This window comes from Corvus cornix, chromosome 24, assembly GCF_000738735.6.
Source record: "Corvus cornix cornix isolate S_Up_H32 chromosome 24, ASM73873v5, whole genome shotgun sequence".
NCBI classification, from domain to species: Eukaryota; Metazoa; Chordata; class Aves; order Passeriformes; family Corvidae; genus Corvus; species Corvus cornix.
Window position 1 is genome coordinate 429,269 of NC_046353.1, and position 254,855 is coordinate 684,123.

The following is a 254,855-nucleotide window of genomic DNA, read 5'->3' on the forward strand; positions in this document are numbered from 1 at the left end:
GATGACTGAGGCAATGGAGGGATGCAGTGGGTGCCAGCCCGGCTCTGACCTGAGGCCTGCTGAGGCCACCATGCTGTCCCCAAGGGGGGCATGTCCCCACTGCTGCAGAGAGAGATGGGGAGTGTGCGAGAGGAGTGGCTGGGGCACGGGCCAGCGCCAAGGTACCAATACGAGGGATGCAGCTCCCAGCACAACTCAGTGAAGATGCAAGAAAACTGCCCAGATGGCTGTTTTGTTGGAAACAAGCCTCGTTTGGGGTTTTTGTAATGATTAGGAACTAGTTTAAGCTAAAAGAGCTGGAATAAGAACAGATGAAAGGCACAATCTGCCGAGCTTTATGGCATCCCCGAGCTGGGTGCCGAGCACGCCCACAGTGACTTACAGCACAGCTGACAAACAGCAACTTGTTAAGCTGCGGTGGCTGGATGATACATCTGAGACTTAAAAGCACAAACAGAGATTCATACCAGCCCGCCTGAACCCAGCACAATTCCCCATATAGGCAAGGCCTCCTCTTCCATCCTCCCTGCCTGTATATAATGCTGACAGAGCGGCTCCCTCTCCACCAAAAATCTCTCTGGCATCAAACCCAGTGATTTTTATCCTGATTTTTTAAAGCATATGCCTGATTCGGCACCTGCAGCCTCCTCTCTATGCAGCAGAGTTGCCACCTCCCCAAATAGGTGTAATTTCTTTTTAGTTCAATTATTTCTGCCCCATATTGTTTGCAACAGCTGAAGCCAATGATGCTGTTCACATACAACATACTCTGTGTCTTTGCTTTGTGAAATACTAACACTACAATGGTCTGAAGTCACAGAATCATAACCCATTAATAGCTTTCTTCATTTTGGCAGCAGAAGATGGCAGAATAATTCTTTTTTTAAACAAATGTGTGGATTCCAATGAAGCTGGGTCTCTGGCAACTTTTGCATTAAATCTGCATTTACCTGGGCAGATACACTTGGCTTTATTGCTTTGTTTCTGGTTTATTTGCAAAAATATTTTTTCTTCTGCATTTTTGCAAAGCACTGCCATGGCCAGGTTGAGGACTAAGAGCAAGGAGACACATCTCAAACTCCAGGTCTAACTTCCCATTCCCAGAGTGTTTGAGAGGAGCTAGAATGGGGTAGTTCCCAGGAGGAGTCCTGCTCCCCACATCCCCATTACACTATTTTTTGGGACTTCTTTTCTGAGGCTCCATAGAGTCACGCTTGCACCTTCTTTTCTTAGTAAGGAGGAGGCCTTTTTTTAAGGCTTTCTGGCAAATTTGCATATCCCTCCTCCTCTCCTTCCATGCTTAAGCTCCCGAAATACAATAAATATTTCACTTTCAAATCTAGATTCATTAAAGGATGCCCAGCAGGGAGAAATAATAAGATATCACTTTACAGCCCAAATAAAGCACAGAAAGACACAGCCTATAATGTATATTTCAGGCTTTAGGTTGAGATAACTCAGACATTGCTCCTGGTTAAGAAACACGGATGGTGCTGTGTCAGCACCTTGGCTGAAAAAGCAGCTTCTTGTAACATTTTATGCCTTTTGGGAATGCCTCCCCGTGATCCTCTGGGGCTGCAAGAAGCAGCCCAGAGCAGCAGTCCCTGCACTGGGGAAGAGCTGGGATGCCCCCCTGCCTCATCCCTCCATCCTGCACCATGCCAAGGAAACCAGACCTTCGAATTAGACCCAAAGGGTCTTCTTGGGCGCAAGCGGCAGAGACCCCGCCTTCCCCAAGACTTGCCATGGGCATCATCATGCCTCAGCTTCAGTCACCAAGCCCCAGTGGAGCAGGACACGCTGCAGATCCCGAGAGAGCAGCGCGGTGCTCTCAGCCAGTGCCTCCCCTCCTGGCACAGCTACAGGACCCACCACTGCTGCTTCCCCACACCATCCACCCACCCAGCGCTGCAACGCTCACGTCAGTCCCGCAGTTTTGCAAGAGAGCAAAAAACCAGCGTGGGGTGGGAAGGGACAGGGGAGATCCACAGGGATGCGCTGCAAGGGGAACACTGGTAGCGGGATTTTCTTGCCGTGATTGTTACTCTCCCACGTATACTCCTGGCTAATCCAGTAATCTCTTATTTATGTGCAGCCTAATTAAGGCTGTGAGTAGCTTGATCTTTGTTTACTTAAGTGCATAGCAGAAGATTGCCAAGACGAAATGAAATCAGCTGCAGGCAGGCAGGGCTGTGCGCTCGGGATGGCGCGGAGCGGCACCGCCTCTCCGGATGGGATCACAGAGGCTGTTGCATCACACGCCCTGTTGCTAATTCAAGCTTATCTAATAAAGATTCAGATAAACCAGACCAAACCAAACCAGCGAAGGCTGAAAGAAGCTAATGGGATGTGATTAGTGCTTGTCTGCCTCCGCTGCTGCTGCTATCGGCAGGACCTCACATCCGCAGCCTTGCTTAGGAGTGGGGCTGTGCAGGGAACACCATGCGCAGGGGGCGGGGAGAGACTAACGTGGTTTTAAATCTCATCTCTATAAAATAAACCCGTTAGTGGGCCGATACCCTGCTGGAATCACGGCACAGACACCCGCGATCTGCTGTTTGAGATCAGCCTCTGCTCTCCCTCCCACCACTCCCCATCCGTGCTGGCTCCAGGGGAGCTTTGCTGGGCTTGCACCAGGGTTCCAGGAGGGTTGGATCCGGCTTCTCCTCCCTCACCCCACGGGCTAATCTGTTCCGGCCAGCACATGAAACCTGAATTCCATGAATTACTGCAGGGGACTCGATGGGACGAGATGCACGTGAGTAGCTGTGCACCAACAGGAAAAAGGGGGTTGCAAGTTGCCTCTCGTGATTTACACCGACACCAGGGAAATAGATGAAGTAACCACTCATGTGGGTTCCCATTTACTCAGCTACTCTGTCTTAAAGGGGAACATGGATAATGTCACCTTTTCAGAGCGCCACAGATGAAATATGCTCACAGCATTGCATACATTATGATTTTTATGCTTACCACACTGGGAGCTTCTTCTCCTCCCATCAACTCACAGAGCAGATCCCACAAGCTGAGCCAGCTAACGAGACTATTACATTCGCAATGTGCACTGCCACCCTACATCTTCCAAACCCTCTCCAAATGGATCTGTTTGGACCCATTTTAAATATAAATATTGCTGGGTTCTGTGCTAAATGTGTACGCAATGCGTTTTACGAAACCTTTAACAAATTCTGTGCAGAAGAATATGTTTTCCCATATGGGCTGCTTAAAGAAAGGCAGATGTGAGGCAATCCAAATCCCTCATATGCTTCTCCTCCTTCTCCCTTTCCTTTTGGCAAACTAAGTCAGGCAAAGACAAATATTGTATCAAAGAGTTATGGAAATAAACATGAATGTAGCTCAAGGGCACAAGTAAGTTTCTGGAATATTTTCTCTGTGCAATTAATAGGTAGCATTGCGGGGGGAGCACGAGTACCCAAAATATGCCCGAGGAAGCTAATTTTATTGTGCAGACGGTACTCTGGGATCCGCAGAGTGAGCTGCGTTAAGCAACATTAGTCAGGATACTCTTAATAGGCTGCGGAGAAAGATGAGGAAACGTGTCAGAAGTTGAGGGAGAGCAGGTAACACCGAGCTGCAGGGAGGTTGAGCTGGGACACAGGGACAGGGCCTGCTGCAAGCCAGAGGGCAAGATGTGGGAGCCACATTAGGGACTCAGGTGTGAGGGGCTGGTCAGCCCTCTGGAGCAGGCTTCAGAAGCCTCTGGAGGTGGCACTGCCTGTCCTGGAACCCGCTCCTGGGAAGGATGCTCTGGGACAACTGCCAGCCTTGCCGTGCATTCTGCAGACGCAGGAACTCTGTGGCTGGTGAAGCGTGCACTGTGTGGGAGCTGCTCATCCTGTGCCCAGGGCCATGTAAAAACAGATGGCAGAGAATGCACCCACAGATAAATCAGTGGTGTTCTGCACTCTGTCCGTGGTCATGCCCTGGCACCCTGTTCCCATGGGATGGGCACACGGGGTCCCACAGCTGAACCCACTGCTGAAGAAAAACAGGAGGCCAAACACCAGCATCAAGCTGTATCTCACTACAAACCCCATTTCTTACAAGAAGAAAAAGAAATAAATATCTAGTTCTTCTGCCAGGTTCCTCAGTTCATTAAATAACCTGCAAACATTAAACCAGATGTTGTGTTTTATCGCTTGACTCAGATCATTATGACTTTATTTCTGATGGGCCTGGAATAAATGAAATGCAGTTATAAAGGTTATTTAACTATTAAAACAACTATTAATTAAAGTTTGCCAAGTCCTGGGGGCCCTGAGGACAAGAGGCAGCTAGGTAAATGTCAGTTATTATTTAATAAGTCCTTGTTGTTGAAATACGTGGCACGTGAGCTGCATCCCCAGCAGGAGCTGGGAGCTTGCAGATCCCTGCTATAAATATTTTGCCCAGTGTTTGCACGGCAGAGGAAAGGTGGGAGGTGATTTAGTGCCAGGGTCGATACTGCCAGGGACTGAGGGCTCAGTGAGCAGAGGAAAAGGAGCTGCAGGGCAGATGCTCAGCAGAACTCAGCTCCCCGAGGGGCTCAGGTGAGTGGGAGACAGGGAGAGGCTCGCAGGGGCCTCATTCCCTGTCCCGGGGTGAGCGGTGACATGGATGGCACAGACGATTTGCACATCGCTGCTCACTCCTGCCCTCTCCAGCCTGGGAACGCTGTGGGTCGGGGCTCTCTTGTGTTTTCTGCCTACGAAGCAATGGCCCTGGGCTGGGGCCCTGGGAGGAAGAAAGGTGGCAATAAATTGTACAACAGCAACAGCTCTGAGCTCATCCAGGATTTCCTGAAACTGCTCTAATGACACTAATTAACAGAAATAATGCTGAATAAGCTTCCAACGCATCAGAGCTTGAGGACTAAAGGACTCCACTGAGCTGGAACCTAGGGGAAAGAAATATGGAGCTGCTTTTGCACATTATCCTGTAATTAGGGCTTGCTGCAGCTCTGCCCCTGCTCCCTCCGTGACGAAGCACAGCCTGTGTCCCACTGGTGGCATGTACCAAGAGGAACAGCCACCTCACAAGTCCCTGCTTTGTACATGTGAACAAAAATAAAACAATAATTTGATTCTTTTAAGTATGAAGGAGGAGAAGAAGGGAGAGAGAAATGAATATGGAACAGACAGCCTGAGCATTAAATGGGGATGAAATGCTGCCAATGTTCTTTTAAAGACAAACCAAGAAAATGAAGGGGCTGCACTCAGCTGCCAGCGCAACAGCGATCGCTCATCAAGTCAAAGTTTCACTCTAATCACTTCAGTTGTTAAGGGGAAAAAAGTAGAGCAGTGCTGGGCTTGGAGAATTACCACTCCTTGCCATCCCCTGTCCCAGGATGCCATCAGCAGGGCTGAGCCCTTGGCTTGTGAGGAGCCTGTTTGGGGGCTAGACCACCCCAGATTTCTCGTGTGATCTCGGCTAAGTACTTTGGAATCCTCAATAATTTATTGCAAGGAGTTTCATCTTATTCAGGAAAGCATTGCTATAATTTTTATTTCTCCTGTATCTTCTCTGAGGTGTCTCAGAACTAAACACTAATGCTCAGGTGATCATGAAAACCTCCTATTTCCAGGGCTGGATTTTCCCTGCTGTACACTTTGGAGGGAACTGTATTTCTTGGCTTTCAGGCTGTGTGTGCAGGGTTTCCTCTGGCACAACTCTGTATCAGCTTTCTGAGCTGACAGGGTTAATCAGGGCACAGACATTCCTGCCAACAGCTCAGGTAATTGCCGTCTCTGTTCATCATTTTGTACTGGGCAAAGCAAACACCATCGCCAAGCCAGGCACTCGCTCACCAGCTACTGGTGGATGTCCTTAAAATTTCTCCAACTTCTTTAAACTTGCCTACTTGACACAGCTGTGTGTCATCGCAAATTCTGTTCCTCCACAGCTTATTGCTTCTCTAGATCATTAATGACTGCGTGGCACAGTCCTGGAGTGAGAGCAAATCCCAGAGGCTTGCTCCGCTTCATCGTCTCCAGCCACAATTTATCTGCTATTCTCTTTGATGCCACGGCCAGTGAAGCAGTGATGAGAGCTGTGTCCCCAAAGAGCCCTTCCTCCAGAAACAATGTGAAGAGCCATGGTCCCACACAGCCCTGCAGCGAGGCGGATGAGCAGTGGCTCTTGGAGAGCTCGGCAGCGAGGTAGGGTTTGGAGTGCAAGAAATGGCATAAGCTGGAGCCCTGCTTGCCAGGGCAGCAGGAGCAGGACTCCCCGGGAAGCCACAGGCTGGAACCTAGTGGGGAAGGAGCCCTCTTGTCCCTTCAGCAAAGGAACTTTCAAGGTTTTCCTCATAAATCCTTTCTTAGAAATTCCCTATAAATGCAACTTTGCCAATTTAGTCTTTAGCCCAAGGGAGAATCTTTTTGGTGAAAACAGAATTGACAGGCGAGCAGGAGAAGGAAATAAAAGTCCTTTCACATCTCTGTTTCTGTCTTTGGCCAAAACAGCAGCCAGCACCATGGCACAGTGACTTATTTTATTTAAACCTTATTTTCTGTCAGGAGTAACCTCCCGAGTCTCTTGCTGTAGCTCAGATTACTGACCTGCCGTGCGTGTGGCAATGTGACAGCGCTGGAGGATTTGCTGCCTCGGTGTGAAACACTGAATGTCCCCTCTCCCAGGGAGCTGCCCCTCCGTTGCTGAGACAGGCGATACGAGGTCGGTGTCAGGACTGTGTGTGCTGCAGGTACCTTCGCCAGAGATTCAATCTGGGGCTGAAAGTCACTGGAGGAAGAAGTAATTAATGCAAATCCCCAGGGCTGGATCAATGCAGATATGGAGGCTTTATAGCCTCCCTGGAAGGTAAAAGCTCTTACTGGGTTCTTATTTCAAGAGTTCATGTGGCACAAAAGATCTCAAAATGCTATAAATACCTCCCGAGGTGCTGCAGAGACCCACGATGCCATCAGCGCCACGCGGAACTGTCCACAACAGGAATTTGGACACACATGGCCTCTGCACGGGGCCTGGGATGGCGTTCAGTGCATTTATCTTGGTCTAGATAAACAGTAACAACCCAATTGTGTTTGTTCAGGGCCTCCTGCTCTGTCACTGTCTGTTAGAGCCTGGCTTCAGGTGCTGGGCAGCCAGGACCACTGAGATGGTTGGGGTAATGGCAAGCTTTCAAGTACAAGATGGTTTTTGTTTCCCAAGAGTCTGTCTGCTTTTTCCCATAATTTCATCCAATGGACAATTTTAGCTTTTCCCAGATGTTCCTAAATTTGCCCATACTTCCTTTCCAAGCCCATCACAGTTACAGCAACACAGCTGCTGCTGCCCCAGAAAGAACATGGACAGTTTGGACTTGGCCATCCTGTGGGTCAGGATTCCTCCTTGCACTCCAGCCTTCCTTCTGCAGGGATGCAGGAGGACATTAAGCCAGGAGCCAGGATGTGCACACCAGCTGCTGGGCAATGGGGTTGTCAGAAGAAGCAGCTCCCCATGGCTCACCTCAAGGATCCCCTTGTGGGATGGGGTGGGAGGTTGTGGTGCTCTCTGTGGGATCAGCACTTCACCATCTGCTCCAGAGCAGGCTGTGCACCCTGAAACCCTGCCAGCTGCCCCCTCTGTCAGAGTCAAGTGCAGTTAATGCAGGCAATCCAATCCAGCTGGGGCTGGTCAAGTTCTCCCCAGAGGTGCACAACGGCGTTACCGATGTTTTCACAGGATTTAAACTTCCAGTGCAATAGCCAGGAATAAAGTGAGCTTCGTCCGTGCATTACTGCTACCTTTTTTGCATACAATTGAATAAATTACCCTTTGTTATGAAACATTAATCCTCTTTGCTAAATGGAGTAATTCCCACCTCGGATGCGGCGGAAGGTCGGAGTGCCCTCAGAGCAGACCTGGGGGCATCCTCTCGTGCAGTGTAATGACAGATGGGGCAGGGGAGCTCCTGTGCCCAGGGGAGAGCCAGCCCATCACTGGAGGGTGAGGTGTTCCCTGGGGCATCCTCAGCTAGAGCAACTTATATGAATTTTGTATATATATATATATATATATATATATATTATGATGAATTTATGTTCCAGTCCAGCAAGAAGGGTGCCCATGTCTCCCTTTCTGTGGCACTGGCAGATTGCCCTCACACACACACACCAGGTTCCAATGCTGGCACCAGGAGGGATCCATTAGGAGGAAACTCCACAAATCTCAGTGTGATGCTACAGCTCCTGACAAAATGAAGGCAAGTATCTGGTTCAGATCTGCACTTAAAACAATCCAGAGGGCTATTAGTATTCACCCTGTGTGATCCAGATGGAGTAATAGCAGCTGTATGAATAAAATTAAAATTGGAAAGCTGAGGCTGCCTCATGCTTAGGAAGAGGCTGAAGATTGGAGCTGGCAATGGCAATGCTTCAGCAAGAGTTGGGCCCTCTCTCCAGCTTGTGTGACCAGCCCTTTGCTGTGGGAATGTCCCTCTGCTCACCACTGCAAGGTGGGCAGCGCTTGGCTGTGCTCTGAGCCTGCCATGCCAGCGTGGTCAGAGGGCTCCAGGACATGGGGGCAAGGAGCACATTCAGAGGAGGACACTTTCCTTGGCCTGCACCTCTTGGCAAAGCTCGGGAACTTTCCTGAACCTCCCCTCAGAGCAGCAGCCTGCAGGGAGCCTGGATCTGCCAGGCAGAGGGAGGGATGCAGAGGGGAGCAGGGCTGCAGTGAACCCATCAGCCTGGGGGGAGCACACGGGGAAGCAGGAATCCTCTTCGAGCAGCAAGCAGGTGAAATCCATACTGCTTTTAACCAGGCTGCAAATTTCAGGCTGTAGTTCATTAATTCAAAGAGATAGAATTGATGTCCCTCCCCTTCCCATCGATGCAGTCAAAGGGTCTCTCCATGTCTCCCAGTGCTGCCATCGTATTCCGATAGCCCCGACTGCCTCTGCAGAACTGGATCGTTGCTTCCTCCAGGGACTCTTCGGAGATGCCCGTAACAAAACCACTCACACCCCACTGGCAGCAGGCGCCGCTCCCTCTGCCTGCCTGTCTGCCCAGGAAACGGACTGGGGAGGAAGCTGCTGTGTGAGGATCCTCCACTTGGATTGCAAAGAGACGGTGGCTGTCTGATTCAAACCACCGATTTTTGCCAAGAGTCCCTAAGCACTATTATTCATGGCTGCTTATGAAACCCCTCATTAGCTGAAGAAGCTAATTGTTGTTGTTGAAAAAACGAGCAGTGAATCTCCAGGTCTGGCGTTCTGCCACTCCAGGAGCCTGGGCTTGTTTGCTGTGGGGCTCAGCCTCCTTTGCTGTTGCAGACAGGAAAATATTCCCCAACAAACCCCACCTTTTCCCCCCATACTACCAACTGTCTTTCCTTTTTCCCTGCCCAAATTTGATGCGCAGAAACATTCAGGGGTTCTAGGGGATGCCAGCCAGTACTTTTTGACTCATTTCAGAAAAATTCTGGACAGCAGCAAAGTGACCTCTACAGTGCCCATAGTGGGGAAAACGTTACCCTTCATGAGAGCATCTATGCGAGGACTCGGGACAGAGCTCCTCCACCTCCCTCTGCCCACCTGCAGGAAGAGGCATCGCTCTGGAGTCAGGAGCAGCATCAATGTGACCACCACAAACCACGCCTCCCATCCAGCTGCTGGGAGCAACGAGGCTCCAGTCAGGAGGAAATTGTTTTGCAGGTATTGTTTTGCTAACAATAGAGGTTTCTGCTTCTGAGAATGCTGTTTTGCTTAATACCTGCTTTCTGCAGAGTGGCAATGTGATGGAGTAATAGCCCTGGCACGGGTATGAGGGGTCTGGCTGGTGACAAGAGAACAGACAGCTGTATCCATCAGGAAAGAAAGAAAACAAGTGTAAAGGAAATAAGTGCTCCACGTAGGAATTCCCCGACAACATAAGGTTTTAATCTTCAGGATTAAATGGTGTTGTGATCCCTTACTGCACAATAAATGTATTTGCAGGGGGAAATGTGCCAATTTTCTTCTCTGCAAAGAGAAAAGAGAGCTGGACCTGAGCAGTGTTCCGCTTATAGGGAATAAAATGCAGGTTTGTTTTGAAAAGTTATCTGATAGAGGCAAAATGAGACCTAAATCCCATGGTGTGGCACAGAGCCCAACTGGCTGGAGCACCTGTCCCAGTTACCTGTTCTACACTTGCTTTCTGGGGACACTGGAGATCACTCAGTGGCTGCACAAACACCAAAAAATTAACTGCTGATAAGAAAGTGGCAAACCGAGTCCTAGATGATAGAGGGGCTGATCCTGCCCATGGGACAGAGGGGCAGAGCCTGCACTGCAACCCCCAGCCACTGCTGCCAGCCCCGCCATATCAACAGCCCTTGGCCCTCTGAACTGAACCCTAAAACCACCCAGTGACCCCAGACATGTAATTATTCCTTTATATTTTCCCGGGATTGTTTCCTTTGCACAGAGAGGGCCGTCACACACCGGGCACTGAGTGTTTATGCCTATGAATTATTCACGTTCTGTGGAGCCAGACATCATTATCCCCATGTGAGATAAAGGAGCGGGTGCACATCTACATGGATGAAGATATAACACTGGCTTTAAAAAGAATTACAGTTCTTGGTATTCTCCTCCCAAACAAAACCCCCAAGATGCAATGCTCTGTTTTTTCTTCCTTTGAAAGAAAAGCAGTAAATGCCAAGCCCTGCCAAGCTCCTAATGAGAGGCTGCTCTGCCCCACATCCCTGCCCAACAGCCACTAACCCCTGGCCCACCCTGGTTGCAACCCTAAGTATCCCTAGTGTGACCCACTGCACAGAAATGCAGGCCTGCAGAAGTTGGAGAGGAGCTGCTGAGGCTTCCCAGCTGCTTCTGGCTCTTTCTCTGAGCTCTACATTGATGTGCCACCTCTGTCCACATTCAGGAGCAGCCCACAAGCAGCAGCTCCTGTGTGGGTGTACAGCAGCCCCCACAACCCGACCACGAGCCATGGGCATCTGTGGCACCACGAGGAACCCCAGGGCTGACAGAGCTCCGAGCATCCCTGCAGCCCGCTGCGAGCCTACACAAACCAGCCCCAACACCTGATGTGGCGCCAGTGGCAGTGGGGGTGCAGCAAAGCAGAGCGACAGCCCTGCTGCCCAGAGCCCCCCAAAGCAGAGCTGCACGGCGGGGGGACCACAGCACCCACTGTCACCCCCACTACGGCCGCCCTCTCCAGGATCTCCACAAGCCCGGCTGTGTGTCAGGGGAGCAAAGCTTCTCTGCAAAAGGAAAAAAACCAAAACCCCTCTGAAGTGTGTGATAAACACGAGTGTAAAGGAAAGTGCTTGTTTTAAAAACTGGTAAGAAATCCTTCAGCTGCTGTCCTTCTCCACTCTCCGCAGGGGTGACGGAGGGGGCCAGTGCTCCTATTGATCTGACCCACAACACCCCGAGCGCAGCTCGTTACCGAAACAGAAAAGCAATGTTCAGCAACACAACATCTTGTTAACTCGGGAAGTTGGGGGAGCCCTCCCGCCTCCCAGCAATCATTCCAGCATCGCCTGCCTAAACAGAGCCGAATGGCACCGCTCTTAATGGGGTTATTAATAACTGTCACGTTCCACGAAGGTGAAATAATGTTCCTGCTTTCATCCATAGATTAGACTAAACCTGTGGGGAATTTTCCGAGCCCCCCATCCCCGCTTTGTGCCCCGACGCTGGTGCAGAGGAGCAGCACCGCTGACACCGTGGTCATCGGGACGGCCGAGGGCAGCTCCCCAACACCAAACCCTTGGCAAAAACATCTCCATTTTTGCTCTAAAACAAATGCACTCAGTGCTTTCTCGTAGTTACACTTTTAGACCTAAGTATAACTAAAAGCCAGAGAGAGGAGAGAGTGTTAAGAGACTGTTCAACTGCAGGCAAGAAAAATCTCAGTCCCCACGTATTAATTTAAAGTTTGAGGTTTTTACGGGGATGCTGCTGAGGCAGACACAGCTATGAGTAAATATGTCAAAATAATCTATCAAGTAGAAAGCTGGTCCCTGAGCTGTTCAATGCAAGAGGTAAATTACACAAAGATTATCATTAGATTTCCAAAACACCTTCCAAAAAAAAGGGAAAGAAAGGGAAAGGACGAGATTTGAGTATCTCTCTTAAGGCTTAGACTGTTCCCAGCCCTTTCTTGCTTTCAGAAGCAGTCATTAAATTTTGAGGCTCCCAAGCACACGAGAGCCCTGCTCTGCTGGAGCTCCTGACCAGACCAGGGGCTGCTCCCCTTCCCCTCCCTGAGTACCCTCAAGCTGGGCCAGCCCTGGCTCTGGTGGGAAGGATGCTTCCAAGCCCCAGCGTCACATGGAGCTGGAAAGACTGGATAAAATCTGCCCACCCCGCCAGAGGGCTCTGAGTCTCTTGCTGGCAGAAGGGCTAAATTAATCCATTTAATAAAGAAAAACCCTGCCTTCAGAATAAAACAAGATCCAAGATCTCTCTGAGCAGTGTTTCCCTTGAGGCTTACCAGCACTGCGTTTTCCATCACAAAAATAATGTCCTGTAAAAGACTGATTAGTCAGCTGATAATTGAGTTCTTAAATGTCAAAAACAATATGGTATGAATATTCAGCAGATCATGCCATGAAACTTACCTGTTCCATCAACAATGACTAACAGTTTCTATCCCCATTGTTCTTTTCCAGATATTATGTTAATTTGACTTTTCTGAGGTGATGAACAAGGCTCCCTTAAAACACAATCTTGCAGGTTAATGTGTAACGGGCTGCTTAAAAGAAAACAGTTTGGAAGTCGTGCTTGACTTCCATCCTTGTGCATTAGCTCCAGCTTGCAGTTCAGGGAGAGGGCCAATTGAATCAAAACTGCTCAAAGCAGACAGAGTTAATCTTTTGTCTTCTGAGAAGAAGAAAACCTGGTATGTAGATTGAAAAAAAAGAAGTCATATTTTTGTGCTGCTTGAGGTTAAATGCAGCCCAGGGGTCAAGGTCACAACACTTTTCAGACCTCATTTAATTTAAGAGGGGAAAACACGGGCTGTGTTTCCTTCAGGGCTGTATCTCTGGTTTTTAAAGGGTGGTACCAGTTATAACTCCATTCCCCACCACCCTGGGGCGCAGCCACCCTGCCAGGTTTCTACTCAGTGAACAGTACACCCGTCCAAGCCATGAGCAGCCAATTTCTCCAGGAGAATCCCGTGGGAAACGGTATCAGAGGCTTTACCACGCTCTCGGCCGTCACTGATGGAAGCCAGCATCCAGAACAGCAAATGGCAGCAAGTTTAAGGACTGAAGGATTGCATCTCTGCATCTTTCTAAGCGTGTGTTTAATTAACGCCTCATCCAAACTGTGAGCTCGGGAGCCTGGCTCTCAGTTACCCAAACCCAGATTTATGGGCTCAGTGTGGAGTGGTTAGCAAAGATATTTAAAACCAATCAGGCCCTTGGAGAGGCAGATCCAAGCAGTCCAGGCTGTGCTTATTATGCTGGAGAATATGAAAATAAAGCCATCAAGCTCACCAGACAAGTGGGTTATTTGTACTATATTTTTTAGTGATTAGTCTCTTTAATAATGCCTTTTGCCTGCAGTGGGAGAAACTCTCCATCGCGCTCTCGCACACCGTGCTGCTGATGGATGACACTCCCATGTGACCAACCAAACTCAATTTTAATGTTTCCTGGTGCCACTGAGAAGAATGAAAAGGCAATTATAATTTCCTCCAGCCTCAGTTGTTGCCAAGTGCTAAGGGGCGTGGGCTCCTTGGCTGAGGAACTTTGTGCTCGACTTCGCTGAAGATTTTAAAACACATGAGGCATCTTCAAAGATGTCAACCTTTTAGGTGAAAAAGCAAAATGGAACTTTTGGGTTTTTTCCCCCTCAGTCTCCCTGTCCCTTATATCAGTCACTGGCTGAACCTCCCATGCATCATGCACTCAGAACCTTTAGGAGAGAAGAATGTCCCACAGCTGAAGCATCTGGTTTGGGTGCTCTCCATCCCTCCCAAATTCCAGATGGACCACGGCTTTGGTTTGCGAGGCATCTGCCAGAGCTTAAGAGGACAGATCTGTCCACTGACTTTTCCACGGTACAGACTGACTGCAGGAGCCATTACTGCAAATGATATATCAAGGACCTTTTCAGAAGCTTGCTCTGGTGGGACCCAGAACCAGAGAGGACACAAGGGAGGAATCTGCTTTTTAAATGTTACTATTTTGTAAAAAATCCATCTGTAGAAATGGCACAAAAAGGACCCTGTTAAAACAGCATCAGTATTCCACCTGATAGAAGCCAGAGATTTGGGGGAATTTCTTTCAGTCTTTGAAGGTTTCCATCTCATACAAAACTCTGCGTATTGTTATGGACAATACCCTGTCACTCACATAGTTCCAGCATGTCTGGTGGGGGGCTAGAAAAAGAAGGATTTTTTTCCTCCATGGCAGGGTGAGAGAAGGTGACCTCTCCCGCATGCACCGAGTTAATCACCGTCATGCCTCTCCTTTGCTGCCCAGGCTGGTATCCCTAATTACACTAACCTATTTTTCATGAGTACAATGGGAGAGAGTTTCGAAGGATCAGCGCTCCTATGGGGAGAAATTAACCTCCTTCCCTGAGCCGGGATATAATGGTTGTTTATTCCTCCCGGTGGCACCATAACTCTCAGCAGAACAGCCGACAGAACGAGAGTAATACACGGGGCAAGCACAGGGCAGGGATCCAGCCCGCACACAACAGGTACCCAGCCAATTCCTCACCAGCCAGGCAGCGTCACCTGTTAGGAAAAAGTTCCAGCCCTCTTCCCTGAAACATGTTGCAATTACCAAAGCAATTGGAATTTTAATCAGCAATGCCACGGAAGTGTTTCTGACTCAGTCGCCTGTGTAAAAATCATGCAAATAACCCCAAAATGAAACCCTTGGGAGGATTGCGAATGGCCATCCCCGTTTAGAAGGGGAGACGAAGGGATTTCTCGGCAGCATCACTCCTCCCGCGGTGTGAGCTGGCCCTGGGGCCCCCAGAGCCATCAGAGCCCGGCAGGTGGGTGCAAGGGAAGCTGCCGGGGACAGCCCCGGCACAGAGAGGGAGGAGAAGGGGCCCGCAGTGCCGCGAGCCCCTCGCTGCATCCCCGCAGCCAGCACTGGCACCTCAGCGCAGTGTGAGCCAAGCCCCCCGCAGCATCCCGGCTCGCCGATGTTTCTGCCTGCTGGGGTTTCAGCTGGTGTATTCCTTTGGTCTGAGCGTGCCCATTGTAGCCCCTGCCCCCGTCCTTTTCCCCGCTCCCCAGCGACCAGCCGGGGGTCAGGTTCTTGTTTTTGCCTTCCCAGGGTCTGCACGCCGCCCTGCTCCTACTGCAGAAAGCAGAAAACTAGTTTAACATCTCATTTATTTCATAGAGGAGAAAGTAATTCCCTGCTGAATGATTGTCCTGAACCAACAATTCAGAAAGCAGGAATTTACAGTGCCTGCCGGAGCCGGGAGTGCATTACTGTAGTGCTGCTCCATGATGGAGCTGAAATATGTTTTTTCCCTCCTGTTAGCCTGAAGAGAAAAGCCATTAAATATGATTAAGGTTAAGAGATTGCTAAAATTACAAACAGCCGCCATTCAATTATTTTGGTCTATAAAATGCAACACAGATTGGAGTTATTTCTCCGAAATGTGTTTTTAGAAAATAACATAACACAACTAATGTGGTTTGATGTAGCAAATCAGGTTTCAGATACTCCTCGTAATGCAAAACTAAAAGGTTCATAATTTAACTCAAAGTTCGTAACTTGAAGTCATCAGGTGGCTGCTCTGTTAAAAAAGTGGGGGGCCAAAAAAAAAAATCAATCCTGCCCCAATGAATACGCCGTGGAGTTGTCTAAAGCCAGAGAGTCAATCAGTTTTAGCACCCATTAAAGCAAAGACAGAAAAATGCAACAACTTGGCATAACAGTCACACATTTTTTATGGAGAATAAATCTCCCCAACAGTTTCTGCAATTTCTAACACGGCCTGAGGTGGGTGTGAGGGACGTGCAGGGACTGGGAGACTCTGCTGGAGTGTGAGAGGATCATGGGGAGGGCTCCTGGGGTGTCACAGAGGTTGTGGGCAATGAGGAGCACCCGTTCCTCTCCACGCCACTGGTTCATGCAGTGCCAGGCTCACTGTGCCCCAAAGAAACTGCACACAATATATTTTCTGTCAGCAAGATGCAAGGAGCTGAAATAATTGGAAAGTTGGAAAAAAATGTGGATGGGGATATAGCAATGGCTAGAGACTGGTATTATTATGGTTAATAAAAGATGAGGAATTGCATTATTCTGCTGAAAGCAACACAAACCTCATGGAGTCCCTGGAGGCTGGCTCCAGAGTTGTTTCCATCAGCGAACTCGGAGCGAGCTTGGCATGGAGCCACGTGTCTGTGGTCGTGGACGGGGAGGGCAGGGCGGGAGGTGTTTCATGTGAGGGGCACTCGCGCCGTGTTGGTGGCATCGCCAGCCCCATCCCGCAGCCAAGGGAACCATCCAGCTGACCCAGCAGCACTGAGGCCTGGCAAATTCATGTCTTATGAGGATTTCTCACCCCCTAGATGCTGCTTACTTGCCTGCCAGTGTCTGCAGGATTCGCATATTCCCACTGTGGTTATCCCAATGGCCCAAAGTGACACCCAGGAAAAACATTTACTTCCACTTTTCAGAGTTTATACACAAGATCCTTCTGTAGTGGGTTGAAAAGGGTTAATGTGTGAGAAATAGATCATTTGATGAGTAACTGCATGATTAGGACCCAACGGATCGATAATTTCTTACAAATGTATAAATAATTCATTCTGCTAATGTGCTTGTAATAACCTCGCACGTACCCACTTGTGTCTCACAACAGCTACTCACCCCTTTGTCAGCCCCACATAAAGCAGTACAGGGCAGAGAAAACACAGCAGACACTCCTGATGTAGCCAGGATTCAGCTGAGCAGGCTTTTCCAGCAGAAACCTTGTGAAAAACACTGGACCTCAACACCTCGCCCTTGTGAAGATGTTGGCAAAGGGCAGCTGATGGACTCCTCAGCTGGTCAACAGCTTCTTGCCACAAATCCAAACCTTCTCCACCTTTCTGGCAAGCACTGGGGTGGTCAGAACACTCTTTCCTCACCTTTTCCACCTCTAGTCCCTCAAAAGAAGCCTTGTGGAAACACAGATGGAGAATTTCCAGTATGCTAGCCCAGCATTCCCCTTCCTGCCTGCATCGCTTGGGTGCCTGACTGTCCTTAGACCATTCTGAGGACACCCTGCACCTCCCCTCCCTTGGCTCACTCGCCAAGCAGCCACTCGGCACATGGACCAGCAGAGAACTCTCTGACAGGTAATTAGCTGCAGAAAAAAGCGAATGAAAAACAGAGCCTGAATTAATAACAACGCGCACACACGAATTTGTCTGGAGATGCACAATGAATTACTTTAATTTACCAAAAGCGCCTGGTTTATCTGCGGATGGGAACAGATACGTCTTCATTTCTGCTCATCTTTAGGAATTGCAGCAGCAGCTGGGGAGCAAGGCAAGGCTCCAGCCATTCCCATTCCCTTGCTGTGCCAGAAAGTGCAGACCCTGACACTGTCTGGCTGTACCCACAGTCACACTGAAGGTGACAGTCAGAAAGGACAGGGGCAGATGGATCCTGATAATTATTGCTATTTTGAAGAGAAAAAGGAAAAGTAAGTGCCACTACTTCAAACTAACCCTATGAACTTCAAGGGGAACACTGTGTGATGAAAAAGGGCAAAAAGAGATTAAAATAAAAGCATCAACCAGCCCCGGCACAGGAGCACTGGAGGCAAAGCCATGGGCTGGGCTGTTCCTGGGGCACGTGGCTCCTCCTCTCTTGGGAGGCAGGAGCAAGGTGGGAGCGAAGGTGAGCTTTGCGTTTTCCTTCAAGGCTCATTGCGTTGGAGTTTCAGCCTTAAAGCTGAATTTCAATTACATGACCAGTAATATTCACTTAATGAAAAGTACCATCCTCGCCCGGTGGGCTGCAGCAGGAAGGAAGGAGAGGAAAAAGAAGGATTAAGCATCACTCCTGTGGACAGGCACCTCGCCTGCCTGTGTCCCAGTGCCTCCCTCACTCCCAAGATGATGATGCAGTGCAGGGGACACTTGTCCCAGGCAGATCTTCCGGAATCTCAGTGGGGTGATATAATTTGAGGAGCTGGGCATTCAGAGTGTGTCGGCAAAATCCACCACCAGCATTGCTCTGCTGGTGGGAGGGATGGAGGGATGGATGGATGCCTCCCATCGCCGGCTGGGTACCGCTCCACTGGCAGGAGGGATGGAAATGGAGCAGCACATGGCCCATCAGGGATTGCAGAGGGGGCTGCCAGATACCCATCCCAAGCAGGGCAGGCAGCAGCACAGCATTGTTCCCAGCTCTCCTCCTTCTGCATACCCGGGGCCCACCTGGCTTACAGGGAAAAGACATTACTTTAGGATTAGGCTTCCATCTGATTCTCATCAAAGGCTCTGGTCACCACCTATTTGCTTAACACCAGACCTTTCAGGCACCATCAAAGTTAACAGGGCTTGACAGATTTGGGATTAAACACAAAAGCCAGACAAATCCATACTTTCACAGGAGGTCCCAGTGGATGCACCAGGACAGGCAGGATTAGGGGAAGAAAAAAGGGAAAAGGAAAGAGGAGAGAGAGACTCACATAGGATCTGCCTGGTGCTGCTCATGCCAGGAGCATTGCCCCTGTGCCAGCATCCTGCTCTCATCCCCAGCCAGGATGCTGTCTGCTTGTCTTGTCCACTTTTCCCAGCTTATTCCCTGGTGAAATGTACACCTGGAAAACCAAAGCCATTAGCAGCTCTGCTGAGAGCTGATGAACCTGCAGCAGCAGCTCAGGCATTCCAGGGTACAAGGTCTTGTTTATAAACCACTCTTCTCCCTTAGCCAAACAGAAGCTCAAAAGCAGCAGGTCTGATTGAATTACGTGTTTAATATTTAACAAGGGGTCAGGTTAGATAATCAAATAGTCCTTTTTGGCTGAAAATTAGTCCTGAGGTCAGTACAGAAGCTGCATAGCTTCTCCTCTGTGGCAAGGGGGGCTACTTCTTCCCATTGCAGTAGTGATCACGGAAGACTTGGGCAGGGAGCTCAGGAGAATCCCAGGAAAGACCAAGATGTTTTTAAAATACCATTAGAAAAGAAACATAAAATACACTTTATCACCTAATGAGACTTCCTTGATATTATGGAAACAAAATTCTGGAATTAACAGGTCTGCTTCTGTCACAGCTTGTTGTGCCCACCCTAGACCCCTGAGCTGGCAGATGAGCAGCCACCACTGGTTCTTGTGGGAATGGGAGCCCTCCTGACACTCCAATTCCAGCAGGGACAGCTCTGCAGAGGCACAGCCCTGGCCTCGCCAGACCACAGCCCTCCCTGGCATCATTTATCTGCAGCTGTAAACAAGCATGTCCATTCTGTGAGCAAATTGGAGTGATGGCCAGTCACCGATAGCAATTCCCAGTAATTAAATGAGAATTAATTGATTTACCAAGCAATGCACTTGCTTTATATATGGTGTTTTTATTAGCAAACCCTAGTTACTTAAGTAATTTCCAAGGCATATTTATTGGCGCTGCATAAATCTGAGTAAACAAGTAATTTTTAATTGTGAGAATAATTAAAAATGGCCACATATGTTTATTGAAGAGCACACCCTGCCAGAGCTGTGTTTGAGGAGGCTTTTTCACCCCAGTCTGGCACCCTGGGTTGTGCCACCTCCTGGTGTAGCCATCCCAGGTACCAGTTGCCCTGGGAAATCATCACCTTCTCCATCACAAAATATCATTTGTCAGATTTGTCTCCCACCAGGAGACGCCCCAGTTGGTGCAAGGACTGCTCCCATGGTGTATCCCAGCCCAGCAGGAACACTGCTGGCAGAGGAACATTCTCCTCCATCCCCCCAGTGTCCCCCACACTCCTCCTCACCTCCCCACCTTGCACAGAAAGATCCCAAAGGCTTTTTTTGGGGGGGGGTCTCATGATTAAAAAATCGTCTCTGCAACACTTTATGCATGCATCTGTTATGCTAAAATAACCCTCCTTCCTAACCATGCCCACCTGCTGTCTTTTTCAATTTTAAGTATTTCTAAGTAGCAATCAAATCAGTATAATTTGTTCTTTATCTCAGAAAAACCATTGTGAAAGAAAAATGTGACCATTATGTTACATCAGGGAAAAATACCAGCCCTTTCTTTCCAGCCTTCTCTCTGTTCTATCAGATCTCAGTCGTCATTATGCCCGTCAGATTTAATATTGCTCGAATGCTCCGAGCTTTCTTTAATCACCGCAACCTTTCTGCCGTCCCCGAGCTCCCCCCTCCCCAAGGTTAAGGCTTTTTTCCTTTCTTTTTTAATTCAGATACATAAATACGCATATTATGAATGCGTTAAGGGTTTCCAGGAGACGGCTTGCGGGGTTGTTTCGGGAGCTGGCTGCTGGCAGAGCGTTACCATCAGCTGCTATTGTGCGGGACGGAGGGGCCGGGGCTGGGAAAGGCGGGATGCGCCAGACAGGGCCACCACCCACCGGCTGCTCCGGAGGGATCAGAACAACAACCCGAGCAAATATTGATGCTATAATCAATGCTGAGATTAGGATTGACTGTCGGAACACACCCAGGTCGCTGTAAAAACATTCAGTGCTGCAGATTTCAATAAAGCCTACGGATCAGAGGGCAACGGTAAATGATTATTTATAGACTCGCGGCAGAGGCAGGGCAGAGAGGGAGCCCATTACAGTTCGGATCAATCCCTTCACGTGCCAAGGGCTGGCTGCGATGCATTGGGGCAGGCTTTGGGAAGATCTCTCTTTGATTCAAAGGATGGGGCAGCAGAACCTTTCATCCATTTTCAATCACCTGATTCCTTGCAGGCTTAGGCCCCTTTCAGTTCACTAATTACTCAAACATCTTCCCAGATCCCCCAAATGGTCTCTGGCCACCCTGACCCCCCAAAACACCTCTCTTGAGCCCAAGACTGTCATCGCTGTGCTGGAACTGAGCCCTGATCATCCCTTTTGTCCTTTGGATGAGACTTTAGAGGAGCCTCTCCATGCATTGCAGCAGCTGGGGAGCCTGCAAACACAACAGTGGCCTCTGGCAACACCTCAGCCTGTGTTATCTCCACGGACTCCTCCCGAGACACAGCCACAGGGACCGTGTTGCCGCCAGCACGGATGTGATGCTCACTGCATCCTGGCACAAGAGGCCACTGAGGAACTGGGCCTCAGAGAAGCTTGCCCTGCAGCCTGCAGACCTCAGATCAGCTTTGGCAAGAATAGTTGCTAAAAATAAATCCTCTCCTTTCCTTCCCTTTTGACTTCCCAAAAGCCAGGCTAAAAATAAGAGCTATTTGCAGGAAAATCCCCCACCGCTGAGCCTCCTTTTCCCCGTTTCTTTCCCAGGACACAACACTGTTGCTGCTAAGGGACCTGCGAGCACATCTCCAAGAGATGAGAAAAGTGGCACACAAGGTTCAGAGCATTAAACAGGCACCCAGGGCTGGGGTCAAGCATTTCTGGTGATGAGTGAGCTCCCCTTGCCAGCTCTTTAGTCCACTGAGAGATCAGCACTGACCTGCTGACCACATGCTCCAGACAGAGGGGCTGCAGGACCAGCCCTCCTGGCCAGCACCCCCCAGCCTCCACCTCCTTCCTGCTTTCCCACCCCAGCACACCCTGCACACATGCTCTCCAGCCAGCTCAGCTACACTTCACAGAGTCTAGTTTCCATAAATAAAAATTAAGCAAACACTTAACAAGCGTCATGCATATTAATACTCTCCAGGTGAAGGTTAGCATGAGCTGTGATTGTGGCAAATCCGCATTTGATTAGATTGACTTGAAAACAGGGGAGATAAACAACCCACAAAACCCTAAAAATCACTATAATTTATTCTTTTGACCTCTACGAGTTTCTCAGTTTTATACAGCTTCAGACTCCTTCCCTACTCAGGGCACTTCAAAGGAGCAGGTGGTGGCACACGAAAAGCAACTCCCCTCCCCTGGCCTCTCGAATGGCTCCCCACCTGTACACACAGCCTCTGTACAGCGACTCAGAGTGTTTGACTCAGCCAGCCTGTAAAAACCTCCTTGTGGAAATGAGAGACCTGTTACAGGTCCCTCTGCCGAGCCTGGAGTGGGACATCGAGGCTGTTGGGTGAGCAGGAGGTGTTGGGGATGGCACACCTGGCGCTCGAGTCGCCTTCTCTCACAAACTGCGGTGGGTTAGTTCTGAGCTGTGCTGCTGCTGGGAAGCCAGTGGGATGAGGCTGCCTTGGGAAGCAGTGCTTCCCCCCTGCCAGCCCCCAGATACAAACTCTCTAACAGATCTATACCTCTGCAGTAACCTTCCTACAGCCCAGGCAGCTCCGCCTGGGCCCAAGCACACATCTGGGGGAGTGCAGATGTTTTACGAGACCCCTCACGGGATGAATGAAGAAGCTCCCTGTTCCTGAGTTTTTCCCAGCACAGCAATCACTGCTTTCCCCACCCTCTAACCCAAGCCGTAAAGAACATTCCAGCTGCAGACAGAGCAACAACAGCTGCTTAACAAACCCCAGTAAAGACAATGTGGCAGGATCCAAACTGCGGCTGGAAGTTCTCCATGGGATCCCTGCTCCACTGCTGAGCAAAAGGCGCAGTTGCTGTGGAAGATGGGCCATTATTATTCATTCCTGTCCCGTTTGTGGTGACAGTGTTAATCACAGCAGTCTCTGGGAGAAGGATGCTAATGAAGATGTGATGCGGGCAGCACCGTCCGCAGCCATTTCTCAATTCATTAGCATCCTGTCACTCCGAGGGGCGACCGCAGAGACCTGTGTTCCCACCTTTCACCAAAACATGACAGGATAATAAAGCAACATTATTTTTACTGGGGAAAAGCCAAGTACATTCCTTAAGCTCAGTGTTTGTTACGGTGAGTCCCTTAAACTGGGAACAAAAAAAAGGGAGCAAAACCCCAGAACCCAACTGAGCAACAACCAACTGCCTTGCACCCCTGGCAGGGCACCCACAGGCAGGTCCAGCAGCCCCATTCCTCAGTACAAGGTGCTGCTACACCCACGGCAAGGAGCAGGGAATTGCATGGAGTGAGCCTGAAAATCTGTGTGGGTGTCCCAAGGCAGGACAGACCCTGGCAGCTGAGGGCAGGGACAGGCAGCTCCTGCAGTGCTGATGCTCTCACACCTGCACAAACTCTTTATTTGGTGGCAGGGATATGGAGAAGGGAACAGGCAGCAATGCAGAACAGGTGAAGTTCAAATCTCTGGATCTGAGGTCCAGACTGTGCTCCACCAACCAGACAATTATCCATGTCCCCTACTATTTGTGCTCCACATCACGCCAGGTGAATGGTACCCCTTTGGTAGGCCAGATTTATTCCAGCAGCTCCACATAACAAACAAGCCCATTTCACTACTGAAATCAGAGTGTGAAATCGCACCACATCCTCAGAAAGATGCAGTGTGCCATAACCAGCTTTAGGTTAGAAAACACAGTCCTTCGAGCCATCTGATGGGTGCCTGAGGTAACGTGGTAATAGATAAGGCAGATTTCTATCGTAGCTGTGAGCATCCCGCTCTGCTCTGGGCAGGCTTTCATGCTGTTTCCATCACTGTGACATCCAAACTCAACGTCTCTGCTCTGACCGTGTGTCATCTGTTACCAGCAAACATTCAGATGAGCTGTGAAGCTCATGCAAATACTCACTAAATCTGGGAGACGCAGTTTTTGCTGATATCTGTTCTCTTGACAGTGGCTCCATCATCCGATTGGGAATAACAGCAGCACAGTGTGAGCCAAGGGTAGCAGACAGCTGGCACGAAGCCTTGTAAAATATACCTTGTGCTCACCCCCAAAGCCACCTGTCTGGCTGATTTGGGATAGAGCCATAAACCAATCCAGAGGATGCATTTGCGGACACTGGGAAGAAGTCAGCCACTTTTCAGTCTGGGGCTTGTTTTCACCCTCGGCAGACAGGGAGGGGAATGAGCCACGTCTCCCTCACTGCACCAGAGACAAGGCACTCACCCTCCTCTGACAGGATCTCTTGGAGACACCGAGGGGCTGCTGCAGTTTGGGGCATGACCCAATCCCACTCGGCATGACGGGATCCTGTGGAGGGCAGACCAAGCCTGCTGGAGTAGTAACATGGGCTGGTGGGGACCTGTAGCTAGAGCATTCCAGCTAGGAAATTTAAATTACACTTTGGAAGGTGGAACGATGTGCCTGTGTTTGAATGGCAGCATCTGCTTTTAGTGAGATGCTCATGAGCAGCAAGTTTGGCAGATGCCGGTACAACAGAGCAGCCAGGAGGTCCCTGGCTGTGTCAGCTTCCTGAATCCAAAAGAAATCCCATTGCCTCCCTTCCTGTAACAGCTGAGCAGCAATCAATGCCAAGGGCCCCAGCTCTGAGGCAGGGTGAGACGAACACGTGTTGGCAGTGCCTGGACAGCACCAGAGACCTCGCACTTCTCTGATTGAATTTCACTCCTCTCCCCTGGATACCTCCTGGCTTCCCTGCCAGCCTCAGCTGCAGCACAGCATCGTCTGAGCTGTGAACACGCAGCCAGCACATCCAGCCACTGCTGCCCGAGCCCTCCCCAGGGCTCTCAGCTCTCCACAGCCGTCACTGCTTCTGATGGCAAAGTGGTTTTGTGGATGACTGGGGAAAAGTGACCAGGGCGAGGGATCGCCACCGGGAGAGGAGACAGAGATGTACAGAAGGCAAGCAGGCAACAGGAACACGTCCAGAGCCAGCCCATTTGAGGGCATGGCCATGCCAAGATTCACTTGGGGGTCCCATCCATGCATGGAGCCACCCAACAAGGACTGGAGGAAGCAACCTTCTGAAGCAGCTGACAAGGAAAACGCATTTGCCGCCCTCCCAGATGAAAGAAAATGTTCAGTGCACACTCTGACAGTACGAACCTCTCCTGATCTGATGCTCATTCCTCTTGAAAACACTCAAAAAAAGAATAAGCTTGCTCCCCATCCTCCTCTTGCAGGCTCGCACAAAGGCACCAGCTCTTCTCCATATGTCTTTTTTTTAAAAAAAGAAAGACCACGCACTTCCATTTAATTAAAAGTATCTACGTAGGAATGAGATTAATTAATTCTCCTTCTACCCAAGAGCCCTCTCATTGTGTTCGCTTAAATGAGGTTTTAAATGTTGTCTCTGTGCTGTATCTGGGCCAGTTGTCTCCAGACAACACTTGGAATGTTCTTCCAGCTTGTGCTATACCACCCTGCATCTCTTACAAGGAAATGAAGAGCACAGGGCCAGCCACTCCTTGCTTTGGAAGATGTTCCGAGTAGAGCTCAGGACACAGGTGGGCATCTCCAAGGATCTGCTCATCCTCCCAGTAGCCTGTATAGTCTGGGACACAGGCAGCCTCCACACAACACTCGAAATGCCGGGAGAGAGCTGCCAAAGCTGCACAGCCCAGCTGGAGCACAGTGGAGGGGAAGCAGCAGCTGGGACAGGACCTTGTGCCCCATACCACTGGTGCTGATGATGAGTGAGAAGCACGGAGGAAGCACCTCCACCCCCTCCCAGCACCACCAGCCCTGGCTCCAGCTCCTCTGATGCAAATCAGTAAATCAACAGCCTGGGAGATGCCACTTCCCAACCTGACACTTTCCGTAGCCACCCGCCCATTTCTCTGCACAAATACACCGAAGGATGACAGCTGACAGGAGAACTTGGCTTGAACCACCCCAAATAAAAGGAAGAGAGCAAAGCAAAGGAACAAACTCCTCAGCTTTGGAGGGGTGACCTCAAGCAATGCTGCAAGAATGGCCTTGTCTATTCTGCCTGAGGAGCAACACACGTACTCTTTGCACCCAAATTCCACCTGTTGCAGGGAAAACATCTTTCTGCTACTTGGAGCTGCCCATGATCATGGCAGGGAGCCCTGCTCTTCCCTTCCCAAATGGCTCCCCCACGTAGACCCCTGGCAAAGCACCACGTTTGCATCCCACTTTCCTGGGGCAATTTACGTTTCACCCAAATCCCCTATGATGAATCGTTATCTGAGTGCCCATGGCAAGCCTGCGGTGACTTTGCTCACTCAGATTAGCTCCTTGCGGTGCTCAGCCAGTTCATACGGATTTCTGATAAATGTTTTGACAGATTTTCCTTACTTGGGGGGAAAAACCCAAAAACCCAGGAGGGGTGGAGGGGAAGAAGAAAGAGACCCTTTGTCTGCCCATACTCCAGATAGCACTGGAGATGTGAAATACTCATTGCCTTTCAACCAGGCAGGATCAACAAGCTGGCAACCACCTCTCTACCCCCAGATAACAGATCATCTCGTTTTCCCCGGCCCTGCTCTGCCAGCAGCTCCTGGGTCTTGCTTCTTTCCTGCACCATCCCATGCTGCCTGCCCTGGAGGAGCCAGGACTCCACGGAAGGATGCTGCTCCACCTGCTCCTTCCTCTGCACCCTGAGGAGGACTGGAGGCTGCAGGTGGATCTTTAAGCCGATTTGGGATGCCCAGGCAGCACTTATCTCCTCCCAATTTATGTCTCTGCAGCAGACACTGTAAATTCAGTGGATTGCCTTAACCTTTGGTGTTGTCTCTCCCCTGTAACTCTAATCTTTTATTCATCTCAAATATGAGCAAAGATTTTCTAGATAGTAAAGTGACAATGAGACTGCTGGGTATGTCACCCTTTGGTCAGACATGGGGACTGTGGATGCTCTTGGTGCCACCTGCAGCTCCCCACCTGTGCAGGACCCCGATGCCGGATTTGGACTGGCATCAGTAAGGATGCAGGCGCCTCAGTTCCAGCTCCTGTGATATTCAAGTCTCCCCCTGGGAGATCCAGGGCTTGCAGAGAGGAGCACATAGCCTGCAGTCTGCCTGGGGATGGAAATTTCCACCATCCCTTTCATGCACCCGTTTACTCTCCGCTGGATTTTTCTGCTTGCCATTAGCCTTCAGAGCTCTGATTTGTCGGCCTGTCATTTGGACAAATGTTGACGGGCAGAAACAAGCAGGGTTTTCTTTTCCCCCCTCCCCTTTTCTCTCTTTTTCCACCTTCCACGCTCTCCACTGCCAGTGAGAACATCAAGGGAAAAGGATGAACAACTGACCCATAAAATAAATACAGGGCTTACAGTTTCTGATAGAGATTAAATATTGTAGGAGTCATGACTAGATAAAAGCCAGTGGAAGGAAAAGCCTCAGACCTCAATAGAGCATTAAATAAAAAGAAAGCAGCACATATACACACACCCAGACACAAGAAGATGTGCTGCAAGATTTATGGGGAGTTTGATAATCTGAACTGGTTTTGCTCCAAGCAGACTCACCTCAGGAATGCAGCTCAAACATGGCCCTGAGGAGGCTGAGGAGATGAGTAGAGGCAGAACATGGCTCTGCTTCACCCTATCCATGGGCTGGCAGCCTCTGTCCCCAGCCCCAGAGAGGCCCCCAGCAGCACTCCCAGTGCCGGACACAGTGACCAGTCCACATGGACCAAACAGGCTGGGGCAGACTGTGGGAGCACAGAAGTGGTGGTAGGTGATGGCAGCTCCTCCAGAGCTCGAGGGCTTCGATGGGCACATTTGGCACAATCTGCTTCTGACCCTGCCAGTCTCTGCAGGGGAAGCTGCTGGTCCAAGGGTTTCCATTGAACACACAAAGGGTCCAACAGCCTCAGCAAACCCTGCTCCCTGCTCCTCATTTCCCTTTGCCTCACTGAAAACTGTCTAAGCTCTCCCGTGACCCAGCTCCTGAACCTGGAGCTGGCCAAGCCACCGCAGATTTAATTTCCCCTCCCTCAACTTGCAAACCTGTGAAGTTTTGGGTTTGCTCCAAAGCATCCCATTAACTGTGGCATGAGCACTGTGGCCAGGGCACAGCTCGAGGCAGGGCTGCTGCCCCTGTGCCCTGCAGTGGGTCCCTTCCCCAGGACCAGGAGCACCCTGAGGCTCCAGCTGAGCAGCCAAGCAATCAGGCAAACACCAGGCAGTTAAAGGGAGAATTGGAGCCGCTCTCGGCAGCAAATTAGACATTTAAAAACTGAGGAGAGCGAGTGGTGAAGATTAAATGTGTTATAGATTTGCTGGAGGAGAGGCGAGTGAAGCAAAGGTGGATCATTGACACCCCTCAGGCAACTGGGTGAAGATTTGTTTACGTACTGGTGTGTAATCAAGTAGGAATGAATGCGAGACACGGGGCCTTAATTTTTCATTTGCAATCAAGGCCACGCACACACCTTTTCTTAGTCACAGAAAAACACTGCCACGCTCCCTGTCCCTGCTCAGCAGCATTACCTGGAGAAGGGACAATTACCAGGGATAATCGGGCTGATTGCGGACAGGAGCAGTGGGGGAAGGAAGGCTCTGGGGCTGCAGGGAAGGGCTGCCAGGCCAGTGGATGTGGGAAGAAGCCTGGTTCCCGGCAGATCCCAGTCACCACTGGAGGATGCACTGGGCACCGTGTTCCCCTGGCTTGGAGCACATTATGTGGAAGAAACACGAATGCCCAGAGCACAGCGTGGACAAGGGGCATGTCTGAGGAAGGACAATGTCTGAGCAAGCTGTACCCCAGCACAGGGCACGGGGCAGCACCTCCTTGTCCTGGGAATGGACACAGGGACCAGGTACAGAGGATGGAAAGCTGACCATGGGCACGGAAAACAGCAAAGAGGAGCTGGAACAGAGAAGGGAACAAAGGTGCAGGGGAAGAAAAGAACATGGAGAGTCACAGGCTGAAGATTACCTTCTCCATCTCATTGAGATTCCCATGCAGGTCCCATTTTGAGGAGATGCTGCCAACCTGTCGCAGCTGTGGTGCTTGGAGGCAGTGAGGTGCTGTCCCGAGGGAGGCTGAGAGCCAAGAACAGAGGAGAGAGGAGGGCGTCTGATCAAATATTCCCTTTACTCCTGGCAGCCTTCACATCTCCCGCTCGCTCGTTCCGTGCGTGCCTGCTCCGAGAGTGCTCCGGCAGGCGAGGGGATGCCAGCACCACTCACCCCACTTGTTGCAGCCAGGAGGGAGCCGCAGGAGTCCCGGGAGGAATGGTGCTGCTGTGACAGATGCTTAACCTGGGGCACTGAAGCCCAGGGCTCAAAATCCCAGGTATGACATGGTACCGAGCATCCCCTGCTGCACAGGTACCACTGCAGTGAGGGATTCCCACTTTTGGGCAGTTTGTTGAGGACAAAGAGGGGATCCCACTCGCCCCAAAGGATGCTGAGAGCCAGCACCTGAGGACTTGGGTTAGCACTGGTACTGTTGGGACACAAAGCAGGAAAACAGGATTTCCAGGATTTCTCTGGGGACAGGGCATAGAACAGCTTAGAGCAACTCTGCCAGCCACCACAGGGAATGAAGTCTGGAGGCAGACGTGGGTTGGCTCACAGCAGAATCTTAAGACAGAGACGAAACTTCCCAGGGCTGCTGAAACCCTTCAATCTTCCAAAGGGGCTCAGTTTCCCCAGCCTCTGGGGTGCAGGGTGCCCCCCCAACCACACTCAGATTGCCCAGTGCCTGAACCCTGCTCACTTTGGATTGCAGAGCCGAGGGACTGCTGAATGGCATCTCTCTGTACCCTTCCTATCTACGTTCTGCATCCCCGTTCCATCTGTACACATTTTTCCCATGCTGCCCACATCACTCCAGGTCTGTGACTTACAGGGCTGCTGCTGTCCTGCAGAACAGGATAAGGAACTGGAGCGGGAGAACACGGTTGTGGGCAGATAGGCAGAGGCACACGGGTTAGAGCTGATATTAATGTAGCTCGGCCTGGGCTGGCAGGGAAAAGAGATGGAGAGCTCTGCCACCAGCGCCGGCACCGCGGAGCGAGGCACCGACGAGTCCTGAGCAAAGTGGGACCTGTCAGCCCACCCACCTCCGGAGACTGGGCGAGGGGACAGGATGAGCCTGGAGGGGTGAGCGAGGAACTGACCCGACATGGGACAGGGAGACATCCTGTGAGGCACCCCTCTGGCAGCAGCAAGGCTGCAGGAGCTGATGATGTCCCCAGTCACTGGGGCTCTCTCTCCAGGAGAGCCTGTGCTGGGATGGATCCCTGAGTTCTCATCCTTCTCCTCGCAGGCTCCAGTGGCACAGCTGGCCCTGAGCAGAGTTTGCTTGTTTAACTCAAGCTCTTTATTGCACTAAAGTTTGCTTATTCAAGTAAAGTTTACTTTTTCACATAATGTTTGTTAATTCATCTAAAGTTTATTTTTCCTCCTTAAACCTGTTTGTTTACGCAAAGTCTGTTTATTTTACTCAAACTGACCAAGGAGCTCCTCAGTTTGCAGCCCAGCTGCAGGGTTAGGGTTAGGGTTAGTGCAGAGCTCTGCAGAATCCCCTTTCCTGCCTTTCCCCACAGGACCCTGCTAAGCCCCTGCCCTGCTCACCATGTACACAGGTTTCCAGGAGAGACCTCGTGCTGCAGGGATCACATCTCCACACTGACTCTGGCCGGTTAAAACAGGACAGGGCCAGTTTAAACTCTTAATGGTCAGTAGACTGAAATTCTTTTCCTGGTTACACTAATTCAGATGTAAATTTTTAAGCCAGGCGTTGGGGTTTAGATGGAATTTGGGTTTTCCCTTCACTGAAATTACACATCCAGATGAAGCTGCCGGGACACAGCACTGGGGTGTCACATGTGCCCCCACCCGATCGATGCCACCTGGAGCAGGTGTTATCCCAGGTGGCACAGCACCAGACGCTGCCTAGAAAATGGGATTGGATCTTCAGAAAAAGCTATTAGCCCCTTGTCAGGACCCTCTGATGAGAACTGACTGGCTGGCGTGGATCGATGCTGCCAGCTCACGCCTCGTCCCTGCTCCCGTGTATTTCAATCACCCAGCCCAGGATCCAGGTACACCTTACCTGATGTGAGTTTAAGTGTCATTTATTGCTAATTACTTTACGTGGCATAAGCTCTTTGACAACTTCAGCCTGGCAGAAAAGGCTGTAATTACACAAGTCAGACTCAGATGCCCAGTTAAAATAATTCCTCCCTGTATTTGGTTAAAAAGGGAAGAAAACTAAGAACTGTATTACTGACCTAATAAAATAATTCTGCAATTAGGACCAAATGACTTCTGCAACTCATGAAAACGTGAAGTTCAGGGCAAAAAATAATGATAATTTTCTTCATTTTCATAAAATCCTGGCAGTGTCCTCAGCTCTATGTAATGGAACAGGCTCAGCAGCTGGGGGGTCATGCCTGGGGAGTGTGTTTCTGCAGCTGGACACTTAGGATATGGGAGTCACTCAGTCTTGTTGCTCAATTGTTACCCTTTCCAGCTTTCCCTACCCCAGTTCTTTGTATCTCAGTATCTGAAAAGTTAATGCACAGGGATTCATCAGGTACCTGATCCTGCATGCTACAGGTACAGTTTCCTGCCACCCACTTGTAAGGCCTGTGTAGGGCCAGAAAAGCGAAGGACAAGTATTTAGATCCACTGGGAAGAAAAGCACCAGTAAATAACCTTAAAACCCTGAAAGATGTGGACCCCTGAGAGGATAAATTACAGACACCTCAAGTGTGAGACACAATTAGTGCTGGCTTGAGGAGAAAACCATCGTGAGCCGGCATCGGGGACCTGTGAGCTGCAAATCTCTTCTGCATTGAAATAATTGCAATAGCCATGGAAACCATCATGAGCTCTGCTCATTTCAGGTAAGAAAAGAGCAAGCCGCTTTTTTGGCTCTGCCCTACGGTTTTTTCCTCAGTGTCATGATTTCTCTCAGAAAAACATTATTTGTGACGTAACCATACGAGATGCACCGAGTGCTCAAGAGCTGCACAGTGGCCTTGGAGCAGCGGCAGCCACCGCCTCCGGCACACACCCCGGTCCGCGCGGCTCCTCCAGCGCCGGGCACACTGCTTCTGCATGGTTGTTCCCGGTGTGATCTCCTCGAAAAGCAATTGTCTTTCTCCTCATCCTTTGTGCAAAACATAAAAGATTAATGATTGTAATTTCAGCGCCGCAGCTGCCTCGCAGCCTGATTTGGGGGCTGTGGTGGGGGGAAAGGCGGGAGGAGAAGCGTGTGCTGCTGCCATCGACAGCTGCCCGAGGCCGAGTGGAGCCAAACGGATCCTCCCCAGCAGCGCTGGTTGTTGGAGTTGGGTGTCTTGAGGCAAACAGACTTTGTGTGTCACAACCTGGAAATGCCAAGTGTTTTAAGGGGAGATGCCAAGAAATCTGGCAGCACCAAGATGGAACGGGAGACAAGAACGGGGTGAAGGAGGTCACATATTTTAACACTCGCCTTTCAAGGGAGGATTTAAATATTTGTCTGCTATTAAGACCTTGTGTACTGACCTACTCCAGCTTGGGAAGGTTGGAGCATCAGTGACAGATCAATTTTCTCCAAGGCATTACTCCTCAAAGAAAATAATTTAGCAATTATAAACAAGAAACTTATGAAATCTGCTCCGTATTTTATGCAGCTTCAATACATCAGGTTTAACTCTTTTTGTTCCAGGCAGTGCTGGGTGTTACCTGCTTGGCCCCAGCTCCTCCTGCCCATGTCACCAGTGGAGCTCCAATGGTGGGCTCTGTAACAGCCAGGATAAAGAGTGCAAAACAAGATCTAGTTTTGTAACATTAATTTTTTTTTATTAAGAAGACAGATATTTCATAGTACTTCTTTTCCTTTGTAAAAATGGGATACATGAACCAATACAAAATGTGAATGGGAACAGATGGATATGTATTTTCTTACACTGTAACATCTTCCATGGACACCTTAAAACAGAACTGGCCTAAGGGGAAAAAATAAAAAGGCCGGGTAAATAAAGAACAAGGTTGTTTATCATCAGTTCCGCGTCCTTCATTTGTGATCCTCCTTTAAACAAGGTTGTTCTTTCTTCACGCTTCAAAGTCCTAATGATCTAAAGCTGTACAAAGTAATACTCAACAATACATTTCAACAGTGCACTGTATACTGAAGAAAAAATACATAAACCGATATACAACTAAAATTAATAATTTCCTGTTTTTTCTCCTGTTTTTTATGTGGGTTTTTTATTTTTCCAATGCGTGGGGCCGAAATTTTGCAATCTACCTGAGACGGAAAACACCAATCAAACACATGAACCTGAGACATGTCAACATTGTAAGTCAAAGTTACATCGGTAACACTGCACTACGGTACACTTCCAAACAAGTATGGGCTGCTCAAGGCCAGGATGCCCGTCCCGTGCCGCCGCCGCCGGGCCACGGAGCCCCCGGCTCCAACCTGGCTGCTTCTCATCGCGATGGGGATTGGCAATGGTGCTGAGGGCTCAGAAAAGAGCTGCGCTCGACAAAATCTGCTCAGAAAAAAGGGTGCTTCGTGAGGTTCTGCTTGTGAAGAGGGAAAAGACGGAATACTGCTGGGGAATGGGCCTGCTTGCTGCACCAGGCCACCCTGTTCCCAAAGGAATCCCACATTGTAATGGTTCTGCCAAAAACAACAACTGAGAAACAAACACACGGAAATGCCCCCCCGCAAAACCCCTAAAAAATCCTCAAACCTGACACTAAGATTAATGCTTTCCTTAAATAAATCAGATACATTTGCCACGTAAACACAATAAAAAATTATCGCTCGAAATCCATGATTACTCACCAAAAAAAAGTCAGCATATATAACTTTATACTGTCTTCCCGCTGCGGTTTGCTACCTGTCGCTTACAATTCCGATTGAGCCAGAGTCTCCTGTGCACCTATGGCTTTAGTGGTCATTAGCACGCTCGTTTCAACACGAATTCCCGCGTTTTACTCAGCAGGTAGAAAAAAAAGGCAGTTTTGTTCATCCAGCCGCTCTCCAGGTCTGGCCCCACGCGTCAGAGGGGCTTTACCTGCTGCTCCCATGGCTGCCAAGCAGGGAGAGGATGAGGAGAAGCCCCCGCGCCCAGGAGAGCTCCGCCTGCCCAGCAAGGACCCTGCTCCTGCATCCCCACGGCCGAGCAGCGCCTCTGCCGAGCTTCAGCCCATTTCCCAGCCGCCACCATCGAAAGCACCTGAAACAGCCACAAAGGGGGGCTCGGGGGGTGTTATCCAAGCCCTGACGGCAAATGGGGAACGGGACATGGGCACACTGAACTGCAAACTACGCATCTAAAATGTGCTGGTTCTCCTCCGATGAGCTTGAGTTCTGAACGGAAACCGGTGAAGAGAAAAAAGGGGAAACACCTTCAGAGAAACGCACCTACTCCACGGGGTCCCAGCTGGCAACTCCAGAAACAGGAAAGGGGAAACGAAGAGCCACAGAAACCCGAAGGGAATTAACGCACATAAGCCCCTCTTCTTCCCAGCCTCCCCCCGACCCGAACAAACAGAAATTAAACAAGGCACAGAATCTTCTGCAAATGACTTCACTAAACTAAATCCAAGCTGGACTTGGCCAAAAAAAGAAAACCCAAACGAACTGAGGTGTCGAACAGCAGAGTGTACTTTACGAGGAATATTTTTACACAGCAAATCCCGGACCTTCCCGGCCTCACCGCTCTCCACACATTTGCTTTTTTTTCCTTAAAAAAAAAAGACACAAGCTGGTTGCAACTTCCAAGATCACTGTCTTTGTAGCGTTTAAATAGGGCCAGTAGTAACCGTCCACAGTTGGACACCTCATGGGAACCAAGGCTGCTCTAGATGAAGTACTCTTTCTTTTCCTCGGAGTTGTTTTGTCCCCCCTCTGCGTTGATGATGGCTGTGTCTGCGTCGGCCGCATCATCTGCTCCTTTGGCTTCGTGAGTGAAGTATGTACCTGCAAGGAAAGTGGAGGCTGTGTGACTCTTTGGGGGTCTTGGTGCGGGTGCCAAGGGAGCGACCGACAAAGGAAACAAAACACCACTGGGAGAGAAACTGGGGGGGTCTGTCGCATCAGACATGCCAACACCGTGACTGAGGGGACACACGTGCCTGGCCTTTCATCCTCCAGCTTTGGTCTCTGTCTTACCTTTATGTCTGGCAAAATATCGCCCTAAAATGATGAGCAGGCAAAGCATCGCAAAGACGACGACGGCCACGACGCCACCAACCACGGCATGGTCCACGCTCCGTATGGCCCCTTCCTCACCTGCACGGGAATCTGTTGAGATCAGAAGAGGAATAAGCATTGGGGACTTACTCCGATGCTCTTGGCAGGGTCTGGCTGCAGCTGCTCTCAGGATGGAAAGAGCTGCCCTCAGGCTCTCCAGAGGAGCAGGGGTGAAGCGCAGAGCTAACTAGACAGATGAGTTCGGGCAGAGGAGCTTTGTCCGGAGCCGAACTGATCTGGCGGCTCGACTCGCGAGGTGTTTTCCGCTAAAAGCAGCAGCACTATGACTATGCACGTGGGAGACAGCTGGGAGAGGGGAGGAAGGGCACATGGAGTCATTGGTGGGGACCTATTTTGGGAAATTTCCCTACAGTGCTGCCCAGATCTCAGCCTTTCTGGTGGATGGGGCACGAAGAAGAGCAAGAACAATATGGGAATACTAATTGATAGCTCTGAGAAACGTCATTAACGAATGCCCTGTGGAAAACATTTCAACTTCCCAAGACACTCCTTACCCAAAACCCAACCCGCCCAGCACGGAAAATGTATTTACAACCATCCTCTGCCCCGACTGAACTGGGTTCCACCATGAAGCCCCACCTTTGCTGTTCATTGCAACCCACAAGGACACAACACTCCTGACCCAAACGCTAACACCTACTCCGAGGCCGACAGTGAGCAGTAACTGTACAGTGCCTCTGACTGCTTTACTGCGTTTATTTAACTCCTCACCACACAATTAGTTTCCTTTCAGCAGCGCCTCTCCCTTGGGACGCCGTCACCTGGGAGAGGGATGACTGATGTGGTGGAGGAACAGCTCCGGAATGAACCCCGGATGAGCTATGGCCATGTAAAATGAATGTATAGCAGTGTAAACAATTTTAATTTAAGAACGCAGCTACATCAACCCTCGCTGCAATCCTAATGGCAACTGAGATTTATAACGCAGTAAAAAACAATTATTCTCCTGCTGATTAATACATTAACATTTTGGAATAGAAGCTAAACCATTGTCTCTTTTTTTTAGTGAGTCAAGCACGACACCTCCATTAAAATGATTTACTGGCCATACCTTACAATTTAAGCACAGCAGCAACAGAAACGGTAAAAATCTTTTAACTTTACATGATTTGTGAAGTCATATGTGAAGGATTTACCATTTAAATCTTTCACTACAAGAAGCACATGGCCCATAAATCTGCCCTGCCTGTGCCTGCCCGGACACCTCGGAGAAATGCGTTTTGCCAGGACGACTGAGAGAGCAAATGCAAGTCAATTTTTAAGAAAGATTTATCTCCGTCTCCCTCCAAAGAACAGAGCAAATCTCTGAAGCCTCCACCTCTAATAATATTTGAAGTTTATCGATCAAGCGTACAGATCCGTGACAGCTAAAGGTAATGGGGCTCTTTTGAGCCGAGACCTGATACAAAGCTTTCGAGCAGCAGCTGGGATTTACGCTTTCTATCGATATTTCCAATTCTGCTCCAAGATTAAGGACTGAGGGACCCCAGTAGATAACTCGGGACCAAGAGCACCATAAAGCTCCTTTTAATTAAAACAATTTAAGAAAAAAAGCCCCTTTGAGTAACCTCTGAGAGCAGGAGCCTCAGCGTGGGCAGGGAGATGCTGGGATGAGCTGGGGTGTGGTGAGGGACACTGCAGAGACCCTTCCAGCAGCTTGGCTGATAAGAAAAAAACTGCAGCCAAAAAAGGATTATTCCCCTGCAAACCAAAAGCCTTCACTGTCACATCCCCGAACCCCAAGCCATGGCACTGTGGTAAGAGTGTGCCAAGCAATCCAAAAGCACAGCAAAAGGGGACCTTCTGTCTCATCTCCAGTGGGAACGGACCATGCTGTGATCCCTTCCCAGCATCTGCTGCTGTGGCAACTGCCTGAACATCCCTGCATGCTGATGGGAAAGGTGCCCACAGACATGGCACGCTGTGGGGTGCTGAGCTGACCCCGTGCCCAGGCACAGGATCTGCTGCTTGCCCAGGGTGGCAGCTGGGGAAAACCAGCACCCCGGGAGCTCCTAATCCAACACAGCCTTCCCGCTGCCACTCCAGCTCAGCTGATCTGGCCTCTGTGAACCTGCTCTCTGCAAAGCAACTGAACTGGCTCATCTGCTGGAGCAGCTGCTTTAGGTACGCTTCACTCCATTTTTTTCTTATTTTTTTTAGAAACTTTGTGCCCAGTTCCGCTCGGCTGCATTCGGAGCAGCCAGCAGCAGCCCAGCCTGGGCGGATGAGTGCCTCGTTGACATCTGGAACAGCTGAGGGGCATAAACGCACTGAGTTACGGCTCTGTAATGTGCTTCCAGCAAGATTTTGCATCAAGAGGCATTTCTTCTTCATCATCATCAATTAAGGTTCTGGAAAGACAAAGGCGTGTGTTCGTGCTGGCGGCAGCAGCCTCCACACCGTCCCACCAGCCCACGGCCGCGGAGACAGGGCTGTGCCAGAGCCTTGTGCCTGACACATCCCTCATGTCTTCCCTTTAATCGGCATCATGCCAAGAGCAGGGAGAGAGGGTTCCCCTGAGAAGGGACTTTGGCTTAAAGCCTTGCCAGGTTTGTTCAGCAGAGTTTGTTAAGCATGAGTTCCTCAACTGGGACGTGCAGGGCCATTTTTCTCAATTGTTTCTCTTCAGGAAGACCCCTGCGAGGTGACAGCCCCAAGTTCACACTGTTACATGTGGCTAAATACATCTTCAAGCTTACACACAGCCTAAAACATTCTCCTGCAGGATCTCCTCTCCTTGCCTCCAGCACCTCATCAAACCCCATATGCTCCAGCAGCATGACCCAGCACCAAGAGCTCTGCCTGCTGGCACAGCAAAGCCCGACTCCACTGCCAGCGATTCCGACACTGCTCCCAGCAAACCTGTCTGTGTGCCACCAGCCCCTCCACATCCTGTCCCTCGCTATTTCTTTGGTAATTAACAAAGTGTCAGGTCTATAGAACAAAGACTAATTCCCCAAAGCCAAGGAGAGACTTGACCTTAACAACCGAAATCTGCTTTAAATGCTGTCTCCAATTCACCCAAGCTATTCCCGCCTCCTATCTCTGATTAAACCAGAAATCACAACTTTATTGCTGAAGAGGGAACAGTCAAGATGGCAGGAACTGACAAAATGCCACATTATTTGCTAATCCTAATATGTTATTCTTCCTCAAGATTTGCTTTTCTCAGCACCAATTCAATTACAGATGCTACAAATCCTTCTGACATTTAATTCCCTCTTGTCAGGGCGCAGTAAATGTATACATGCAGAGCTTTCCCGTTAGGATGTTAATATATATTGGAGCAAGCTGGATCCTGGCCTCTCCAGCGAATCATCAGGAATTTTCCTATTAGGGGTTTTGTTTTGGGTTTGCTTGCGAGTTTTTGTGGGTGGGGCAGAAGGAGGGAGGGAAGGGCAGGGAAGGAAGACATCACAGCATGTTGTCACCAACATGCCCCCTCAGGGCTACTCTGCAGCTACGGTGCACCTTGGCTGAACCGTTTTTGTGTCGATGCTTTGCTTGGCACCAAAGCACCTTAAAGGAAAACTGCATCAGCAATGGTACAATCCACTTGCCAGAACTGAACTCATGCAGGAAAAAAATCCATTTTTCTTTCCAAGTGCTGTGCTGTTCCCCAAGGGATTGGCACGGCTGCACCCCACCACAGGGGATGCCAGGGTTTCATGGGATGCCGCACTGGGTCCATCTGCCCACGGTGCAGATCACTGCAGAGCAGCAGGAACGCTCCAGAGCCTCTTCTAGGGTGGCCAGGAAGAGACTTAGGCTGCTTTAAACTTATTTTTGCTGATTATTTTAACCAATTGCTCACGTAATCAACAAAATAGTGATTACACTGCTGGAATGGGAACCCTGAAGTTTTCCTTTAAACAGAAAGTGCGGATCAGCAAACAGCACACAGACAGGAGAGAAAGGAGTTTGGGACTGGTTGCTACTCATCACAGAACTAAGGAACTAATTCCAAAGGTCAGGAGCAGTACGGAGCAGACGCTGAGCTAGGGATTGTCCATCTAAGTACTGATAACCATCATCTGTGATTCACACCTGCAGGTTCTCAGCTATGGGGGTTTTGGGGGAGACTCTCTTTAAAGGTACATATATTAATGATCTCCAGGTTTCCAACATTTCTGCCAATATAAGTGCTAAAACCAACTTTCTGTGGGCTCTCAAGAAAAATGTTGGTGATGGTAAGAGCAGCACCCTGACAGTGTGGGTCAGCGCTTACACCGAGGTTTAGCAGAGGGAAGACTTTTCTGCTCCCAGCTTCTCAATGAAAAGGTTCCACTCAGTTCCATTTTAATGAGGCTTTAAATATAGATGTATCTATGAATATTCCACTCTTTTTGTCGTCGGCAGCAGCATCTCAAGACTAAAAGCAAGACTGAGTTGGACTGGGCTGCCTGAATTTTAAATCTCCTTTCTACCCACTCTTAACAGCTTCAGACCTATTTGGGTCAAACCACTTCATGTTTACCTTCAGTGCTCCCCATGCTCTCAGCAGCGGGTCCCGCGAGGCTCGAAGCGGCGGCTTTGGGCTCACCTTGGTGACGGGAGCCCTCTGCACACACGAGCATCCTCGAGTGCCCGGAGGCAGCAGCTCCTTCCAGTGACCTCCTGCAGCCAGGACCAGCCAGCCCCCACCTCTCCACCACCGCTGGCACCGCTCCTGACATTACTGCTGCTGCCAACAGCTCCTTCCCTGTGCTCCAGCACCCTCTCCAGCTGATTACAGCTCTCCCTCGGCTCAGTGCCAGAGGTGCAGAGCAAAGGCAGCACTGGGAGATGCAGCCTGTCCTGATGGGATGATGTGGGAAAGCCCAGGTTTTATGGAACCCTGCTGTGTGGTGCTCCCGTCTCCCGTCCTTCCTCCTCACCTCCCTCCGGCTTCACACTCTGCATAGCCCAACAGTGTAACATTCTGGGGTATCTCTGGACAGCCCTGACCCTCCTCTATGAGCATTTCTGCTGTAAAAGCAGAGAACAGAGGGAGATTTTTATGAAAATGTAGTTTAGACATTAATTTTGGCATATTGGATTTACTGCTGCACTTGCACAAAAATTTGCCTTTTATTTCTGGGTGAAAATGGTTGTCAAGCTCCTGACATTGGACAGTGTGGGCTAAACTTGTGTGTAATCATGAGCAAGCTTACACACACCGACCCCACTGACAGCTCCTGAGCTTCCCAGATGTGCAGGTAACATCTGCGTCACAGCAGGAAAAAGGAAACCTATGCCAATGGCTTTGAAGAATTCCTAAACAAGTGATCTCTTCTAAATCTGGTTATAGTTCAGTTTATTAAATGATTATCACATCAGCACACCTGAAGATCCCACAGGTCATGATTTGGGCACTAATGGCCTTAAGTCACTTGAGCACTCCTGAAAACCTTGTGAGCCAATTATTCATTTTCCCTGGAGGTAAGAAACATCAGGATTGCACTGACACCTCCCAACTGAATCTGGGGTCAATTCTTTTGCGGAATGAAGTTTTTGAAATGATGGAGCAACACTAGAGGTTGGACTTGGCAGGGGGTGCTGGTGGAAGAACAGGCTGCCATTATTCCATGAACACTATAAACCACTTAGCCACAACGTGGGAGGACAGAAATCACTGCCTATGACAGGATGAGCAATAATGTTATTCATTCCCACCGCGTGGCGTGGAGCAGGCTGCCCCTCCTCAAATTTATTGAGGGGCTGTTAAACAGCAGTGTTAACCTGCCTGTCGTATCGTAATTGAATTTGGTCTAATTTAAACCAGAGAAATTTGAGGAGTTCATCCTTCTTCAATCAATAAGCTCCCCTTCAGCGACCCATTTCAAGATCGCTTCATAAAAAATAACGCGCTTTCTTTGAATAAATGTGCTCACCCCGGCAGAGCTCAGAGCTGAGCAGCTGCTCCCACTGACTCCTCTCTGGAGAAGGGAGCCCTGCTCGCAGCCGATGGCCATTGATCCACCAGCACCCCCTCCACAAAGGTGCTGATCAAACTGCGGTCAGGGAACCTGGCCCGATGCGGAGGCTGCGCGGAGCCATCGTGACCATTCCCTGTTTTACAGGAGGTGCTGACGCTCTGGAGCAGAGCCAGGAGAGCTCAGGGAGTGCTGGGGCAGGTCCCCAGAGCGCGGTGCTCGGAGCCCGTGGCAGTGTCTGTTCGCGTGCACCTGCGTGCACAGGTGCGCACAACACACACGCGCTCAGGGCTTGCCCTCGCGATTCCCGGTGCTGCAGGAATCCTGCCTGTCGGTCTGCGCCGGGCTGGAATGAGGAACAGAGAGCTGCGAGGCCAGCCCTCTCCGCACCCTAAGGGCTCAGGATGTGAGGAACAAGAGGAGGATTGCGAGAGGCACGGACACACAGAACTCGGCCGGGAAGAGCGAGGATGGCTCTGGACTCAGGCTACCTGGGCGGAAGGCAAGGGAGGCATTACTTAATTGCACGGTCGGCAGAGCCTCGGTTGAAGCTGTGGGCGGGACAGGTGTACCTGGAAGGAACAGCACACTGAGCAAACACGGCAGCAGCCCCCACGCCCGCCACGCTATGGTCCCCGTGGGGGTGGGCACATGCCCTGCATCCCTCAGGGTGGTGCCCAGGGCTCCCAGCACCCACTCCTGCCGGAGCGGAGGGCGGTGTTCCCGACAGAGAGCTCAACTCCAGCACTCACCTGGGACCACCCATCTGAGAGCCCCAGTGTGCTGACTCCGGGCCAAAAATGCGACCTGGTTTCAGTTTCCTGACATTCTAAACAGAGGCTATGGGGCAGAGGCCGCTCTGTTTGTAGCAGAGAAGGGCCTGGGGCTTTCTCTCTAGTGCCTCCTCCATACCTGACCCAGTAAGATCCTGACCACTCCTGACCAGGAATGATCACCCTTTGGGCAGGCAGGAGTAATCTGAAGAGCAACAAGCAAAAGTTTGAAACTCTTAGGAAAAAAATCAGTAGCCAAACCAGATGCTCCAAAATGGGTGTCTGGCAGCACACGATAGGTGCTCGCTGTGGGCAGCGGCTCTGCCTGCACTGTGCTCTGTAAAGGCGGGGGAAATTTTGGCTTCCATTCCAGATTCAGAAAAAAGAGTACACTGAGCTATGTGCCCCGGGAAATGTGTGAGCCCCTCTGGGCAGCACAGGCTGGGGAGCAGACACCCATTCTGGGCAATTCCTTTAAGGGATTTTTTCCTATTCTTCTCTTCATTCACCAAGAAGTGTATTTTTCCTTAAAAAATAGAATTTCAAAAAGTAGAACTTATCAGAGCAAAACAATTTTCCCCATCCACTCAGGGATGTTCACCAGAGCCCTGGTGCATCTTACCTATGGGATCTGTCCCAGGCCTGCAATAGTAATTGTTAGCATCACTCAGAACACATCCGGAATGAATCCATCATTTCTGACCTCTTGGCCAAAGCACACCTGTAGTGGCTTATGGGATGCGATGTTCCCGATTTGATCGGGTGAGACGGAACTGTTTGACAGAATAAGATGACGACTCAGGGGTTTTTTGGGGTATTTTTTTGCTCCATGCTGAACCCCTGACAGAACAGCACTGGGTTCCAACCCCCCTGGGCTGGGCTCTTCCCAGGGGGCCAAATGGCTGCTCTGGCCCTGTGGCCAGGATCGCGCACCCTGCGTTGGAGTGGCCGCATGCAGCAACAGAGCCCGGCAGGTACCAGGGGTCTGCAGGGATGCTCTGCAAGTGGGAGCAAAAAAAAAAAAAAAGGGTGGATTTCGATAGGAAAACATGAAGAACAGAGATTTAGGTTTGTACCACTGGTACAGACCCTGTTCTGAATGCACCCAACTGCACCCACTGAAGATGTTGTTATGCTTTAATCTCAATTGCTGCTAATTGGCAAGGACCAGCCAAGAGGATGCATTTATACCCCTTTCAGTCCAGTGTGGATAAAAACAGGCTCGAACCATTTACTTGGTTTGGCCTCACTGATGAAACAATCACCTCCTTTTTGCCCCCAAACTGACGTTGGTATGATGAGGAATCCCCAAGCAGCCAAGGGTTAGTGCTGGCTGCCTGTTTTAAGGGGGGTTTCACACAACACGGCAGAGTCAAGTGCTTTACAAACAAAGATTCAACTCAACCGGTCTCCAAATCAGCGTTCAAAAAATTCCAGCCAGGAGGGAACCACAGTGGTTGGCCTCGGTGCCCTGCACCTCCTGCCCCATGTCTGAGGACGCCACACAGAAATGGGTGCCAAAACAACAACCAAAAAAAAAAAAAAAAAAAAGAAAAAAAGGAGGAAAACCCCAACAGAAAGGAGCGCACTTCCAAGCTGCGAGAGCGTGGGGGGAATGGCTGTGCCATAGCGACTGCACAATGCAACATGGCCAAGATGCAGAAATCAGAGTGGAACCAGTGTCTAGCGAAGGGAGAGCAGCGGGTTACCTACGGACTAGCCCTTACCTGAGAGATCCCCATAGTCCAGCTCCTCGGCCGAATTGGGCAACTGAGTAAAGCCTTACAAGTAAAAACAAACTCATTTTTCTCTGTGTTTCTCAAGCGACAAAAAACAACACACTTAAGAACTGAGGATGAATTTCTTGGGGGGAGGGGGGGAAGAGAATGCATCAATCACTTGCCACCGTCTGGCGGTGTGGGCAGAGCCATCGTGTGACACAAGTGCAATCGTGGCCTTTATTACAGACAGAAACGTTCCTCGCTCTACACTGTTGGCACACGAAACATGGCATTGAGACCACTCATAACAGCATGCAGAGCCCCCCAAACTCTGCCACTCAGCTGTCACGGGGACAATTTCCCAATTTAGTCCAGGCTGATTTTGGTCCTGCATACATAGAGCAATGGAAAACTTGCTTCCAGTTTTGCACCCAATCCAATTATTTCGGTCATGGTGACAAGTCTGGACATTTATCGATGAGAGAATACGAATATTGCACAGTGCATGTCATGGCCTGTTTGCAGCTGCGGGCTGTGTTGTCCACCAAACCATTGGACAAACCAGCTTTTTTTCATTTGCCCAAATGTGATGGATTTATGGGAAAAGCATCTGTCCCCAAAGCTATAAAGCAATCAGGGAGGCACATGGTCGTGGCCACCACAGGCAGCCAGCGCTGCCTGTGAGGGCATTAGTGCTGCTTGGTTTGGGAATTTGAGGAAATGCTGGGGTCTGCAGGCAGAGCATCCCCATGGGTGGCCATCCCGGCACCAGTGACAGGGCAAACCAGTGCCGGGAGGCCACCCAGACTTACTGAAATGTGGGGTGGGGCAATGTTACCCTGTGGGCTGGGACTTCCACGACTCACTCTTGCTGCTGGCCACTAAAAGCAAATGCATAAAGCAAAGAAAAAAAATTCCCATGAAGAGATCCCGCATCCCTGGGCACTGGGGAACCTGGGATCGTCAGCTCACAGACTGCTACCGGTGCTGACTGTCTGTTAAATAGCCAAGCTGTGAGTGCAGTATGGTCAATGTGCAGACTGGCCCCACTGCAGAGCAGCAATATGTATATTTATAAGTACACACTGCTCTTTAAAGATCAAACTCATTTTCAGTGACTGGTTTTTAAATACATCAAATCACTAGGAAGCTATGTTGGAATTACCTCCCGAAGTGGGAAGTAATTTAGATTAATAGCAGGAAATTTGCTTGTGTGCCACTCTTGGGTTTCAGGGAGCCCTTTTCAGGTTTTCAGGAGCCTTTTTCCTATAAATGATCTATAAATACAACAGTTGACTCACAGAAGCACTGGACATACAGAGCTGTACTTGGCAGAGGAGCCCTTCAACTTTTCTTTCTCCAAAATTGCTTCTGTAGAGTTCCCTTTAAAGGAACTACATTTTATCACTGATGAAAAAGGGCAATGTTACATTTTTTATGAAGCAAAAAAAATCCTTTTCAGAATAAAATTTGCAACAATTCCACAATTCCGCTTCTCCCTGCACTTGGGACACTACTTCTTGATTCTTCTCATTAAACTTCCATATTGGCTACTAAAGCCCCTTCTTCTCACTACTGAGGGGATGAACTCAAAGTCTGCCACTACTCCTGTTAGAGAAATGAAAGGGAACTTTTCGCTCTGCTCCATTTCCCTGGAAATGATAAACCCTCGGCAGGCACAGCCGGCACGGCGAGCGCGTCCTGCAGCTCAGCCAGGTGCCCACATGAGGACCAGGCACCCCGGCTATATTTAGGTTTCTATGGGCTCCTACACTACATCCAGTTTTAAGGAAAAGCCAATTTCTCTCCCATCTCAGGCTCTAAATAAGCAATTAGGGATTCCGTTTCATGGCGTGCGTGGCGGCGCTGCACAGAGCCGCAGCGTGCGCAGACAGCGCTGTGATGTTTTATTCAACCGCCCCAAGGATGGGAGCTCTAAAATGCATTGAGGAACAGATTCACTATTAGCTGCACTTTTAAGTAGGGCATTTCCAAGAGGGAAGGAGGCAGTCGGACTGGCAGAGATGCTTGATGATGGCAATGCAGAAAGCTCTGAGGCTTTTTCTGTGGCACCTGGTGAGGTGTACGGCACTCTGGGGTGAGCAGGCTTTCACTTCAGCCAAGCAAAACTCATTTTCAGGGACTGAGCACTATCAGAAAAAGGAACAAGAGCGTAGCACAATAGTGTTACCTGTTCTTGGACCAAACCTGCTAAGGCCACAATTAAAAACCCACATGGGCTTTCAGGGAAGAATTTCCAGCCTGTAAAATGATTTACCTGCTGCATAATGGGCCAAGTATTTTCTTATCACTCTTCATTTGTGATTGGGGTGTTTTCCTTATTTTAACCTTCACTCCAGGCTTCCTGCTTTGCCAGCTTCAGAGGAGGCTTTTTCACCCTACCTTTCCATGACAATGAGCAGAAATGCTGCCTGTGCTGAGGCAGCATTGCCTGGTTCTTGCCTCGCCAGGGGAGTGGGGAGCAGCCCTGAGCCCCCATGCTGGGTGGACGGATGGACGGACAGGGCCGCAAGCACAATGCCCTGCGTGGGCAACGCCCGCATCCTGGGGAATCACTCTGAGCTCTTGAAGCTCTCTGCTTAGAACCAGGTAAGGGCAGAATTTGGAAAAAACTGGACACAAGGTCAGTGTGTCCAAGGTCATGGCTGCTTAGAGATGTCCTGCTTGCGTAGGGGGCAAACGTGAGCCGGGCATCTCACCTGAGGGGCTCCACAAAGGCCAGCACCACATGAGGGCCGAGCTCTCTGGCCACCGAGCAGCAACAGGGGCCAGGTCATTAAAAACTGGCACATTGATTTTGGTGGGGACAGGGGCAGGGGAAGAAAATTGAAAAGGCCTGGCAGAAAAAGTGCTTTCTCCCCAGACTGAGTGGCGCAGACACTCCAGGTTGTTACTCTCCCGGCTCCACCAAGTTCTGCCCGTATTCCAGCTCAAACAGTGGGACCTGCGATGTCAGCCCCACAGGCACCCTGACCCCATGGGGGCACACCGAGAGGGAGGAGGGCTGAAGCTGGGAAACCCCGGCTTCGTGGGGTGCAGCGGAAGCACAAGCCTTCCTGCCGGCCATGACCATGCTGTTATTGGAGCTCTGGCAATGAACAGTGCAGAGAAAGGAGAAAGTGCATCAGAAAATTCACAGTTAAGCTCTCATTTTTCAACAAAAGAGTTAACAACATTCGTGCGTTAGGTCACTCATGCATCGCTGCCGTCAACTCCATTCCGTGAGGAAACGGGAATGGCAGGGCCTTGGCTGCTGCTGGGACATGCACACACATACAGGACTCCTTCCCCCCAGTCCTCTAGGATACACTCCAAAACTTTAAATGGCTCAAAACCCTCTTTCCCCGATTGAAGCATTGTGCTGGCTATACACTGGCCTTACGTTCAATTTTCTTTGCTAGCAAGCTCTTTTTTGGGTTGGTTTTTGGTTTTGGCTTTTTTTTTTTGGTTGGTTGGTTGATTTTCTTTTTTCTTCCCCCAATTCATTTTAAATCGTTTTTGGAGAAAATCCATTTGGCTGTATTCATGCCCATGCATTTCTAGTCATTCACAGACATGCTCACTCCCATCGGACATCGGAAAGAACAAATGGCCAACATACAGAAACACCTGGTATACTCCATACACACTCCAGCAACACAAGCTTGGAAAGAAATCCAGAGTCTTCACGGGAAAAGCACCCCACAAGGGCAAGCACGGGGGAATTTGGGACAAACTGGCTGGTTTTAAGGCAGGAAAGTTTGTGGCAGCTCGTTTGACTGGGATAGGTTGTCATTTCAGCTGGCTACCTCCCTGGCAGCGATCTTCCCCACAAAGAGGGTAAGCCCTCGAGTTAAAAACAGGCTTTTTATGGCTTTCCCAGAACAAAGAAAGAGGAGGAAAGACATCAGGAATTGCTTAAAAAAAGGGGATAAGGGCTCACCATCGAGCATCTGCCCAGCTTGTCCTCATTGCAGAGACTAAGACATGCCTACATTGAGCCTTTCCTGATGCAGAGACACCTAGAAAGGATGCTGGGAGTTGTGCTATCAAGGCTACCTGATCTTTAGGGATCAACATCCAGCCACGAACACGTAGCTACAAAATCAGCAACGTTGGCTCTTGACATTTAACACACACAGGGAGATCGTCACACAGACAAAACACAAGTGTGCCCAAAGATTTCCTATCTTTATGCCAAGTGGGAAAATGCATCCAAGTAGGTAAGCAATTTGGGATAAGAAGTGCAAGCCCCTTCACTTGATATGGGACATTGCTACTGAATGATTGCCCCACTCAGTCCTGCCTCTGACCTCGTCCAAGCAACACCTCAAGGGGAACAGGCGGGAGAACAGGGTGCTGTGTGCTAGGGATTTCTGTCAGTAAAACAATCAGTCAGTTTATCAGAGTTAAAAGAAACTAGAACAGCGAAGTCCAACATGGATTAGCTGTAATTAAAAATTGTCAGAGGTTTCGGTTCTTCAGCTGAAAAGTAAGCTTGTGCCAAAAAATAGGATGCTCAACTTCCAGCCTGCAGCGCGTACGTAGGCTCGCCGGGGAACGGAGGAAGCTCAGGAAGCTGTCAAGCTGTTAGCTAGACTGCCTCGAGCAGACGAGAAGGGTTACTTTGCTAGACTGCTATGCTGAGACGAAAGTGTTGCTATTTGTTTTCCCAATCTCCTTCTGCAGTGTAATAACGCAAACTTCCCTGCCGACCTTGGAGGCGAGCGCTCCTCTGTGGAGCATCCCAGAATCCCCGGTGCTGCCCTATGCCAGCAGACCTGCTGGATGCCCTGTCTTAAAAACTAACTCAAAATGCAAGAAAAATGCTCAAAAAAAATTTTTTTTAAACTTAATTCTTTTTCATGTGTGAAGTGACTCTCAAGTCAATGGATGGAGAATCACTTGGCATCGCTTGGACCTGGATGCCACTTCCATGGGGCTTGGGCTTGCCTGGCACCAGGATGATCAGCTGGGGAGCTCTCAGCAGAAATGACAAGAGCAGACAGACTTTCCGACCTTAGAACCCATGTTGCATTTATGAGATGAGTCCACCTGAAACACAGTTCTCCCTTGAAGACTCCAGTTCCCTTTTTGGCTTCCCCTTCCCAGGCTTGTCTTGCCACTCAGCAGCGCTGAGAAATAAGATAAACAGGAATGTGATACCAACCGTGAACTGCCGGTTCTGTCGTCGCCGTTGTGTCTACACACGGGAACAGAGGATTGGAGGAAGGGAAGAAACAGGAGGAACAGCATGCAAAAAAAGGGAAAATGGAAAAAATGGAACAGATAATATATGAGCAAGCTTTCAAAGAACATTGCGTGACAAGCAATAATAAAATGAAAGGCAAAAAGCATTTGAAGTGAGTTGCACTGTTTAGAAGACATGCCTCCAGTTCAAAAGCTATGAGCCTGAGGAAAACAGTAAATTTTTCTCTTTTTCCAGGACCTTGCCAGAACAATTACTGGTGATTGCAAAGTCAGGGGAACAGGAGACAGGAGAGAACACCGACACCAATGGTTTGGTTGGTGGGGACAAAACAGAAGCTCCAGAGCAGGATGAGGAGCTGAGGCTCAGCACATCGCTGTTACACACTCAAACACTGCCCTCACCAGAGCACCCATGGCCAGGGAACAGTCTGCTCCTGCCTCTCCTCCAGCTTCCCAGCCACCACCTGCATGAGGAATCATTTTTTTCAGCATAAAATATGTTCTAGAACTGGTAACTGTGGACAAACATTACCAGTCCCTCTGCTGCAGCAGGTACCTGGTTGAACAGCTATGGGTAATTAAAATATCCTGGATGGATTTTTGCTGGTTAGTGTGAAGCTGAGTCTACTCCATATGGCCTACATCCCACTGGAAATTTCTTGGGGGGTGCTGCCTTGCCAACGGAGAGATGCTTTGTCTCTTCCACGTGTTTTCAACAGGCAGTTTAAAAGACTGACCCAAATCTGAAGGCTTTTTCTGACAGTTATTTCCCCACACCAATAGGTTTAAACCAAATGTAACCACATTACCCGAATTTCCTGGCTTATTTAGTTGTTGCAGCCCATTTGCTTTCCATCTGGAGGTAGGTATTCCGTGGCAGGGGTCAGTGGCTGGAGCGGGCTGGCTCCTCAGAACGTGGCACTGAAATAAAGCCCCGGAGCCAACAGCCCAGCCCAGGTTTGTCCCAGCCCTGCGTGGTTCGAGGCAGGCAGTGTTTGAGCGAGTAACACCGTGCGAGTGAGCGCACAGAAGCGCTGCACTGCGTGTCCCTGCACAGCAGCCGGAGCTTGGGTTTTGCAGCAACGACAGACAATTCACAGCGGCATTTCCCCTCGGTGACATGCTGGCAGAGAACCCGGGCGCGGGTCCCCTGCGCGGGCAGAGGCAGCAGTGGAAAAAGGAGGACCTGTTTCTTGGCAATTTAGCTGAGGACAGCCCAGGGCCGAATTCCTGAAGCAGCAGCAAAGACAAGAATCATACAAGGAATACACAATACTTACAGATACCAGGTCTACATGCTTTAATTATGGAAGCAAAACAAATAAACCCTGCACAGTTTAACAAACTGCACCAAGATTTGCATAACAGATTACCAAGCTGTCATTAGCCTGTTTCCACTGCCAACATAGGCTGTTCTCATCTTGGCAACCAAATCTAAGGCACCCTCAAGGAGGCCAGCCCTTGTTCTCCTGCGGGAGCTCTGGGGGCTGTAAGGGAAACCTTCCAAAGCCACGAGGAGACCAAGAGCGGGGGCTTTGCTTTGGTTTTGGGCAGCAATTCCCATTCGTTTTAACCAAGCAAATGGTGGAAGGGGAAATGGCGGTGGAAGTGGGGGGAAAGTCATTGTTTAGAAGGGGTTGTAAAACTGAGCATTAATTCCTGAGATAGCATCTTGACATCTATAAATAGTCTCAATTTACTGTCTTCCTGAAATAAAAAAAGTTATGTCAGCTTTTACACTAAATAGAGAATCTGCTGGAAGCAAACTTGTATTGATGTGCTGGAAGAAATTATTAGTCAAGAAAACAGTGCAAACTGGACAGTGCATCTCGCTTCCCCGTCCGGGGACAGAGACCAACAGGTTACACAAAATAAAGTTCTCAAGCGGTTGTAAGTGCGAACAAATATCCACGTCAAACAACATGTTGGCTGCAGCTGGAATGACAAAGTTATGATTAGCAAATGGTTTGGATGGTTGCAATAGGAAACACAGACTGGTTAAAGTTTAGAGTGAGCTTTCAGGGAGCCTTGTTCAATCCCAGTCTTCTTTGGGAAGAAGGACTGTACACACCAGTATTCCGGAGAGAACAACCCCGTGTTAAAGAGATGAGCGCCCCGACACTGGTGTGTTTCTACATCATCGTGTGGCAGAGGAGAGAAAAGTGGTCCCTGGTGCTTTGGTACCAAACCAGTGCATTCCTGTAAATCCGTGTGTGTCCTGGCCCTGCCGCCGTCACTCCTCACCTGGGAAGGAACATCCTGGCCCTGCAGTGCTGCTGCTCACACAACCCGTAACTTCAAGCTGCACTGGATAACTTCAAAGGTGCTTTCCTGAATCCTGGGTATGTGCCACCAGCTTCTGCTTTGCTTTCAAGACCAGCCACACTTCCATGTCAGAGTAGGCACACAGCACCCCAGGGATCAGCCTTCTGCCCCATGTCCTACAACAAAAACCATCTCTTCTCCTTAAATGCTGACCAACAAGAAGTCTTTGATACACTCCTGACTTAACTAATGTTGAACAAAGAAAGCCAAGGAAAGGCTTTGCCATCACAAAAAAGCACTGTTCTGGTCCCGAGCCATCGACATGCAGAACAGCTACACGACCACCCCGGGCTGACAGCTATCATTTAAAAAGGAAAGCTGGTGATGAAGAATGAGCTGGTTTACCAGGTGTAGCAAAGCCAAGAGGACGTAGTAATCACATAACCAAACAGACTCAACTCAATGTGGGATTTTCTACCTTAATATCAAAGCTTCTCTTCCCAATGCCAGTAAGGAAGAGAACTAAATGTGCTGTTTGGGCAAAGCAGAACAATGCCATGGCCTTCCAAAATCTCCATGTACAAAAGCTCCTCAGAGGCCTGGTTTATAGTTACAGAAGGTACCCAAGGGAGTAACCACTGGCCTCTACAAAGCTGCAAATTTCACTTTATTGGGATTTCTGTGTAGCACTGGCCATAAGAAATAAATAGCTGCCAGCTAAGACAACTCAGATGACACCCAAGCTCTAGGCACTCACCACCTCATTAGGCAGCCACATAAGGGCACATACACATACACACACACACATATTTATAAAATTACTGCGTGGAGGCAGCTGGGCAACATCTCTCAGTGTTATGAGCTCCATCGCTGAGCCTCCTCGTTTTCTCAAATGGATTCTCTCCAACTCCAAACTGTTTGCGGAGTGTGACCAGGCCCTTTAAACTTGGCCATAATTAGTCCACAGCCTCAAACAGAACAAGCACGATGGAGGAATATTAAAACCCCAGCAGCAAAATTAAATTCCCCCGGTTGAATGCTGGAGCCGCAGTGCTGCAGCCTCGCAGAGGTACTCGGTGCTGGGGCTGAGGAGCACACACAGAATTACAGCAGCACATCCGCAAAATAACGGCAGAACACGCTGCCGCCTTTTAAATTTAAAGAGGCTTTAGCAAGTATAGATATCCATTCAATATATTGCTTTTTAAATTGCTTTCTGAACTGAAACCAAAAGCCAATCTGATCCCTGACGCGTGGAGCTCTTATTCTTCCTGATTTTCCAGACTACTTCACATGTACTGACCAGGGCGAGTGTGAATTCCTGCACATTGCTGCCTTCGCAGCAGCCTGAGGGAACAGCATGGGGCACTGCAAACAGATTCATTCCTGCTTTGGCTCCGGTCCTTGGGGCTGATGAAAAGCCCTACAAAACCCTTCCCGGCGTTCCCCTGGATCAAACTTCTGTGGGACACCAGCACAGATGTCGCATCCCCCAGCAGTGCGAGAGCTGAGGGGTGATGGGGCTCAAACACCAGAGCGCAGTGGCACGTCCATCCTTTCCCTCACCACAGTCACCCTCTCCCTCACCACGTGCTCCTCCAAGGACGGATGGAGATGTCCTTTGCATTCCAAAGCCCCCCAGCCTACTCCATACAGCACTCCAGGTTGGCTCTGAGTGCCCCTGTCCAGGCGTGCTGCAATGGGCTCTGGAGACAGCTTGATTAGCGGACCAGATGTTTCACAAAAATCATCACAATCTGTACGCATGTTGTGTGTGACCAGAACAAAAACAGTCTGAAATTAACACAGTGGCTCCAGCCATGCTTTTGCATGTTTCCCCATACAGATTTGGGAGGATTTTGGTTTGATTTCAAGCCCAACCTTGCATGCGCCCCATGCTTCTGCTCAGCAAGATGATGGTTTGTGCGCTGCTTATGCTGTGTCACCAAGGGCAAGGCCAGATATGATGGATCCTGTCTGCTACTGGCTGGACGTGGGACTGAAAGACTGAATTTTATTTCATTTTATTTCCTGTCCCAGGCCTGTCAGCTCTACCTTTAGCCCCTTTAATGTGGACACATCCTGGATGAAAATGTCAGAAAGGCACAGAATCATCTTTAAATTAACTTGACATTTTACCAGGGACAAGCAGAACTTTCAACAGAAAGCAAAAGTTAAATAATAAATAATTTGGGGGAACAAATCCCTGGGCTGCGTCCCTGCACAGCGGCATCAAGCATCAGAACGTGCCACAACTCGACAGCAGACTGGGAACGCTGAGAGCAAACCGGCAGCCCTGGCTGCTCCTGCTGACGTGCCCATCTCCCGTTGGCAGCACGGGCACCTCCACATCCCCGGAAAAGCCAGAGACTGTAAGAGAATCCAGACTGCTGAGCTGAAGCTGACCACCCTGAGCTGACCAGGCAGCAAATGTGTTTCCCTTTTACGATTAAATTCCATGTCACCACCTGCAGCAGCCCCAGGCAGAAGTGGCCATACCTGAGCCGACGCCACGATCCTGCCTGTGCTTTAGTCATCCCCACGCTGCATCTTTGCCTCCCACGAACCCACTGCAAGGAAATCTGAGAAAAGGATGACTGGCACTGCATTATTCCTGCCCACCAGCCACTGGGATTACTGTCAGAATAAACCCCCTGCAACTGCAGCTTTTCACACCACCAGCTGTAATCAGGAAAGGACAAACTCCTACTGAGAATAAAACCATCATTTTTCTTGTATTGAGGAAATTTTTTGGCATGTGAAATGCTCTGAAAACCTGCAACACTATTTTTGCTCATGGAGTTCACATTTCCATGCGCTATTATTTTTAAGGCACCTGGGATGACACAGAAGCATGCTTCTCAGGAGACAGTGCCTGGCCCCGTGGGTGACAGGAGATTTCCACTACCAGGTGTGCCCCTGCTCAAGAGCTGATATTCCAACTCAGCATCAATTCTCAGCTCCTGCTTTGGAGCTTGCTGGCTCCAACACACCTCCAAGCCAAGCAGAGCTTGCTCCTGTGCTTGTACAAATCCTGAGCCTCAGGAAGGAACTCAGAGCTGTTTCCACAGGATGGGCTCGGTGCTTCCCAGATGCATTCACCAAGGGGGCTGGAGCACCTCTGGGAATTCTCAAGTGAAAACCACTACCTGCAGTGTTAGAGCCCCCTGAAATATACACACACACCCACATACACACCTCCCTGCTCCTCCAAGGGATCAGTGGGATTTAAAATATGCTCTAAATGGGCATTCCAGGGAGGACATCAGGAGCCCCCAGCCTGCTGCTAATACTGCCACAAAGGGTGGAGAGCAGCACCTTTGCAGAGTCAGCAGCACCCACTGCAGGGCTGGCAACACCGGCAACCTGCACGTGTCACCCCCAGTTCTTCACCAAAACTGCTGCCAAGACACCTGTGCAATTCCACCTGTGGAGAAAGTGTGGGAAATGCAAATGTGCAGCTAGGAATGATGCCGTGGATCCTGGAGGTGGGTGTGTCAATGGACCGGGCGGCAGCGAGGAGGCTGGGAAAGGCAGGCAAAGGCTCCGCGCCGTGCTCCAAGATGAGAGCTGGGCTGTGATTAAGGACCTTTATCTCCCAGGAAACAACAGCTGTCCAAGCCCAGCATTTCAAGGAGCGACTCCAGGGTAATTCAAATGATGCCGTTTGCTCTGCTGTATCGTATTGTACATCTTAATGAAGAAAGCCACAAGGACAATTTAACTGATAAAGAAGGGCTTGGCAGTGATAACGGCTGAAACACCAAAGGATGGCTGGAATACCAATGCTGTTGGAGGCTACGTGGAAAAGATCAAGCTGTCACGCAGGAAATCTCTTCAAGCACCTACACTAAAGTGACAGAGGGAAAGCTCTAAAGGTTGTGGTGTCTGGAAACTTCACTGCTCAGCTTGTCCTTTGCTGGAGAAAGCATCAGGTCAGCTTTCCAAGAGCTCCCCCAGAAACTCCCTGAACCAATAAATCAAAAGGACAACTCCAAGGGCAGAATTTTCTAGGGTCACCTGCTAGAAACTGCTTCAGTGCAGCCTCTCTCCCCATGTTTTATTCAATTAAGGCAAGACAATTGTTTTTCAGAACTACTCCATGGTTCCAGGGGACATGAACTAGGTCAGGGTTATACTAGAAGTAGGGGGAGAAAAGCAAAATAAAGCAGATTTCAAGTCCACCTCATCCTAAGGATTGGATTCCACTGGGCTGGCTCTAGATGCCTGGATTGCCAGCAGCTCAGGGAACGCCCCCTTGGCTCCCACTGCTCCTCTGTCAGACAGGAAGAATGCTGGAGCATTCAGCTGAGGATGGGAATTAAGTTATCAGGTGTCTCTCGAGGCTTTGAAAAGTGTTCCAACACTATTCTGCTATGTAATTCTAGAGATTATGTTAATTTGACCTAATTTTTTCCAGCCACAAAGTCTCTTAACTATCAAAGGGCAAAAGTTGGTGTGGCTCCATGCTCCTGAGCACTGACTGGAGAGGACACACATGCACATCTGCACAACAGAGGGGGAAGCCTTGACTTGACTGTTCTGGGTGGGAAAAGCACACCGAACTCATGGGCAGAGGACGGGAAGACGCATGTCAAGAAGACTCAGTGCCAGGGAAGAAAATAATAATTTCTCTTATCAGCATTAACGAATCTTCTTCCGACAGATTGTGAGCAGGAACTGCTGGAATCAGGGAGCAATATCACATTTTCATTACTTTTCCAGCCTCCTCAGCAGTTCAAAGCCAACACAGAAAAGCATCAAGGAGGCGATGGAGACCCACTGGGTTCTGCCACCAAGGTCTGAGATCCTCCACCACTGCAAACAAAGGTGAGAGAATGATGCTGGACAGCCCCGTGCTCCTTACCCCAAGGGACCTCTGCCAGGCTGATGACACGGCCATTTGTGACTGCAAGAACCACCCCCCTCCCCCTTCTTATTTTTAATATAAAAAAGCTGAAAAACTATGTGGAGGAGAGCCCAGAAGCTACTGAGCATCCACAGACAAGCCGCAGCACTCACAGCAGGACAACAAACAACCAAACTGCTATTCCTTGGGAAGAACCAACCACTACTGAGCACCCTGACACAGCAGGTGAGGACAAGCGAGGACAGCGCAAGCTTTGGAAGGCAGTCCTGGGGCAACCCCTAAAATGACAGGCTGGTAACAACCCAGTTCCCAGGAAAAGGACTGTCATTAATGTTCGCAGGCACCACTATTAAGTTAAGGGGTTATCCAAGCATCAAGATACATTGCTCCTTTTAGCCTTCCAAAAGTCACTGAAAGCACGAGCAATTACCGTCAAACAAAGAAACCTGCGAGCGCATCCACGTACAGCCTGTGGGACACACGGGCCGAGCTTCTCTGCAAACAGCTCTTAGGGAGGCTTTGAGAAAGCTTCAAACCTCCTCTGAAACGAAAGCAGGTTAAGTCTAGAAATCAAAAACACGGGAGAAGGGAGACTGTTCACAGCAGAGCATCCCGAGCATCCCAAGCTAGGTGCCTGGAGCTGGGTTTACCGGTAAGCACCTGGAGGGAGGAAGCAGAGCACGGCGAGGGCTGGCAGCGTGGTGGTGGCCGCCAGCGCGTTAAGGCACGTTGGGAGAGAGGCTTCACCTGCGTGTCCGTGCCAGCGGGGCCTGGCTTGGGTGCAAAAAACCTCGAAAGGAAAAGAAGCCACGAAACGCCCTGGACAGGATGGTGAAAGTCAGCTGAGCAGCATCATAAAAGCAAATAAAACGTGAAGGCATTTACACAAGGGGTGGTTTACAGCAACAGTAAATGTTGTGCCATTAGGTATTCAATGGTCCATCCTCACCTGCCGTTTGTCACCTCTGCCTCAAAAAAAAACCCCACAAAAAGCAGCAAGCAAAAGCAAAAGCAGCGGTTGGAATAGGAAAGGTCAGAGAAATGACAATGCGGATGGTTACAAATAAATCAGAAGGGTTTTCCTGATGAGTCAGGTCTGTGAGGAGGTATGAGGATGTGTCAGAGAGAGGTGTCATGATCTTGCTGGTTGTTTTTATTCATCTCTTCTCAAAAGACAAGGAAAATCTCACAAGCTGAAAGGCAGCTCCTCAAGAAGGGGCCTATGGATGGCATTCACTCAATAAAAACAACTGGTGGAATTCCCTTTCCTGGGAGAGTGAGGGAGAAGCTTATCACAGAGAAAGACCAACACCTCAGCGTGAGAAAAAGCATCTTGAGTCTCACCAGGCGAATTGAATTGCCGAAGACCAAACTTTCTGCCATAAATTGCTCAGAAATTGATACTGACGGGATGGAGGCTGAAACGACTGCCCGTGCTAAGAGAGCTCTAGGGCTGTTTGCATCCCGTGTTTGAAGTACCCAATACTGGCCACCAGTAACTGAATTAATCACTTTTCCTGCCACGACAATTCCCACGTTTCAGGAACACCCCTCACCCACGGCAAGGACCGTCTGACACGTCAAGATGCCAGACCAGGGCTCGTGCTGTGGGTGGGCGTATTCGAGGGAAAAAAAATACTGCAAGTGATTGGTTTGTTGTTTTTCCCCAGGCTTCATGCTCTGCTTATATACATAAAAGACAATAAACATTCAGGACATTTCCAATGGTTATGAAGGTACCATACCTGTGATGGTGGTAGGGATGGTGGTGGTAGTGGTGGTGGTTGTTGTGGGAGGAGGGATAGTTGTGGGGGGATCTGGATAAAATATAAAAAGGAAAATAATAAAAAAGCAAATTAAGAAAAAAACAAGCAGAACACAACAGCGGTCAATCGTGATCAGAGGAAAACAAGGACGCTAAGAAGCAGCGCGGGGGTTGGGGGCCTTTCCTTGGCTAAATCCCAGGGGGAGAGCCCAGCAGCTGCAGGGACAGCGGGGCCAGATCCTCTGCCCACGCTCACTCCGGCTGGAGAACCTGGCCCCAACCTCTCCCCCCTTTCTGCCTTCTACAATGCTAAAAAAAAATAAACAAAACCCAGCATAAATTAGTCAATGAGAGAGAGAAATGGAATGGGAGAGGCATAAGAAAAATAAACTGCACACTTTCCACAACAAAAAGACCAGTTTGCACATACAAGGAGAGACACAGTGGTGCTTTTGGTGGTTGTCTACGGATACATTTGCAAACCCAGGTGGGAGGGCTGTGTGAGGGGCCCTGCTGTGCTTCACAGCCTGAGCATTAACAGCACATGAACAGATCTCACTGTCTTCCCAGGGCCGTGAACCTCACTGCTCTTCCTCTATAAACACATGGCAGCAGGATGTTAAAAACTACTTCAAAGATGGTAACGAACACAGAGAAACGACAACATCATTGCTGAATATCAATTTCCAGGTATGAGGAATTCCACCAAGATCTTTTAATTTAAAAAAAGAAAAATCAGTATTTTTCTGACAATTTCAGTTGCGCACTCTTGTTTTTGCTACTAGGGCATCGTTAATGAGATGTTTCTCTCTGTGACCACTTCTCAGATGGACTGGACCTGTTGAGATTCAAACCCTGCTGCTCGTCACGGGATTGATGTTACACACAGGGACACATCCTTATCAAAACTATCGGGCAGGAGAAGGTAGATATGAGAAGATGTAAAAGAAAAAATATGTATCAATGCCCAGATGATCAAACTGAATGCGTTAAGTAGTTGGAAAGACTTTGAACTACGGATTCATTCGGCAATAATAGAGCATGAAACCTTTCATGGGCTTTTGATTTTAGGTTTCCTCCGTAGCACGTCAGCTGTTCCTCACTAACACATCTGCTACTCTTTTATCTCTGAGCGAGCTCCCTTGGATCCCCTAATTAAGATATCTGAACTTTAATTATATACTGCACCTTTATTATATTCCATCCAACTTCCCAAGAGTTAAGGAATGTCACCTCATAGTTCGCTATGCTGTGAGCAGTCACTGTCTTTCCCCTACATCCCAAGGATCCCAGCCCCTGTGCTTCTCTCTTACTCCTGACCCATACATCTCCCTGAGAGCAGTGGGGACCCTCACAGCTGAGGCACAGCAGCACTGAGGGAAGGACCTCCAGACTCACACCGACCAGCCTGGGACTGGCTGTGTTGTGGGCTCTTCCTCCATAAAAACAAAAACAAAAAAAAAGCTGGTGTGCTAATGGAGCTGGAAGTTTCTAGCAATGTATCTGGTATCTGCCCAGGCCCATGGGGAGGGAAAGCATAAAATGAATTTTAGAAATGAACATGTTTTCAGTGTGTGCCAATGTGATTATACATCCCCATCCCACGTGGGCAGCTGGGAAGGTGCTGGGCACAGCTCAGCTGCTGGAAACCGCGTCAAACCCCCGACCTGCAGAGATGTCCCTTTGGAATGGGACTGCCTGAACGCTGCCTCTCCTGGAGCTGTGCCAGACCCTGCTCTGTGTCTGTAGCCCCCCAGTTCCCACCCTAACATGGCTTGGGAGCTCTGCACTGTGAGCAGCGCAGCCACAGCCACAGCCAGCCTGGCGAGGACAGCGAGGCACGTCCTGCCACCAAGGCTCCCGCCATGCCCACAGAGACGTGGCTGCACGGACACAGACCCTGGTGCTGCTGTGGAATTGGCTGCTTTTGGTGGTGAAAGAGGTGTTAAGTGCCCCACCACTGAGCAGGATGAGACCTCCATGCTGAACCTCCCCCCAACGGCAGCTCCAGCTGGGCTCTGTACCAGGAGGCTTCAGCTGATGGCCACAGCCCAACCACTCCCTCCCCACTCTGGACTTCTTCTTAAATCAAGGGTTAAAAGGATCTGTCCAGAGTGCCAGAGCCTAGCAGGATGCTGCCAAACATGCAGAAACTGGAGATGATGGGGTGTGTAAAACCCTTCTCTGCCCACGAGCAGCCCTTCTCTACATGGGCAACACATTGGCCAGATGCCTAAGCTGGAACCCACAGGTCTCCATCCTCCTTCCAAGTAATGCTGTCTTGGGTCTCCTCCTGTGGATTTAATCCCAAGAAGGAGCAACCCCAAGGAAGTCCCGTGCTGTCTATTCTCGCCCACATCCAAAATGCAGAGTAATTATGTGAGATTTCCCACGAGCTCTAAACCTCAGGTCAGTAATGCTGGGGAGGTTCCCCCAGCTCTGCCTTGGCCCAAGATGGGTACATACAACTACACAAGGAGGGAAACCACCTGCCCCACAGCTGCTTTATGGCAGCAGCTTTCATGGTTTCCATCTCGTGGGGAACCGCCTGTGTCCTATTCCAACTGCTTTGCTCTCTGCAAAATTGGTTGTTTCTTTAAACACTGATGTAAACAAGTGGGTTTTTAATATTGTGAGCATGCAAATTACCAATCATAAATGCATATCTGACTTCATTTTGTAAACTGGAGTCTTGTGGAGTGAGAGGCACTAGAAAAACTACCCATATGATGGTGTACATGAGTTTTGTATAAGCTCAAAGCTGTCGCTATCTTGAGTCTTTGGGCAAGTTTCTAAGACTGGGCTTAAAATCACTCCTGCAGAGGTGGCATTTGGAGAGGTATGGGAGGTTCTCCACTTTTTGACTGTATCAGAGCAACTACCAGAGAGCTCAGACTGCAGAGCTTCAGGCGGCTGTTGCATGGAACAAACTTCAAACCAAGTTTCTGTCCCACCTGAGTGGAACCGTAGCATCATTCAGGTCGGAAAAGACCAAGACCCACCATGAATTCAGCCCAGCCACACACAACCGCTCTTAACAGAAACTTTAAATACTCAGCCCAAGGAACAGCTCATCTTTAAACTGGGGCATCGCTCTGCAAGTGCCTCCTGAATCTCCACTCCATGCAACACCTCATGGCAGGAGCGTGAGGTTTACAGCAATGCCAAAGTAAAGCAGAGGAAATGAAGAATTAAAGCAGGTACTTAATAGCACTTTAAAAGATGCTGAGGCATGTTTTAGTGTCTGCCCAGCCGCTCAGACAGGCTTAAAGCATCTCATTCCTCCAGTTTATTTACTGGTTTGTAATTGTCTGGGGATGCTGGCTGATTAACTTGCTAGTGGAAGGCTCGAAACTCCTCAGACCATTGTTCAGGCCACTGGAGGAGGTGTTACCAGAAGGACAAGAAATCATTGGAGAAGTCCTAGGAGAACTGCACAGTTCTCCCCATGCCCCTGCTCTGGCTTTCCCTTAGGCTTCAGCTGGCAGCACGGGGTGGGAGCTCCCCAGAGCCGGGACAGGCTCTGTGCCTGGTGCACACACCGAGAGCCCCAGCAGCACCCCAGTGGTTTCCCAGCCCCTACCCCAGCCCAGCACAGCGTCGGGGTGTCAGGAGCTGCCTGCAAACCTGGCATTGAGCAAATGTTAAGTTCTGTCACAGCTTTCCGAGCAGGGCATGTTGCAATTACGTGTAAACGAGTCTAGAAGAACGGTGGTTTTCTCACGTACCGTATACAAACAGCATGTAATCCGCATGTGATTTCCCCACCGCGTTGGAAGCCTCACAGCGGTATGTACCATTATCTGTTTTGTTTAGGTTACTAATGAGAAGGTTTGAACCAGACACTACAACGTGTTGAGGCATCTCATCATCTACTCTTAACCACCTCATGTCCGTAGGCCTACAGAGGAGGGAGAAAAAGAAACAGTCACATTACTATTTTCCTATGGTCAAGATGGCATCTTCAAAAGTTCATCCACAGACAGAAAGCCCAAACCAAGAAAAACTGTAAAGAAACAACACATACTTTTTTGTACTACTCAAGCCCAGATGCTTTCGGGCTTCCTCAATTTAAATTTATTTTAACCCAACAGGAAACTGTATCCAGAGCTTAAATTTTCTGAAAACACTAATGCAAGCAGGAAGAAAGTTCATTAGTGGTTAATCATTCGCTTACTCAGCAAACCTGAAAGCTCTGAGGCTACAGACTCAGTGTTCATCCACAGGGTGCTCTGAGGGCAGAGCTGGACAGCAGAACAAGTAAGGTTTCGTCAAGTTTGAACCCTTCCACAAGCTGCCAGGGACCTGGTGACCTCAGCGAGCGCTGTGCTGTGCACTGAGGGAGTTCCAGCCCTTCTCCTGTCCCCCAGCCCGCCTGGCAGCCCCTTCCTGCACCCCACCACTGATGGAACCCACATGGGCAGTGGGTCTGCAACATTCAGGGAATGAGCCTGGTTTGTTAGAGGTGGTAAAGATCAGGAGCGCTGAGGGGCTTGGGGGTCTTTTGAGTTTGTGGAGGTTTTTAACATCTATTACTATTACGTCTTTAAGCGGCCGTAAGGGGACAGATCAGCTCCTTCTCAGCAAGAAAACTCCAGCATCCTTCAGGCCACTCAACAGTGAGCTCTTAAAGAGGAGTTTCCTGCAGCACAGCTTCTCTCAGCCTGCCTGGCTCCAAGGCTGGCAAGCGAGACTGCATGATGCTGGAGGTATCCCACAGCTCAGGCTTTTCCCTGGGTCCAAACAGTAGATGACTGCCATGATGCAGAAGCTTCAACATTCCAGCCATGCTACTGGATGGATCCAGCACCAAGCAAACTCAGCTGGGCATTGGCTGACTCTGGTTTTGGACATGGGCTCAGTGTTCTGTCCCTCGCTGCCACGGCATCGGCACACGAACCATGGTGTGGGCAGCAGCAGCAGCTCCTGAGAGAGCCCAAGTGCAGTTTAACTTCAGTGTGGGTGGGAAAGGTTTGAATGCTCCTGGCTACAGTTTTTAAAGGGCTCTTTGTGCTGTGGAGTCCCCAGGTTTCCCAGCTGGTACACGGTGCAGCAGCCGCTGCTCAGAGAAGTGTGTCCCTGGATCCCCAGAAGTGACCATTTCAGCATCTTCCCACTTCCGTCATAGTCTTAGGGGGTTGCGTCTAATCTAACAAAATATCTGTATTAATACCAAATAGAAATTTCTCCTCTCTGGTCTTTTTTCCCTCTGAGCTTCCTTCCCCCAATATTTATGTTGCCAAATTTTGCAGAGAAATTACTTTGCTTAACTGGAGAAACCTCCCCCTTCCTCTAAAACCTCTGTAAAAGATTTCATGAAACCTCTTTATCTTAAAAAGATGGAGCTAAACCCAGCTCATTACTTTACTGTATATTTTCTTAGCTTTGGGAGACCCAGGTGAAGTGACCCAGAGAAGCCAATTCCCAGCACATCAGCAGCATCAGCAAGCTGCCAGGGAGATGTGTCTGTCCTATTTAACATGGGAATGTCTTACTCATAGCCTGCAAGGAAAAAAATGTAGAAAGCCTGTTCATTAGATCCCCAGCTGATAGCAAATGGGAGGCACTGCAGGTACCCAGGGGAACAGGAATGCAAAGGGGCTTGGCAGGCTCTGAGCAGGGAATAGCTACTAAACAGAATTCAGCAGGGACGTGCCAGCCTCTGATGTACAGGGAAGGGATTGGCCTCGTGCCGAACAGAAGAAACTGGGAAGTGGGAATCAAGCAAATACTATAGGAATCAAGAAAATACTGTGGAAGGGGATGTAGGCTACCAGGGAGGATGAGGGCAGCCTGAGCTGCCTCGGTGCTGGGTGCCCGCCCTGCCCACGCTGCTGAGCTGGATGGGGTCCAGCTCCTCACGCCCCAGCTCTGGGCATGCTGCCAAGGAGGCACTGACAGATCTCAGGGATGTTTGCAGAAATCTTATGGACATGATGAAAATAAAGAAGGATAGTAAATACTTGACAGCCATAAATCCAAGTGGAAGAGAAAGTATTTAAAAGAAAAAATAAAGCCGACAAAACTTAAATTAGAACAGCAATGAAAGTGTGAGAGAAAATCTACCCTCCCTTGCCAGGATTCTCCTGATGCATAAATTTCTTCAACTGCCTAAGAAAGCCTCAAGGGCTTGGCAAGAAGAGGAGAGAGAATAAAACTGGTATTCTATAAAAACTACACGGGGCACCAAGGGGGAGGAAAACCATCACACAGTGAGTACGAGCAGAAGGCTGGACTGCCTTACCTGGGGATCCATCCCACTTCCCCAAGGGCTCAGTGCGGGGTCCTGGGCTGGCGTCCACGCACCGGCACCTCCTTGGGCCACAACTGCAGCCCCTGACCTTGCTTTCGCAGATTAATCAAACCAAGATTAATTGCAGATTAATGCCACCCAAGCCATTCCCTGGGGGAAGAGGTGTCCAGTTGGGAGCCTTTCCCTTCTGCACCCGAAGGCTGCTGCACGGTGGCCGGGAAGAGCTCTCCTAGGAGCTCTTCCAGTGGAAATCCCTGGGCCATTAGGCGCACAGGAATAAATGCAAATCAAACCAGATGTCTTCAGTGGACAACAGATGTTTGGGTGCAGGAAGCATCTCTCTCCTTCACTCTGGGACATGGTCTTCGCAGCAGAGAATGGCAACAGGAACAGTGGCCATGCAATGTCCCGTCACCACCGGCCACCCTGGGCCGTCCCTGGGAAGGGTCCAACTTACTGTGGCTTTCCAAAGGCTGTGCACGTCAGCTCCAGCGGCTCCCCTTCTCTCGTCAGGCCTTGCAAGGGGTAATTCTGAGAAACCCGCACTTGAGGCTTATCTGCAGGACACAAAACATGGCTCCGTGAGCCCCGGGCCGCGCTCCCGCCGCTCCCCCTCGCCCGCTCGGTGCCGGCAGCAGGAGGTGGAGCCGGCGGCACCGCGAATCCCGCCGCGGCACCGCGCTGCCCAGGAAGGGCCTTTTGCTGCACAGTTCATCTCTGAGCTCGCTCAAGCTAAAAGGAACTCATTTGCCTTCATGCTGAGGGGAAGCTGGAGAGACCCGTGGTGCCCAGAATTGAAGGGTTTTGTGGTGTATCAGCGATTCCTGCACCACAACACTCGGAGTCCATGAGTGTTAACACGCTGAGCTGGACAAGAGACGCTTGTTAGAGACACCAACAGAGCCACAGCCACCGCTGCCTCTGTGTAAACAACAGGAGGTTGTATTTCGTCCAGACAAAGCTCCTCTAAATCCTACAATAAACAGAGAATTAAAGCATGGATAGTTAGGGAGCCAACTAAAAAACACTTTAGTAAGACCCTGCAGGAAAAAAAGAGCCAAACCACAAACCTAGAGTCCACAATTAAAAAATTCATTACCTCCCATGACTGAAACAGAGATTAAAAACGCAATGTGAGCTGTAGCTAAAACATTATCAGCGCAGGAAATCAATTCAAGGCTACAAGTGCCATTAAGCCATAGATATTTTTCAGGAATTTACTCAACTGTAAGGAACAAAGGAAAGAAAAAAATCAGTATGCATAAAGGTTGAAACCATTTAAATGTTTCTATTTCCTTTGAGAGTAACTGCTACCCAAAATACTGGCTGGCTGCATTTTATTAACTGTGTTTAACTCATTAACATGCCTCCTATGGAATAATAGAGATTACGAAAAAAACTTGCATGTCAGGATTGAACCAATTTAAACTCTCATAATTTTCAGTAATGGAATAAGCTACACAAGTAAATCCTCTCCCAAGATGACTCTACCACAACATTTCATCAACTAATCCCTGTTACAGATGCTTCCTGCAGCTCTGGAACCGGGGTGTCCTTGTGGGCTGCGGGCGGTGGCAGCTGTGGGACAGCAGTGCTTTGGGGTGTCACTGGCCGAGGGGACAAATCCCAATCCCGCAGGAAATGGGGCGGCTTCAGTGTGCTTGGAAACGCACTCCAGCCCTGGAATGGCAGTAGCACTGCACAAGGAGCACGGGAGGACGAGTTCACCCCAGTGTTATGCAGCAAATAAATCACCCGCCACATCCTCAGCACTGCGCTCAGCACTGCCGTCCACAGCTCCCACCCCCACAGCCATCTGCTCCCCATTCTGATGGGCTTTGCAGCAGCACCACCAGCCCGTGCCAGGAACATCGATGGTTTATATCTGTGCAGTCGAAGGAGAAGGAAACCTTCCCAGCCCAGTTTACTCAGCACATGTGGACTGAAACTACTCCTTTTCCATTAGGTGAGTTTAGTACTCCTAAAGAGCTGTTTACTAATGACAATTACTTATGGAAATCAGGAGGAATACACCCAGGCTCACTGTAGGAGAACAAAGTGCCAACTCCATGAGCTCCCACCAAGCTCGGTGAGCCCTCCTATTGCCACTTTCCAGCCCCATGGGCTTCATTAAACTGACGATGGCAGTGAACTGGACCCATCCCATTTGGATCCAGGTGCTGTCGAGGCGTCACCTGCAAGAGGAACCTGGGTTTATCAGCACATGTGCCTGCACTGCTGAAGCCACGAGTTTCCCAATGGAGCTACCACAGGAAAGGACTTGTCAGCATGCTGGGAATTACAGAGGGCACTTAGGCAAATGTACCTGAGCCTGAAGGATTCAGGGGCATGGCTGGACACTCCAGAGAACCAGCTGGCATTAGGCTCATGGCACACAGAAAAAATTTCACTCAAGCATCTGGAGGGGCAGTAATGTCTTTTCCCTTTGTTTAAGGACGTGCCTTTAGACAATCTTAAATTCTACTTCCAGTGCTCACACCCTGCCTCACACCAAGCCAGTGTATTTCCTGCAGATTATGGACTCTGAGTGTAGGTTTGTGAAATGCCGAGCGCTGTGGGACCCCGAGCCCAGCTCCTGTGACATTTAGCAGCGCACATGGACAGAGCACCGATGGTTCCAAGGTCTGCTCCAGCCCTTTGCCACCGCCCTGTTACAAGGCACACATTCCAGCAGTGATGTCTGCGGCTCTGGAACGTGGGGTGATGACCACCTCGGATGGTAACAGGATTACGACGCAAGAAGTGGCAGTTTTCACCACCTAGTGCATTCCAGTGCCCTGAAATCCTCAGCTTGGAACTTCATAACATCACACCACTGGATTGTTACATAAACACTTGCATCTGTGCACCCAAGGCCCTGTGTGCTCCATGGCAGCCAATTAGACCCAACAACCCACAGCTATTTCCTACTACGCCGCTTTCTAGCAGCTTAAAAAAAACAGCCTCGTAATTTAATAAGGCACCTTTATTAAGCTAAATTCATTCAAAAGCTCAGAGTGATATACAAGGTTAAATACCAGTCATCTAAAGGTTACACTGTAGCAGCAGCCAATTTGAAAAACTTATTACAAAGCCATTCTGCGTTTGATGAGATTTCGCTCACAACAGGTGCGTGCCTGTGTGCTGGGGTCTGCTGGGGGCTGCAGCCCCCAGAGGGACCATGCACCCCAAAACGCTCACCTCCCCTCAGGATGCCACTGGCCACTGAAGCCTGCACCCCTTGACTTTCACAGCTCTCAAGCTCCGTGCTTGGGAACTTACCAAACCACTCCAGTTATTCTGCATTTGTCCCAATTCTTCCTTTTTTAGCTGCTTGCCCCATTTTTGTGCCATCAGCAAAGATTATTAACAGTGACTTTTTAAGAACTTCAAATGCTTCAACTGAACAGCATCAGGCCAAGCACCCAGGCCCCTGCGTTCCCTCTAAAAATACCAGCACTGCTGATTACTCCCTAATGACTACCCTTTGAGATCTGCCAGTTAGTGATTTCTTAATCCATTTAAACATGCACTTCATCGATAATGCTTAGATGTCATTAATCAGCTGAGATAAAACATTACACTGAGTTCGGGGCCTTACAAAAGCCTAAGCCTATTATTTCCACCCGTTTCCTTTCATCAGGCCAGCCCACAATCTCCAAGGCAGGCGAGCTCACTGCCCCACAGCCTGGCACCAGGCAGATTTGGCAAGCCTGGCTCCTCGTGCACCCAGGGTACCGTGATGCTCCAGGGGTCTTGGCTGCGGGACCCTCGCTGACCACCCCCAGAAACAACCCAGCCCACCCTTCCCGGAGAACACGCTCCGTGCTGAGGCTGAAAACAGCCAAAAAGCTTCTTCCCAAGTGCTGTGCTGGGAAACCAGCACGTGGCATCTTTGGCAGCGCCAGACCCCAGCCAAGAGAGGAGCCGGCAAAACGGACTCTGCCAGTGATTCAGCCGAGCAGGCTCTGGCCTCTGCCAGGTGAGAAGGTGCCAGGTCCAAGTCTAAAATCCATTTTCTGATCCCTGCATGAATTGCTGACGTGCCTCTTGGCAAACTTGACACCAGATGGCATCCCTGGGAGCAGGATCCGCAGGCCAAGCCGTGCTCCTGCCCACTGTAGGTAAATCCAGCCTCAGCATTTCCGAGATAATGCTTCACACACCTCCCTTCAGGTGGGCATTGCTTCATCCAGCTCCTCATCCCTGCTCTGGCCTGGGCCCCAGTGAGCTCCTCAAAAAACTGACTTGTGGCAGTCTCTGATCTTGCCTGGGGAAGAGCAGGAAAAATGTGTTCTTCAATATTAAAAGAAGTCAGCGAAGTTAACACTGATCCTCAGGTGTAAACAACAGCCACCTTTATTCCAAAATCCAGCGAGACTGCTCATCAGGAATGCGCTCTGCATCAGAGCCAGCCCAGCCTGGCAATCCCCTGCCTGCTCCTCACCTCTGACAAGGACGAGAGGCCGCACTGCTGATTTTCAGCCAAAATACAGAAATCTATTCAATAAATAGATCCCGTGTCTAAAATAAGGAATGAGCAGGACTGGCAGATCACAGCTTGTCTGGAAGAGCCTGTCAACCCCAAACACAACTCTGCAAAATTCACCCCTAACTAAAGCAATTTAATCATTTTGCTTGTTGCGGGAAAAGGAATGCCAGAACCCGACAGGCATTTTGGGGATAAACACTTCTCTTTTAATATTTAAGCACACTCTGCTGCTTAATGCCTGCAAACAGCAGAGCCCCGGCCGCCCCACACGCTCCGTGCTCCCAACAACATTCCTCCGAGAAAACCTTATTAATGAGCTCACAAACGAGCACCCAACTGGGAAATGTCACAAACAAGAGTGGCTAATGCCCCAGAAAATCAAATAACTGAACACTCGGCTGATTGTGGTACTTTTCATATTCGCTAAAAGAAAAAAAATAGCTTTAAATCAAAGTTTCTGAAGGGGTCAACACCTCGCTGAACAAAACAACTCATTTATTCGCTTTTAGCAATCTCCAGATGATAAATTACATTGATGTTAATCACTTCACTGCAAACTATGCAATTAATATTTGTACTGGATGGAAATGTAAGGATTACTGGAGATGCGGCAGCAAACGTATGAGGCCGATTTTGAACATAATTGGGCACAAAAAGTTCTCCTATCACAACAGCAGAGGCTGCAACAAGACTCCATTGGGGCAGACTTGAAAGGTACACGTGTAGATATAACAAAAATGAATGCACAGTTAATTATAATTTCAGAAAAGGACAAAAAGCCAGCCCAGAGGAGAGGCCAAATCCAGGCTTTGACACTCACTTCCAGTATCACGTAATAAGAGCAGCAAACGCACCACAAGGGCTCAACTAGCATGTCTCCCAGAATATCTGGTTCCATTCAGTTCCTTAATGATATTTTAATGCATTTTGTTGCTTCATTTCCTTTCTAAAATTACACCCAACGCACCGGTCTCCCATCGCTCACTGACGGATCCGAGCCACGGGAAGAGAGCGACTGCAGCAGAACTGGGGACATTTCCACTCCAGTGCCACCGCACAGGGCTGGGGATGTTCCTCAGGCATGGAAGGGCTGTGGCCACTGCGAGTGCACGGCACTCTTGGTCCCATCCTGCTTTGCTTTTGAGGAGTGTCAGGGGAGGGTTTCACGCACATTACTCTGCTTGTTTGCAGAGATTCAGAGATTTCTTTTCAGTAACACACCCTGCAGCCACGTGAAAGCACTCACCTCAAACTTCACCACCAGCCATGCTGTGCCAGGGTAGATATGCAACAAAAGGCTTAGTCCACGAGTAGGACAAGTTAACACCCAGCACTGTTGATTTCTGCTTCTTCTTGGAAAACAAATGCCACAACTTTTGAGTTGCATCTCAGAAAAAATATCTCCCTACTCTGAAATTTAGTCAGACAAAAAATACCTCATTATCCGAGCAGGCTCCATCCATCATCCTCCTGTCCTTCCCCAACACATTTCATGCTCCAGTTGGATACATTAAGTGCAGAGAAATACAACATCTGCTGAGAAAAACATTTTCTTGTGCCCTGCTGATGTTCTGAAGGGGCGGATCTGCTGTGCCCGTGGGGGGGAGCGGGCAGGATTTGTGGGGAGAGAACGTCAGAGCAGAGAGTGGAACATGCAGCCCAAATAACCGACCTGCTGCAAGGAAAGCAGCAACATCCACACGGATGAGCAAGGAATTCCAGGTGCCGCTGCAGCGGAGACCCGGTAGCTGGGTACCTGCAAGGTTAACGCCATGGACAGTGGCAGGAAGGGACAGGAGCTGGAGAAGCGTCCTCTGCTGAACCTGCACATTCCACATCTAAAATCAACTGAGAAGGTGTCAGTGCAGGAGCCCCAGCTCCCCCCACGGCCGAGCTCCATGGGGGCACTGACGGAGATGCCCGTGTGCATGAACAAGAGCCTCCACCTCCTGCCCACGCTCTCCCAGTGGCCAACAAATCATCACCGTGAGACAGGAGAAGCTCAAGGGTAAGAGTTTGCTCTGAAACTGCCTTTTCTTTAAACTAAAGCCCTGCAGCAGGTACAAAATGCAGGTGTCTGGCCATGCTCCAGCCCACTGAGTCCTGGAGCCACGAGGTCACATCACAGGCAAGTTCTTGGGCCGGGGCTCCTCTCTGGCCATCTGCTGCTGCCCACCCAAGGAACAGACCGGGCTAACGGGGTCAAGTCCCCACACTGGAACATAATTACTTCCAGCAAGCTCAGAGTTTAATTCAGAACATAAAACCAAATCAGTCTGAACTCCCTTCTCCTGTTCATCTCCATTCCCTCCCAAGGAAGCTCCGTGCTTCATTCCCACAAACAGCTCTGGAACAGCCCAAGGAGATGCTAAAATCAGTGATAAGGGCAGAAACGTGTGCACAGGATGCAGCAGGGCCTCCAGTGCAGGAGCTGAACAAGAACTGTGCTTTAGGGGTGCTTTGCCCTCACTGCATGGGCAACCCCTCAGGCTGCAAACTAAAGCGGCCAAGGAAGGATTTATTTGAGGAAGAAGAGAGAAAATGTTAGCTTTTTCCCCCCTGAACAGTGGCCCTCTCCTATTCCACCAAATCACCAGGATTCCAGAGAGATTTCTGAAAGGAAGCCTCAAGGTTGTCCAACGCCCTTTCAACCCAGTGAGTTCCAATCCCCTCACACAACAGGGTAGATGGGATTTTTTGCTCTTCCCCGTTAAGTATTTGATCAAGCCTCACAAAGGTGCTAATGTATTATTAAAGCTAATGGAGCTCTACAAGAAATGTTAATGGACATTAAGTTTGCATAAATGAATTACACATTAGCACAGTCGCAAGAAATCTCGTATCTGTCAATTTAGGCAGTATCTGATCATTCCTGTTTTCCTCATTACAGGAACATTACTTCCCGCTAGTTTCGGAGATACGAGAATTGTAACCAAGATGTTCATAATGAAACTACATAATGAAGCAGATGAAATAAATTAATACAAAACTTCCTCTCCTCCTTTCAATGTGATGTAGTTGAAGGGATCCTACGGAAACAAGGACTTTGAATTGTCTCAGGGCCTGGTTTTCCAAGCACACGGCCTCGCTGTAGGCACCATCCCACTTTGCTTTTGGGAGCGGTTTCAGAACAGAGGGATGCATGTACACAGCTCCAAAATTTCCACCAGGTGCATGTGGGACCACAGATATTTCCAGGTACCTGCTTGCTGCTGTCATGTACAGTGGAGCAGCTCCTAAGGGAAGTGAGATGCATTATTAACAATGAACATGTCAGGAGCAGTACAGGAAATAGGCTGGCTTCAATCAGTGCTGCTACTACAGATTCCACATAATTCCATACTCTGATGTACAAAATCAGTCGATGCTGCATGTTCACAGTGCACAGCACTGGGTTTCTCTTGCACAATACCCAGTTTTTGCCAGTAAACTCGCCACGGTGGCCAGTTGCTTTGAAGGGGGAGTAGAGAAGCACTTTTCAAAGAGATAAGTAGGTTGCTAGAAGAAAAATACTCAGATTTAATCTGTTCTGACAATTAAAAAGCCCAGCCAGAAACCTTTGATGCAAATTCTATGTACAGAGAGTTATTTCATCAGAGAACAAAGCAAAGTATTTATGGTATCACAGAGGGCTGGGAAAGTCGTGGCTTCACCCATGAAGTGTTACCTTACATTGTGATTACGATTTCTACATAACAGGATATAATCCTCATCGACGCTGGAATTTTAACATGTAGCGAAGGGTTCCTGAATGCTCAAGCACACAATTTTATATAGTAAGAGAATTAAAGGTTCTGCTACTCACACATGACTTCCAGGTAACGCTGTGTCTGCAAGTCTTTGACCGCAGGGTGATCCACCAGGCAGATGACAGGGACCCCGTCGTCCTCCCGCCCCACCTTCAGCAGGAGCTGGCTGGTCACGGTGTACATGTCGGACCACCGCTCCACCTCCGACTTGCCTGGGGCAGGGAACAGAGAGAGCAGAGTGATGACAGGATGAGCCCCCCCTGCAGCCAGGCCACCTCCCTCTTGTCCATGTTCCCTTTGGACACCCATCCCGTCCTCCTCTCCCTCAGGTTCCGGCCAAGTGAAGTCCACGCGATGTTACCGCAATGATTAACAATCCCCTTAACAACGTCCCCAAACCCCCAAATTCTTAAACCAATGAGGTACAAATCCCCTCCCACTCCTGAATCAACAATTAGCTACAAAAGTGATTTAAGAGATTAAATTAACTAAAAGTAGTATTGATAGGGAGCTCTGTTTGAGGGAGGGGAGCCCGGCTCTGGACCGGCTGCCTGAGGGATGCCGTGATGGAAACGAGCAGGAAGACAAGACAAAACGAGACAAGACAAGACAGGAGAAAAAGGATTTTTCCAGGAACCCAGCAAGCTCCCGCTGACAGTGCAGCTCTGCTCTGATCTGTGCCTTTTTATTTAAGAATTCACAGGCAAAATGCTAAGAGTAACTTCTGCAGCAGAGCTCTTCCAGACACCAAATATTGCTGTATAATATATGAGAGTGAAACAGGTGACACGCGCAGACACCCCTTGATATTTGGAGGAAAAGCTTTCCCATGGGCAAAGCCACACTTCCTGTAATTCACAAACTCACAGCCAAGTGTTTCAGTCTCTACTCTGTTAAAAAAAAAAAATCTGAAGACTGAGCAGGGTGAGGTGGTATTACATGAAGCTCAGCACTCTTCCCAGAGAACACAAAGCTGGGATTCGACTGCTAACACAAGAAAACTCAATCAAGAAGCTGGACAGGTCAGGCAGAAAGGGACAAACACTTTGTCCTGCTGCCCACTGGGATAGGGAAGGGAACCAGAGCAGCATCGTTAACTCCCTGCACACCACGGCGCTGGGACTCAGCGGGGCACCACTTCGCCAGGCAGCAGGTTTGCATCCCACTTGCATCAGCATCCTCCCAGCATGTGGCCTGCTCAAATGCTCTGAAGTGTTGGGCTTAAGGAGAGGATTTTATCCTGTTCTTGCAGGGGGGTGGGTTTGAAGTAATGAGTCTGGACTTCTGCAGAGAGTCCGTCAGTGTCTCAGACTGGGTAAAGCACAAAGGTGTTGTCAACCAAGCTCACATCCACATGCAGACTTAAACTAACAGCGTGTCACATGCAATCAGAGTCAGTGACTTGAATGTGCAAGTACCAGGAGCAACCAGACTTCAGGGAGTCAGAGAAACCCATCCTAGATGAATATTCAACTGAACACAGGGAAAACGCTCCACAAACAAGGGAGCTAGACGTGAAGGTGAATTGCAAATCTTTACAGCCCAAAGCGCAGACAATCCCTCTTGTACCTAAAACAGGGCAGAAAGCTACACAAGCCACACAGAAATGAATTCAGTGCACAGCTCTGGGCTCCTCAAGGTCACCTGCAGTTACAGCAGGACTCCAGAACCCGGCACTCGAGGCTGGCAGGTAGGCAGAGGACCAAATGGAGTTCAGCCCCCTGCGTTAGGGAATTATCTGTCTGCCCACACAGTGCTTTGTTTCTTAGCTGGCGCTCAAAGGAGCTCATTCTACTTTTTTTCTTTTTTTTCCCCTTAAACTGGCAGCAGAGAACAAACACCCAGCCATTACATAAATCACTGCAACTCCCTGAACAAAGCAAGGGACTGAGAGGACACATCTACCGGTTAGCTCCTTGTTGCCTTTGAACCATCTGATGGTGGTGGCTGGTCTGCTGGCCATGGCGGTGCAGTTCAGCTCGATCTCCTCTCCCTCCACGGCAGTTTCTTTCTCGATGTCAATTACCAGATTGCGTGGTGGGACTGGAATGGGAAACACAACACAACACATACCAGATGAAAAAAACACCTTTTGATCATTAACACAAGACAAAACCTTGAGGAAAACCTGTAAAATCTGCCGAAGGAAACAAGGGACCAGCATTTATTTGATCTTTCAATCAATCAAACCCTTTGATAGGTGGTTTTGCAGTAATTGGAGTGAGCACTTTCACTCTCCACCTAATAATCACCGCAGTCTCACAAATTATTACTTATCAGGGTTGTAACTTTCTGTTCCCTCTCCCAAGCAGGCACCGTTCCAGGGAGAGCCGCAGCCTCCTGCGCTACTCGGGTGTGTGGTGCTATTTAAAAATCCAGCTTGACTCCGTGCACACTTCCTGACTTCTCTGACAAGGAGAGGAAACACAAAAGCTGACACTTGGCACTGCATTACTTACCAAGCCTCTAACCTCCACGGCAATTTTTCTCTCCTGCTGTTCAGCTCCAAGGCTCAGCCATGAGCATGGAAGCAGGCCAGCAAGCATCAACCTCATTTAAGGCGCTCTTAAAGCCACTGAGCACAAGCCTGGAGTGGAACACCATCCCTTGGGAACAGCCCTGCCTCCCATCACACCCCCACAAGCCACCCCAAAACCATCCCAAAGACAGGAGGGAGCCAGCTCTGCAGCCACATCCTTTGGGGTGGAGATCTGCTGCTCTGCCCAGGCACACATCTTCCCTAGATCGGGAGTCTCCCAGAACACAAAGCTGGAAGATTACATCCCATGAAAAATCATCCAGTAATACTGAGAAACAGGCTGTAACTTCAGGGGTAACAACCACTGCGGCACAGCCCAGAAATGGGACAAATGAGCTTAAAAATTAAGACATGGGAACAAGGGAATCTCTTCCCAATCAAAGCACCAGCAGCAAGGCAAAACTCAGGAAAAAGTGAACAGCGAGAGTTCTTATGGCAGAGTCACGGCTTCAGAAAATCCCAGAACTTCCAAAGGAAACTCATCTTTGCTCTGATCAATGTGATTAAGCAACTGCATAGTTCAGATGTGACTCACAGGTCTTCGAGCTAATGAAGAACAAATATGTATAAATACCATCCAGATGATCAAATGGACTAATTAGTCACTTGTGGCTTCTCTCTAAAAAGAACAGAACGGGCTACATATTTGAGACTTTCTCATGTTCCAATTAAGCATGAATAAATCTACATATTGTGTCACAGAAGACATGAAAGTGCTGAAGCAAATGTGCAGCTCCCTCTGAATGCCGGCTGCAAAGGGGGACACCTCGACACCCGCCTCTGCTCTCCTGAGCTGGCAGCATTAGAAGCAGACCAGCAACATCAGTCTTAGACACAACTTCAGAACTATCAAGGGCTGGGTGATGGCCACGAGATTTTTGGTGGGGAACAATTTCCTGGGAGGACCAGCCAACACCAACACAGAGAACCCCTCCTCCGCCCTGGCTCATTTGTTCCCCTAATTAGGGTAATAGGAAAGACAGGCAAGACAAGCTATCCCTGGTGTCACAGTGTCCAATCTCTCTGCAAGTACTAAGACCCCTCCTTCATCTTCTAATAATAAACCTCCCTCACCCTTGCCTGCTTCCTGAGCTGAGGTTTGACCCGAGTACGTGATGAAGGTGACACAAAACCTTTATGGATGTGGGGGAAAGGCAGCACACACACTGGCCATGCCACAAAGGCTTCTCAGAAACAACTGAAGTACAAGGCAAGAAAACAGACTTTTCCCTCAGTTCTGAAGCACAATTCATGCTTAAAAAAACCGAACAAAAACCTGCATTATGTCTCCCACTTGAAAGACATGCGGTGCTGGCTTACAGGTGAATGAAATGAGTATTCTGATTTCAAACACCTTCTCAGCATTGCCAGCAGTGAAATTAAATCCAACAAACTGTTTTTGCCTGTGCACGATTAGAGACAGGAGCTGGAAGAGCTTCGCATGCCTGTGAGCGCTGGAAAGTGCACAGAAACTTTGAAGGTGTTGATAACTGTAATAGCTGGAGTAAAACTGCTTATAAACATTACTTAACAACGTATAAAAACCTAAGACCCAAATCTCATTAGGCAAAAGAAGGAAGATTTAAACTAATCAGCAAGTGAGATCTTACATTAAGTCACCCTCCCTGATTCAGGTTCTCCCATTAATAGAGCCTTAAAAGCTGCTGCTAATTGGCAGGAACCGCTCGAATAGAGGAGCTGCTGTCACTGCCAGCGCGTCGGTCCCGTGGCCACACGTGCCCGGCCATCAGCACTCAGCATTCAAATCCTTGCTTCAAATCTCTCTCCAGGTGGCTGGAGCTCTCCCAGGGCCACACAGAACCCCATCCCACTGACCCCGTGTGTCCAGGGACGCCACAGCTCCCTGCGAGCACCGAGCCGTCCTTACCGAGCACCGTGATCGTGGTGTAGATTTCCTGGGGGGGGTCGGTGTAGAGCTGGCAGAAGTACCTCCCTTCATCAGAGATGGACACGTTCGTCAGGGACACTCGGAGCTCGCTGTTGGAGAAGTTCACCAGCTGGAACCTGCTGTCCTTCAGCGCTGTGGGGCAAGCACAGCCTGGGTGACTGCACAGAGAGAGGCAACGTCCCCTTCCCGCCACACCACAATCCCAGAGACCCCTACAGACAGCAGCACATCAAGGCGAGCACCCCTGGGCTCCTGATTAGCTTCCATCCTGCTTCCTACCTTGAAGCTGGACCTATAAAATCTTTTAGTTCTCAGATCATTTGACATAATCAACATGAGAAAACCACTGGACACAGCATCAAGTCTTTGGACGTGGTTTTATTACCAGGTGGCTTAGGGATGCGTAGGTAAAATGCTTATGGTGTCTACACAGCCCCATCACTGACTGTAGGCACTCAGGGACAGCCTGAATGAGGAAGGAATTGGGAAAAGTAGAATTTAAAGTTGGTTTCCCATCCTGTTGTTTCCTGGGCACAGAATATGGCTGTGTCCCCACAGGGGCACTAACACAGACCATTTAAAGCATCTCACTGCAGCCACCATGGCACTGTCACCACAGGACAAACTTATCCACTGGACATGCAAGTGATGAGAGATTTTAGTTTGGGTAAAAAGCAGCACAGATTGTCCTGAAATTTTCAGTCTTTGGCCTGAAGAGATTACCTCTGACGACACTGCGCTGTCTCGGTGTCGCCCAGTTCAATTTGTTTGTGTCAGCTAAATATTTGGCACTCAATTGCAATTCACCCTGAATTACAACAATCAATTCCTATTGCAAAGTAAGATGTTCTGACTTTTAGAGGGGACCATGAAGTTTTCCATTAAGGAGAAGATTATGATTGTCTATCTCACCTTCCTCCACAGAACCAACTGAACTGTAAGTGCCCAGCATTGCACAAACAGGAGAGATCTCAGCAAATACCGTATCCTGAGAGCAAGTGAGGCACAGGAGGAGCCATGGCCAAATGAGGAACCATAAACTTACGCCTGAAATCTCTGAAATAGATGGTCTGCCTGTTGGGGTTCAGGAGCTGGATCACCGAGTCATCGCTGTTCTTGACGCGACAGCTGATGGTGGCCACATCCCCCTCCACCACTGTCACGTCCTCCGTCACCAAGTTCTGACCATCACCTGCAGGACAAAGCAAAGGCAGGACTCAAGGTCAGAAATGACACCAGTGGGTTTCATTTGGGAATGAAAACCTCCACTGCCACCACGGGAGAAACACTGGCCAGTGAGCCATTGACTCTGGGTCCCTCAACCAGCTGGTAGAGGAGCAGTGAGAAAGGAGGTCTGTGACGGAAATAGAGGAAGGACTACTGCCCCACACAGAAACACCACAAATTCCCTTCCTCACCCAACAGACAAATCTTGTTAAATTACCTGGAAAGAACAACTCGCTATAAGAAGCACTTATCCCTTGACTGGAGCAGACAGACTTCAGGGAATCAGTCGTTACTCACTCTGTGTAATCAGTAGGTGCTATTAATGTCCAGCAGCAGGAAAAAAAAAAGATCCCATGCAATTATGCTGTGGGAGCCTTGTAATCATTTACAGGTCATCACCCCGAAAACTCTCCTCCTAATGAATTGAAGCATCACATCACCCGCACGCTGAGATATTCGCCTCGAACACCAAAGGACGCAGGGGAGGGGAGTGGGAATAGCCTTGCATTTCAATTTTTCCATAACCATTGGGAATCAAAGTGGGAGAAATTTTGAGACTTTGATTGGCAATGTTCCAAATGCAGCCAGGACACCTGGGCACTTGGCCCCAGGCTGGGTGGTCAGAGAATCCTCTGCTGCTCCACAGCTGCCTTAGCCACGAGAAACCCAAAAATGCAGGATTAGGGTAAAGTTTGCACACAGGAAATCTGGGGATGGTATTTAAACCCCAGTTTTTCTCTCACCCTGCATTTTCATAATTTTTTTTTCTTTCCAACTTGCCTTTATTATTTGACATCCCTTGGAAACTAATGTTTGAAAAAAAGGTGCATCATTTGGAAAGAGAAAGATTGGTAAACCATCAGACTCCTCTCCACGCCTGATGGGCAGCGAGCTGAAGTCTGGGCACATTTTTCTGCCCTCTCAGTGTAAATTTTAGACAGATTCTCCAGATTGATGAACTTTGAGGAGCAACAAGATTTATTATCAAACAGTAACACCCGTATTGGACCACAAAGCCCAAACCCCATTCAAGAGAGGCAAAGAGCCTGTCCCAGACATCTGCCTGGCTCCTGCTCTACATTCTGTGGATCAGGATGAAGCTGGTCCTGCTCAAAGCCTCTGATCAGAAGATGAGCATTCAGCCACCTCACCACGCTATCAGCACCCTTAATGTGGTGTTCTTGAACCTTGGGGACACACGTTGATGGTAGCTTTGGCAGCAATGGGTAATGGCTGAACTCAATAATCTTAGAGGGCTTTTCCAGCCTAAATGATTCTGTTCTCAAATCCCAAACCACGGTGCAGACCCCAAAGGCCATCACAGCACAGCCCTACCCTGCCTGTGCCACATCCTGCCGTGGAGGTGCCCTGCACAGCCACAGCCAGGCCCTGGCATCAATGAAATCAAACATCTCAAAAGTGGTTCAAGCAAAAATATTAAACATTACTAACTGCTTCTGGGGAATAATTTTATCAAATCCATTCAAAACAAGGTTCTTGCACAAGGATCAGCTTGATATGTTCTCATAAACGCAATATTCCCTACAAATCATTAACAAAGCTATTAAGATTCGATTTCCATCTAAGCAATTATTGCCAGCATATTTTTTTACATTTACTTTAAAAGACTCAATCCTATTTTCAATTCATTAAACTGTTCCTTGGGTTTACTGAATTTTACATCAGCTTAGAAGACTATTTGAATTAATAAGAATTACAGTAGAAGTAATTTAGAAATAAATTATTTGAAGTTCAAGCCACTGAAGCTTTTCACGCTGGGATGCTGCTGCATTAAACCTGCCGATGGATGGCCGCAGAGTCCAGCACCTCAGCCTGGGCTGGCACCAGATCCCTCTGAACAAGGCTTTTATCCGGGTTAATGATGGGCAGGGAGCACATAAGGACACGCTGAGCCCCTCCACGGCTTGGAGCAGCCACAGCCTCCTGGGCTTTGCCTCTTTGTTCTGAATCAAAGGGTGTCTGATCGGCCGCCGTCTGCTCTGCTGACCTAAACGTGCTTCACCACAGGCACCGGCGTGCACCCCTCCAGGTTTTGGGGCATCTATTCCTACCTGCTCCTGCTTACCAAGGCAGGAAAGCTGTTTCCATGAGCAGCATCGATTACAAACTCTAAATTAAATAAAAATGCAACACAAAGCAAGAACTCTTTAGACCCATCCTCATTGTCAACAGCTCGGGAAGCTTCTCAGTAAATATTTACTGTCAGTGTACATGTATTTTGAGGAGCATTAAAGTACATGCACAGCATGACAATATTTTGGAACAGAGAAGGACAGGCTGGGGAGGGGAGATGAAATTTATGGACCCAAGAGGGAATCTCAGGAGTTGAAAGAAGCAAAGGAAAATTACTGTCGAGAACCAACGTTAAATCCTTGGCAATGCCTTGGAGGGGCCCAGCACAAGCAGATCCAACAGAAAGCCCCCAACAGAATGACAGGGGACAGATTTTCATCTATTACACGTGAAGGGACTATGACAGCACAGTGCCCATGTATCAGACCAAAGCTTCCTGTTGGGACTCCCACACAAGGGACAAATCCTCATCCCAGTGTGTGACTGGCTGGACAGACTGCAGGACAGATAGACTGCAGGGCTGGACTTGGAGTCTTGAAAATCTTGACCTGGAGGACAAGGCATTGCTCCAGAGGGAGTGGGACAGGAACAGAAAGGAAACCACTTTCTCGGGGGGGGTCTCCAGGGTGAGCTCCTGTCTACAGGCAACACGTGCACTGGTGTTAAAGAGCAAGGGAAACACCAAAATGGGCGCCTGCAGTGCCAGGAGGAGGGAAAACACAATGTATGCTTCCTTCATTACCCAAAGCAATTCTCCAGCCTCATTTACTGAATCTCTCTTTGCAAGGTGAAAAACGACACCGTGCTTTACACTTACTGGAAGGGAGAGTGAGGGGGGACACAATGCTTGAGGGACGCTTCGGCTGCAACCTGTACAATTAATTTTTGCACTTGTCTTCCTGTCTTAGACCACTGCAGTCTCTCCTCTTAAGGCTGCAGACAGACACAGATGAGTAAATTGTGTTTCAAACAAGTTCCCCTCAGCTGGACACAGCCCAGGGACCTTGGCTCATATGCAGCGGTCACATTCAAAATCAATTCTTTCTCCACTTGTAGGACACCCGGCTAGAGGGAAGCGTCAGGGAGAGAAGAGGGAAAGATTAAAAATACGTGCTGGGGAGCATGGTTTTTCAATTTCTACGGAATTTCTAACCACAGGTGCCCCAGCGTGAGCTGCAGTACTGCTGGCTCAGTCTGAGGGATCCTGACACAAACGCTTTCCAAGGAAGAGGGGTTTTCATTACACCTGAACTATGTAAAGCCCGTAAACCTAAACAAAATTCCTCTTAATAGATTGAGTCAGAAGAAACAACTCACACAGATACACAAACTGTCCACGTGCTCAAGGAAAAAAGCGACACAAGGCTCCATCCCCAGAATTAACACAATCTGAATGTCAACATTCATCTATCAGTTTCAAGTACCTAAAAGGAACGTGGTGGTTAAATCCAGAGCTGAGACAAGTGGGTTTATAAACACTGAGCGTGGATCCACCTCCCCAGAAGCTCTTTTGTGCTCCTTCTCCTCCCTGAGCTGAGCAGCTCCTCTGCTCTCATCCATCACTGAGGGCTTCATCTCTTCCCTTTAACACAAACATCACAATTGGTTTTTCAGGAAGAGAACGGGAACCGAAGAGACTCTTGGTCATGGATCAGATACAGGAAAAAGAAGGGAACCCAAGGGCCATTTAACTGCTCTGCAGATTTGCTTCTAGGAGGGAGAGGAGAACTGCCAAGGCAGTGCTGGAAGAAGCTGCTGGAGCTCTGTACATCTGGGCTCCAAGTCTTGAGAGACTGCTTTAAAAAGCTGCAGTTGTCACACTTGAACTCTGGAAAAGAACGGACAATCCACACTGATTGTGCTGGCAAGGAAAGGCAGTCCCTGCTGATGGAGTTCATCTCATGGTATCTTTTCATGGGCGAGAGAATGGCAACAGCTGGAGCCCAGGCTGCCCACAAAGCACACGGACACACGCATGGCCCTCGCTGCAGGAGGGCAGAGCTGCAGCGGGAGGGTGCTGTGCCAGGAAGGAACAGGTTGGGTCAGAAGGCAACGCTCGTGCAGCCCCACCAAAGCCAGCCTGGATTCCTCCATGGGTGTCCGAAGCACACCAAGACAGCGGTGCTCTCACCCGCTCACATAAAGGCTACTGTGAGAGGCTGGGGTGCAGGGAGGGCAGAAGAGGCAGCTGCTGCTCCTTCCACTCATGCACAGTCCCTAAGGGAAGCCTCCAAGGCCACGGAGCCTGGGGCCAGACGCGGCACCTCCGAGCAATTCTTCTGTCAGTGTGGCCCTCAGCCCCAGAGGAAAATGTTGTTTTCCATCAAGATTCACAACTAACCTTTTGAAACAGCAACTTTCTCTTCTAATAAGATGTAATTATCAGCTTTGTGACCCTGAGTCAAGCCTCTCTGAGATTTTCCTGCATTCAAGTAGCTCTTATTCCCTCTTCAGCATCTTCTCCATGGCCAGCAACAGACTCAGCAACTCCAATTCCCAGGCAAAGAGCTCTTCAAAAAAAGTGATGGTGGCAAACAAATAGAATTCTAGAACAATCTCCCTCTTGAGTTAGTTCTGTGCAGGTCTGTCAGCTGCAATACAGCACTAGGGAGTCTGGCCCATGAAAATCCCTCGCTGAGCACCAGGAGGAACAGGGACTTTCCAGCAAGGTGCAGCAGAGCCAAATGGGGCAGAGCTTGCTCAGTGATGACGGGAATGGGGTATGGCTGCTCCATGTCTCCCTCTGAGGCAGAGACTACAGCAAATTGATACGGTAACGCTCACCTGGTACTTGGATTTTTACCTTCAGATTTAAGGCATGTTACCCTTTCTTTATGCTGCAGCCAGGTCTAAGAGAACTGCTCTGAGGAAGGGCACTGCCAACAGACAACTTTGCTGTGCCACATTTGGGATCCCCTGGTGATGCTCAAAGCCCCAGTACCCATTTAGGAGGGAAAAAAAGGACGGGTGGGAGGAAATAGCATTCACAGAAACTGTTCCCAAGACGTTGATTTCCTTGAGTCTCCCTGACGCTGTCTGCAGGGACAGAGCAGCTCCTGCCGCCAGGATCTCATCCCTTGCCACAGGCTGTGCTCAGCCCCAGCAGCCACAGGGACCTACTTCCCCTCCTTCTCAGCACAGATTTTCGCGAGCGAGCACTTTTGGCACCTCTTGGCAGCGCCGCGCCCGGCTCCTCTCCCCGCTCGCACCCGCCGCAGTCACACTTCCCCTGAATTACTCTCCACACTCAGGGGGAACGTGCAAGATGGTGCTAAAAATTACTTATTGTGAGGAGCAAGTTTATGCTATGAAACAGCCACTTCAGAGAAATATACAGCAAATTCAAGCGAGTTGTGCACAGATATTAAATTTGTGAAGAAAAAAAATGCCATTGCCACCTTTATGGCTTTTCTGGCTTAAAAAGTAAGAATAAAAGATGACAATAGCTCCAAAATTACACTGGAGGCAGCACTGACTTTTAACATAGTGAATATCTGTGCGATGCAATGGCATCAGGGAATTCTTTCCACTGCTTGAAACCAAAATGGTACAGGGACAAAAATCCTGTGTTATGCCCAAATTAAAATATTTCTTTGGATCTTAGGAACAAAATTATTTTTTCTGCCATGAAAACCTCTGCACCTGTGGCCAAGGGTGTTTCAGACTGAAGCAGTTCCTTCGCCCTCCCCTCACACTCCTGTTGCTGCCAATCGCCCCATCTGCGCAGATTTATGATCTGTCACCTGTGCTGGGATTAGATGTCACCCTTGTCTTTCTATTACCCAGATATTGATAGATCAAACTCCCTGGCCATACGTCGCCTGTCCCTTCAAAGGTTACTGCTGGCGGACACTGAGGATCAATATCCATCTGCTCTGTCACTGACCAGAGGGGACTGGGCAAACGCAGCGCCGGGAGCCCGGTGAGGAAGAATTCGGAATGGCAGCAGAGGTCTGTTGGTCTGCATATCTCAGGTTTTTATTCCACCTTTCTAATATGTTTCTAAGAAACAGAAGCAGCTGGTCTCTTGCTTTGGTTCCAGCAGCTGATGGTCCATTGCCTTGACAGTAAAAGGTCACTTACTAAACACTGTCCTTCCCCCATAAGGTCAGAGATTTATCCAAGCGTCCCCCAAGGACACCGGTGTGAGCAGCTCCTCGGCTGCACCAGGGAGACAGAAAATCTTGTGTGAAGGATCCGAGAAGGGAAGGCTGCTGAGGACTCTGAGGGGGCTGTTGGGGGACACTGAGGGACAGAAGCAAGGATGACCAAAAGGACAGGAAAGGGCAAAGCTGTGAGTGGCCCCTCAGCAGAAATACAGTCAGCTACCCTTCCCTCATGTTCCCCTGACACTCAGCTGCCACTGCCAGCCAACACCCGCCAAGGACACCACCTAAAATCCACCACTGCCATGCCCCAGCACTGCTTGGAAGCAGGATCAGCAAGGGAGAAGGTTTGACAACACGAGAGGCTCTCAGCAGGCTGCTGCCTCCACTCCGTGTGTTTAAATAACACTCAGTTAGCATCAACACACGTTTATTATTAATGGAGCCCTAATACAGAATTCCTTATCTGCATTTATCTTCCAGCTACATCGCTACCAAGGACACCCACAGCCCAAACCCAAGGAAGGAGACCTTGATTAAACCCGAGTTTCAAACGCAGGTGGAATTTCCTTTCCCTGCCTTGACTTGCTCCATGGGGAGCTAAACCCTGATGAGGATCAGGTCGCTGCAGCTAAGAGGAGGAAGCACAGATGAAATATTCCATTTTCACAACCAAAGACCATGTTCTGCGCATTTCCCTGACCAGAACAACACCTGCTGCCTCACACTCCTTTCAGTCTCTGCCACAGGGGTAAAGCTGCAGCAGCCCCTGCCAAAACCTGAGCACAGGAGGAGAGAATTTACATGTTTGCAGGTTTGTCACCATCATTGTCACCTCTGTTTTTGCCCTGTGGTGGCCGGCAGCTACCACCTGCCTTGCACCGAGCACAGCACTGCTCACACCCCGAGCTGGCACATGGATCTGTGGAGGGAGCTCCCCATCTGCTCTCTGTCCGCCTTCCCCTCAGCACAGACCCCTGTTCCCGGGGGTGTCAGTCGGGGACCGCGGGGACGCAATGGGGGGACCGTGCCATGGCATTGTGCAGCAGCAGAGTCCTTCCACAGACCCCACCATTCCAACCCCTCAGCTCCAGATACTCTCCGAGCCCCCTGGGATGATGCCATTGCTATTAAGGTCTGCTTTGGTACACCCTCAATTCCTGGATCCGACAGCACGTGCCCCAGGTGCACCCCAGAACACCGATTCCCATTAGCCAGAGCGATGGGGTTTCCAATAACAAGGAATCCTGTTTCAAGTCAGATGACGGGTTTCATTTTACTCTAATGAGCAGATATGTCTTATATCCATACCTGTAACCCATTTCTTGCAGACTTTTTCACATCCTTTTTATTTTTTACTGTCAGTAGCATCTGTCACAACGTGCGGCTTAATAATCTCTTTTAAACCCAAGAAATCTCTATTTCCATAAAGCACCCATGATGAATTCTGATCAACATCAGCCTGGTCTCTTCCCTGTAGAAAGGACCTTCTTTCAACTGCCTGCATATTTAAGTCTGAAATCTTTAGTTCACCACTGAAATAAGCAAGGAATAAATAACAAAATTAATAAGAAACGTGCGAACCTGTAGAAAATGTCCTCAAAGCAAAGGACCAACAAAGAATACACTGGAATACTGTGTTTTCTTGGGGTATCCTGGCCTATTCCCACCCTTTGGCTCAGCATGCAGCCAGCCTTAAATACAGCACTGTTATACCCAGGAGCGACTCTGTGAGCCTTCCCCAAAACACCTGCCCAGCTGTTCTCCCAAAACTGTGATGTGAAAGTAGAAGGCAAAACATTTACCAGCTGGAACGACCACGAGCTTGTACATGGGAGTGACCCGTTCACTACTGCCCACCAAACACTGAATGCTCAAGGATGAGCCCTCCTCCACAGATTAAGCTGAGTTTCTTTTGCCCTTTGAAGTAAATTCCCAGTTTGCCACCAGGGGAAGAAAGCTGATCTCGCTTCCCATGAAGTCCCAGCCTTTGGAGTGGCTTTGTTCACAGGTGTTATCTGTCCACTCTTCATCTCCCTGGGCAGGAGCGCAGATGAGAATGTCACAGTCCTGGATTTTGGAGCCCTGTTGTGCCCACAGTCATCTCCCTGTCCACCCATCACCTGTAGGGACACCATGCCATAAAGAAGGGCACTGTCTTTAGGGGCCTTTTCCTTCACTTTCTTTTAAGTATGTCCCCACCCCCCTTTAAATTTCTTTGGAGACCACAGACAAGATCTTTTCTCAAAGAACAATAGACCCCCATCAGCGACACACTCCCCCCAAAAACGGGTGGAAGAATCTCAGCAGCAACATTATGATCAAAGTGAGGACTCCTTCCAATTTCTGCTTCCCAGGAAGGATAAAAAGGTATACGAGAAGCCTTTAGTCTAGATCAGACATAATGATGAATGTTCACCTAAAGGGCAACATATTTGTAAGTTTTAAGTCTCTTGCAACACCAACTGTCCTGATTCATCCCCATGATAAAGGCAGCTCTGAGAGCTATTTTACCATATTTATTATTTTACAGAGGAGGAAGAAAAAACGTGGCATCAGCCCTCAATCTGCCACCCCTCGGATTTATAAATGTTAGTATAGGACCAGTGCTAATATCTTTAAACATTAATCTCCTCATTGCAGATCCTGCACGTCCCCCTTCAGCCTCCGCCCAGTGGCTCATCCAGGCTCGGGGAAATAAAATGCATTTTGGTATTTTTTTCCCTTCATCTATGGGATTTGTTTTGACTAAACCCATGAAAAGAAGAGAAAGGGCAGATGCTCCTGAACACATTCCTGCCTGCTGTCAGTGCTTTTGCCAGCTGAGTGGAAGGCACAAAGCTCTGCTCTAGTGTTTATTTTTAAAGATGCAGCTTGCCTGATCCACGCTCATTCCTCACGCCTTGTTTTCAATAGAGACTCTGTTCTCTTTGCTGGCTGCCAGGACAAAGGCAGAGCTGGGAGGAAGGGAAGAGAAACCGTGTTCTGCACACGAAAATAAACCCTTGGGTTTATAAACTGCATTAGCCCAATGCTCTCACTGCCTCTGCAGGTGCAGCAACAGGACCGTAAAGCAAGTGACCAAAAAAATACAGTAATGATGAGAGAGAAAACAAGTCTCGGTATGGTCCTCATCCCACCTTCCTCAAATCTGCACCCAAACCCCCTCAGATGCCCGCCCCATCCCACAGCAGGCACACCGAGCACAGCACTCCTCTCTCAGCAAGCTCTTTGTAAATTTTATCACTTATTTCTTAAAGTTGCAATTGCCTTTTAAAATTAGATTGTATTTAGTTCTTAATTAAATCGTCATCGTTCTACAAAACCCCACAGGCTTTGAGGTTTAGATTGTCATTTTAAACAAAAGTAAAATGGTAAATGCCTTTTCCATCCAACACCATTAGGTATAATTAAGCAATGGGTAAAGCATACATCGTGCTATAAATGTCATTTAGTTTTACAGTGAAACTCATCAACATTTATCAAAACACTGCCTCGAGAAAGAACGAGACAGCTCCAGAGAGTGACTTCCATTCGCTGCTGCCTTTGAAGCGTCTGCTCTGAGGGAGAGCTGCAGCAAGAAGAGGCTTCCCATTATATATTTTTATCTTTTGGCTGAAATGTTCATTTTCTGCCACATTCCCATACGTAGCAGGATGGGTGGTGCGTAGCCAACGCGCACCAACATTTGGGAAGAATGTCCTGGAGAGCCCCAAAGGCAGGGGTGGGATGAGCAATCTCAGGTAGAACGGAGCACAAGGTAACGCCAAAGCCTGCGGCCAAGGGAATTTATGGTGGGGGCAGGACAGTGCCACTGCTCCTCCCTGGGGGCAGCGTCCCTGTCACAGCACCGCGGGGCACCAGGCTGCCCAGCAGACTCACACCTGTCCCCACAGCCCTGTACCACAGGGTTCTGCAGGTGGGAAGGCTGAGATAAATGGCATTTCATTCCTGCTTTCAGGTGAGGTGCCTCTGAGCCACCACCAAAGGGACGTGAACTGTAAAGAAAGACAAACACCAGCAACGCACACCACCAGGCACCGCCGCGCCGCTTCTGTTTTAAAATCTCAACATTTCTTGTGTTCTCCCGAGAAGCATTAAAACAGTCAAACTGAGCCCATTTAGAAGCAATTTTCAATTTACTGCTCCTCAGTACCCACACGGCAAACACCAGCAGGCACCGGCTCCACCCATAGGGATCCAGGCACCCAGTTGCCTGAGCCGAGCCTGACGCTGCAGCTTCAGGCACCAGGCAGAAAACAGATTTGAAATTGATGTTTCATCATTACCCATCATTAAAAAATTATGCTGTTGTACAATCTCAGAAGTAGCAAGGAGTGAACGTTGAATGCCTCTGCAAGTGTTATTAATTCTCCCTCCCCGCCGTGGTGCAGAGGGGTGTTTTTGGGCGGTGAGGTTCTCTCCTCCTCCCTCTCTTCCTCATCCTCCTCCTCCTCTCCCTGCCACCCCGAGCCCCCGGCATGACGGCTCTGCCGCAGCCACTCTCTGCTCCGACATCTCCTTGCACCGTGTTGGCAAGGCAACAGGAGCGCAGGGCTTTGGGGAGCCCACGGCTGCGCCCGCAGAGGGGAGCAGGGAAGTGCTGCAGCCCCAGCAGTGCCCCAAACACTGCCTCGCTCCACACTTGGACCCTTCCAGAACGATCCGAGGCCGTTCCCGGCACGGGGCTGTCCAGTGCTGCTGGGACCCAGACACGTGTTACACCCAGGGCTTGCCCAGAACTCGAGCAATTCCCACCCTGGCCCTTTGGCTTATGAGCCTGCCCTCACTGCCTGTCTGCAGATGCCATTCCAATGGGACACGTGCTGGGAACAGCAATGGCTACAAGGCAAAGGTGATACCAGACACCAGAGCCACGCAGTGCTTACCATCTTATGGAAAACCCCTCCAAAATCAGTGAAAATACCCAAGAAACTCATTCTTCCCCCATTTTTTTTTTTTGCCCTTCTTGTTCTCAAGCAAGTATCTGCCATCTCTTATGCTCACTCTCACCTGTGGGAAGCCCTCGCTGGCAGCCTGCACTGGGGTATCCTTAAGATCAGGGCAGGCAGCGGGGACAGCAGGAGGACACACTTTCTGCTGCTCCTCTCCCACGTCTCCAGGCTCAGAGACAAATGAATTTTGGTCAGTACACACTTGTACTCCCCCTCAACAACCCTCCTCCTGTCCACAGGCACTGTCAGGACTGCCAGCAGGGAAACAAACTCCTGAGCTCCAGCCCACTGCAGTGCCCTGAAGGAGAAGAGAGTATGGATTTACAGGTGAGCTGGAGTGAGCAGTACAGCCAGGGATTTTGGAAATGGACACTACATCCAGCACCAATCCTCCAGGTCACCTTGTCTAAAAACTGCAAATACAGTGAGGCCACTCCACCAAAAATCCGTCTTCTTAACTGCTTGAAACTAAATTTAAAATGCATGTATGCAGCGTTCCTCTCTGCTCGCTATTCTGAGCTTCTCCTTTGGCCTTATGATAAAAGAATGCAGGAAATTATAGCCAACCTTCCCCCAGCCCGGAAAAGGGAATTAATTACTGCAAGCACAAAGTCAGCGCTCTTCCAATAAACCAATGCAATCCATCCAGGCACTGAAAAGCAAGGAAAACATCCTGGGGGCTCGATACCTTGCTAGCCATTCACAGCATGCGCCGCCGTGGATATTGCAGAACAGCTGTGCCCGGGACTATCACAAAGCCAACATTATCTCTGCCATTATTAGAATTAAATAAAGCCTCTCCTTCTCGATGTGCCCAGGATTACAAACCACCTCAAACCCCTGCAGGCTCTCGCCACGCCTGGCCCCACGGCGGCTTTACTGCTTTTAGCCAGGATTAGACAGACTGCAATGACCAGTGACAAAGTTCCTCAACGTGCCAAGCTGCCACCACCACCTCAGTGCCACCCACAGCGCCCCAGAGCAGCTCTTTGGAACATTCTGAGGAGCCCAGTGTGGGCACATGACAGGGATTTGGGGCTGGGCAGGTCACTGCTCACATCCCAACATTGGCTTTTTCAACCCTGCTCTCCCCTCACCGCTGCTCTTCCCCGTCCTCCCGGGCACAAACCTGGGCAACACGGGGAGCCCCCAGAAAAATGTGGTACTCCACTTTTTGCTGCAATTTTGGACAAACCTGCTCTCATGCCCACGAGGGAGCAGCTGGGCAGCACAGGGCTGGTGACTCCCCAGGCCAAGGGGCTCGGTCACCCAGCACGAAGCTGGCACTGAGCACTGCCGCAGGTGGAACCAGGCGGAGCAGCCGATCACACACACACAGCCTCCCCTCCTTCTGTTTGTACACACAGTAAGTGTATTTCAAATAAAAAGACACTCCAACCATCAAAGCCAGGCAGGCTCCAACCCTCCTGCTGCCATGTCACAGGAGACATGAGACCTTTTACAGATGTTGCCAACAGCAGCAGAAAATCTACCAGACATTTGCTTAGCATTTCTTGAAAGAACAGTTTCAATTAGACACATTCTTCACAGTTCTCTTCTCAAACCCCAACAGTTTGAAGAGATCTGCTTGTTTTTGCCAAGTTTTCATGAACTGTAAGCCTGGCCCCCTCGCACTCAGCATATCAAGGGTAGGATATTTAAAACAAGGCTCATTTTCAATGGAAATGCTCCACAATAAATAACTCAGCAGTGCCGTTGTGAAAATTTCAGATTTCAGCAGTTGACTTTTAATCAGGAGCTGCATTTGCACCTGAGAGCAAGATAAATCCTCCCCTTAATCACTCGCATTTAAAACCACTTTATAAAACCTGCTCTAACTCAGGGCACGCTCTGTCCAGAACACCCCTCCTTAAGCCCCAGCAACCCTAGCCTTCCAGTAAACGCTGCTCTCACCAAACTGGATGACACACCACATTTTGGAGCTACAAATGAAGGACAATTCCTCACGGGTATTTTTCTAGCAAGGCACTGAAATGACAGTCTGGCTCAGGCTGGCTTTTAAAAGTGGTTTATAAACGTTAGAAGGGTTTTTGCTGAGGAACCACTTGGGCAGATCCTGTAGTGAAGGTGCTTTTTTGTTGGAGATTATTTTTTTTGCTAAACCTGCCAGGGCTGTGCGTTTCAGAAGGGTTTGCAGGCAGGCAGCTACTCTGGAGCACGGCTGTCATCAATCACTGGAGTCAGGCACTCACTGGGTTCCACCTCCGAAGTTACACCAACAACTCGCCCAGGCTTGAGCCCCAGCATCCTCCCTGGGAGCAACACTCCTCCCTCAGCTCACCTCCTCAAGGCTGCGCCTTGGAGTCATTACCCTGGGATAACCATCCTGTGAATGGAATGTATTAAGCTCAGCTGATGAGATAAAACACTCAAGTTTTGTGGAAAAATGCTTTGACACAGACACCATATGCTCAACACCCACAAGGAGGCAGGTGACTTCAACCAGCAAAATTTCCTTTTCTTACTGCCTGTACTTAATTTGGGAGCAGCTCGTCCTGCTCTCATACCCTGAACATGGGCATCTAAGCAGCGTGCATGGGAATGGATCGTGGAGCACAACAGGTTCTTCTCCAGCTGGGGCTGAATCCTCATCGTGGATACCCCGCGGCAGCCACGCAGGGTGATGAACGGCTTTGGAGTTTGGGCTGCTTATGAGAACAAAACAAGCCATCTTGAATCTGAAGGTTTTATGGGTATGCTGTTTCATGTAATTTCCCCAAAAAACGAATTACATTCTGCTCATTAGCAAACGCCGCTGCACAAAGCAGAGGGCTCTGCAAGCGGATTACACGCGGCAGTGCGGGGACAGCGGATAACGACTCCAGTCAAATTCTATTTTAATGCGCCCAAAGAAACAATAGCGCAATCAAACAGGGGGAGGGAATCAGAAAAGAAGGAAATTCATCTGCCGTACTCTTCCTTTCCAGCCGAAATGCAATACAAGGAATTAAACTTGTCACTCTCAACTGCAAACCGCACGACAGAGTGGAACCACGTGCGGTTGCCTCTGGCACCAGCGAGCCCAGGAATCTGTCCTGGCACTGCTGACCGGAACCTGTGGGAGTGCTGGCTTGCAGGATGGGAAGCACTGATCCCCTGAACCTTGCACCAACTATTTTCCGTGGGAAACTGCAAGTTTGCAATCATTTACCCAAAACTGGCAGAGCCTTGTGGAGACACAAGGACACACAATGTTATTATGGGCACTGTACTGGTGCCGTGCCTCAGACTGAGTCACAATCCACACTGTACCTGTTGTCTTACTCAAAATCCCAGGGACAAGTGTTTCGCTCTGGCTCAGAGGGTTTTTGGTTTGTCTTCTAAACAAACATCAACAAAATGTTCTCTGATAGGCAAGTTACCCACACAGACACGAACAGCCCATCTCTGAGCAGCCTCGGCAATAACTCACTGCAGAAGCCAAAGCAGTTCTTATTCAAACTTCACTTCTTATTTGGAACCTACCAAGCTCCAGAGGAAACACTGAAAATAGGGAAGCTTTGAAACACTCCAATACAAATCCCAGGTTTGTAAATAAATGGGAGCTTGGCCATGAGGACGTGAGGACAGCTACCTGTCTACGTGGCACGGTGTCTGTCGCCAGCACCAGCCTGCACCCACTATCCCACTGCTGCTTCCCAAAGACCTGCTGGGGCAGGCACTTTTGGGAACAAGAAGCTCAGTCACAGCAACTCCTCCATCTCCTGCCACCCCACAGCTACCGAGGATGGTGCTGGCGGCCAAAGAAGCAAAACCTTCCAAAGCAGCGGGCGAGCGCTTTGCTCCGCTGAGACTCGCTCAGCTGAAAACACCACTTGCAGCACTTTCCTGGTCCAAAGAAGGCTCAATCGCGCCTCGTTCTCATCACCAGAAATCATTAATGGTGAAACCCCAAAGAGCTGCAGCTTCTCAGCCCACTTCCCTTGCTGCCACCCCGCTCCCCGAGCCAGAGCCTGGTCACACTGCCAGAGCCGGAGGGAACAGGGAACGTTCCCAATGGTGATCCCAATTAACGAGCCCACAGCTATTCACGTTCAAAGGCTTCGCAGCTTCCATTGAACATTTCCCTTTTGTCTTCCTGTCCCTTCCCAAAGCGAGGGCTCATTACTGCTGCAGCCCCGGCTGTAATTGCTTGGGAATGCGGCTCTCGGCACAATACCCCAGAGAAGCTGCTTTATGAGGCTCCTCATGCTACTGAAGAATGCCATGAAAACCCCAATCCCAGATGTCTGGCTCCGAACCAGGGAACTTGGCCGGCCTGACGAGATTTCCATCGTGCTGCTGCGGCATCGTGCTTATGTAAGGGCGGCACTCACAAAGGGACACTGTAAAACAGAGACGCTGTCACCGCTGCCTTGGGCCAGCTCCCCTCACAGGGAACAAGCTTTGACTCTCGGCAGCACCTCTTACCTTTTGTGCCCTACACAGGACCTAGAAAGAAGTTCAGCACCTGCACTTAAGTTTTACCTGAGTGAAAGCATGAAGGCACCTTCTGCCCACAGGGAATGAGCAGTCAGCACATCTTAGAACAGGGCAGGGTCAATAAACACTCCGCTGCCTGCCAGGGTAGTGGCCAGATGTGCCAAACTCAGGGCAATTTGGCAGTGTGGATGGTCAGAGTCATGGGGCAGCCTGCCAGCTGTTTCTCACAGGAGACCAACACACGTTACAGCAAGGAAAAACACCTAATGGGCAAGCTCTTCAGCATCACAGAGGCAAAGTGACAGCACTCTTCTTAGAACAGAGAAACAGGTCAGAAACAGCCTCAGAACTTCAGCAAGAGAATTACTTGTGCACCACCACTCCCCCAGTAATGGGCAACCAAATGACACAGTGGAATTATCCATGTTAACTGCTCTCACGTGGCTTAGAGCACTTAGAGCAGGGTTTGGACCAAATCCACGTTCCAGTTTCTGCCTGCACTGGAAGGGATGACCAAGAGCAATGGGAGGCAGTATGACCAGAAAAGCACCGATTTCTCTGCAGCAAACTGTCACCCTGTAAGAATCCTGCTCCTGCCAGGACAGCCCTGCATCGACCGTGTCATCCACCCAGCAGAACACAGGAGAGTGCTGCCACAGGAACGGCACTACCCAGGGTGTCTGCAGCCGCAGCGCTTCAGTGCCAGCAGCACTCCAGGAACAGAAAATAAACAGAGTGAAGCCTCTCAGGGAGACTGCCAAGCTCAGAAAGCCAGCCCTCCGTGCAGCACCAGGAGCTTCCTCTGCGTCCCCAGGATGCTTTGGCACACCTGGAGACACAGAACTGCTGTCCACCACTAAGAAAAGGATTTTTCTGAGTTCAGCACGTCTTCTGCTGCCATTGCTTTTGTCACCAAACACAACCCACGTAAGATGAATCACAGGTACCGTGTGCCACCTGTGATGTACACGGGGCTCTCCAAACCAACACTTTCCAGTCCCAAAATGCACCTCCTCAGCAGCAGAGGAGAGAAAGCTGCTCTCCTGGCTCAGGGGGCCAAGCCAACTTTGCCCAACCACCCCCACTGTCCCACCAAGCAGGAGCACTGCAACCTTGCCAAGGACAGGGGAAAAGGAGAAAGTAGAACTGACTGGAAAAAGGACGTAGGGAAAGTCCTTAGCCAGAGGCTCCAGACCACAGGAAATGCAGGTCTTTACTCATTGAAGACAAAGCTGAATTTTCCTTGTTTGTCAGCTCGGGTCCTGCTGCCACATCCCTCCTTCCCCCAGGGGGTTACAGAGAGAAGGTTTTCTGCGAGTGACACCCATGGCGTTTGACAGATTGTCCTTCTGCGAGAGGGAAATGGAGGATCGGCTTGCTAAAAGCATCAGCCTGCTTATCAATCTATGAGCAGCATCTTTAAAGGTCACAAGTGGGAAAAAAAATAAAAAATCAGCTACTCATTCTAATTCCTCGCAAACAGGAGCTCGTTTTTCACAAATCCACCCTGCCGTGCTCGGTAACGTGACCTTTCACTTACAAAGAGAACAGCCAATTTCTGACTCTCGTGCGTTACCCTCCCTTCTTTTCCATAAATTAAACGCAGCCTTTGTACCTCCTAACAGGCTTTTCCAGCAGTCTGCTAAAGCTGCCACAGCTGCTCTGGTTTTGGTCCTGCTGAGGGTCTGGAGCCCACTCAATGGGCAAATAGGGAAAAACAAAACTTCACTGAAAAATGGTGTCTGCCACCACAGGAGTGCTGGAAGCCAGTCCAATCCCCAACTTTGCCAGCACTTTACCAGTGTGATACTGGCCTCTCCAATGGGAATTTTTAATGGTACCTGGTATATATGAAGACAATACAAAGCAAGGAAACTTGACAATAAGAACATGACCTGTTCTCTCCAAACCTTTGCATTTCTCCACATCTGCCAAAAAAACAAATCCAAACTGGAGTCAGGTTGGAAGACACGAGGAAGTGGAGCTGAGTACAACCTGGAGGACTTGTAGAGCCCTCAGGGCAGATCACAGCATGCCTTCTTTCAATCCTTGTTTGTTTTTAACTATTCCAGACTGCCAAACCCAAACCAGAAGCACCCCAGAAAGCCCCTTTAGGGCTGGGGGTGCTGACCTGTGCTCCCACCCAAGGAGGCAAAGGAACAGAGTTCCCACCTCCTACAACACGGTATGCACCCACAAAGAGGTGCAACAGGACTTGCTTGAAAAGCCACATATGTAACACAATCATTAAATTTTGGCAGCAACAGATGATAGCAATGGGAGAAGAGGTTGATCTTCAACTCCTGTACTTACTTGTAAGAACCTTCAGTGCTTGTACGCTCTTTGCCCACTCGCCTGCACAGCTTCAGCTCTTACAGGAGCAGAGCCCACGACATTCACCACGGCTGCTCTGCAATTATCTCTGATTTCAATTTTATCAGCATTCTGATGCTGAAGATATCAGAAATGTCAGCACGGGATTCTACCCACACCCACTGCTGCCCAACTTCATTTTGGTCAGAAATGCTCCCATATCTCCCAGCCAGCCTGACAGTTCCTCCTGCCTGACAGATCAGCTTGAAAAGGGGCTCATGCTGTCCTAGAAACCATCCTTCAGCCTGGAGATGACCAAGGCTCCCAAGGCATGCTCTCAGGCATGAGATAACCATCACCATCTCCTGGAAAACTTTATCCTGTCAGTGCATGCCAGGCTGGACAGCAGCAGAGCACCTGAAGTTGCAGCTGTTCACCTCGCACACGTGTAAGGCAGAGTGAAGAGATGACCATCCTGGTCCACCCAGGTCATGCTAACAAGCAGCTTCTGTAAAAATACCCCGTATTCCTCCTACCACCAAAAATGGGAAGGTAGTAGCAGCCCTCCCTCGGCTCTGCTCGCGGAGGAGGGCGGTGAGTGGGTTCTGCTGAGCCATCAGGACCAACACCATTGGAGTGTTGATGAGCGACGCGGTTACAGCCCAAGGCAGCACGTAAGGAGCTGTGGGAGGGGAACAACTACATTTGCATTGAGTTGTGGGAGCTCTTGAAGGGGATCTGGCAGGTGACTGCAATTCTCTCCACCCCCAGTCCTCTGGAGGTGAGTCAAAGATGAGTCAAGGGCTGCGGGCAGAGGTGAGCACGTAACGACCACGCTCGGCTGAGGCCGACCAGCAACATCAGCATCTTCCCCAAGTCACTGAGCGACCTCGTCTCCAGAGCTAATGCCGTTCCATATGTCCATGAATTATTGATCCCAGTCGCTCTATCAATTGCAGGAGGCAGAGGAGATCACAGGCAATGCACCCTGTGCGAAAGCAGCGCTGGAAAACTCAGTACAAAAGAAAAAGCCTCATTTTACAGATTTCAGTTTAGTTGTGTGTTGCCAGCAACTCCCTTCATCCATATCGTTATCACTGGTATTTTATATTGGCTCTGTGCTTTTAATCCTAACTTTGTCTGGAAAATATTTCTGAGAGCAGCCTTTGTTTGCCACCCACCACTGCAAGGCTGCTGCCAGCTCCCGTAGCGGCACCGCCGACAGCATGTGCCAGATGAAGAGAATGGCACGTACCTGTCAGTCTTTGTCAGAGCAGCTATTTCTGGCTTAGGTTTACATGCACAGTCTCCTGCAAGCTGCTTGAAATCTCCATTTTATAGAGGGATCTGATGCTACCTGAATGCTGGCAGGTATCGGCACGCTGACAGCGAGCGGCCAGCACCGTGGGGTCCAGGCTCAGGTTGGAAAGGGCTGACTACAATGCTCAGCTCACAGCTCATTTCTTCATAGATTTAATTAACTCAAAAGCCTTTTGCCTCCACACTTGCAAAAAAAGCATTTTACATCTTAAACTAGGGATAACAAGGGCAGTAGGGCTAAATCTCCAATCAATGTAGAGACACTGCAACGCTTACGAAGAACTGATGAGAAACCAAATAAAAATGCTCTTTTGTGTTCATCAGCCCTGTTACGCTCCAACGTTTCATCCTCTGTTGTGCTTCAGAGCTCCAGCACAGTGGTCTGTCCTGGGGAAGCCTTTTGGACCAGATCTTTTGATGTGCCCTCCTGAAACGTGGCCTTGAATGACTAAATACTGTACGGAGAAACACAACCACACCCCAGTGCCTGCTCAGGGAAGGTCCAAGGATGAACACCTTCCCCAGACAGTGCTCAGCTGCTGCTGAGGCTCAGCCTACTCTGGCTATCAAAAATAAAAATGGGAAAACACTAAAGATTTGGGAACCAGCCTTTGTGACGAAGGTGATGTCGAGGACCACGATATGCTCACCACCACCTTCCCAGAATGACTCTCTTCTGAAAATAGAAACAGACTCCTGTCTGCAATTGGAAACACTTTAAAACAGGCAGAGGGAAAACTTGTTTTTGTGTTTAAGCATGTGCAAAATGTGCAGAAGGATTCAAATCTTGCTGAGACGCCTGTGTCACCAAACCAGGAAAAACCTCTCTCAGGACAAAGCTCCCCACTTTATACAGACTCATCACAACTTGTGCCCACCTGAGCGGGTTCCACGGATCACACGTGGCCCTGCAGGGCCCGATGTCAGCTCCTGTTTGGAGGAGGACTCCTGCACACGGATGCCTCATGCTTTTCAAAGCCCGTTCCCAGCTGTGCCACTTCCTGGAGCAGGACCTGGGGACACGGAGCACAGCAGCCCTGGAACAGCTCAGCTGAGCACCAGTGCCCGGGACACTGCCTTGGAGGTACCAACAGCCACTGCCACATCCCACAGAGCAAACACAGTGTCACGAACAAAAGAGATGTTTAAAAGTCCATCCCCTCATGTGCACAAGGAGACAGGTCATGCAGCTCATGGGCAACACAGCTGCTGCCAGTAAACTTGGGGTTGCTGCAATTCTCATTTGGGCAAGTGCCCTCACAAAGTTCCCACCCCAGGAAAAGTAACGGATCCTGGTTTTCCCAGTACAGTGATAATGCTCTGTTCCATTTGCACAAGAGCTACTTCCCTTCAGTAATGGCTACAAACTCTGATCCTTACCACAATCCGCTGGCTCGCCCGCACCAGCATCATTTCAGGATGAAAGCTGCAAAGGTGAAAGAGTTTCCCAACTGAAATGGTGAGAGTGGCCTCGAAAATAGCATCGCACTAAATCCCGCAGCCAGTGAAAAGCCTCAAAAGGCATTTGCTGCACGTGGACTCTTTGAATCCAGTAACTTCCCTTTTCATCCCCTTGAGTCCACCGAGCAGTGAGAGAAAAGTCTTCCAAACGCAGTAAAATAAAGTTCAGAGGGAGGTGCTGAATGATTTTTAGTGCTCAAGTCAGACATTCTGATACTGGAACATCCTTTAAGTAATTGTAAGAATTTTTTCTCCCACCTTCCCTCAAAGGCCTGAGGCCACTGCTGGGGGTCATGGCTGATCCCTTAGAGCACACACACAACTGCTCATCACATATGTCTTTTTTTAATTATGTGACACCAGGAATGGCTGAAACCATTTAAAGTGTGTGAAGAACCCATCAGTACAGAAGGTGCTGTTGAAAGCCAGGAACTCCCTGGTTTCCATCTGGAGCAGAGCTGTAAGACAGGCTGCTAAAGAACTAATCCACCTTTCTGCAGCAGTTGGGTATCTGGGACAGTGGGAGACTGGCAGCTGCAGGCTCTGCCACACCCCCACATGCCCAACTCCTGGAGCCGTTAATCCCAGGAACGCCAGCAGCTCACGCTGGGTTATTTTATGCTTCACTCTATCCCAGCTGGGACTGCTCTTGCAGCCCTCAAGACCACAAAATGTTTACGGGCTGGAAAAGGATTCATCTGCTGGTCCGAAACTGGAGGACAGCAACAATAAGGAATAGAAGATGAAGCCAAGTTGCCATGGCTGAGGTGGGAGCGGGTGCCGAGAGCGCCAGAAATGCGCGTGGGGAATGCAGAGGCTGTTGTGGCTCCCTGTTCCCTCCCGCAGGCAGGGAAGAGCCCACCAGGCAGCGGGACAGGGGACACACAACAAATAATCAGCTTTGAGCATCCCTTCCCCTATGGAAGCCAAACTCGGGATTCCAGGGTAAGAAAACAGGGATCAGGGCATCCCTGGGGTGGGGGAACCATCCTCAGCACGGCACCCCCCTGCTGGGAACATCCCCCTGCACTGAGCGGCGTCAGGGAGCCTTTTATCAGGGATACGCTGGATAAAAGCTCTGCTTCTGTACGAGAGTGACCGAATCTACAGGGATATTCCGTGCAAATTGTCTGGTTAGAATAATAAATAGTGGCTTCGCCTTATAATGTCGGCCGCGCACAACACGCTCATTTGTGATCCGAGGCTCCGATTTAAGGGAGGAAGAAAGGATCCTCGCCTGCCTGGAGATAAACTTAAGTAAATAATGTTTGCCATCAACTCCAAATGAAGAATGACAGTTAAATTTTATAATCATCTTCACAGCTCCAGGACTTACTTTATATTTTCTCAGGCTCATGACCCAGGGGTTGTCATAGCAACTAGGAAATCCTACCTTATCAGCCTCTTACATTTACATTCCTTACGGCTGCTTCCCTTTATGAATTAAATCCATCACGGTCTTCTATTCTCCAAATAAGAAGTTCTTAGGATTATCTCGCAGAAACAAGGATCAAATGCTTTGATTGAAACACTATGCAAAAGCTAATTCACTGGTGGTTTTCTTTAAGGGAAGATTGACTGTGCTACAAATAAATGGCTCCCATCCAAGCGTGCAGTTGGCAGCCGCTTGCAAAAAAAGTTTAGAGAGCAAACACGGTTTCTGCAGCGTGTTCATGTCGCTGGAGAATGTTTCTACATCTGGACAGTAAGAAGGGCACCTGCTCGGCCGGGCGCTCTCTTCGTTTACAGAATGTAACAAAGATTCAGTGCTCCAGAGGAAGAAATCTAAACACACCAAACACAGGTGGCCATCCAGCACGGGACAGAACCCGGGCATTGCTGAGCGCCCGGATACTCCACGCACACACCAAGGAACATGAAGGTGGCTGGCTTGCAGACACCGAGCCCATCAGCCTGGGTGTCTCTCCAAAGACAAGATGTCGCCAACAAACAGCATAAAGTCCCATTATACATAGGTATATATATATATTTGGGTGGTGGGTGAGACCATTTAATTGCTTAAATTTGATTTTTCCACACTGAATGGGCCCAGGTTCAGAGCCCAGCTCAGTATTCAGAGAGAGCAGCAGCAACATCGCTTCTCTCTGTCCTAAACAACACAGAAATAAAATAAACTTTAATTCCCAGAATGTTTTCTGCAGGAGTCTCTTGATTAACAGAACTCCTATAAACTGTAATGAATTTCAGAAAGGCAACTCTGCAGTTACAGACCTACAGGCATCAAGAGTTTAATTTACTTAATGTACTTTTTATTCATTACTGGTCCTCCACGAGAAGCTGATCACCAACTTGCAGAGTGCATTGCTTAATTATCCATGCTGCACTTCTTCAGATGAGAACTATTGGAGCTGCCTGTCAATACAGCAGGCAGGGATCGATTGATGCAGCCAGAGCCATGCCGCTGGAATGCCAAAGACTGGCAGCAGCCCCGCGGAGTGTGCACGGAGCAAAACAATCAGAAACTCATCTCACAGACTGAAAACCCTTTCTGTTCCCAGCGATGGTATCTGCTGCGTTCACAGATGGTGAGCAGACCCCAGCACTCTTCTTCATGCACTGTACGTCTCACTCAGTGCAAACAGCTCCTCAACACCTTGTCCGGGCAGCCTGCAGCCAGCAGTACCCATGTTTTTGCTTTATCTCTGTCCTCCACACAGAGAGGACAATGGAAATGTGTGTTCCAGTCTCTGCCAGCTCCCTCAGTGCCCCAGGAAACAGGTCCTTAAGTCAGAATTGGTCCCTCAAGAAATCTGCTCAGCTACAGAGGCCCAGCAAGGCTGAGATTCAGAACAGCACACAGTGTCAGCACAACGTATCACCTCAACGCCAGCAACTCAATAAACACAAATTACGGTTCCTTAGGCATCAGCAAACACAGACAAAATCTGCATTTCCAAGGAGTAAAGGCTCTGGGAAGCTCCAGGGCTGGCCTAGGGTACCATTCTGCAGAGACATCTCCCCATCCAGACTGAAATCCTGCCCACCGACATCTTCACCAACTGCAGGGTTTCACATCTCATCTCTCCCTTCCCAGCAGCAGCGATGCTGATTTCAGGGAGAGCTGTGACAGCCTGAAGGGTGGTTGAGGATCTGTGCCCTTGGAGCCATGCTCCAAGGACGATGTCCAACGAGCTGCACTTGGTCTGAGACGTTGTAGTGGTTTGGCATGACAGACGTGGCAGTGCCAGCCTGGGACAGGAGAGACTCTGCTCAGCTGAGGGCAGAGCGAGGGCAGGGCTGGATCTGCTGGTGGCAGCCTCCATCGGCCCGCCTTCCCCAGAATATTCACAATCAGCGGATCAATAATTCATTATATAATGTGATAAAAGGTAATCCACTGTTTGAAGTCACAGCTTAAACAAACTCCACTCAGCTACAGCCCCGGTGAGGTCTCACTGAGCTCAAGATACCCAGAGAAAGGCAGGAAGAGGCAGTGGGAAGGGACAGATATATCCCTGCTCCAGAACTTCCCCTTCTCTGCTGAACAGAAACTATTCACAGCTCCAAGTTAAGCCATAAGCCCTTTGCAAAGGGATGCTAATTCAATATGAAGTAACGTAAGTCAATATTCTTGTTTCCCCTTTCATCCCTTCAGCCAATATAAACTAATACAAATGATAATGACATGGCACCCATGACCCCTTCAATACGCTGCTCGTGTTGGCAGCTGAGTGTTGATTCTCCCCTTAAGCAGACAACTCAATTTGAGTGAAAATTAACTCAGGGCAAAGGAATACCTAAATTGTGTCAGTGCAGAGCTGCTAACACACCCCAAACAGCAGCACCACGTGTAATGCCCCTTTTTGAGACTATACACTGGATTTTCAATGCCAACCAGATGCTTTGCTTGAGCAGCCAAGGCTGGAACTCAAACACATAAAGCAGGGACACAAAGCTGATTCTGAGGGGATTGGATCAGCCTTGCTGTCATTTCTGGACCATTTGCCAAAGGTGTCAGAACTGGGAATACGAAAGGTGCTGAAGCAACCAGACCCTGAAGTACCAGATTGTGAGGCAAATGCAGCCTGTGCTTCCTTGGGCTCCTCATCTGCCTCAATTCCTCAGGAAAACCTTAAAAAGATAAATATCTATACCAAAAAAGGTCTCTACCACCTCACAGGCACAGTAAGCGCCAATGGAGAGATGCATGTGAAAGGGAAAATCAAGCCTCCCACCTTTGCCGGCATCCTCCGAGCATCACAAATGCTTTAGCAAAGCTGGTGGCCACAATAGGGGCTTGTTCTTCGCATAAAAGGCCACAACAGTGCACAAGAAACCCCGCTGATAGTTAAAAGGCACAGATCCAAGGTCAGCCAGGCTTGGAGCCAAGGCTCCAGCAATAAACCGCCAGATCTGTTCTGAAGTGGACAAAGTAAAAGACCTTTTAATTGTAGAGCTCTAGAAGTCTTCCATATTAATTTAACGTTCACCTTGAAAGGTGATCTCTCTGCAGACCCTCCACAGAGCAGGAGGACGGGGGAGACCACTGGCAGCAAGGGGGAATGCTTCTCCCCAGTGTTTAACCACGTGATAATCAAGATTATAAGAGAAAGACCACCAAATTGACGTCCCAAAGCCAGCCATCATGAAGGCAGCATGCCCAAAGCTCCTGCAAGCCTGTTCATGCCTTTACACCCTGCCCCATCCGCTCCCTACATGAACATCAATCCCGCACCTGAGGATCTGTAGGTTCTACAAGAATAGTTACCGTGGGAGAGGCTTTGTTCGTAAACTGAGTGAGAAAGTTCATTACATGATAAAAATTCCAACCGTGCTACCGGGATGTAAATTGCCTTCGTACCCGGAGCTGACATCTTAAACAGTTTAATTTAGGTACCGCTCTCAGCAGCGTTGGGTGTCTGCAACAGAAACAGATGCCTTGAATCATTTCAAAGTATGCTCCTGTCAGAAATGTCCTTTCTGACACCAAAATCAATTTCCTTCTCCTTTACTAACTACTTTTCCAAAAATAGAAGGGGAAAAGTTGCCTCATTTTATCTATTGTGAGTGGCACAAGACGTGCTTTAGGCTCCAAGGAGGAAGATGGCAGCGCACGGCACGTGCGGCTGCGGTAATTAGTGCTATTTTGATAGAGCAACTGGCAACGAGAATGAACCTGATCCATCTTCATTATGGAGATCTATAAAACCTTTGACAAGCCTCGTGTAAAGGCAGACAGGCTGCTTCCTCGCACCCACACCGGCGTTCCCGCACAGGCGGCGGGATCCACGGCGGCTCCAGGAACGGCGGCGGTGGGAATGCAGCCCTCCGAGTTCTCCCTCTTCCTGCACACTTCATGGAGCTCAGTTTGAGCAAACGGAATGCACGGGGCCGGAATTATTTTCCGCTGATGGTCAGATGAACACCTCAGCAGTCCCCAAGACCTCGCTGTGCATATTTGAGCAGCTGTTGTAAATCACGGCTCTTCAGCGGGCTGCAAATCCAATTAAAACAAGAGGCACTGCTACCCAGCGATGTGCTGGGCACAAAAACATCCTTCCACCTCTAACAAGCTGCACCAATGAAAGCCTTTCCTTGCTCTGCAGAAGGCTGGCTGCTGCCACGGCAGCCCCGTCCTGCCCCGTGGCTGTGGAGCAAAGGGACAGGGCCAAGTGCCACCACTCCTCCTCCACAGCTGCAGCCCAATGCAAACCATCCCCAAGTGTGGTGATGGTGCTACACGGTACTGCCAGCAGCCTTCTTGCTCTTCAGCACATCTGAAACCTGCCCCATTCCCATCTTCCCACAAATTCCCTCACCTCTGCTCCCACTGGTGTAAGTCATTGGCCCTGACCTCCTGGGGAAAGCCCTTCAGCAGCTGGAATTGAAATTCGCTGGGAATTTGGCTTGCTCAGTGCCAACCTGGCATCCAGACATCAGCAGGGTGACTTGGTGAAAGACACCCTCCTCTTAGGGGCAATGAGAGACCCAACCCCACCCCATCTCCCATGCTGGAAAATCTGCTCATGAGACCCACAAAGAGGCAAGAGCCATAAACCCTGAGGGTTTGGGTCACACAGAAAACAAGGGGCACTCCTGAAAGTGACTTCCCTGAGAATGCCAGCACTGACATTGTCACACAGGCTACAGGTGGACTTGGCAGTGCTGGGGAAATGGCTGGAGTCAATGATCCTACAGGTCTTTTCCAACCTGAACGATTCCATATGGGTTCTGTGATACTGGCTTCAGGAAGCCCTCACAGATCCTCAGCCCACGGACAATGTGACCATTGCCAGCTGCCTCCTCCAGCAATTTAAAATGCTCTGTTAGTTTAACTCCTGCCCTGAACACACCGAAGTATTTCCAAGACTGCTTCCCTGCAAACACACTGCGCCAGGGTCTACAGCCAGCATTCCCTCTGCACTCAGACAGACAAGCAGGGCAACATTTCCTAACAGTAATTTTTTTAAAGCTATACAAAGGAAAAATCTGTGAGGATTTGCGTTCTAAAAGGAAACATGACGTGGAAAAACAAGCTCAAAACAAGTAAAGTGACAAAAACGCAGCCCGAAGTTCGTATTCCTGACAAATGGCTTCAGAGGTTCGGAATTGCACGATGGATCAGCTGGGAAGGGCATCTGCATATCCCATTAACGCGGCCGGGAGAAGGGGCCTTCGGCAGCCACAGCGCTCGCCATCATATTTTAAGTTTATTTTTCCTTGTCTGACCAGTTCCCGCAGGGCAGGGGGGTAATGACGGCACTTCATCACCAGCAGTGGCGGGTCTTTCCATCCATGCTGCGAGCGACAGCTGCGTCCCCGCGTCCCCAGCCGTCCCGGTGCTGCGTGGGCGGCGGGCGCGGGGCCCCGGCATGGAGTGCCCTGCAGCCATTACTCACCGAGCACTTTCATTAACAAACTGCCCTTAATTACAGCGGTAATTGCAAAATTATTTCACAGCAGCAATTACTCTTCTCAGCCCAATCCAGGCTATTTAAGCAGGGCATTGTCTCCGAAAATGGCACCGAGCCAGCTCATCTACAGCCCAGGGTTCTCATTGTGTCGTGCAGTCCCGAAATGGAGCACCCCAGGATGGCAGCTCCGGGTGGGGGGAGAGCTGCCCGTGCCTGTGGGGGTCCGACCTCAGGGTGGGACCCTGTGTGTGTGGGGGACAGAGCGTCCCAGCACAGGTGACCACCCTGTGATGATGGGGAACAAGGAACTGGCTCATGAAACCAGAGGAAAGAAAGGTCAAGAAGGGACAAGGCCTTTTGAAACCAAAACTTGGAGCTTTCCTGCACAATTGTTGGTTTTCAAAGTTCACCATTTAAAGGATGATCCCAGATCATCCTGTAACAGCACAAGATCAAGACAAATGGGAGGTTTTCTCCAAAAAAGACTACAGCTTTGTTAAAAACTTCTCATAGATCATCCTTATAACAACTTTACAGCCAGGAAGTGAATCTATTTCATTTTGATCATTTCAAATACTCCATTAATGAGAAAAATTGAGGCATATTAGTCAGTGATCTGAAATACTGAGGAAGCTCAAGTTCAGGGCAAGGCTGTGAGTGATTCCCGTGTCTGACGAGTCGGGAGAGAGAAAAGGGGATGATGACGATGCACCACTGGGAGAAACTGCAACTCGAGTGTTTGAAACTGCCAGAGGGCAGGGCTAGATGGGATATTGGGAAGAAATTCTTCCCTGTGAGGGTGGTGAGGCCCTGGCACAGGGTGCCCAGGGCAGCTACGGTTGCCCCTGGATCCCTGGAAGTGTCCAAGGCCAGGTTGGACGGGGCCTGGAGCACCCTGGGATAGTGGGTGGCATCCCTGCCTGTGGTACAGGGTTGGATTGAGATGATCTCTTGAGTCTCTCCCAACCTAGCCCATTCTGTGATTCATTGCCTGAACCCTGTTGTAAAAGCCTCAGATTGGTCAGATTTGCTCAATTAATTCCACACTCTTCCTTGCTTCTGCTGCTTTCTAACATCTGAAGTAACTATGGCAGCTGCCAGCGTGCAGAGAAACACCCAGCATAGACAAATTCACGCAAAGTTTTCATGTAATAGAGGGGGGGAAAAAAATCAAACAGCAAAGCAACCTGCAATGACCTCAGCACCTCTCGGCTTCCCGAGTCCTACACACCAGCCGTGCTACAATGCATCTTTAATGCCTGACCTGGTTATGTATATGCAAATATTGGAACAGCACCATCTCCAATGCTCTGGGTATACCTGATCTGCAGACACAGGGGCTGGCTGCTGCTTTGGGTTTCCAGCCCATTGCATTTCTCAGTCCCTCCTCGCTGTGCTGCCGCCAACGCCATCTCATCAGGCTGGAGATTCCTACGGTGAGATGTTTCTGCAGATTGAATGCTGGGGTCTGGGGGTTTTTTGAATCTGTGTAATTTTGGAAATTCTAGGGTAATTTCGGAAATTCTAGGGTAATTTGTTTGTCAATTTATTAGAAGAACACAGCACAGACCCGCCTCTGCTCAGGGCAGTTGGTACAACAAGAACATTTCCCTGCAGAATCTCATACTTGGAAACTGCTGATGGATGCAGAGGGGGAGCTCTCACACCCAGTCAGCTGAGCCACACGAGGTGGGCAGCTTGGCCAATGCCACCCCAGCACCCCGGGCAAACAGGATGGGAAGTATCAGCGCCCACATAGTGAAATGCTGCAGCAAGCAGAGGGGCGGGTGCCCACTGGGCAGTGCGGACACACAGCCACCAATACGTGCTCTTTAAGAGCTCAAGTATTTCAAATCACAGTACATTTATGACCACAGTGTTACTGCACTTCCTTCTCAGTCAAAGCAGAGACATTCAATAATCACCCAGAAAAGCACCATCTGTTATGCCTTATAGCTTAATTAAACTAAAATACAGAACTCCTTAATTCTCCCGCCTCATAAAGATAAAGGTCATCCCACAGCTTTACTGTCAGGTATCCTGTACAGAAAATGCAGAGGTTGGAACTTCTCTCACCCAGGCATCACTCAGATGTGGCACCATCCACCCAACACACACAAACATAATTCCAGCAGCGTAACAATGGACTGATGTGTGGCTGGAGGACTGACAGCCAGGGTGGAGGGACAGTTCACCCCTTCAGCACAAGGGTGCTGCCAGGACTGGACCAGGCCAGCCTGGGCAAGCCCTCCCTGCCATCCAGACCCCTCCTCATCCTGGCCCTGAGCACCTGGAGTACACTGCTCCAAAGAGCTGGAACACCAGCACCAAGGACTGTGCTTATCAACAAGATCCTGTTAGAGGCGTTTGCCCAGGCTGCCCTGTTGTCCCATGGAAGTGCCCACAACAGCAACACTGATACTTGAAAGTGCCCAGCACCTCTGTGTGCCCCATCCTACAAGCCCTCTGCACTGGGATGTCCCAGACAGAGGTCTCTTGTACTGGAAAAGCATCCCAATACTCAAATGAGAACCAAACACTGAGCACCTGAACCGGAGTGACGGCTCCAAGGCGGCGGTGAGATGGGAGGAAGTGTCAGAGCCACTCGTCATTTTGGGAGTGAAACAGGAACTGAAAGGCTCCCTTTTGAGAGGCCATGGAGGAGTCACCCAAGCTCTGTTTTTCTTCTCTTCTGCATTCACATACAGAGAAACGGTGACAAAACCGAAAAAAAGAAACAAAACCGAATACGGAATGTGACTGAATGGGTAGGGCATAACCCAGCCCCAGCCCCCCTGCAGGCACTGCCAGTGCCCCCCCACCAGTCGGCTCCATATGAATGGGAAATTCCAGCCCCTTCCCTCCCCTGAGGCCCCTGCCTGGCCTGCCAACATGGATATCAATCCTAGTCCTGTTTTCCTGGGCCGCTTGGTGGCCAATGACTCCACACTCAAAGGTCCACTCTCCCCAAAGCTGTGATTCTCCAAACCTTCCTGCACCATTAGTGCTCTCCTCGGAAAGATCTGCTTTGGTCTTTCAGCACGAACCCCAGCAGAAGCCTCGCTAACGCAACCAAAATTCAATTATTGGCTTGTCAGCTTTCACACGTCTCCTTGTTGAGGTTGGGTACGAGGACTGGGGAAATAAAACCTGTCTGAGAGGTACAAAGCCCTCAGGCTGCCAGAGCACCTCCATGAGCAGGACTGTAAGCTGCATGGAGAGGGGATGAGATGCTCCTCTGAAAGACGAGGGCTAACAGAGAGTATTGTGTGATTATGGGGGGTTTTCTTGCTTTCTGCTTCCTGTAGGTGGAGGCAAACTCCTTGCTGAAAAGAAGACAGACAGGAAAACAGCCGAGAGGTACCTGCAGCAGCTGCCAGAGAAGAGCCCGCACATCTCTCCTGCAGTGCGATGGCTCCTGCACAGGAGCACCCGCACCACGCCCCCCGCCCCCAAAACCAGCTCCCAGCTCAGGGACTTGTGCAGCCCCACCCGTGGTGCAAGAGCCCCAGCTGCCCCGAACTGTCCCCGTGGGGTGGCTGCCCCACAGCGCTCTCTGCAGAACACCTTGAATGCTGGTTTTGGCAGCCCAGGGATCACCCTGGCAGCCGGCCAGGTGCCATCAACTCGCCCATTTTTTGCCTCCCAGAGATTTTCAAGCTGCCCAGTCTGTTTAGGGGTGTCGTGCCCTAGCTCCCTGGCCACTGGCATAGACAGGTTTTCAGCAGCAGCAGAGACATCCCATCCACCAGCCCCATCCTCCAGCTGCGCCAGATCCTGAGCACTCAGGATAAGGGAGGGATGCCCAACAAAGGAGGCTCAGCCACAGGGATATTGCCAAATCCCCGGGACAGAGGGCTCCTTCCCCTCAGAGCCATTCAGCTGGCTGTGAGCACCACCACAGCCTCTAATGAGCTGCCTAACCTTGCCCCTCTTCTCCACCCAGGCTTTAAAATTTAAAGCTCCAGCCAGCTCAACATGAATAGATGAGCAAGAACATCACACTGCTCACAGTGTAGGTGCAGTGCTTTATATCTTCATTAATATTTCAGTCTCTCCCATCTCCTCCTCCTGCAACTGGCCTCATTTTATTTATATCTGCAGGATACCACTCTTGCTTCTTCCAAGTTCTTATTTGCTTGGAGAAAGGCTCCCTGCCAAGGGACTGCACCTTCCTGGCACTGCCTCCATGTTCTGGCATGGGGAGAACTCCAGCCCCGAGGCCAGCTGACCAACGTGGTGCCTCTGCCACCATATGGATCGCCACATTACTGCCAAACAAACGACATTTGGGGTGGCAAATGGGGTCAGGCCAAACCCGAGGGCAGATCCCAGGTTCCTGAGGTCGTGCTCCACACATCGAGGCCCATCAGATGGATGGCACAATGGAGGTCTCTGAGCCCTTGGTCAGTTGATACCTTCCTGACTTGATTACGAAGAAATTAAATTATACAAATATTTCATTAAATATCTTTTTAAGCCTATTAATATTAATATCAATTCCGCCTCTTATGTGCCTGGCATTTAAAAATCCATTTTAAAATCTCAAACTAATTTAAGATTTACATCTAGAATACAAATCAGCGAGCAAGACTCCCCACTCTCTGTTTTGCCTGGCACCCATATCTGCCCAGTTACTCTTAGATGTCACTTGGTGACACTCACAGAAGATGAATATTCAAAGCGTGCTCTCGCCTGCAAATGTTTTACAGCTTTCCGGCCACTGAATTTGTTTAAAGCTGCAATTATACCGAGCAGCCAGTCCCTAGAAGACCAAAGTATTCTGTTTGTCTGCACGTCACCACATCACTCGCACACTGATACGGTTTCAAATTAATAATCAGAATTCTGTGCTGAGGGAAATAAGTGGTGTTACAGGCACGGGTGAGTTTGCTTTTCTGTCAGATGGAACCTTGAAGGGAGGCAGTCAGAGATGCCACCACCTGGTTCCCGAGCGATAGCCTTGCCTTTTCTCCTTTCCTACTGAACTGCCTCAGATTTACAGGCGCTCCGTTTATTTATTCCAAGAGCCACTTTTTCTGCAACCATCTTGCACTACACACAGCTTCTTTTTAACCATCCAGAAGCCCAGGGAAAATGAAAAAATTATCTTTTCTGAGCAGCCATCCAACAAATGAAAGGCGAACAGAAAATTAGCATCGTTTAAACACTGGTACATCAAGGAGGACAATTGGGAGAGACTTCTCATGCTGGCCGAGCTCTCCAGTGCCTGAGCCCCTGCCCAGGTTCTCTTGGAGGTCAATATTCCCCAGCTGGCACAAAAAACCCCCGCTGTTGGTGGCCAAGGCACTTCCCCTGACACTTCTCTGTTTCACAGGTGCTCCAGGCACCAGGGAGGAGCATTCCCAGAGGAGCACAGACACTGAGCAGTGCAGAAACCCAGCAGGGTTATCTGAGTTCATGTCCTTTGGTGGCAGCCCATCCACAGCAATTTCTGTTCAGCTCACATGGTGACAAATGATGATGGAAGAACCCTACAGGCCATCTTTTCTGAAGACCACACCTGTACAGACCAGGAGGGGACTGCAGGGCAGTCACTCATCCTTAGGGAGAGCACACCGTTATCGCACAGGGTAGGAGCCTGCCCCAGGTATGACCAAGAGATGCTCAGCATCGATCCACAGGGCTCAGTGTTAGTCCACGGCTGATGCTGCAGCCCCACTCACTGGAAAGACAACGGGGAACCCCATGGGCACCCCATCTCCCCTGGTCTGGGGGCACTGGCACCACAGCGTGACCGAGCTGCTCCTCAGACCACAGTCCCATATTTCAGACTTGGCTGCTTGGGAAGCCGCAGGCAGCTCTAGTGCTCAGACTTCCTCCCTTTTACCTCCGATGACTCACGAGCTTGTATGAAAATATTTTCTTTATAGCTGGCAAAATTTGAAGCCAAATTTTCCTTCCCTCTTACTAATGCAAGTGTAAGTGCTGCAGATGCAGTCAGGGAGCCGCTCCTCTCCCATCCAGCTCGCAAACCTAAAGGATCACACGACACATTTTGAAGGGCAACACCCAATTAACATCATGCTAAATAAAACTTCCTTTCATGCAGAAAAAACGGCACATCAGCAAACCCATGGACCTCACACCAGTACTGCCTGGCTCGCAATCAAGGCAGAACACAAGCAGGAACACTGTGGGAGAAGCTGGATCTGAACCTGAGCTCTGTGCTGACCACATCCACTGGAACTTTGGCAAAGAGGGAGAGGAGCCAGGCAGGAGAGCACGGAGTCAGCCCAGGACTGAGGGAAGGAGCTTATTCCCATCAGCACTGCTGGCAATCCTTAAGACATGGCTCTGCAGCTTCGTGCCAAGTCACTCTGGTTTCTGGATGTCCTCTCTGCAGCTCCAGTCCGTACCAGCTAGCCAAGAGACAGCGAAGGAAGGCCCTTCTCTGCATGATCTGTACCTTAAACCAAACATCATTATCCTTTTGAACCAGTGACACGCAGCTAAAAGAGATATTGCTGGAGAGAAGACTCAAATAGCACTTTGCTATTTGCTTGATACAACACGGCCTCCCCAGGCCTCCCCGCTTGGCGATGTCTCAGCCCTGTCCCAGAAGCACTCCGAGCGTTACCAACGCCCTCACCTACGGCACCCAAAACACACGGGATGCCCCATCCCCGGTGAGAGGCAGCATCCCTGATGGAGCATCCCTGTCAGACTGGCCACTGCACTCCCTGCCCCAAGCTCATGTCCTCCCTTCAGGGTCACCCTGCGAGATCCACACACCTGCTGCACCCCACAGCTCCATTCTCATGGCAGGAAAGGCAAATCAAACACCAATGATCTTTATCTCATGCATTATTTCTCCTCCCATCTAAATGACACAGCAACAAAAAGCTGCCGACGAAGTTCACCGAGTTTCACTTTATGGCACTAACAAGATCAGAAAACAATTCTCTGTCTTCTTGTCACATTAAGTGTTTCAATATCCAACTCAGTGTTTCCAGTCTAAAAATTTATGAATTCAGCGAGCAGCCTGTGCAATATCTTCCCATTCTATCCATCTACTAAGGAAAGAAATTACACTGGCCATTTGTCATGACCGTCATTCCAAAGATAAGTAACGACTGAAATAACTTTAACTTACCTTAAGAACTGCAGCTACCATAAAAAACAGCTGCATGTGCAGGTTCTGTCATGCTGTAGTACGAGATTACTTTAATTTGATTACTCAGAACAAAGGTAGTAGAGGACCTAAAAACCAGGGCCAATTTATCATACTGCAGAGCCACTGTTATGTTTGGCTCATGAATGTTATCAGTGTGTAGCTAAAAAACACATCAACTGTGTAAGAGAATTTACAGAACTTGTAATTTTCCTCTAAGCAGCACTGAAGAAATGAGATTTGGGTTGGGGAAACTTGAGTTTCATTCCCAGTTGGCAACGGCACACACCTCCCTTTGGTTTCAAAAGTAAAGGGCACAGGTAGTTGTTTTTCATAAGTAAAAAGTGGAAGGGAATATGCAAAGTGCTGTTATTCAGAAGAAAATTGCTGGGAGCATTTTTGCTCACCCAAAGAACCTGCTGGCAGCTGGCACATCCCAGCCCATGGCAGAAGGGCCACATTTCCCTGTGGGCAGCTCAGCTCGGCTGTGCCCACGCTCTGCACTGTGTGAAACTCATGGCATTTGCACAGGTGTGTTTGGGTCCAAGACACACACAGGCAAGTTCAAGTGGCTACAGGAGGAGATAACGGGACAGCCAGTCCCATTCTTCAGCTGCATGTTTAAGCCTAATAACAGAAATGCTCACCTGCCATCGAAGCAGCATTTCAATGCTCAAGAAGGCTTAACTTCACAAGCGATGGGGGCTAGCTAATCCTGAGATGTCACCAATTTCTCCTCATTAGGTATGCACACCAACTGATGCGGGATGAAGGGCTGGAGAACAAGGAACAATCGGGCAGCAGGGACAGGAGGAGCTGAGGAGATGCCGGGGGTTTGCCAGACAGAGCCCCTGGCCAGCTGGGGAACAGTTCATTGGGGCCTCTTCGGAAAGGACCAGCCAGCTGTGACCAGTCTGTCACACGAACGAGGTGACCAGAGCCACACTCATCATCTTCAGACACTCAGTTCCCCTTCTCAGCAGGACAAGGGGGGTCTGAGTGTCCCACCTCATACATCCCACCCGTTTATCTGCCCACGTCCAGGCGCAGTGGAAGCAGCTGAGATTTGTCCATTTGGAGCAGAGCCCACACCTATCAAGGGTCAATTAATCTGCTTGTCCAAATGCAGAGAAAGGAGTTCAAATTAAATCTTGAGGCTCAACTGCCTTAAAAAATTCCTTCTCCTGAGGGCTCGGCTTCAAACAGCCATCACAACACAGCAAAATAATTAATCCCTACTCAAACAGGGACTAAATGAGACTATGGGACTAAATGAGTTGGGGAATGTCTGAGGAGGGCTCTCGGAGGAGCAGCGAGGAGCAGCACGCACACAGTCTGTCAACACTGATGCTCACCAGTACCAGCTATGAAATTTCCCCAGATCAGTGGCTCCAGCCTGCACCAAGTGATAAAGAAAATCCACCTCTCTGAAGCACAAATAAGGCAGAAGTGCCAAGACAGGAAGAGAGCAGGGCGCAGCCCGACAAAGGGAAACAGAGCCTCCAGATTCACTTCTGCAAAGGACTGAAGACATGCCATGCCAAGGGCTCACTTCATAAAAAACCCAGGCTTCTCTTCAGCATCACTTTGCAAAACTTCACATCTGAAGCAGAAACCAAGGGCAAAACTAATCAAAAGGATACGGATGCTATGCGTGGAATGGGTAGGATGGGGGGGAAGGAGGGATGGGGGCTCTGCTCCCTGCTAAATTTAGTCTGATTTTCATCTGCCTTGAAAGTGTCAGCACTCGGCAAGGAATAAAACAAGGTTAAAGAACGTGAAGTTGAAAGCGGATGTCTCCGTGTTTATCTACAAAAGCAGCACAACTTTTAAGAGCATCATCCCAAGTGAGCGCGACGCAATGCTCAGCTGCCAATTTGCATAGCAAACCAGTTCGGAGAGAGGCTCTGCCAGCATGTCCACAGCCCACGGCCTCCCAAACACCCGCAGAACCCTCCTCCTCCTCCTCAGCAAAATCCTCCTGACACCCACCGTGCAGCCCTGTTTAACCAAAGCAATTCCCCATCTGAGCAGGGTTGGGTTCGTGACCTCCCAGTACAGTGCAGAGGCACTAAACAAACACCAAGAAAACAAACTGCTCCTCAAGTTGTCTTAGGACTTTTAGGAAATTCAAGGGACTTTTAAGTCCCTGTCACTGACTCACTGCAGTGCTTCCAGCACATCAGCACTGCAGAGCCAAGGAAACTCCAACAAGACTTGGAGAAGTTTCACTCCACAGCTTCTCCCAAGTTTCGACAAGACTAGACTACATATGGCTACTATTTTCTTCACAGCGTGTCTCATACCACCGCTTGAGAGAAACCCAAAAATCCCACATAAAATCTGTGGACAGGCTCTAAGTCGTGGTTAACCACCGAGGATCATCTCAAAAAGAAATCTTGGGGGATTTGGCAAAGCAGGCGGAGAACCACCAGGAATCAAAACAGGCTCATGACTCATCTGTGGCATATAACTGGCGAGAGGCACCACGTACAAGTGAAACAATCCTGGAGCCTTAACGAGCTTGACTCAAGATAGGAATACCAGCACTTCTTTCCTGAGAAAAATGACACCAGCTACAATAAAGGTGCCCAACGTCAAGAGGCTTCCAGCGTTATTGATAAATTCTACAAGTTTGTTAATAAAGGCTGCAAATTACCAGGCTGAAACCTGTCATTTACTAATCAAATTTAAGACTCATTTTCCTCCTACAGACACAAGATGAATTATTAATTCCTTCATATCACAGGTTGAGGAGCAGCCTCCAACACTGCAGAAGATGAGATCTTGGAAGCTTCCCACCAGCAGCACTTAGGGGTAGCCACTGCAGCTGACACCTTGGTAAGCCTGGGGTCTGACACTGTGGCACTGAAGGGTCCATGACACCAATTTTCACTGGATGAAAATTTCACTTGGATTTATAGCCAGAATCCAACGCAAACATGAAGTGCCAAGAAGGAATTCCCCCACCTGTGCACTTCAACACTGCCAAGGGTTTGGGAGTCATCAGGCTTTGGTGGCTGTTTTATTCCAGCCTCTAACGAGTATCCCGACATCGTAACACCAGGATTAACTGTCCCAGGCAGATCTCCCTGAGCACTTCTGAGGAAAAGGGAACGACTATCCGAGGACTTCCTACAAAATTACACATAGAAGCACAGCTTTAACCGAGACTCTGCTGTAGCAAAGCCATCGGATCCCGACATTCAGGGAAGCCCAAATGACGGCCTCAGCACCTGTGTTGTTCTCAGTGTATTAGACGGAAAGTTCCATGCTAATGTGACATTTTACGATCATGAAGAAAGCCCAATACTAAAATTAGAACGTAAATCAGGCACAAATATTCTTCCAGACACGCAATCAACTCGGCTTTCCACTCATCCTCCTTTATACACCGGGGGGTCACAGCGAATTCCGCCGTGTATCTGTTGGCTGCACGCACGGCTCCCTTCGAGCCCCGGCGGAGGCGCCGAGGCAGCTCCAGAGCCCTGCAAACCACACCAGTTGGCTGCAGATAAAGCCAGTGATTAGAGCGCTTGGAAATATCCCTCTAAAATCAAGATTGGAAGATAAATCCTGCAGAGTCTGGGCTATTTATCCCACCACATTCCAACCGCAAGGCATGCCGGGGAAGGAACGACTTTAAATGCAGTATCAGCTCGTAAAAGCAACAGTGTTCGCCCCGGAAAGGCCATGGTGAGCCCAGGGGCTGTTTGGTGAGCAGGAGGCAGCCTCGAGGACAGGCTGCACACAGAGAAACTTTGAATTAATCCAGTCAACCTGCGCCAAGCCCTGTAAAATATTACCCATTTGTGTCCAGACCTGCACAGCCAGCAGGTGGATCTGACGGCGGTGTCCACACCAGGGGGAAAAGCCCATAAATCCAGCTGAAATTCCCTGGCTATCAACGAAAACCACCAAACCACATACAAACACAAACTTTGAATCAATATGCAATGAAATATAAGCAGGCCACCACAGGCCTTGCAAATTAAACAGCATGTTCACAGCGCATCACAACTCAGCGCATTAATAATTAGCATGTTCTTTGTTTCGAATTCAATGAATTTATATCATCCTTCAACACTGTTTAGCCAAAGCAAATAAAAAACAAGAAAATCACATTACTTTTTCCCATCCATACAGAAGGATCTGGATATTCACATTCAAATTTGCCATCGTGGATTAGCTGAAGGCAATTACTCGACTTGCTGAATTCTTTTACAATAATTTAAAAAGAGAACTCCAGTCTGTTCTAATAAGAAAAATGAAATCCCATTAGCTGCGTCTCCCATGTATATTAACATTTCTTTTGTTTAGAAAGGTTAATATCCCCCAAATAAAGGAGCACAGACTGCCTGTTAAAATAATTACATCATGACATTTCCAAAGGGTTGGCAGATAGACATGGTTTCCAGCAAAGAAACAAACAAAATAAGAGGGCTTTTCTAAAATTATCCAGGCTTAAAATATGGGAGGAATCAGTGTCTCTGGATGTTCCAACAGCTTTTGGGTGGTTGGACTTTCCTAAAGGAAACACTTTCCAATCCCTGCTCCCTTAATATATAATCAGTCTTGTCTAGTTATGTGGTTTGGGGAGGTTGGACCTTCAGCAGAACACTGAAAAACCCCAAATCCACTGGTTTTCTGTAGAACTCCACCAGACAAGAGCAGAGAGGGCCAGGCTGAGCTTCCACTCAGCAGAGAAGGGAGTCTTGGATCCCATCAACACAACAGAACATTTGAGCAGCACGAGCCAAACACTTCATAATCAGAAACCCAGCAATATTTAAAACACTGTGATCCCAGGAGTCCTCAGATCTGAGGGGTCAGTGCCTGTAAGTGCTGCTGAAGGCAGTGCCAGCCCCTCCTGGCTGATGCACAGCAGCACTGTGAGAAACGCGCCCGTGAGAAACCCCCTGCACACCCCTTCATCTGGAACTGGGAATGTTTCCTGGTGATCTTCCATGACTTGTTTAACAATTTTCAGATGAAGAGAGCAAATAAACTCTCCACCTGCTCAGTTCTCACCTGTGATTAGACACTGGCACCAATCATGGAACCCTCCCTGTCCTCCTCCTCCCTGCTCCATTCAGGGGACCCAATGGATTTGCTTTGGGCCACCTCTAAAATCACATTTGGCTGTAACACCATTTGTGGCTTCTTGCAAAAATCAGCTCTCTTCATTGCATGAAATATTTGCATATTTTAAAGCGCTTGAAAAGCAACAAATGTTACAGTTTCCAAATGATTTTGGAACAAGCACATGTAATTAGCCCTGTCTAACAAATCTGCTCCCGACTGTGGTAGTAAACAACTGAATTTAAGCCAAAACCTGTTTCAGAGACATCAAATGTCAAGGTCTGACTCCTGTTCTAACGCCCCAGCCTGAGCCTGGCAGGTAATACCTCCTTGGGGCTTATTTGCTTTGACTAAGCCGTGTTAGAGGATGAGATGCCCTTAATTCTGCGGATTCCTCGTGCAGTAAAATGCACCGTTGGGTTCCCACAGTCTCCCATGGCAATTCCACTGCAGCTTGCATGGAGCAAACATGGTATCTGGGCTACAAAAACCACTCCAAACCCACCCAAAGTGCCACCCCTCACCCCGGGCCGCCCTCCTCTTTGGGCTCCCGCACCGAGGCAGGAACAAGCCGCGAGTACAGTGCTGCGAGTTGACTTATCCTGGCAAATTTTGGAAGTTACTTAAACAAATCTGCTTACGATGACAGCAGTCAGCAACGGATTTGAAGCCAGACCTGTTTGTGAGCCCTCCAGTCAGGCTCCCACTCCCACGCGGCAGCACCTCGGGCGGCAAAGCAGGGTGACAGAAGCTGACCTGCTCCCACGCAGAGCTCGTGTGGTGACAGCAGAGCCTCCCACGCTCTGCGGGCGTCTGTGCCCAACAGGGCAGGGAGATGAAGAGCTGCAGCTCCCCAGTCAAGCCCCAGCTCCAGCAAGCAGTGGGAATGCAGCTCTGAAACTGAGACAACCTCCATGCTGAAGACATCCAAACAGCCAACACCAGAGATGTTCATCATCCACAAGAAGCCAAAACTGCTCCACAGCTTCCTTGCTCGGCAGCTGGCAAGGAGAGGGGATTCTCCTTGGCATGGCATTTGTGACACAGGCAGAAAACCAAACCCTCTATCTAATTTAACCAAGGGGTTCTTGGCAACTCCAAGCTGGGAAGAAACACTCCGCTCCCAGGGCAGGATGCTCTGGAGAAGGTCAGACCCATACCCAGGTGTCAACAGCTTCTTAACGCAGTGCCAAACCCAAGCCTTGAGACAGAAGGTGACATGCAGGGAGAGAATCAGGACACCATCACTGGCTCCCTCTCCTTTCTGCTCTGAAACAAGGAGAGAAACTTGTGTTTTTGCAGAACTCTCTTCGACGTGATTTCTGTGAGAGCATTGGACCACAGTACTGCACTGTAAAGAGGTTTAATACTGATGATGAAAATCCATCTTTTCTTATTGCCTCTTCCATGGGCTGGGAATAAAGACTGCCTTCATCCCGAAAAGGTCATGTTTGCATTTCTGGTAAACACAACACTTTGTTTTTTCCTCTCCACCCAATATGCTCAAGTGAGTCACATCTGGCTGACTTGTCAAAAGATAGTGAAACTTTGAGGAAATGGTGTTCCACAGATGTTACTGCCTAAAAATAGCCTTGCCACAACTGATAACAATTTTCCAGCTCAGTGGCCAAATATTCTGCTCCAAGGCATGTACTGCCAATCGAGATTATTGCAGATGGCAAGTTCAGCGACTAGTTTCTTGCCCTGTAAAAACTTTTCTCTCCTATCATCTCCTGTCAGCACAACCACATGAAATCATTCCAGAATTTCAACACTCCTACAGTTCCCTCACAGAGCTGAGACCTATCTATCACAAATAAAAATTCAGTGCTGCTTAATCTTCATCTTCCAAAGGAATAATTTTCAAATCAGGTACCTGTAATAAACAGTTGTTCTCTTACAAATTCATACGAAGAAAAGTGCAGATTTGGCATCTTGGGGTAGTATCTTTCCAAGCTGTGTCTTTAGCAGGGACACAGAGAAATAATCACATTAGGGTGTCAGCCAATAAATACTGGAGGAGCAAAGCACAGACAAAGCAATTTCTGCAAACTCTGCTTGGATTGCTTCTACAGTTATTGATAACGGAAGAACTGAATGCAAACGACGTCAGGCTGGCAAAAATAAGAAAAATATCTTCCGGGAAGAATTCTATAAAATGAATACTGATATCCCATTGCCATCTAAGTTAAAACTTTGCAGAGGATAAAGAAACTTCAAAAGCCGGTGCATTTACTGTTGAAAATTCTTTACATTCCATGACTAAATCACCAGCGCCACGGAGGTATTTCCATCTCCGATTCTGCTGATGTTCACAAACTGAGCCACGCTCGTGTGGTTCACGCTGTCAGCAGAACCCCCTGACTGAACACCGTGTCATTCACGAGATAAAGTGTCCGAGAGGCAATTCACCAGGTCTTAAGCAGGAAAGAGCGATGACCTCAATCCCCTTAGGAAGAATCTCTCCCTAAAATGCCTTCAAAAAGTGAGAAAAAAGGATTCTGCAGGAATCCATCATCTCTTCCTTAAGTAGCCAGCCTTAACGTCTCGCCTGCTGCACTCCTGGCCTTCAATTATTCAGCATTTAAATGGATCCCTGTCCTCTCTAACAACTGGCACACGGCTGCCCTGCCGGCGGCACCGCTCCAGTCCCGCTCTGGCTGCGGCTGCGCAGCCCAAGGGCTTCGTTTGGGCGCTCCAGGACATTGGTGCCAGCGGTGCACAACAGCCAGAACTGCAGTAAGTAACACAGCCCCCAAAAAGCCAACTTTCCTCCATGTGATTTTCTTCTCAGGAGAGGAAACATGCTCTGAATGGCACCACGGCCACCAAGATGACTGAAACCTAACCAGGAGGGACTTCATACTTAACATGATCCTTTCTGTTTGGTTTTCTGATTACTGCTTAAATTCAGAAGCCTAATGAACAGATGGAAAGAAGGTATTTGCTAAGTCTTTCACAAGCATCAATTTAACTGATGGAACCAGGAAGATATTTTTCCTCAGCGCTGCTGGAAGAAAACATAAAAGAATTTTTAAATCCCACAGCAGTTCCTTCCCTCCAGGGGAGGTGGGTATTTGATATTCTAAGTCTCCCTAAGGCAGAACTGTAGGGAAGGAAGAAGGCAGTGTTCTCAGGGGTGCTGTGCGCTGTGGGGCAGAGGGAAACACCCTGCAGCCCCATCTCTGGGCTCAGCCCATGGCGGCATCTGGATGGCAGGGCACTGACGGAAAGGGAGGGACGGGACGGGGCAGGACCTGCAGCAAAGCCCCAGTGGACACTACTGCAGTCCTGACAGGATGCTCTGCTTCCCACCCTGCAATCCTGACGGGACACTGCTTCCTACCCCACGGCCTCGGACGGACACTCAGCACTGCTGCTAAGACATGGCAAAAACTCAGAGGGTTTCTGCGAGGTTGTTCGCAAGTTAAAGAGAGTTTAAGAGGCAAGGAAGCAGCACTCATAGCTCTTGGTGGCCTGGAGAGCTCACAGTGACGCCTCGGCATCCCCGCCAGCTCCCTGCAGCAGCCGCCCAGCGCGAGCTCTCCTCGTCCGCTACGGGAGGCACAGGGACGACACAAGCAGAACACGCCAGAAATAAACATCTCGCAGAGAAAGTTTTGTAAAATCTCCTATGCCTGTCACATCCAAATGTTCTCTGCAGAGACAGATGGTCCAGGCTTCTATTAGCAATGAATAATGAAATGTGAAGTGGAAGGTGTGAGATGCTGCTTAACCTTGCTTCACCCCAGCACCCTCAGTCCTGAACTGTACAGCATTTGATATTTTTGTGTTGTAAGCCACCAAGAAACACCACAATAATCACAAGTTTGCCATGCACTGGTTGTTTCACTATCTTTAAAAACAAACCTGTTCCTATTTTAGCGTTCCTCAAGACTGGCATAGCTGAACCATCTGCCATGAAATCACGCTGGAGCCAGCCACAAATCAAAGGAGGCACCCAGTGAGCATCCCACCATCCTTCCAAGCCACACCAGCCACCTCCTCACACCTCATACAAAGTTATCCTGGATAAACAAGTGGTCCTGGACTTCACCACAGGCTGGGGGATCAGCTGCGACATGGTCCCCCATCTCTCCTGCTTGCTCCTGGGTCCCCACACCGGTGGGATCGTGCAGTGGGAGAGACACTGTGGGCTGGGAAGGAACCTGGCAAGAGCAGGCACAGCCAGGAGCTGTTTCCAGCTGGAGCAGTGCCCGGGCTGGGCACTGCAGGCTCCCTGAAAGACACAACCTGTGCAGAGAGACTGAGCTGAGTGGAAAAGAGACGGCTGTTCAAACACCTGAAAGGCAGCTGTGGAGTCAGGAAAACACATCCCTCTGCACAGACACCACAGGCCTGGCAAGCTGCAACAGGTGAGACTGCAGCACGGAATGTTTATGCAGGCCCACAGAAGTTAAACACCAAAACAGACAGCTCGAGGCAGTCTCGGCTGTTTGAAAGGGCACTGCTGGCTGTGCCAGGAGCAGATCAGGCACACTCGGGGGCCCAGCCCTGAGCTCAGTGCCCCATTCACCCAGGTTTGCCCTCTCAAGCCCATCCCCATGGAGCAGCACCAGCACATCCGCTCAATATGCCACTCGTCACGTTGGAGCAACGGAGCTTTTAGAGAGAATAATCTAAAACTATTTAAAACATTTTGTTCAAATTAATGGGCTATTTCACACAAAAGTGTGTTCCCTAGAGCTGTGTGCATTTGCAAACGTGCTTGCTTAACCGGTTTTAGCAATTTGTAGACAAAAGTTTGGCAACATGATATGCTCATCTGGGGAATACACATTATGTCTTACTTAGATAAACAGACATAATAGCTATTCCCCATCTCTTTTCAGCACCTCTGCTACCACTTGAATTGAGTAATACCCACAAAGGGTCGCTACCTGCACAGGGAGGAAGGTCAGAGTGGCCACAAGGGACCTGGTGTTTCATCTTGGAAGTGTAGAGAGGCTTCAGCAGCATTTCTGGGATCACCAGACGCGCAGACAAGGCTGTAAATAAACTAAGCTGCCTTCAAAATCCACTTATAATGATGCTGCCCACAGCATCCCCACTGCCCTTTCTCTCTCGATGACAGTAATCCACAGGGTCTGCTGTGTTTTGTCCTGGCTTTATCAAGAAGTGGTGGCTTACAGGAGCAAGGGGAATTTCTATGGGAAACCAAAGGATTGCCTTGATTCCATTAGAACACTGACACTGGTAAGAAGCCACACAGTGAGTGCCCTTCAGCCAAGAAACTTTTCCTGTTGGACAATTACAGCGAAATCAAAGGGAACACATGGATTGAAGAGTCCACCTCGGGTTGTAACTACACCATAAACATCACCATGTTTTGTTTTCTTCCCAAATGAGATGAGATATAGATCTGATGCCAATGAATGACCAACAGGAACTCTACACTGAAATCAGGAGACACTGGGACTGGGGACTATTCCTGCTTGAGCAACCTGCATCCCAAATTCTGACAAAGCTGGGACATTAGAACAAGCAGATTTTGCATTTGCATTCTCTATGCACATACACAAACACAGTCTGTGAGTGACTGCGTGTGTGTTTGTATGTACACACGGTGACTGGAGCAGTGGAGGACCCCAGCAACTATGGCAAATCCTTTCTTCAGGGCACATAAAACCCTCTTGCAGGAGCAAGTGTTTTAAATCCAATTTGCCACAACAAACAAAGGCATGAAATGCTGTGTAACCCTCACACAGGCATTTACAGTCCTTATTGTTAATTTGAAAAGGGAAACCACATTTCTCCCAGGCAGATGAAGCCGAGGTCTCGTGATCTGAAGCGTGCTCACAGCCGAGATGTTCTGCCAGAAGGACGCTTCCTAAATGCTGCAGTCAGTATTAATAGGTTTGGAAGCCTCACGGGATCAGAAGCAAAAATTAATCCAGTTTAACAAAGTCCGAGGGCACAGTGTGCTGTTATAAACTCCTGGAAGTTCATCTGAAGGTAATCAATAACTTAACAAGGCTCTTGCTACCTGTTCTGTATTAGAAACCGCAAAAATGCCAAACAAAATGTTTTGTTCCCTGCAGTACCTTCACTGACACGATGCTGCAAAAATTCCATTTCCGAGCAGCCTGACATTCACCACTGAGATGTTCAGATCCCACTGCCCCTTTTCAAAGCAATCTCCTTGCTAAGGCACCTCCCTGTGCCTCATTCCCTTCCCACAAAGTTGCTCATGATTCAAGCAGATAATTTCTTCTTTAATCAGGACCCCAGTGGAAACTAAATTAACTTCTCAGGGCCTCCAAAGAATGACGCTGCTCTGGAGAACTCGCACCTGAGGAGTTAAGGCTGTCAGATTTACCGGTATTTCATGAGAAGGTATTTACAGAAGGATCCGAATGCTCCCAGCCAGCTCTACCTGATGGATGCAGGGACAACCCCCGTGAGAAGTGAGGGCTGGGAGCAGGCAGAGACTGTGGCCTTTCACAGCTGGGAAAAGAGAACTGACAGCCTGCTGAGGACCACCAGCAGCGGCCAAGCTTCCCAGCGAGCCCAGGCCTCTGGGCCCCTTCCTGCCATCCTGCTTTTCGAAGGGTCTTTCAGAAGACCGTGGTTTAAAATTCGATAAACCAAATTCTAAGTCCGAATTTTAAATCAACTGTTAAGCCTGAACTCACTACAGCTCCTCGAGCACAATGGCCAAGGAGAAAAAAACCTGGGAAAACCCACAGGGAGTACAGCCTGTCACTATACCCCAGACACCGAGATGCTCTGTTCAAGGATTCCAGGGTGGGAGGGGAGGCAAATATCCCGTCAGTCCCTGCATACCATGGGCACACACCAGCCTTGGGACATCAGGAGGACTCACACACACTCACTGGGCAAAGAGAAGCCCCCAGGCCACAGGATCTGAGGCTCCTCCTGACACCAGGCTGCTGTTTTGACAATAGTTTTTTTTACGAGACATTTGTCATTAACAAACTTTAGACAAGGTTAATGAAAGTTCTGTCACTTTAATGTCTCGCCTGCTTTAAATTACAGATGTCATCTGCCATGACTAAAGAAAGGGCACTGAGCAATAATACCATAAACTATCATCTCCAGGGACACACAGGTAATTGCATAGCTCATTAAAAAACTGTTTTAATTATTAATTGACCGTGTCAGAGTTGTCCTTTGAAGTCTGTTTTAATTTTTTTCCTTGCAAGCATGATGATTCCAAGCTGACCTACACAACTTTCTCTACCACCTCCAGGAACTGGAGGAAGTCTTGGGACCTGGCTCACAGCACGGTGACTGTGGCTCGACAGCACAAGTGTGGCACGTGCTCAAACATCCCCAAATCACACGGGTAATAGTGTGAAATGAAAAGACTTGGGCAATGAAGTGAAAAAACACCCTAAACGTTGGCCGGCCACCAAACCTGAAAGAAGAAGAAAAATCTGAATGGTTGACAGGCCACAGACACAACAAAAACTGCAGGTTTTGGTAGCTCCTATGGCTACAAAATCACCCAACTCACATTCTCCTGAATGGCTCCAACCCTGTCCCAAGCTGGGGGGCTGCACTGCGACGTCCCTCCCACCTCAGCGACTCTGCAACTTGCACAGCAACAAGGACCAAATACAGGTTGGAAAATGATGCTGGAAATCCACACAGCTGAATTAAAAATTTTGCTCAAGAGAGCTTATCCCGATGTTGCCACCTTGGGAAATCCCCATGATCCCAGGGATCGAGGGAAGGTGTCTGGAAACACAAATACAGAGACAGCCCCGCTGGGCACTTGGCCTGCGGGTCAGTCAAAGCCATAAGGAAATTAAACGCAAGCCACCACCTCCATGAAAAAAACACCTGCACAAACCCTACCTAAAACACAGAAAGGGAGCAAGACACAGAGCCAAGTTATCCTACAAAGGCTGTGCATCCAGACAAATTCAAGGAGGGGAGAAATCCCAGGCGAACGTGGGTGTGGGTTGGGGTTTTTCAGCTTCTGTGTTGTTTTTTGTTAAACAGCCAAGTGAAAAAGCCCCAGAGAAAGCAGAATGAGCTCACAGCTCTCAGCAACCTACTGGGGCCTCTTGTCCTGCAGCCCATGAGCTGATATGAGATGTTTGTACTGCAGGGAGGACTCGAGCACAAAACCCTGTTCTGCTAACTCCTGGGATGAATCACAGCCACATTGGCTACTCACCTGTTCCCTGCATCTTAACTCAATGCTGATCTCACCCAGCATTCAATCCTGGGCAGTTACCCGGATCTTCAGACCTGTCCAAGCAAGGGCAAATCAACTGAACAAAGAACAGCAACAAGAATTCGGAAAGAAAAATCACCTATTTTCAATGAAAAGAACCACAGTGGAGAACACAAATACCTTAACTCTTCCCCACACTGTAATTCCACCCAAGAGGAGCATTAGCAGAGAATTGAGTCTTTTGAGGATGGGAGTTTCACCCCAGCAGGTTTTGGGTGTTTATTTTTCATGGAAGGAGCACAATGAGCACACACCACCACTGAAACACTGACAGCAAAATGCCACACGAGCCGTCGGTCTCAGCAATGGCCAACACTTTCCCTTCTCCAAATCACAGCAACACCAGGGACTGCAGAAGCAGGTAAAGATCAAAGTACAGGCACCATACGGTTCCTTAATTGCCAAGTGCCAGACTGGGAGGAAAAGAACAGTTTCAGCTCAAGATACGAAAACACCTTGCCCGCAAGCACCAGGTAATTGCACACCTCAAGGAAGGCTGGAGGAAAAGGGGTTTATAATGGCAGTGCTGGCGAGTCCCGCTCCTCTGAACCTCACACTGAGGCAGAAGATACAGTTAACTGTTCATATTTGTCTTGGGCACCAATTAATTGTACAAGAAAGCCCTGTAACACAGCCACCTTGATGCCCTGGCCTTTTCAAGCACACCCTTTACATGTTAAGAATCCAACTCTTTTCTTTCTGGGCATAACCAGCAAACTCACCCTTCCCATCCTGACTGCATTAAAGCAGCTCCGGAATACACCCTGTGAGCCAACACTGAGATTACCAAAGGGCTGGGGCAGGCTTCTCCCTCTCCCAATTCCGTGTACCTAAGGAAGGGAATGCCAACATCACCTCTCAGTCACCAGCCACCCAAAGGCACCAGCACAGGAGTGTTTCCCAACAACAACACAGTCAAACCAAACTCCTGTGCTGGAAGGAGCCTCAGCTTGGGATGCCATCCATGTACATAAACTATCACACACGTATCAACAGCTGCACAGAGGCACCTAAAGCAACTCACAGGTACGTCTCCACGCAGTACAAATGTGATGTGAACAGGAGGGTTTAATGAAAGCGATGTTTTTATCGCAGAACTCCATAAATCCGCATCCCACTGCCCTACGAGCTCCCTTCCTACCCAGCTCTTGCTCAAGCTATTTGCCAGTGTAATTGAATCCTTCTCCCAGACTCTTTATATTTCGCTCTGGTTTGGGGACAATGCTGCTGAAATACGTTTACCATCCATCTTTCTTAACGTGTTTAATCTAAATAGAAGACTCAAATCCAAGATTGTGCAGTTGATGGATAGCTCACCTTCTTCCACCAGCATGCCTTAAATGCCTCCTGCTATACTGCTCTCAGAAACCTTCCAGAAAACCTGCATTCGCAGGGATTTCAGCCCCTCCTGCCCAGTGAGTGATCATATATTCTTATTACAGTGGAGTACCATTAAAAATTGATAAGGTTCAAGGAGCTGCCACATGTAAGACAGAGATATGTGAACACACTTAACAGACCCCCCAGTGCCATAGGAGACTTTCACCAGTTTCAGGCTGCAGAACTGAACCCATCGCTCCCTTGAGTGAGGGACCTTCAGCAGCTCCCCAGCATCGAGGTGTGCTGGGCCAGCTGAAAAGGGGACAAAAATAAACCACAGGCAAAACCCATGCCCTGTTTTAAATTTGGGAAAACTCATGTTTGTTAAACCTCTCACACTCGCCTCATACCAAAATACCACTTGCCCCATGGAGTCACAAGCAATTCCTAACGGAACTTTAAGCATGGAATCAGCAGAGGTAATAACTCTGCTATTCCTATCTATGCCCTGTTATAACTGTGAGGGTGGTGAGGCCCTGGCACAGGCTGCCCCATCCCTGGCAGTGTCCAATGCCAGCTTGGACAGGGCCTGGAGCAGACTGGGACAGGGGGAGGTGTCCCTGCCCATGGCAGGGGGTGTGGAACGAGATGAGCTCTCAGGTCCTGTCCAGCCTGAATCATTGTGGGACTCTATGCTTTATGTAGTCAGATGCACAGTTGGGATATTTAAAGGTATTACATTGGAACCAACAGAATCCATTACTGATGCCACACAGTGTGAAAAATGCACTCCAATGTAGCCAATAAAATTCTGTATTGGAAGACCATCTTGGGTATTCTGGATAAAATGCCTGTATTTTCCCGTCTCCAAGGGCCTTGGAGTACTGCATCATGGCAGCACACACAACAGGGGGAATGCAGTCCTGCAGTTCTCATTGTGCAGTGCTCTACGGTGCCGTGTGTTCCCAGATTTTACAAAAGCGCATTATTCTGTGCTGCACAGAAAACTGCCTGCTCTTCCAACCACAACGACATCATCATCTGGAGCAAACAGCTGGCGGCACTCCACATCCCATGGATTTTCTACATAATCTCTGCTTAATCCCAGCCACACCCTGTGCCCAAAATCCAGAGATTACAGCCCTGGGGAATACAAGGGGTCAGCCAGGGTCACTGCTGCCCTGCTCCCAGCACCTCCAGCATCGCTGGCCATCTGTTCAAGAGGTTGGAACACACAAAAGGTCCAAGTCTGGTTTCTGCCACAAACCTCTTACCCTCCATCTCTCAGGGCAGTCCTTCTCCATCCCTGACCCTGAGCCAGAGCTGGGGCCTGCCTGGCTGCCCCATGGACCCTTACCAGCCATTCCCCACGTGCTGCTTCCCATCTGCGAGTTCCCACACTCACACATTGCCAGTTCCAGTGCTCCACCAGGAGCAGGCAGCTGTGCCAAGGAAGCATCTCCCCGTCACCCTTAGTGCACACCTGGCAGCAGATGGCTGTTGGATGGTGCCCAACACAGCCAGGACACCTGGCAGCATCCCAGGGACTGACAGCAAATGACCTTTGCTGGTGCCTGAGACTTGCTGGATTTTTCCTGGAGAAGCTGGTTATGCTGAATAAGTGGAACAGGTGTTTTGTAAGACAAACATCCCAACCAGAGGCTGTGTTGTGCCTCTTCCCTTCCACACAAGCCAGCAAGGACCACCAGGAGAACAGGGATTACAGAAAGTCCCACAGTGATGGGATCCCTAAATCCTGGCAGAGTGAGGCAGAAGCAGGTCCTTCCCAGGGGAAGGAGAGATAAAGCAGAAGAGGTGCAATAATGAACTGAAACCATTTGTATTTCTGGGAACAAAGTTGACCCACCACTCATTCCTAAAAGCTCACCCTCACTTTCACAGCACAGGCACGAAAAATCTATGAGGTCAGTGTCTAGCATCAATTTTGCCGCTCCTCCTCAGTCAATGAAATAGTTAATTATAGTTTTTCTCCTGCTTTAATGCAGAGAGAAGAGTCGACCACTTCATTTAATAATTTAGCTGAAATGTGTCCACACGAGACCATGCTAATTTCTCATTCAGTTTTCAAATTGAATCGATGTAAAAGCTGCCGACAATACAGAGGCAGAAATGCAACCCCCCCACACTGACAGCAGAGCAAAGTTCCTCGTCCTTTATGAATGACTTTTGTCTTCAGGCCTGCAAAAGAAATCAATGTACATCCCTGCCTGGAAACCGTGAACCCACCTGCGCTGGGCGGGAGTAATTGAGCGCAATTAGACACACAATTTAGAGAATTCATCAAAAAGAACAAAAATAAAGACACTTCCCACTGAAGTCCTTAATTCCTTTCCAGGAGCACGCTGCCCTGTGTTTCACTGATCCTTTGATGCACCCACGTTCTCCATCAGCGTGGGATGACAAAGATCAGTGGCACGTCTGGAGCTGCGGCTCCAGCTGAGCACCGAGATTCCAGCTGAGCACCGAGGCTCCTCGGTGCCCTTCACAGAGCTGTGTCACCCTCTGGCTCCTGCCATGCTCCCATGGAACCCACAACAATGATTTTAGACTGAATACTCTGCTGCAAACCTCAATGCTTCCCTACACCTTTTCTTCTAGAAAGATCTTTACCTACAACTCACTGGTTCTAGAAGTCAAATTAATTTTGCCTTTCCTCACAGCTCCAGAGTTCCCTGGCTTTTCCTGGAGCCCAGGGACCAGCATGCTGGCCAAGGCACACAGCTGCAAGGAGAAGCAGGAGGATTGTCATGCCAAGAGGTGTTCAGCCCATGGCTGTGACACAGTTTTGGTGGCTGTGCCCAGCCTGTTCCGTTCCACACCATTCCATACCTCCGATGCCTCGGGTTCAGCGACTGTTTGTCACAACACCTCGCACACACCCACACACTGCAGGTCTGACCTGACTGCTAACAACATTTTCTATTCAGAGGTGGTAGCTGTTAACTTGACTAACTTTGGATTGCATCTTTCAGAGGTAGTTACTGCATCTTTTTAAAGCACCCTCACTTATTTGGACGCAAGCAGGAAAAGAGACAAGTTAAAGCTAAGAATCGTTGCTTTCCAGGTCACACTTCCCTTGTTTTACCCCTCCATCTGAAAAAGCTCAAGACTAAAAATGGGCAGAGCACTAAAAGGAACAACCCTCAAAATCTTCTGTGCCTGCTGCCCCGTGTCCTCGGGATCTCCCAGGAGGTGGAAATCTGAGTTACCCTTATGGCTTCATGTCCTCACCTTCCCCACCAACACACCCGGCTCAAACAGCTCCAGGTAAGAGGGAACTGAGTAAAGAAGTAAAGACAAAGGGCACTTGTGATGCCAGCACTCCTCTTCCCATAAATCTCCTTCCTTTTATATTAAAGGAACCCATTGACAGCAAATGCATTTTTCAATATTTCAGCCAAATATAGAATCGCAGTGAACTCGGTCATAAATTCCCCAGGAGGCAGAGGGCTGGCTGGGGAGGGGAGGGAAGCTGCTCTTACACAACAGGACCGGGATGCCCTACTTTCACAGGATCCTGCGCTGCCAACTCGCTCCTTCCCCCTGCCTGCGCCGCACCTGCCGCGGCCTCTCCGAGCACCACATGCCCCCGCAACCAGAAAACTTTTCCAGCAGCAGGAACCAACATCCCAACAGTCTGCAGGGAAGTGTGAGGGCACTATTCCTGTACAGAGCTGTCCCTAAGGTGCTGCAGGCTGCAGCCAAAAACAAACTCAGGCAGCACATGCTGCGAATGAACCCAGGAGGAGCAAAGAGCCCGAGCAGAGCTGCTGCTGCTCCCTTTTGAAGTCACACACTTCTCAAGGCAGAGCAGAGACAAGATGCTCTGAGAACAATACAGTTCCTTAGAGCCTCTTTTTAAGTCTATCTCCAGAGGGAAAACTCGTGTTTGTTAAACCCCAACACGTGTGAGAAGCCACGACAAAGCAAATAAAGCCGAGGAGGTTTAAGTTGCAGGCAGGACTTTACGGTTTATGGGTCGCAGAGATCTGTACTTACTCATCTCCTCTCGTATTACCAACTGCAAGAGGAAAATGATCCTTAAGCTCTTAAGAAGCCAGAGGACAGGGAAATTGCTTAAGAGAGAAAGGGAGTGCTGAAGCACACGCTCTACACACCAGTCCAGCCCTCCTTTTATTCCCTGCAGGAAACCTAAGGGATAAACAGCAAGGGGATGCTGTTCCTCTCTCTGTCCCAGCACACCATGAGAAATCCCCTCCTGAGGGTTTTCCAAGGCAGGCAAGTCCGCCCTGCCCTTGTTGAGCTGGCCGGCTCCAAGTCAGGGTCTTGTCCCCAGTTTCCCACCTGCCCCGTGAGCCCTGGTGAGGGAGGAGGCCACGGGCCAAGGCAGCCTTTCCCCAGTGTGTGCCAGAGCTGTGCAGGACACACACACCCCACACACATCCCTCAGCGCATTGCTACGGCCACTGGCGCTCATTGAAGCTCGAGCTGCACAAAGATCTTATTAGTGCTCTAAAGGGCTGTAGCAAAAATACATGAAATATGCAGAGAATGGCACTTCTGGATGCGGCTCTGCTGCCTGGAGCACCTGCACAGGGAGATAACATTGGAGCAGCACCAGCTCCCTGTACCAGCCTCTCTGTTTTTATCATCTTGGTTTGATGTTCAGGACGTGGCCAAGCTCGAGGCGGTGTCACACCAGCACCTGCTCCGAGCTCCACTGCTGCTGGACCTGGCAACAAGGAGTCCTGAGGCAGCTCCCACCTTACAGCCAACAGCCTCTCACTTGCTGCGAGGCATGGGAAGGAGCACCAGCCCTTCCAGGGGAAATCCTCTGCTTTGGAGAGTGTATTGCATCAGTCTGGGGTCAGCACAAAAGAGCAAAAAGCACCATAAGTTGCGACACCCACTGATCGATATCCCAGGTGTGCAGAATTTTCTGTTCCAGCTCACTGCCATGACACGTTACGTAGCCAGTATCTCTGTGACAGATAATCAAATCTCTTGTCTACCTTTCCTTTATTAATCCTTGCTTAATCCTCTTTCACATTTTAGCTGCAGCTCTCATTAGGGAAAGTCTGATTTCTGAAAGGCATCAAAAAGAATCACCTTGACATCTGTCACTCCAGACCCCCGCAAACACACCTTCCAGAGAGCAGCAGTGCTGCAGCCAACCCGGGGCTCTGCTGTTCCCTTGTCCCCATCTGACACAGGGCTGAAATCCCAAAAAAGACAAATACCTGACACATAAAGAGGGCGAGCAGCCCCCAGCTCCCAGCCCTGCTATTTCAACCACAGGCTGCTGCACCATGCATGCCTGACGGTACTGGGAACGGATGGGGAAACAGCAAAGTTTATTAAATGGCTCTGGAGCAGAGTTCCTGCACACCAGGGTCAGGGTGGGATGGGTGCTGATCAGGTAAATGTGCCCCAGCGCTGGCTCCTTCCCTCTGGTTTATTTTGTTCCATCTCCCAGGGCCCGGGGCTGTTTTTCCCCTGCTGCTGATCATTCCTAACGTCGTCTTCCAGCCCACATTCTCCTCCTTTGCCATCCCGTTGTGAGGTCACGATACATTTGTGACAAAGTTTCCATGGCAACAGACTGATGACATAAACATAAGCTGAGGATTTCTCCGCAAAGCGGGAGGAGCAGGAGATGGGCTGCGAGGCAGCGGGCTGCTCCTCAAACAGCTCTCTCCAGTGAGAGCTGTGGGAATACAGAACATTACTGGCAAAGTAAATTGCTTTTTGTGAAAGCGTTCTCTTTTTTTGAAGTTTGCCCCCATATGAAAGTCTCTAAGTCAGAACCTGCCCATTATTTTAATGTGCTGCTCGGTATTTAATAATCTTCTGCCTCAGACACCAGTCTGTTGCCATGGGAATGACAGCCGCACAAATATGGGATTAGGGCTATCAGGCAGGAGAAGAGAAATTATGAATAAGCAGTTATGTTCAATAATTAGCAACTCCATGAAAAAACCCCAAAATCATGAATTTAGATGGATGCATTTATCTCCGTGTTTGAACACAACCGTGCAGGTGTTGCTGCTCCAGAACGGGATTCCCACATCACACACGGCTTTTGGGCTAAGCAGGTCCTACTTGGGAATGCAATTTATCCTGCTCCCCTTCCTCTTTTTCCCTTTTCCCCCTCTACAGACCTCTCCACAGGTCTGGATTCTCCCGAGACAGGCAGGTGCCCAACACCATCCCCGTTCCTCTGGAATGCTGAGGCTGGGAGATGCAGCCTGGCTGTCAGCACCGGGTTCCCAAACTCAGGAGGGCATTACTGGAGCAAGGAGCATCTCCTGCACGTCCAGACCACTCTGTCCAGGCCATGAGCTGCAGCTCACTGCAGAAAATTAAAGCTTTTAAGTCTTTCTTTCTAAAAAAATGGGAAAAGCTTTCTACTTTAATTGGAATTAGTTACAGCGCCACCGAATAACCGACCTCGAATGGCACCTGCAGCAAAATCCCGTGTTATTTAATCAGATTCACAGGCAAAAAGACACTGGGAGCCCACTATGAGAAGCTTCTGTTTTCCTGCAGTGTGCCCACACCTCAGGAAAAGGAGGATCTTCCCCTCTGCACTCAGCTGGCTGGGGGTGGTGGCACGTCCGGTAAAACGCAGCACACTCAAACAAGGAGCTAAAGCCAGGGAAGGGTGTCCCACAGGACACTCTCCAAGGTTAAATGCCTTCCTTTAGCCAAAGGAGTAGGACACTTGGAAGTGGAGTTCCAAACAAACTCCCTGCCACAGACCCTGCACAGCCAGGAGCCGGGCTGCTACAGGGAGGCTTGGGGATGCTGCTCCCTCCTGCTCATTCTCGGTGGGACACAACAGGCAGGGACTGAAAACCAAAGGGAGCTGGTTCCCCTCCTCTGGCTTTGCTGGGGAGGACCAGGTTTGTGTCTGTGCCATAAAAATTCGTGCTCTTGGAGCCAGGAAATGATCTCCTGCTCACCAGCCTGCATTTCCTATTCACCTGAGATACCTCCCTTTTTGCATATCTGTTGCTATTAAAATTCCTCTTCCAGCATGTAATTCCCTCTACTAGCTTTTCTTGCTTATTAGAGAAGACAAAAAGTATTCTGAGAATCTGATCAGAGAGATCTCATTTTCTCCAGGCACTCCTCTGAATTTAATTCTAGATTAAGCATTATTTAAAAAAACAACAAACCACCCCTGCTGCCTCCTACCTCCTTACGCTCCCTTTGAAGATGAGGCTGGAGAACACTCCCAAGCCCAGGAATCCAGCTGTATTTAAAAATTACTCCTTGAAGAGTTACACTCCAAAATATACTACGGAAAATCAGAAACAGAAGTCACAAGACGGGAAGGGCTGTTCAAGTTTTCCCTACAGTGTTGTGAGAGGAAAAGTTCTGAGTCCTCCTTTCCTCACCCAAACAGGAGAATCCCAGAAAATCTCCAAAAGCTGTTGAAACATTTTTTTATAGTTTTTTTTACATACCACCACCCATCATTTCTAGACTTACTAATGAAGCATCTCCTGGCTGACAACTGCCTGATGCGCTGTCCAAGCCCGGTACCTGTCCTGTGCCAAACACCAGCGTTCAAATCCCACCTCTGAACGTGTTCACTTACCTAAAAAAAGCCAGGAAAACAACATTAGCACAAATGTAGCAACTTGGATATAAAACCCTGGACCAAGACAAGTTTCAGTCCAGGGAGGTGTTGACAGCTGCTCCTCTAGTTCCACAAATTCAGAAAAAAACACCCAACCAGATAAAGCCATGGCCAAGTAAAGCCCCTGAAGAGGAGGAGAGGTTAATAAATACTGAAACAACCTTTGAGGCCTTTTTATTTATACCTACATACATATGAGCACAGGGATTTGACGAATAATACTTCTCAAATCACTCCTACAATGTTAACACTCCGGAGTATTAACTTGCCCGTGCCTGAAGGAAATGGGTCAATTTTAATTCTTCAAACAATTCTTGGCGGCACAATAACTCATTCTTCAGGCTGCAGATAGTGAGTTGTGCTCTGCTGTGCTGGGTCCCAGCACAATGCAGGGAAGGGGGGCTGCACCCCCCAAAAAGGGGCCACCAGAGGAGCCTCGCTGCCTTATCAGAAAAAAACAACAAAAAAATCCACTCAAAACCAAAAATAAAGGAATTAGAGTTGTGGGAGTACTTGACTAAAATTAAAAAAAAATTAAAAAAAAATAAAAAAGAAGCAAAGACATTTGAACACCTGCCTTTGCCAGCACATCTTTTCACTGCTCATGGTCACCTCCGGAAGCGCGGCCTGCGGCTGCTGACACTGAAACCTCCTCCCACCACGGGGGCTCCACAAACAGTAACAGAGCCTTGGAGACGCTCCCAGGGCGGCACTCGGGTATCCCCAGCATTGGGAACAGCTCAGAGCCACCTCCATTAGAGAGGCACGTTTGACTGCTTGCCAAAAGGACAATTCTGGCAGGTACCCATAGGTCAGTCTTTCTCCTTCTGAGCTTTTGTTTTTGGGGTTTTTTTGTATTTCCTCTGCAGCACGAACTGCAGACACAGTGAAGTGTCACAGAGAGGGAGACCAGCCGCTGCTCCAATAAGCCACGTGCACACAGAGATTAATGGGAATTACATCACATACGGGCAGCTGCCTGGGAAAAAAGTTTCCTTAAATATGATACTTCTAAGGTTCCACGTGTTTAGGTGGGCAAAAGGAGGAATGCAAGTGGGACAACTGAAAATTATCCAACTCTTTATACTGGGCAGCAGCAGGATGCTGCAAGGGCACTCGCACGGCCTCATGCTCTCTTCCTCCCATTTATTTTGGATAGTGGATACGTTACAGCAGCCCCACGGGCAGGACCCCCGCCCAGACCCCAACCCGCAGCAAACCCCAAACTGAGCCAGCACAGTGCCCAGGCTGCTGCTGCCCATCCCTCACACCACAATTACACACAGTAATTACGTATTTAATTGTTGCGCATTAATATCACCTCAGCCTACAATTACAGCTTATTCATGTAAACCTAATCAAGGAAAACCAGCATATTTGCATAAAAGTTGTAATGAAAAGTATAATGATTTCACTAACAAGACGTGGATAAGAACGCGTATCTGTGACAAACACTTTGTGTCAAGGAGAATAGAAAACGATTTTCTTTCCTGAAGATTATTTCAGGCCCATTTAACACAATCTGTACCACTCCGGTGATGTGCAGTATCTTACACACATCAAGTCATATCTCGATAATGTTCCTGACTTCAAATAAAATTTCATTACTATATTTAGTTCTAGGACGGTTGGAAACGGTTGCATTGTTAAACTTAATAAAAATTGGAATTGGTGGAGTATTAGGCAATCCTCGGTGCCAGTTTTCCTCCTTGTGGTTTGAGCGTGGCAGCATCTCTATCCCAGCCCCCCCGTGCCGCCGTTTACATGCCAGCTTCATTTTCACCCATAAAACAAACAATTAAGAATAAGTACAACTGCTTTGGAGCTCCCGAGGCCAGAGATAAAAATAAATTGGCTTTTATAAATTCACTTTTTGCAATGGTAAAACAAAAACCAGCCCTAATTATCAATAATTTGTTACCTCTAATTTCAGCAGCCAGGCTGATGGGCACACACATCTGGATCCTTCCACGCCCTGAGGCACAGGAAGGCACCTCCTGGGAATCAAACTGCAGCAGAGGGGCCAAGCTTTTGGGGTATTGACCATCCTTTGCTCAGAGATCCTTGTTAGAGCAAGGTGAATCCCCAGATTCACCTTGCTCTAACAGCTCGGTGTGAAGTTTAAAGCCTTGGACTTAACATCCTTAATTTCAATTTTCTATGGAAACTTTACAGAGATCAGTTAGACCCATTCAGCATCAGGAAAGCATCTTCAATTTCCCACTTCTTAAATGTTATTTCCTCTCCAATTACAACTTCTCACATCTTGTCTCATCTCCTCTGGTCATTATCAAGGTGGCTCCTTAGAAAACTACATTATCAAGGTAAGCAGAGAATTTCCAGAGCGCAGATAAGAGACAAGGGAATGAGTTTGCTTTTTTGTATGCAATTTTGAAATCTATATTGTAAAGGTAGCAGCTGTACATAACATCTGGAAGCCTGCACTGCCTCAGAGTGCTTCTAGAACAAGGAGGAATCGTGCCAGTTTCTCCAGTACAATCTCTGCGAGTTCAACGGGCTTTATTTGTCTCCTTGACAACGCGCAGCATGACTCAGTCATCGGCTCCCTGGTAATTAAGAATTTCATTTTGAGCAAGAGGTCAAGACAAGGGAGGCAGCATGGCTGCTGCCAGACGGGTGAGCCTGCAGCTGCCACGGGCCGGCCCGGCGGCGCTCCCCGGCCACAGCAGCTCGCCAGCCCCGCCGCGCTCGGCGGCAGCGCCGCATCCCAGACAGGCTGTGGCAGTGCATCTCGCAGCGAGCTGCAGTTTAACGATATCTATCGCTCCACCTGCCACTCTGTTTAAACACTGTGGCTCAGCCAGTGCCTGAGCACCGCCTGGAACAATTAGCACGAGCAGCTCCGTGGAACAGCACAGCTCGGGAGCGCGCTCGTGTATTGGGAAGCTGTAAGCAATAGCACAGAGAGAAACCAGCCTCCCAAAGTCTGCATCTTTGGCCAACCCTCTGCCCCTTTCCTCATTAATCCCCTGGGAACAAAAGCATAGGAAACAGCACAAAGCATTCCTGCTTTTGCCTATCAAAGGGATTAAACCAGGAACTGGAGTGACAGGACAAGGAGTAACGGGTTCAAACTGAAAAAAGAGGAATTTGGGTTAGATATAAGGCAGGAGGTCTTTACCGTGAGGGTGGTGAGGCCCTGGCACAAAGAAGCTGTGGCTGCCCCATCCTTGAAAGTGTCCATGGCCAGGATGGACAGGGCTTGCAGCAACCTGGGATAGTGGAAAGTGTCCCTGCCCATGGCAGGGGGTGGAACTGGATGATCTCTAAGCTCCCTGCCAACACAAACCATTCTCTGATTCTGTGATTTTATATGAAACTGGCCATGGCCGTTGTCAAAAACCAACACGGCACAGCAAGATGCCAACAGCGAGAAGAGCCCAATGCCAGTGATGATGCTCCTGGAACAGAGGCAACCTGAAGGAATGCTGGTTATGGCAAGGCCAGCATTGCCTGCCCCTTTTGTCACGCCAACATGCAGGTCCTGTGTCCTGGTCTAGGACAGATCCTGCCCTCATCTGAGGCACAACTAGCTGTGGTGACCCAGAGCTCCCCCCATGTCCTGCTCCAGCAGCCACCACACTTCGCCCTGCTGCGGATTAAGCACTTTGCACCATCTGTGCTCCCCTCCTGTGTTTGTATTTTGCCCGTTACCTATTATGAAACCGTGCGTATAATCTCACCATCAGTTCATCAAGGGAGAATTTAAACATGACACACCAGTAATTGAACTGCAGGAGGACCTGGCTAATTCGCGGCGGTGATTAAGAGCCACTGCAGACTAGCGAATTTTACAAGCGAGTGAACATGCAATAAAAATCTCGCTCATTTGTTTTGACAAGTGTCACTTCACATTAAAGGTACACTCCACCATGAACTCCAGTCTGGGAGCACAGCTCTATTCCCAACATGGCCCCTCATTAAGTCCTAGACTCAGCAAAATGATCTGCCATGTGCTCAGCTGTAACTGGGAGAGCCGGGAAAGCTCAAGGGGATGAGACCGCCGTCATCGAGGGGAGCCTGCCGAGCACCACGTGCAAACAAGACACCTTCTTTTCCATCTTCCATTTCATTTTTCTGCTCCTTGTCCTTTTGCTGTCTGAGGTCAAAACCAGAGTCAAGACAAACAAAAAATCCTTCAGTGCATGTCATTACTTCCCAGAGAATGAGCCCAAGACTGAAACACAACTTCCATGGATTTATGAAACACTCCAGGAGCGTTCTGTTCTGTTCTTAGCTCCAAGTCACACTGAAAGGGCTAATGCTGGTGAAAGACACAGGCACGGCACATGGACGTTCCAGCCCCTGCCTCAAGACAACAGCAGACTCAGGCTCTGAGGAGTCACCAAAGTCAACTTCAATGCTCAGGAAACACAACCTCTGCAACCCACAGGAGGTTCACAAGGTCACGCCAAGGAACACCTGCTCACGGTCAGGGATTTGGTTTTTTAGTTTATCTACACACCTGCCTAAAAGTCTTCAGAGCTCTCTCCCCCCAAGTGGAAGTTCCCATTATTGGGATTCTGGGGACCATTTCCTAATGTGCACGTAGGAAGTGCCAATGGAGGTCGTTCAAGCATCTGTGACTCAGCTGCAGCCTGGACGGTGCCGCATGTCAGGATGATCCTACTCAGTCAAAACAAGTGGGGAACCAAGAGCCAAGAAACTTGCCAGTCACGATGATGGCAGATGGGGCACAGACAGAACACTGGAGTTGACATGGAAACATCTACAACTAGGCCCACAGCCCTCTATTTTTCATTATTTTTATTCTAGGAAACTTTCCAGTTTCAGGAAACCAGGCTGCCCCAAATTGTACCTGACAGCGCACACCCCGAGGGTACTTCCACACGGGGCTGTTCACAGGCTCGCTGGGAAGAGCCACAAAGCAGCAGTTGAGCCCTCACATAGAAAATCTCTCCTCAAACAGCGAGAGGAGCTTCAAAAAGCCAACTCAGTTTCCACTGAAAAGAAACTCATTCTATACTCCTGCCTGAACAAATTGTACAGCTTTCCATCAGGCACTTTCATACCCGTGTACTCAACAACTTCAGAGATCATTTAAAAAGAAATATGTTACAGGAGCCCTGCCAACCACAAAAAGGTCTTGTGACTCAAAAAGATCAAATCTGAGAGGAAAAAAAATACTTAAACATTTTTACACAAACCATTTGAAGTCAAAAGTTCAAAAATTAGTATTTTTACACGCCTGCTCACAGGCAGATGCCCTGAGGTTATTTTCTCAGCCTCTCTATCTCCAGCTATCTCCTTGTAACACTCCGCCTTCCGTGCCGTCTGCATCCAGGCAATTAACTTCAAAATTCTGCTACAGGCACAGGGTGCTTTGAAAATAAACAGGAAGATCTTTCAGAAACAGCCATGACTGAGCTAGGTGGGAAGGAGACGAGTTCCCGAACAGGCTCTGAGGTGAGCATCCTCACTGCACAACCACGGCACCCGGACAAGTCTGGCACGTGCCCCAGAACAGCCCGCCTGGGGCTCTGCATTCTTGGGCAACGCCTCGCCCAGCTGGTTTTGCACAGGTCCAGAACAACGTGGTTATGTCAGACGTAGGGAACGATGCCTGGCCTCGTGCATGGTTTATGGAAGCCCTCAGGATGAGCTGCAGAAAAGGCCAAGGAAACCCGTGTGTCACCATCAGTGTGGAGAGAGGGACGTGCCATCAACTGGGTACCACCACCCAGCTGGGACAGCCGAGCTGCCCCAGGGCAGGCCACGCTTACAGAGACACCCCAAAGCACACATCCAGGGGATCATTCCAAGGAGTTTCAGGTGAAGTCGGGAAGTTTTTCCCGAAGTGAGTTTTCCCAAAGGCAGCAGTGTGGCAGGAGGAATGATGGACACGCTGCACGCTCACCGCGCTGGCATCGGCTGTTCTGGCCATATAAAGGCCACCGATCAGCTTTCACAGTATATTCCTGCAGGACCTCTCGTCCACCATAAAGCTCACGGCACAAGGTTTAATGCTGCTATAATTTTTATTATCCAGGTTCACCAGTGGCTGTACAGCCCAGTCTGAAATGGGATTAAACCTAATGGTTACAAAGCAGCGCTGCTGGTGGGGTTCCAGTGTCTGTATTCTGAGGTGCTGGCTTTGCAAAGCCGAGCTTCCAGGAATTCCCTGTACCACAGCTTTGCTTTGCTGCCTTCTGCTCACTTGAACTTGTTCTAATTCACCCCAGCAGCCAACAAACCCCTCCACAGCTATTTTCCGATGCATTAAGCTCTGGGACACCACAAGTCCCTTTGGCTTTCTCCTCCCCAGGACATCCTCATTATGAGGAAAGGGCCAAGGAGTATAACGCCACGTAGTACTCAGCACAGCAGGGAAGGTGAGTGGTAAAAGGGTGCTACAAGGAGGGATGAGGCTGAAAATCCTGGACATTCCTCACAAGACGAGGCTGCCCAACAACAAGTTTAAATTCTTTGGTCACACTTCAGAGCTAAAGTTGATACCCTTTCTATCCCAAATCCCAGACTGTCCTATTTTACATCTTATGTTTATACAGCACGTGGCAACACTAAGTCTTGCAAAATATCCCAAATTGCTTTCGAAGGCGTGAAATGAAAATAGAGGCAGCAACCAGCAGGCTTAAGCCTGAGATCTGCCAGAGAAAAATAAAAAAAAAGGATTAACCTTCTTTGCTGGTAATTTAAGAATATCAGTAATTGAAAAAAACAAAATCTCATTTTCAGCCTTTAAACCAGGAAGAATAAAAATGTGCTGCTTTTACAGTATTTTTGTCGCTCGGTCCAGCAAACCCAGCCTTTTAGGCAGATTCTGTGGCGGGGATCAACAGCTGATTCTTAATGAACCTTTCAGAGACCTTTAGCTCCCTTCAGCAGGAGTTCGTGGGAAGCATGGAAGGCATCCACCCATCCACCCACCCATCCGTCCGTCCGTCCGTCCGTCCGTCCCTCCGGCGGCTGTGCCGTGCGTGTGGCTCCGGTGCAGCGGATCCTGCCAGGCAGAGAGGCCAGCGGGGCCGGTGCTGGCCCTTCCGCAGTGGCTGCAGCCCAGTCTGGAAAGTTTTGTCTCGCTCCAGGCTCCCCATGAATTGCAAATCTTCAGGTTGCCACAGAAACTCTCAGGGTGCCACACAGCCATCAGGAAGCATCACGGTCATCTTTTCCATCTTGTTTGCTTTGCATCAGAGCACTTTAAACTCCCTGTGGCATTGGTGCTCCGCAGAACGATTCCCTCCACGCAGTTATTCCTGTGCAGTGTCCAAGCCGCAGTGATTAATCATTCCTGCTTCCTCGGCTGACATATCGAGGTGGGGAAACGACATCCTAAATGAGCAGAGCTGATTACCTGGGAAAGCAATTCTTCAAGATAGCACAGCTAACTAATAGCTCCATCTGCTACAAAAACACATTCCTGAGCCCCAGAGTGGTGGCAGGGTACAGCCAACAATTTTGTTGCAGCTGCCAGATTTGAAATTGTTTGTCACAAGTTGCCACAAAAACGTGGGCAGCTCTTCGTCCTTCCTCTCCCTGTCGCCTCGAAGAGCAGGGAATCTCAATCAGAAGGTCTATGGGGACTTGTGACAGGGACGCTGAAGGTGAGATCTGGACTGAAAAAACAACCTGATATTATATATTAAATGCTTTGCCAGAAGCATCCTTTTTTTATCTCCCTGATTCCAACCAGGCTCAGCGAATGTCCATTCCCCATGGGTGCACAAGAGGGGCTTCAGCCACAGCGTGAAGGGTGGGACTTTATCGAGGTTCTCCAGTCCCTACCATTACAGGTTAACCCAAATTTTAACAGGAAAACAACCCAAACCCCAGGTGATGTCTGTGCCCACAGCAGCCCAGCCACTGCTAGCAAACAGCAGATCTTTGTCCCACTGATGCTCCTTGAAGCACAAATTTGCCCCAGGAATGCTCCCCATGTAAATTTTAGTTATATTTTTAAAGTATGTGGATACTTCACTTTGCATCATTGTTGCAAGCGAGGCACTTTCAGAGAGATGACCACTCTGAGCGTCACTTTCAGCATCACTTTCAGCGTCACTCTCAATGAACAACCGGCTGTTCAGGATTTGCTCAAACCTTTTTGAAGACTTTTCCCTAGGATCATAATACTGGGGTTCTTCCTCTTCCTGTCCTCATCCCCTCCTGAAATCACAGCTTTAGGTAAATTCAAATGACTTCTGAAGCTGAAGCTTTAAGAACGAGTTATTGGGAAAACTCCATTGCCTGTAATCTACATTCATCATCTTCCCTGTTCAAAGCTCTTGGGAAAAGCTTTGCCACAAACGAAGCTGCAGTTGGAGGTTTGCTGATCCAGGCAGGCACAGACCAAACTTCCCCAGGAGATGCAGCTGCCCCTGCTGGGACAGCTGTTGGGTTTTGATGGCTTCTGATATTTTAACTCTGAACTGCCTTGTCCTCCTTGGCTCCTCCAGCACATCCTCGGCTCCTCACCACATCCATTTCCCTGATAGCCCTGCCATGCTCCCATCATGTGTCAGCAAAAGCCAGGAGCTCTAAATTAGGACCATTTGAGTGATTTGCTGGCTGTGGTTTATTTATCACATTTGTGAAATAAGTAAATTACCATGGTATCCAGTGGAATGATAGAAGCTCAATCACTTAAAAAATTAGCCCATCAAACAGAGAACCACATGACCCTGATCTCAGATTTGCAACCTGATTTAATAACCTGGTTGTGCTGGTTGCTCACATTCAAATCAGAACTGAAGGGTTATATACTTCTGTAATTAATACAAGAAAACGGTGCAGGCAAAAACATTCTCCTAAAAATTACTTAGCTTTTACCTAAACATATCTGTTGTGTTTCCCTCTACCTTGGAAGGAGGGAGAAAAATGCCTCAGGAGCAGAGATTTCATAATTTCATTCAAAAGTCACCACTCATGTGTTGTGCTGTTGACAGCTAATTAAGTTCTCCCAAGGTAAAATAAATGTAATGTTTTAAAGCTGCTTCCCTGCTTCAAAAAAAATCTTGACTGATATTTCACTCACTTATTATTAATCAAGGAAATACAATGAAATGGGGAATTTGAATTCGCTTCAGCCAGAATCCCAGCACCTTCTCCATTCTGTAAGTAGGTCACTAATCAGGTCTGGGTTTAATTTTGCTCAATTCTGTTTCTTGGCACTGACAACGATCACGCTGGACACAAGTCCTGACTCGGCAGCTTTGGTGATTAGACAATAAACTCCATCTTGCTTTGTAAGGGCAAAAGATGTGGGAAGCCGAGCAAACGAGACGAAAGCGCTGAGATACGGCACCCACACCTCCAGCGGTTCCTTAGCCCTACTTAAAGTCACTTTGAGAGAAAGCCCTGGATTTGCGCTGTTCCAAAGGATAAGGACAAACACGGGGTGTTCCACACACGACACTGAGACAGTCCCCTGGAGCTGCCTCCGGAACGCTGCAGCGCTCCCCGAAAGCCACAGCAAAGCAAAACCTGCTCCCACAGGTTCACTGCAGTAAAGAGACGCCCTCCTTCCTCTGACCAACACCACTCCACGCCTCGCACAGGGAGCAGCGCCCAGAGCAGCCCTGCTGGCACTGGCCAGGCCTGAGCAGGCTGAACTAAACTCATGATTCAAGCACATAAACGATTCCAGCCAAAAATCACTGGGCACCTGAAAGCAGCTTCAAAGCATCGTTTATCAGCCGTATCTGGTGGGTTGTTTTTAAAAACAGCGAGAAGAAAATCTATGGAGCCACATCCCGCTGTGAGAGCGCCGGGGTGTTATCCTGACGCCCTTACTGCAGCAAAGAGCCTTTTCCTCATCCCCGGAGAGCCCACGGAGACACTATTTCAGCAATAATGGCTCATCCCTCCCCAGAGCACTGACACACGCGGGAGCGGTGCCAGGAGCCCCAGCGCTGCTCCCGGAGCTCTGCTCAGGTGAGCAGCACCTCCCAACCCAGCTCCAGCGGGAGCTCGGATCGATCCGGCTCTGCGGCCATCACCAGCCACCTAAATCACTCCAAGGGCAAGCCCAGCTGAGTTATGGGATCATTTCTGCTCCCGCCTCTCCGAGAGCAGCATGACAGAAACCAATGGAACCCAAGGTAACCTATGCCTGGGGGTGAAATGGAGCATGTGCCAGGGACAGAGCGCTGGGGCTGCTGCTCTACAGGAAAACAAACCGTGTGGCACCTCAGAGTCATGCGGGTTAGGGTGACAGGAGCCACCAACGCAGCCCCCCCACGCCCTCTCTTCCCAAGCGACCTCATCTTTCAAACTTGCTGGGCCCCAGGGTAAATCCAGGCAAGGAAAAGATGCAGGCCAGCTTTGCCAGGGCGCTGCACTGCAAAACCTTCTGCAAACAAAAATAAACCTGTTTACTTTGCCAAACCAAAGGAACTTCATGTCCTCTCTGTGGCAAGTTATTCCAAGATGGTTTTCACAGGAGGCTGCCAAGGAGAATGTGAGGTTTGTGGGCTGTGCAGCGGGGGGGTTTGGGTGCCTGGTGGAAGCGATTGGGCTGGAGGTTGTTTTTGAAGTTCTCTGATTTGCTCAGATTTCCCCTGAAGTGACCTACAAAAGCAAAGGGGAAGGGAAGAACTTGTGCTTATTTTCTCTAGTTTACTGCTGTCAAAGACACCTTAAAAGCTGTTGGGAGATATTTTTCCTCTCGTTTTCTTCCTCCGTGTTGTAAATTCAGGTCAGGCCTGCATTTGAAGATTATCAAAAGGCAAACTGGAGAAACTGTCTACTCTGAAAAAGCAACAGGGGCTGCGTTTGATGTCCTGGGGGCTGCTCCAGCAGCATCGCCACTGGGAGGGTCCATTGTCCCAGCTCAGCTGAAACAACAGGAACCAGAGATCTGATCCGGCTCTTAAATGGGGACAGACCACAGGCAGGGACTGCTGCCACCTACTCCAGACTGAAACTGCTGAGAGGATCAGACACACCGAGCTCAGCAGCTTCCCATTTGCATTGAATGCGCTGGGAATGCCACAGGATACCTGGGCAGAGCAGCCCCGATGAGGTTTGGCATTCCTTGCATTCCAAAAACAAATCCCAGAGGGGAACACCAGTCTCCCACTGAAATCAAGGTGCACCAGGGCTAAACAAACAGGGAGTGAGGACAAAACCCACTCACGTCCATAAAAAAGGCACAAACTGGAACGCAGACCGCTTTGGTACAAGCGTTGTGCCTCTCCAAGCCCTGGCTGCTGGGAATCTCACAGCTTCACAGCCAGGAATCTCAGCTGTATCAGCTCAATGATGTGCAGAGGACACTCCAGGCTGCCTTTCATGTTTTCTCCTGTGTGTTAGGGACAGAGGATGAGGGAATTCTTTACTCTGAAAATACTCAATTATTTTAATAGGATTACATTGGAGATTGACAATATTTAGAACAGTCCCTGGAATTTATTAGCCTGCCAGCACTCCAGATAAGTAATTTGAATGCAAAGATCTCTTAAACTTAAGTAACTAACTGGCAAAGAGCCAGTTCCCACCCTCCCTGGTTTTAGGCACAATACTAAGTTTTGGAAATGAGCTCCTGAACTCAGCAGTAGAACATCTCAGTCAGTTTCACATCTCAAACCTTTCACAGACATCTCTTCTAACAATGTTTTTGCCTGATCAGAAACACACAAACACAAGGGCAGAGGAGATAAACCCCAGAGATTAATTCTCCCTCTTTAAACATCTCACATTAAGAGCAAACCAAGTCATAAATTCATGGACCATGGAGTCCAGAATGACACGGATGAATGCAGATTTTCTTCTGCACAAGAACACCGTGCAGCACAAAATGGCAGGACATTTAGACCTAGAACTGGCATTTTGGAGGGACGTACTCATTTCTCTGAAGTCCCAAAAGAATTCTTGGCTGTAAGGAGGTGGCATGCCCTGAGGGGCTGATCCAAATGTCCCCTGCTGCATTCCCAGGGACAGGGCTGCAGTAGGGCTGCACACCCGCACCTCTGCCTAACTGGGCTCCCAGCACAGCCCTGGGAAGGGGCTGCAGATGTGGCTGGGGTCAAAGTGGCCCTGGGAGGGGACACGGTGCTGCACCACCCCAGCACCAGCCTTGCTGCCTTCCCCGAAGCCCGCACGGGCAGCAGCAAGCGCCCACCACACACAGGACAGGTTATTTACTTGGGAGGAGGGAATTAATAAAAGAGTTGTAACTGCTATTTACATAAAGCTTGACATACTCAAAGCTCTGTGCAAACATTAATCCTTAACAGCCCTCAGAGGAAGGTCAGAGTTATCTCTCTCCGCATCAAGGAAATCTCTGACGACTGTGCTGGCAGCGGCTCCATCTGCCCCAGCTCTGCTCCAGCTCACCAGCCCAGGTGTGCTGCCACACCTGCCCAACTCCCCCCGGACCCCGCCATGTCAGGGACATCCCCATAACTAAGGAAACCATCCCATCAGCAAGGCTGAAATCCCTGTGAGAACACCCGAGTGCTTCTTGGTGCTTGGCTCTGGCAGGAAGGAGTCAGAGGAGGGGAACCCATGCCTGTGGAAGAGACATCCATGTGGATTTCCAGCAAACTCATGCTGGCTTCCCTTTGGAGCCAGCCAGCAGCCCCCATCACATCCTTGCTGAAGGGTTTGCCATCAGCTCCGGCCATCAGCATCCAGAGCAACTGCACTTGACAAAGCAGCTGGGGAGAAAAAGGAGGGCTCTAGTGGAGTTTGCCACTTTTGTCACAGCCATTTACCTTCAGTTTTTGCAGACAGGACAGGTCTGGTCTGAGGGCACACACACTCAGGAGGGGCTGCAGAGCTGGCAATTAAAGCAGCTGAAAGCCCCACACTGATGCCCAGCCCCGCTCATTCCTTCACAGCTCCCACCGTGGGATGGTCCCCACAGCCCCCCGGCCCCCTGGATATCACGTCACTCTCCCTAAAGTGGAGCCAGAAGGGCGAGCACAGGAGCCATACATGGAACTGCTGCTGCTGCCAGCTCCAGGGGCAAAGGACAGGTTACAAAAGCCAGTGGACACCAAAAAGTCAACTGAGGAGGAAACAAAAGGGCGCCTCAGGTAAAAGCATGGAAAAATCTATCAGCAGAGTTCAGGTCCCGGAGCCTGTCCGGGCACACAATCCTCTGCTGCTGTCAGTGGGAATCTGGAAAGCCTCTGAGCAGCCCTGGCTGTGAGCACGGCTCAACCGCCCCGACAGGGCACTGCTGCTGATCCACACTGGAACAAACACACCTCAGGGCTCCACACTTCCCAGTGCTCACTCGAGACCGTGTCCAAACATGCCAGGAGGCACCGGTCTTCCTTCCTTCCTTCCTTCCTTCCTTCCTTCCTTCCTTCCTTCCTTCCTTCCTTCCTTCCTTCCTTCCTTCCCTCAGTCCCAGCTGGTGCCCAGGCAGCCTTTCCCAAGCCTCCCTCCAGTGGGAAGCTGTCTGAGCAGTGCCACAGCATCCCGGCTGCCAGCTCCTCCTGAAGCCTTTGCTCAGCTTTTCCCCTTGAAATTCAACTTCCTGGCACCCCAGGGCGCGAGATACAACTCAGATAGGGGAGAGCAGGCACCCCTTCCAAAGCCTGCCACACTTCTGAAAAGGCAATTTAATGCTTGCTTTGTGTTCAAGCTGGGGGAACCAAACAGAGGAGAAGGAACGTGTACAGGCATTATCCCGCTGGCCAGCCACCAAAAAGGTAATTAAAAACCTCCCCCTGAACAGGTGGGTCAACAAAACCCAGCATTAATTCCTTGGACTGCCAAGCAAATGTGTCTGAGCACAGGAGCTGTCCCAGCAAGTCCCTGGGATCTGAAAGCACATTTCTGTGCTCTGACACCTGGTCCATGACAAAATGGCTGTGGATCCACTGGGAGCCTCCAGCAGGACAGAAGGGGCCGGATGGGGCAGGGGAAGCACAGTCCAGGTGTGCTGGGGATGCTGCACTGCAGAGCTCACACTCCTCAGCGGAGCCCCAGGAGCCCCTGCCCACTGCACCCCTTGTCATTCCAGCAGCAGGGGATCCACACAGCTTCCCTGGGTCTGGTTTGGGCAGCAGGGGATCCACACGGCTTCCCTGGGTCTGGTTTGGGCAGCAGGGGATCCACACGGCTTCCCTGGGTCTGGTTTGGGCAGCAGGGGATCCACACGGCTTCCCTGGGTCTGGTTTGGGCAGCAGGGGATCCACACGGCTTCCCTGGGTCTGGTTTGGGCAGCAGGGGATCCACACGGCTTCCCTGGGTCTGGTTTGGGCAGCAGGGGATCCACATGGCCTCCCTGGGTCTGGTGGTGCTGACCCAGGCTTGGGACACTGCTGGGGCCCCAGTCTGGCGCCAGGAGGATTCTTTTCCACAGACCACGGGCTGTACCCACAGAAAATAATGAACCAAGCTGGGTTCTAGTGCCGGAACTGCTCCCCCAGAGAACAGAAACATCCGCCCCGAGCCCAGCTTTGCGGTCCCAGCTCAAGGAGCACCTTGATTTACAGTGCAGGCAGTGCCATTACAGCACCGAGCTCGGAAGGAAAAGGTCCATTAAAAGATTGCTTTTAGTATGAAATTTCACCGGAGATACATTTTCTCTTGTCAAGGGCAACAAATTGCCCACGTAATTTCAGACCTCTGTAGTAAACATCCTAAAAATACAGACTTTTGCAGCAAATCACATTATCCTGAACGGGGTTTGCTGAATTCTTTTCCTTTCCTGGCTCAGGCTGGAGCTGGGAAGCCGCTCCAGAGCTGGTGAGCTCTGGCCTGGCCCCAGCAATTTGCACACACCTGTCAAAATCCCATTGAGCAATTTTACAGCACACACCTCTCCAGCAAGGAAGGTTTAAACATAATAGTTGTAAAACTTAGAAATACAAAAACTGCCAGGACAGATAAGCACGGGCAAAAGCTGCCAAGAACGTCACCGGATCCCCTGCAAATGGAGGACTTTCAAAACTAAATTAGAAACCATCTAATAGTTCTGATCCTATCTCAGAAATAAAGCTAATCTCTTTCAGCCACCTTTCCATGATCTTGGTTGCTCATATCAGGAAGAATTTGATGGTTTTAGATGCATTTTTTAAAACGCAAAGGTGTATTTTGCTCCCAAAACAAGACCCACGGAGGCTTGGATTTGGGTTTGGATCCTCTGCTGCCCAGTGTTAAAAGCGAGTTTATAGCCGACATTACCCTCGCAAGTGTTTTGATAAACTTCTTCTACCATTTTTTGAGAGGTCAAATTTGACAAATTTGTCACAAAATCTCTGGAAACAAAACACATCCTAATCTCCCATGTTTCCTCTAGAGGAAGTGGAGCATCTTCGTCACATCAAGAACAGCAAGGAAAGACACACATCCCACTGGCTCAGCAGCACCTGTCAGGTTCAGGTGGTTTTATGTGAATATTCACCTATCAACCTGCTAAAGAATCAGGGAAACTTGGAGGCTGCTCCCTCAACTTAGCAAGGTCATAAAGAAACACATATAAAGCACAAGGACAGATTCCCAGCAAAGCCACAGGGCCTCTCACCAAAACCTTCCATCGTCACCCAAAGTGCAGCTGAGGCCAAGCACAGACTCTGTCAGCCCTCCCAAGGAAACCCGGCTTCCCTCAAACGACCTCTGCAAATGTCACATCGTCCACGAATCACCGCGTCGCTTTTCACTGGCAATGAAGCCAACAGCTCGGAAATCCTACACGTTCACATGAAGCAGGAATTCTGTCCCCTTAACAGAGGGGCAAGGACACTCTGGACTCCTTACTTGGTTTGATATTGCAGCAACCCAGGGCTGTAATGGTCACTGCTTTCGAAGGAAATCACCAAGAGCAACTGGCAAGGCTTGATAATGCCTGAGCCTCGGGACGGAGCATTACTGCTCCCAGTGCCGCGGCAGCTCCGGCAGCATCCCTGCACTGCCGGACGGGAACGGCGCAAACCAGCCCGGCCAGCCCTAATCCGGCAAGTGAAACAAGAGCAGCAACACAACGTCACCTCTCCTCAGCATTTACGGTTCAGGGAAGAGTTTGCCTTACTTGAGGCTACAAATATTGCAGCTGAAGGCATCAAACACCTCCCATGCCAGTGGAGCTGCGAACTCGCACGGAGCCATCGACGGCTCCACGCGCCGGGCCCGGGATTCACTTAACGCTCGTTCCTGCCCTGAGTGAAGTCAGCAAGCGAAGCGTCAACCAGTCCCAGGCAGAAGCCTTATGAAAAATACCTGCATAAAAATGCACATACATTAAGGCTACAGGCCACTGGGTACCTGCCAAAAATGATGGAATACAGCAGAGTTTACTTATTTCTTCTTAATGGCTCCAACATTCCACCTGAAAAATGGGTCCTGGAGCTACATAATTGGGGATAAAAATTAAGCGACAGTTGCCATTTGTCACCAGGGAGGCTGATCACACACATCGCTCACACGATCATGCGCAGCACACCTGATCCCAAGGTCCCTGATGGCTGAGAGTTAAAGGGTGCTGCAGAACCAACGCCTAAACTGCAAGTCTAACATAACATAAAAGTATTACAGACCAGTAAAAATGTGTTTATTGAACAGTGTGATTGAGCTGTGTTTTGCTTTCCACTCCTAACATCACTTGAACATGTTTCAGTCACAGGCTCCTGCCTGACCAAGAGCCTTCTCAGAGGGCATCACAATTAGGTCTCAAATTTAATGTAATTTCATGGGTTTATTGTGTGACAGAATCAGGACTAGCTCGGGTTGAAAGGACCCTAAAGATCATCTTGTTCCAAACTCCCTGACATGGGCAGGGACACCTTCCACTAGACCAGGTTGCTCCAAGCCCTGTCTAATCTGGGTCTTGAACACTTCCAGGGATGTCTTTCCTCTCACCCCTTTTTCTTGCAGTCAGTGGGGGCAAATTACATTTTTAAATCAGAACAAGCTCCTCCAGACACCACTGTTACACCAACATCAGTAACAACCTCAAACTCTCATCTCAGGAAGCATTGCCAAGCGGGTGGCAGCAGAAAGGTGCCCTGTTTAATGGCTGTCCCCCTACCCCACACGGGTGTAGGCAGCTTCTCCTGTACCTTCCTTTCCTCCCTGACCTCACGGTAATGCCAGAAAATAAAAAGAATCTTTTATTTTTCCTGCCAAATCAATTCCCAGAGACTGTCACAAGGCCAGCCCCGTTATCCCTAGCAGTGATGGGAGCCTTTCATTCCCACTGCTTCAGCCCAGCTCTAAGTAAGACCTGCCACACAAAGGAAGACAGTTTAACACCCTTTAATATGTAAACAAGTTTTCAGGAACCTGGAGCAAACAGAGGAAGAAAAACAGGTTTTATTTACAGATTTCCTGACGCTATGAAGGCACATTTTCGTTTCATTCCCATGCAAACAGCTCTCCGCCGGGAAGTTCCGCCTTCATCTCCTCATTCACTTCTGTCGGTCCTCTCAAAGGAGGCAAGGAAGTATCTCAATCCTTACGCTTTTTTCCAATCACAAAGCAGCCCAAAATAAACACGAGAAGGCTCTGAACCAGTAAATATTCTTAAGTACTTGACACCCAGTTCCCTCCGAGAACTGCACAGATTGCACATTCACAGAATGCCGGGATTCTTCGCACATTTTCCAGGCCATGTTTCCCAGAATTTACACGTTCTTCCAAAATATTGTGCAACATATCACACCACCAGAATACGCAACTGCTTGGCTGGACACACAAAACTGGTTCGTTTTCTCTTTTTAATCTCTTTCAGGTGATCTTTCCATATATGATTTTTTCGGCCAAACCAACAACACAATAAAAGCATTCCCTAAATCCCCTGAAGAGTTTGAACCATCACCCATTTTGCACTGAGCACCAACTCTAAGGAATTTTTTCTAGGAGACTATTGGAAGCGAGTCCAGTAAGATGAAAGTCAATTGAATTCTTTCAAATTCAACTATCAGAGATCTCCAGCCTCACTGGGGAGAGAGAAAAATCATATATGTATATATACATACATATATATATATATATACACACACAGAGCTGTATCTCCCTGCGCTGGTTGCTCCTGTTCCCAAACAGCTCCATCCCTAATCCCAAGGACTCCAGGTAAGGTGGCCGGCGCCGCCAGCCACGAGGCACCGGCAGCATTAGTGCAGTTATGACCACAGAGCTATTTTGGTTTTATGCACAGACTTTACTACCACCTTATAAAAGAAGGATTTCCAGAAGGCAAATGGACCGACGTCTCAAAATAGAGTGTTTACATTAACGCTTGGCAAGCAGAGCCTGCAAACAGAGATGAATAGAGATAAGCTATAAAAAACACCGTGGACGTTTACTTGCTGGAATAGGAGCTTGTAATCCAATTTCAGCTCCTTCTGCCAAGTGTTACACACAGCATCTTTGTGTGTGACGATTTCAGCCCGCGTCCCCCACCGCCCCTCAGCGAGGATCAGCCAGCGAGGAGAACCGGCAATTCCGGCGGAACGCTCCATTAAAGAGCCGTTTGGATGGGAAGTTACGAGCTGGGTATATCCAAACTCACTGTCCTTCCATTTGTGCAAACATTAAAAGATCAGGAAAGGACAATAAATGCTGCCTGAGAGGCACGAGGGATGCCGGAATGAGGGCGGAAAAACAAACCTTTCTGCACCTTTCTGCTGTTAATGGAGAATAAACAGGCTTTGCCTGCATTTGGAGGCTCACGAGAGCCCTGCGGATGGAATTACTGCCTGGTAATTAAACGTGTCTGTTTGTTCCACACACAAGACACAGTCGCATCAAACAAGCCAATCTCAGCCAGCTCTTCCCAGATGAACCGGGGCAGGATCATTTTGGACCAGTGGGCACAACCCCACAGCCCACTGCCACGAGACCAGAGCAGGGGGAATTCAGCTCCAAGTGCTGACTCCACCCTCCAGAATTTCATACTTCTGAAAACTCTTTTAACAGCCCTGACTGCACTGGGTTTTGGTGGTTTTAATGCATGAAGTTTTGTTTTTAAAGCTTCTAATTCACCTGACATCCGGGAAGAATTCTTCTTGCGCTGGATTTTCGTTTGACACAACACAGCAAAGATCCCTAATTCAGTTAATCGCTCATCACATAAACAAAGAAACCTCTTGAGAGCCAGAGAGCAACACGCACATGTATTTGCAATGCATAAGAGGATATTTTTTTTAAATGGTAACAATAATCTATTCAGTGTGAAGAGTCTGGGAGGCCAATTAAATACTTTGGGTTCCATAATTATAATTGCAGTAATGAATAAGAAGGAGCATTACAGCTTGCACAATGCAGTTCCTCCTCAAGTCAATGATTCAGTTCTTGTCTGCTTTCAACTAACCTTTTTTGTCTCTTTGTATCAGATCTTGCAGATTACTTTGAGTAGAATAAAAATATCCCCAAATATCCCAGGTAATGTAATACATTTGGCATCCCTTGATCATGCCTACACACAGCCTACAGAAGGGATTATGCACTAAATGGATAACATTCATTTTGATTAATTTTAGACATTAGCGAAAATTCAGCGAGGCTCCAGCCACCATCTGAATGCCCCTGGCAAGCCCATGATGACAGGGGAAAGCTGAAACTTGATTGCCTGGGGGTTTTTGAGGTTTTCTCCCCCTTTGGAAGAGCTTTTCCTGATCATCCTTTGCCTGGAAAGCGGCTTTGGTGAAGGACTCTGCTCCCTCATTTTCCTCCCACAGCAGCTTTTATCTGCCATGTGTCTGCAGAGATCAGCCTCGGGAAATTGAGGACTCACTCCCAGAGAAGTTAATCCCAAACTGCTCCATTTCTACTCAGACAAGTAAGAAGTATCTTTTGGTTGGTTGGTTGGGTTGGATGGTTTGGGTATTTTGCCAAATATTCTTAGGGCTCCCCCAGTCTTGATGCCCAACGCACTTGGCTGCATTTTGAGAATCAATCACCTTACAGAAATCCCTTAACTTCTGAGCATTTCCAAATACACAAGAGCTGAGATAGGGGTTTTTTTCCCACAGAATTATCACCTTTGGTAAAACCCTCACCATGACCTCTCATGCAAAACAAAGCCTGAAGGACAAAGGGTTAACGCTGGGCTGCAGCTGCACAGGCAGCAACCGTCCCCTTTGTCTCCAGGGAATGAAAACAAGAGATCTGAGCAAATCCAGCTTTATGAATTCAAAACTTCAGACACTGCCTGCAGGAGAGCAAAGCAACATCCTTCATAGATGCACAGAGAAGGGAAAAGTTAATTTTATTGATGGAAGACCCAAAAGAAACGCAGATCCTAATCTGGGGGAGTGAAAAATCTCCTGCTCTGTACAACAAATGGGACCTGGAGCACTAGGCACTGCAGGGATTTATTACCTGAGGAGACAATAAGACCCACCTCCTCTTTGGGGTTAAAGCAAGGTGCTTTTGGACTGCCACTGCTAATCAGGAGCCATTCTGAGGATCTGATCACAGAGGAACACCCCTCACATCGCAGCATACACTGCTCGTGTAACACCATGAGAATCAGGCCTTTGGAAAACCTTTTGAACCCAGTGCCTGCCTCCAGAAACTCACCTGGGCACCCTGCCCACCTGAGCACACCGTCAGTCACCCTTGGTTTGCTTCTCTTCGGTATCTTCCAGAGAAAGTCTGATTCAAAAAGTCAACCCTCGGCTGGTTGAGGACAGCTCAGAAGCCAAAATGAGCTCCTCAAGATCACTAACTACTCACTTACTGCCTCCTAACAGGGCAACTCACAGAACCTGTCATCGGGACTGTAATGAGACTCACCAAGAGCCCCACATCTGCCTGTAATTAATACAGGCCTGTAAAAGCCAGCGCTGCGCAGTTGGGTCCGAGCGCGCACGGCCACGAGTTGACATCTCCTGTTGACTGAATTAGAGCATCTTCTAATGAGGCTCGCTTCAAAATCATTTTACATCCATTTGCTCATGTCAGCATCAATGTATTCAGCATTATCTACCAATTAGTAAACCGGAAAACATTCTTTAGATAATCTAAAATCTCGCTAAAATATTCAACGTGTCATTCATTTACTACAAACTGCCCTATAAAAACAAATTACTGGAACCAGCTGTCACAAAGCAACAAGTGTCTCAGGACAAAGTGGTTTTTAAACCAAGGGCTTTCCAGGACACATGTGATGCACTGGTATTCTGTCTTCAGCTCCAGCAGAACTGGTCCCTTCCAACACTGTCCCTGTCCCCAACGAGCAGGCGAAGCCACTACAGGCACTGATACCACCAGGAGGATGCAGATCACTCACTCTGTCTTGGAGTTCAGAAGGACATCCCCGGGATCAGGGGTGAGGGCTGGGAAAGGGTTCCCCCTTTGGAAGGATCCAGTGTTTGGGGCTTTTGCTTTCTGGCTCTTTGGACCAGTCCAGTGCCAAGGGTGCATCACCACGCAGGAGGCACGACCCAAACCGGGCACCTCCTCAGGTGTGCAGCTAGGGATGAGCTCCCCCGCCTTTCCAGGCTTCTCCGGGATTGACAGGCTCGGCGATGGGAAGGAGTTTCCCACTAGATCAGGCTGGCAGGGACCTCGAACAGCTCTCCCCGTGCAAGCCAAGCTGGGTGAATGGTGCCAGCGCTGCAGCTCAGGTAGGGCACGGGGCCAGCCCCACACCAGTGCCAGCCCAGCCAGGGGGCCTCTCCAGAAGGATTCCCAACCTAGCAAATACCCCAGCAGCAGCTTCCAGGCAGGATCATCCACCACCAGGGCAGTCCACAGCCTCAGCAGGGCGAGGATCACTCCCCACCACACAATCACGCTCCTCACTGCCAGAGCCACCCCCAAATCGTTCCCCCCAGCAGCTCCACGTGGGGCCACACGCGTTAGGAGGAGGACTCTGTATGCCTTGGCAAACACAGGGCAAAAGCATTTTGTTTGGGGTTATTTTGGTTGTTTTTACTCAAAAGAAGCAAAACCCCTCGGTTTTCCCTAAGTTTTGCAGGCCAGGAAGGGTGGTTTGGAGGGTGGCTGGTTGGTTTTTTTTAATCTCTTGAGCGTGGCAGAGCAGTAAATCTTGCATTATGCTCTGAAGAGTGTCAGCTTCGGGCTTCATTTTGGTCTCAGATTAGACTCCTGAAGCAATGAATCTTCCATCACAGAGGCCATTACCAACCCAGTTTTCCTTCATTCTGGACTGCTCTATCCCTGATTGTGTTATCAAACTCACCTCCAACACCCTCAGCTGCGAGGGGCTCAGCAGATCTACAGGCTTTCCCCTGCACCAGGGGAGGTTTACGTTGGATATTGGCAAAATTCCTTTCCTTAAAGGGTTGTCCAGCCCTGGCACAGGCTGCCTAGAGGTGGGGTCACCACCCCTGGAGGGATTTAAAAGCTGTGTGGATGTGGCACTTGGGGACATGATTTAGTGGTGGCCTTGGCAGTGCTGGGTTAATGGTTGGACTCGATGATCTTACAGGGCTTTTCCAACCTAAATGATTCTCCATTCTAAATTAGCATATGCAAATTGTGATCATTAAAAGGCATTTATAAAAATCAAGTAAAACAGTCCATGAATATTGAAAAACGTTTAAGTGTTAAGTTAAACGACAATTTTCAAAACACACGAAGGAAATCTGACCGTAACCAACCAGTCCCACGAAATACCATATCTATCATCAACTTTTTAATTACCAATTGATCAACATGTAGACAGTGTAATAGCTTACAGCTTTTAATTACTGAACTATCAAAATTCCAACCAAAAAAGGAACCTCCAGAGATGAAACTGTAATGCTTGATTATTCACTGCTACATAATGAATGATTTGTTTTTAAACAAGATGTCAAGTTCCTCATGTAATCCATCTGGATGCGTGACTCCGCAAAGCTCACACTGCCCATACTAAGTACTCGGGGCTCCTCTTCTCCCTTCTCTCCTGACCCCACGAGTGAAGAGTTTTTGGGGATTTTCCCCCCTTAAGGCAAAACAGTCCTGAATCAAGGGGCTGACAGGCAAACAAAGCGCCAAACCTCGCTGCGAATCCAGACACGAATCCAGACACGCTGCTCCAGCTCCCTCCAAAGGGACAGGTTTTGCCCGGGAGGGAACAGAGGCTCCTTCCAACTTGCCTGTACTCCCAAGGAAGCAGCTCGAAACCGAGACACACATCCACGGAGGGCGAGCACAGAAGTGCTGCCTCCCGCGTCACACGTACAGCGCTGTGACAGGCACCGGTGCCGGAGGATCTGGGATGCAGCTCCCGGGTTCTCTTCCCACAGCCTAAGCCAAGCGAGCGCTGCAAGGATTTAAGTGTTGGCATTACACAGAGAAGTACAGCGGGGTGGGGAGAGGCTTTTTATCTCTGCCCTAAATTCAGCATTGAGCTGAACATCACATCCACAAATCCCCTCCACACACAACACAACTGGCCTGTCCTCCTATGCTTTATCCTAATAACCATTCCCACCTCAGAACTCCCAATCACCCCCACAAATCTCTGCTTCTGTGGGCAAATGCACAAGATACACAGGTTTTCAGGACCCATGATCAAGATTGCAGAGCCCTCCACAATCTGCAGCCCCCGGAGAGGATTCTGCCAAATCCAGGCTTTTTGTGTTCAGAGAGACATTTCCCAGAAATACTCATTTGCACATTCAGGTTTCTGAGTAGGGATGTAAAACATTCTGGAAATCAGACTGTTAAACAAGGGTGGTTCAAGCAGAGCCTATCAGTCAAGTAAAAATAAAACTACCAGCAAATAACGCATTTGTTCCTTCAACCCAGTGGCAGCGATGCACATCCCTCAGCCTGAGCCCCTGGTGTATAACCCTACAGATGTTCCCTATGCATATCAGCCCCGAATAGTTGTTCCACAGAACAGCATCTGTTCCCACAAAAACAGTGAACAAGAGCCTTTTATTTTCCCTTCATCACAGCCTCGGAACCCCAGTTGCTGCCAACCAAACCTGACAATACTTCCCCCATAAATTCACCCACTCCAGCCACATCTGGGCTTTGATTTCCACACGGAAACCACAAGCTCCTTCCTCGCACTTCCCTTGGGAAGCTGCTTGCACGCCGAGCTTGTACAGATTTCCACATAAGAAATTCAGTAATCAGTCCAGGAGCTGTAAGCACTTATGACAACAATATCTATCAACACTTAACCATATTTACAACTAAATCATGTAAATACCAGGCAGCTCTCCTCTGCATGCTGATAATCTGGACAAATGAAGGCTGAAAAAAGCCACTCCAAGAAGAGACCAGACAAATAAAACCACGTCGGGTGGGAAACAAGCACCGATGGCACTCCAAGATCACTGACAACACCATGGAGCTGATGGCAGAGCCCCCAGGGCCACCCTGCCTGGTACAGCCACGAGCCCTCAGCCATCCACAACACCTTCTTGTGCTCGGCTTTGTACATTTTCTGTGTATACGTGCACACTTCATGTCCATCTCATAAACATTTCATCTATAGGATCTGTGTATCTCTCAGAACAGGGACAAGCTGCTTCAACACCTACCCAGAGCTCTTCCCTCTCCATCTGCCTTTGAAATCCTTGTAAGTCCTAGGAACCAATTTAAAATTAAAAGATCCCAATTTCAGAGGCTTTTCTGTCCCCCCTCCCTCACCCCCTCCAAGATGGACCATTTTATTACACCCATTAAACTGACAAAAATGACTCTTCAGCTGGTTCACTGAAATGCCGCTTCTACAGCAGCTTAGGCAAACACTTTCCCAGACCTTTATAAAGGAAAAGTGATTCCGTATGTAATTGGATTTTTTGGCACAACAAAAATACCAAGTTATTAAAACCCTCACATGGCTTTGGATTGTGTCTTTAATGGATACCGGCGTCCTCAACTGCTACAAAGACATTTCAAGTAAAGCAACAAGGAGCTGCATTTCCAAAGGTTTCCCAGAGGATTCAGGGACAGTTTTCAGCAAGGTTCGCTCTTTGGGCAGTGAAATCCAGGAGGAGGGAATGATCCCACCACTTTCCTCCAATATCCTCCTTGTCCATGCACACTCACCAACATCCACATTAATTCCAGCACAAAATCCCCTCATCCCTCAGGACACGCACTGGATCAGCCACTCCACTGGGCTCTCCCTGGGAAGAAGCAAATGACCAGGCTAAAAACAGCTTATTAATCCTCATTTATTTCCTGCAGGATCGCTTCAGCCACTCCCTACCTTTGGACAGGATTTTTACACCCCCACAGACCCCCATCACCCACAGAGAACTATTTTCATTCCCTTATCGTGCCTTGTCCAAAGAAGTCAGATTTTGAGGGGTGCAGTGCACGAGGGGAAGGAGAGGAAGAAACAGTGACTTGTGAATACAACAGGTTGTCCACAAGGTATTTATTCTCGTAGGAATTGAAGAAGAGTCGTTCTGTAGGAAACACGAAAATCCCATTTAATGGAACTCTTGCTTCCCCCTTCCAAAACGGGAATGAGATCAATAGACCCACCCAACTTCAACACAAACAGAGTATCCCAAACCAGACAGCTGGATCCGACCTTCCTGAGCTGCATTCCACACACATCATGTTGTGTTAACATGAAAATTTTGGATGCAACTTGCTAATGAGACCCTGGAGGAGCGAGTCATCCCTTAACTGTGCATCCAAAATTCTCCCAGAGTGCCACAGCACTAGGTTTGCTATAAACCCTCTGTTTACAAGGCTCCGTGGACTCCTACAGAGCAGTAAGTGATTCGCCTCCAAGTATTCCCTTTATTCCTCATCTCAGAGTGTCTCCCCCTCTCCCTGGCGATGTCTGAAGGGAACGCTGTTAATCTCCCATCTATCCCGCTTTAATCTTCACTCTTCCCAGGGAGAGACGCGACTCTGCTCCTCGTGCTGAGGAAGCAATACCTGGCAGTTATGGATTCAGGGAGTTGATTAAACCTGTACGTTCTGTTAAAGAGTCTATGGAACGATTAAGAGTATAAAACCTTTAAATCGAAGGAAAAGCTGTTTGTGTGGACAGAGCTCAGCAACCTCAGCGTGGGAGTCGCTTTCGGTGGTTCTGCCTCCTCGGGGATGAGTAACGTCTCCTTCAGAGCCACCCACAGACCAGGAGATGAGGAAAACTGGTCCTTAACTGTGACAGGGCAAGAACAGACATTGTTTGTCGTGACCCTGCAGACACAGACTCTGAATGATGCAAGTCTTCATTCCAAGCAGTCAGTAAAATCACAGTAAACAAAGGGCAGAAAAGTGTCAAAGGAGAATCACACTGGCATTTTATGCACCAAGAGAAATCTTCCCTGCATCCACCCTCCAACAGTGACTGCGGACAAGAAGCAGAAGCAGGTTACACAGGTCCCACCTCATCCCAGCACAAGTCACTGCAAGCATCTACACGGGACAGGGGTGTCACAGTGCCTGACAGCCTGCTCTGTTCCAGACAGGGATCTGCGCTGCCTCTCGCCCTCCAGGACAGGAATCCTCCCGGCAAACCCTGGGGAACCGCACGCTGCTTCTCCAGACTCTGCACAGCGCGCCAACCAACAAGGGTGGCAAAGGAATTAATCTGCCTGGAGACCCAGAGCTGCTGTCAAGCCACACCAAGACAACTCTTCCCATGGCAAGCAGGGGTTTCACTTTGTTCCTGCTGCACCCACCCCGGAAAAGCTGGCTGGCTCTGAGGAGTCCTAACAAACCCAAACAAGTCCCCCAGCAGCTCCGCTTGACAAAGCTGACGGCTGATGATGACAAGCATTCAGGGCTTTGATGGTTGTCAACCAGCGTCCCCCAACGCCAGGGAGCCCAGTCAGGCTGTCACCAGGAAACGATAACGGGAGACGGCATCGCTCGGGATCTCGGCACCGAGCATGTTACCCCATCATCCCACAGCCTTCCCCGAGGAAGGCAGCGAGAGATCTTGGCATGAAGGCTTTTAAAGAGCTGCTGACACCCAAACCAGCACAGCGTGCTTTCTGCTTAAAAAAGCCTGTGAGTGCATGGCAAGGCCTATCCTCAAACAGCTGAAAACAGCATCTAATTCCACACAGAGTGGGAAAAGCAGGAGGGGTAACCCTTAGGAGCCTCCCTGCCTCTACCGAGCTTCTAACATCATGTCTGCACTAGCCAACATGAATGAAGACGTTGAAGAGGCAATGGGAACACAGACAAACAGTTCCAACCGTGTTTTCAAGCAAAATAGCTCAGAGCGAGAATTCAAAACAAACCCAGCTACAGCAACGGCTCTCTAAATGTGGGTATTTCAGGTTCTCATTACTATGAAGCCAGTTACAATTCGCTGAAAAACCTCACAACCGAACTCCACGGAGCGATACCTCTCCACAGACAAAGGGCAGTTGCTGCCCAGAGTTATCCTGTGCTGCACCAGGGAAGTGAGGTGGGAATGGCTTTGGAGAAAGTCACTCTGCTTCTCCAAGGTCAAGGATGTATCGGCATCACGGAGCACATCCCAGAGCAGCATCACTGTGATAAATGCACGAAGTGAGGGCGCTCTCTCTGCAGAATTAGGGACAGATGTGCCTCTGCTCAGCTACAAAACCAGGGCTGTGGAGGCACAGGGAGCCTTTTTTCCTGTGTGTTAGCCCAGAGGCTACGTGGAAAGTTCCCTTTCCAGCCCAATTCTCACAGAGCCCGACTTTGCTGCAACCTCAGCTCCAAAGCTGAACACGACCAATGTTGAAAGTGCTCTGCAAAGGGAAGCTGCCAGGCAGCCTCATTTAAAAACAGGGAAGCAGCAACAAGCAGTTCCTCATGCTTGATCCGATTACTCTGATCTCTCTTTTGACGCTGCAGACTCCGACTCATATTTCTATTGCTGCACGGGGGGAGAAGCAGAGAGAGGGAATGTCACTTTGCTGCTTCATATTTCTTTCTTCCTGTCACGCTTTGGAGAAGGGATATATACACTGCAAGAGCTGGAAGGGAGTGGGGGTCTGGGATGCACCCACCTCGCAGATGAGGTGTCACACAGGCCAGTGGCACCCAGGACAGCCCCACCCACAGTACCAGATCTGCCTTGCTGGAGCTTGCCAAGCCCCAATACGGTCTCGTGCTGTCCATGAAAAATGCATCTCTACAAACAGTATTACTGCTTTAACAAAAAGGTCTGCTTCTGTACCAAATGTTGAGGTCTCTCAGGTCCAAGAGTCATCACGTTTGGGATTAGCAGAAAATGGGACACTTTCTATGGAAGGCTCAAGTCAGGAGTGTAACTGTTCAGGGCAAAGTTCACAGCTGGGATTGGCAGAGAAGGAGCATTTCAAACACAACTATTTTCCATTGCCAAATGTACACCTGGGCTTTAAAAAAATATTGGCAGTCGTCTACTGTAAAGAGACTATTCCCCCTCCAATGCTGGCTCCTGACTGGAACTGCCCCTAAGAGGGGAGGGGGGACCTGGGCTGTGTCACTTGAGCAGGACCCACAAACGTGGGCAGGACCAAGGCAAACCCACCACAGACCTGCCAGAAGGCAGCACCTGCATGTGAGGCTGTTGGCAAACCAACAACACCAAGGAGCCGCCAGCACTTCCAGGGACAAAAAAATACCTAAAAAAGCAAAACTAAAGACATTTTCCAGTTAAGCTACAGCCCACAAAAGTTTTATATCTCTGAGAAAAGAGATGTGCCTGAGTATCTCTTTGATCCTTCAGACTGGAACTTAATGGGGTATCAAATATTCTACTGATTCACCTTGAGAATTTGGTAAAGGTCAGAGTGTTTGTAATGCTCAAGCTTTTAAACCACAGAAGAACACAGTAAATTAAAACCACACCACAGGGTAAAAATAGCCAGCCCAACCCTACAGAGGGACATTGCTGGTCTAAAATAACCAGGAGTGGAGGGCAGCAAATGTCCCTGGTACAACCCAGGCAAGAGTTTTAAACGCAAGCAGCCACCAGCCACACAGTGCGGGTGAGCGCGTGGTGTGGGCTCAGCAACGGCTCCGGGAACCCCCGAAAACCAAATCTCCTTGGGGATTTGTATTCCTTGCTGTAATTTGGAATGGGTGAAAAAGACTGACACAAAACTCAGGTTTTCAGAGCCCCATCCAGCAGCCTACAGTGGTTCGTGGGGCTCCCCAACACCCAACTTAACACCCTGCAAAGATGTGAGAGCCTGATGTGCAACACAGCAGGAAAACCTAGACAATCAACAGGTAACGAGGACACCAGGAAGAAAAACTGCTTCCACGGCAAAAAAGGCTGACAGAAAGCAGGTGGGTGGTGGTCACACATGGGTAGGGCCATCAGAGGAGTGGCCTGCAGCCACAGTATCACAGCTGGGGCTCATCCTGCCCTTGCAAATTAAAAACTGGAATAACTAAATCCAGCTCGTGGCTGAACCACAAACGCCGGCTCGTCTCGGCAGGGCCAGGCACCACGCACGCCCCAGCCAACAGCTTACTGCGTTCCAATTACCGGAGTTGAGAGTGAAGCCTCGTGGTACTTCCCTTCCAACTTGCCTGCCACACATCCAAACCCACCCTTTTCCCCAGCACGCTGCCCTGAAGCGCCTGAGCCCACGCTGGGCGACCTTCAAAGCGTTTGTGGTGGAGCTCCCCAGGAACCGCAGCAGCAGCTGCTCTCTGCAGCGTGCAATTACATCCCAGGAAAGAGACTGATTTATGGAACTTAAACAAGTACATACCACTCCTAATTACAACATTCCACCTAGGGTCCCTCCTTCATGGCAGGTTTCCACAGTGTCCCTTTATTTAGCGCCGGTGGGTTTGCACCACACAACATTCCCCAGAGGAAAAAGCACAACTTATTTTTTTTAGCACGTAGCATCCAATTTCTCAGTAGACACCAGCTGCGTGTCCAGCTTTGCTTGTGCTCTCAAACCACTGTGTTAAGTATTCACTTCCTGGACCAGCTCCAGGGAAGGCTGCAGCCTCACGCTCTGCTCCTGGAGCCTGCTCGGATCTGGAGCCACAGACAGGAGCCGAAATGTTTGGATACAGGAGGGAGCCCCTGCTTTCCTGACAGAAGTACCACCAGGTGCTACCAAACCCCAGAAGAGGAACAGGTTGTCAAAACCCCTATACAAAGTCTGACAATAATCCCTACAAAAACAGCCATTAAAGAGAAACATCCAGAAAACTCTGCCTACACACAGGAAGGCGGGTTTGCTTTTTATGAGCAAACGTGTTCTGAGGAGTGCTTGGATGGTCCATTCAAACAGAAAGTGTATCCAGGCTGGAACACAGGTTTTACTCCGGGTGGCCTCAGGCAGACGCAGGGTTAACGAGCTGACCCATTTTCTACGAAGCAATAGGGCAGAGAGCTCACCGACGACGGCACAGACACGGCCCCACCGGTCCTGGCAGGGCCAGGGGAAGGCTCGCCAAGCACCCGGCTGACAGAGCCAGAGCTGTTTGATTACAAAGCCTTCTTTATTTACACACCAGGAAAGACAGCGCAAGGCAAACAAAGGCGACGGCAGCGCAGCATCAGCAGAACGGCCGCTGATACGGCCGGGGGTCCCCGGGGGAGCGCGGCTCTGCTCCGGCCTCCCGTCACCACAGCCACCTCTGTGCACGAACAGCAGCCACCCGTGCCAAGGGGATCCCGGCAGTGCCATCCCGGCGGCGTCCATCCCAACAGTGTCCATCCTGGTGATGTCCATCCTGCCGAAGGTGCCGACAGCCACCCCCTCCTCAGAGCAGAGCATGCACGGAGCAGAGCGATCTCCTTGCCTTCCCATCCTCAGGAGCCTCCTTGGCAGTGGTTTCAAACCAGATTGTCGTGCTTATAAACCTGGGCTCAACTGCCTACACGCAAGACAAATGAGCCCAAGCTGCAACCCAGATGGATCACTTTATTCCCCAGCCCCTTCCCCGCCGGTGTTTGCGTCGCATGCAGAACGCAGCGCGTGTTGCTGAAGGCCAGGGACGAGCAGATTCGCCTCGCTTGCATACAAAGGCTCCTTGGAAACTCACTCTGTGTTTACAAAGAGCCTGGCTTAGCGCAGCCGCGCTGGGAGCGCTCGCTGCCTTCCTGGGGGGCTTCTCCGGGGCCGGTTTGGTGTCGGCAGACACGGAGGCTGCAGCCGCAACCACCCCTGGCCAGCCCCTGCAGCTCTGTGCCATGGCCAGGTCGCAGCTCCACACCGACGCCGTCTCCAAACACCTCCCATGGCTTCTGCTGGAAAGTTGTTCTCCCTGAAGCGCCGTGTGCCAGCGCTCCCCACCGCAGACAGACTCCGAGTTCCAGCGCAGCGCTGCCCATCCGCCTCGGAGTGAGCCGAGACCACTCCTCAGCCCTCGCCCGGCTGCACAGGGAGCTCAATTAACTGCAAAGCATCGAGAGCAGCTAGAGAGGAACCACAGAAACACACGGATCCATCCGAACGCACAGGCTCATCCCAGGGTACCGGCTCAGCTCAAACCAAGTCCCACTGCTGCCTATTGCTGTTCCAATCGCCTCCGTGAAAGGAGGCAGCAGAGCCCTCAGCCTCGCTCCGCATCACGGGGTGCCACCACGGCGGTGACACGGCGCTGGCACCGCGGTGCCTTGGGTGGCAACCGTGCGGGAGATACGACGACAGCGCTCAGCGCTGATGCTGCTGCCACACACTAATTCTCTCTTCGCAGAACACTGAAGCTAACACTGATAGCTTGGAAAAGGGGGGAAATGGGGGGGGAAAATGGGAAAAAAAGGGTTTTCAACTGTAAGGAAATTTTGCCTAAACGCAGACAGTTTGGGATTTTATCCCGTGGTTCACAACACAGCACCGCAACCACAAAATATCTGGTCTTCCACTAAAGCACCACAACCTCAGCTCACGCTGCGCGGTGCTTCTCACCCCGGTGCACAGGTCAGGCACAGCCACTGCGAGCCAGCATCCAGCCCTGCTTTTGTTTCCCTTCAGTAGCTCTGCGATCCCAAATCACAGTTCCACGAGCTGGCTGGGCAGTGGTGAACAGGCTGAGCCTTGCCGGGGGATCACTCCGGCCTCCAGATAAAAAACTGCTCTTAGAGAATTTGATGTGAGCAAGACAGCAAAACAAAGGATGAACGTGGCCGTCCTAGAGCAGGGCTCCTATTTCAAATCTGGGCGTCTCTCAGTACCAGGGTCCCCAGGTCACACCGGCAGGAGGCTCACCAGGCAGCGAAAAACACCAAACACAAACAGCACCTTCAGACAAAACATCTGAGAAGCTACAACACACCGACCGCAGGAATACCGGGGAGCCGGACCGGAGCGTTTCCCCGGCTCGCAGCGCAAAGAGCCGGCGCGGTGGCTCCTTTCCATCGCTCTGGCTCCCCGGAATGGGCTCCGGGCTGCGGAGCGCCGGGATCGGGGCACAGTCGCCCTTCGGGGCTGCCCAACGCGACCGAGCGCAGTTGTGAAGCGCAGCCCTTGTCGGAGCCGGCGGGAGGGCACCGGCCCCGGCCCCGTTCGCAGGGAGAACGAGCTGAAAACGACCCCGGCGCTCTAGCCCCGCACCATCCCACCAAAAAGGCCGCCCGGGAAAGGCATGGACATATACACAGGCTGTGAATAAAGCTCTTTGTTCGCCGGGCTGGCGGCCCCTTCGTCCCCCCTCTCCTACGAGCGGGATTCAACAGATCGCTCAATGGCCTCTTGTTCTTCCCAAACATCCCGGACACGGCACCCTCTCCTACGGCCATGTCACCCCGTGCCGCCCCACGGACACACTGGAAACGTGAACGGCGTTAACGGGGGATGTTTGAACCGAGGCCATCGGACACGAGCGCAGGTCGCTGCTGCGGCTCCCGGGCTCGGTGGGGAGCGATGCCAGGCTGGGTGGGGGGCTCGCCCATCGCACCGGGGACAATGCACCCGAGGGTGCCGCGGAGGGAACCCAACCGACCCCGCTCGGGAGGGCCTCGTTAGCCTCATTTAATTACGCCCGCTCCAGCCGCAGCGCCCGAGACGGGCGATCGCCCCCGAACGCGCCCAGCGGGGCGGGGGGCGAGGCTGCGGCAGGGCCCCCGCGGGCACCGGGGGAGAGAGGCGAGGAGAGGAGAGGAGAGGAGAGGAGAGGAAGAGGGGGAGAGAGAGAGGGGAAGAGAGAGAGGGGGAGAGAGAGAGGGGGAGAGAGAGAGGAAGAAGGAGAGCGAAGCGTCGCGCAAGTTCCACTCAGATTCCAACAGGTTCCCCGCTCCCGCGGGGGTGCAGCATCCCCGCGCCGCCGCAAACACCGGGGGGGCGGAGGGGGGGGGGGGATAAAGGGGGCGCGCAAAGCAATTAGTTTTTAATTGCGGGGCCGCTGATGACCCCCCGGGCAGCGGGAGAAGCCGCTTCCATGGAAACCGGCAGCGGCTGCCCGCGCCGCGCCGCCACGCGCGGGTGAGCCCGTCCGCCGCTCCCGCCGCCGGGGGCGCCTCCCCGGGACCACCGCGCGCTCCGGGCACGGCCCGGGGCGATGGAGGGCGGGCGCGCCCCGGACCCGCCGCAACCGGGGCTGCCCGAGCGCCGCCGCGATCCCCGAGGGCGAACCCCCCTCCCCGCGCCGCCCGCCCCGGTACCGCCCGTCCGCGGGGGGCCGCGTCCTTCCTACCTCTGGGGATGATGGCGGCGGCGGAGAGGAGCAGCAGGAGCAGCGGGAGGAGCCCCGGGGCGCCGCCGCCGCTGCCCGCGGGGCCGCTGGGCTGGGCGCGACCCGCCATCGCCGGCACCTGCCTCGCTCTGCCGCCGCCGCGCGCCGCCCGCGGGAGATGGCGCGTCACGGGGAGGGGACCCGGGGACACGCCCCGCGCTCCGCCCCGCGCCGGGCCGGGGGACGCGGGCGGGGACCCGAGCGCGGCGGGCCCGACCCCCGGGCGGGCGGGAGCGCCATAGCGGGGCCGCGCCCCCGCACCGCCGCTGAGCCGCGCGCCGCCGCGCCCGACCCGCGGCTTTCACCCCGTTGCCAGCGTTCCCCCTTTCCAGGGTCGTGCCTCCCCTGCCCCCCAAAGCACCCTCCTCCCGGGGTACCACCCCAGCATCCTTCCTCCCGCGGTGCACCCCCGCCAGCGTTCTCCATCCCGGGAACATCCCCCTCAGCATCCCCCCCGTCCAGCAGAGTGTAGTTTCCCCCCGGTGTCTTTGCCCCCGCGCTGTCCCCGTTCATCCTCCCCGCGGGACCGCGTCCCCCGGCCCAGCCCGGGCGGGCCCCGCGCCGCTGGAGGCGGTGTTGAGCCTTCGCGGCTCCGGGGGAGCGGAGAGGCCGGAGCCCACGAGCCCCCCGGCGGCGGCGGTCTGGGCTCCGTAACCGCAACCCGGCAACAAACCCACCTTTTCTGCGGATTTTTCGCCCAAGCAACGAATTTAAATGGCGCAAATTAACACGTAAAGCCCCAGAATTGCCCCCTCCCACTCCCCTGAGTGCTTAGTTGTACCGTAACACACTGCGAACGGAGCGGCCGGGGTCACCGGAGGATTCATCCCGCCCGGGAAGGGTCCAAACTTTCCTCCTACCCACAGCACCAGGAATAGAACCGTAGAATTGCTGACAATGGGTCCGTGCAAGCGTTAATGGAGCAAACGCAGAGGATGTCAAATATTCCCAACCTTATTAATTAGGTTATTCCAAGTTAACCTGAGGCAGGTGAGTTGTCAGTTCAACTTTATCATCCCAGATTCTGCCAAACTTGAGGTTAAAACCGCCCGGGGCAAGCACTGAGTCACACTGTGGGGCTAGAGAGAGCTTTCACCCTTTGGAATGCGAAACCAAGCTGGTTTCACACCGAGAAAACACAAAATGCTGCTGCCTGGGACTTGGTTTGGGGTGTCACCCCTCCCTGAATCCCTACCTCACCATGCCACTCTCTGTCTCCCATGATGACAAGCCTTTATGCTCCACAGCCATGCCAAACATCTGTTTCCTGCTCAACAAGCAGAGTTTTGGGCCACCATAACCATCACAATTCCATAACCAAGCCAGCTTCATCCCAGTTGGTGAGAAAGCACTTTTCTTATCCTGGGACCCCAAATTCCCTCCTCTCCAGGAGGACCCCAGCTCTGCTAAACACAGCAGAGAAGCTCCATTGGCCGCTGTGCCGTCCCACATCCAAGTATCCTGTGTCTGCCCCTAATTACACAGTGTAGCCCCCCTGTGTGATATCACACATTACAACCTGCTGCGGCTCAGACATCAATTGAGAGACAACCTGTATTAACTAAACAGGTTTATAATAATTCAAGTATTCCGAGGGTGAGGACAATAAGTAGTAAGAAATACAATTTGCATAATAAATATCAATATCACAACAGCTAAAGCAAGCCATGACAAATTATCTGCTGGTAAATGGCCGGGAGATTACAGAATGCAAATTGCAAATCCTGAACTCTAGGAAATGACTTCCCTAACCTCCCGCGTCTCGTTCAGCAGACGGAGAGGGACTCGGGATGGACTCAAACCAGCGATGTTCCTGCTGGAGACATCTTAGTGCCTTCCATTATGCATCAACTTTCATTTCAAGAGGAAAGCGATTTCCTCTGTCCTGGAAGCTTAGCCTCAGATTATTTGTCACAGAGTGTTTAGCAGTGATGCTGCTGCAGCGTGAGGCCTGCTGGCAGTGATTGAAAGCTGTATTAAATCAAATCACCGGCAGCCAGGGACAGCGCGGAGCCGGGAGCGGCAGCGCGGGCACGGGGGCTGGGGGGTGAAAGACCACAAAGACTGACCCGACCCACGAGCACAGTGGGTGTAATCGAGGGTGTTACAGGACGAGGTCACTCCCTGAGCCCTGCTGGCCAAGCGGGGACTCACTTTGAGACTCACTCTCGCCAGGGATGCTGGAAAACCCCGTGCCAGCTCTGGAGCAAGGCATAAGGCTGTGGCCCAGGGAAAACGCAAAGGCCAGCAATGCCTATGGATGCCACTCCAGAACTTTGCATCAGGGTGAGGACAGGAGCCAGTGACAGAGGAGAGCTCCCAGACTCTGCTCTGAGCTGCTGGCAGTGAGGGCTGAAGTGCCGCAGCCCCTGAAATCGAGCTGTTCCCAGGCCACCATCTGCAGCTGTAGAGATGCTCACACCAAAGATCAGGTTTCCTTGCCTTGACATGGGTCGAGAGTGGCAGGAATTCCTCCTGGGAGCCTCACCCATGCCACTTGGAGACCCTTCCCATGTGTCATTCTGGCTCCCCCCGCTGCGGTTTAGCACATCTCAAAGACCAGATGGTGTTTTTGCATTTTAAACCAAATAAGCCATTGTTTGTTAATTCAGCTTTTAAATCAGAGCAGAAATGAACTTAAAAATGAGAATTCCAATCTGTGGTATAATTCCAGAGACAGAGCCAAGCCCCACAGTTTCAAACACAGAGAGAAAGGCAGGAAAGGAATAAAGGCGACTTGTGCTCTACCCCCATGTGACACAGCAAAGGACAGTGCCTTGGACATGCTTGGAGTGGCATTTGGAAGCAGGATGAAGCCTTAGATTCATGGATGAGCACAGTTGCTGTCAACACATTGGGCCAGGGATTGGAGCAACCCCGGTGCAAACTGGCCCCAGTCCTTCCACTGCCACCATTGGGAACAGTCTTAGGGGACACAACATCACTCAAGGGGTGGCTAATTACGAATAACTGACACTAATTACATCCACTGCAGAAGGAGTTATGGTAGAAGCTGTTTCCGGATGGGATTACAAAACCAATGATCAATTAGTTCCCTTTCCTTAGTTTCACAGATGGACAAAGGGAGCCGAGGTGCTGTTCCCTACATCCATGTAAGAAGGGAAAAAGAGCCTGCAGCCACCCAAGGTTTCCCCCCTAGAAAAGGGTGATCCCGCAGAACTCGTGCAGGTACAGCAGGAGTTGCCATTCCTGCGTGGCTCTTTGAGCCTCACATTAAAGGTGTTGCAGAGACCGCGACCAAACCGCTTCCCCCACGCCTGGCAGTGTTTGTTCTCTTGCCATTTTTCTGTCAAGAGAAATAAAACAGTTGTCGATCTTGGGGAAAGTGCTGGCTCTGAAATTTTCAAAGAGCTGCATGGAACTTTAGCCACACAATTCACATGAAAGAGGCGCGGGGCTAAATCCTGTGTAACTCTTTGAAAATGGAGGAGTTTTGTCAAAAGGAGTCTACAGAAGAAATAATCAAGTTATAGCATTTCGGATTTAATGCCTTGCCTGAAAGACATCTCAGCGCTTGCTGGGTGTGCCATGTCCCCTCCTCCAGCAGGCCCCCCCGGTGGGACCACAGAGCATCTCCTCATACGTGTCCCCAGCCTGGGGAGTCCGGAGACACCTCTCTAAAGATCAGGTAGAAGTGCAAAGCCTAATTTCCAGTCTGTCACGCGCTGTGACAAAGTTGTCATTGGCCACGCTCTCCCTCTATAAATTCAGGGTTTAGTTACAGCACAAATCGCTCCCAATATATTTTATTTATCTGCCTTCCACTGCAATGAGCAACGAATTTGTTCAAAGTTTCCAGAGGTAAAACGGAAGCTGAAGCTCAGAGCTGTGCCAAGGACAGCGGGAACGTGAGGTTGTCCAGCTCCATCAGGGCTGGGAGCTCTGGGGGTTGGTGCCCAGTGCCAATCACCCAGAGCAACGGTGTCACCTCTGTGCCACACCTGTGCTGGGCACCCGCTGCAATCACCGGATCTTCATGCAGAATCTGCACAATTTACCCCAGCCCAATACCCACTGGATATTCCCATTAGTCCCTTTCCTGCAGGTGTGGGGGGGCTGTTTTTAAATTTTGATTTTTGTTTCTAGAGCTAAAAGATTCCATTTAATTATTTTTGAGCCACGAGTGTGACAATAAAACGCAAAAGTCTTTTGATTTTGGAGCAATCCTACTGAGGATCTGAGGGGCTGTCATCAGTGCAGCATCAGTCTTCATTATCTGATTCTTTTTTCAATTGGCTGAGCTTTACAGAGCACACGGCTCTTTCAACAGGATGATAAAGGGGTATTTGAAATAAACAGAGAGAGTCCCCAGCCGGCGAGTACCTCGGATTGCTGCGGACTGTGACTTAATGCTAACTCCTGTGAACTCCAGCTTTTTATCTTTTAATAAAAAAGCCATACAGATGGGATTCTTTGCTCAACTAAAACCTTTGTTAAAAAAAAACCAAACCCTAAGGAACAACAGATACTAAAAGTATAAAAGTTCTCTCTGAGCAAAATCTCTTGCATGTATTTATTCAAGACCTCCCAAAAAAAAGAACATTTCCGTGGCACTGATGGCTGATGTGTTGCTGTCCCAGCCCTAAAGAGGAGTGGGCTGGCTCCAGCTCTGCTCACACCAAGCTGGGCTGAAAGACGCTGCTCTGACTCACCCCGGTATGGGGCAGTGGTGTTTCCCACCCTGGGACACCTGATTTTACCCAAAAGTCTCATTTTTGCCCCAGATTCAGCCTCGCATGTTGGCACAAGTTGCTGCTACAACGATGTCATTTAGTGCCTGGTAAGGTGTAGGCACCAAACACTCACTTTCCTCTCATCTCCAACAAGCACAACCAGAAAAGTTAAAGCTCTCCAGACTGCTGAAACAAGATGAAATATTTTCAGATGGTTTTAAAGAAACCAGATTATTCCCCAGCGTCAGGGCAAAGCAGGGCCAATCCAGCCAGCCTGGCTCCCCTGCCAGCCTAACCTTTTTACTGCTGGAGAACGAGGAGTAAGCTACAATTCAGGTTATTTTTTAATTTTTTTTTTTTTTAAACACGTATCTAATTGAGAAAGGAAAGGGACAAATCATTTTACGCTCTTGCATCATCCTTCCTGCAGATGAGTCTCTAATGCACTCGCGCCATAAAACGCAGGAACTGTGCCCTCTGCATGTTGTTGTGACAAATTTCAAATCAAGAGGGTGCTTGAATGGGATTTATTACAATTGGAAGACAAGAAATGGTAATCTTTATGAGCCAATGACACAGAGCCTTATAATAGGAGAATGAAGTATCATTTTAAATGTAAAGCAAATTAGATTACTGGGGTCAAACCCTTCTACAGAGACATCATGTCTTCAGAGCGCCTCGCGCATTTGACATCCTCTTTTCAGGTTTCACATTAGCATTTAAGTGTTTTTTAAGTGTGTTTAATATTCTTATAGGAGAAAAGTGCCTGGAGAAGTCAAGACACTGAGATCACAGGGAGGGGAGGAAGGAAGACATCAAAATAAGCGCCAGGGAAGTCACAGCCCTGTGTGAGGAGGGCTCCAGCACCACTGACACTGGTTCAGTGCAGTCCACTCATGAACTCAGCCTGTGTTCTACAGCAGGGCTGGGGTCAGCTCCACTCACCATCCCAGCACACAGGTTTCAGTGTCAGTGTCTGCTGGGAGCAGCCAGGGACACTCTGGCACTGCCAGCCCAGCCCTGTGCTCCAGACAGGCACCACAGCAAATTACTTGGGGTTTTTTGTTTGTTTGTTTTATATAAGCTGCTGGGAGAAAAAAAAAATCCCCCCCTTTGATCCCATCAAAGGCCTTATCTTCCTCACCACATGATGTCTCACGGCTGTTGTCTGCCTGCCCCACCTAAATTCCCAAAAACCCAGCTCCATCCCAGTGGTGCTATTTGACCCTGGGTTTTGGAAAAATGCAAAAGGTGCAGAAGCAGCAGTCACTGGTTCACCAAATCACAGTACAGGGTTTGAATCTGGTAAAACATTCTGCTCCTCATCTGCATAAAGTCAGCTTCATAAAGTGACTTCTAAGCACACCAGCAAATCCAGTAAAACCATCCACTATAAATACACTGCTACCAGCAAAGGACTGCTTTTCCTTCTGGTACCTTGCTCCTGCAAGAGGCAGCAGGTCCGGAGCCAAAAAATGAGGCTGAGATGATTACACCAATGTGAATAAACACCTGAGCACACAACGCAAAACCGGGGCTGTTCCTCTGATTTCAGAGACTTCACGTCTTAATCATCTGTCAACACCACACGTACCCGAGCGTGGTACAGAGGAAAGGTCTCCCAGAAGGGATCCAAACACCGCACATGAAAGGAAGAGCCTTACTTAGCCTAGAGGGAATTTCAAATGAGGTTCAGCATTACTGCAGCTCTCCCTGTCAGGAGCAGTTAAGGTTTTCATTGACTCCTTTTGTACCAGCCGGGCCCGCTTTGAAGATTTCGCAAACATCTTCACCTTCAGCTCCCATGTGCGCGCTCTGGCTCATTCCTGGCATGGTGATAGAGCTCCAAAGGCACGGCCAGGGCTGGGACCCAGCTGCAGCACGTGCTGGGCAGCAAACAGGAGTTTACACTCCTGCCCCAGGAAAGCTGCTCATCTCAGCAGACAGGTCAGGTGCCAAGACAAACGCTGCCAGAGGGTCAGAGGAAGAAGTGGCTGGCCCTGGCACGCTGCTGGCCAGGGCTGACAGCCCAGGAGCATTCCTGGTGCTGCTCCAGGACACGCACCAGGGTCACCAACCCCCTCAAACCGGAACAGGGAGACTCTGTTGAGACTCAGTGGTTATCTCTCCTCTCCTTTCCACCTGCCCTTCTGACCGGGGAGCATCCTTCTTGTTCATCACCAGAGCCAGGCTGTGGGCTTCAGCACAGGCTGGGGAGAGAGACAGTGGCTGCTACAGACACATGACAAGCAGGGAAAATCTCGGTGTGCACCTTCCCTGAGGTGAAGTGCAAAGATCTCACAGGGGTGCTCACAAAACGACCCCAAACTTATCTTCGTAAGCAAAAGACTCCGCCTGACTGGGGATTTGGAAGGGCAGACAGGGGGAGGCTGATCTCCAAATGGACTCTGGGAGACAAAAAGAGTGCTGTGCTTTCCAATGGGATTACTGGGCTTGCCGGCCACCAGCCAGGACGCTGCAAACAGCAGCACTTGCGGGTTGCCGTTGCAAAGCTCCTGCCATTCCCTGAGCTGGACAGATGAGACCCAGAAGTCCCTGAGCACAGCCACCCTCTGCTCAGCATCCTCCATGTCCTTCTGCCCTGCTCAGCTCCCGGCAGCACACGCAGGCTCCGTGCATGGAGCCATTGTACATAAATACACCACACATGCAGACGCACGCGGGGTTTTAAACACGCATCTTAGCCTGGTAATTGCGGGGCTTTTGTAAGCTTGTCTCAACTTGCCGACAGCTACAGAGGAAAACATAATTCGTTAACTCTACGCGAGTATTAAAGAACAAAGCTGGAACTCCCATACAATTATATTTTATCTCAGAGCAAGGTGAAATCATTAGATATTAGTGAAGTGCAGTGGCACAAAAATGATCTGTTAGCGGGGGTTCATTACATTGTATTTCCAGAGCCAGGAAGATCAATGTGTTCATGCATCATGAATTAGTCTCATGCCTTCGTCTTCGCTACTCTCCGGAAACCCAACATGATCTATCGCCAGCCATACATCATTGTTTCAGCATCGCACAGCAATGACAAAGCTCCAGTTTCCACTTGTCACACTGACCAGCTGCATTTTTCTGCACAAGAGACAAAAAATGTCGAGGAGGAGGAAGAGGGTCATTTCTGGGCCAGGCTTCGCAGTAAATTTCAGCCCTTCAAACCTCTCCTGTTTCTGTAGATCCATCACTTTTATAATCTGTGCCTAAACTTGCTTTCCTTGCTTATATCCAAAGCCTGGAAGAGCTGAGGGAAATTGAAGGAATAAATCCATTAAGGGATTCTGCTGAGCGCTTTCCCGCTGGTGCAAAGCTCTGCCTCCTTGGGTGCCTCCTCTGGGCTTGTGCATGGAGCAGAAGGGTTCCCATCCCTCAAATCCATTTGTCCTTTCCCCCTCTGAGTCAATAGGAAAATATCACTTTCCCGAACACCTGTCAGTGCGAGCTCTCTGGAAGAGCCTCTTCTGCTCTTTCATTGTTCTCCCCTCAGACACCCAGGCCAGGAGATTCTGCCTCCACCTTTCCTTACCACGAGCCAGGACTAAATCCTCTTTTTCCCTGCTGTCTAATCCAGTCAGAAATTTGAGTGTTCCTTTTTCCCTCTTGACCACAGAAACATCCACAGCTGCACACTGCAACTAATGATGCAGAGACAGGCAGAGCATGGCAGTTGCTTGGCTTCTCCCACCTCCAGCACTCACCACCCCCTTCCCAGGCCAGAGCAGCCCATGGACAGCCCATGACTCTGATGTCCCTTCACCACTCCAGAGCATCACTGTCCCTATTTCACAGGGCACTGAGCTGGGGACTGATGTGTTCAGCCCCACAGAAATTAAGACAACACCTGGGTCTCCACCACTGCCACCTTCCTGCTCCAGGCAGAGCAGGGGAGCTGTGCCCTGCTGGAGAGGTGGGTGGGTGGGCAGGAGGTGCCTTGGCACTGCCAGCCCCCACCACGCAGCCAGCGCTGCTTCTGGGCACGCATGGACCAGGCTGAAGTGTTTGTTTTTTTAAAACCATTGATCAGCACTGTTTGAAACATGACAGTGTGCCAATACTTCCCTTGTTACGTGACAGATGACTGCGCGGACCCAGGGCTAATGCTGCTCTCGCTCCTTATTATTCACTAATGCTCACAAAGCAGCTGACAGTGGGCTGAGCTCTTTAGGGCAAATCGTTTCTTTCCTGGCCTCGGGTGCTTTCAAGGCAATGATTCAGCCATGGCTGGGGGGTGCAGCCCCTCAGAGTCCATTTGGGTTTGTCTGAACACCTGCCCTCCCCATCAGGAGGGAGCTGCCGATCCTTCCGAGCCCTCTCCGGAGAATCACAGAATGAAAACATCCCCAGGATCATCGAGCCCAACCTGTGACCAATGCCCACCTTGTCCCCAGCCCAGAGCACTGAGTGCCACGTCCAGTCCTTCCTTGAACACCTCCAGGGATGGGGACTCCACTGGGCAGCCCCTGCCAAGGCCTGACCACCCTTTCCATGGGGAAATTCCTGCTGCTGTCCACCCTGAGCCTCCCCTGGCCCAGCCGGAGGCCGTTGCCTCTCCTCCTGTCCCTGTTCCCTGCGAGCAGAGCCCGACCCCCCCGGCTGCCCCCTCCTGTCAGGGACTTGTGCAGAGCCACAAGGTCCCCCCTGAGCCTCCTTTGCTCCAGGCTCAGCCCCTTTCCCAGCTCCCTCGGGAACTCTCCAGCCCCTTTCCCAGCTCCCTCAGCCGGATTTACTCTCCCAATCCTCCCAACCACCCCACGGTCCTGCCCCTGTCCCAGCCCTCGGCGGGACCGGGCAGAGGCTCCTGGCCGGGGCAGCCGCTCCAGGGCTCGCCCTGGCCGCGGCTATTGACGGCTCGAGCGGGGAGCCTTTCAGTGCCTCTTTGTTGGTTTTAAACAATGACTGTTGCCAGAGCTATTTTCGCTTCCTCTCCCCCGCTTGCCCCCTCCGTACAGCGCTGGAGCTCTTTTTTTTTTTTTTTTTTTTTTTTTTTTTTTTTTTTTTTAAATCAATGGGCTCAGATAGCGCCGTACTCAAAGTGACCTTTCGAATCCCAGCCGGAGCCAGGTCAGCTTAAATTGTGCTCTCCGCCCCCGCAGAACATGAAAGCCTTTTCATTCCTGGCTGAAGGGCCGGGGAAGAGCGCGGCTGTTTTGAGGACATCCACTGTGAGCCCAGGCCTGGCATGAACAATAATCGGTGGCTTCCTGCCCTCGGCGGCAGCATCTCTCTGCCATGACCGGCACCATTATCCGCTGCATCCTGGTTTTTTGGCCACCCTATTTCTGCGCTTGGAACGGCAGCTGAGATATCCAGCTGAAATCCTGACACCTGAAAGCACGTGGAAATCCAGACAAACCTGAATGTTGTCTCCACGGGGGGGTTGGCAAGCATCCCACCGAACATGCCTGGCAGGGAAGCACAGCTCTGAAAGGCTTCAAGCCTTTGCAGGGCCCGCAATGAGGCAAGTATTTTGTCTGCTGGGGAAACCAGAAACCTCACTTTCGTGCCCTCCAGTCCATAATTCTCAGACACACCACTAAATTCGGGCATCTGCCTCAGCTGCTGCACCACAGAGCATCGCACCATGAATTATACAAGCCCAATGGATTCCCTCTGCTCCCTGTTTCCAGGTTAGGTATTTTCCTCCAGCAAAGAGAAGGAACAGAGAGAGGCATGCCATGCTCAGCACAGGCAGGAGCATCTCCTCTCACAGGGAAGTAGGAACAAATTGCTTCTATTTCTTGAAACCTCTTCCCAGGTGTACTTTGCCCTTTCCGAATGGAAAGGGGAGTCAGCTGGGCTCTAACAGCGCTCTAAATTCCCCTCTGTTATGGCACCACAGACAGCCCGTATTAAACACATTCGACTACAAAGACGTTCCTTAATGGAAATGGCCAAATATGCTTTGCCCAGGCTGCTCTCCTTAGGGAGCGATATCTCAGGGCTCTCTTACCCCAGCCTTGTGCTGCCCGTGTCCTCCTGTGCCGCCAGCACCAGAGGGTCACACACATGCTGGATGTGTGACTGCTCTGAGCATCGCCTCAGCCCTTCCCTGGGATGCTGTGTCAGGCCAGCTCGTCAGCACTCCAGCATTAATGCACGGGCCAGAAATGCAGGGAGCACAACGGAAAATGAGCAGTACTGTACTGATGCAGTTTGGAAAAGCTGTTTGTTCTCTACTGTAAGCATCCTGCTCTCCCAGCAGAAATCCATCTTCTGCTGCCTGATTTTTTGCTTCATATTATTTCAAGAAGATGCTCAGCATCTTTTAGCATTTTTACTTGAAAGTAAGGACCACATTGGTCTTTCATACTCAGAGCTTAAATGGGTAGCTTGCTAATTATTTACTTGACCACTTAGGCTTCTAATATCTGCACACACATTTCAATTTTTTCATTATTGGGAATTAGTCAAAAAGACACTGTGTCACTACAAAAAATCAATGGCTTTGATCATATTTCCTTTGCCACTATTGAATGTTTACAATTTAAACAGTATTAAATTACAATTGGCTTCAGAGGTCCAGATCTTATCTGGTCTGGTTTGCTTGGCAAGTGAAGGGGTCACACAGTTAAACTCAAGGCTCCTTGGACTTGATCCCAGCCAGCTACTGATAAAGAAAACAAATGTTTTAAAGATAAGGAAGAGGCGGGGGAAAAGCTGATCCTCAGCAGGTATGGTGAGTTGTGGGCATATCCCCAGAAGTTGCAATGGCTCCAGTGAAGAGGAGCTGGCAAGTGATGCCTCATGGAGATGAGATGGCTGCTCCTGCAGGGTGTGTGTCCCTGGGAGCAGGGGGACAAAGCCAGCATCCCTGGAGCTGCGGGTGCTTCATGATTCCTGGGTCCCTGCACATCCCGCTCCTTGCATACCCTGACCCCAACAGGGATCCTCCAGGTCGAGCAGAGGCCCCACCAGCCACCCCCACCCTGCTCAGGTCCCCAAGGGGCCTGGGAGGACCCTTCAGTGTGACAGTCAAAGCACTCACAGTCAGGCTCTGAAGTGGCATCACACAGAGATGCAAACCCTGCTCTGGACATTTTATCAGATTCCAAAGCCTCAGGGAACACAAACCACAGCACAAGGTGTTACAGGGCTCCATAAATATTTAAAAGAACAAAAAGCAAGCTCGGTTTGACAGGGACCTGGCTCGCTGTGACTCGGCCCTCATCCTCTCCTTTGCCTGGGCTGGGATCCTGGCCACCCTGCATGTTTTAAATTAATATCCATGACTCTCCTGCCTCCCCTGGCAGCACCTTTGCTTCCCAGTGAGTCACAGCAGGCCACCAAGCTGGGATAAAGCCCTGCCTGTGTATCTCACGCACCTCTCCAGCCTATGTATGTGGCTTTGTCTCCACAATGATTTTGTGGAGAGACATGCACAGGCTTCTCTTTCCTCTAGAGCCTCTTCACAGGCTGATTTGGACTGAAGGGTGGAGGAAACAAGCTCGTTTTTCTTGGGCATTGTGTTAAAAATACCTTCACCTCTGCAAGAAGCAGCTGCTGTTCCTCACCAGCATCTTTCTCTTTCAGACCGTGGTGCCCGTGGTTAAAGGGACAAAAGCACACGGATAAATTGAAGGGACAGTGCTGCAAGAGAGCTAAATATAAGTGCCCCAAGAGCAGTGTTTCCCAATTTGAGAGTTGTTTGCTGCTGGATTTCTACTCCCCTGACAAAAGGTCTCTTTCACAAGCCTCCGAGAAAGCACCAGTGAGCCCTGGGAGCACACGGCCAGTGGGGACGAGGACTGTGGCTCACAATGGCTCCTCTCCCAAGTGCCAAAAACCAGACACATTTCACTGCCCACGCCTGGGAACGCGGCTGCACTGCCCTAATGAGGCTCAGTGTGGGCTGGGTGGCCCCAAAAGTGCCCCAAGCTGGCGAGTGAGACGAGATCAGCAAACCTAAAACTTGAAGGGTTTTTAAGCGCTTTTGACTGGACATTTTATTCCTGTGTAGGATGCATCCGAGAGATCTATTATGGCTGTCAGGCGAGGCTGGGGCTGCAGAGGAAGAGTTAAGTGATGCCCAGTGACACTTGCTGTAATCAGATTTTCACACTGTTTGAGGATATACAGTTCCTGAGCTCCCCAGCTGTCCAGCCTCATAACCAAACACATCTCCCAGCACGGGCACGACGCTGCTGTAACTGAATTCCCGAGGAGGCCTCGGAGGCCAGCATCAGCCTGAGCGGACCCAGGAGCACCCCAGGGCAAGGCTAATGCTGTGATGGAAACCAGGGTGCCAGAGCTGCTCCCCTTCCCCTGTGCATCATCTGTCATCGATTCCAGTGGGGAGGGCACGGCCAGCTCCACATGGGAGTGGGGGAATGTTCTCCTCAGCACAGCCACCAGCTCGCACCCCAGGCAGGGGATGAGCCCGGCTGCAGCCCTGGGACAGCTCATCTCAGGGGCCTCAGCCACTTTCTGAAGACAAGAATTTAGGAAAAAACCTCAAATCCCCAAGTCACACACAGGTTACTGGGGTTTTTCCTTCCTCTCTCCTGGACAAAGAGCTCACTGGAAAACAGTAGTTATAAACCACACTGTGACCCAACTTGTGCACACCTGAGAGCTGGAACCCTGACTGCAGGACGAAGCCACCACTGAGCTGGTGCCTGTGCTCCACTGAAACAGTGAAGCCTGGCAGCACTGGGCAGCCTGGGGCACCTGTGGGGATGGCCAGCGGTCACCGAGCCCTGGGCACGAGGCACTGCACAAACACAGGAGTGCAGCCCAGAAAAGGACGGGGGCACACGCAAGGATGCACGAGTCACTGGCAACACATCCCTGCTGGTGGTGCAATAAAGTACATAAAGCCCTTATTTTTCTTAATTATTCCTGATATTTCACCTGTCATGTTGTCAGCTTCCTCTGAGAGCAACGATAAATAGTGCTTCTCATCTCACACCCTCAGGGAAAGCTTGCTATTTATTCCTGTGATGGGCAAGACATCATGACTAATTAGGAAAAATGGGAGCCCACTTGCACCCCAGCAGGAGAGGTGTCATCAGCGGCTGCTCTGGGGGAGACGGGTGGGTTTGGGCTGTGGACCTTCAGCAGCTGCCCCCGAGGCATTTGGTTGCTGCAGTTTGGGAGAGGGGAAAGGTGGAGAAGGGATTCCTCCATGCCCCAAGGATTGAAATTGCAGAATGAATGGATTTTCCACCAGGTAAGTGGTCCTAAGTGGGCAGATGCATTGTCAGACAGACTGCCCAAGAGATAAATTATAAAGTTATAAAATCAGGGTGTCCCTCCATCCCCACTCAGCCCCTCACAGACCCACGGAGTTCAGCCTCTGCACTCCCATCATAAATCCCAGCCAGCAGTGCAGTGCCAGGGGCGGGAGGATTTACTCCTCCTATTCACCTGCCACCACACACACTCCCATCATAACAAGGTAATGGAGATCAGCGCTGCAGAGGACAACTCGTGGGAATGGCAAACACATCAGATTAACAGTAAGGAAAATTACTTGCAAAAAATGCGGAAGTTGCTGTGGCCGCAGACAAGAACAATGCTTGCTGTAATTCTCAGATCTGCACTAAGAGCAGAGGCAAGACAGCCTCATCCCTTCCCTTCTCCCACCAGAGCTGGATTCATCCTAGTGAATGTCCTAAACGCACACCCAGGGGTGAAACCCTCCTGTAGATGCAGAGACGAGGCTGGTGCTCACCAGTGCCAGCACAGCTCCCTGGGGAGGGGGAAGGAGGCCCCCACACCCCCAGCCAGTCACAGCATCTGCACAGCAGCCAGGGGGGAGCTGGATGAGTCTGTTCCCGGTGACATGCGGCGAGGGCCGGGCAGAGCTGGAGTCTTTATGTTGGGAAAACTAATGAGCACAAAACTCCTCTTGTCACTGTCACGTCAGTGAGCGCCGGCGCGGATTGTCGCAGCCTGTTCCGCACTGTCATGTCGGGTGAGAGTTATTTGTTTGCAAGTTCTACCTCTGGGCACCAGCCCCCTCTAAATAAGCTGTCAGAGACAGCGGCGGGTGGGAGAGGTGCGTGGGGGAACCTCCTCACAAATCGATGCAAAATAAGAGATCTCAACCGGCAAATGTCTTAACCGGGAGCTCAAAGCAGGCGCAGGCAGCCGTGGGGAGCAGCAAACCTGGAGCAGGGCTCCAGCCCCGCCACAGGCCCAGGAGCACGAGCTGCACTGGATTGACTGGGAGAGCGCCAGCCCCAGCTACGGGGGCGAAACAGGGCACAGCAAACTCCTGCGTCAGTGCCTCATTTATCCAGGATTTATCTTGGCTAATGTGCCAAGGCTGCCAGATCTGCTGCATTCCCACCCATCCTGCTCCGGGCTCCCAGCCATGGAGCGCTCTGATGATACAGAGCTCCGTGGGGATGAGCACCTTCTCCCGGAGCCACAGGGCGGGGAGGGAGGAGAGGTGGATGGGACAGAGCTGGAGATGGGCAAAGGAAAAGGTGTAGTTTCGTCATCAGCCTGTCTTCCCAAAAGCTTTGGTGCAAAAGAGCCGCCTCTTTCTGCCGGGCTCCACAGGCACCCGGGCACCCATCCAGGCGGAGAGCGATGCGGGAATGTCGCTCTTTCCAGCCATCGCCGAGCGCCAGCTCGCACTCTCTCCCTCTTTTCTCACGTTCGTTTTGGGCTCAGCGCTGCTTCCCATATGCCACCAACATTCCCCATTCATAAAACTCAGCACCTCGCTCACGTCTCCGTAGAGACACTGTTTATAGGAAGAGCCAGGCACCAAACCCTGCCTGCCAAGCACATTCCAGAAACCAGGAAGACTCCAAGAATTGTGAGAAAATATGGAAATGACGTCTTCTGGAGTGCAGGTGGGTGGAAGCCAGGAGATGCCCTCTTGGGCTCTGGCACCTCAAACTGGGCCAGCATTGGCCCCATTCAAGATCAGCTCACTGCCTTCCCTCCTCAGGGGCCAGGAGGGAATTTGTCACCTTTGGCACAGAGTATCCAACCTGTGCTCAGAGCATCCCACAAGCAAAGCTCCTGGAGCCTCTAGAAGGTGAGGAAAAAGTTTCTTTCCTTAGGAAGGGGAGCAAAAAAGGAAAAAAAAATGAAAATACCAAAGCACCCAGCACCCCAGACATTTCTTCACTCAGCAGGGACTGGGGGAATTCCTGTTTGCAGATACAGTTTCTTACAGCAGGCCGGTAAATTAAACTAAAGCTATTTACTCTGTATTTACAGGCTTACAAATAAATCTCAGAAAACAGTTTAGCAAGAGAGGCAGGGGGAGGAAAAGCATTTTCTAGGCCAGATATAAACAAACAAGGCCACAAACTTCCTCAAAACTCCTTGTTAGTGCGGGGGGAGGGGAGCTGGGGGTTGGAATGGTTGGAATAATGCAGAGCTAGGGAGAGCAGCATTCCTCATTTGCAGGTAACAGGAAAGAAAGAACCGAAGTGGTGCCGTGTGAGGGAAGAGCTCCACCGATCCCACATCTCCTGCCTTCACTGACTGTGGCACCAAAGCACAGCATCACCACACGGCAAACAGACCCATCCCAGAGCCACTCCCAGGGGTTTAATGAGTTGGGAGCACATTTTGCCTCTTCAAGGAACACAATTGGCAGGCACCACCCATTTTAGGTTATTCTAAATTGCACTGAAGTTTTCTCCTGGGTCACCCTCAAAAGCTCCAAGGCAAAGGCTGAGGGTGCTACTCATTTATACCCTTTCCACCTCTGCAGAAGCCAAAGGAGAGATGCTGTGAACAGCTCGAGCACCATGAGATCCCCACACTCTCAATAAGATTTTTCTTTCCAGACGGAGTCTGGCATTGATGGTTACCAGGCAAGAAGGAGCGAGCTTGGCTTTGGCACTCACTGCATGACCAATCTCTTCCGTCAGGGGGAACAAAGACCCAACCAGTAACCCCACCCCAGAGCCAGAAAGCCAATGCACATACTCGGGGCATGAGGTAATGAGCTTAAAGTCACCATCTATGTAATGAAGCTCTCTTTGCTGGTGAAGCATTAACCAGGGAATGTATGGCCTTCCTGACTCCTTTTCTCCTGCATTCTTGGGTTTCCCAGGAAATTCAAGATGAAAAGCCCCATTTCAAAGCCACCGTTCCCAGACTACACCTGGAGTGCAGGCAGGTGACCCCACGGTCACAGCACATGCTGTCAGCACCCCTCAGGTAACAGCACATCCCCTCTTCCAGAGATTGGATGAGGCCGTGTCAGAGCCAGCCCTTTCTGAAGCCACACACCAACCTCGCCACTGTTCACCCTGGCCCCCAACTCTGAGCTCTCCTTTCTGCTGTGATTCAAACCAGGGCAGCCAATTCCTCCTCTTCTCCCACACCCAAACGTGCTTAATGCCATGTCCAACACCTGCCTGGGTGTCCCCTACATGACAGGAGCGATGTCTATCCCATCTCCAGCTTTTCCTGCAAGAAACCCCACCACACCCCTGCTGCAAGCTGTGCCCCAAAAACCTCGGCCCCATCTCCCCCCTTGATGTTTTTGTGTGAGTGCAAACTCGGAGCTAAATCAATCCTTTCCCAGCGCTGTGCACCGGGCCGCTCGCCATGCCCTGCTTTCCTTTGAACCTCACCTGCTCGGAAATAAAGAGCTTGGACTAATCTATAAAAATATTTTGGATGCTGTGTTCAGCAGCTCTGGGTTTCTGCTTTCTTCTTGTCCTCCCCGATTGACACAGGTGTCTAAGAATAGTTTACATTTGATACGGGTATCATTAGTGATGATCTGGCAGGCGCTGCTGGTGCTCCGCCGTGTGCCCGGGGAGCCGGCGCCGCTTTCAACCTCCGGCTCCTTTGTTGTGGAGCGCGGGCTCCGTGTGGGTTACGGAGCTGGGGCTGGCGGGGGATGTTTGCTAATCAGGCTGGTGGCTGCAGCGAGCCGGTTTGGTGATAATTATGCTCCGGTAGAGCTCTCTCTTCAGGCAGCTGTGGTGCAGCTGAATCTGCATCGCTGCCGCCGGCACCGGCTGGGTCTGAGCTGCGGAGCTGGCAAAGCTGGGAGATGCCAAGGATGGAGCTGTGGCTCCTCACACCCAGAGCAGGGCTGGAAGTGCTGCAAGCAGGGGGAAAGATGGGGAGCAAGGTGATGCCTCTTGCCCGAAGTGAGCCTTTCCCCAGAGGAAGATGGGAAGCAGAGGGAGCTGACTGATGGCTCCTGACCTATGGCATTGAGTCCATCTGTACCACAGACTTGGTGCCCGCGGCTTCCCTGGATGAGCTCAGCTCATTCAGTAGCACTAAAGAGCTTGTTAAGCAATCCCTCGGTTTTCTGCTGACTTCTCCAGCTCTTCTAGATGGAGGCAGAGCTGGCACCCATCCTGAAATCCCAGCATCACTCTTGGCTCCCTACTCCCCGGAGCACCGTTAGCCCCGTGCCTGCCGCAGCTCCCTGCAGGGCCAGACGGCCGGACAAGCCCCTCTCATCTCCCACAGCCTGGGAGGGCAGCAAGGGACCAAGAGGACACCACACGTGGGTCTTCAGTCGTCCCGTGGGAGGGAGAGCAATGACCTCAAACCCTTCAGCCCTGGGGAAAGAGGAACCGGATCAGGCCCGATCACAGGCACTTCCAGCAGGGACATCTCAAGCTGGAGCACACAGAGGGAAGAAATTAATGTTTCTGCAGGAGACTAAGCAACAGGCTCAACAACTCCCTGGATTTTCCTCTTCCCTGGAGTGGTGTGTGCGGAATGCTGTGTGCAAGGAGCAAGGGCCCCGCACTGAGCAGGCTGCTGGAGAGGTTGTAATCCAAGCTTAAGGACAAACAGCTGGTGATTAAACAACAGATGGGAAGGAGGGAGAAGGGGACAGATTTCTTCCCCCTTTCCTGTTGTGGTTTTTTTTTTTTAATTTTTAATCCGTTCCCCTCTCAGACAGAACGCAGAGGAGAGGAAACCCCCCAAACACACTCTCCAAAGCAGAGGAAGGGTTTAATTTGCACAGATGTTCGGGAGCAGAGAATTTCCCACAAAGTGTTACAGTGTTTGGGGAAAGCACATGCTCAAAATAAACCCCTTCCTACCTCTTCCCAGACCAGAGATCCCCAAAGCTGTAAATTCTTCCAGGGAAAAGATCAGGAAAGAATCTGGGCTGGCAAATAGTTTGCCCCAAAAAGCCTGGCTATTTCAGCCCTGATGCCTCGTCTTTCCAGGGATTTTTAACTTTCAAGTGAGTGCAGAAACCCCTTCCTCAGCATCCCAGAAAAAAGGATCGAACTCTAAAAGAAGCAGGGTGCCATAAAATGAGAGCTGGATACCACACTGCTCCTCTTCCCCACAGCCCTTTGGGATGTCTCCCTGCACAAGAACAGCGGGGAATAAAGCCAGGGATGGTTTTAGCTTGGGTTTTCTCCCTTTTCTGCAGAAAGAGCCCTCCTGTGCAAATGAGCACCATGATAAAGTATGCAAGACAGGCTTCCCGTTGGAAATGGGAGATTACAACCGAGGGATCACAGGAACACATGCAGAAAGCAAGGCTGCTGCTTCTTCCCCAATTATTGTGCACTCTCGGCTCTATTTTGTTGACCTCGCACATTTCAATCAGGCTCCAGCACATTCTGCCTTCACCTGCTCTGAATCAAAACCTGGAGGGCTCAGATCTCCCTGCAAAGGAACCCTTTGATAAGCTTGTTACGGATGCCAGGCAGCTCTGGTTCAGAGGGAGCTTTTGTACAACACCATTGCAAATTTATGTCGTCACCCGAGAAAGTTGCGGGATTTACTTGGCAGCGTGTGGGAAGGCGAGGGAGCTGAGACACTCCTGATTTGCTTCAGCAACAAAGGGCTGGAGAGGAGAAGAGCACTCCCCAGCAACCACGGCCAAGGGGAGAGCTGCTGAAGCCGGATCCAACAAAAAAAATAGAAGAAAAAATCAAAACATAGAGGAATTGGGGCACTCTGTGGAGGGTTAAAGCCAGAAACATATGGCACTGCCACCACATTTGGGTTGTCAGGCAGCCAAGGATCACTGTGGCTGCTTTAAAGACTCACTCACCCACAGCCAGGGTGTTCAGCACTGGAGCTCCAGGAGCGCTGCGGGGGCTCCTCTTGGAGTACCTGACACCCCCTGGGCTCCCCGCTCACCAGGTGGGACCTGCAGGCCCAACACCCCCTGCACCCACCGGCTACTTCAGAGAGCTTCTCCTCTCCAGAAGCAGTCTGTGCCCCCCACTGATGGCTGTGCACTCGGACACTTGGAAGGGAAGGGCTATAGCTGCCTGGGTGCAGCTTAATTATAGCTGTGGGCTGCAGAGGGTCTAGACAAGCCCCATCCCACGGGGTTCTGCTCGAGCACTCGGGAACTCTCCCGCCTCTGCTGTGTCCCAGACAAAGCCGGCTCATTTTTCACGCACAAAATTGTTCTTGTCCATCTGCACAGCTCCACAGTTACCGGCCACTTTCTCCTGCTGCTTTTCATCTCTGTGCTAAAGCTTCCCTGATATTTCAAGCTGTTCCCCATGCCTTTCCTCAAGGTCTCTCCGAACACGTCCCTTGCCCAGTGGCGGCGGATTTAAGCGATGTGACGGAAACCTACCACACACCGTTCCCTGCTTTATCCTCTCAAGGAAGACAGCGTGGCACAGAGCTGGGTTTAAGAAACCATTAGAACTATTCCATCCTGTTTTCCTCTCAAAGGCAGCACAAGGTGTTTTATACTCCTGGAACATCCCCCTGCACCCCTCCCTGGCTGCACTGTGCAGTGTCCAGTACCCTCCCTCTCACCCACGAGGGGCTGCAGTCCCGAGTGTGTCCCCATCCCTGCCCTCTGCACCTCTCACTTTGCATGGTAGAATTTATTTTTGTGATGAAAGCCCAAGCTGGATTTTGTGTTTTTCCATGGTTGTGGCTGTTACTCTGCAGAGCAGTGAGGGAATCCAGCCCCTCCGGCACTAAGCAGAATAACCCAGTGCATGCAAACTCCGCAGGGTAATTGGAAACATTTGCTGCTGCCGCTCTGTGGAAGCACAGGGGCACCAGGAATGTTTTCCTTCTCCCCCAGGTTTGTTTCATGGAGCTCCAGCACCCGAGGCTGAAAGAATTTAGCAGAGTTCATGACCTCTTCAGCCCCCAAACCCAGCGGTTCAGGCATTTTTGTGTTCTGAGTTGTCTCTTACCTGAAGGGACTCTTGTCTTTCAACCCTGTGTTCAAAGAACTGCCGAATCCATTATTGAGCTGAAACCAGGCTGTCTGCTTTGAGCAGTGAGTTATCCCTGGACTTGTTTGGAGCAGATAATGATGATAAACCCGAGCATTGGATTCACACCTGTATGCTCTGGATGGAGCTAACACCCAATACCCTGCAGGTAATTTTGGTAGCCTTGCCCTTGTCCCTTATTCCACCCCCACCCAGCCCAGTGACCACGGCAGTCATCACCACACTGCTCTTTTCTCCGCTCCCACATCTGGGAGCCACCCCCTAATTTCCCATGGCCATGGATGAGATGATGGGGTAGAAGCGGCATCAGAGATTACAGCTAGCAGGCAGCACGGGGTTGTTTTGTGCAGCAGGAGCATGTTCTGATCCAGGCGGGATGCTCCGACCCACCACGCCGGAGAGGCGACAGCTCTCTGCGACACGGAGCCCACACACACCACCAGCAGCACCGAGCTGAGTGGGAGAGGTTTTCCAAACACAGCATTTCCTCTCCAGCCACACCAGCACCTCAGGGGAGCGGGCACGGTGCAGGGTGGGAGCCTCATCCATCCATCCATCCATCCATCCATCCATCCATCCATCCATCCGTCCGTCCATCCATCCATCCATCCATCCGTCCGTCCATCCATCCATCCATCCATCCATCCATCCGTCCATCCTTCCCCCAGCACCGCCGGCAAAGCTAAAGGTTGTTCTGTGCCTCAGCCCCTGAGAGCAGATGGAGCCAAGGCAGGATTGCGTTATTTCTACTGTACTGCAGCAGAGCTGAACTGAAAACTGTAATAAACCTCTTGCAGAACGTCCCTCAGCACAGAGCAGGGAGAAAGCAGCTCAACACAAGGGAGCTTAAGGAAGCTGCGCTCTGGAAGGTGAGCCCAGCTCTGCAAAGCCAGGGCCTTGGGCTCCCGATCACACACACTTCCACCAGACTCCCTATAATTTCCTGCTCTGTACTACTGCGAGGTGTAGGACCACATGAGGGATAATTCAGCTATCGCTTCGCTTGGCCCTGCTGAATGGGCAATATCAGGCTGCAGACACAATTAAAATCCTCAAACATGTGCAAAGCCAGAGACAATTAGCTCGTACTCCAAAATAACTTTGCCTCAGCCACAAATGAACATGCCAAAGTGCCAGAATAAGTCTTGAACTTGCAGATGCCCCTGCCTGAAATTTAAACCCGGCTTTCCCTGTTCTCTCCACCCAAAAACCCCGCTCTGAGCACAAGAGAAGGCATTGCCAAAGCCAGGGATGCTTCAGTAAACGAGATGCAGGAGCCAGCGGATCGTTCCAAGTCCTCCCCCGAGAAAGCAAGCTGCTTGCAAACAGATTTGCAAGTAGTGAGGGGGATAAAAAAAAAATATATCTGCCAAGTTACTCATTCAGGAGACATTCAACGCAGCCAAAGGACAAATCTCTCTACACTCTGCAACATGGCGCAAAAAATCCTCGAGTATTTCATCAGAGGCGGATGTGACAGCCATCAGGAGGGCAGTCCCTGAGCTCTCTGCCCAGGATGGCACAAGGGGAACAGGACAAAGTGGGGCTGGAAATGTGAGAAAGACTGCTCTCCCTCTGTGCCCCTGCTGCTGATCAACCACCACCAGCTTTGCCCTCAGCAAACCTGCTCCAGCTTGTCTCAGCTTTGTGGCAGTGCCTCCAAAGTCCTTGTTCAACCTCGGGAACACCTGAGCAAAGCAATCACTCCAGATGCAATCTGGATCGCCCTCCCGGCCCAAGGATGGGAGTTTATTAGGCTGCGGCCCACATCAGAGTTATTGTGCTGTATTAAATTTATTGGTACTATCTCACCTCATTAAATGCTTAAATAGACCTGACAAGACAGAAAAATGGGACTTTAAAAAAAAAAAAAAGAAAAAATGGGAAGGAAGCTGATGTTCACATGCTGGGAGTCACCTCTAACGCAACAGCCTCCGGAGCGGACAGGGAAGAACGAGGAGGGAAGGGATGTTCTACATCATCAGCACAGCTGACATGCTCCTTCCCAGAAAACCCCGAGAAAGCTCTTGCATCACTCCAAACTCCATTGCCCTCTCCAGCCAGAGCAGACGGTTGGGATGAGCAGGAATGAAGGGAGGAGACAGGATCCATCCCATCCGTGCTGTTAAACTTGGCTCAGCCTGAACAGGACAGGGCTCTGCTCTGCCCACCTCACACCACGCTTGGCTCTGGTTTAGGGGGACAGCTCAGCCTAAGGGCTGTGGGAGCCCATTGCCCTGTGCCAGCGCTCTGTTCTGCTGCTGCTGCTTCATTAATTAAGCACCAACTGACTGTGGGAGGCATTTATTACAGAAGACAATCAGCTCCCAAGCAGTTAAAGGTCAGCGAGAGGCTCAGCCCCTCAGCTGGGATTTACACACACCCCACCCCTGCAGTCGGTGTCCAGGGAAGCACCATCCCGAATCCCCGGGCACACACGGAGGTGACAGCCCCTCGCCGTGGCCGGACCCGTGTTTGCATGTGCTGCTCTGGCTTTCAGAGCCAATCGCGGGCAAAGGGGCCAGGGAGCAAGGAGCTGTTATTTCCCCATTCCAGGGTTATTACAGCTACAGAGGGAGCAATGCCCACTGACTGAAGCAATGAACCTCTGCTCCCCAGCTGGGATCTGATCCAAAACAAGGAGTCAGGACAGGAATTCCTGCGCCCTGAGGACTGCGAATGGCTCCAGGCATCACCAGCCCCACAGCGCAGGGCAGGACAGGCAGATGAAGTGCCCTGTCCTCATCGCAGGCAGTCTGCGGCTGGAGGGAGCCATGAATTCCAAGTTGTGCATCCCCAGACAGTGCTCAGCCCGCTGGAGTCTCTTAAGGAAAAGATGCACCTGAAATCTTAGGAGCGAGTTGTCACACAAGTATTTTATCTGCCCTGAGAGAGCCATCGCTCACTCGAGCAGCCTCCGCAGCGCCCGTCCCTGTGCCAGGCACTGGGAAATGCCATCCTGAGCTCCAGCAATGCTCCTTCACCAGGCAAGTGTGCTCCTCAAAGACCAAACATCTCCGAGTTCCTGGGACAGGCCATGCAAATCCCAGCTAATTGCTATCGGGTGGCCTTTGGCACTCCTCAGGTCACTCCCTGCCTTTCCAACACACTTCAAAGTGACTCCGGGCCAGTGCCTTTTGCTCCCGAAAGGAGCTGCAGTTGGGAACGGGTTGCTTTTCCCACAGAACTGCTTCACTCTCACAATGACAGGGAGATTATCTGAAGAGACCTTCGCTCTCATTTAACAAATTAAATGACTGGATTTTTCATGAGTTCAGCATCTGAAGTACTACGCTGTTTTTGAAAATCCTGGCTGTAAATGTCATCACGCTGGGCCCTTTAGAAAAACCTGACTGCAGGAATGGCTGGGAACCTTTGAAACCCAAATCCTGCGCTGCTGAAGCGCTGACCCTAAATCGATCCTATTCAGGAGCAGACACCCATCTTTGGACGTGAAATTTACTCTCTACCTTCATTTTTATTTAAAGTGGAAGCATTACAAAAGGAGGCAAATAATGAAAGAGTTGAGCATCCCTTTCCCCCTTGTTTCTGATCCAACGGCACCGAACGAATTTCACACAACCAGGTCCCACATCCCACATCCTCCTTTTCCTTCTTGGAGCATCCATGGGCATGCTCTGACCCCCAGCAGCGCTCACCTTTCCCAGGACAGCTCCGAGGGCACTGAGCCAAGGCTGTGACACCCTTAATTAACACCATCACAGTCCCTGTGTAAAGCCAGAGCAAGGACACAGAGGATGCCCTCTCCTCTGGCGATGCTGAGCGCTCCCTTCTCCCCTTAAAACAGGCCGAAAGACCTACACACAGCTTGCTCCTCCCCTTTCCACATCACACGGAGCACACAGAGCTCAGGCCCCGCTCAGGAACTGGTGGCGTGGGCAGCTGAGAGGCCAGAAGGAAAATGCAAAATAAATACAGAAATAAATCCCTGGATAAAAGCCAGAAAGACCAGCCTGCCTCACACTCCAGCCTGTATTTACAGCCTTGCTCCCAGCTTTGCAGTTGCTGCAGAGGGTTTAAGGGCTTTGGGCAGGGACCAGCGTTATGTGCACACGAGTGCTGCCCAGCAAGTCCCAGCAGCGGCCCCAGCCCACCATGCCCAGCAGGCTTTCCTCTGGTTTGGCTCCAGCTGCTGAACTTCCCTTTCCAGCAGGCTCAGATTGCAACCCTGGGCTGGCACTGCTCACTTCTGCCTTCCCAAAGTGAGCTATTCTTATCTCTGCTGTCTCCATGTCCTCAGCCAGGCCCAGGAAGCAGCTGATGAGAGGGGTATGAAGCAAACGGAGCCACGTAGGAGAGCAGAGCCCTCACACCTCCTCCTGGCTTGGCCAGTGACCTGTAGCAGCACCTCAGAGCCTCCCCTGCCTTGCTTGTAAAGCTGGCAGAGCACTGTGCTACGTTAGAGCACCAAAAATCAGCATCATTCCTGCTGTGGCAGTTCCAGAAGCACCCTGAGTGTGGGGGAGGAGGATGCTGAGAGCCTCCCTTCCTTTCCCCAGAGAGGCTCCCACAACACAGCCCTGGCCCTTCCCCTGCCTCCACACCCACCAGCCACCCTTCACCGGGGCACAGCATCGCACCAAAACTACACCCGAGAGCACAAACCCTCCTGTAAACCCACAAATTTAATATGCAGAGAGCGAATTCTTTAAATAGAGCCCTAAAAGGCAGCCACATGCTGCAGGAAAAGGGGGAGTTCGGCATATCGAACAATAATAGCAAGATATTATCAATGTAGAGCTGTGATTGTGCCATATAAAAAATAAAATACACACTGGTTAATCAAAGAACTACAGACACTTTTAAGTAATCCCAACTCTGGCTTTGCATAACTCCATATACCGCCAGCAGCACTCCTGTCGACCACAAGAGACCATCATATACATCAAAAATTCTCCTTTAAATTTATTTTCTGTAAAGATTGGTCTTTTGAACTGCAGTGGTGGAAGCTTAAGGGTACAAAAATCTGCCTTTTTTGTCTCTCCCTCTCGTGGAGGATGCTGATCTGTGGGGAAAGTGCTGCCACAAGCCTCTGTGCCTTGTCAAGATACCCGTCCTTTTCATGGATCACTTCTTTTATCAGCCACTTGATTAAGACATTAAAAGAAGGAAGGTGAAGGAAGGTTGTGCAGCAGGAAAAAGGCAGCAAGAAGCTTTCTCCCCCTTGAAGGCTGCATAAAAACTGCCTGCTGTCCTCCCAGCTGAGCTTATTGGGGAGCTGAAGCAGCATCCACCTCTGGAGCTGCTGCTCCTGCCCCTGGCTGGGGCAAAGAGCCACCAGGACCGGGCAGAGTCGCTCCAGAGGGAACAGCCCCAAGAGCAGTGGCTGGGATGCTCTGGGACAGGTTCTGGCTCCAGGGGCAGGATGGTGGTACCCTTGGGAAGGTGGTACCCTTGGGAAGGGAGCTGGCAGCAGGCTCCTTTCCAGCCCTGGCCGTGGCTGGAAGGTAACAAAGCCATGGGTCCTGCTGCATTAGAATGGGAACGGGGGGGTTACGGTTTCGTTGGCCAAAAGTGTCAAAAATAGTTATGGCCTTAAGGCACAAGCATGGCTGGCTGGAAGCCCTGGGGGTTGGAGGACTTTGAGCTCAGATGTGGGATCTCTCTCAGAGATAAAAGTGGGACATCACTGCCTCGACTTCCCTGAAACCCAGCTTTATATGCAGTGCTCTTACACTGTCAAAGAAGTTCATAAAAGTTAAATTAAATACTTACACTTCCCCTGTGAGACATCAAAGCCCTCCTTATTGTACCGGTGGGGACACCAGAGGTGGAGGCAGAGCCAAGCCCAGCATTCAGAGGTGTGTTTGAGAACATGCACCAACACATGCCCGATATAAACATCGTGTGTAGCTGAGGCTTTCATGTGCTCTACAAAGCCTGGAGCACACAAATCCCTGCTCAGTCCCGGGCGTGGTACCAAAGGCTTGCTAAAAAAAAATCTGTTTCAACTTTTTTGTGCAGAACATGTTTAGTCTGGACAAAGAGATGAAGAGATTTTCTTTCACAATGACTGGGAGGCAAAGGAAGGGTTGCAGGAACGTCAGGCCTCCCACCGGCTGTGAGCTGCCTGAGCACCCACCAGGAAAACCAGCCAGCCTGGAAAGCAGCAGCGGGATACCCTGGGAAGCCCAGCCTGGAAAACAAGCACCAAGCCAAGCCAGGACTGCAATGAGGCAGCACCTGGCAGAGACCCCCAGCACAACCAACCACATCCAGCCCCAAGTCAGAGTGAGGGATATTCTTTACTGAGGGGGCTGAGGCCCTGGCACAGGTTCCCAGAGAAGCTGTGGCTGCCCCATCCCTGGAAGTGCTCAAGACCAAGTTGGACAGAGCTCTGAGCAACCTGGTCTAGTGGAAGGTGTCCCTGCTCATATCAGGAGGTGGAACCAGATGAGCTTTAAAGTCCCTTCCAACCCAAACCCTTCTATGACAGCGCCAGCAGCACTCCCCGCTCCCCATCTCCTCTGGGGAAAGCTGGGAGAAGATTAGGGGGTGGGTTCATTTATGGAAATCTTGGCTCCAAGTCCCAGTGGAGGCTCCAGACTCCCCGGTGTAACCAGTGCATTACGGGGGGAGGAGGCGCATCCCTCCAAACGTATTTACTGCCTTTAATAATTCATCCTGGCAGACACAGCCCAGATCGAGCGCGGTCCCTCGGAAAGCAAAAGCCTTTCCGACTGCATGGATTCGGCTAATGTCTTCATAAAAGGTTCTCAGCCAGACCTCCTCTCCACATCAGCACCACCAAAGGAAAACTAATAGCTCCAGCTGGCACTCGTTGAAAAGTCACTTAATATTTCACAATGCAGGGAGCTTTGTTTAATGGGACGCGTTGTTTTTCCCTAAGCAGTTGGAAAACCCCTTGACATCATATTAATAATGTCAAGTTTTATTGGCACTCTGATTTGAAATGATATTAAACTTTTCAGACTGTCTCGACTGAAGTAGGAAGCTGTTACGATGCAGACAGTTTGGATAACTGGAAAAATAATAGGTCTTGTCAGCCATGGCTTCCAGACTGCAAGGGGATGCTGCGAAAATCAAGGAACGGGCATTTATTCTCTGTCCTGTGTAGAGATGTGATTTCTGACTATGGACACTGGCTGGGTGTGGGAGATGCCATGGCCAAGGGAACAGGAGTCACCGCTGCAGCAGCTGGAATGCAGCACAGCTGGGTGTCCAGAACCTCGTTCCCAAGCTCTGCCACTGAAGCAGAATGAACTGAGGGGTTGGTTATGCCCAGAAGGAGCTGGACAAGCCCAGCAGTGCTCGGTCCGTGAGCCACATTCCTTCCACACACACCTGCAGTTTGCTCAGGCACCTCCTTCCCCACGGCACAGCTCTGCTGAACTGCCTGCGGTGGTGAGGAGCTGCACAGGGAAAAAATAAGTCACCTAAATGCACGATAAACTAGAAACTCTTGTATTATTTTCATAGACATGCTTCCAGCTTGCCTGCTGTCAAATGACTCTTCATTACCAGTTTATTCTGGGCCACTGCCTTAAAGAAATGCAGTTTTGACAACCAAAGGCTGCTCGCTGCACCTGAAGGATGGGATTTTAAATTGCACCTTTTCTCTTGCATGACATGAAGTGGTGATATTGTAACTGGGTTTCTCGGGAGGCTGGAGCAGCCCCTCCCCAGGTCCAGTCTGCAGCCTCTGGAGCTGATGGGATTTACTTGGCTCCATTAAGACGGTGCAGAATGTGCTCTGGCTGCTGCATGTCAAACAGCTGCTCTGAGCAGGGGCTGAGCCTGTGCCCGGTGAGCTCACTCAGGGCATAAATCGTCCCTACGCCACCTAATAGGCCACTCTGCTCCTCTGAACCTTCAAATATCTTCACCAGAGCTCAGACTGACTTTCAAACCAGCTCCCCCACAAGGATCAAGCAGACACATGGCCCGGCCCCAGAGGGAACCTCCCTTTGCTCAAGTGCTTATTTATGAGTTCATTTTTGTAAGGCCATAATGAGTAGCATTGCAATGGAAGGTACGTTACAGATGCAGCTTGGTGGATGTCAATCCACCAGGAACTGCCCCGAGGAGCCCCCACCACCCAATCCCTGCCTCCCCCTGACATCCCAGCCCTCCCACAGCCCCAGAGCAGCAGCAGTGCTGTCCCCAGATGCCCTGCACACGGCAGCCGCTGCTCCAGCCACGGTAGCCTCTTGGCTGCCTCTCTGCTGGCAGTGGGTGGCTTGAAAAGGCAGCCTCTCATTTTGATTATTTCCCACAACTGTGCTGTAAATCTCATTTCAATCATGGTTTTCCACTTTACCAGGTGAATAGCCCTATTCTTGCTGACAGAATAGCCAAGGCGGAAACTTGAGCTGTGTGTGGGTAATTTACAGGACAAGCTCAGCTTCACTCATGCAGATTCTATCCTTTACTCTGTGTCAGATTTTATCAATTAACAATTAACAGTGTAATGGACATCTCGTAAACCCCCTCTTTCCAGTGACGTCTATTCCAGAGCCTGGAGCTGTTTGCTTGCTGATGTGCTGCCCTTCCCACTGCAATGTCACCTGCTGTTCCCTGCATCCCTCCTCTCCACCGCCACCTCCTCTGGGGACCACAAGCCACCAGCCCCACCGAGGGTCTGCCAAAGCCAGCACTGACACCCCACAGTCACTGCAATTAGTCAGAAGGTGTGAGAGAAAATGGGGTGCGAGGCCAGTGGCCAAAGACCCAGGGGCCCACAGTGTGTGGGTCTGAACACATCAGGAACACGAAATCCCAAGAGCAGAGGGCAAAGCAGGCACTACCAAACACTCTCCACAGCTCTGTAAAGGAGGCAGGCAGCGACTGCTCCCAGGGATTTTGGGACTGATAAGAGCAGCATAAAGGTAAGGTCCCAGCTTACCTCTGGCATGCCATAGATCATGCATCATCCTGCTAATTGGAATGCACTGCGGCCTGCAGTGTCTTCAGGTTTATATATAGGCTCAGACACTATTGTTAGCAAATTTATACAGCCACACTCGCCGGCACTGTGCTGCTCCAGAAATTAAACAAACTCGCTCTCAGTGGGAGAGTTATAAATAAGTGACTCGCCCACTCACAAGGCTGATCCTGCTCCTCTCCCAGCAGACACAGAACTCCTCCAGCTCTTCCATGCAGGATTCAGCAGGAGGGTTACACGGAGATCTCCCCTCACTCCCAGCTGGGTACAACTGGCACAGGGGCTCCAGTGGGAGCATCCCCGCACCCCTCAGTTCTCCAGCTGCAGCAGAGCGAGGTGGCAGTGGGTTATCAGCCCAGTGCCACCCCCAAATCCATCCCCCAGCTCCTCCAGAGGTGACAAGGTGGGCAGATCCACCAGCAGGACCCTATGAAAACCACAGGGATGTGCTGAGAGGAATCAGCTCATCAGCACCAAAACCAAATCCATTACCAGCAAAGTTCAGCGTATCAGAGTGACACAAGAGAGAAGTGTTATTAAGAGTCTGAGGTCAAGAGAAATTACTGTTATTTGGTTTATTTAAAGCCTGTTAGATGTTGTTTATCAGGGCAAAAGTTAAAAGTTCATATCAGGTTGCCAGAAGTGAAGAAGGGATTTTCCCAAGTGGCTCATGAGGTTCAGGGCCCAAACCGCAGCACTTCCAAGAGCATTTCTGGAATGTCATTAACATGCAGCCCCCGAAGGTCAGGCTGTGCTCAAACAGCTCAATTTCTGACATTAAACTTGATGTCACTGGTCTGTTTGGAAATCTTGACATATAATTTCAAATTAATGACTCCCCCAAACCTCCACATCTGCCATCAGCAGCTCACTCAAACCTGCCCATTTGTACATCAAACCAGGCAAACAAACATTTCTGGTTATGCAGATGAGGTTCCATTCTCCTGGAGAACCACAGGCATGAGGCCGAGCGTGCAAAGTGGGGACACAGAGATGAAAACATCATCTGAAATTAAACTAAGTGCAAATGAAAAGAATTTTGCAAGTGCTCTTTAAGTGCATGAAAATGTAACAGGGCCGAGGGCTGTTTGGCTTAAGAATGTAATAAAAATGCTTGACTTGCTGAATTTCATTCTACTTGTGTGTACAGGGGATGAAAACACGCCTCAAGGAAGTTCTTACTGGGGGTGGATTTTTTTTTCACCCCCACAGCAATATTAGAAAGTGTTCCTAATTATCATCCTAAACAGCAGCATCTTTACTGTGGAACTGTGTGCCACAAGCCAGAAGGGTTTCGAGAGAGAAAACAGCCCCATGCAGGTTCTTGCAGTAATTCAGCCTGGGATGAGCGTGGGGGCCGGTCAGCCCCAGCAGCACTGAGCACCCCTCAGTCACACACGGGATTTGGGCACCCCAAGGTGTTCCCTTCCTGCCCCGGGACACCCGGCTGCCTCTGCACAGGCCCAGCCACAGCGTCTGTTTCAAGAGCCCCCGACCTTTAATAATCGTTTCTGCCGCTATCTGAACACTTCCTAATTCATCCCCTTCTGTCCCTGAAAATCTAAATCCTATTTAAGTTAATGCCCTTCATTTTCATTTATAAAGACAGATACAAAATAATTATTTCCTATCTCTGCTGTTTCCTTATCTTCTGTCCTAATAATTCCTCACTGTCTCCCTTTCATCATCTGTCTGCCATACAAGAAACTTTTCTGTTAGTTAAAATATTCTGTGTGTTCGTTTTCCTCCTCTTTCATATCTCGCTGCTTCTCTCCCCACCTGCCCTGGCTCCCCCCTCCCCAGCCTGCCCCTGCTTTTCATGCTCACCCTTCACACTGATTTTCACATCTCTGCTGTTTGCATTTCAGCTGGCAATCGCGTATGCAAATCCCGGCATCCCACCTCTTCAGGCTCTGCTTTGATATCCCCTCGCCCTGCCTGGCTGCGGTGTTTTGCATCGGCATCCGCCCGTTCCAAAGGACAGCCCCGTCCTCACCCTGATGAAAGCAGCGAGGCGAGTGGGAACAGACGTGTCTCCTGGTGACAATTTGATTAAAAGAAAATAAAGGTGTTTTGTGTGGGAGACCAGCCCTGCCAACACCAGAAGAGCGAGCCCCCATCCTCCAGCGGGCAAGGGCGCGGGGTCCTTACGGAGCTCACTGGCACCAGATCCCGGAGACAAGAGGCAGCAGAGCTGCAAAGAGATGGACCTGGCCAGGGGCCAGCAGAGCAGGCTCAGCACCCCCCAAACCCACTGCGTTGGCCTCGGCATCCCCAGAGCACCGGGGCCCCTCTTTGGGCTCAGCCCAACACTGTCATCGGTGATTTCCAGCGACTGAGCATCCTCCTTGTCCTCTCATCCCCATGTCCAGGGCAGCCACGGTGCCCTGAGTGCCCTTCCCTGTGCACAGTCCTTAGGCAGAGCCTGTTGCAGTCGTGAGGCCAACACCCTCCAGACTCACAGTAATTACAAATACCAGCTCTAGTGAAGCCAAATCACAAATCCAACAGCCTCTAAATCGACACAGCAATCCCTCAGAGCTGGCTTTTGGGGGGTACCTGGCAAAACACCTTCCTGAAAATGTTTGTACTTGCTACATCCCATCCCATGCCGACACTAATAAAAGTTTGTTGTGTGTGTCCATATACATTCATTAAATCCCTTTTCTCACTCTCAGCCCTCGATGTAGCCTGTCTGCTCTTCTCCCTGCATGGTGAGTTTGCTCTCACTCTGGCTGGAGAGTGTTTGTGTGTTTGCAATCAGAAGGAATGGGAGCGTAAGTGTTCAAAAATTGACAGCGGAGCTCAGAGCAGCCGAGATGCCCAAATGCATTTCCAACAGCATTCCCTGGGAATGGCTCCAGCTTCACCTCTACCCTCAGACTATGGAAAATGCTGCATCCTCAGCACCCTACATGCCCTTTTCCAAAACTGCTCCAGCTTCCCAAAGATGTTAAAGTTGACTCAAAATCATTTAATCATGGGCAGAGCTGTAGGGCCCTGGTAATAGCTCTTGGTAACCACGTAGCTCTGGCCAGAGAACAAAGAGCTCTGTCTAACGCTGTCTAGCACAGAGCCATCGCTTCTGATAAATAATTTTGACTAGTGACTCATCAGCAGCCTATGCAGGAAGTATATATTTAAACCTGTGCAGCTTAAACAATTGTTAAAGATGTCAGTTTATCATGCAGACAGTTTTTATTGAAAGAAGAAGGAAAAATATCATTTTTTAAATTAATGAGAGCAGACCTTATCTCAGCTGCTTTTACTACACTGTATTTTGGAAAATATTCTTTCATTGTTCACAATTGCTTCTCTTTGTTGGACCCACATGCTAGCAGCCACATTTCAAAAGGCTTTACAAACATTAACCAACAAAACCTCAGTGCTGGGAGCTGCAAAAGTAACAAGCGCAGAAAGAATAATTCACCTGCCTGAAGTTACATTAAATCAAACCAAACGCACAAGCAGTGCCTGTGTTTTGGCTGCCCTGTGGTAGCCAAAGCTGTTCATGTGCTGCCACTCCGGTTTTCCTACCCCAGATGCTGCAGCCCCCAGTGCCCTGCTGGGAGCGCAGGGCACAGCCAGGACACCCTGCCCCGCTCAGAAGGGACCATTTCCCGGCGTGTTTTACCCAGCAACTGGATTATTTATTTTTTCAGCTGCTCTGTCAGATTTAGGGTCAAAGGTGGGCACTTCCCCCTTCCTCCAAAGTCCCTAAATCACTCCCACTGCTCCACGGAGGACCTTCAAAGTCCATATGGCTCCAAGCATCCGGTTACAGGCTTTGATGAGCTTTATTGCCCTGGGAGAGGCGAGAGTGGCACCAGCACCTGGGCAGGACACCTGCTGCCCGTGGCTGCTCCAGGGAGCCCCAGGGGTCAGCGGAGATGTGGGTGAGGTGGCAGTGAGGCACCAAATGCAGCTCCATATCCACACAGGGAGCAATCTGGGAGGGAAAAGCCAACCCTTGCACCATATGGGATTTTAAATTAATCCTGTCAGCTCAGCTAACGGGGCTGCCAACATTACAGACAGCTCGCTGAAAGCTCCTGCTCCGTGGTGAAGGGCAGGAAGACTTCTCCAGCTGCTGGCACTGCTGCTGGGATGGATCCTGCATCCACACCCCTCAGTGCCTCAACCATCCCCACCACAGAGCAGAGCCCAGAGAGTCAGGGGTGATCTGAAGGAAGCATCCTTATCTCAGAGTTGTCCGGGAGCCTGACAGATCTTAAAAAATGAGACTCTGGCTTTGGAATGGCAACTGCTAAGAGGAGGCAATAAAAAGGCAATGGATGATCTGTAAGGGGTAGAGTGGGACTTCTGTGCTGTCTCATAACACACAAGAAGTGGGGCTTTCAATAAAAACAGACAGGAAGAACATCCAAGCAGATAAAAAGAAAAACTTCTCCAGCACAGTAATGAAGTTGCTGAAGTTATTGCCAGAGACAATAAGGACAGGAGGGGACAGGCAGGACTCCGAAGGGGCTCCATGCTCACACAGCTACCAGGAGCACCCAGGCTCCTTGAAACACACGGTGAAATGATTCTGAGGAGCATTTTAAACCTCATATTTCATGCTGAAGAGCAGCTTGGACTATAGAGAGGCCGGGACGAAGCCTCATGCATGGGACAGATAATGACACACTTATTAATTTGACCTCAAGTTTTGCGACTGAAGCGACTGCGAGAGCAGCACAAGCCCTGCTGGGAACCGCTCATGATGGACCCCAAATTGGTGGAAGGGGAAGGGGCCAGCAGGTCTCGGACCCCCACTCACCACCCACCCTGAGGAAGGGGGAGCTCCTGCTCTTCCCTCTCCTCCCACCCCGAGAGCGGCTCAATCAAGCCCTAATGGACCAGCGTGACGCTGGCGCTGATGAAATCCGTGCAGCCGTGCGTGCTTGAAGGGCTGAGAGAACTCTTCAGCCAAGTCCCCGCTGTGCTCTTTTCAGGAGAGGTCCTTTTAACTCGCTGCTATTCCCAGACCATCGCACTGATTTAAATGTTAACACGCTCTCCAGGATCCAGGCACCTCCTGCACGTCAGAGGCACAGGGAATGACGCCGGAGCAGCCGGAGCCGGGCTCCAGGGGCCCGAGGCTCCCGTGGCCGGCCCGGGGACAGGCAGAGCATCCCGTGGGAAGCACTCGCTCCAGAAGAGAAACAGAGTTGCCGATTTTCAGTAAATAACGGCGATATTTACTAAACACCTATTGCAAATTGCAACAGCGATCAGAAACAAAGGCGACAGGGAGAAAAAGCCGCTCAGGAAACAGCCAGGAAATCGTCTGGGGAATATACTTGGAGATTTGAGAAAGCTTAAGCCTGGGACACAAATCCCTGTGCTTTGTCCGTGACAATAGGGGATAAAGGCTGGTGTAGTTCACCCGGCTGTGATGGAGGGATCTGGCTGCTTAGGGCCAGCTGCAGAGATACAATCTGGCTGCCGATTGCCGGGGTTCGCATCCCTGACAGCGGCTGCGGGATCAGCGGCCGCGGATTTTCTGTGACAACGCAGGGAAAAGCCCTGGTACAATGTAAGACAGGCATAACCCGAATGGACAAGGCTGTAAACCCTGCTTTTGCTCAGACAATGGGGTTTGAAATAGCATAGAACGGGGCAAATCCCAAATGTAGACAAGCAAGAGGAGGTCAGGAGCTGCCTGCTCTCCACGGAGCTGGGATGAGCTCCCACGAGCTGTTTGGAGATGGACACACAGGGCAGGGGATCCACTGAGCCACCCACTGGCACCCTGCTCCAGTCCTGCCTGCCTGGAGTGCGCTCGCAGGGCGTGGAGGGAGAGAACAAGGCGTGTCACGGTCTGGAGCTCTGCAGCCTCCTCTCCATGCAAGATTTCCCTGTCTCTTCCCTGCTGGTCTCTGCAGCAGCACGGAGCGCCTCTGAACAAGGCTCCCTGTAATCCATCAGAGGTGCTGCTGCCCATTCATGCTCCACAGGAGCTCTGCCTCTTCGCTAAATCCCTCAAGCCACCTCCAAATCACCTAATCTCCATCTCCGCCACCTCCCTCTCTTCAGTGACCTTCCTCCTCACAACAGCATCTGTAGGCTTCCAGATAACTCCCTCACATCCTTATCTGCAAGAGGAGTTTAGCTGCTGTCCTGGCACCGTGCTCACACAGCAGAAGGGACATGCAAGGCAAGCACCAGGAGGGCCCAGAAAGGGATGGAAGAGCAGCAGTGTTCCAGCTGCTCACCTGAATCCCCACCAGCACCTTTGGTTTCACACTAAGAACAACCTGCAGCACATCCAATTGTCAAAGCCTCCCAGCAGAGGAGGCCTTGGCAGCAGCTGCACCAACCAGTCAAACCAGTCAGCAAGAGCAGGGTTGCTACAATCAGGTCCTCCTCTTGTCATGCCCAGAGCTGTGTCACCCTCCCGGATCTGTAATGAGTCTGAGGAGCAGGCAGACTCTCCCAGAACATCCAGTGCTCCCCACACAACACATCCACTTACACTGATGGCCATTCCAGCGGCCGTGACACCTCTAAGGCTGAGAGCAACTGATCTATTAAACTTGAAAGATGTGTGGTTTCCAAACAAGATGGAATTCCCAGGTCTCTTATAACCCTGCTTCTATTTCTAACAGCACAGAGCTTCCCTCAGAAGTTTCCCCACTGGAAACAGACACTGTAAAGGAGACAGATGTTGGTTCTGCCACACTAACGAGGAACGCTGGTGTTCCGGGGGCGGGAGGTGAGGGCTCGTTCCTCCCGAGGAGCCTGCGGGGTGCAGAGCGGGGGCTGCAGCAGAGGGGTTACTCAGAGGTTGCACACAGCCTCTGTTCAGTGCTTCAGCCTGGCCTCTCTGCAGCTAATGAATGTTACAGGAGGAGAGGCTGGAGGGAAATGGAGCAGAAATGCAAGGCTGCCATCTCAGATATTGTCTGCCTCTCCCCAGACAGGCTCACACAGAGCTACAGCAGCAGCACCTGCGGGAGCAGAGGGCAAAGGGGGACCTGGCCAGAGCGGGCACAGGTGAGGGACATGTCCCAGCCTCAAAGCTGCGCCCACATCCACTGCCACGTGCAGAGGAATCCATTTCCAGCCACAGTGACTGAAAAACAGAATGATGCTGAACTTTCTGTTCACCCTCTGCTGAGGCAGAACCCCAGCTCTCACCCTGGCCCAGCCACTGGCATCCCCTGAACCCTTTCAGGTTTCCCATCACACTGGGCCTGCACCAAAGGCTCTCCCTGCCCCCAGCACTCCCCAGCGTGCAGCAAGTTGCCACAGCCAAAGGAGATTAAACGATGGGCTCGGGATCACAGAGGGAATCTGAATGCTGTCCCCAAGCTGCTCCCCTGCTTCCCCCACCAGCTCACCCTCCTGCTCTCCCTGCAGCTCCTCACCCTGGGCACGGCTTTCCGACAGGCAATCACAACATAGAGGCTCTGGCATTTTCTTAGAACACCTCAAATTGCTTTTTTTACACCTCACTGCTCGGTGCCAACCCCAATTCGTGTTATTTGTGCATTTGCTTAGAGAACATTATCTGATCGGTCACCCTGCGAGAGAGAGGCTTGGGAAGAGGCTGAGGCTTCTTCCTGTCATCAAAGCAGGTCGGGAATGAGGGAATCCGTGAGAATATTGTGTAAAGCAGCCTCCCCATGCACACAGGAAGGCCCTTGCCAGGGTCTCGGGCACAGGATGGCAGCGCCCAGGACAAGGGACAACATCAGGGCTCCGTGTGTCTGCTGCTCCCAGCTGAGCAGGGGCCTCTTAATGGGAGAGAATAAAATTGGCACATTTCTGTGCATTCCCTCTGCTGGCAGAAGCTGGAAAAGGCAACACCCAAAAGCCTCAGGAAGATGTTGGGACTTGCAAAATACACCTAAATATATCTGTATTCCCATCCCTCTCCATGGCACATTGGCTGCTCAGTGGGAACTGCCCCAGAGGATAACACAGACAGCTCACCTCCCTCCAAGCACAGAACCCAGCAAGCTCCATCCACGAAATCACATGGACTAGCCAGTTTGGCTCACCAGCATGGAGTGAGGGTCCCTGGGCCCCCCAGACCCCACCCCTTCCCACTGTCCACATCAAACCACCACCTATCAAACAGGCACCTTCTTGGGGAAAAGATGCCAGAGCCACTACAATTAATAATTCCGTATTAGCCCATCCCTCCAAGCTGTTCCTGCCTCACCATCTGCATGTCCTGAAATGTGAGGTTTTAGTCATAAATGCTGGGCCTCGTTTTGGAAATTTTTAAGCTGTTTTGCTTCCATTACCTGAACAGATTCCAGCTACTGTATCCAGGCATTTTAATTCCCTCAACTCCACCACGAAATGGCACGAACTTCACAATACACGGCTCTGGCACGACAGACACCGAAGATTTCATCATTCCAAGGAATTTCCTCCTTCCTCTGACTAAAGCCAGGTAGCCAGCAACTCAAACCTGGGCTGAAGCACACCGGGGCATGGGGATCTTTGCAGAAGCATTTTGGGATCCATGCTCAAGAAAATCAACTCATTCCAACTCCCATATTGCAGCCACAACCCCTGATGCACCATCAATTAAGAGCAGCAATAATTACAAATGGAAAACTGCAGACCTCAGAGCAGATAATGTGTTGCCATTAGATTAAGTAGTCATAGAAATCAAAAATAAAACCTATACTTGGGCTAATTAAGCCCACTCACCATCTGATTAAGATGTGTTGTGATACCATGGAAAAGCACCAAAGAGCCATTGTAAGCAAACCAACACCACCGGGTGTCCATGTCACACTCCCTGGCAGAGGGATAATTGATGTGCCCAGCGGCACGGCCATCAGAGCTCAACTCCTGCTCCGTGCAGCAGTGTTTGGGGGGGAAATAAAAACAGTCCAAACCCCTGCCCTGGTCAGTCCCACATTCCTGACCTTGCTGACACAACTGAATCAACCCCCACATTCATCTGACTCAATCATCCACTCAGTGACTGTGGTTGTGCTCCCCAGCATCTCCAGAGCCACTCAGTGTTTGCATTCAGGGCCGAAAGGAGGGAATAGAAAGAACGACGAGACTTGCAGATGTGGCAGCACATCAGGTAAGTGCAGGATGGATAATGATCCTGAAACTGGAAATGTGATCCAGGGGAGCCCAGAAACTTGTAGGGTGCTGCCAGGAAAACCTGGAGAAACCTGGGGTTACTGATGGTCACAAAATGACCATGAGTCAAGAGCATCCCAGCAGGATGCACCCACTGCCACACCCCACAGGACACGGAGGAGCTGCGCTGTCCCCACGTGCTGTCACAGCACCGAGGCCACCGCGGGGTCTGCGCCTGGCCCAGGGCAGCTCCCCTGAAGGCTGTCATCTGCTATCTCCTTTAAACTCCACGTTCCCACGAAATCTGTTTATGGAGGATCCACAGAACAAAGACAAAAGGGGCATGACAGTGAATTTAATGAAATATTCCAGGATTGGGTTTGATTATTTACTCAGAAAGGACTCCAAGCTCCGGGTTCCAGGTTTGGTTGTTACTGTGGAAACCAGATGAATGTGGATGTATAAAAAGAAAGGGCTCATCAATTAAATCATTTAAAAAGTGAAATGAAGCCTTGGGAAACACAACATGACAGGTTGTTCTGTGTTGAGGATTCTCTGTCCCGAAGCTTTGCTCCAGGAGGCAGGAGAACTCCAGGATCGCAAGCAGCAGCTCCCGATAACAACTTATGGGGAAGCAGCGGGCAATATGCTTCCCAAAATCCCAGGGCCAGTGGAGCAGGAGCTTGTAACTGGGCAAAAAGGTCCAGGCTGCAGAGCCCTCACCCTGATTTTCAGCCCCTGCATGGCTCTGGATTCGCTTGATAGGTGTGGGTTTGTGTCTACCTCTTAAAGACTCCCTGATCCCTCCTGCTGCCTTCCTTAACCTCTGCAAAGGGCTCCAAAACCTTCTGGTGCAAAGAGGTGTAAAACAGTGCAAAGCATTATTCAGCCCCCCCTCCAGCCTGCCGGGGGGATTGACAGCTAAACCACTGCTTGAAATGGCAAATCTGAGGAAATGCAGATGGAATTTGAGGTCAGCCCAGGATTTACGCCTCATCAGCATTCAGCAGTGAGGGAAAATCAGCAAGTGAGGGTTATCAGGAGCTGGGAAGGCCCCGTGCCACCTGTCACCCTCCCCTTGCAGCCTGGCAACCCCCCCATGCCCATGGGATGAAGGGCCACCATCCCTGCCACATCTGTCCCTCTCGGGGTGGCTCAGCCAAGTCCTCCAGAGGGGAGCAGGGAGGGGACTGAGAAGCCTGTGGTGGTCCCGGGGCACCGGGACAGCCGGGATGACCACCCCCATCTCTGCAACAAGAGCCCGGGACCCCAGCAGCTGCTCAGGGCCCTTCTGCCCTGGCCCATTCCCAATTCCCAGCAGGAATTCTGCAAATCCCATTTGCTCCTGCACCTGCCGTGGCACCAGGGGAGGGAGGGCAGCTGCTGGACCTGCACGAGGGGTTATTTGTCTCACCTCGCAGAGCAACGATGTGCTCAGAGGAGCTGAGGGCACATCTGACAGCATCCATAAGGTTTTCTGTCACACTGTCCAAAGGATATTTCTTTGCTGACCGAGCACCACCACCATTATTTAACAGCGCCAGAAGATGGATTTCTGTTTGGTTTCCTCCTGCTCTGCTCCCCATCCTCACTCATCACAGCGAGTCCAGCCTGCCCAAGTGAACTTCCCCATCTGTCACAGCAGGGTCAGGGGAAGATCCACACCCCCCGTGCCCAGCTGTCAGACCAGACCCCAAAGAGCAGCAGGGGGGACAGTGCCAGCAGCGAGCAGGTACCCTGACCTCAACTCCAGCGCCTTCCACGAGTCTGAAGGGAAGGTCAGCTCACACCCAAACCCCTCAAAATCTCCTTATCAGAGAAAGCTGGGGCATGAACCACCCCCAGGAAGGGGTTCAGCTGCCCAGAGCCCCCAGCAGCACCCAGAGCACAGACATCCCTCCCCCAGGAGCTGTCAGAGGAGGAGGAGGAGCTGGCAGCCAGTGCTCTTCATCGAACAGTTTAAACATTATTGATTTTTCCTACTGGCTGGCACAGAGGCCCAAACCCCAGGCAATGCAGACATGATTAAAAAGCAGTCTCTCCTCAGACAACTAAGACACCATTCTCCTCCAGCGTGGAAGCAGCAGATGGAAACTCAAATGAGCTGCTGGGTCAGCTTTGTTCCCAGCCAGAGGAGATGAGGGGAGTGTGGCACCAGAGCATCCTCACCTGCCCCCTCCACACAGCAGAGAAAGATGGAGAGGATTTACAGCTACACATGAGCAGTCACAGCTCTCAATACCGTGCTGAAAAACTCCCCAGCACCACGGCACTAAAGCCAAGAATACCCCAAGCACCTTCTGACACACACTCTGCATCAACAAACGACAAACCCTGAGCGAGGAGCAGAGGCAAAGCGGTGCTAAAGGGATCAGAGGCTGCCCAGCCCCGGGACCTGCCCTGCCAGCTCACTCCCTGTAAGCGTGACGGGCTCGACAGGGCTCAGGGAAGGATGAAGGGCTCCAAAGGGCTTTTCATGCTCCCCTGCAGGAGGGTCACGCTTCAGGATGTGCTTGTAAACGCCTAAGTCCCCTGGAGCTGCAGGAGCCTAAGCCAGCTCTGCATGTTCTGCATTGCTCCTGCCCTGAGCACTCCCGTGTTCCGACATCCAAGTGAGCTGGAGGCTGGGAGCTCCTCCTGCACCTGGGAAATCTGCTCCAAAACCTCTGTAACCCTCTTTTCCCTGCTAGAGGATCAACCTGACCTCATTCCTGGCCAGCCTGCAGGAGAGGCCAGGACAGTGAAGCATTTCCCTTTGCTCAAAGACATGAACTTGTTCTAAACCCAGCGCAGTGCTGAGCACGGCAGCATCACCCACAGAAATTGAAGATGTGCTTTAATGGCTTTGATATCGATCTGAAGATGGGGATTTTGCCTTTGACATTGGAGCTCCAATGGGAAAAGGAAAAAGGCAGCTTGTGTCCAAGGGCGAGGCTCCTGAGCACCCTCAGCTGCTGCTCGTGGGTGCACAGGTGCCACGATACACAGCACACCTGGGCTCTGGAACATGGAGAGCCACCACAGCGGGGAACAATCCCCTCTTTAGGGCCTACACCCCTGAAATGGCATCACCCGAGTTCTGCTCCTCAGTCGCAGTCTCAGACTCTTTAGAAAGCACTTGAGAACCATCCCAGCAGGAACGGTGACCGGGCAAGCTCAAACCATGTGGAGCTGAGGCCTCATTCTCTAAGCAGCAGAAGAACAAATCCTGAATTTACAAAGTGGAACCCCAGCTCAATATCAAAACAGCCCCTGAGCTTTGCGATACCCAAACACTGATGGAAAGGATTTAACAATCTCATATCTCTCCCCAATAACCTGGAGCTTCAAGAGAATTTTCTCTTTTCCATTCCCCCAACTTCCCTAAAGAGAACAAGCGAGCCAAAGCGACCAGCCTATCAGGAAATCTTGATGTACTTAAATAAGAAAGTAATTAAACACTTTAATAAGGTGAGGGGGGTGCAGGAAGGAAACTGCTAGAGCGAGCTCAGGATGACCTTAAAGTCTTCCACTACTGTGGCTGAGAAAGTTCCTATTTGGCAAGTCTGGCTGACAACCACAGCACCAGCACCCAAACCTCACAGAGCTCAGGGGCAGCACAGAGTGCACAGAACCTTCCCCAAACCAACTAATCCCACCTCTTCCCCGCTGGCTACTCACAAGCACTGATTACCCATCCTTTGGCAATGAGAAAAGCCAAGCCAGTGCCCAAATAATGCCCTCCCTGGGCAGCAAAGTTAAGTGCACAGACCTCAAGTGTCCCGAGAGGGTCCCGGCCCTCGCTGCTGCCTGATAGCCACCCACCTCACGTAATAATAACAACAAATCTCTTCACTTCCACGGTACTTTAACAAGAGGACATCAAAGCCCTGGCGGACTCAGAAGGCCCTGTGCCACCCTTAACAAGTACATTTTTAGTCTCAGTTTTATGGATGAGGAAATTGAGGCTAGGAAGTGGAATGATTTGCCTGCACAACGGAGGAAAGGAAGAAAAGCTGGAAGGAAAAACACAGGCACTGTCTCTCAACCCCTGCCGAGAGGAGCCCCTGGGGAGCTGCCTCCCTGCCAGGGCTGAGCTCAGACCACCCAGCCCCTCTTTGGGTCCACAGCCAGCCCTGGGAGCTTGGAGCACTCTGGATCCTCACGGAGCCCTCATGCTGAGAGTCTGAGACACGGAGCAGAGGCCTCTGTGCAGCGATTACACGGGAAAAGGGCTTTAACAACCAACCGCTGCACAAGGGTTATTTGTTCCTGCATCAGCCAAACACCGGGCTGGGGACCTGGAGGCAGCAGCTGCTGTTCTGTGCAATTCAAATAGGCCCCCAAAGAGCAGGCCAGAGGAGGAGCTGCTCCTGCCCAGCGCCTGCTGCGTGTCCAGCCCAGCCAGGAGCACCCCTGGGTGCAGCCAGGGCAGAAGGGGAGGTTTTACAAAAGGCTGGGCAAGAGGAGGGCAGGACAGAGGTGACCCAGGGCAGGGGATGGCCAGGAGCATCCCTATCCCCACGCCTGGCACAGTGAGGCTGTGCAGGGCAGAGCATCCCAGCCCCTGCTGGAGCAGCCTCATTGACGAGCCTTGTCATCGTTCCTCAAGACTAATTTTTTAAAATTGCAAAATCTTACAGAGCTATTAACCTCAAAAGAGTTTAACATATGGCAGCACGAGTCTCCCTCTTACCCTAATTATAAGGCTTGCAGTAATGGGGCTGTCTTTTAAGTTACAGCTGCTATGCTTTTGGCTTTTCACTAACATTACATCCTATTAAGGAGCTACATTTAATGCATGCAAATTGCCAGAACACCGAGTGCCTCGGACCAGCGAGGGGATGCATTTAAGCAACAGCAGCATTATCCCAGGGTCAGGCTCACCCTGCTGAGAGCTCCCTATGATCCATCAATCAAACTCCACTCATTAATTAACTAATTCATTAAGTATCTTCCTAGATGAAGGTTCTCCAAGGCGGAACATTGTGTTGACAGCGACGTCCTGTCAGCACTTAGCAGTACAAGCCCCGCTCCGAGCCCAGACACCCCAGACTCACCTTGGCTTCAGCAGTGCTCCACGACCTCAGCTCCCCAACCCCCTTTTATAGGCGCTGCAGCTGCCACCCCATTGCCACCAGATTGCTCTGCCCAATCTGCCCAGCGTACCCCAAACGCGCTGTACGAGGAGAGTAAAACCCGGGCTTTTTCAGGAACAATGATAAAGTTTGAAAATAAAAAAAAAAAAAAGTAATTAATTAATTAATAACAAAGGGTTTGGAGCAGCAGGGAGCGGAATGGCCCCCCTTGGCCAGTGAAAGTGCTGCCACGGGGCCGTTTCCTGCCAGACACAGCCCAGAGCTGTGCTGGGCTTTGCTGGGAATGGCACAGCTCGGAGCGGGCCTGGTTGCTGCTGGAAAGGCTTTCCCGGGGGAGTTTTTGGAAAGCCTGCCCTAGCAATGAACGGCATTTTCCTGCTGTGTAAATAAACCCACACCAGGGGTGGGAGGGGAGCCGTGCTTGTGTGGGTGCTCCCCAACGCCCTGTGAGGGATGGGTGCCCCGGGACCCCACCCCACTGTCACCCCCTGCCCAGGGAGGGCCCCGAGCACCCCTGCAACCATTCCCTCGGTTCGCCATGTTTCTGTTCTGGGAGCACGGAGCACCACAGCCCTGGCTCCAGCCCAAGGACTAATTTACTTTCCCAAGCCTGGAGTTCAACCAGGCATATTAAAACGGAGCGGGAGCCGCTGCCAACCCCCTGGTCTAGACAGGGGCTCCGGCGCGTCGCGCTCCCGTTTCCTGCAGCTCCCAGGGCTGATGAAATCCAGCCACTCCAGCCTCCCCCATCCCTTCCCCACTGGGCTCCCACCCTCCCGTGGCCGGAGGAGAGGCCGTGCTGCGGCAGCGTGTGGTAATGGTCACCTCTGCAGTGGCTCCTGCTCCCTGAAGAAAAGCCTCCTGGCTTCAGTGCCACAGGCTGTAATACTGAAAATGGCTGTAAATGTGAAAAATTGGCACATTGTAGTCCAACAAGACAATTTTTGAATTGCTGCATGCAGCTGTGCAGTTCGAGATGCGATGCTGCCTGCATCCTAAGCTGGGAGCTGGAGTATCTGAGATAAAAAAACAGTCTTGGGTTGGGGTTTCCTTTTTGCTGGTCAGGAAGAAGGAATAAGAGTGACCCCAGAGCACAGATCACTGCAGGCTGAGGAGCGGGTGCTCAATCCACAGAACAACCCTGTTATTTGAAGAAGAGCAGCTTTTCTGTGAGGCCTTTCTGCCTGTGTGCTCTGAAGAGTCAAAATTCCAGAATAAATAAATCGTGGCAGGATGAGATGGTGAAAGAAAAGAAATTGGTATCTGGAGGAGGGGGAAAAACAAACCCTCATTTAACCAGCCATAAGGAACTACTTCACGCCTCGTTTCTCCTGGCGAGCAGGGAGTGGGGAGGGTGTGTGGATAATACCTGGAAGTCAGGAGCCACACTTACTGTAATGTGCTTCTTCGGGGAAGCCAACAAGCCCGGCTCATTAAATTTTAGTGTGATCTTTGTAGCCTTCAGCATTGTTTGATTAAAATTTAATAACTGATTTGGTGGCTTTTCCTGGAGCCTCGTCCATCCCACTGGCAGCCCTGGGCTGCAGGTGGCTTTGGGGGGCTGTGGAGTAGGAGGTGTCAGGGTTAGTTTGCAGAGTGGGGCTCAGGAGAAGGTTCTTCCCTCAGAGGGTGCTGGGCACTGCCCAGGCTCCCCAGGGAATGGGCACGGCCCCGAGGCTGCCAGAGCTCCAGGAGCGTTTGGACAGCGCTGCCAGGGATGCCCAGGGTGGGGTTGTTGGGGTGTCTGTGCAGGGCCAGGAGTTGGACTGGATGATCCTTGTGGGTCTCTTCCAGCACGGGAGATTCCAGGTTTCTATGACCTGAAAGCCCTGGCAGCGAAGCCCTGTCCCCTGCCGGTGGCCGTGGTGTTCCTCAGCACACACAGGTGCCAGGCTGGGAGCACCACCCGAGCTCCGGCTGCGTGGAAACGCTCTCCGGGAAGCTCCGGCTCGAGCTGAACGAGCAGGATTTTGCCGAGGTGTCTGTGTGTGCATTGAAATAAGGAATGGCCCGGAGCTGTTTGTCTCCAGAATTTAATGAAAGGCTTTGTTTATCGCAGTGTGAGTGCTGTGAGCTCTAGGTGTGGGTGATGCCGAACAAACAGAGCTCCCTTCAGCATCCCCCGGCCGGGCTTCTGCTCACACGCCCGGCAGCGCAGGCACAGCACGCTCAGGTAAAGCTCAGCTCAAGGTCCTTCACAGGGTCACCTGGTCCTGGGGGCCACGAGCCACCCTGCTGGGCAGCTCTGGGTGAGGGGCTCGGGCTCTGCAGTCGCCCTCCTCCCCTGTGTACCTGAATCCCAGGAATGGGAGGGATGTTCTGTGCACCCTGAGAGATCCCCTCTGATGCCCTTTGCAGGCTGGCACTGGCCCTGGCCCTGGCCCAGCGTGGGATAACACCACCCTCCAACCCTGCCACCCCCTCTCCATGGCATGAGGCAGCTTGCCACGTTCTGGGGTGTTTCAGAGAAATGGGAATTTGTCATTGGGAGGGTGAGTGCTACCACAAAGCCGCCATCCCTCAGAGCCCTGCAGACAGCCTGGCACAGCCCCACACCCCCCCAGGACAGCACGGCTGGACTGGTCACTGAACTGGCAGCCTTTCTCTTGACCTCCTTTTTGTGGAGCTACAGTGAACCTTTCTTCTCTTCCCCTCCTTTTTTTTTCACTAAAAATCTGAAGCCATTTCTAGTATTACAGCTTTTGCTGCATAAACCAGGGGGATTTTCTTCAGGGAGCAAAAAATTGGTTCCGAGGTTTCCATTAAGTGACATTAGCACAGCACGGCCTCTTCCAAGGGCTGAGCTCGGCAGTGAATATATTCTAAAAGAAATGGGGTCTTTGCAAGGCCCGACTTCAGTGGAATTGGGCTGCAACAGCCCCATTAAGCTGCTTTTACAGTGGGGCATGGGAGCTGGCCTCTGGAGAGCCTGGGGAGGGTCAGCCTGGCACTGGGATGGGACTCTGCTGGCATTGCACAGGTTTTTCCTCCTGTCTGAGGAGCCCCAGGCCTGAGGAGATGAGGTCTTGGCTGGAGTGTGCCCTGCAATGGGGTCAGCTCCTCAAGAACAGCCATCAGCCTCTTCCCGAGTGTCCCCATTGCTCCATCATCTTCAGCAGCATCCCCACTCATTGCAGGCCTTTCCCTTTCCCTCTCCCTCTCCCCGGAGCCCCGCTGCCGGCGGGGCGGGCACTGCCAGGGAGGGCAGTGATTGACACCATGGTGACGATGACGTGGCTTCACCTTGGCACAGCAGTGATTGTGCCAGACAGAGCTGTTTAAATACCACCAGACAGAGTGCTACTCACAGGAAAATGAGACCTTAAATGTCATTATTTGTGTCATTATTAATAGCCCCTAATTGTGTTCTCTAATCATCATGAAATTATGTTAATATTAATATTCACATCAAAACTGCCTAGGGAAGGAGAAGAACTTTTTTTTTTTTTTAAAAAAACCAGCCCTACTCTGTGTCAATCCCCATTAAGGGGAAACACTTGCCTGGTGTGCCGGAGATATGGATCACTGCAGGGAATCCTCTGTGCCTCCGAGCCCTGGGAAAGGCTCTGCCTGCTGACATCCAGGGACCTCTGACACCCTCAGACCCCATCACTGCTCTGTGAGGAGCTTTATTTCATTCGGGAGTGCTTCCAACAAATCTGCTGGAAGGAGGGAAGCCAGATTCTTTACTTACGCTGGGAAATCTCAAAGGTGCAGGCATATAGCAACATTTTGTAGCGTCACTGGATTTTGGTACATGTTTTTGCTCTGCTGAGTTTATTCTTTTAATTGTGTTTTTCCCAGCACGAAAATCCACCCGAGAGAACAGCAACAGTGTGAGCCCACCACAGAACCCTTTGGAAAAAGCCTTCCAAAGGCTTTTTACTCATTAACTTCAATGACTGCTGCTCAAGAGCTGAGCTCTGGGATACTGAGGACATTTGGCACCCTGGACCATCATTACAGTTTTTTTAACAGCTCCCCTAGGGCCGCATTGAAGCCTTTACCTCTCCACGGCCCCATTCCCCAGGTGATGCCTGCCTGCCACGAGCAGCAGCCTCTGCCCCCACCACCCCCTGTCCTGCCTGTCAGATGTCCTGGGTGAAGGACAAGGAACCATTTTTTTTCTGGAAAGAAACGGTAATCAGAAGAAATGGCTTTCTCTGCAATTTTTTCCATTTTCCAAGCAGCTCTACTTGCGAGTACCCAAACGCCTGACTTAATAAAACAGAGGTTTCAGAGTGGCAACTATTATACCTCGAGTTAAATATAACTCAGAGCTTGAAAATAACTTCAGAACACACGCACAGGGAGCTGACAGGGGGATGGTTTGGAGAACAGCTCCAGCAGGTCCTTCCTGGGTGTGGAGGCAGCTTCCCCTGCCTTCCCTCACCAGCTGCACTGCCAGGCCCGGGCCGCCGCTTCAAATCCCCCTTTCCCTGGGGGTAGGGGGAAGGAAGTTTGCGAAGGTGTTTAACACTTCCATGTGAATGATTTTTCCATAAAATATTAATGACGTAGATATAACCTAATTGAGTCCTTAGGGCAATAACCTCTGACAAAACGGCCCTGATTAGGAGATAATTGACTGTACAGAATGGTGGTTACAGAGCTTAATGTTGGCAAGGTCCATTATCTGGGGATAACGACCCCCTTTTGCCAGGTGCCAGGGCCATTAGGGGGGCTTTTGGGGGAATAAATCCTTCCTTACCTCTTTTGTCCAATACTTTGGAAATGATTCTGTTATCCTGTGATTGGATGGGGTGTTCTTGTTCTGGTCCTAAGTGCCCTGGACAAACGCAAAGCACAAGAGATGGTGTTTTCCCCCCAAACCAAACGTTTTCTCTGCTCTCCCCCAGACCTGCACGTATAGGGACATTCAAGAAAGCATTAATATAAAATACCATTGACTTCAATTTATATTAATACACTGTGCAGTGAACTGAGGTGGCTGATTCACAATCCTCATCAGATTTCAGTGCGCCGGGTAAATCAGCTCCCTTGGTTCACTGTAGTTTAATTATGAGCAAATTGCAAGTGAATTAAGATAAATCGAATTAGAACCACTCTAATACTGAACAAAAACGCCCACCGAGGAGTCTGTGGAAGTTTAACTACTCCACTTCGAGAGGTGACTTGGGACACATTGGCCAGGCACACACCGACTCTGGGGCTGGAGCAGGAGCTGGCTCCGAGAGGTTGCTGCCAAGTGGGAAGAGCAGCAGGAGCACGGCCACTGACCCCTGGCAGCTCCCTTGGTCCGGTCCATGCGGCCACCGGACCACAGGACTGGCCGCTCTCAGAGCCAGGGACCAAGCCAGAGCAGCATACGGGAGGTCGAAAGTAGGGGAGAGGAGGAGCTGGAGCAGACTGCTGCGACACAAATTGGAAGCTGGGGTGGCTCTTTCTTCTTCTCCTTCTTTCTTCCCTCCCAGGGAAGTGTCATTTGTACAAATTGCCCGTCCGTGCCAGCTTGGGAGAGACCTCACAAGGGAAACCTGGAGCCTTCCCCGCTTTTCATGTGAGCGGATGCCCCTTTTATTTCTGAGCAAGGAGTAAGTGGAGAAGAAAGGAGCTCCTGTCAGCCTCCGGGAGACAAATTGCTTCCTGCAGCCAGAGGTGCCTCCGCTGTAACAGCCGCCCGCTCCGGAGGTGAGCCGAGCTGCCCCCAGCCTCCCCCCTCTCCCCAGCTCCCGCCTTTTAAATGGAGCCCCGATAGGTAACCAGCCCCCGCTTTCATTTTTATCTGGCCAGGATGATTTACTGGGCCGCTGCGTGGAGGCGCAAGCTCGGCAGGAGCAGCGCGCTGCCCAAATGGAATGACACGGGATGCCCGGGGTTAAAGACAGCGGCCGTGCCCCCGTGCGCTGCCTGCGCCGCTCGGATGGGCTCTTATCTCCCCGGGCGCTCCCCTCCCGAAGGCAGGTGGGCAGAAGGGCCGCCGGAGGATTGCAAGCCATAAAGTTATTAAAACAGCGGAGGCAACAAAGCGGCGCAGCTTCCCCGCTGCTCTGACCTTTCCAGAGGGTGAAAGGTAAAAACACGCTCTATAAAAACCCAGCCCGAGGTTTGCGGTTGCTGCCGGAGCTCTCGGAGCGGCTAATTAAACGGGAGGGGCAAAGCCGCAGAGAAACTTCCAGCCAGCAAATCAAAGCCCAGCCTGGCAGGGAGCGGGGGCTGCGGGAAGGACACCCCTTTTCTCCTTTGAACCTCCTTTTTTGGGGAAAAGTGGGAGCGGGGCTTGGCGTAACCCGGCGGCTCCATCCACAGCCCCTAATTATCCCCCCGAACTCAAAGCGTCGAGGCCGGGAGCCAAAACACAGGGAAAAGTGCTGTTCATGCAGAGCTGCACGGGCAAGCGGCGCATTCCCACACTCCACCCCCAGTTCTGCTGGTTTCTGCCCCAGTTTGCTCTGGGCTCTGTGACCCCCACCCCGGGGCGATGGAGGCGGGTGCACCCCATATCTGTGAGGTCCCCACCTCCTCCTGCCTCTCTGCACAGACACATCCCCTTGTCTGATTGATCTGTGCGAGCTGTCCGCCTGCCCCCCGTCGCTAATGGCCTCATTAGTTAGGGGGAAAGGGCTGCTGAAGTCAATTTATGATATGGAATAGTGAAAAACCAGCAAAATCAATAATTCTGCAGAGTCAGGGGTAGGCTGGGGGGAGAGAGAGGGCCCAGGGGTGAGTTCAGGTAACCAATGAGCTTAAAAGCCCCGTTCCCCGCATCTGGCCTCACGTTCCATCCCTGCTCGGCGGCATTCCATTCGGATGAGACAGCCTGTGCTCACTGCTCCCGGTCCTCCCCCGGCCTGTACCAGCAGAACCCCCCAGGCTCCTCTTCCCCCGTGGGGCTGTGGCAGCAGCCGCCTCTCCAGGGACGGAACGTGGTGCCCAGGCTGCCCCTGCCACATCCCGAGGCTCCAGAGCTCACGTGGGGAGAGGGCAGATGTGCCAAGAGCTTCCTTGGGTCCGCCTGAGCTGGGAAGAGGCAAATCTGATGGAAGTGGCTCAGCAGTGTCCCTGTCAAAGACATCCTGTAGCTGTGTGAAGGCTCAAGAGCTGGAGCCAGACAGGTTTGGATGAGTCAGGCAGTGGGAGTTATCCACGGCAGGAGTGATGGAGGGTTTCCTGTTCTGGGGAGGCAGCAATTCAGGGAGGGATTTGCTCTTTTGAAGCCTGCTGGAGTTCATGCAGGAGTTAATCTGGAGCAGCCAAATGTACTGGGCTGTGCACAGAGGGATCCCAAAGGTTCCCTCTGATCCATGATCCAAAACCACAGGCCCCCTGTGGCAGGGGCTGCTGTAAAGCCTCTTGCCAAATTTCTCTGTTCAGTGGTAATTCCTATTATAGCTGATTTCTACCATGTGGCTGCACACCCCGTGGTTTACAGGAGCGCTGGAAGAGAGCAAAAAATAGGAGTTCAGAAAAATACCGCAGAATGGTGAATGTGGTTTTTTGAACTTTCCTCTTCAAATTATGGCAACAAGAGGAATCAGAGGATGCCCTCCATGGCCACCCTGGCTCATGGCCACCCAACCATCCTTCCTCCCACCCAGCCTGTGCTTCAAGGCGCACACACCTCAGTTCCATTTTCCCTGTCTCGCCGTTGTTTTTCCCGAGTATAAATTTTGCATTTCTAGCCTGCTTGTCATATTTCCTACCGGATTGGGTGTTTAATTAAAATCATAATTAAAATTGATCTCCTCATTAGCATGCACCTGCTCTGCTGCTTGCGTCCTGGCATTTAATTATACGCTGAAGATGTCAAGTCTGACAGGCGAGAACGAGACCCCGGCCGGTAACCCCTGACAGGACTTCCCAGTGACAACATCTGGATACCAGAGCCCATCTGCTGGAACGGCCTCGGTGCCGGACAGGGGGACATGGCCGCTGCTGGAGCTGGGGGCTGGCAGCCCCAGGGGTCAGCGGGGTCTGCACCCCAGCAGCCTGCACACCCACTCTGGAGATTTTTGGCATGGAAATGCGTGGGGACAGTTTCCCCATCTGGTACAAACCTCTCTGTACTCACTGGGCTCCCATCAGCACCGGTGTTGAGATCCAAGCCAGCCTGAGATCCAAGTCTGCTCTCCTCTGGAGAGGCCCAGCAGGCCGGGTTGCTCTCCCTTCCGTGGGGAAAGGAAAGCTCCCCTCACCTTGCTTTGGGGTGGCCATGAAGGGAATTATCCAGGTAATTTCTGGTTCTGAAAGTGCATCTGCTCTTTTCCCTGTGTGCCAGGCAACAAAGCTGCCAAAAGGCACTTTTGGGGCTGTTATCCAGGAGGACTTTTATTCCCCTGCACTTTAGAAGTCTCTCACTGATGGGTGTAGGTTCAGCGGGATCTGTGAAGCAATGAAAGCTGACATTGAACGTACTGTCCAAATTTAAGGCTCTCCCTATGGCTCCCTGGGGACCCAGCATGTTTGGAGCCCGGGACCTGTCTCTCCTCCTGCTCTCGGCGTTGGATGGGGCTTGGGCAGTGCCGAGCAGTGTCTCCAAAGTCTTTCCACTGTGGAAACCCCAGCTCAGCCACTCCGAGTGGTGATGCTGCTTATCAGCAAAGTGGCTTCCAGTGAAGAGCAAAGAGGAGAAGCCCTTTCAGTCCCCTCCTGTACAACTGCTCATAACTGGTTCTTGTTCCTGCCCAGCCAGGAGCGGCTGGTGACACCCAGCACTGCTCCCACCCGTGTCAGGGACAGGCTGCGGGAACAACACCTCCAGGTGGAGTTGCCCTTACCTTTTTATGGCTCCTTTTATGGCTGAGGCCATCAAATGCCACATACAGAGACCTTTTTGCCTGGAGAAGCTGGGACTGGAGCTGAGGCTGAAGGTTTACTGCAGCTGGGCTCCCTCCTTCGGGAATACTCTGAGTGCCAAAGTGGGGGAACACCGTGGGTGCTGTGGACACGTGGGAACACAGAGTCACCTTTGCAGCAACGAACTTCTCATGTGGCCTGAGGGTGAAGTAGAAATGTTCCTGGCTGGCTGTAAGGACAGGAAGGGACCCTTTACAGTAACAACCATTGCAATGTAAACCCAGAGCTATTAAACCCCACCAAACCTGGCAGCAGCAGCCGTATGACCACTCCTCAGAAAGGCAGTCTGGCCCTTTAGGCATAAATAAGGCACTTGAACATTATGAAGAGAAATGCACAAGCATTAATAGCCAGACAGCAACACAGCATCCCATTGGGAACGTTATTTATGAGGCTGTATTGTTGCCAATCCTGCTGGGAAAAATCCTGCTGCACGAAACGAGATCCGGGAAGGCTGCAGCGTGCCTGGGATGGAGCAGGCTCAGCCACGGCAGCGGGACCAGCACACGGGCCGGGGACACAGCTCCAGCACTGCCTCAGCACAACAGAGCAGGGCCATCCTGCCAGACCCCAGGTGCTTCATTTGGGCACATTCTCCATGATTTTAATGAGATTCTTGCACGAGTAATGATTCATCAGCCTGGAGTACAGGCCAGGGAGAGCTGAAGCGTGGGCACTTGCCAGGCTGTGCTGGGAGCGGGGCCGTGGTGCAGGGAGCAGCCGGACACCCCCTGTGCTGCTCTGGGAATGGGCACACGAGAGAAGCGGGGCCTAAAGAAACATTTGTCATTTGAGTTGTAATTACACAATTACGTAAATGCATGATATTAGTAGTCAAGAGCCTGGAGTTTTCATTAAAGAGTCCCTTAAGTAAATAAACATTTTCAAGCGATTACATTATTGGGATGAGATTTTTTTTTAAATAAAATGTTAAGAATTGTGCAGGATGATACTGGAAAGCAAGGTGGAAAACCAAACCAAACCCAAACTAGTGACTGTCAGGGCAGCAGGTGCAGGACACGTCAGGCTCTGCAGTGGTAGCTGGTTTTTGGACCACTGCTCCCAGAGACACGGTCTGGACACGAAGGCAGTGTGAATTAGAGGAGGGAAAATACAATTCAGCTTAATTTTAAGAGATACCACTGTGGAGAAGGCACATGAGGATGGCAGTTGCAATGGAAATACAGAATATAAATAAATATATGTGTAAAAACAAACAAAAGCCCATCAAAACAAGCAAGAACCAAACCCAATCCCTGCATTACACTCAGTAATTAAATATTTATCAGAGCAGAGGAAGTAAAATCCATTTACTGCTTTGGGCCAGTTACAATCTTCCTTTTAAAAATCCTTTGCAATTAGTTCATTCCTCCCTGAGAGACAAGAATGCTGGAATAGTCTCCAGGTCCATCCTGAACAAACTGTGGAACATTTTCTCTCCTGATTTGTGTGTGTGCATGAGGGTTCCAAGGAACTTGGAGCAGCTCAGACCTTCCCGCTGCATGTCCTGAGTGCAGGGTTACCACGGACCCTGCGAGTGGGAGGGATTGCCCTGGTGTTTCCCATTAATCCCAGTGGAATCACCATGAGCACGGCTTCCTGTATTTCCTTTATCCTCGGGAAGGGCTCCAGGGAGCTGTGTCTAAACAAGACAAATTGATCCAAGCTCCTTCCAGTCGGATTTTGGGGCGAGGGCTGCCACTGCTGCCCTGTGATGCCATCTGGTTCAGGATTCCTGATTTAGAACACAGCTTTGCTCCTGTCCCTGGCATTGCCCATCCCTTGAGGAGCCAAACTGTAGGATGTGCCAATGCCCAGGTTCTGTGTCTGCCAGGGGTTTATACAACACAGGTGACAAGGGGCACAAGATCCTGCTGGCACCAGGAGTGAGGGCCCAGCCTTGACCCCGGAGCCCTGGGAGAGCCCCCGCTTCCCCTCCGTCCTCCACAGCCCAGGACGCGAAGCGCCGTTCTGGAATTTCACATTTGAGATAATTACATTAAGGTAATTGCCACTGCAGCATTATTTCCCATTCCTGGGAGAGGCTGAGAGGAGGCTGAGTGCATTGTGTCTGCGTTAGCAGATTAATAATTACAGCCCTTCGGAGCAGCGCTGGTTTGTATGGATTCACAGCTGCCGGATCATTACCCGGCACACTTGAAGACACCCTATAGGAGCACAACGCCGCGTGCTGCACAGTTTGCTTCCTCTGCTGCTGGGTCCTGGGTTTTCTACACTTTCATCAGACTCACAGCTTGTAAGAAATAGAAAACATTTACAACCTGAAGCAAGCGAGCTCTGGAGCTGCGTGGAGCGGCGGAGCGCCGTCGGGGGTTCTCTGGTGAATGCCTTGGGAAGGAAATGTTCAGTCCCTCGGAGGAAGGCCTTACCCTTCCCAGCGTAGCCTTCTCCTTGGGACGCTCTGGGTGCATGTGGGACTTATCCCAGCCCAAAGAACTCCCCATGACAAAGGAGATCTGTGGAGATCTTCACCCACTGCAGAGCCACCACCGTCTCTGCAGCAGCTCTGTTTGCTGCAAAATAATTTAGGAGAGGGAGCAGAAGGCTCCTGTGGCCTATTGAAAAAGATGAATAATTTAGGGAAGCTGGATGAAATTATGGAGCAGGATAACTCAGCCTCACGAAGAGGATAACACACAAACTCTAACAATTCCATAGCATGAGGGAACAGCAGCTGTGTCCCACCTGGCAAAGCTCATCCCCACCACAAACCTGAACAGCATGGCATGGGAACCAGGCAAACTGGGAAGAGGACACGGATAGTTCACAGAGGGAATCGCTCTGTTTAGCTCTGCTGCCTGATTAGAGCAAATTGAAAAATAAAATCATTAATTGTGAACAGAAAATTAGATTGATAAACTGATTTGTGTTTTCACAATCCAGGGTGTAAGAGGGCAAAGAGTTCGCCTGAAAGCAAAGAATTCTGTCTTCCCTAATGGTGTCTCCTTCATGTATTGATCAATGTCTGTATGAAGCAAGCATCTCATTTAGGACACAAACAATATTGTATTTCTTCTGCACCTTGAGGGATTTCACAGGGAACTTTAGCATGGAGCAAGTGCCAGTGACTCAGAGGTGACGCAGTCAGGAGAGCAGACCAGGGAGAGGACATTGGTTATTTTGGAAGGTCAGTGGGTATGAGGATGGATTTGCACATCTATCCCTCCATCCATCCCTCCATCCATCCATCCATCCATCCATCCATCCATCCATCCATCCATCCATCCATCCCTCCATCCATCCATCCATCCATCCCTCCATCCATCCATCCATCCATCCATCCCTCCATCCCTCCATCCATCCCTCCATCCATCCCTCCATCCATCCATCCATCCATCCATCCATCCATCCATCCATCCATCCCTCCATCCATCCATCCATCCATCCATCCATCCATCCATCCATCCATCCCTCCATCCATCCCTCCATCCATCCATCCATCCATCCCTCCATCCCTGCTAGCATCCCCTGGGCATCTGACCCCAGCACCTCAGGGCAGGCTGCGCAGGACCACGAGCAGGGTGATCCCAGCATGCTGGCAAAGCTCAGGAAGCACCTGCTGAGCGGGGGGGGTTCCTGTGCTGCCAGTGGCTGCCCCCTCCCACCCCAGCAGCTGCACTCCCAGCTCCCCCGCTCCAGGGCAGCCGCCTCACAGAGGGACCCGGATCAAGCTCTAAGCTGGATAAGTCCTTGTCGGAGGCACAAGGCGCCTGAACAGCCTCATGGCTTGACCTCCGTACATTGGAAATTATATTCCAATCTCTCTACAACACCCAGCGGAATACCAGGACTGAACACCTACAACCACTCCGGCAGGGAAAGAGGATGACAGCTACATCTGTAATACCCAGCAGAGCAGAGGAGGCCGCTTCCTCTCGCTCTCTTCTCTCCCATTTTTACATATGCAATTACAGTGCCGAGCGTTATTTGGATTTGCCTCCGCAGCTGCTGCTGTCCTGCAGCGTGCTCCAGCCAAATTACATTTCCGAGATGACATTTCCACTCACAGCAGCGCAGCCCGGCTCCCCTCGTAACGGCGAGGAGAGGGACGCGATGGCTTTAGCATTTGTTCTTCCAAACAAGAAGGGTTTGTTCTTCCACAGGCAGCAGCAGCGCCGGCTGTGAGGGGCCGGCTGGCTCTGCCCTGCGGCTTTCTGGGGAGCTCGCCGGGACAGATCGCTCCCAGCTGGAGAGCCGGGTCAGCGGGAGCTGCGAAATAATGGGAGCTAATCTGGCTGTTGAATTTATTAATTCCCATTTACACTTCTCTATCTCCTTCCCTGTCCATCAAGGCTGATTGCACCAAGCTTACTCCCTCAGCAGCCGATGCCCTCTAACCATTGCCGTACCATCACCAGATCCTTATCAGCTTTTCCACAGCATTAGGCTAATGGTTTGATTCAATGGTCTTAAAGGTCTTTTCAGACCTAAACGATTCTAGGATTTTAGGAATTATCATCTTTAGCAGAGCAGTCTGCCATCAAGGCACCTGTAGGGAGGGCTTTGCCGTGCTCATCACCGCGTTACCTTTCCCTGCAGCCACACTAATTGCTAACCCTGGGCAGGAAAAATGTATTTTCCTTACTGTCAAAATGACAACCTCTAAACAAATCCTAAATCCTGTTCTGTGCTTCCAGCAGTGTTTTATCTTTCCGCTGCTGTTCTCTTGAGATTTATGCCTCATGATCTGGAGGAACCTGCAGCATCCATCCCTACCTGTTTCTTGTCTATTTAAGTGGCAAGGGCTTGTCAAGGCACGGAAGTTTCATTGATTTACTGTAAGATGCGGGATCAGGCTGCTGGAGTGAATCCCTGGCTGTACTCCCGTTCGGAGGAGCTCCTCTTGGGTTGGCAGAGCCCAGTCAGGCACTGAGTGCACCAGGACCGGAGCACCCAGTGCCCTGGAGGGGGAAGAGGGCAGAGGGGTGAAGGATTGGAGTTGGAGGGGTCTGTGATTGTGTCTTTGGCTGAATCCCCAGAGCTGACCCTGCGAGAGGAATGGGGCCTTGTCCTGTGAAAGTGTCCTCAGGCTCCGGGATGCCCTGGAGCGGAGGGACTGGGGGATAAGCGTGTGTTTGTTTGTTTTTACAGCCCGTTTCCGTTCAGGTGCACGGGCCCCATTAAAGGAGGAGCAGCCTGTAAATCGCTGCTGCAGTGAAGGGTTATGTCTCCCTCGCTGCTGCACTTCATCCTGCACAATCAGGGAAGGGATTTGTCCTGGCACAAGCTCCTACTTTACTGTGGAAAATGAGAATGGAATCACATCCCTCCCGCTCTTTCCAGGCTGGAAAAGGGGTCGTTGGGCCCCGGGAGCTCAGACGCTCCAAGAGCTGCCAGGAAGCTCCAGCTCCACGTGGGGAGGGACGGGGCAGCACCAGGATGTGCTGGAGATGGAGCGCGTGGACAAGCAGTGCCAAGGCTCCACGGATGTGTCTCATCTCCGAGCACGGAAGGGGTCAGGAATCTTGAGAACTTGTGCCAGTAACAAATGATTGATGCTGTTATTCTCCAGGGTGTGCTAAGAGAGAAGATTTATCATGGTCCTGAAAAGGCGAAAGATGTGACAGGAGAGCTCCTGCCTGCTGGAAAAGGAGACATTTAAACCCTGAAGTGTTCAGGCAAGATGGATTTGATATTCCTGTGCCTTGGACTATCAGAACAGTGCCCCCCTCATCCCTTCCCGTTTCCCATGGCATCTTCCTTTGGGTCAGGGATGCAGGAGGATTCTACAGCTGCTCCCAACCCTTCTCAGTATCTAAAGTGCTGGGAGAAAATTACCCCGAGGTCCTCCAAAGAGAAATTTAAGCAGCAACTTGATCCTCTTTCTGTCAAACTTCCTGGGAAAACTCCTCTTTAGTTCAACAGGAGATAGATAAAGTGTATTATGGTTACCATTACACATAAACATGGCCAATTTGGTAAAATTCATCTGTGCCGAGTCCCGTCCCTGTGCAGGGAATGAATCAGGGTAGCAGCTACAGCCCTGGGCTCCCAGCAATCCCCCCTTCGATAACATAAACAGAAAATTGGAAGGGAAATGTCATCTCAGTGAGTTCATTCTGAATCACATGTTTGATGAAAGACTCTTTATAAACCCTTAAACTGCCTAAAGCCATTCACCTGAAAAAAATGTAACATTCCTCACAGGAAAAGAACAATTAGCAATACAATTAGTTTTCTGAGAGGCAGCGATAAATAATTGAATTTTTTCTTTGACGGGAGGGATGCACTGACAGTTCTCAGCTCCTTGTATTGACAGCAGAGGAAACGGCCCATGAAACCGGTCGTTTGCGGAGAATTTTGATCTATCAATTGCGAGAGAGGAGAACAAGAGAAGCATGAAAGAGCAGCTCGGCTGTCAGACGGCAGCTGCAGCCGCTGCAGCCTGGCTGGGCTGTAACACAGGCAGGCAGGACCCAGGGACGCTTCCAGAGGCTGTGCACATCTGGCTGGACACTCCGTGCTCCTGTGGGTGTCCACAGCTGGCTCCCAGCAGCTGGGATGGAGGGAGTGAGCTGGGGCGCCGTGAACGTGCTCCAAGTGGCTTTTGGCCAAACTACCAAGCTGGAAAAAGCCCGAGAGGCTTCGTCCCAGCTCTGGGCCAGGCAGATGTTGAATCACTGCACTGGGAACAGTCACACACAGCTCTGGATGGGGATTCCACAGGGGAGGGGAGGGAGAGATTCATCTCTGCCATGGAGAAATGAAGCAGGACCAGCAGCGCAATTTTCAGTTATGAATTTGTGATCAATACCCTGTTCCTATTGATTCCCTGCTCGCCATAATGAACTGATTAGGGCAAGCACAGCTGGTGCCTCTCAGCCGGTGGTTCTGGCTGGGCACAGGGCAGCCACCGGCTCTGCTGGCACAGCCAGGGTCACCACATGGGCAGATGTCACCGTGGGGCTCCCTGGCTGTGTGTGGGTGACAGCCTCAGGCTTAGGCTGCAGCCGACACGAGTATCGGGGGGACTTCTGCTCCTGCCTCCCACCAAACATGTGCTTCTTCCTGGCAGTGCATCCCAAGCAGGAAACAGCCCTTTCAGACCTCACAAGGACAGGCACAGGGAGAAAGACCAGTCTTTTCAGCATCTCTTAAGCATGGGGCCTTCTCCTCCTCTTTGTTAGTGCATTTGTACCTGCTCTCTCTGCTGCTTTTCCTCAGCTCTCATCCTTCCCTACTCCTTCCGAAAGAGGAGAGTGAAAAATATGCCTGTTGCCCCCTTAACTACTTTCCTGTGAAATTAGAACTCCCATTGGCTGACCCTGCTGTGGCTGAATCTCAGCCTTTTCTCCATCAAATCCTTCCTGCAAAATTTATTGGGTGGTGCAGCATTACCCTCATAAAAAGGCAATAAATGGCCCTGTTTGCATTACACTCCATAATGGCTGTAACCTCGTGGCATTCTTGCAGAGCCGCCTTAGGAACAAAGGGGCACAAAAGAAGGCTCCCAGAAATCTTTGGGATAATTACACTGCGGGAGTGCTGGAATCTTTAAAATCATTTTAAATCAAAGGAAACCCGGATTTTAAATCTGAGGTTAACAGCACTTGGGACACTTGCGAAACTCCTCAGCCTCAGCAGCTTGCAGCATCTCCTTTGAATCCTGTGTGAGGACGATTCTCCTTCCTTTCCTTGTATTTCCCCACTTGTTTCAGGAAGCTGGCAGGTTCCCAAGGCCCATTCACCTGGGGAGTACTCCCTATCGTGGAACCCCCTGAGGGTGCAGCAATGGGGGAGCAGAGCCAACCTCGGCATCAGCCGACCTCAGACCACGGCTGTGGGGACAGGCAGGATGCTGCAGGTGGATCTGCAGGTCTCCAGGCTGGTGCGAAATGCACAGGAGATTTTGTTCCCTGCTCTAAGAAGCCGGGAAGGAAGAGTTCTCCTGGATCACGGTGGAATTGATTACTTGCAGGATGACCAGGAGAGCCTTCCTAAAACATACGGTCTCAGGCCTCTGTTTGTCTGGTGCTGGTCTGCAGCTCGTCCTTCAGCCCATCTGCCACCACCTCCCCCCGTCCCCGGGGGCTTCCCAGCAGTGCCGCAATCCCCGGGAGCAGCAGCTCGGGTGCTCAGGCTCTTCCAGCTCTGCTAACACTCTGCTGTTTGCCCGACCTGGCAGCCTTTTATTGCTCTTTCAACGGCCCCTTCGAAACATTATGGCTCACTTAGAGTTTAGGAAGGCAGCACTTCGGAAGTGCGGAGTTTGCTGTTTCAGCCAGGATGTGCATTACTTGTCCCTCATTTCTTTATTGGCTAAAGCAGTTTTATCCACTCCGTGGAGTTGAGTTATAAAGTGGAGATGTAAAGTCACAGTAGAGGAAGAGTAAAACAGGGCTGGGATAAGGATAAGGGAGAGGAGACAGATTTTGGCCCGGACTGTGCCGCAGAGCCCCCGCAGCCCTGCCAGGCTGGGGTCACCACTCCCAGGTCTCACCTCCTTCCTGCACGTGCCCAGAGGAGCAGAGCACAGGCAGGGACACAGAGTGGTGACAGAGGGACAGGGCTGTGCTCAGCCCCTGCCTGCTCACCTCAGCACAGTGTGGTCCCAGCTAAAGTCAGCCCCTGCCAGCCAAGGACTGCGTGAGAGTGGCCAGCACCAAAGCCAGCACAGGGACTGGATTTCTCCCCACCATCCCCGGGGCAGGGCTCCCATCCTGCAATTCACTGGGATGGGATGTGGAAATGAAAACAAAGAGAGCATGAACACAACAGCTCGCACTGCTCTGCGAGGCCGGTAATTGAAAACTCCTGACGCTAAACAGAAATGAAAATGTTAATGGCAAACACCCAGAGCAAATATATTCCATATGCAGAGGATCGCCATAGGCTGACAAATACAAATGTTGCCGTAGCTACAGAGGGAGCAAAGGCAGAGATGCTGCTGCAGAAGGAAGGGGCTGCACTCCCTGCTCAGCACGGAGCAGCTCCCAGCTCCCGTTCCTGCCGCTCTCCTGGCCAGGACAGCACCTGCAGCTCCCAGAGCTGCCGTTCCCATTCCCATTCCTCACCTACACACCCTGTGGCTGGGAAGAGGCTGGAACACGGTGAGGGAGCCCTGACCCTCAGCCCACTCAGACGGGACGAGCATTCCCCTCTGACCGACACCTTTCCAGGAGGGAAAAACCATCCGGGAGCCGCATCCATCAGCGCGGGCACGGGAATGACTGCACTGCTCGCGGGAGGCACGCCATAAATCCATCCTGTGAGAGTTCCCAAGTCGGAACAGGAGGTAGAGGGTAACGACTTAAGAATAATACACAGAAACCCAGCAAGAACTCAGAATGCCTGGTGGAAGCCCAAGGGAAATTAGCCTAATGCTCGGCAAATGTTGGAGAGCGAGGGATTACTCTTCCCCCAGCCCCGCTGCTGCCACCGAGAGAGTTTGCAGCACTTTGTCATTTATGGCTGCAGCTCTTTATGGCTCTGGGGGTTTTCATAGCCGGAGTGGTTCCTCCTTGCATCCATCTTTGCTGTCACAGACAAGGAGATTGGTGCTTAGGGCACCAACCCGGGGCCTGACAAACCTGGACTCGCTTCAAACCCAGCTCCTGGGCAGCTTTGCCATAAACCCACAGTAAAAACCAGGGCCATAGCACCAAGGCCAGCCCTGCTCACAGCCCCCAAACCCAGCCCTTGGGCTCACCTCACTCTCTGAAGATGCAGGTAAAGCTTTTTGGAACTCCTGGTGGCTTTCCTTTCCTTTCCTCCCCATTTTTTCCCAGACTTGCAGCCTGCCTCCAAAGCCGGCAATGTTCACACTCCTCGGGTTTCACCACGAGCATTCCTTCCAGCTCCATCTGTGAGCCTTAATTAGTGAATTTACTGACAGAAACTTTATTAATGCAGCATTTAGCTCTGCTGGCAGCATCTTGCGCCCTTCAGAGCCTCCTGTGCAGCAAAACACCGGCTCCCAGGGCCTCTGGGGGTTTTCCTGCCATCATTTCCCCTTCTGGGGGCCCAGGAGCACCCACCCTGTCCTGCTGCCCTCCCCTCACTGCCTGTCTGCAGGGAGAGTGGGATGCACAGCTCTGCAGGGAATATACACACGGTGGGAGCAGCAAGGATGAGCCTGACAGCACCTTGGCACCCACTTCATCCCCACCAGAATCAAACCAGGGCCCGAGTCCCCCGCTCTGTGCTGTGATCCCACCCCCATCCCCCTGCCCACGTGCCAGGCACACCCAGAGACCACCTCTTGTAGGACAGACCCCACAAGCAGCTCCCCCAGGAGGCACAACCCAGGACTCCTGCCACATCTTCCCTCTCCTTTCAGTTTCTTTTCTCCTTCTAGTTGTTTTTTTTTTCTCAAAGACATTAACCAGATATAAAAGTTAAATGTGAAGTCGAAACAATAAGGCATGGAAATAGCAGAAATAACTTAATTAAGTTTTTAAAGATTTCCATGCTTGAATAAATTAGCCTTCCTGCAAATGTCACAACAGGCAAAAAAAAATGTGTAATCAATGGAGCACAATGTTACTTTGCTCTTTAGTTAAATGAAAGCCCCAGCAGTGTGTTCTCCAAGCTTCCCTCTCTTCCTCCACTCTCCCCACTGCATCTTCCCCACACGCCAAGCTGCTCTGGGGGAAAGGCTCCAGAAACTCCAACACCAGCTTTTCCCTGTGCAGGCAACAAGCTGAGAGCTTTGCTTTGCTCTGCTCCCCTGAAGCACCACAGGAAAGCACCAACAACCACTTCCATGTGCTGGTGAGGGAGGGAACACTCCGGATTTGTCAATTAGGCAAAAAAAAAGGCAGAATCAGCAGGAATAACATGTGTTTTTCACTGGGGAATATGCCAAAGCTTCCCAGTGCCACCCAGGTCCCTGCCCATCCTGCTGTACAGAGAACGCCATTCCTGAGGATGGGAATTTATTGGGGAGGGTTTGGGGGAGAGCAAGCAGGACAGGCAGGGAGATTAAAACACTGACACAGGATGGAAGCAGAGGGAATTTTGGCTTGCCTGTTCTGGAAAAGAAAGACGAGGCAAGACATGCAAACAGTCTTCAAACATTTAAAGGAAAGCTCTGAAAAGGGAGAGAATAAACAGGTTTTCATGTTTGCTATGAGGATGACAAGATAAACATAAACTGCAGCAAGGAGCATTCGTGTTCGACATCACAAACGCGCCTCTGATGCCGAGGGGAGGCTTTGAGCGGCTCCGTGAGCGCTGCCAGTGGCACGGCTGGGTCCGTCCCGGGGCCGGAGCTGGGGGCTCTGTGGGACATCAGCAGTGACAGGCTGGACTGTCAGGAGCAGGTTTGGGGTCATGATGGAGCCCTGGAGCCAGGGACAGACGATCTGACCTCCCGGGCTGATGGCCCAAGCCCCTCTTTTGCAATATCCACTGGAGTGCAGCCAGCAGGCAGTGGTGGGAGAGCCGGGAACGGGTTAAACCTCGCTGCTGAGCCCACAGCTCCTGAGCCTGCCTTGCCTTTTCCATCACGGCCAAGAATTGTCAACTACTCCATAGCAGAAGCTGACCCAGGGCACCCCCGTGTTTAGTGTAGGGCATCACATGGGCTTTAAACAGTCGATGCTCTTGGCTACTTCAGCTGCGTCACATCTGACCCCTGAAACGCAGGGGAGCACGAGGCTTGATGGCTTCTTCTCCCTCCACTCCCCCAAGGGCTGGACCTTCGATAGGGACACACAGTGAGCTTCCAATCCCCTTGGATAATGATAAGGGTGAGCAATTGAGCTGCTCTCTGCTCCGCCAGGAGCTGAATCCCAGGCTGGCAGTGCTGCTGTCTGCAGTGTGACACACACTTTATTAGAAAGTGAGCCATTGGAAAGTATTGGAAATTCTTCTAAGACCGTTTTGATTGTCCTCGAGGAATCAGTGGCTGAGGCTGGAATGCCGGGAGGACAAAGGCGGCTGCCAGATGAAAGTAAAGAGAAAGGATTTCTCCTCTGAATCATCAGCCAATTAAATTTTCAGCACAATAAAAGTGGAGGGCAAACTGTTCCACTAATGGCTCTCACCAGCTGATCCCATTACCAGGAGAAGCCGCCAGGCTGGCAGGGCCCCGAGGGGGGACACCGGGGACATCCAGGAGGCTGAGGAGCTGCAGGGAGGCTCAGCAAGGCTGGGAGTTGGGCAGAGAGCAGGAGCACGGGGTTATTGATCCCCACCCCTTCAGACATGAAACCACCTCTACCTACAGCCTGAACCCACTGTCTTTGTGTCTTCATCGTGTTGGAGGAGCTGCGGGGGCAAGGCTGCATAGAATTACTGCTTTTTCTTTTTTTGCCCAAATAGTGTTTAATTTGACTGGAAATGAGCTTGCACAGAGCCATAGGAAGCTTTGTTTAACTTGAAAGAAGCAACCCTTGCTGCATTGGGTCCCATGTCTGATCAAGAGACCCGTTCTGGGTTTAATGACACGTCCTGTGTGCGATTGGTGCCACCACGGGCTCACAGCGAGGCACATGTCCAGGCACTAAAGAGGATTTTATTTATGGTTCTTGATTCTTTGCTGAGCTAAAAGATTTGCAGTGACAGAAATTTCTGCCCTTCACCCCCTTCAAGGCTACTGAAACATATATATGATCTGAAGAGGGAAGATGGATCCTCCAAGTCCTCACAGGTCGTTTACCAGCAAGACAAAAGCCTGGAAAGCTCCATGTGCTGGTTGAAGAGAAATCTCCCCTCCCCTTGCAAAATTTGGGACGGAGCATTGTTACTAATGACCTCCTTGGATCCGTGCCCAGGATGTGGAGATATCATCTCCCGCTCCCAGTAATAAGGTCACAACTGATCCTGAACAAATGGCAAAGTTATTTAATAATTATTTTGGAAGGTCTGCTCATGACCTTTCAGCTCGTCAGGGTAAGTTGCACGAATTTATCACCGGTACCACGTGAAGGGGCTTGATTATTTGAGTTTTCCTGGCAGGAAAACTGGTTTTCCCCCATTTTCTGAGCCATTCAAAGTGTGCACCAGCTGAGAATACAAATATGATTCCTGCCCACAGTGTGATGGGGTTTTGCCTGGTGTTGGGGCCATTCCTGAAAGGGCATCCAGCACAGATTCCCACTGAGGCCGGTGGATTTATTCCCACACACATCAGTCGGGCAGCTGGGACCCCGCTGGACCCCAAAACAGGTCCCTTTAACTCAGCATCCCAACACCTGCTCTGCAGGAATCGCTTCCCAGTGGATGAGGATGGGATTGGGATGGCAGGAGGTTTGCTGGAGAGTGGGAGAGGCCCCGTTCCCACTCCCCCAGGACCTTGGGAGCTGCTGCAGAGTCTCTGGCTTCTCCCTTCAGGGAAAGCTGCCCAAAGCCTCTTACAACAGTGCCTGGAAGCGCCCCTTGGCTGTCCTGTTTGGATAACTGTTCGCAGGCAGCCTTGCCTTTCATTTCCTTAATCTTAAATTGCATCAAAAGGCAGAGATTAGAGGTAAAACCTCAATAAAAGACGGAACAAAAGCCTCTGCCCACATTGGATTCTCATACCCAGCTTTGCTGTGGTTTTGTTCTCCTCTTGTCTGACAGGCTGAGTAGCCAAACCTTAAAAAACTGAAAAACCCCCTAAGATTAAAACACTATTTAGAAAAGGCCATGCCAGTCTGAAATCACCTGTGGTTCATACATTAAACATCAAATGTATGCTAACTCTGAATTATGGTCATGAAAAGTAAATCCTTTAATACCATTTTCTGTGTTACACGGGCTGGAGCTTAGCATTAAGAGTCCTGGTTTTTCTCGAGCCAGTCAGTGGGGTAGGACTTTCCCAGCAGGAGTTATCCCTCCGCCCTCGGAGGGGTTCAAAACTTCCCACCCTGGGAAGGAACACGGATGCAGGAGAGCAGAAAGCAGGAACAGAAGCCTTGGCCGCGCGGCCTGGCCCTGCTGCCAGCTCTCCCAGAGGTTTCCCAGGAGCTGTGGCAGCTGTCGGGGCTTTCTGGCTGCTGAAGTGGATTTGCAGCGCCAAGGAGATGATGCTCCTCTCTCTCCACTGTGAGCGAGCAAAACGGTGCCAGAAGGAGAGGAGAGGGGAGAGAGGAGAAGTCCCGGTCCCCCACTTGCACAGCCCTGGACCTGATGCAGGAGCATCAATTCCCGGGCTCTCCAGGGTGCTGCAGAGGCGATGGATGCTCCGCACCCATCCCTAGGAAAGCAGACAGAGAGGGAGTCTGATTTGATGGGGCAAGGGCCGGGAGCAATTTGATTTTGGGAGTGTATCAGCTTTGTATTGCATCTCCTCACTGAAGAGCTGGGTTTGCACTCAGCAGCTGATGGGCAACACAGCAGTGAATGACACATCCCCCGACTGCACTCCTGTCCTAAAATAACCGCAATTAGAGGAGAGCAGAGCAGCAGTGACAATAAACAGGAGTAAATCAGAGTGTCAATGTGAGTTAGCCAGCCAGGCATCCTCCTGGGTGGCAGCACTTCCCAGAAAGTGGTGTCTTAAAATGGAAAGGGGAGAGACCAATCCCCACGCTGAGCAGTTGGAATTACCCTCTTAGGACAGAGGAACCTGTTGCTGCTTTTATTTCCAACTTCTCCTGAAAGTTGTCAGAACTAGTTCTGCTTTTCTCTTCTGGTTATTTTTCTCGTTATTAACATGTAAATAAAGCACCCCAGGAGCGTTCCGGCAGGCGGAGCCCAATCCCGGGAGGTTAATTTATCAGCTCCGGACGAAAGCCCCTTCTCACAGGGCTGCCTCATATTCGGTTTATTGTTTTCTCCCATTCTTGGAAGTTCCCCGGGGGTCCCTAGGGCACTTGGCGAGGCAGAGGGCCGGCGGGGAGGTGACATTTCAGTGTCCCGGCTCTGTGGCTGCGGGGACCCCGCACGGTGACCCCGGAAGGCAGGAGCTGCCGGGCAGCATCATCCGTGTGCCAGCTTCTCGCCGTCCCCTGCTCTGCGCTACAATTCAATTATCTCCTTCCCATCCGTTTCACCTTGAAGGCAGCACAGGCGCTCCCCAGCACAAGCCGTTTAAAGCTGCCGTGGGCACAACAGGACAATTTTAACCTTCATTCAGCAAATCGCTCCTCATACGTTACATTTCATAAGGTCCAAATGGCCCGTGGATCTTCCTGTTACGTTTTCCCGTCTCCCAGACACGACTCCGGCTTTTTTAACCCTCACTTTGGAGGACCCCCGTGTCTCCTCCCCAGGCGGGGACCTGGCTCCTCCCTAGCTCAGCGTTTCTGACTTTTTGTTTTGTCACCCCCGCTCTCCTCCTAATGAGCTGTTAATGATCTGACCATTACCTATGCAAATTAGGAGAGTGGATGCAGAGGATGCTTTTTACCTGGAGAGAGAGGCTGCTCCCAAGCCTAGAGATGATAAATCATGCTGGTGTTTTTATTAAACTGCCGCCCTTGGGGGACCTGCCTCTGCCCAAACCCCCATCGAGCGGCAATCAACACCTTCCTCCGAGCGGCCCTGGGCGGGCGGGCAGGGAGCGCCACATCTACCCTTGGCTTAATTAGGCAAACAAAGCGTGGTGTCTAAACACCCCCGGCGGCCAGAGCCTGCCCAGACGCGCCTGGTTCAGCGGACACCCCCCTGCCTTTGGGAAGGGCCGCGGGATGCTCGGACAGGCTCTGGCACAGGGATGGACAGCCCAGGTGTAAATATTGCCTCGGACATTGATGGTGTGGTCACGTCCCTAAAGGACCAGATCCACCCCGTGCTCACACTCCCCAAACCTCACAGCCCCGTGCTGGGGTGCCTCCGGACCACCCCTGGGCACTGAGCACAGAAATGATGCCCAGGCACCTGCAGGAGGATTAAATCTCAGCTTTCACGGACCTTCAAGCCTGGCTGGGTGATAGGAATTAATCTGAAAAGCACTTATCCTTCCTTTTCTTTTTGTGGGCTTTAATTAAATATCTCTTTGTTTGAAGCAGCCACTGGTGGCCATGAGCTCTCCTGAGCTTTATCAGTGGCAGCAGGGAGATAACTGCCCACAATCTCCCCTGACCTTTCCTCAGCTCACAAGAAATGGCATTGGGTGGCTTCACTCTTCTATTCATTCTTTCCTGTTATCTTCTGCTTTTTCTCCTCTCTGCTGCTTGCCAATGGTTCCGATAGCGACTGAGTCACTACCAGAAATATTAAGAAAAGACCCTAAAATATCCCTGGCAGTTTAACGGCCTGGGAAGCAGAAGGGCTTGTCTGTGACTGGCCATCGTAAGCCATGGCTGAGAGCAGCAGGGTCAGACTTTAACGAACTGTTGAGAATTAAACAGAAGGAATGAAACTGAAAGGTGCCCCGGCGGCTTGAACCGAGTTTAAAGCAACTGACCTTTGGAGAGAATGAAACAATTGCCTTCCTTAAGTGTTCAAGGTTTGTTTTTTATTTCTCCCTGCGCAGCCTGATGCTCCTGGGATGAGTGCATGTGGTGGCCAGAGCAGCGGTGACGCAGGAGCTGGGGCTGGGTGCCGATGCAGACGGACACGAGAAGGTGATGCCCTCTGCATCGGGGCTTCCAGAGCTTTCCTGAAGCTGTGCCTGGGCAGAGGGGCTGGCACAAGGGACACCGTGCTCTGCCCATAAAAGCATTCTGAGCCCCTCCTTTCTCCCACACCTTTCCAGGCCCAGCAGCAAATTATCAGCTAAAAATAAGGCTGGTCCCAAGAAAGGCAGAGCGGGAGCTGCATCACACCCAGCTTACAGTCCCTCGTGTGCTGAGCTCCATCTCTTACCAGCACAGAGATCAGAGCTGCACGTGTCCCCTTGTTGTTGGGGACCCCGACAGACCAGCCGAGGGTCCCGCCAGGGGTGAGGGAGGACAGCAGCTCCAGCTCTGCCACGTGTCCTGCTCTGCTTCCCACAGGCGTCTGGGGATGACAAGGACACTGAGCAAAGTTGGTAAAATACAAACTTCCACTGAAGCTCTCCCTCAGCATGATGGGTATCGGCAGCGGCGCAGTGAATAAATCCATTTTAATGGAATTATCCATTTCAGTTCCCAACTTAATTGAGCTTTGCCCTGTAACTTAGCATGAGGGTGCCTCTCTTCATTAACCCCATGCAGGCTGCAGAGTGTTCTACGGCCACTCACACACGCAGCCAAGGGTTTGTTTGGGAGCTGACACCTACGTGACAGGATTTATCCAAGATGGAAACCAGTGCTGCTCTTGGAGCTCCCAGCCTGCCTCCACAGCTGGGAACACCACACATGTGCTGCTCCCCGGACGGAAAAGTTGCTCAAGCTGACAAGTTTCTTCCTCCAAGACGGAATCTCGCACTCTCAGGGGTGGCAGAGCCCAAGGAAGCCTGTCCAGCTCCTTCACAGGCAATTGAGGATGTGTGGTTTAATTAACTCACCCCAAATTCCTCCTCTCTCTCTCCCATTTCTGCTATTAATGTTTTTGTCCATCTGATAACACTCCATTGCTAATTCTTTCTGGTTTTATAATGAACAATGCCGTGATGAAAGGAAGGTTGGCGGTGCTTCGGGCAGCTTTTCATTATCCGGCTGAACAGGTGACAGAGTCTCATTCCCTTTCTCTCCCCCTGCACACCCCACCTTTCCTCAGCAGGTACCTGAGGGCTCCGCCTGTCCCTCTCTGCTGCCCAGCGGTGGAAGCAGGGACAGGCTGCCCTTCCCCACAGCACAGACAAGATCAGGGTGCACAGGAGGGCTCCCCAACCCCCAGGGAGGGGACAGCACATCCGAGGAGCTCAGGGAAAGGACGTGCTGGCACTGCCAAGGCCAGCACATGGGGTCTGGCACAGCCAATAAATCCAGTATTTCCAAGGCTGCACACACACAGCAGCGCAGCCGTAAATCAGAACCAACTCGCAGCAAAACTTTCTTCGGGTGTAAATAAATTGCTGTTTTTACAAAATGCTTTGGGTGCCTGGAATACTGATGCAGCAGCAGGGCACGTGGGTCAGCTGGGAGCGAGCCACGTGAGCCCACGCCATCCCCTGCACCGAGGGGCAGCTCCAGGGGGATTCTGTGAGGGAAAGACCAGGAGGTTTCATCAGGAGTGTGACCCTGACAAGGCACCCTGCACTGTACCTGCCACCAGTGCTCAGGTGGGGAAGCTGAGGCAGGGGATGCTGAGGGGTCCAGTCCTCCTGTCCCCGTGGCCATGAGGGTCCAGCCCCCTCCTCAGCCCCCTCCAGCCCCTGTCCCAGCCCAGCAATGTATTTGTTTTCCTGCTGTAAAACCTGAATGGAAATGTCACGAGGACAATCACCATGGTGACATTTCAGCAGCTCCATACAGAGCCATGCAGGAAATGAATTTCAAAAATCCCTATTAAAAATAGAAGGGCAAAAACAATTTTTCTGGGGGAAATTTGTTCTGAGAGAGCGTATAGATTTTTTTTTTTCAAAGGAAAAGGTCTCCAGAAAAGAAAGTTTGAGGTGTGCTGGCTTTTTAGGGCTTCATTTCTTTGTGAAAGAACAGACCTTTTCCAAGAGGGATTTTGCTGTTTGATTTTTGGTTCAGCAACTAAACTTAGTTGCACCATTTACCAATTTCTTTTTCCCAGCCCGGCTGCTGCTCCAGAGGATGATCCCAGCCGAGGGTTTATTCTCCAGCCAGCACAGAGCTTGGCAAGGCCAGGAGAGAGGCGGGTGATTATTTCAGTCCCTTGTTCCTCCGACTGGCTGGTACAGCACAAAAGAATGCTAATGCTCGTGTCTTTATGAAAGCACTCGAGTTCATCAGCTTTGCAAAGAAGAGAAATTAAATCAAGATTTAATTGGGATATGCATGTTTTATTCATGGTACTATCCACAGGAGAAGCCAGACAGCTGAAGGTAAAGAGGAGGGGGGGGGGAAATCTTTTGAAAAGTTGTTTCTCTCTGATTAAATAGAGATAGTTTCCCACTTCAAAGGGAGGTCTCCTTTAATGTATTTTAAATGCTCCAATGTGCCATTCTGTGCAGCAGCGTGGCAAGGGCAGCACTGGCCCCTTGCTCTGCTCCTCTCCACAGCCCCTGGAAGGGAGCCGGTGCCCCTGGAGTGCCTCCTCCGGCAGATTTTGTGGCATCTGGGATGACCTGAGGGTTTCAGCAAATGACTGGTCTTGTCCCCTCACTTGTCCCCCAGCACAGAGGTGGTGGTCCCGTTGGCTGCTCAGGGGAGCCCACGTCAGCCTGGGCTGCAGGGCACAAGACCCTGGGGAATGTGGAGACTGGCAGCTTCTGGAAGGCACCAAAGGAGGGAAAACCCAGCTGGAGTTTCCACGTCCACCTTTCCAAGTTTGGTGTCTGGGGAGTGAATTGTTTCTGCCTCCTCTGTGGCCGCACCAGGAGGGGAGGGTGGATTCCACTGCTAGAGCAAGCCTTCCTCTACTTCCCGTATTTTCATTTCTCTCCATTTGCAGGACAGCAACAGGTTCCAGCTCTGATGTAGCTGATGCAAAAGGCCGTGTGTCTCTGCTAGGAACGCTTCCAGCCACCTTTAGGGGCCAGCACGTTCAGCCAGTGGGCTGAAGAGCAGTTTGTGGTGCTGCTCCTCCTCGAGGGAAGCTGCAGACGCTGTGAGAACAGCTCTATTTTTCTTGTTACTCTCCTGGAGTCAGAGGAGAGGCAAAGCCAGCAGCAGGACAGGAAGGGGACGAGGGTGACACCAAGGTTTCCAATCTGTGCTGGAAGCCTTTCTCTCTCCTGCCTTTCGCAGTGCCTGGGTGCTGCTCCATCGAGGCATGCGAGAGCTGTGGCTTTCCCAGGGGTGCTGCAGGCATCCAGCAGGAACGGGCCAGGGGGCAGGGATGCCACTGGAGCAAGGAGTGGGAAGCTGGGGAGTGCAGAGGAGGAGAGAGGCCAAGGGAGGGTGGGTGCCACGAAAGCAAGGATTTAAGGACACAGGGAACTTCTGGTTTGCTTTTCAGATTGAAATGTGTATGCGAGGCACTGCTAGATAGTGGTTGTAAGGGAGGAGGGGATCTGGCAGCAGCACTCGTATTGCTCCTGGTGGGAATTTTTCTATAAAGATCCGATTGTTCAGCAACGGCGCATGACAAAAATACAATTGGAAAAGTGGGAGAGAAAAAAAATAAGGAAGAAAAGAAAATCTTCTCTGTAACTCGTGCCCTTCAGAAGCAGCCCCTGTCGCATTCGGTGCTTGGTGGAGCCGCCGCTGCCTTGGGAGCCTCAGGTCTTTGTTAAGAAAAGGACACAAAGAGAAACACGAGTGCTCCCGAAGGCTCATTATTCAAACTGCTCCAGACCCGGCATTGCAAGTGCCGGTGACTTTGGAAGATGAACAATCTTATCTCCTGGGTGAAAAGGACCATTTGTTGTTCGATATCCGGGAGAGAAAGCTCACAAAAGGCATGGGAGGAAACTTGGAGAATGTCGGAGCCAAACTTGCCGGGAGATGTGCGAAGGAGCGAGCGACGCCAGTGACCGGCACAGGGATTCCCTGGAGAGGCACAGGCCAAAGGCGGCCAAAGGAGGGAAGGGAAGCTGAGGAAAGCTCAAGCTGAGCATCCTCCCACACTCCCCAGAGCCAGAGCCCAGCCAGCGCCTGTGGCGTGTGCTGGCAGCAGCCCTGCCCGGCTGTCCTGGGCTGCCTGGGGATCTGCAGGCGAGTGTTTGCCTTTGTCACTTATTTATTTTGGACACTGCAGTGCCAACTACCTGCTCAGCAGGGCATGGAGAGGCTGGATTTTGTGTAGCTGGAGCACTGCAGCCCAGGTCTGGGCAGAGGTGAGAACTCGTCGTGGGCACGGAGCTCATCGCACCCCTTTCCCCCTCCTGAGCAATCTCTTAATGATAAGTCTCCATGGTTTATAATTACCAGTTTGACAAGTTCATGAGTTGTCTGTTAATTATTATAATTAGCTCTGGCTGAGTGAGAATGCAGCCGTTCAACAACAATATTAATGATGGGAAAACTGTTATCAAGAATTAACTACAGCGAGCATCCAGGAAGGGCTCCCCCTGCTCTCCTGGCCTCCCTCGTGCTCAGCTCAGCCCCAAACTGTCCTGGAGAGTTCAAAACACTGGTTCTGGTCACAGGAATGGGAAAGGGGACCCAAACTCTGGGCTGCCTGAAACAGGGTCAAGATTTGGGCCAGTAGAGGAAATCATGAGGCTGCTGCAAAACCACAGAGGCTGCAAAAGCACAGACAGGAGCAACATCCCGACAGAGCAACATGAGAATCAGGCCCTGGGAATCTCTCTAACCCCTCTCTATTTCACTCAAGATCCTGTGATTGAATTCCTGCACAAGCCTTTCCTCCTGGGAGGGCGTGGCATGAGACACAGGCCTGAGCAAATATCAGAACACTTTCAATTTTGGGCACCCATAATTTGCTGAGAAGAATGGGTTTGACTTCTCAAACACAGCACGATCCCACACAGCCCAGCAGATCTCAGCTTCCCACCTCATTTCCAGTTCAAATGCATACAAAATGTTTATCTGAAGTGTAGGAGCAAACCTAAGTGGGGGCTGGGACCCTTCTGTGGGAGGTGACAGGGACAGTCCCAGCCTGGGATGCACCAGAAGCCCTGGAACCGTGACAGAGATCAGCCACCCCACAAACCCCTGCCCTGCCACAGCCTCTGTCACACAAGGAAAGGACCACGGCCTGGACCTGGTGACCTTCAGGGATCAAAAATCAGGCTCTGATATCCCATGGGACCAGTTGCCTTCTTGGAGCCAGGGAAGCTCCAGGTTTGCTGGGAAACTTCATTTGCTTTTCAGACAAGAGCTTCTGCACACCACAAAACTCCATTTCAAATACTCACAATCTCAAACACAGACACAGTTATTTATTTTTTTTAACTGTAAACAGGTTTTGAAGAAAAGATCAAAATCAGAGCGAAACATTTTGAAGCTGTTGGGATGAAGTGCTCCACTGTACCTGATAGGAATTTCCTGGGAGTAATTTCTATTTGAGGGGTTTACATTCGCTTTTACATCCCAAAAGAAGAATGGGGGGGAAAAGGTTGAAGTCACAAAGATTTTGGTGGGGCAGCACAGGCATTTCCCACCCGCATGGGCTGAGGGATCTGGGATGGGAAGGGTCAGGTCCCACAGCCTCCCCTGGCCAACCACTCAGCATTCCACCCCTTCTCCCTGCTTTCTCAGCAGCATCTGTAATGCATCCGTGGCATTCCCCAGGGAAAACGCTCCTGCAAACACCTCGACCCTGCTGGCAGAGCGGGGAAAGGGCCCCGAGGAGCCGGAATAGATTTCACACGAGGAAATGCAGAGCTGCCAAGGGGAGATGGGGCAGGGCAGGTTGTGCTCCCGCATGGCAAGGATCCATTTCCTGCCCGGGGAATTGTTAAAGGTTTTGCACCAGGCAACAAATAATTTTGAGCAGAGGAATCCCTCTCACTTTGTCCTTGCAGGTAGACAAGTGGAGCAGGAGCCTCGGCGCTGGGTTCCTCCCCTCCCTCAGCCTTCTGGGAAGCTCCTTTGAACACTTACAACATCAGAGCACAGGGCCTGATTTGTTAGACAAGCCAGACTTTATTATTTTTTTAAAAGGGGGATATTATCTCCTGCCTCCAAAGGAAAGGGGAAGAGGAGAAAGCCGCTGATACAGAGGGGGGAAGAGACAGACACAGAACCTCATTATTAAACAAAATAAATAAAATATACTAGCAGAAAATGTATCTTGGCTTTATTACTATATTCTGTCCTCTAAATATTTCATTTCCAACTGATGCCCAAGCCAAATGGAAAATTTCAAGCAAAACTGTACTACTTAGAATATGCTTAATTATTGATTCAGCCAGGAGGGAAAAAGAAGAAAAAAAACCTGAGGGGAAGAAAAGGCACTGAGCCGGTGCTGACTTCTTTTTAACCCGTGCAGCATCCCACCCTTCCTCCTGTGGGAAGGGATCTCTGGTGCTCTGCTGGGGGTCCCTCCAGCAGGCATCAGTGAAAGAAGAAAACACCTTGGTCATTGTTTTTCCTTGGCTTTTCCCTGCCTGTATTTACCTAAAAGCCCCTTTTAATCAGTGTAGGTAATTTTGGGGAAAAATCTTGTGGTCATGAATGAAAGCTAAAAATGTGGACTTGGAAAAGCAGCCAGAAGCTGTTTGTAATTCACAACAAAATGTAATTCACAAAAAACCCCATCAGTTCAGACTCTCATTCCTGCATGCCTGTCGACGCCACCGACTGTATCTGTTTTCCATCTCCTGCTCTGGAAAGTGAACCACCTTCCCGAACCCAAACCTTCTCATAGGCTGGTTTCTCCGTGAGACACAGGGATTCTACAGGCACAGGAGCTGCTTTAACCCTGGAATCAACCTGAGCTGGAGTTTTCCTGCCACCTTCTCCCTCCAGCCTGTCCCCCTCCTCTTGAGGATCCTTCAGCCCCCCTTATCCCTGCCCTCTCGGGAGGCTGAGTGCTGCAGGAGGGCCCCCAGCACCCCAAGGAGAGCATGGAATGGGGGGGCCATTGCTGGGGGGTCACACACAGGGCCTTGAGGAGCATCGTGATGCCCAAAGGATGCCAAACCCACTGAGGGGGGACACAGCCCACTACAGAGCAAGCCACACACTCAATTAGGAATTTCACTGAAATTTCAAATTACAGCCCTTTGTTTTTTTTATTTTTTTTAAGCGACAGAATTATGCCACGTTAGAGAAAGTGACAGGTAATTTGGGACACTGAGGATTTCTCGGGCTCTACACTTAATGGGGAGTTTAGCACCAATTCCTCTGTAATTTGCACTTCTGAGAAACCACATTATTATAAAGTCAGAAATCTCAGGCACTTTTAACTCCAAGATCTGCCAGACTGACGATGACCAGGAGCTGAGGAAGCCCGAGTCCACAGGTCACCCATTTCAATATCTGAGGCTGGGTGGCTTCCAAAAACGGCCGCTCCAACGGCGGAGCCGAAAATTGGAGGTGACATTCAGAAGTCTCTGAAAATTATAACCCTGACTTCCTCCTTGAAAAGCTTATCTGAATCCTGGCTTATCCTTTGATGAGGTTACTGAAAAAGCATTCTGCTCAGAGTACTCGAAAGATAACAGGCAATATATGTGAGCCGGTGCGCTCCTCCCGGGGGGAAACACTATCGAACTCCCGGAGCATGGGACACTAATTAAATGGCCTGAATCATGCTGGACACTCAGCTCCTGGGTGGTTTGGTTTAACTCCTTCCCAGCCTTCCACACCTGGAGCAGATGGGCATGTCCCTCACACCAGGCTCCAGGAGGATGTGCTCCCGTGGTCAGGCGTGCTCCCAGGCATCCCACTGCATCCTGCTCCAGAGCCCTTCGTGGGAGACAACAGCTTTCCCTGATCCCCAGCTACGGGGAGAGCATCCTTAAGGAGCTCCCCAAACCTTCATTCACTAAATAAATCCCACCTGCAGAACCAGCTCACTTCTCTCCCTGGGAGATGCTGAGCTGGGGCTCTGCCTGATGCTGCCCATTGGTAAGGACGTGGCAACATTTAAATTTTCATGGAAGCTGAAGGAAGTGCTTGGATTTCTTGGGTGCTAAACCCACAGCTGTGAGCAAGGGTCTTCCCAAGCTTTGGGAAAAAAGGGAACATGGAGACAAGCGAGAAAATGATGAATTCAGTAACGTTTAATGGTCTGACAAAGGGGCAGGGGAAAATGATCCCACTCTGCTTTGGAGGGAAAATAACCAGGCTTCCTTTAAAAGTTCTGCCCTCAGCACAGCAGCCACAGCCACATTCCCAGGAAAATGGGAAGAACACCCTTGGTGGGCAGGACCCAGTGCCAGGGCTTGTTCCCAGGCACAGCCACTCTCCTCTTCCTCCTGCCACAAACAGCTGTAGCTCCACCGGGATGCTCCTGCTCTGCCTCTTCCCTGCTGAGCCTGGAGCCCGAAATGCAGGCGAAAAGAACGAAACTGTTTTAATGGCGTAATTTATTTTAAAATGAGCTGTCTCTGCGTGCTGCCCCAGCCCCCAAACGCCAGTAATTGCCGGTTGGTTCCCTGCCATCTCCCTGCCAGCGCCTTCAGCGTCTCAGGCGCTGCTGCGCGAGATTAGCGGGGAGCATTTGGAGTCCCTCACATCAAAGGGATGGAAAACTGGAAATTTAACAGAACGTATTATGCAGGTGAGGGAAAAATAGGAAAGTCCCGTTAAAAATGATGGCTCATTTCTCCTCTTTCTGGGGCAGGGCTTAAAGGAGCTGGGGAAAAAGCCCCAATTTAAAGAGATGCAAGGCCCAAAAAGCCAAGATGTGGAAAGAAGAGGGAGAAGTGCCCAGGCTCCCTGCAGGAGGGGAGCAGAGCTCGCCTGGGATGGGGTGGGAAGCCTTGGGTGGCCTGTGGCAAGTCTCTGGTGTCCCTCTGAGAGCAGTCCCACATCCCACACTGGGTCCTGCTGTGTCAATAAAGAGGGAGGGAGAAGGGGAGATGAGAAAGGAGGAGGGGAGGATGAAGTGGTGGAACTGAAGGGTAGGGAGATGATTTTGCAGTCACCAGGGACACACCCCTGTGGTTAACACACCCCTGGCCACTTGCTCTGGCCTCACTGTGCCGTGGGGCTGCTGCCCTGGGGGCTGTGCAGGGGCAGCAAAGCCCAGCAGCGCCAGGGGAAGCATCCAAAGGGCCTTCCTTGAAAATGCTGAGCACTATTTCCACAGCCCCTTAAACAGAATAATTCATTAGTCAGCTCAGAACAATCAATACCGCCGCCAACAATTTATACACCAGCTCTGTTTACCCAGCAGACCCTCTTTGATAATATTATTTATGATTCCAAATAACTCCATCGGTGTTCAATAGAGCTGGGAGGTACCTGGGGGACCGGGGCACAATCAAATTATGAAGACATATGGTTTACTCAGCGCTGGAAATGTTCAACTGCATTTCATTGCTGCTCGTCCTGCCGCAGCACCTTCCCAAGCACTTACACGGCCTCCTCCAGCTCGGCTGCTGAATGGGAAGGCTTCTTCAGGGAGAGGCTCTCGCTTTGCTGATGGAGAGATGTGGCTGTAAAGGGAATTTTATTGTGCCTGTTCCTGCCTGCGTGCAGCTGAAGGACACGCCGAGCAGCTCAATGCATCCCAGGCCACCGCGGCAATTAAACCCCGGCGTTCTGGGGCTGGCAGGGAGCGGCAGAGGCAGGGCCAGCGCCAGCCCGGAGTGATGTGTGAGCAGCACGGCACGCTCGGCAGCTCCTGCCTGGATTTATGGTCGATGCACGGACTGTGTACTTTTTAATAAAGCGCTTCTGAAATGCCCACGGAGCAGCCAAATGCTGAGTCATTATTATCGACGGCGCGGAGCCTGCCGGGGGGGCAAAGCCAGCACTGTGCTGTACTGCTCTATAAACTCCAGTCCTCCCTGCAGAGAAGCAATAATTAATCAGACAATGCATGATATGTAACAAATTAAAAAGATAAAACTTCCCAACAAAAATGATAGGACTGGAGAGATGCTGTGCTCGGAGCGAGCTGTCCCTGCCATCCCATTTCCCATGCTCCATCGGCACATAACTTCCATGGAACACGGGCTGGGTCCTGCCAGCCGGCTCCACAGCCCCAGTGGGGCGTTCCAGAACGGAGCACTGGCCACCTGGCTGCCCTGGGCAGAGGGAAGCCAACATTCCATGCTTGTGAACGTGTCCTGGAAGCTCCTCCCTGCACTGATCCTGCTCGTTCCTGGCTTGTGAATAGCCGAGACTCTAAAATAAAGTGATAACAGTTATCACTGTGGAATTACAGTTTCTGAGAAAATCCCACCAGACTAATAATTAAAACAGAAACTAAAGATTCTGACAACCCTGGATTTCTTCTCGGGTTTCAGCTGTTTCTGCTACACAATTCCCTGTAGGAAAATCAGAATTTTCCTTCCATAGCAAACCCAGACACTTCAGGACACATTTCTGTTCCCCTTGCAGCGGAATGGAGAAGTGAACAGTGACATTTCCTGTGGAATGGAAAGAAAAGACATTCTCAACTCAGAAACAACAGGGGTTTCACTTCCATCTCCCAACGCAGGCTGTGACAAGGATGAACTCCTGGCTTCTGGTGGGAGCATCTGAGACTGGGGAAGCTCCTGAACTTGGGCAGGACAAACAAGACGTGGCAGATCTCTCCCTACAGCTCCTGAGACAGAAAGATCTGGGATCAGGAGAGTCACAGTGTGTGCAGAGAGGGGCGAGGATGGGTTGTTGAGATGTTCACCCCTCTGACCATCTTCGTAGTTCTTCTCTGGCTTGGCTGTAGAAGGTCCACATCTACCTTCCCCTGGGGACTCCAGAGCTGGATGCAGTGCTCAGGCGGGGTCTCACCTGAGCAGAGAAGAAGGGGAGAAGGTGTGAGAATGTTTCTGGAGTCAGCCTTTGCTACCTTGACTCCGGGAAGATGAACACTCCTCTCTTCCACAGTCACCACCCTGCCCTTCAGTGCTGAGCTGGGCTCAGGTCTAAGGAGGCTTTTAGGCTGTGCACATCACACTGTTTCTGTAGCCTAAAAGGAGGTGTTTGGATTTCTATATTTAGTTGTCCTCACTTCCTTTCCTCCTTGACATTTATGAATTTTAGATGTCTTTCACGCTGGGCCTCTGAAGGGCGTCCTGGAGAGATGCGTGGTGGCCCCTGCGCTGCATCTCCTGGTCCCGCAGGGATGTGGCTCCGGTCATGTGCTGGCCTGGCCAGGGCTTGCTCAGGGACCATGGGCACTGCCAGGATGCTCTCCAGCCTTTAACAGGCGTGTGGGGCTGCCACTTGCTCTGCAGCTGCCAGAGGGAGGGAAGGGGAGGGAGAGATGTCTGGGAGCAGTGGAAAAAAAACGAGATTACAAGGGATCAGGGAGATGCTGTTAAAGTACATGGCAACTTACAGATGAAACAGGCAGTGGCTGCCTGGAGCTGAAGGCAAATTTGGCAGCAGACTTGTGCAGGAGACTGTCATGGAATAGCCTGGCTGGAATGTGGGTGGGAGGGGGACCATGCGGACCCCGCAAGTGCACCTTGTACCAGCTGGTTGGTTTGGGGCACCACTACCCTACCAATTAACCCAACCATTACCCTAACCACTACCTTAAACACTGCCTAAGCCTAACTGCATCACGAGGGGCGGTCCAGGTCAGAAAGATGTAGGAGCAGCAATGCTGGGGCCCTGCTGGGATCGCCTTGCCGTGCCTTTTCCAGCTCCAGGCTGGACATGCGAGATGGAGAAGGGGGCGAGACCCCAGTCAGATCCTTTCCAAAAGCCCAAGGGACTGATGGCCGGACTGTGGGTGCATCCCTGCTGCCCATCCTCCGCCTCGGCAGAGCCGTGAAGGTGCAAGAGGCCTCATGTGCAGGGACAGGCAGGGAGCCAGCGGGGACTTTTCCGTCCCCAACCTCCACAGAGATGGACACCTGTGTCCCTCCTCTCTGCCGGGCCATTTTTAGCAGCCGCAATTATACCCTTTCAATCTATGTATAAATAACTGGAATTCCGGGTAAAATGTCGGGTTGCTTGATTTACATCCCCAGTGAGCCGATAAGGTTGCAACAAGGATAAATCACGGCAGAAGTGCACACTCAGAAGATCTCAGAGGAAGAGAGAGAAACTTGTGCCCCCCCGCTCTGCCATTACTCATGCTTGTTTGTAAAGTGGCCAGGATAGTTTTGGCATTAAACAAACATTGTGCGATTGCCCAAGTATTCCATCATTGTCCTAAGTGCCCATGGAGAGTTGCAGGAAGAAGGCACTTGTTTTTCCTGCCTGCTTCTGTTTTCAGGCCACCAAGGACAGAGCTGTAGAGGAGGTTACTGGATGGGGGCTGCTGTCAGGGGTCCCGGTCCCATTGCCCCACCGACCCCCTGGCCTCTCCACCTCAGGCTGGAGTTTTCAGAGGCAGCCGTGCAGGACCCACTGAGAGATGGGGAAGGTGCTTTGGTTCCCCCAAACTCCCAGCCCTGCAGCGTTACCTGCGGCCGCTGCACCTCTGCCCAGCTGGCAGCGTGGTGGGGCTGCAATGGGAGACAGACGAGCTCGTCCCGGAGGTTTTTCAAGTGGAGATTAACCACTGAGTAGGCTGTTTTTATTTAAGATGCCATATGTCTCTTCCCTCTAAATATCTCTTCCATCAGATACCGCTGTGATTCCCACTCTGCCTCCCAACCCTGCCTTTGAGACACTACTGCAAACACTTCATAAAACCGTGTTAGATCGGAGATGGGAAATGCTTTGAAGCTCCTTCTGCCCCCTCCCTGCAGACGCCAGACCTGACGCGTGCGCAGCTGCCCTGTCCACCCCGCAGCGTGGCCGGGGAGGGGACACTGCTCCCAGTCCGGGTCATGGCACCCATTTGGCTCCCACGACTCATTGGATTATGCTGCAAAATCCCTTCTCTGCCTGCAAAAGGGGATAGCAGTGTTATCCTCTTCCCCTGCTGTGAGCTTCAATATATCAAGGATTGTGAGGCACTTAGTGCTATGTAAATGGGAGACGTATCAGCTGTGCCTCAGATAAATGAATTTCACTTAGATTGATGGGTGTGAAGCACTTCCAAAATTAGGCCTATTCTTCTTAAATCAAACAGTTTCCCCAAGCCAGTTCAGCTCCATTGATGTAGAGGAAGTCATCAAGCTGCGATTCATCATCGAGCTCAATCACAGACCTTCAACATGCTGACCCATTGTGAGCTTCCTCCTCTGGGCAGGGGGAGAGGAGTTTGGCCAGGCACAGGAGGAGCAGGACCCTTCTCCTCCATGCACAATCCATGCACAAGTCATCCATGGCTTGGGCTGCAAACCCATGTGCTTGTTCTGATCCTTACACCGCACTCTCTTTATGCCATTAAATGTTCTGTAACATCACAAACGTCATTTCATTCAGCCAGCAAAGAGTAAATCCTTCTTATGCGTAGGAGCACCACCAAACTGCAGCTCGCTGAGTAACTCTGTAGTAAAGCCCACCAAGGTGTTTGCAGCAGCTTCTTTGCCTGCATGGTGGGGCTGCCACCCATCCCAACCTCAGGGGATGCCAGAGAGGACTGGGTCTGCAGGCTCCTCCCTGGGCTGGCAGTTCTCCTCTTCCCTGTGCCAAAGCCGAGCACCTCCTGCCTGCAAGGATCTGTCTGGTGTTTATGCGCAGAGCAGCTCAGCTCTCTCCAACTTTTTAACTGCAGATAATCAACAAAGCTGGGCAAATAATTTAGCGCGTATAATTTATTCTATGAATTTTGATTCTTTGCCCACAAGCAGCTTGTGCTGCTCACCAAGGTATTGGTGCTATGAAATTATGCAGGGGAGATGCTGCCTTGGCCCAGGGCTGGCTCAGCCGGCTGGCAGCGAGCAGGACACCCTGAGCACAGCAGTGATAGTCACGGGCTTGTCCTCCATCAGGTGCCTCGCTCGTGTGGCATTGTCCTGCTGGTGGCCTGGGAGGAATCCGACCTTAGAGGGCAGCTAAGTGTTGTTAGCAGGAACTGTCCCCACACACCGAGGATAGCGCTTCCCAGTCCCCCATCCAGGATTAGGCATCCGAAGGGGAGGTACAACGACCCAGCAGCTGAGTAATTGTCAAAACGTGGCCGCATCATCCATATGTTTGTACCAAACTGCCCCATACTGTCATTAAATGAGGCTAAATATCCCTAGGAGCAGCAGTAAGCACAGCTGTGCTGTTTTTCCCCATTGGCAGTGGAAGAAGATGCTGCTGCCGCTGCCGCCTCATGCGTGGCCACCGTGCCAGTTATGAGCTGGCCCGAGATTCCGATGTGGGAGCTGAAAAGTGTTTTGCAGCTGCTTTGGGCCGTGTTTGCAGCGTGCCTCGTGTCTGTTGGGCCGGTTCCTCCGCTGGGCTTGTGCTCCTGTGCTGGTGGTCAGACACGGGGCAGCCACGGGGACACGGCTGTGGCCACACACAGGCAGCACGTGGCCCTGATGCTGTCCCCAACCTCTGCTCCGCTCCGGCCGCACATCCAGCCGTGTCTTTGTGTCTGACAGGTGCTGGAAGAGCTGAAGCAAGTTTTCATTAACAGTTCCTCCGAGGTGGGAGTTAACGTGTTTGTAGAGAGAATGCGCGGCTGTAAATCATCCGGGGGCCCGTCCCCATCCCTGGCTGTTTGCCACCGCCGGCAGCAGGGCGTGCACGCGGCTGTCACTCCGTGGATGCCCTCCATCCCCTTTCTTTATCTCCTAAACATTGCAATCTTGTCGTCTGCAGCAAGAGCTACAGCCCTTCAACTTAAATGTGCCTGCCAAGAAAAATGTTGATTTTTTGCCTCCACCTACCTTCAGATATCTGATTAATTCAATGCAAGGAGCAAGGAATTAAGTTGGGGGTTTTTTAAGCTGAATACAGAAACATTGATGTAGAAAACCACTGTGGCTCTTAGAGCTGCCTGGTGACTGAGACAGCCTTAGAATGCATTTAGCTTGACTTGGCATGCTGGCTTTGAGGAGCTAAATGGAGAAGTGAACTAATCCCAGGTCTTAATGAATAATGTTCAAATCCAACTTTCATTTTCCAATGCGTCCATACATTCAAGAATGACTCACAAGGTGTTTGTTGTGCAGTGGAAGAATAGCCAAGCTGGGAAGGGTATTTTTATGTGTTTGTGAATCATTGTATATGATATTTTCCTCCACTGTGCCTCTCTGTCCTGGCAGTTTTCTGCAGAGAAATCCATTCAGCTGCACTGGAAATGTAGGCACTTTATAGAAAATCTTTAATAGCACCAGCACAAATGGATGGCTCTTATTTCCTCTCTGCAAAGTGGCGATTTGCAAAACCACTGCTGACAAATAGTTACCCTCCTCCCCAAACCATCAAAAAAGACCGATGGAGCCGCCTCCTGCCCCAGTGGGTCGGGCAGACCCTGGCACAGGGACAGGCACCTCCTGCCCCCCGGGTCTCTGAAGCCACATACGTCCATGGATGGGGACGTGGGAGCACTGGGGGATGTGGGATCCCACAGCCTGCGGCTCCTGCTCCCCACGGGTCGATGTGGGAGCGCACTGACTGCAGCGTGGGAGCGGGCCCGGGCGAACACATGGCTGCACAGGTGCCAGCGTCTATGCAGACACATATGGGAGAGACAGGGAACCGCACGGATCCTTTCCAACTCGCTCCATCCTGGCTCCCGTGCCTGTTTGTTTTCTGGTACACTCGTCTTGCTGGAATTTTTAACATTTAATTAGTCGAGCCAGCTGCTTCTGCTTTGCAAAGGGTTGGGCAGTTCTGCCTGGTTTCAAAGGCAGGTTTCTTTGTTCCCAGGATCCATCCAGGCTTCGGCGGAGGCACGGAGCCCAGTCCCCTGATCCCACTGCTGTTCCTCTGAGCACCGCGCTCCCAACGCTGGATCCAGGGACATGCTGGGAGCTGCATGGTGCTGCCAGCCCGGGCTCCAGCCTGGCTGGGACAACAGCAAAGCCATACGTCACCTCTCTCTCCATCCCTCTCCACTGAATTGGAGCTGAGAGCAACGTTCTGCTCCACACTTTATTGTCCCTTGGAAACGGGATGAAAACCAGAGGGCTCACTGAGGAGGAGAAAGGGGCGCAGAGGCTCCGTGCCGAAGGGCTGAGGATGAGCATCTCTGGGCATTGCCACACTCCCTTCCCGAGCCAGCCCTCCCCACCCGGCCCTGGCAGAGCCCTCCCTTCTTCCCCAGTGCCCACCCAGCCCTGGAGGAGCACGGAGACATCGGCCCCATCCAGCAGCTGCAGGAGAGCCCATGGATTCTGGGGCAGCTGTGATTGCAGCCTGATTATCACCACCGCTCATGAGAACACTTCTAAGGCGTTTGCTTTCAAAAAAAGTCAGAGTGCCTCAAATGTCAGGTGTCAGCAAAGCCTTTCTGCAGCCTCGGGCGCGCTCCCCTCTCCCGCTTCGAGTGACACAAAGGCCCCTGCACGATTCTATTCAGCCCAGATACCATCGCCAGCCTTTAAAGCTGAGAGAAGTTTGCCTGAAAATAGAGATGTGATCTTTATTCCGATCGTTCTAATCATTCCTTTTCCCCCGGGAAATAAATTTTTAATTGTTCTTATTCTTCCATAACACCTTTGAAGTGCTTTTACATTCAAAGTCCAGGACAGAAGAATACTTTAAACTTTCCAATTTTCAGACCCTGGCAAACCCATCGCTTCTGACATAAACAAACAAAGCCCAAACATGTTTAATGAAACAGTTTCAGTTTTCAAAATGAACGATTTTGTTTTGATCAAAAAGCCATTTGTAGCTCCAATCTCGAAGACGTTTTCCCAAAATCCATTTAAGCCGGCTCTAAAAGCCTCTTTGCAGACAGAGGTGTGACGTAGGCTTGTTTGCCAGCCTGGATTCACTTCCCCTCATTAGAGCTGCCAGAAGTGAGACCTGGGTTTTGGGGGGATGGAGACCTCCTGTGCTGGTCGCAGGTGATTCCCCTGATGGGGGGGGGGGGGAAAGCAGAGCCTGGAAAACAGCATCCAGGAACCCAAAATGTGCATTTTCCCTCTGCTGGGAAACACCGGGGAACAAAACGGTCATTTTCTCCCATATCCCAGTCCTTGCATATCTGACCCCGTGCGGGGATTCCGGTCCCGGCCGCACCTCCTGCAGCTGCCCCATTCAGCTCTGGGCTGGGCCCAACAGCCGTGCTCTGGATGAACTAAAAATTCATTTCTAGCAGGCGCTGCCTCCGAAAGTGCTGCGCACGCAGTTGTTGCTGCCGGCGAGCTCATTAGCACCGCGACTCGCCCGGAGCCAGCGTGGCGGCTGCTGAGGGGACACGAACGGCTCCCACCCGCCCGGCCACGGGACAACAGCCACCTTCCGAGGCCGGGACACCAACACAAGGCAGAGCCGAGGAGCCGGCGGGCTCTGCAGGGCGGTACCCGGGCTCGGGAGGGGTAGAAGGGCAGAGAAGTGCAGCAAAATGCAGGGGGTGTTTGTGCAGCAGCAAAGCTGTGACCTGTTGGAAGGAACCAGAGCTGTCCCACTGCCAGGAGGAGCATCGCCCCCCTCTCGCTTCCCCGGCCCTGCATCCCTTCGAGGACCTGCAGCGTTATCCCTGCATGAACACCCGAGAGAGTCCCGCGCCTCGCCCGTCCCTGCAGCCGCCTGGAGAGCTCCAGCCGTGGGGCGGGGAGCATTTCCTCCTCACCCATCCCACACCTCTACTCGA

At 50.6% G+C, this 254,855-nt stretch overlaps 1 protein-coding gene and 1 long non-coding RNA gene across 11 annotated transcripts; one reads left to right on the forward strand and one right to left on the reverse strand.

Annotated features, from left to right (window-relative positions):
• The first annotated feature begins 2,387 nt into the window (after nucleotides 1-2,387).
• LOC120411254 lies at nucleotides 2,388-13,456 on the forward strand. Its single transcript, XR_005603637.1, has 2 exons — nucleotides 2,388-2,758; nucleotides 9,416-13,456. It is a non-coding gene; the product is annotated as an uncharacterized LOC120411254 (long non-coding RNA).
• A 19,094-nt stretch (nucleotides 13,457-32,550) lies between these two features.
• CADM1 (cell adhesion molecule 1) lies at nucleotides 32,551-168,194 on the reverse strand. Of its 10 annotated transcripts, XM_039564749.1 has the most exons (13): nucleotides 168,068-168,194; nucleotides 77,511-77,657; nucleotides 76,445-76,597; nucleotides 73,923-74,060; nucleotides 72,074-72,229; nucleotides 64,234-64,333; nucleotides 61,252-61,424; nucleotides 57,504-57,575; nucleotides 48,583-48,615; nucleotides 43,419-43,472; nucleotides 41,410-41,490; nucleotides 34,902-35,033; nucleotides 32,551-34,709 (listed from the first exon to the last, which is right to left on the reverse strand). In XM_039564749.1, the coding sequence occupies exons 1-13, from the start codon at nucleotides 168,174-168,176 to the stop codon at nucleotides 34,591-34,593; spliced, it is 1,467 nt and encodes a 488-aa protein (XP_039420683.1). In that variant the 5' UTR covers nucleotides 168,177-168,194; the 3' UTR covers nucleotides 32,551-34,590. The 10 variants fall into 10 exon arrangements, with proteins under 10 accessions (XP_039420683.1, XP_039420685.1, XP_039420684.1 ...); XM_039564751.1 differs by lacking the exon at nucleotides 57,504-57,575; XM_039564750.1 differs by lacking the exon at nucleotides 43,419-43,472.
• Between the last annotated feature and the right edge of the window lie 86,661 nt (nucleotides 168,195-254,855).

Excerpts from the sequence above, each read along its gene's own strand:
- CADM1 (XM_039564749.1), bottom strand. The coding sequence starts at position 168,176 with ATGGCGGGTCGCGCCCAGCCCAGCGGCCCCGCGGGCAGCGGCGGCGGC. Across the intron at positions 77,658-168,067 it reads CGCCGCCATCATCCCCAGAG|GTGATGGTCAGAACTTGGTG; the intron begins GTAGGAAGGACG and ends TTTGTCCTGCAG. Across the intron at positions 64,334-72,073 it reads GCGTTACCTGGAAGTCATGT|ATAAGCCTCAAGTGCGGGTT; the intron begins GTGAGTAGCAGA and ends TGTGTCCTGCAG.